The sequence below is a fragment of the Phallusia mammillata genome, chromosome 5 (genome assembly GCF_965637545.1).
Source record: "Phallusia mammillata chromosome 5, kaPhaMamm4.hap1.1, whole genome shotgun sequence".
NCBI classification, from domain to species: domain Eukaryota; kingdom Metazoa; phylum Chordata; class Ascidiacea; order Phlebobranchia; family Ascidiidae; genus Phallusia; species Phallusia mammillata.
The window spans coordinates 19,774,652-20,025,389 of NC_137256.1; the positions used below are offsets into that span (position 1 = coordinate 19,774,652).

Consider the following 250,738-nt stretch of genomic DNA (forward strand, 5'->3'; position numbering starts at 1 on the left):
GCAAGCGTGGATTTACCCATAGCCCTTGCATTTTTACTTCAGACAAATGTTTTTACGTTTCTTTTGAGCAACAAAACACGGTGTGGGATGTATCCAAAGAACACATAGCATCAAATATTTTCCTTTAACGCTTATTGTTATGTGTTTAAAACACAACGCGTTTTAATTAATTTAAAGTTTAAATTGCTGCATTTTTTATTAAATTTATAAGTTAGAGCTCTTCTAGCATCAAAACAGACGAGGTGCTTTCAGCAGGCTACTCAAAAATTGGATGCCTTTCTCTTCGTCCTGAAAATAGCTGCAATGTGTAACAGAGCTTAACCATTTCCCTTGAATTAAAGCAGCACTTTTTTCTTGCCATCTTTCAACAACGAGTCCTGGATTGTGCAAATTCATAGTAATTAGTGCAGTTGCAGAATGAATATACTACCATGCATGGAAATAAATCAAAATACAATTTGCGGGAACACAATTTGTTGAATATGATTTAAAACCAGTGGTGGGATTCAGCCGGTTCGCACCGGTTCTATAGAACCGTCCCACGAAATTTTACGAGATCAGCGAACCGGTTAGCATTACTAGTTACTGTCAATAGACTTTTTGTGACAGAACCGGCTTAAAATATGACTTTTGTGATAGAACCGGGTGACAAAAAAATTGAATCCCACCTCTGTTTAAAACCACTTGGGCGGGACAGTGCTCTCTTGATCATCCAGAACAGTTGGGAATCATTTTTTGAAGTTATAGGACACCGAAAATACGGGAAATTAGAATTACACATTTACACTTACAACTTACAAGGAGCGGATAATCAAGAAAGCGCTGTACTGTTACTATTTTATTACAACTTAAAAAAAATCGTTTGTATTTTAGGCTAAAATATTGCAAGTTTCATAAAAGTGTTGGGTTAAAAATTTGGCAGAAAATTTCGAAACAGGTAACAACAGTGAATAAAACCATTGACACTTGAAAGGTAACAGCAAAAACTGAAAATTTTGGTCACAAATTTAGTAAGGTAGTTCATTATGTGCGTCGAATAGGAACATTTCACGATAAACAAACAGTACTATTAACTGCCCTTGAATTTCAGGCAAAATGATTAAAAACAACAATTTTAAAACTAAGCTACAAATGCTGATTATGAAATTATGCAAAAAGTCTAGAGGCACAAAATAATGGTATTTACATTTGATTAAAGTAAGCTAGGATAAAAAATACCCTTCACTTCAAAAAGCACAATTTTTTAATCCCTGATTTACACAAGTATCCTATTTTTATTTAAGGTTTTAAGTTTCCGTATTTCCCTATTTATCTTTTGGGACAGGTTGGGACATTTCCTTCCATATTATTTTCACAAACACGTCCTTGGCTTTTATCATCTTGGCTAGGAAATCACCAAAAACCTTTTTCCCGTTTTGAGCAACACCGCCGTCCCGACCGATAGGCACCACCATGCGAAAAGTGCCTTAAAGGAAAAATAAAGTGTTTATAACGCAAAACATCGAACGATGTACCAATCTAGAAGCCACGGGCAGGATCCGACCGCCGCAATGCAGTATGGCTTGTTGGATAGGTTTTTTAAAAAAAAACATAAGAATCCGGTTAATCGCATGCCGAATTTGTCCGGCTGTTTAATGCACTTAACTTGACTATTTTCTTAACAAATGGTTACGGTTGGAACTTCACTGTGATCCCTACGCAACTAAGCGGTATGCGATTAACCAGATTCTGTATTTACCTAACCTTAAGCAATGTACAAATGTGAAGCTCATTGCAGTCTTCAACTTTTAAACTGTAACGTTCCACTTTTTTTAAAATTGTAACATTCCACTTTTTTCGTATTTCTAGTATGCATTATTGCATCTAACATAGTATTTTTGTTCTAAACCTGGGTTTTGGCTTCTAAACCAAATAGCAAAATTACCGCTTTTAAAATCACTTACAAAACATGTACAATAGAGGTTTAATGATAAAGCATACCTGGGACAAATGGCTCCAACGGTTTTCCCTTAGCAATGTTAATCAAGTTTTCATACATCTGATCCGCTTGGGCTTGAGCTTGTAAAGCAAGTTTACACACCTGAAAAATTAATAAACTTCATTCATTTTATCACTGTTGAAAACAAACATTTATAGACTTCGTTTTTGTTCATCGAGCCAGTATAAATAAGTCATCCGACGTTTCGACGTACAGGGCGTATCATCAGGATAATGTCAGCTACCCAATACAGGCTTTCTTATAACACCAAGAGAGTAAACTTGAGAAAGACACTGACACAAAAACGGATGGTTCCAGGGGGTTCGTGAAGACAAAAAATACAGCAAGTTTCTCCTTTCTACAGAGAGCATCACATAAACTTTACTTTTTGATACATAACCTTTATAGATTTATAAACGGGTACTGGTATTACCAAAAGGTTTCTTTTTCAGTCGACAATCCATTCTCGTTTCCCAACATAGGTTACCCTCACCCCAGACCAGTTTACCCATGACAACGATCCTTGAACCATGAATTGTGGCTTTTACGTTTGGCGCTCCATAACGTTCTAAAGTTAGAACCCAGTTTTAATATATCCGGCGTATGTTTGGCCTTGTCTTTTTTCTCAGTCATATAAAATCTTACTCCAAGCTGTGCGATAGCGTTTGTAGTGTTTATCAATAAAGCGTTCTCCGAAAACCGTTGCGTGGTATGACGTAACATACACGTGACGTCAGAGAGGAGTGCCAGCGTTGTGACAACAAAGAGCGACGTAACAAAGCGCAATACTGCCTATAAGCAATGCTGCGCCGGTAAAACCAAATTTATCAATAACTTAGTGAAGTGTTTACTTACATCCGTGTCGCTGCAGTCGCCGATCGCAAAAATGTCTTCTGTTCCAACAACTTGAAGGTTTTTATCAACTTTTAGTTGGCCTCGAGCATTCATACTATCCGCTAAACACATTGTCTTTAGGGATGCAGAACTAGCAAAGTAGCGCTAGTTACCACAAGTTTGTAAAATCCAACGACGTTTCAATAATGCTATTGTAAATATTATTACAGACAAAATTCGAAAAATACTACTTCAGTGCCAAACAAATTGCTTACCAAGTGATGATTTGTATGCATCAGTATTAATCTTAAGTCCATAACAAGGAATCACAAGATCAGCAACAATCTCTTTACCACTAGATGTCTTTACAACAATATTGTCCGAAGTTTTAAGCACCGGAATGTCAGCAAGATTTGACACTGTTTCGCCTAAGCATATAAGACAATGTTTTTACATTTTAGCTGAAATTAGGTGTATGAGTAAAAGTGTAATAGTTTAGGAACACTATACACATACTTGAAGAGTAATTTAATCATAAACATAACTGCCAATACTGTGTTCTACAGCTTGATTGACAACCTGTACTGATGATGACAACAGCGATTGTTGAAACGTCTGCATAATGTATTCTAGGGCTGATATTAAATAAAGGTTTTTCATTTTTTTTTTCATTTTATTCTAACAGATTTTTTTGGGATACTTGCTGAATTGAATTGTGATCTATACCATTTTAACTGCAATTTCATAAAAATGTCACCAATGTGTTCAAGTAAATTGATTTTTGCACATAGATTATTTGAAATGAATAAAAAAATATTTGATAAATTTTTAAATATTAAAAAAATTCAAATAATCAAATAATTATTTGTATGATAACAGCCCTAATGTATTCTATATACACATGTTTTTTGGCAGTTATATTTATGATTGAATAATAATTTAAAATTTGAACGAAATAGAAAAGGTGTACTTTCGTACCATACATGACTTCAATTTTCCTTTCCTTTAACTTTTCTTGAATTTTAGTGCGAGCTTCAGGCTCAAGCAAACTAGACACCAAAGTATCGCCGTTGTGGACAATGGTCATCTAAAAATAAGTGTACAAATGTCTGAAAAGATTATACTCTTAATGTCCTAATATATGTTTGCACATAGTGCATTTAGGTCTGTTGTTTTCCCTATTAAAATGCAGTTAAAAATGTTTAATGATTTTGGTTAAAAAGTAACAAAAAACTTTGTGATAATAATGTAAAAAATATTTTTTGGTTAATGACAATTACAATTCAAAGTTTTTTCTTATGATTTACCCCCCAAAAATTTTACTCATAATAAGCTAAAGTTTATTAAACAGAACAAAATACTTGTATATTTGTTACAGAAAAAACAGGATGTTTTGCAAAATAAATGAAAAAAATAATGGCAATGTACCTTTTTACCCTCAGGATAGTCTCCAATAATTTCCCCAGCCATCTCGACGCCGACAGCGCCACCCCCAACGATTACAATGTTTTTAGCTTGCTTTATTTCATCTGTGAAATCATTGTACATTTTCATCAGACTTTGAGTCGACATATCAAGTCTACACTTTCCAGGAAAGGGTCCACTGCTCCCTGTGGCAAGAACCAACTGAGTGTAGTTAATTGGTTCCTATGATAAAAAATGTATATTTTTATGAAGTAATTTCACACTTGGGTTATAAGAACACTCAAAAGTAGAATTTTGTTTTTGTCATAAAACACATAAAGTGTATTGCATGACTAGGCATTGTTACACTTTTTCATGTAGTAAAGTTTAACAGTAGCTAAAATTATTTTCAGAGGAAAAAAGATTATTTTAAAAGGACAAGCCAAATACAGCTAAAATGGCATGAAGTTTACAATAATACAACAAGTCTAGCCATGATTAACACATAAATGGTAAATCAGTGTTCTGCAATTCCTTGAACCGAAAATAACAACCGATCAATGAAAGTAAACATAGTACAGACCTTTCCTTCTTCGAGTGAAACTTGTTTGTTGGTAGTGTCAATATCAACAACTTTTCCTTGCAAAAAGTTCGCACCAAAAGTTGGTTCATAAAATATAAAGGTTTTCTTCGCAAAACCTGGTTCCACAGCAGCCCTACAAGCAAAATAGAGAAATAATAGATACACCAGAACTGCTAAGAACTCATATTCTAATAACTAGGGCAAGTTTTTGTTGCACTAAAAACGTGAGAAAGTTGCACTTAATTTCAACAAAAGTTGCAGTAAAAAGTTGCATTTATGCACAAGTTGCATTTATGCATACTTCTTGGAGTTAAAATGACTAGCGGGCTGCAGGTTGGACAATCCCTGCCTTAGACTGTCATCTTAACAGATATCAAGGTTATCGCTTCTTACTTGCAAAATAACGAATGCACTTTTATATAAAACTTTATGCTTGGCTGGGGTTGTTGAACTTCTAGCTTGCAAGCCAATTGTTGCGTCATAGATAACATTGAGATGCAGCTAATCCATCACATAGCTCTTTGTTATGCAAATCAAAGAGAATAGAACCATACTAAAAATAGTTTTATAGCATGTTTTTTAAATCACTCCTTTACATTTTGCGCGATACTTGATAAAAGTTGCACGAAAAATAGAAAAAAGTTGCAAAAAGTTGGAACATAAAATTCCTACAAACAGCTCATAACATCATACTACATAAATTCTGAGTATTTAGGAAGCTGCCGGAAGCTGTATAAAAAGGTGCAAAAGTTGCGGAAAAGGCTGTTTATGTCAATGATTTTTAAACTGTGATTTTTTGTAGGTAACAGATAAATGGAAAAACACCTTCAACATCAAAACAAATCATTCACTCAGAAAAGTGTCTACAATGGTAATTTTTTGCTAAAGTTTAAAACAAACAAAACAATTTTTGTTAAAGAAACACAAGAATTTATACCTCACACAAAAGACTTACTGGTGCAGCTTACCGTAAAGCAGCCATGTTGTGATGAAGAGCATCTCTTTGGTCAATTAGGGTAAAACTGCCCCTTCCTTTAAGCTTGTTTGCCAACCTTGCACCCCCATAACCTCCTCCAACAATCACTACATGTTGATCTTCAGTTAGTCGCTTGCTGCAAAGTAAATTACAGTTTATAAAGACAGCAACAAATGCAGAAACATCACAAATAGTGTACATGCATTTGCAATTTAACATATTTCATTTGTTGCCTCTATAGATAATATTCTTTATTTGTAAAAAAATGTTTTGTGGCAATGAGATTTTAGGTGGAAACACAATAATATACAGCTAAAATAAAACATGTATAATATGACAAAAATACTAGTCTTGCAAATTTAAGTGATGCTAATTTTATACATAAAACAAATAACTAAAAAATATGTTTTGACAGTGTGAACCTTTCAGTTTAGCATAAACCAACTTCCATGTGCAAAAAAAGTATGCACACTAATTTAGATGTAGCATTGTTTTATACCTAAATCACAATTAATAGTTTTGTTATTATTGTCTTTTTTTAATGACTCACCCAATATCTACAAAATATCTGTAACCATACACAGCAGCTCCAACACCCAAACCAATTCCAAGCAATTTCGCCATTACAGCAATTAGTCAATAGTTGCAAACCACAAACCCTGTTGTAAAATGAAAGTTAATGAAACGTGTCTTTAACTTCAGTGCCTTTAAAACTACAGTATGTATAGCTCGCTTTGTTAACAATTTAGGCTTTTATGTGATTCTATGTTGCTAAAATTACAACTTTCTAGGCCTTTTGTAAAGATAATAATCTTTATCTGAAGTGCCAGAGTTGAGCATTTTCTCTTTACTTTTGCAGCATTTGTTGACTTGACCGGCATGAGCCAAAAAAGCAACAGGGGTTGTAACCAAAAATTGCCACTTGCCACTTGCCACCGGTTCAGTGGCAATTGCCACCGGTTCAGTGGCAATTGCCACCGATTCAGTGGCAAGTGTTTCGGTTGTCACCGGTTTCGGTGGCAAGTCGGTTTGGTTTTGGTGACAAGTGCAAAGTAAATCAATTGATACAAATTGTTCCCGATCGTTGACAAGCTATTAAGTCGCAAGTTGCTGTGGAGTGTGGTGTCTTTACCAGGAGCACATGAGATATGGCTTGAAGGAGATATTCTAAGAAGTGGTGTACACAAATGGCATTATTTTATTGGGTATAACGCTAAATTTTTTGGATATAGTTATCATAATTTGTGTGTACTGTGATATGTAAACTTTAAGATCAAACTTATTTTTTATGTTTTTTTGCAATTGTGCTCCTTGTAAACATTATTATTTTTCTTTGTCAATGTGGCTTTTGCAGTATGGATTATAATAAATAAATACAAAATACTTGAATACATTTCGTGAACATTTAGGCAAATTCCTAGGTCAGTGGTTCTTAACCTTTCATGCACTGTACCCCCACCCCCACTTTTGGGCCTCATGGGACCCATAAGTGGTAACCCAGTAAGACTCGTGCCCCCCTAGCAAAAATGTATTTGACAAACTTAACTAAATTAAAAAGACCATAAACCACAAAATAGTCGATTAAATTAGGTTATTTAATCATTTGCAACATATAATTAATTATAAGCTTTAAAATAGAAAAGGGCTCACTGACTTTTAGTGGGTGGTTACATCAAGCGTACACCCATGACTGCCCTAAATACAGCTCCTGGGCCCTGGTTGGAATCCCCTGTCCTAGGCAGATGCACTACAAGCATAAATAAATCATTAATCTTGTTTATTGATGAACTTGCATGAACAAAGAAAATGGGTGCAAATAGGGCATTTATACTTTGGCTGTTGCTCAAGGAGGTGAACAAAATCGTAAGCACATCTAACAAAACAGCAGTAAGAAAAAACATTATGGTTAACGTCTGTGTCACCTTACTGCAAAAACATAATTAAGAGGAAATATAAAGTCCATCTAGTAATTGTCAAATAACATATCATAATGCAGTAACAAACAAAAAGCTTGACAATGCACATAGGCTTGTGTGTGTGCCAGAGGAGGAGAGTGCTTGCTCGACACTTAACTACAAATTTATTACCTATAAACATTTTTCATTAAAGTATCACATGCTAACACATGATGAGTTGGTAATAGATCACAGAACAACTAAACATCCACGTAAGAAAATATGCTTGGGCGATCGCCAAAAGGACCATTAAAATCCAACATGGAAAGAGTAGTGATGGCACAATAGCTAACCATTCAAGTGTAATGAATAAATGTTGGATAGGGTAAAATTCCATAATAATTCACAAAACTATTATCAATCAATACAATATGCTAAAACAATGAAATATATGTAATGCTTGCATTCCATGGACCAGGTTATGTTCAGTTGCAGGTCAACAATATTGTGATGCAAATCAAATGTCCTTAAATCTTATACTAAAATATGCTTCGTAGAGAATCACACATCAATTCTGAAATGATAAATAGAGCCAGCAATTATACAACAGATACAGAGCAATGTAAGTTTCCTTTGTACTAGAACAAAATTTAAGTCTAAGCAAGATAAAAGTCAAAAATTGTCACTAATTAATTGTTGCTTTCACTCTGAGTCTGATTTAGAATGCAACATCATGGTTTCAATTGACAGCCATGGCGAGTAGACACCACGGCTTTAAGTAGCTGCCATGGCCAGTGGGCATCATGGCTTTAAGTAGCAACCTTGGCCAGAAACATATATGGCGAGAATAAGTTCTGCATCAAGTATTTAAATACCAGGTACAGCAACCTTGATATAAATGTCATAAAAGAACAGCTTATTGTGCATCAACATAGGGCAAAACGGTCCTTGCAACCAAGCAACTGCTAAGGGATTCCTTCACACCCACCACAAGGGATTGTGTGCTAATCAGAGGCAGAGCCAACTTTTTCAGCATGGGGTTATCTTTTCAACATGGCCTAACGATTAAAGTGTCTTAACTCTAAAAAGACAACTCTCCACTTCGTTGATGGGTATCAAGACAACTACATGTGATAAATATGTAATTAGTCCCAAACAAAAAGTTGGAATTGACAGTGTTCACAGTACTTGACTCCCTATAACATTAGCAATTGGAAAAAAAGTAACATAACATGTTTGGCATAGCTTGCTAAAAAAAATACATTTCACCAACTTACATGTTGCTGTCTCAATGAACATAATCGTCTGAGTGTTTGTCTATTTCCACTTTTGCATGTATTTTCATGCTCCTGTGAGACTTTATGTCAGAGAGTTTTTGTATGGTTAAAATCAAATGTTTATGAGATTACTTTTCCATGTTTGAAAGCAAGGTTAAGTCCTTTTACAGATTGAATTAATCTCATTTTCTTAATCTCATTTTCAACTGTCAGCTAAGTCAGGCTCACAATTGTTATGAATTAAGTAGAAATTTCAGCCATTGAAATTTGTAGACTTGTTGTTTTCAACGATTTCAATCTGACCAATTCACAATGGCGGGATTATTCCATGAACACATGCAAATTCGTTGCAAACTAACGACGATGTTAAGTTCAGTAAAAAGGTGTTCGTTTAACTGTTCGTTCGGTAATAAGCGAACTTTTCATTCAGTGGCTACCGAACCTTCAGTGGCAACCAAACCTTCAGTGGCAACCGAACCTTCAGTGGCAAGTCTCATCCGATCGGAACGTTCAGTGGCAAGTCTCATCCGATCTGAACGTTCAGTGGCAAGTCTCTTTGAGTTTGAACACGTCCAGTCATAGAAACCAAATACATTTGACAGACGCAATCATCTACATTATATATACTCATCAAAAAAATTAGCATGCAGAATTTTTCTTTTTCACCTCACCAAAACTCAATCTGAGAGTTTTATTCGCATTATAATCGTCCACGAATGGATATTTGCTTGTCTCGGCATCGAGGTTTACATCTCTTGCCGTTGAGACATTTAACACATTTACTTGCCCCTTGCCAACCAGACTTGTCTACAAAACTTGCCACTTGCCAACAATACTTGCCACTTGCCAACAACGCTTGCCACTTGCCAACAACGCTTGCCACTTGCCAACAACGCTTGCCACTTGCCAACAAGACTTGCCACCAACACTTGCCACTTGCCAACAACGCTTGCCACTTGCCACAAAAATTTCTTGCTTGCCACCGGATTGAGTGGCAACCGTGGCAAGTGGCAATTTTTGGTTACGACCCTCACTCCAAAAAAGACATTTTCCTTTTTCTTTTGCTCTCTTTTTTACGCTTCACCTCACTTTCAAAAAAAGAAAAAAAGCAGGTCACGTAGCGCTCTTCTGTAATCGCTGTCTAAAAACAAGATCCCAAAGCGATTGCTTACAAAAAAACCTACATGAAAGCTGTTTTTTTCAATCAAACCTGTGGCCCAATTAAGTCTTCGAAGCAACAGTTTCTTCCGAATCTGTTAAAACTCTCCAAGACGACTTTGCAATGCGAAAGAACGAAGTTTCGCCGCATGTTTTCTGCAACGGACCGTGTTCTGAACGAAAATTTGTTAAAAAGACCAAAAAACTTATTTTCCTTTGAAACAGAAAAAGTTCTTGTTTTTTTGAAAATTACACCTAATTTCAAAACGATTAGGTTTATACCTATTTCTTTTATACTCAGATACACCCATAAGCAATGGCATCCACTTTTGCGACGAAATTTCGTACAAACTGTACGACGCTGTTTGTGGGAGTTACCTAGCATCGAAACTTGTCCCAGGAACACACGGAAGTATATTGGACCAATCGTCTTTGTGCACATTAGTTTGCCTTTGGTTAGACTTAATTATCATGTTTTTTTCTGTGTTTGGTAGCGGAATCAAATTAATCGCACAGAAATAGCGTTATTTCGTTCCGTTATGAAACACGTTTTCGTGTGTAAAGGTTTATAGACGAAATTCGGTTACGAAAGTGCTGAATCGTAGTTTAATTTCATTTTTCACCAGCAATCTGTCAAACTTTAGTAGCAAAGTAGCCTAATGCCTGAGAGACCGACTTGATGCCCCTAGCCGTTGTGTAGCCTACTATTATTTAACTTCAAGTAGAGGGTATAACACAGTGGTCGACAATCCCAAGGTTTTTCATGGCACGCCAACCGATTTGCCTGTTTATATTGTAGTAACAATTTAACCTGTTACACTGCTAGTTTATAGTTTTTATCATGCAATTGTCTTAAAATTCAGCCTTTCATGAACAAAACACTCTGATTTGTCTTTATTATTGATATCTGCTGGCACGAACCACTATTATTTTGAAAAACGTTGGAACACGAGGTTATTAACACACGGAAACAACAAGTAATGGCATGCGTCGCCTGAAAGGTTGCCGACCCCTGGTATAACAGAAGAAAAACTCATTCATCAAACGGACTGATTGCCAGTAGTAGCAACGGTTTAAAAACTTTAAATGTTTTCATATTTCTTCTTGTTTTCCTGATGACCTGTTCTTGGATTATACTTAAATGAAGATCAACATTGTCACTCTTGTTCTTAACATTGCATGTGGTATTTCCACCTTCTGCATACATGAGAATAAAACAGTTTATTAACTAAGTTTTTTCCCTATTGACTAAAACTAAATGGAAATTTATTAAACCTGCAATTAAAAGTTAAAAAAAATATAGATCTTTCAAATTTCGGCATGTTTCATATTCGATTCCAGGTTTCCAACCTTGAAATTTCCCCCAAAAAAGTGTTTTGCAAAATGTCCAAGAGAATAGGCCTATAGCTTCCCCAAAACCTGAAAAACAAAGGACAACCCCAACAAAGATATGCTCTCTTTCTAGCATTACAAAAAAAATGAGTTTTATCAAAGCAAAATTTTCAAAATACCTGAATACCAACTTTTTTTCATAGCTCCTCAATTTTTTTCCTTTCATATCAAAACATACCCAACATTCTGACATGAAAAAATCCTGTATATTCCCTGTAGCCTACTACATGCAATTCCGACGTTTGGCAGTTAACATGATAAAACCGAAGAGTAATAAATAAACATACAATATGGCAACGTATAGCGTAAATAGTTAGACAAACTGATACCAAAGGCACAACGCAGACAGAGTTAAGATTACTTACCCTACCTTGTTAAGCACAAGTAACGCTTTCACAGTTCCACAATTCCGGTTGATGATGGACAGTCTTATACGTTAACATGCATGTTTAAATTTGAGGTTGTCAGCAAGTGAAAGAACAATTAAAGGTTGTAGGATTCCGAGGAAATCTAAAACAGAGGGGAGGAATCAAATCAAAATAGTTAAAAAGACGCTAACATGCAATTAAACGAAAAAGACGATAAGAATATAAAACATGTTGTGTGGAATAATCCAAACAGTAAGCTATCAAACGCTGTTTTGCCTAAACGCCGAAGTGATAAGGTAGAAATTACTTACATGACAAGCATGTACTAGTTACAGGAAAAAGGTGTCCGAAAGTTGATTCAAACTTCGCAAACTGAAAAGAACTCAGTGAACCAAATAGTCTGCCACATAACTGCAAATAATTTTACTTTGTACAATAAGGTAACATTCCGGTATCAGTAACTACTTTATTTGATAACTACTGTATTGTGCTTTTCACTCGATTTTTAGAACAAGGAAGACCAACAAAGTAACAACCCGATAAAACGTATAGGTATACCTTGCAAACTTCGCCAGTTCTCCACCTCAGCAGGCTTTCACCTTCACAAGCCTGAAGTGACTTTTTGCAAGGCAAGATTTGACGCGTTTTAGAATACGCTTTGATTGGACGTGACGTCAAGAGATTTGTCAAGCGTGTCGGATGGTTATTTTTTTATTGAACCAGGCTGGCTGAACTTATTACTTTTATTTCAAATAGATTAAATAGATGTTAACCAATGGGAACCTGTGTACTGATTCCACAGGAAACCAATTGATAAATGTGTAAGTTACATTTGGACACAGATGTCTTTTTATAAGTTGGGCAATTAGCACAGTCAAATTTTAGGGTAGAGCTACTAACACTGAGCTTTGGCTGGGGCCTGGTCTGGGAATTTTTGGGAGGTGGCGCAACGGAGCATAGGCGTTTATGGTGCTGACTCAGCAATTTGGGTTTATTGTAAGAATGATTGCTGAGTCAGCACCATAAACGCCTATGCTCCGTTGCGCCACCTACCAAACCGGGCCCCAGCCAAAGTTCAGTGTTAGTAGTTTTACCAAATTTTAGATGTTTAGGAATAAACACAGCCGAATCTTTTTGGTCTGTACACAATTATATGTCTTTATTTTAACTTTTTTTGCCAACTGTTTACTCTTGAACCCAGGTAATTGTCTACTTCACATGGATACCTGACTGTGGCCTGAAGGCCGGCTGTTGCTAACGTTTGGAGTTTTATAACTTATCTGCTGTCCATGAATGACTTAAATATGATGGGGCTACCTATATCGTTCGTTGATGCGTCGTTAAGGAACGGCTATTCATATATAGCATGGTGAAACATTTTGGGCGAAACACTCAGCCTTTAAATCAGTGTTTCATACCGGAACGGAACGGAACGTTATACCGGAACGAAATAAATATTTTTTGGCTCAAATACCGGAACGAAATACCGAAATAAAAAATATTCAAAATACCGGAACGGAACGAAATACCGTTAAATTTTATTCCGGTATTTCGTTCTGGACATTTGACGTGATACAATTGCTCAAAAATTTCGCGCCGTTAGGCTATAATAAAAATTGAAGCTCCTACAATTTACATCCGTTTGACCATCATTGACAAATGTTATGTGACGTAACAACTACCGACAATAATTATTGTGTGTTGCAAGACCACAAACAAATGTTCGTTTGTTAAGACCGAAATACCGAAAAATACCGTTATAAATTTATTTCGGTCAGACCGGAACGAAATGAAAATATCGGTCCAGAACGAAATAACGAAATAAATAATTTGCTCAGAACGAATAACGTTATTTCGTTTCGTTCCGTTCCGGTATGAAACACTGCTTTAAATACACAAAACGTAGTGTTGAGCTGAATACAAATGGCCTGTAGAAACATGTATCGACCTGACAAGCATATATCTGTCTGGTATAAACGTATACTAACATTCAAACCCGACAAAATTGGTTGAAAGTCCATGGGGTGGAACCTGTAATGCAAGTTTGAAAGATGCAAAACTCTCACCAACAAAACCAGTCTTCTCGCAGTTTCTATAGCAACGGGTTGTATTTTTGCTTTGCGAATAATTCCAACACGAAATAAGTTTAAAAACAGAACACAATTCCTCGCAAGCGCGAGCGGTGAGAGAGAAAAATACATTAACAGCAATTACAGCTAGTAGTATTGCATGTATGTACAAACCACGGTCATCTAAAACACTTCACCGATAATGATATCCTGCTAGCAATTCGAGGATGAAATGGGAATATATCACATAAGTAAGGTCCATCGACTCGCCGAAGTGTCAAAACTGCATTTTTTCGACACACAAATGAAACTTGGGTCTAGAATGTAACTGAGGTCACGAGGCCGCTGAAACATGGCGATGGCTGGTGGATAAACCACTACGTTTCGTTGTCCCGATTGGGACAGTTTCCTACTGTAACAAACCAAGCATCGATTGCAGGCGAAGATACCACAGCGTGTATATAAGTAAAGCACAGCGTACGAAAAAACAAACAAACTTATGTCGTGTCTTTGCTCCTGGTTTTATGAACTTAAAACACGGGGATTGTGTGACCATCCAATAGAATTTCCTTCCCACAAACTCGCCAATGGATTTTGGCAATGACGGACGTCGCCCACTACTGCTATGTACTAGCGCGCGCGAAGGCACTGGGTGGCGCTAGTGGAACGATGATGAGAATGAAGTGCCTGACATACGGTTGCCACTCTGGGGTTGAGGTTGCGCGGCCGGGTGCTGTCGATATCTCACATTGCCACTAGAAGGTCCAAGGACGGCGGACGCGCCCATTTTGGGACTATTGCGCCCGTTATAAGGGGCCTGACCGGTGCCAGCAAAGGTCTGCACGCGGCGTACGGGACTGCTACGTCCCCCGTCGGAGGCTAGAACGTTTTGTGACGAAGATGGCGACATGGACGTAGGGTCAGCTCCATCAAGGCTTCGTCCTGAACGGCCACGCTGGTGATTCACTCGGTGTCCATACGGCGCAGTCGAGGAGGGAAGAGACGACATAGAGCCATGATGCGTCGCTCCCACCACGGGGCTGCTCCTCTCTTCACGATAAGGCAGCCGTGGCATCTGTTGCCGATCGCTGGGTAAATTGGCCACCATTCTCTGTAGCATAGAAGGTGAGTTCTCGTCCACTGGCACATTCCCCATTCTAGCGTTCAAGGACGGACTGCTTCGACCGTTATTGCTCCCCTGACTCGACAGACTGTCATTCGGGTTAAGCGCGCGTCGCGGGAGGTTTGGGCTCAACCTAGAGCTATTGTTCCTGTTAATATTCGCCGACGACGGACGCCCGCTCTTCTGCGCCACCGAGCGAAAACCAGTAGCACCGGATCCACCTGAGGGCTGACGTTGGTGGGCGAACTGTGCTGGGGAGGCCGAGCGGTTCTGGAGGTCGGAATTGACTCGCGGGGTTCGGTGGGAGTATGGAGCATTGTCGGTTCGGATGCTGCTTCCGCTGCTGCTACGGGGAAGTTGTGTGTAAGAGCCTGGGTTGCCCGATCCAGTAGGAAGGGCCGAAGCTGATGCCGAGACGTGCATTTGTGACTGCATGTGGTGCTTTGCCATGTCCCCGCCGCCGTGCTGCTGTTGTTGAGCCCGGACATGAGGGTCCACAAACACCTGAGAAAAAGTTATAAGCGTGTTTACATTTGCTAAATAGCAGGATCCGTTGTTAAAGTGTTTTGCGCCAATCTCACTTTCTGGTGAGCCCCAGTCACAAAACGCCTTATATTACAGTGTAGCTGCAGCGCGTTCAGCCATCATCCAGCAATAGCGCCCTCCACTGTTTTGCTCTCCATAACGTTTTAACATTGCGCACCTATTTCCGGTTTGGTGTTTTTGTGCTATTGTGTCTCCATGATTTCTTTTACCAAGCGAAATAAACACAAGTACACTCTTACAGAACATAAAATTACGATCCGGGTTTTGGTTTATATAGTAGGTATGTGAATTTGTTTTCTCTAAAACTAGTTTTTTTCGATTATACCTGGTCTCCATAGTTCGTAATAACGACAGTAGAGAATCCCATTCGCAGACTTTCAGCATCGAAAGACTCGATTTCATGGCCCTGCTGTTCAAGAAGTGCACGAATCCTGCTAGTGCGCTCGTCTTCCAGATTAATAGTGTCTTCCTCTTTCTGCGAAAACAAATATTTTTTTCAAACATAGCGCATTTTTTGCTTAACAATATTTTTGTAATAAACTGTGATGAATTATGCCTGGAAACAACACTAAGTAGGCCTTCATTTTTTCAGTTGCAGAGTTGGATAGTAGAAGATTCGGATTTTTGTAGAATTCGATTTCTAGTGATTAATGAGTCCGACTCAAGACTTGGTGGTCATTTCAGTTGAGATGGTGAAAAATATCGATAGCCAATTTCCAATGCACCCCAGTTGAAAACATTTTGGCCGCTAACACACATGCTTGTCTTGGGCCCATTTATATCACGATAAAGGGTAATTTGTACTGCGTTCATAAGGACACGAGATCTTAAACTGTAGGAGTCGAAGTCGTATAACAAAATCCGTTTCGATTCCAAATTAGACTTCTAAATTTCCCGAAATGAACTTTGCAACTCTGGTTTTTCTCTTACTTATTATCCTAAGTCACTTACCCTTTGTTCAAGCATTGCCCTTCTGAGTGACACCTTCTGCTCTAGGTCCTTCAGTTCTCTCTCGTGCTGAGCCTCAGTGACTTTCTTCACCTTGCTCTGGTAAGCTGTAAGAAGCTCAAGCTCTTGTTGGAGTTGCATGGACAACTGTGTACGGTCCTTCTCCTGAGCGTCTGATAATTTTCCCTGGGAAAAAAACAAAATTTTTACAACAAACTGTCCACCAAGTGTTGTGATATGGGTAAGTAATTCTTGAATGGTCGCAAAAAGAAGAATAAAAAGTCTTTATAACACTCTCACTTTTTTAAGTACAAATTTATGTTTTTATGTGAGAAATTCTATTTACACTGTTGCATTTGTGTTTAAATAAGAACTTTTTTACGAAAAACAATAACATAACCACGAATGAAGCTTATTTTTAATCTTCTGGGTGTTTCAGAGATTAGTGATTGATGGTCTTCAGGAAATTAAAAAAACAAAAACAAAGTTACTTGGGCTGAAAGTTTGGTAAGACAAAGTGATTGTTGGGCTAAAATGTTGAGAAAGCCTACTTCGTACAATCCACTTCTAAAAACTTACTGTCTGTTTTTGGTTGAGGTCTTGGACGGATCTGTCATACTGTTCGGCCAAAAGAGCGAGTTTCCTTAATTGTTCGTCCTTCATTCGCCTTAATACCTAAAATAACAGAAGTGCTAACTTGCTCATTTTCATTTCACCAATTCCATCCTCTATGATGATGATCGATTAAGCGCATTTTAACAACAGGAGAATTTTCGTTAGAACTTTTACTGTTTAGTCTTCCTTGTAGTCTTGCTTTAATTGGCTGGGAGTCACTTTCTTAATGACAGTGTGTGACGGGATTTCAACCCTTAACCTTGTGAGCACAAGGCAGTTGCGCTTAAAAGGCAGTCTCAATTTAGTTTCAACATTTAGAATCAAAAAGTCTGGAAAGTTGAAAAATAACAGAACAAAATTTGCATACGCTTGATAACAATTCATGTTACCCTATGAAAAAAATATCATACGTCTTTTGCGCAAATTTTTGCCAAAAGCAAGTCAAAACAGGTCTCTTTAGGACATAAACAACAATGGTGATCTGCATAAACCGCATAACACGTTGCAAAAAAATAAAAAAAAAAAACTTTGTAAAAGAGAAAAACAACACAACATTTTTACATGTATATCTTTGCTTACCTCTTTTTGTTCCTTTCTTGGGACAGTTTCTAACACATGGTGGCGCCACGCCTTGTATTGTTTCTCTTGAACTTTCACGGTTTCGTGGAATTGCTTCTTGATTTGACTTTCTTTCGACTAAAACAACGCAAGTCTCAATGCGCCGCCCACGTTTAAATGCAATCTCACTAAATGTCAAATGTGTTGCCCATATTTCATAAAATTTTGACTTAATGGTCACTGACAAAACAGAAATAAAACTGTTCTGCAGTAGGAATTTTTTCGGAAACACTTTTACATTTTTGGTTGCACACAAACTTCTGTTGCTGCTTCCCTAAACTTAGCCAATGGCAAATTGATACTAAGCTCAACCTTCATTTGAGGCCACAAACAAAAGCTACCAACCAGTGTTTCACAAAACAAATTTACCGGAGTTCGTTTTGGGCAGCAGCAACATCTTTTTGTGTGTTGATTGCAAGTGAACGCTTGGGCGAAAAAATTAGACACTACTAAATTGCATGTATACTACACAGGTGGTAAGAATTAAATTGACAGTCCAAAGCCACATAAAATACACAGGCAAGCCAATCACACCAAGTCACATAAATATGTTGCTGCCACTAGTTTGCCATATTGTACAACATTCCAGCACCGAATCCAACACAGAAACGACAAAAAACATGGTTAGTAGCTAATGTTGTGGCCACCTTTGTGTTAATTCTGCACCATTTTTCAAGTTACTAAAAGTTAGCAGCTAATCTTAGAATTGTGTAGCTAAGTGCACTGTGTTTTGGTAAGTACAGGTGGTTTATTGAAGAACAGTTTTTAGAAATGAAGAAAATGCATGCTTGAAGAAAGGAAAGGCACATTTTATTGGAGTTTGGCTAATGTTTAAGACGGAAGGGTCACAATTTTACAAAATCTCAGTGCAAGGACACTTTAAAAATCGGTTTACAAGTATCTAACTGCATACATTAAAAAACGCGAATTAGTTAGTAGTTACTAAAATATAAAGACTCATTATAAAAAGTGGCATGCAAATCTCAAAGTTTACCAATAGAGTGCCTAGGCCTCAGATTTGGAAGTTCATTTTGTTACACATACTGTACATGTTTTAAAGCAAATAGAGCATGCAGTTCTGCTTTTTTCAATGTTAGTTACAAACATGCAATTACTGCATTTGCCTATGTATCAGAACACGGGCAACCAAACTACAGTAATTAAGTGTTCAGGAAAGTAAAGGATGTTCAACAGTTTTTGCGATAATTGCCTTTTTACAGCAGATTGGCGAATTTACAAAATTTTACCCTAGCGCGCAATATAGCAAGCAAAGAAAAACAGCTGAATGGTAACTTAGTACAGGCAATTTACAACAAATTTGACAAGTCCTATACACAAAGGTAAACCCTGCCACACAGAGAAAAGAGCTAACGACATGCAAGGCATTATTACTACGCAGTTTCACTTTACATGCATAAAAGGCACTTGATAAGACTGTAAGGCTGAAAACACACAAAGTACACATATGGCATTGCTTTCTTGTGAGCACATTTGCTCTATTCTCAAACAAACACATAAATGATATGGTTTTCATTAAGTCTTTAATTAAGCCATAAAAAACAACACAACATTGCTCACAGTTATTACATGCACAGACATTTTTACTTTCATTATTTTCAGCACATCGCAAACAGCAAACATGTCATTGCTTTTTCACATCTGACACAGTCACATACCAAACCTACAGCCAAACACAATCCCTTAAGCAACAAAAAATACAACAGTATCCCAAAGCCAAAAAGGAACATAATATATCTACACATTTACTGCACAAACCACACAGGTAAACTTGAGCCGTTCTTTAGGTAGCAAACATGGAAAAGCAATCCTGCTATAATGGTAGCCCCAGACGTTTTTGTACGAATAGAATTACTTACTGGAAACTGTAACAATGAATCTGTTACAATGAATTTGTTAGAATATATGTTCTTGATTTCTGTTTATGTTGTTGTTGTTTCAGGGCATACAACTGTGTTTTTCCAACAATTGAATTACTTTTTTGAGCTAATGTTGTGCCAGCCTGCAGAGTATGGCAGCTGCATGCGCGATTTCGTTTTAAAAAAAAATTGCACGCCAAATTTTCGGCGTTGCACGCGGAAATTTGCACAAAAGGCATTAATTGTCCTGTCTTAAACTCTATCCCTTGCTTTGCGCCTGCTGAAATTGGGCTTGCACGCGAATTTACGGGCCGTGCACGCGCGCACGCGAGACATATAGGTCCTGCACACGCGAGATCTCGTCGAGAACTGCCATGTTCTGCATACTGGATGTTGTGGTTGTTTCCATGCAATATTTTTGTCCATACTCACAAAAATAACGAGTTTAGATCGAACGTTAGATGATTCTATACCCCTAGTATTGGCAGTATGAAAGGTAAACAGTGGAATTTTAAGAAAGAAGAATTACAGTAAAAGTTTTGGCAGCTTGAAAACAATAACTACAATGTACTTTTGTATACTACTGTTATGATTGAATTTAGGTCTTCATTTAAATCGAATTTGAATGTGGTTATGGCAGCTTTGTTTCATGTTCAATTAAATGTTTCGTGGAAAAAAGAAAGAAACAAAATCTCAAAAAAAGGTCAAAGTGCAACCAACCAAACCAACAGGCAAAACCTACAATAAATCTCAAACATTACACACCAGATCAGAAAGCATACCAAAAAAAAAACAGGTCTATAATCAAATACCGACTATAGACCTTAAACGAGCAAAAATTGGTGGCAAAAAGATAATCAATAAAGCAGCAATGATTGCATGACAAGGATACATCCATATTGCAAGAATCAACAAAACAGATGCTGCAGCAACATAGTAGTTTCGGCTTTCTTCAGGAATAAATCGACGTACATGCGTTGTAAGTGATGAAATTAGAGTTAGTCGTTCAGTGGTCAGGGCAAAAATGGATTGAAAGTCATCAAGAATTCTTTGAGTAACTTGGCTAATAGCTGCTGTAGACAGTGGTATGGAGTTCTTGAACGATTTCGCTGCATCTTTCCAATGCATTTGGCACAAGAGAAGAAACAAAGATTTTGCCTCGTTACGAAGAAACGCTGGAGTTTGAAGCCATGAGGTTGATTTCCATTCAGTCTTAAATCTCTTAATACTTGCACTCAAGTTTTGGGTGTTGGCTATACAGTGGTACATAATCCGAAGAATGAATCCCAAAACCAGAAGAAGCAAAAAGGATGTTTGCCATGGTGATGTTGAAGACACCCTCACCACAGCAAAAGTAACACACATGATCATCATCAGAAAAACAAAAGGAACAATAAGAGAGTAGTATTCAACAGGTTCTGAGAAGCTAAGGCGTTTTTTCGGCGCTACAGGAGCAACTGGTCTGCTTGGTGGGGAAACCAACTTTTCTGTTGTGATGTCAGTTTTTGAGTCGCATTTGTGAGGAACGCTTCTCAGACGATGTGATACTGGTGAATTTTTCATAGCTTCTTTAAGTCGACAGACCTCGCAGCCCTGATAGTCGCCTTGTGGTTTCTGGGAGGACGCATAAGTTGCGGCAGATATGCGAGAGGCAGAAGATGTGACTCTTCCCAATGGAGCTGAGGATAAGTTAGAGCGGTTTGCTATTGGGGTGTTAGTGCAGCTTTGACTATGGTCCAGAACTTTTGACAAGCCAGACTGCAGATCTTTTAACTGGTCACGATTAAGTCCCAGTTCATGGGTTCTTGTAGCTTTTCGCATCAGGAATGGCTTGATAGTTGGAAGTTGCACAGACGGAGCAATGGATTTGCCGTATCGCCATGGTGGGCGTTTGTTGCCAGTTTTAGTTGGTGTGGGTCGAGAGTATACAATGCCATACTTGATTTCATTAGAAAAGGCTTTAGATCTTTCTTGGATGTTCTTACTGATGCTCTTTTGACGTTTTTCTGGCTTTAGTAGTGATTTCCCATCTTGAGATTTTACATTCCATTCTGCAGCCTTTGTTAAAACCTTTTCACGCAAACCTTTTTTCTGGGTATCAGATTCTGACTTAGGAGGGCTGGGGAAAAATTTAGCAGGTTTTGTTCCAACTGGACTCCACGGAGCTTTTTTAGACTTGGTAGGCAGTTCTGCACTAGATACATACTTCTGTAGTCCATGGGAACGCCTTGATTTGGGTAAATCTGGCTTCTTTTTAGCAATTTCCGGCAGGCTTTTGCTTTTATGCTGCAGAGTAGGTTCATTACTGGCTATTGAAACTGTCTTGGACCTTGGCTTTTCAATGTCACCATCTGAAATTTTGCGAGTCGGTGGGGAAGCAGCTTTTAAATAATCCTTAAAACTGCTCGCAGGGCATGTTCGTGATTTTTCAGGAGGCAAGATGTCTAATTCTGGCTCTTTTTCTTCAATTTCCTCTTGTTCATCTTCCTCATCTGAATCTTTTTCCTCAGCAAACTTAGATCTAAGAGAAATCACAATCTCCTCCTGCTTGCCGTGATGAAGGGTCCTTAATCCTTCCAAGAGATCAGCTCTCTCTAAATCATCTTGCTGGGTTTCAGCAGCCAGTTGGATAATGTCATCTTCAGTAACATCCACCATAGAAGAGGACTCTGGCAAAACGCACTTGCTCTCAAACTCTTCACTCACAGAAGAAACAACTTCGAACACAGCTTTCCTCTCAACATCAGTGGAATAAAAACCCAAACCTTTCATCACCACCATCAAATCAATAACATTTTCGACCAAGTTTAACACACCCCACAAGTCATCCACATTCATACCAGTAATCACAGCTAAAACACATTCTACACACAAACACCCAGGCACATATTCTACTACTTGGATTTCAGCAGATTTTTTGGGTGTTTTTGTTGCTCCTGCCTTTTTAGAGACACGAGAACTCACTTTGAGACTTTTTGGTTGCTGACGCATTGCTGCGACGTGCTTCCGTTTTAGTTCACTCTCCCTACGCTGGGAGTATTCCATTTGGTTAGACAGCTCGGTTTGATGTTGGGATCTGTATAAGAAAATATGTAACAAAATGTTGATATTCACAAGGTTTCTGCATAATTTGATTTTTTGGCCAAGTTTTAAATACCCAACACAAACACATAGGTTTCGTGAATAGAATTCTTGGCAAGAATAGCAATAATTAAATATTGAAATGGTGTAAACAAAGATATCGATTTGTACTTTTTTTCTAATGCTACTTTTGCAATTAAAATAGTTGCATAAACCAGTGCTTCCTAAACCACTAGGCTACCCTTAAAGCCTTTGTCGAATCACTCCTAAACTTTCTTAGGCTGTGGATATTTAAGACTTTTTTCAAATATGCAATTTTGTAAAGGTTTTAAATTGGTGTAAGGGGTAGAATTTTTTTATCAGCCTAAAGGTTGAAATTGAAAGTATGATGAAAATACAGAAGTTTTTGGAAGAACTTTCAATGTTTTTAACTTACTTGAGATGCTCCATCCTTTGTTCCTGGATGGCATTGAGATGTTTGTATTCAAGAGCTTGAGTGGAATCATGTTGAGTCAACAACATCTCATGTTCCTTTTCCTTGTGCTTCTGTTTCATGTTTAGCTCCTAGAAAAAAAATACAGAAATTTACCAAAAACTTGAAAATTGAATTTCACATTTTTGGAGCATGTGTGTTAACCGCTTGGGTTATCTGAGGTCTTACTTTAAGAAGATCAACTTGGGATAACTAACTAACAAGTGGGAAAATTTATGCAAGTTTAAAGTACTCTTTCATGGCCAAACACTTGGAACAAACCAGCACTAGATAATAAAAAGAAAGAAAATACAAACAAAAACAAGTTTTTCCCTTCAGGGAAGAGGACTAAAAAAAACATGACAATCAGCTAATGTATAAAATGAAACTACTTAAAAATCAACAGTTATTTATTTGTACTTTTGTTCCAACATAAAGCACAATGAGACATCTACTATCAAAGATATTAGGAAATATCACATATTTATTTTATAACTAACCCTGTTTCTGAAGAAAACTAATTCGTTATGTAACAAAACTGCTTTTTACCTCTCTTAGCAGATCTTGTTCAAGATTGTGACGAGAGAGAAGAGCTCTTCTTCGGTTCTTCCTTAACTCAAGGTCAAGATTCTGCTGATGTCGTTCACGAAGTTCTTCTTCAGCACGACTGTGCATTTCAGTAAGTCCCTGAATCTGACGTTGGAGCCATTCGTATTTCATGTCTTTCGTGGCAGACTTCATGTTCGTGGAATCCTACAGAAATAAAAGTGTTCATAATCTTGTTTGTTTGTTTAGTTGTAAAGCACTCTAAGGACTAAGCACACTTGGTTTTGAACTGCAAGATTTCATCAGTGAAGGTAAAGACCAGCTGAATTACATTGAAATGCATTAATTCAACTTTTCCAGTTTTAGATTTGCTTCAGTTTAGTGTTTTATATTTCACTTTGTTGTGTTTCATTTACTTTATACATATTTTATTGATGTTTCATCTGTGATTTTATCGGAACTGAAAATGCCAATTTGGTGAAATGTATATATTCCATGATTTTTTGAAACTGATTTCTTACTGCATTACAAGAAAAATATTTTCCATTTTTAGTGAACTATTTTTACTGTTATTAATAAATGTAAGGCAAGACTTGTAAGGCAAGATTTATCAAACAGGGCATGAACTTCAAGACCCTGCAGTTACAATGTTTATGCAAGCCATTCATTTTTAACACACACAGTGTCAAAATTGCTTTATATTATGCATACCTCTTTTAATTGTTCTTTCTTTTGCTTGTAATCCTTCTTTTGTTGGTGAAGAAATCCTTTAATTTCTTGGTCTTGCTGTTGTGTAATGTGTTTCTGAAACTTTCTGTCGTCGCTCACTGAAGATTTACATTCCTTCTCCAATTCCTGCTGATGTTTTTTGATTAATCGCTCCAGCTCCTGGCTAAATTGGTTGCGAAGACTGTCAAGCTCCTTGATGAGTTTTAAACTGTAAGTAAAAACTTGAATTACAACAATTCCAGTTGTACAACAGTTTTGGTCTGGTACTGAAACCTAACCTACAATCTATCACCGAGTCAGAAAATATTTGTTTTTGCAAAAAAATGCTGACATTATACTAACTAACATCATTTTTTTGCAGGCCATTTTTATAATTTTTTAGCATCTTTTATTTATTTCTAAAAGCGTCTTTTTGTAAATAGCTATTTTCGGATAGCTGAATCAATTTGAAACTTGTTTAACCCCTAAATCATAGTACACCAGGCACATTGAGGCAGTATATCGAATCAGGCTGGTCTACCAAGTAATCCCATATGACAAGGCGAAGACAGAAAAATCTAGCCTGCGGTGGGATTCGAACACATGGCTGGAACCTTTCCGGGACTAGACCTCTACCAACTGAGCTACACAGGCTCAGTGGTGAACCCACCAAAACTCGAATCACAAGCATATCATAAATCAATCATTTCTTACTATTCACAGCTGTTAAAAATGCAGATTACAAGAGGTCAAAAATGGCTGAACCAGCTAGGTAATGTATATCTACCTGTATTCATCCATTTCATTTTTCATCTTCTGCTCAAAGTTAATCAGTTGTTTTTGATGTTGTTGCCTCATCCTCTTGTAACCTAGCAACTGTTCTCGGTGACGATTGTCTTCATTGTGTTCGTAGATTTGACGATGCACCACTTGAGCAGAACGAATTGTTGCAAACCTAGGAAAGGGTTAAACACTGTGTTTTAGTGCCATGCCACTTGGCAATAAGAAAATTCTACTTGCATTAATGCATTTACTAGACATTTTACAGTCGGTAGTATGTTACTATTGACACCTTTACATGTTCTTTTGTATAGTTTTGTATGTAGTTTGTGAATACCAGGAAAAAGGCAGAAAAAAGGGAAATTAAACCACATCTTATTGAAGTTTACTGTTTCTATATGTCTATTTACAACTACAAGAACTTCAAAGGAAATTTTGCTACCACAACAGAAAAAAGGTTGCACAAAACAAAGAATCAAACAATCCTGAAAACTCCTAAAAATCATTAAAAATATATTAACTTCAATCCGTTACTTATATAATTAATAAATGTTTTGACACAAAGCTTAATAATTGTTATTTTGTAAGCAACAGTCAAAAAAATGATTTTGACTTAAGAAACCCAAACTCTTTCATTCAATTTTTGGCAATCTATTCCAAAAACAGCTTAAGCAAAATCAACTTCTGCGTCAGTTACAACAAAAAAAACAGCTATTAGAAATCAAAACGAAAACTTGTCACCAAAATCAATCAAGAATTCAGAACTTTTCAATAAAAAATCAGCAACTGAAAGGAAAAGAAAATCTGCAACTCATGCACTAAACAACTAAATCTGCATCAACTCGGAAAGCGACTTATACCCTGACGTCGCCTTCTGCGCGGCTTCAGTCCTTTCTTTAATCTGCTCGGGAGTCATTTTATCCTGCAGGTGGTATACTGGTGGCGATTTGTCACCAGGGCTAGAACCACATCATGAATTTTTAGTGGGCATAAAATTTTAAGTAACATTCATTTGTAATCTGGTTATAATTTCAACTAAATGCAATTATTTGGGGTATAGCCAAGAGCAGTATACATGGACCTGTAGTTTACTTTCAAAAATATATCTGACAGAGATATTTTGCTTGGTTTATGATTGCAAATATTTGCGATTGGTTGGTAGTTACGTAAAACTGTCCACAACACCTCTAGTAGCCATCTTTGAATAATATTGTTAAAAAACTTGGTATAAATTTATCCTGATAAATACTGGTATTAGGTAGGGATGTACATATTCCCATTTGTAAATAGTTCAGTAAAACTGTGCACAGCCTCTCAAGAGATCAACTTGAATAAATTGGGAAGAAACTTCAATAAAATCAGTTTTTTCAATACGGATATTAGGTGGGGATGTACATACTTTCTGGCATCAAGACCAAACAACAGCAAAAGATTTAAAAAATGCAAAAGAAGTCGTCCTACCTGTCTCGCTGAGTTTTGGGTTTTCCTCCTAACTCTTTTGCCTCTCCAGTCGGTTGAAGACGATGTAAAGAAGTGATCGAATTTGATGAGGAAGCAGCTTCTAAGCGTTCCTGAGGTTTCGGCACAGCTGCCGTCTGCAAGAAAATTACATTTTAGTTTAAAAATAAGTTAGCATTCACTGAAATCAGTTTGATTATAAAACACAGACCCTTTTACATCATATAAGTAAAATTCAATGTATTATTCACCACATAAAACCAGGCGAAGAGCCGCATGCGGCTCGCGAGCCGCGGGTTGGCCACCCCTGTTATATACCAAGCTCCTCTAAAATACACAATCTGCTAATAAAATATATGAAACTTGTAAAAATGTTAACCATTTAGGGTTTTTAGAGGAGCCGAGCTAAAATTGTTAACGAAATAGTATGTAGGGAATGTATCTAATTGCAATATTTTAACTGCTGCTCATATTGTAAGTACAAATATTAGAAAAACATAAACTGTACATCACATAAGCGTTTGTGCAATCTAATTTTTTTCACAGTAAAATTTGTTTCTATGTTATAAGTATAAAGGTTTGGTCAAACTGCCTAGTGTTATCTAAAATGAAAGCTCAGTTTAGCGTTTGTCTTTGATCTAAGAATGGCCAAAAATGGTTCTGATTTCATTTCTAGACCTGAGTTGTTTGTGGCATACAGTTTCTTGATTGGTTCTTAACCTTTGCAATATTGTTCAGTTTTTGACTTGAAGAAATACCAGAGGTCTTGTTGGACTTTGTACTTGATGCCATACATAGCAACAGTAGTGGTTGGTTTTCTGACTTTAGCCTAACCTAGAGGTTGTGACACCCTTGTGTGTTGTTACATGATTGCTCCATTACAGTACCAAGATCTGTATTTTTTGCCTAAACCCAGTTGTACCTGCAAACCCGTATTCATAAAGATGGTCAATCTGGCAATCACCTACTACAAAGCTCATACGTACAGCATACGAGGGAGGCAACGGTGCTTGTGATTCGACTTTCAATGAATTCACTGCTGAGCCTGCATAGCTTAGTTGGTGGGGCGTATGTCCCGGAAGTGTCATGGGTTTGACTCCCACCACAGGCTAGATTTTTTTAGACTATGCGTTGCTTTATAGTGAAATCATGACAGGTAATTCAGTATGCTGCCTTTAATGGGCCTGGTGTACTGTGCATTTGTGTATAATTTTAGTGCATTAGGCTTGGAGCGGGTTGAAAAAATCAACAGTTTAATTGAGTTCTTACCGTCCTTGGTTGGGGAGGATATAAAGCGGTTTGAGTGGATGACAGGGAGGTTGAACTGGATGAGACCTGTCGGGATGTGGAAGGAGTGCTCACTTCTTCTGATACTCCACTACTTGTGCTGCTTGAATCACTTAAACGCTGAAAAAAAGTTGAACATAGAGTTGTGTTACCACATTCAGCAAGCTACAGTCTAAAATTATTTTAGTGGATTTCTAGTAACATAAAAAAATACAAAAGAAAATTTTGCTGAATACTGAAGGGTGGTGCAGGGCATTAAAGAATATTTAAAATCAGATTTGTGTGAAAATACTGATGATTAGGGCTATTAGTGTTGGGGTAAGGTTATATGGTTAAAATAGCAATAAACCCAACTTATAAACTTAGTTCATAACCCGATCCCAGTCTCACTGTTAATTCAAATACCTGTGCTTTTTGTGCAACCTATCGATATTTAACAAAAAATTTCTGTTGTAAGTTCTTACGCTAGCAGCTCTACCCAGTTCAGCTTTGAAACTTGAGATTTTCAACAGCAATTGATTTTAGCTTTCTTAGGAGAATACTAAAACACATCTAACCATAATTAGGTTAAATTGTCACATTACAGTCCATAACTTAATATTTTCTCAAAAAATGTGGACTTCATTGTTATGCCTCAGTCAGATGTGTTTTTGGGAAATATATTATGCTCAGTATAACTTAACACATAAGTAAGTACTCACTGAATCATTTAAGCTGTTCATGCTGTCACTCTTTGTGCTGCTTACATTTGATATCATACTGGGGTTACTTCGTAGAGAATTTGTTCGGCTACTGGAGTCCTGCAACAAAAAATTGAAATTAATTTTTTTTGCATTCAGGAGGCTTGTGGGCAAATTGAAAAAACAACAACTTTGGATAACTAACTATTTTGTGTGCGAATTTGAAAAAGCTTGAAGCACTCTTTCTTGACTAAACAGGAAACAACTACCGTTTGATAGGAAAGAAAACCCCCCAAAAATATGTGTCCCCTTCACGGAAGAAGACCCACTGTTACTAATTCCTTCATAATTGACAAAAATATTTTTCATTTAGTGCCCACAAATGGATAAGTGACAAACAAACACTCAAGTTTTTATTTTGAAGCTAGTGTCATACTAGTGGTATGTTTAATAGAAACTGGCATGACCATACATCCCATGAAATATATCAAACATTTTTTTCTTTTTGTTTTATAAAAATCTTATCTGCTTATGCTGCTTTTTTTGATAATGAGGTTATGGTTACAGAAATCATTATAAGTAAAGTACAAAGACTTGTCTTGAAGTGGTGACCAAAAATGGATTCCATAAATAATTCAAATTTTGAAAGAGTTTGTACTTGGCTCGATGATAATTCTGGCTTGGGCAAAGCAAAAGTAAACATTGAACCACTGCACACAATAGTGACTTGCTATCGCTTTGTCAAATATTGACTAAGTCCTCGGTGAGCTAAAGGGTTTGCTAAACGTTTCGAAATGCGAATAGGTATGCTGGAATTTAGTAAATGCAGCAGCCCTTGTATGTGTATGTATGGTTAAACATTTTCAAAATTTGAAAAACAAACTGCCCCTTAAAGCGGTATGTGGTAAATATATGGTAATGCAAGCATTCTAACATTGCTGTAGCTATCATCAGATAAACATAAGTTTGGTTTAGACAAACTTTTTAGGCTGTGTCTGGTTTTTAACGTAAATTTCTTTAAATTCACCCGGAAAATGTCAAATCGAAAATTCACAATCCTGCTATCAAATTAGCTGAAAATATTACTGGTACTAATTTATAATTGGTAAAGAGTGTAAAAATGGGTTTGACAATTTACAGTTCAAATGCGTTTTACTTTCAAGGTAATGGGAAACTCTGATGTGATTAGATTTGCAAGTGAAAAAGTGTTTCCTGACGAGAGAACCGTGCAGTGCGTAACCTGAGGTCACACGCAATTTGGGGCAATTATTTGATGAGTCCGAACAGCATTAAGTGAGTAGACTTCCTGTGTTACAGGATATTGTAGAAAAAAGTGGGTGTTTTTAGTTCTTAACACGGGTGCATAGAAAGTTAATATTGCTGAAAAATGGGGTTGGCTCTAATTCTCAACATGGGGCCATAGAAAGTCGTATATAGCTGATAAAACAGGTTCACTCTAGCCTTCAACATTAGTACATAAAAAGTCAGATTTTTACAGAAAAAAATTTGTGTAATGTATTTGGGAAATCTTTTTTATTTTTTATTTTTTTGGTTTCCTGTTATTGCAAGAAAGGTATTGAGTTATTGATTTTTATTTGCATATATGCCTCTCGTTGGTCACAATATTGAATTGTTGCATATACTAATTGCATTAAATTGACTGTAATTAGCAAATCAGCAATCAGCTGCAAAATTATCAAAAAAAAGTAATCTTAAAAAAGCTAAATCTCTATTCAAATAAAAACCCAAAATAGCTAAACGACTGCAAAAAATTACACTTGAAAAACAGATACTTGTCCCTAAATAAGCTGGACAACCACCAAGGCAGGCAATAACATGAGTTTATTAAATTTGTTCAAATTGAAGGGCAAAGTTTTAGATTTTACATGTGCTACATATAACGTAACCTAAAAAATAGCTACTGATGTTACGTACCAATGATTCTCTGTCATCGTCCATTTGATTTTCTGTTGGACGAGCAGCACCACCAGCGACCCCGGCACCTTGCTGTGACTGTAAAATAATTGTTGGGTCAAAACTTTTTATGTTGGCCCACACAGAATTGTTTTGCCACAATGTAGTAAGCACACACATAAGCCTTTTAATTTTTGGTGTCGTGTTTTCACACAACAAGATAACAATTTGTTGGTGTTCTGCATTAAATAAATGCTGAATCAATTTACTTTAACATGTTTGTTTTGCCACAATAAGAAAGTACACTAAAAAGGTTAAACATGGTAATCTTATTTTGGCAAATTCTTGTAGTTTTTGCAATTAGTAAACATTGATTTATTGTAAGCATATTTGCTAAAAGTACAAAAAACAACTAACACTCGAATTTACAGCTTTTCTGTATCCCCACAATTCATCATTTTTGTCCACAAGTAGTACCCCTATATACAGCCATCTTACCCTTTCTCTGTTCTCAGCAATGAGTATCTTCTTCATCTTGCGATATTGCAGGTTGTCAAGGTCACGAACTACATTCTTGGTTCGCTTTATGAGGTCATAGACAACAGTAGGTGACCTCTGTCGGGTCATAAAGTAATGCTGAAAAACAAAAATTGGCAAGTTAGACCCATTTCTACCTACAAGCAATAGAAGGGGTAATTTTCACCATATTGTCAATTAATATCCTAACTATCATGACACGCCAGGCCCATTAAAGGCATTATACTGAATCAAGATGGTATCGCAAGCATTCCCGTACAGCAAGACACACAATAGAAATATCTAGCCTGTGGTGGGATTCGAACCCACAACAGGAGTCTATATGGGACTCATACGCTATCAACTGAGCTACACAGGCATAGTGGTCAACCCAAGGTGCTCCTAATTCGACTTGTGGCGGGTTCACCACTGAGCCTGTTTATGCTTGATGCATGATTATTTTTCATATTGGGTGCCATAGTTGGCATTTACAGTTAATATTGAACCATCGAGATATTTACATGTCAGTAAAAAAGGATACACCATGTTTATACACCTTATATATAACTTAAGACTGTTCGGTAGGTTTTCTTACTTGTAATACTTCGTTAGATGTTGGTCTGTCATCAGGTACTTTTTGCAACAAAGAAGCAACAAAATCCCTAAAAAAAAATTTCATCTAATTATTTGCCATACCATAGAACTGCTTAAATAAGAAAACAGTTTATTTGGAAAGTAAAAATAAAATCCATTTAAAACACAGGAACATTTGAAAGCTGCAAGTAAAACAATATGCCCTTTTTAGGCGTTTAACCAACATACTTATTAATAGCCAGACAGCCCATGCATGTTTTAATGAATTTGTTATTAAAACATGTCATTTGAATTCAAACACTATTCGATTGAGCTATATGTGGCACAGAAGCATAATCATTACGTGTTAACATGCATGTTAACTATTCTGATGACCCTCAAGCCACTAATTATATACCCTAAAAATAACCAATTGGAAACATGTTTTAAGTTGCGTAACTTGCATGCTACAATTTGACAAGCCAACATGTTGTGGTTAAAAAAATCGGTTGGTAATTTTTTGATCTTAAAAGCAAAATATTTTTAAAACAGTGACACACAAAAACGCTACACTAAAAACACTGCTTTAGATGCTGTTTTAAAGTTCTACATGCAAACATACTTTGGAAAGGTAAGTTTGTGAAACCTCTTATACAAGTAAATCATAGTATGTGAGGCCCATTGAAGGTATGATACAGAATCAAGCCCATTGGCAGTCCCCCAAGCATTCCCATATGGCAAGGCACTGGCTTGAAACATCTAGTCTGCTATGGGATTCAAACCCACGACGGGAGCCTTTCCTCTCGGGCTCTACCAACTGAGCTACACAGGCTCAGTGGTTAGCTGCCGAAAGTCGTATCACAAGCACCGTTGCCTGCCTTACATACTGCACAGTCAGCTTATACAATTATTGGTACAAACCTAAAATCTTGAGACCAGGTTCTTCTAACTTGACCTGTGTCTTCATCAATGCAGTCAGTCAAAACTGGAGGTTCATTTTGAGCGATGTGATACAATGCTGACATGGCATTCATATTGAACAAGGGGGGTTTTCTTTCAGCCAACTCCAAGCTAGTGATTCCCATTGACCATATATCAGCCTTCCCATCATACTGACCCTCGTCCATTGCCAGAATTACCTCTGGCGCCATCCTGTGATAACACAAAGAATTATTTCAGTAAGACATAGTGATACCAAAATACATTTTTTTCGTTTTGGACTCTTTTGTCAGATTGTCCTTAAATATGAAAGTAAGACTGAAAAACAAAATAAAACTCCTGGGTCACGGGCCCAAACCTTTGCAGAAACTTTAGCTAACTATCTATTGTCTGTATGGTTTGAAAAAGTTTCAAGCACTCTTTCTAGACCAAACACAAGGAACAAATCCCATAGGAAAGGGAACCCATATTAAGTTTAAACTCACATATACTAACTAACCTGTTTGAGCTATAGTAACACCTGTATTTTAAATTGAACCATAGTTAAACTTATGCTGGCTATACTCAAATATAGACAAATCGCAATAAACCACAGTTGGGATGGGCTCTGAGTTTACTCAAAATCTGGAGGTCAGAATTGAATTTTAAATTGTTAATCAAAAACAAAACTGCCAGGGAGCTTGTACTTTAAACAAATTAGGTTGTAAGTGTGACCTTACCAGTATGGTGTTCCAACAAATGAGTTTGCTGGTGATGCTATGGAAGCTGAACCAAAGTCAGCAAGTTTAACTTGACCCTGGTCTGTAAGGAGAATATTTCCTGCTTTTATGTCACGATGAATTTTGTTATGTCCATGGAGATAGTGAAGACCCTAAACAAAGAATTATCAGTTGAAACCACATGATATTTTTGATGCATTTTTGCTCAAACCAAATGTTGCCACAGAACTTATAGTTTACGCAAAACAATTGATTGCAGTTGGTTCAAAATTGCATTTGGTTTATTGGTTTATTTTGATTAAAATGGTAGTGGAAAAAAGCTGATAAAATGGTACAGCAATGCAAAAGTAATTCAGTTTTACTGGTTTATTTTATAGGAGATGGTAAATGTGGTACCAATATGGGAAATAATATGACACCAGTAGTTGGTTTTGATGGTGCCATTCTTCTAAAGACAGCCAAGATGATTGGAAAAGTAAACACATTTAAATAGTTTGTTAAAATTGTGCTATTCACTAAAAGCAGATAATGATGGTACCAAAATGGTAAATCAATTTAATTTTATTAGTGCACTTCTTTAAAAGCTGGTATCGAAGGTATAAAAAGTATACACCAATTAAATAGTTTTTTGAAATTATGCTTTTCTGTTAAAGTGATTGATAATGGTCCCAAAATGGTGAATTAATTTCACTTTAATGGTGTCATTCTTTCAAAGCATTGGAGTTTTACAAATATTTTACCAACCTGCATAGCATTAAAAATGATGCCAGAGATTTCATCTTCTTCCAAAGGAGTTTTGTGGACTTCAACAAGGTCTGATGCTGAACCAATACAATACTCCATAGAAAGCTGAAATAACAAAACATGCTTTAATGATTTTGTTTGAGGATGTGACCTGGTGTTGACCATTTATGAAGGCTTGTTACACCACTAAATCATTGGACAAATAATAGCTGGTGTAATGATTTCATCAAGGACATAATTGTTAGCATACTGCAAGGATGGAATGTCCTCACAAACATGACACTCACACCTCAACACTACATAAAGGTCTTTTATGTAACAGCAGCCAACAACATTCAAAGTGGTATATCAATTTTTTTTTAAATATTTTGTTAGTATTTGAATATTATTAAGATTGTACATACCTGATAGTTTTATGCCATGAAAATATAGCTTTCATACATTTAGGTGGTACTACTATTACACTAATGTGGCATGTTTTTGCAATAGCTTGCATAATACGTTATTGTACTATGCAGGTTTTACTAAGCGCAAGTAGACACAAGTTACTTATGATGGTCCTCAGGTAACAGGCTTCTTACAAGTTGGTAAACACATTGGAAATACAAATCTGGTGTTAGACATTAGGTAGTGTTTTAAATTACATAAAAAGTTGTTAGAAATGTTACTGGACCAAGCTTTTTTAGGCAGTGTTAAACTTTACACAAATGTAAACCTGCTCACCCATGCTGTATGCTCCTTAAGATAACAACCCTTGTAATCAACAATGTTGGGATGGCGGATCTGGGTCAAAAACTTCACTTCTTTTATGATGTCTTGCCATTTCTGAAAACAGATAAACAAGCACACAATAAAACATTGCCACACTTTGACACTTAATGAAATTCCTAAAAAGGTTTTGGGCATTTTTGTAGATGCCTGGTTTGTAACTGTGCTAGCCTCTCCAATCTTTACAACTTTTGATTGGAAAAACAGTTTACATAGAAAATTTATTTAAAATCGTGCGATTGAGATTAAAATTTTTAGCAAAATCAAAAAAACAATAAAAGCTTTATCACTACAAAAATGAGAGTAAAAACAAATTAACCAATGACACAGCCCCACCCTCAACTTCCTATGCTAATCCTGGGGTTATTTTAATGATTATTACATCATTAACTGACAATCATGACATCGGGCCGGACTAACATGATTTCCCAGGGAATCAATACATGGTCATGGTTCGCTAAACGTCATTGCACCAGCAAGGGAAAATTACACCACTACGCTTGCATGAGCTAAAAATAAAGCACCCAGTCTGAATGGAAATCACCATTAACAAGTTTTAACACTTAGTAAAAGTTTGTCAAGCTATTTAAATGAACAGAATTGACCTGTGGTGTAACATAAGTCAGTTGTAACATTTTAGTACCGTCACATGCTGAATGTATACATAAAAAGAATGTTTCATCATTGTGTCAATAAACTCTTTTTTTGTTTGGACACTTACTTCTACGGATTGTTTGCCACTGTATGACATCTTCTTGACTGCCACGGCTTCATTGTTTTTGACATTTCGGGCCTAGACAAAACAACTGGTTCTTAAAAAAATATATCGTACTGGTTCATATATAAACAAAAGACAAAAAATTACAAACAAACCCATTCAACAGTAGTTATAATTGTGCTTAAATTTTAACCCAAAAATGTATTTTTTTGTGGTTTTAGTGTATATAGAATCAAAAACTTGTAAGAGTTTAGCAATAATTTATGTTGGCAAAGAGATATGAACTGCAATTGATTAAATCCTTTATATCTCAGACTAAAAATTAATAGGTTTAATATGACAATTTTTACAATCAATCAGTGTTCATATTGGAAAGGGAAAAGGTATAAAATACATCCAATTTAACTTACAGCTTTTTCTTGTACCAAAACTAATATAAAAGCCCAACACAATTAGTTTATTTTTTGTTCCAATAAAATATGCCTACGACAACATCCTTACATAGTAAACAGCTCCGAAACTTCCATGTCCAATCTCCCGTAAATCATCGAATAGTTTGTCTGGGTCTTCCGTGAAAAATAGTTTTGATATTTCCGGGTCTTTTAGACTTCCTGCCTTCTGACTTCCACCTCGTTCAGAAGGCATGTTCGCTTGTCGGCCAGATAAAAATGGCTTTGAAATGTCTTGGGACTAAATTTCTTGTGTTGTGTTCCGGCAGAAGTGTCATCAACATTTTACAACAAATGCTTTGGGTTAGGAAGCCGGCAGTTGATGTTAAATGACGAATGCAAAGCGTGCAGACAGGCTGCAAATTGAAACTTTACCTGGTCATTATGGCTGCATTGCAGGAAACATTTTAGGTAAGTTTCAAAACTAACTCAAAACCTGAAAATAAGTAAAACAGGTAAATAAAAATCCTACAACCCATATATTACCTTCCTTTGCAAAAACGCAGCACTAGGGGACTAAAGCAAGCCCATTCCCATAAATAGCTTTATAAAACACACACCTTTAATCTCAAGCTTGTTTTAACCTGAAATCAATTCAGTTTCGGTTGGTGCACCAACCATTTGGTTTCAGTTGCCCTACATAGTGATTAGAAACTTAACAGGGCAACGACTTTTTTCGCCACCGTCGTCTGGGCCGATTCAATTGCCATTGTTACCTTCTGTCCTGCTGCGATTTGTTTGATTTGTTCTGGGAGTAAGTTTAGGAAGTGGCGGCGACGACGCCCTAATGATAACGAAATTTCTAACACTGTGCGCTGCTGGACCTGTCTGCGTGCACACAAGCGCCACAACCGTTGTTGTAAAAGTATCTCCAAAACGCAAATTCGCCAGCAAGGGCAGCTATCGTGGTTGCGCTACTTGGTAAATTCTCACAAATCAAGCAAACCAGAAATCGTCTGGTTTGGGCTTACGGATTCTAAAACGACCTAGATTAAGATGGAGTGAAATACGACACCAGACAAATAAACCACGAATCCAGTTCGGTTAAGCCGACTAACCGTAAGACAAAATGTATTCAAAACATGTGCGACATCCCTAATTTAACAAGTTAAAATCACAAATGACACTATCTTAATTTGCAAAAGCAGATTTTAAAACATCCTAACTATGCCTGTACAAAGTAAAGCCCACGCAATTTTGCTCTTAGGGTACAGAGTTTAAGCTTTGCTGACACAACACTTCATAGAAAAATTCGCAAACAAAACGTTTTCAGCCAGAATAGCTGACCTATATTTCTCCAAATGATCAGTTATTGGGCGTTAAGGACATGATAATTGTGACGTAACAAGTGTAGATAATGATAACGTTCGGTTTCCAAGTTCTCTTGTCACGTCACAATGTACTAACAGAAAAGGTGCCAAGCCCTAATAAGTCAAAATTCGTCAACACGTTATACATAGTAGATAAAGTATTGCGTTAGATTGCCAAATTTAGAAACTAGTTTGTTGTGCTAAATTGGATGGGTTATGAAAGCAAACTTTTTTCATCGAAGTGTCGGGCGAAGTAAAGAATATATCGACCGGCAAATCCTGAAACTTAATCGATTTTGCAATTGCACGCATTCGATGAACACGTGACCCCACTTCGTGGTGACGTAACTTCTTGTGGCCAAGGAGCTGCTTCATGAAGGAAATGAATGCGTGATTAATTACATTGTAACCATGCAGGTTTGTAGGCCTATTTTCTGGATAGTTCATTGTGCAACCAGTTAAGCTATAGTTAGCAAAGGGTATTTTGTTTTTTACATTTAAACTGTTTTGTTGAGTTTATTTTCATGCTTTTCCATTTTTTGAAACGCGTAAAAAGTTGCCATTATCTTATTGAAAGAATCGTGTTATATCATTGCCATTGTTGACCTTGCATGGCTGATATCTTGTATCAGCATAAAATTTGTATTTCATGCAATTAAATCAGTCAAGACAGGATTGCGCGATACGCAGATCGCCAGAGGCAGTTGAAAGTTTCAGACTTGCGGTTTGCTGTAATTCCGGTAAAGATGTGTGTGGCTTTGGGCCCACCACGCGAATAGCCTTCCATTTGATGACGGCAAATCGTAAATCTCAATACATGCCGTCGCCAAAGATTTATTTATTGTCTCGTGGGTTGGCGTCGCACCTGCGGACGAACACCGTCAGTTCATCATTAAGCTTGATATACTTCAAACATTCTCATTGGTTGATTTGAATATGTAACAATTGGCGGTAAAAGTGACAATCACCTTGAGGCAAATAACATTAACTGAATAAATTAATATCTATTAAATGCGTTCATAAGGTATCCTATTGTTTTAATTTGACGTTACAAATACAACGCAAAAAAAAACATAAACTACAAAGCTTACCGAAAACTGTAAAACCAGTAGAAAAGCGTACAATGTCAATAAATAAGATTTATCTCAAACGCTACCATCCTGAATTTGTTATAGCGCCCATTCTGCTATAAACTGTTTACTGCACTAAACCATCGCTTCGTAATGGATGGTAACAGGTCCTGCAAACAAGTTTAAACCAGACAACGAAAATTCTTCTTTTCTTAAAAATGTCATACGTTTTATCCGAGCCCGTTGCTTAGTTGTTCAAAAGACTGAAATTAGTTGCAAATAAGACAGCTAAAACGATTTTCACTAGTACGTAAATACGTAGTTTTTCAGCAGTACAAATCACATACATATATTTGTTTGTTTAAAAACCCACAAATGCTAAGCAGATCTCAAAACAACTTTCCCATTGCCCATTGTACGAACCTTACCGCTGCAGTAAAAGATGCTAATTGTCCACACTTCCACTTTCCAACCCACCCAATTAACAGTATCCCACCTTGGGTACGCCTACCATTCTCTCTAGCTTGCGCAACAGTTCCAGCCGTCGGGCTAGCTAGAGATATGCGTTGCTGTCCTCTATCCCACGACGACCGCCGATTTATTGCGTCGAGTCATACATTAACTCGCAAACCGCTGGAATTTACTATTGCGACAGCAGGGTGGTACTGAACACACACTCAGCTGCGAAGCCTAATATATTCAATAACGGGCGTTGGGTTTGCAAGGCCCGGCGTGCCAACCTGGCCCAGGCGTTCGCCATAAAACGAACTACAGCGCCGATTAAACACACGAGCACCAATCCCACAACACTCGAACGGTTAATAGGTATTTTTATGCCACCACGACAAACTTGGGCATGTCTCATTAAGGTATGCGTTGTGGAATGTGAATGTTTTGTGCATCCAAAGGTTTAATGCAATGTTACCCTAAAACACCGTGTTTGCGGGTAAAACTAAGGAAGTGTAGGCGAATGAAAGCGTGCAGGAAATGAGAAAGAGAAATTCGACAACTTGTCCCGAAGGGAATTGGTTTAGAACTGGTAAACAGAACCGGAAAACAATACAGTTTTTTTTTCAAACAACTAGTCAATTTGAGGCGTTTGGCGTTTTTATCCTTCCTGCCCATACCACCTGTTTCAAATTTTTGACAACCCTAACATGGAGAGTGCTATCACTGCGTTTTTTGTGTGTTTTATCGTCTTTGTTGCTTTATAACAACTTTGTGTTATAATTTATGTCATTACCCTGGTAGGGGTGTCTTGTATGGGACGTCGAAACGTTGGTACGTTATAATAAAAACTGCTTAAAGAGCCTCCTATTTGTTAACCCTAACCCAGCTCTATCAACAATATAGTATTATTTCAACGAAAAAAACAAGAAAAATCACAAACAAAGGCATTATACCGAAGGGCGGGAACTGGCCCTAGAGCAAACATTCTCCTAAAGACAAATCGCATCCATACCACAGTTCACATAGCGCTTAAGGAATGATTAACCTTGCCTATTGGGATAGTGTCAGTCACCCAGCACAGTGGCGCTAGGGACAAACAAGTGTGCAAGTCGAGTGCTCTGCGATCTCACAAACAAGTGACGTCACGTCCATTGATTGGTTGAAAGGGTTTCAGAGTGCAAGGCGGTGGCTGTCATTTTTCCCTCCAAGCACCCAGCATTTAGTGGGTTTAGATGTTTAATTTCAAGATAGAAAATAGTTGATTTTGAGCAGTATTTTAATACTATTTTGTTTATTGTATGTTTAAACACTGCATAGTTGAACAATTTTCGAGGTGCTTGTTCTTTGTTGTGGTCATGTAACGCAGTAAGCAATAGATCGTAGACCAAAAAGCAACAGAAAATTCTTGACAACAAACAAATTTATTGTATTTCTTTTAATGTCAAATGTATAATTGGGCACAACCCAAGCCAGGTACAACGATTTTCACCTGTTTTTTGCAAGAACTGCATCTATAATCTCTACGAATCAGCGCATTACGAAGGGCCAAAGCGTTCTTAGTTGCAAGGCGTTTACAACCTTATAAAGCTATTAAAGGATAAAATAAAGGAATAACTAGATCAGCGAGTACAAACAAAATGCAAACAACAACCCAAGGTCGTGAGCACGCAGAGAGGTATTTCAGGAACATCTTCTTGTGTCCTAGGGTCACAGAAAACCTGCGGATTTCGGGTAACTTGGGGTCATCGACACGAAATCACGTGATGATGGTGCGTGCCGCAGATAACGCAATTAACTAGCAAGTGTTTGGGGCACGACTGCCGTGATGTGATCAAGACTCATTTAGTGGTAAAATATGCGGCCCAATGCATTTTCGGCAAAAAACGCATTGCTATTTGGTTAACAAAAAAACGTTTTCAAATTATAAAACAACAGTAAATGTACCTCTTTTTTAGGTTGAAAATCCGTTTGCAGTTTGAATATTCTTCAATAGGGCAATTGCCCTTCAACAACAACTGATATATATTGAACTGATTTTTCCACATCGAAGGACACGTTCAATTTAAAAGGCACGACCAACCCATCGCGGTTTTAGCCAGAACTAAGAAGCGAAACAGTGTATTACAAGCTCGTCACGCCCGTACTGTTTCGGGGAAATCTACACTATGTGGCAACAAACTAGCACAAAAACGTGAACCCTACGCCCGTGGGTTAATGCCTGTTGTCAGCCAAATACACGCTTCATGGCATATTCGTTGTCGATTGTTGCAGGATGTTTACGTTATAGCCCGGTTACAAGCGTCACCACAGCCCCGTATCAAGGCTTGTCTTTTTATCACAGCAGTGTAACTGTCCTGGGATGTAACTTTTAATTACGTCTGCTTGCATGTGTGCGTTTAAATCGGGTTTAGGAGCAAGCTACATGCAGTGGAGCATCGTAAAAGTTTGGAAAAAAATCAGAGCATGGGGAAAGTCATTTTATGCAATGAACATACTAAAAGTAATACAAAAGTCCCGCCTGAAATTTCTGCTTTATAATAATGTATTTTAAGGTAGCCTTCGCCCCTAAAGCTGTACACGACTTAAGAGTTGACAAAAGACCACAAATAGCAACTGGGACTTTCCAGATAAAACCCAACTGAAAATCCATCGTGAAAGCAGCGAAACAATGCCTGAACTGAATACATACGAAGGCGGCATGCTGGCGTGGACCTCAGCCTGGTTTCGACGCTAACCGTTACATATTTCTTTTCTGCCTGCGAGTGACAGGTCGCTTGAGAAGGGGCGTCCCTGGCCTGTCACGCAGCCAAGCACTAAAAGCATGATGCGTCTCCGCGGTTTGATTTGTCGCAACGTGCTGCGTGACGATCATACCGATGTGTGACGTCACTCGAGGGCAGGCACGCAGCTGCAAGAGACAAGGGATTGCCTTCAAAACGAAGATTTTGGCCATGTATTGAAAAAGAGTGAAACCAATAGTAATGCACATTTTTAAACACAATGCCATTGCTTCAACCAAAAAAAACTTTCTGGTTGAACTAAATTAAAGTTACTAACATACATGTCAATTAAGTTGTCCAACCCACTGGCAATAAAACAGGCAGCTCACTGACAGACTGATTGCAAACATAACGCATAGGGTGTTGCTTAACTAAGGACAAAACGAAACAACCTGGAACAAAATATGAAATATGACTTTAAACATTATATCTTTGAGATGGAATGCTTGGAAAATCTGGTTATGTTCAGTAACGATTGTGCTTTGTAAACATGAAATGCTTTAGAAAGTAAAAAGTTTCATTAACTCAAAACAATGAGCAGCTTGGATAGTGCCAATTCATCACAGAACCAACACAACTGTATCCTGTTTGGGGCTGAGCGTGCCCACAGCGTCTTTAAATAAAACAAACTATCAACACTACTGGGGCAACATTTACCACATTACATATCTTCTCTTCAGACAATTTTAAGTTGTTTATAAAGTTGGAATAAACTTAGTGGATTTCTTTTTGTTCATAAAATATCTCTAAAAAGGTGCAGCCCATTTCTCATCACTTTATGTAAAAACACGATGACACAGGCGTCAAGCTAAACTGATTTAACAAGAAATACTATGGTGTCTGCATACACACAAACCACAAGCTGCTTAAAGTTGACATGCTGTGATGTACAAAACAATCTCGTGAGAGACAGAGTGTCCACAAGTACGACAAAACCATAATAAACATTTTTTGGCTTCAACAAAGTCGGTCTGTTCTCTCAGTACTATAAAAAGGTCAAATGCAGTTTCAAAATAGACCAACCTTTTATACACTGGATAAATTTATTTATTGCCAATGTTGCAATATATGCAAATGCTTTTGCATGGTGTCAAACTTCAGACTACAATGGTCATAAAACTGGTGGTTATATATGGTTATACTACCACAAATTTACATCTGTTACCTCACCCATGCAGCATTTTAACAATGTAATTTTATCAAATTGATGTTTTTTGATTGTTGATTTTAAACTATGTAACAATTAAAAGAGGTAAAAAAATGCAAAATATAAGATGCATTAGGGCCTTTTTATGCAGCAACCTTATTCTAATAACTTATATCGGTCTGCAAAAGGAATTAAGTGAATACACAAATATATTCAATGCACAGAACAGTGCTATACCAATTGCACAAAGTTTTTAGCAATAGAAATGTGTTAATACACCTATTTTCAAGATGAAGTTTTCACAAAAGCATTGTTACTTAAGCATTGGTAGTTTAAAAATTGTTTTGTACACAAAAACAATTTGACCACATATAATTTGTCATTTAGTAATCACAGAAAGTTGTTCAAATATTTTAACACAAATTTATCATTTTAAAACTTCTCGCAAAAAAGTAGTTATTATTTAGATGAAGTAAAATTCAGAAATAAAGACATATATGTCTTCACTATATTGGACTATAGTCCAATAGACAAACAAAGTCTTTCTATTGGACAAAATATTTACTAAAAGTGTGAATTTTATTCCTAAAAGGCAAAAGAGGCCTAGCAACTCCCCCACAAAAGTTAAACACACAAACTAAAGCCAAAACATTGTATTTTGGCCTTTGAATAAATAAACATACCAAGTGCCAAGTAGAAAAAGTAAGATCACTATTCCTTTCTGCCATAAAACTTTACAACTCAAACCCACTTTAAAAATATGCTGCACAAGTTATAAATTGTTTACATTATACAAGCAGAATAGTAGGTAATATAGTTTACAAGAGAAACCTCTTTTTCCGTTGCACAAAAACACGCCAAACTTCTACTTTCCTTTCGTTGCCGTTTCCTTCGTCGTGGGTTGGGCAGTTGCGCAGCGATGCGTAACGAAATTATTTTGACAATTCAGACGTTTATTGCATGATTTTTATGGCAGAAAAAACGAAACTCGAAAAAACGCAATGTTTTGCCACACTCCAACTGTAAACCAGGGCTAGATTGACCATTACATAAAGGAACAACTTTTTAATTGAGAAATGAGGTAAAGGACACCAGAAAAAACTTTAACAGCCAAGTTTTCAGACGTTTCTCAGATTTTAAATCCACCACCAAGCTGTTTTTCTAGTCGGCACTGATTTTTTTTATTTCAAGATTTATTGGTTTCCAACATCGTTGTTATCTTACAAACATTTAACATCGTGAAACATTTGAGTTACTTTTTTATCTCAGCTTGAATTGTATTGTTAGTGAGTGTACATGATGTCAATGGTCCTTAGACTCAGGGAGTCGAACCGGAACTGAACCCGAACCCGCGAACCGGTTTGAGCGGTTTATTTCATTAAACCCGAACCGAACGCGAACCGCTAATTACGATTATCTAAAAACCCGAACCGGAGTTGAACCCCATATTTTGGTTGGCGTTGAACCCGAACCGGAACCGAACCAGTAAAAAATGCGCGAGATAACACTTATAGGGCGTGTCAAAAATTACAGAGCACGGTCAAAATTATTTTGGAGTTTGATATAGCCAGGTAGATGATGGGTAGACTTAAATTGACATGAATAAAAATTTGAACCGGTTTAAAAACCGTAAACCGGTTCGGACCAGATCATTTGCCCGAACCGGAACCAAACCCGAACCCGAAAATATACATTTTTAAAAACCTGAACCGAACCCGTAAAAACAAAACCAAGTGAACCCGAACCGAACCTGAACCCATATGACAAGCGGTTCGACTCCCTGCTTAGACTACAGAACGAATTTAGAGATTTTCGAACTAGCCTACAATCGTTTCAAAAATCAGAAAGCCTGTCGTATAGGCTATGTCGGTTGAAACTATAGCCTTAAATTAAGAACATATTCTGTGTCATACTAAACCGCTAAATTCATTTTGTAGTCTGATAGGAAGTATTTGTAAACCTGCTGAACCTTCTAAAAACTCTACTGAATTTCTCCAATTCGTAATAGAACTCCAAACGACCAAAGTTAGGTTAAGAAAAGCTAGTATAGAGTAACATTCCTACCTTATGCTCCGCACAAGTCCAGTTCATAACAATTAAGGTGGTTACCTTATCTTACTAGCCTAATGATGTTCTATGTTTTGGTTAGCATTGACCAGTGGTTAGCAATGGAGTATTTTTTATGATTGAAATATGGATATGTACAAGTGCAAATTAACAAACAAACATGAATCAACAACAAAAATACTTATCAAGCAGATTTAGAACGTTTCGATTCAACACAATAAGAGCACAGTTTGGGGTGGCTACAAATATAAGGCTAAAACTGAATAAAAAAAACACAGTTAAAATATAATTTTCAGGTACAGAAGTTTTTGCGTAGCTGCAAGAATTACAGCATATTGGCAATGGCTTTTTACTTGAGGTTTGGTTCGTTTGAAGAACAGATCAGTTGGTGTCAAATGCCTTAGCTACGGCAATAGATGTTGATTTAGGCGAAAATCGCACACATACATTTTCAACATGCTGGAATTAGAAAAAAGCCTAAAAGCAAACTCAAGCAGCACATGATATGTGGAAATGATATAAGCAGGGCGCGGCGTAAATACTGCTAGGAAGTTACGTTTCGTGGTTTTTGCGTTGGGGACAAGCGCTAGGGGCGATTTTAATCAGGGATTCAAGTGTGACGTCATACAACTGTGACGTCATACAATGTTGAGTCGTCTTTAAAGACAATACGCATTTACAGATTTGCTGTTTGGATGCAAGAAAAACCGAAAGGTGCAGCAGCAAAAAAATGTGATAAAAAAATCATTTTTTCACATTTCAACATCCTAGTGAAGTTGTTCAAGGTCCACAGGTTTTTCGGTGAAGATTCGCAGAAGAAAGGTGCCGCTTTTCGATGCGTAGAACGTTGACGGCACTATGACGTAATAACCGGGGCTGAGAAGGCCGGTGATGGTAACTTCACGACGATTGATGTAAGAACCGCTAGACATCACTTCGTAGTTTCGACTGAAATATCTTGCGTCCAGTTTTCGAGTTGGGCGCTCGCTTACCTACGTGCAATAGGAAATAGTAAAGAAACTGAAATGTGCAGCATAAAATTAAGGCAAGCAACAGTGCTTGTGATCCAACTTTCGGCGGGTTCAGCACTGAGCCTGTGTAGCTCAGTTGGTAAAGCGCGAGTCACGAAAAGACTCATGTCGTGGGTCCGTGATTCAGGATATCGTCCTCAATAGCCCTGACTAATTATGATTTAGGAAGTAGGAAACTTGTTCCTTTTTGTGATTTATCTACGGTCCTATATGGTCGTAAACAGTGACATTTATTTATTATTTTAAACCACAAAGAATCACAAATATGATGTTTGACTTTTTCAGCTTTGTAGCAATAAAACCTTACGAAACTTGTTCGAAATAATGCGATTCTGTTTGAATAATGAAGAGCTAAATAGACCCAATGCTAAATAGACCCAATATATATCTGTGTATCAACTTGTTACATAAAACTGTTTGTTTAAATACGAGTTTTTAACACAAAAAGATTCTTACCGTTTTGATATTTGTAAGCTAATGCTAAAACTAATGGCATTGTTAGTAATTCAACGAGACTTGCACTAGAAATGAGGGGGGACACAAATATTTTGTAATACTGCGTTACAAAAACTTTCAAAATTGTCTTTAAAATATGGATAAGCACCAACCCTGAAAATGTTCACAGAAAGATACAAGTTTTCAACTCCTTTTGATCTTGCAACTCTCCTGTATTCCTGCATCAGCCCGAGAACAATAGAACATTTTCCTTCCTCCTCTGGTTCATCCTCCACAGGATCAAAGTCATCTGTGCAACAAATACACAGGTTTGAGCGAATTTGTTTTCTGTTATTGTTCATTTAAACGGAGATAATATGCAAATGTGCTCATAGACTAGCCCAGTGGTTCCCAACGGATAAAGAAATTTTAATACTTGAGAGGAGGAATTTACTTAAAATTTTACCTGTGGTTTGTAAATAGATACTATAGCTCTGGGAGTACAACCTGTGAAGTTGATAAAGGTCTGATTTTAAATGATCTTTGTATGGTTTAGCATCGGCTATGTAGTCTACTAGGGAGAAATGAACATGTTTTAAATTGTTTAAGGAGGAATTCGTTGTTTGGGAACCACACCATTGTGTACACACATCAAAATATATGTAGCCGACTTCAAGTCAAGATTGAAAGTCAGTTTCATTGTTCATATTATGCCAGGTCCCTAAAGTCATCATACCGAACGAACCACATATTAATGTTATATTTCAGTACTTTTTGCGTTTTCGAACTGTGCAGCTCATTTGGTAGAGCGCCAGCCCCTGACATAGTCCTGTCGCGGGTTCGAATTTCACCGCTGGATATTTCTATTCCATGCCTTGTTGTATCGAAATGCTTGGGAGACCATGCAGTTTGATTCGTTGAATACATTCAATATGTCTGGTGTCCTATGCTAGATTATTATTTTACATAGCCACCGTTTCTTGCTTTAGTGTAGATATTTTCCATGATTTCCTATTTTATAAGTAAACTAATAACAAGTGTAAAGCCGTAATCACTACCTCATTCAGACTTGTGAGTTGGGCCGGGTTCGGGCTTAAATTTCACAAAAAACAGGCTTGATTTGGCCCTGACTTTGCATTGGGCATAATTTTGACCGCATTTTTAAAGCATTTTCGGCCTGAGTATGACTCGGGTTTCGGGCATGGTGCCTTCGGGTTCGGGCCTCAATTTTAGACCCGCTTATAAATCCCATTACTTACCTGGTTCGCGGAGTTCCATGAAGTACTGAGGATTGGTTTCATACGAATATAAATCGTTCCTACTTCCACCTGCTGTTTTGCCTGTAACCCATTCCCCGTTAATTGTAGACCGAAGCCACCTGGAAAAAGTGGCAAAAATTGACATGAATGACTGGAGGTTAACATATACTATCCCTGTTGGGACAGACTGATGGGTTTAGAATTTCGTATACCCTAATAATTAATGTATAGATCAGTGGTACCAAAATTATTTCATGGCCCAAATGTTGATTCACAATCATCATATGCTGTCATGATTTACAAAAAAAATACAATAGGGTCACAAGCGTTTATGCCAGCTTATTTAATAATAATACCCAGTTCAGATATCTCTAAGGTACACTAAAATAATTTTGTGGATTACTGCTACGCCATAAAACAGTTGTAAAAATCACTATTCTAGATGGTAGCTAAAACGCTATGCTATTTCGAATAGGATTTCAAAACTAAATCTAGCATGTATGGGACGTCGAATATTGCAATAAAAAGCTGTTGGAAGAGCCTGGCAGCAACAGCTTTTATACTAAATAATATAAAGTTCGTCTTTGCTTGACCATTAACTGACCTGTCCCCTGTGGGCGCGCCGTCGCTGTCAAAATCAGGTCCCACAGTGCAAATGGTGAGGTCAGTGAAAAAATGCGAAAGGTCATCGAAGGTCATCCACCATTGGCCGTTGTCCTTGTCCACGTGCATACTTCGCTTCACATCCTCGCTTACAAAATCCCAAGTGTGCGATCTGTGAAGGAATTGTAAACATTTGTAGTTAATACTGGTATCACTCGATACCTTGACGTATTGTAGGTTGTTTGTTTGTTTGTTGTCCTAGGTGGGCGGACAAAGCCTGAATGCCTTATGCTTACAATCAGTCCGACGTTAAACTGCTTGTTTCACTGCACTGTCTGTAACAAATAATTTTTTGATCGTTTATGCCTTAAATTTAGTTCAACCCATCAGGTTACACTCCGTGTCGGAGAAATTGTCGCTCAAGTTTCCTGCTCTTGGAAACAGAAGTGGCCGAGAAAGGATTAGAATCAACAACCTTGTGCCAAAACAAAAAAGGCGGTTGCGCCCACAACTCAGCCATCTTGGCAAGAAGGGATGGGAAACATGCGGCCTCCAATCTAGCTAAATATACTTCCAACGCCATATGGTTAACTCATAGGGTTAAAAAAACAGTTTATGCAGACTCAATGAGGAGCCTTCATAATGAAGGATTCACCACCCCAAGAAATAATCTTTAAAAAACAGCTAAAATTTTGCACGTAAAAATCAACTTATAAATACAAACTCACTCGTCACTCCAGTCACCTTTCCATTCAGTGGAGCTTCCCCAAGGATTTCTCAGTTTTACCAAATTCACGTAAGCACCTCGGTACGCCACCTATCGGTAAAATTTAGACATGATTACAATAGCTGAGTGAGAGGGTGCGTCAAACGCCTGCTTGACCGTTGTTATCTTTTTATCTGGTCAATGTCTATCATCAATGCAAATGTTTACAGTAGTTTGATTACAGATATCTGGCCTAGACGTAAATGATGCAGGAAGCAATCTAACTAGCAAAATATGTTGTAATATGTTCAGAACCTATTTTTAACCAGACTTCAACAAGATATGACACCAAATATACAGCTATGAAGGGCCACGCTTAGTACACAAATCTGATTTGATGCCATAACGTTGTAAACTTTGATTAACTAAAGCGCATACAACGGTCCGGTTGGGCTGAGCAGAAAAGTAGCCTATAACTAATAAAGGTGTTCCAGATTTATTGCTCGGTATTCGACCAGGTGTTAATTAAAATGTGTAAACATCATGCGATGGTGAGTAATTGTTTGAACAAAGCTACATCGCAAAAGCTGGAACTTTCTCCCTACAACTGGTACGTTTGAACTTTTATTAAAAATACAGAAACTAAATTATTGTACCGCTCTGTAGTTACATGGCAACCTCATAGCACTTTTTGCCTAAATAGAAGTTTTTCTTTGTCCAGAAGAATAAATTACCTCAAATTTGTATATCTTACCTTTGCCACTTGTAGAACTGCGTAAGCATGGGCGCTCACCAGTCCTGTATTCTTATCCACGCTTTCTGTAGTACCTTCGATGCCAGCACAGGCAAAGCTGTCGTATTTCATAGCCCTGATTTATACATACAAAGTTAGTTAGCTGCTCAAGTCAAAGGAGAGATTGAAAGACTTGACAATGATTGATATTTGTATATGCAGAGTAGTAAGTCGGGCCAAGTTAGTTGTTAAATTTAATTGAACAGGTTTAAATCGGGCCAGAATTCACACTTGCAAATTCATCTGGGTATTTCTAACTATATATCTAACTCGGATATATAATTCAGATTTATTTGATAAACATCAAATTCGAACCGGTTGGAGCCAAATTTGGGCCCAGAATACAGACCCACATCAACTCTGGATTCACGATCCAGTTTTTAAGATTTTTTTACAGAAGTCTTCGCATGGTTGAAATTTTTCTTTTACTTTTTAAGCACGGCAAATAAGTTGTCCGGTGTCTTGTTGCCAAGGTCATATGACATCACAATCCCTCCAGTAAGGTCTTCCATTCCGTCTTGGGTGAATCCCCCTTCTATTGCTTGGTATGAGTTGTGGAGTCTTGCCAATCAAAAACAAAACTGATTAAATGTTCTTCTAGTAACTATTGTTCCGTAGACTTTTAAACGATTTTATGAAAACTGCATGACAGCCATGAAACCGTGTTTTCATATGCTTTCAAATGTTACATCAAGTTTCAATTTAAATAATTTAAACTATTTTCGCGCTTTTAGCCTGTAAAGTTTATTAGTGTGTCGCAAATTTGAAAAGTTATAAGAAGTGCTGCCCTTAATGGAATTAGTTTTGTCAGTGGGCTATTTTATTCTTCGCATAAGACCTTACCCACTAATCCTTACATATACAAAATACAGCAGTCTTATCACAAGAACTCACTTTGCGTAAGCCTTTTCCACAAGAGGAAGCCAGAACTCGCTGCGGTCGCTCGATTTTCCGAAGCAAAGTGATCCGCGAATTGTAGGAAGGGCGTCATCTACTATGACGTCAACCCACTTTCCAAATCGCCAGAAACGAAAGTGAAACATTCCCACGTAATCGGCCCCTTGCATTACCTGATCTTCTGGGATCACCTGCAACGCAAGCGGAAATATAAACTCGTGCGTTTATTTAACACCATAACTCACGTCAGACGCACATTTAGCTGAATTTCGATAGGTGGCGCAAAGAGCACAATCACCCATTTAAAACGGTATATCTCCAAAAATGCCAAAAAATAGAGCATTCCAGGTTGGGTTTGGTATTTATCAATAAAAGGTCAATAACACTAACTTCAAAACTTTGTTACTAATGTTCAATTTTTAAAAAAAACTCACATACCAACTTTACCCCTTTTAGCTCCAAAATTAAAATTTTAGCTTTTTTGCACCACCTATCGAAACTAGATAAATGTGGGGCGGATGTGAGTTATGGTGTTAGTAGTTCTATTTGCAAACCCACGCGTGTTAGACTTGCGTTTTGTATATACAGTAAACCTAGTTTAAACCCGATTCGATTAAGCCGGATCTTCGCTTAATTCGGACAAACCTACTGTACTGTGTTTGTGTTTGTACCTTTTTTAGGTATTTGGGAGACCTTGAAATGGCTGCACACGAAGCTAGGAACCAACAATTGCCCAGCATTCCTTGTCTAATATCTTCACTACTTGTTCCATCTTTGGTAAGTCGCGGTGAACTTGAGATGTCCTGAAAGTAAACGTTGTCAGTAAACTGTCTTGTTCGGTTTAAAAGCATGTAGCCAATAAATGATAAGAAGGCTGAAGACAGTGCACACAGTGTCGACCTATACGGTCATTAGAGCAGCTGGCGACAAGGCATAAGTCGCATTTGGATATTTGATGTGTTTTATTTACTGTAATAAAAAATGCCTGAGAGTTTTTATGTCGTTAGTACATTATATTCCAGCCGTGTGTTGTGATAAAGTTTGCTATTGACGAAAGTTAACATATCTGCAATTTTCACTGCGTTCACGCTCCTTTGTAGTTTTAGTTTTGTTTAAGACACTTTTTGTTCAGTTTTCCTGTGTTTAGTCCAGCAGTAATAGAAGTAATGCTTTTTAAACAACGTGATTAAGATGGAAAATATACTACAAATACGAAAATAGAATCCAGGTGTACAACCTGTCGCTGTTTTGTACGTCTCATTTGCATTTTACCGAACATGACTTTTGTACCTACAGCTTTAGTTAAATTCAGCAAACAATGTTACCACCTATTTAATATGTACATAGTTCATCGTAACGTTCGCGGAAGCATCGTCCTTCGTCCTATACTCACCACAGAAACACACTGAGCTGCGATAAGCGATAGCAATCCACTCTTGTTCAAATTCAACAAACAAGGTACCCGTTATTTGGTCAACCAACCCGGCGATAATAGCCTACTCATATTCCCGTTATGGATAACATTATTGATTTTACCAACTTGAGGTCGAACCAATGCCAATGAATCTATATAAGCTAGAAAATGCCCATTATATGATTAATCACGGGCACACCTTATTACTGTTTACCTTTGGTCTTTTCCATTCGATGTCCCTCCAGTTTGCAGGGGCACGGGAGGTGTAATAAAGCGACTTGGTTTCGCTCGGAAAGTCGACGTCTCTGTAAACGTAACTTTTACCTTCTTCCTCGCTTTTCTTGTGTATTGCGTCGCGGATTTCGTCGAAATCCTACAAAAGAAATGCTCATAAATAGTGTATTGTTTTCCAAATTTGATAAACTATCCCCTTGCTCTTCCCTTTTCGACTGTTTAATATGAGACAAAAATTGACAACGATTTGTGGAAACATATAGCTAAAATTCATTGTAAAGATAAAACACGTATCTAATATGTGCATTCCACATATTTACACCCCTGCAAAAATATTATGTAACGTAATTAGCTTTAGTACCTACGATATTGTTTAAAATATTGGGTTTATACCGTAAGTGTAAAACGCACGATTTTAATTGCGTCGTGAATATACAAAAAAGGGTCAGTTGAAGACCTTTTTTGTTCAAACTAGCTGTTTAAGCGTGTTTAAATCGGCATTCAGTAAAATAAGCATTTAGTGTTCAGGCGTGAACAAAAAAATGAAACTGGGCGTTTAGAAACATTCGTGCACAAGTAAACCATCAAATATCACAAAAGGGATGTCGGTTAACGTGGTTTACAGTCCGCTGCTAGGCAACCGCGTTTGACACTGAATAATGTTCGTTGTGTGTTTGAATTCAACAATAGCGGATGACCGCACCTATATTTGGTGACATTTGGTGACTCTGAAACCACTATAATCGCAATCAAATAGGCAGACTCCGACAAACGCCAACGGCGTGTACAACTTAACAGCACCATTTAACCAACTATGGTTGATTTTGTACGCAACGGCAGGTAGCTAGGTTATATTTTTTAATTGCCAGTTGTAGTCTACTTAAATCCGGATCTTTATTTACCAAGCAATTGAAGTATTGAAGTATGCTCTATTCTGTATGTGCCGATATAGAATGTAATAAACCCAATACAAATTTAACAACATGTCCTTGGGGACGTTTCCCTTATAACGCCCTAATGCCCTAAGCTTGTTGATAACAAGCAACCCTCAAGGCAATATGCGTATTATACATCACAGGCCAGCTGTTTTGCCTTGCAACTTTTAAAATTTGTTCAGAGTAAAAACACATAACATAACAAACAAAGTTTAATATACAGAGGTAAGGTGTGTGCTTCAGCCATTTCTAAAACGCCCAGATAGGCTAAAACGCAGGAACTCGACGTCTTTGGATATGACGCTGATAGGTTGACATATATGATGCAAATATGTTTTACATCTTACGAAATTGGGATGGTGCTGCAATCATGTACATTAAATTCAGTCTGCGCAAGAGGGCATTAATTTTAGAAGACATGACTCACCCCCTGCCTTAACTGCGCACCTAAATACAACGACGGTTGTAACATTTAGATGTGTTGCAAACAGCCTATAGCTCTAACCAATTCAGCCGTTCGTTTACAGTTACTTATACCCTATTACAAATGCCTTCACCAAAACACAACACACTATCAAGTTTGACGATATACTTCTAAACCAGCGGTTCCCAAACTGGGGTCCGCGGTCCTTTAGGGGTCCGTGAGGCAATTTGGGGGGGATCAACTTTCGTTTTTATGAAATACACATTTAGGCTTAAGGACCGCGAGCCCTCGAAATAATGACAAAGGGACCGTTTTGAAAAAAATATGAAAAAGTTTGGAAACCACTGTTCTAAACGGTAAATTAAGGACCACCTTCGATAACTTGAATATAGCGAGTCTAGGTTGTGCACCACCAGTTACTGCATTTAGTTAGTACAACCATCAAAGTAAAATTGCCATCGTCAATTCCAATTATCGATAATTACCATGTAGAAAAGTCAATAACACCTTGACTAGGCACACTTAATAAGATGCCATTTTAAATCTCATACCGACGTGACTTTATATTCGGAATACGTCGAGCTTCCTTCAACGTTTTCAGTGATGTCCGGATCAGCTCTTGGTTCAACAGGAGGAGGCGCTTCGGTCGTTGTCTCATTGAAGTCAATGTCATTTTCCTCCTCCTTGGGTTCTGGAGGAGGACTTGAATTGCTGTTCCCCATTGTTGTACAATTCTTAACTATAACCAACCTAACTATTATTCTAAACTATGTTACAGACCTGTAAGTAAAAACTCGATTACTTCAGACATTTGTGTGTTGTTTTGAACACGTTTACCCAACGGCCAATGTTTATTATATGCGACTCAATGCAAGCATATTATAAGTAGTTAGTTTGCAGTAATCCAAAAACTCATATTGTCATCCAAGCAGCAAAGCGAAAGCGTTTCGTTTAAACTTTATGGCCCAAAAACCCGCAACGAAAATCATATTGAGGTCATCGCCACAGGGCGTTTAAACAAAAACAATGAAATTTACGCATGAGTAAGCACGAGTAGGGTCAACGAGTCTGGCAGTCGCCTTGTCCGAAAGCGTTCTTTTTGTCGCAATCAGTTTGCAACAGGCCTCATAGTCACTATCAAACTATGTAGAAGTAAAGTGAAATATAATCTATTACACATCAACACTAACGCGCCGTGGACTTCTAGGTAAACTCACTTTCTCAAAACAGGTTGTTTGACACTGACACATTTCTATTCATGTCTCTAACCCTAGCGAACGCAGTTAATATTTAACTAAACCCTGAATAGAACGGTACAGCTTACTCACATAAAAGTAAGAAATAACACATTTCCTCCATCAAAGCACACATCGATGACTGTAGGCGCTTTAGAATCCCAGCGGAATCCAACAGCGGCGTCTTCGAATGTTTGATATGGGCAATTACATGTCAACGTCCAATAGGCTACTTATTGACCGGTAGTGCGTCTGCATTTGCTCGGCCAACTGACCTGTTACATTGCCTGGTGACATGGTTATACTACTGTTAACAACTTTCCGTCTCATAGGAAATGACTGACCTGATGTCACATCTAACTGCAATTCACAACACTTAGAATGCAAGCTGTTCTAATTCATTTTTAATGTATGACTCAATTCAGCCTAGAAAACTGAGACGATTACAAATAATAGACTAACCTGTTTGTAACCTTTCTTTCTTTCTTTCAACAGAAAGCACTGTGGCATAACAATTGTTATGCAAACTTGCTTATCAAACAATAACTTCGAACCCTGTTGCAGTGAAACATTATCAGACCAACATTGATTACATCGTATTGCTCAACGAGGGCATTGACCGAATAGGCCTTCAAGCCTGCTCGCCTGCTGTCAAGAGGCGCTTGTGTAAGCCGCAGTGTCAGCAAAGCGCCTGAAAAAGCGAAGAAGGCAAATGTCAACGATTTCTGGTTCAGGCACCTCAAGTGAGATGTCACAAAACGCCCAGAGAGCGACCAGAAATTAGTTATTACGTAATTATATTACAAATGGGTAGATACTTCAAGCCTTTACCTGCCTGTAAGGCGCTACCTTTATATTCAAACCTACTACGCCTAATTGCTGTTCTTTTGCAGCCTGGGAACCCAAGCGTCACAAATACGAAATTCTGCTTGATAATGAACCAGGAAAGTACATACGGTTCCCTAACTGCACGAGATGGTTCAGTTGCCTTTGAGACGTGCAACGGGCTTAGATTTATTGTTCACTTTCGATCGTGACTTCCTTTTCAAACAGAGCAACCCTATCGTTTAATGCAGGTTTATAAACGCATAACAGTCATAGGTGTTTTTAATCTTTTAATCTTAATCTTTTCTGTAAATAACTTCAAGTCGATGCGCAATGGCTGAATACTTCACTGATCAAACAGCAAAGAATAATCCTGTTTAAATTAACCACAATTAAGCTCGTTTGATACGGACCTAGTTTCAGTTGAACAACATCACACGCGCCCAGTAAAGTATTTTTTTTCACAATGACTGCTACACGCACAATAAGTTGTAAAACTGTTGTAAAATAGCGTATAATGCAATGTTGCAAGAAGATTATGCAGCCATACGCTGTGTGCTAGACTTGGGTATGTGTAACTGTAAAACAAAAGTCAAATGCAATATAGGGCGCTGTATAGTCTGGTTTGCTTTTGACCCATTGGCGCTTTTAATGCAGTGTCACATTTCCCAAGATCCCTTGGATAGTTGAAAGGAACAAACAATATCTCAAAAATTTTGCCTTTTGTAGGGAAGCCAGTAAATTAATGCCAAATTTTAACAAGGTGCAATTGCGTAAATTAGAAGGAGTTATTTCTGCTAGTCATTATTAAATGAGTTGAGTTAAGTTTATTTCGCTTGGGGAAAAAACATAGCACGAAAAAATCGAGAGTTAATTTATCCTTTATATGTCACACACCGGAACATTCAAAATCAAGTTTAGTATTGTACAGGCTCTATTGAAACTGTTTCGTGCGTAATACTTGCTTTTGCTGGGCGATATCCCAAAAGCATACAAGCGAAAACTAAAATGAAACTCTTTTTTCTATAAATTAAGTTCTCGCATCATAACAAGTTGGTTAGGAACGGTAGGCTATTGCGACAAAATGAAACATTGGTTTATCAATAGTGATGACACTTATTAGGTAAAGCTACAGCGGGGAAAAATGAAAGGCGTTTTATCTGAAACTGTTTTGCCACGCATTTAGTAGACGAAAAAATCTGCGGTATTTGCTAAGCGTTAATGAGAAATACTAATAACCAGATGACCGGAAACTACACAATATGGCAGTCAGATAAAAGTTTCCTATTCATTTCAACTGAAATTGTGAGCGGAGTTGTCAAGTTTCAAGCCTTTGCTGAACTTTAATCTGGCAATAACGTCGAAATCATGTATTCTGTTGCCTTATTGGACCATTGTTTAAGCCCTAAACATCCACCATCCTCCAATTAAACCGAAAAGCTGCTTCCTTATTAATTTGCTGCGAATGCTGCTTTATCGGCATACTGACAATTTTCCTGGTAGCGTATAAGAGAAAGAAATATCAAGCTGTTTGTGGGCGAATACATTATGTGTAACGAAATCTAAAAAATTGTAGATTCGTGTATACAATGCTGTTACCAGTTTGTTTACACTTTATAATTTATTTTATAAGACATTCGCTATAAATGATTAGTTAAAGTGAACGTATAACAAAGTAAAATCCAGGTTCAGTAGGGAAGAGAGTTCATGAGCGAAAAATGGGTATTAGTTTGCCAGTAGTCAGTGTTCTATGTTTTGTAAGAGATTACTACATAATTTTTACTGTTGATTTTGCATCTTTCACAGCATTTTGAAACGACAATAATGCATAGCTTGACAGCTTTTGCAGTTACTTTGCTTTTTGGCGTCGGAGTAGCCAAGTTTTATTATCCAGGTGGGATTTTTTTCCATGGTATATTAAACTCCTGGCTAAGCTAGATTTTTAAAAGTTTGGTCCGGATTTCTGACTTGCAAGTTATTTTTTGGTCGGCCCACAATTTTAAAGTGTTTTTTTGCGCTTTTTAAGTATTTTTGCAAACTACTGTATATTTAAAACACAGAATAACTTTGGAACACTACATACGGATCTGTTCATAAGTTTAATGGTGAAAATAACGGCCCAAATAGACGTAAAAAGCAACATGCTTTATTGTTCAAACGTTTCGGCAAATGCTCATGCCATCATCAGTGATATGAAGGCCACATCAATTGCACCCATTTATATACACTTTAGTCGCATAAAAGAATGATAAAAAGGTGCGAAACAAGCGTCGCATAAAAACGATAGATAAAAAGGTACCCAGAAGCGAGGTGAAAGCCACCTGCGAGTGTGCGTCGAAACGTCCGAGGTGTGTCAACACCTTCAGGCCAACAAAGACCATGTAGTGGACTTTAAAAACCCGGAAGTGCTTGGGACAGCCAGGGACCGCTATCGACTAATGTTACTGGAATCAATTGTCATTCAACGCTATAAACCGGAATTAAACGTTGATTCTAAGTCGGTTCCTCTGTATTTGTTTAATACCTAATTAACTTATTGCGTATTTTTGATGTGACGTGCTGTCCTACTATTGTTTCTTTGTTTGTAAATATATTGTATGTCGTAGTTGCTCTGCACCTGTTTGGTCAGACGCACACTCGCAGGTGGCTTACACCTCGCTTCTGCGCACCTTTTTTATCTATAGTTTTTATGCGACGTTTGTTTCGCACCTTTTTATCATTCTTTTATGCGACTAAAGTGTATATAAATGGGTGCAATTGATGTGGCCTTCATATCACTGATGATGGCATGAGCATTTGCCGAAACGTTTGAACAATAAAGCATGTTGCTTTTTACGTCTATTTGGGCCGTTATTTTCACCATTAAACAGAATAACTGTTTTGCAATTTTAAACAAAGCATTTGGTGAATATCAGTAAAATTTTGACAACGGTATTTTTTACCCCATCTGCTGTTTAGTCTGGAGTTGGGTTGGCACCAGGACAGACATGTTATGTATAAATTTATTTTTTGATATATTTTATTAGTTACGTCCATTGCATTTGTTAACTTGCCAGATTTAGGGTCCCGGACAAATGCAACAACCAGCGCAGCACAGCCCGAGTTATTTTTCCAAGGAATTTTCTCATTAATATTTGTTTTACATTACCAGCAATCTACTGCAGTTTGGGATGTTGGAAAGACAAACCTTTACATCACGCCATTACGAGCATGGAAGGAAGTTACTTGCTGGACGGAACTTATAAGAAACGTGACATGGCCATTGAAAAGTGTGCCAGGATAGCATTTGGCTGCAATTACAAAGCGTTTGCAATACAGGTGGGAAGGAGCGGGTTTAACATTGATGCAAATACGAACAAAGTCCATAAGCGAGCAATCCTTAATTGTTTGTTGCAACAACCTTGACGTCCAAAGTCTATCAATTAGAGAGTTAGAGCGATATTTTGTTATCAACGGTTTTATTGAAAACAATTGCATTTTTTCAAAAACTATATGAGGTATTGGCGTAGCCTGAACAAAATTTTGGAAGGGGCCAAATTATTACGATTATTTTTTGGAGGGGGCAAATAGTTGTTACTTTTTGGAAGTGTGTGAAGAGAAGAAATGTTCTTCTTGGTCCCATGTCTATGCCAATGTATGAGAATTTAACTTTTACTTTAGGAACCAATAAAATTGCAGCGATAGTAGCTTTCTTCGAGCTATATTAATTGTAAAGCCTTTGTATTCGTAAACACTATTGGCCTCGAAAACCAATATCGAGCAATTTAATTTATGTGTTTTTCAGAATGGTGGACTGTGTTCGACTTCATGTGATGCTATCGACGACTACAGCAAGTATGGTGCTTCCAACAGTTGCAAAGCAGACGGGAAGGGAGGTGTCAACGCAAACAACGTTTACGAAATCACGAAAGCCGCAAAGGGTACGATTTTTATATGATTTTGAAACATTTTTAACATGGTTTAAACACCAAATGCTTTTGAGTACGAATCCAAATCAGGTTATTTGTCCGTGGTTGCTGTTAAGACTGTTTGGATGTGATTTATGTTTTAGGGCCTGCAATTGTTAGCCGTTTGTTAACCTTGGGAAAAGCAAAACATTTGTACGTTTAGAATAAACAGTGAATCACCTAATGGCGTTCTATACCTCACGTTTTGGGTTAGCAAACCAATACTTAAAATAATTGACCCAAAACGCATCTGCAAGAGAGATTGTACTCTGTAAATACATTTTACTACATCTCAATCTGCAAATATTAACAGCATTAATCGTCGTAGCGCTAGCAGTAAATTACATTCAGTAGACAGAGAGGCTATTTTTCAGCAGTTTTGACCTGATATTTGTCCCGAAAAAGAGATGCATTTTGAACTGACTTCAACACACTTCAAGCCATTTTTGTATCATAGTTCGTCTGAAAAACCTGGGTTGTTGGAAGGACACCATACATAGAGCAATTCCAACAATGGAGAAACTACATAAAGTTCTGGATGGCAAGTACTGGACACGGAAGGAGGCCATAGCAAAATGTGTGCAGGCCGCATACAGTTGTGGTTACAACGTTATTGCTCTTCAAAACGGTGGCTGGTGCGCTGCATCAAAAACCGCAGGATTAACTTACAAGAAATACGGCAAATGCAATACGTGTAAAGCTGGTGGTAAAGGAGGGCCGTGGGCCAACCAAGTATACAAGATTGTGGTGGTAAAAGAGAAGTAAGTTATATTGGCTACAGTAATATGCTATGGTTTGCCTAAATCCCAAAGAAGCGCGTCTATTGTAGTATTTGTTTTTCTAATTTATATAGGTTGGTGTTTTTCTTGCATTAACGCGCTGCAGCTACACCGTGTTATAAAGCCTTATGTAACTGCTGGGGCTCACAAGAAAGTGAGGTTGGCGCATTGTGGGTAAACACGACTGGGGATAGAACGTTGGCGGGATAAGTCAAAACTAACTACCTGTGTTAGAAAAGAGTGATTAAATCTACCCTGTAAGGTCAACATATGTAGAATTTAAAGCATTTATTGCAAGGCAAATAGCAGCAGGATTTGAAACCACGCCTACAAATATCACAATAGGTGGAAACCTGTGCAGTCCAACTTCACCAATGCAAGGAAATAAGCAAGTTTCCTCGAACCAGTAAGGGATGTTACTGTTTTGGTGGAACACGACTGTACCATACGGAACGCAAATTCTACTTCCCAGGGCTTATTTAAACAAATAGCGGAACTATTCGTTAAATCGATAATTTCCACATGCGATTAGAACGCTGCTTAGCGGTTTGTAGATATGCTTTAGCCTTCGTTTTATACGATGGTAGTTTTGTAAATGATTAGCCTGATTCACCAACGGCTGCCAGTGTCCACCGAGTTTGGATAAGAAATCTACAAACTTGACGCAATTAAGTGTCTTCCAGACCTATAATATAAAATTCCTGTGTCTTTATAAAAAACAAACATCTTTTATGTCAGTCGTAAATAAATATCAAGTGAACCTTTATCACTACATGGCCTTCAGTACATACGTTGATATGTAGGTTATTTGCAAAGCTGTGTGCATTTGTATCTACGTCGTAATGTAGAGTTTTTGACATTTTAATCCTTTTGTTCAGTGGTTCCCAATAGGGGAGGAATTCCACCCAATAGACGAAGTTTGAAACTTCAGGGGAGAAATTGCATAAATGTTTTGATGTGGTTTTAAAATAGACACTTTAGCTCTAGGAATCCGACTTGTAAAGTTGATGAAATAATTTCAAATGATCTTTGTATGGTTTATCACCTACTATGTAGTCTTTAGGAAAAGAATAAAAATGTTTTGAATTGTTAAGGGGGGATTTGCAAAAGGTTGGGAACCACTGATTTAGTTAAATAGGCCAAGATTGTATGTTTTCACCTATTATGTCGTAACAATGATCAGACGCCGCACTCTTATCGTTAAATTAAACAAGTTTACGATTTTGACCATTAGCGGGGTACGCTCGTTTAGTAAACTTGTCATTTCTTTGTTATTGTAGAATCAACAAATAAAGATATGGACCAAACACCCATTCGGGAGTTCCAATGGTAAAGAATAAAAAATGGCAATAAAGTTAATTTACACAACTCGTGTATTGTCTTTAGCAAATCAAGAACAGTTGATAGTTGTTACAGGTTTATTTCGTATAGCACGTTGCCTACCGTACAAAAATAGATATGTGAATGTGTAAGAATGCAAACGAAAAGCAATCGGTATAAAAATACTTACACGCGGTCTACAGTGATTTCAAACACACATGAAAATATAGCGAGCATTTTGCATGCACTTGTGTCTTTGGCACAAATAACTTGTTAAAAAAGGAACAAAAATCGCTTTAAAATCGTTAATTCCGCTTAAATCAGGACTTTTTTTACTCTAACCAACAAATGTAAACAATTGTTTAAATAAGTTTTTGGCATACATACAAAAGTCGTATATTCCCCGATCTCTTTTCGTTTTTAAAAATAGTCCAAAATATTGTATCTTTCACGTAACTAAAGTCACAATGAAAATGCTTAATATCACAACTGTAAGAGAAAGCGTTGCGTTTTACGTTTTTTTCAACCTCTCAATGCAATCCATAGGCATAAACATTTTTAGTTTTGTTTAGACAAATGGACGGAAAGTAGATCTCACATTCAGGATGATAAAACAAAAAAGGTTGTCATGGGTCAAAATCATTGGATTGTTAATATTTCTTTGTTCGATTTCAGCTCAGGGTATAAATACACTGTTCATCAAACGTTTTCAAAAGTTTTGCGTTACATTTGCCTAGTAGTGTTTTCGGTAATCTGAGAGTTTTTTTTTTCTCTCAAATAAGTCAAATAAGCAATATTCAATTAAAATTACAAGAAGTTAGAGTACTGCTTCTCAACTCTAAATCCGTTGACTCAAATTACGAAATGTTAAACTAAGGCAATAATGGTCCGGACCTCAATCGGTTGAAAACACCAAGGTAGAGCATAAGAGAAGTATTTCGCGATTCCCGTAAATTTGCTTTTACTTTAAAACATTGGTTGTCAAACTTTTTTATTGCCAGGACCAAATGGTAGTTTTTTAAGTGTGTAGAAAGCCGCAAAAACGAAATCTTGAGAAAATCACTAAAGATTATTACCTTGAAAGCTGAAATAGCAATCTTTGGTGGTTTTCTTAGGTTTGGTGGGAGCCGCAAAATAAGTAGTTGGGAGCCGCGTTTAAGAATCACTGCTTAAAAACGAACCAAGACTCCACAAAGACCAACAGTAAGTAACACAAAATAATAAAAAATGTTCAAATATAGGGAAAAAGTCAAACTCTACCTTAACAGAGTCTAAAAAACGGAACTGACGAATAAAAACAAAATAATAATAAAATATACGATACTTCAGTAAATGCACAGCAAAACCTACACACCGTGACGTCACACTTCAGAGGAGTGGTCGTAGGCGTGGTTCTCGGTCCCGCCCACTTCCCGTAACTTTCTATTGACCAATTCCAACATCGGTATCTCTTCACTTCTTTCCTCACTGGGAACGGTTACCAGCACTTTTGGAGCGCGTCCACGACTAGAACTTCGATTTCGTCGGGACTTGGACTTTTTCGCCTTGGTCGCTGTTGACGTCATAATGGGAGCGAGTGACGTAGGCAAAGGCCCGCGCGAACCTCTGACGTCATCGTCACGGTTGAATTCCGGGCCGCCGATTACGGTTTTCGAGAGCAAGCTGTCGTTTTCGGCTAACTTACTTTTGACCGCCTCGAGGACCCCCATTCTAGGGCGCACAGTGGGGTAAGCATCGGGGTCATCCTCAGTGGGGGGTTCTGGTGGGGGATGGTAGACCTCTGCTTGGACTGACGTCATTTGTGGTTGAATATCAGATTCGAATGTAACTTTTTGTCGAGGGCTGGAGCTACGGCTGCCTTTTTGCACAGTGGCATATACATCTTCCGTTTTTGTTTCTAGATGTTTTAAATATCGCAACATAACTTTTTTTTTTTAATTTAAGTTATTTGTTAATTTGTTTTCACTTTTTTTTTCTCACTCCCAATTTTTTTAAATTAAATTCTCTCAATAAAACTACGGTTAAAAGTTTTTCAGATTTTTTAAACTCTAATATGTAGTTAATTTTTTAACAAACCTTCTATCTCTTCGACAACAATCTCCTTTGGTTTGGTTTCCAATTGACTTGAAGATATCACCGGTAGTGGGCGCGCCGGAAACGTAGCTTGACGGGGACTCCGTTTGCGAGTTCGACTTCGAGGAACAGGGGTGGTATCCGCGGCAGATCGGGTTTGTGGTTGCGGCGTATCGTCCTCGCGTGACCCAATGTCGGGTTGAGGTGCGGTGTCCGAAGATTTTATTGCCGAAGACCGGTTTTGGCGCCGTCGTTGTCTTGAACTGCAAGAATCGTACAAAATGGGTTTACAACGTTTTAATAAATTGGCTCCAAAACCGGAAAACAGTGTTTGGTGCATTTGGCAAATATTGTATTTTTCACACAGATTGAGTTTTACCTGATGCTGGTAGAGGCGCTCGGTTTTTCCTGTTCGCCGTCCGACTCGCTGTGAGAATAAAACTGCAATTTTCCGTCCAACATTTTCAGCGCGTGAATCTGAATGAAAAACCCTATGTTGTACATACACTACTAATGAAGAATATAATGGCCGCAGTAAACTAAAAAACCTTTTTATTAGGAGTATTAGACGTTTCTGTAAATGCTCATGCCATTGGCGGCGATACAAGTCTACGGCTAATGTCATTTTTATTGAACTTTTAAACAGATCCATGTATAGTTTTTCAAAAGCCACTATTTATAATACTTTGGGTTAGTTACGAAGCACAAATACTATGATTGTTAATATGCGGCAATTGGGTACACTTTATGAATACAAAAATATAAATTTCGATTTGCTTTTTCCAACAAAAAGAAATCTTCAATTGTTTTTGCTGAGGTCCAATTTTCACATAAGTTTGAAAAAGGGCCATCTAGATATCTTTAGTTTGGATTCAAGCTACTGTTGTCGCCTACCTACAGTCTTGTAGAAGTTTCACCAACATAGTCTTATTTTACACAAGTCCACATACCGATTTATTGCCGACGTCGCTCGCTGAGCTCATTGGACGTTGTTCCGGAACACCAAACATCACTTCCGGTTGTTGATCACGTGTTTCCAACTTTGATGCGACAGATTCGTTATCTGAGTGACATGAAAACATTGGAGTCAAAAATACAAGTCAGTATTGTCATTTTTTTTATTCACCTCATTTTTATTTAAAGTTATTATGAGACAAAACTAGATTGAAACCTAAAAGGAATCAGAAGCAATAATCTAGGCCAGAGTTCTTCAACCTGCGTGCACCACAACAGCTACAGGAGTGCATGGCATCTCAAAAATGTATAAATGTAAGTAATTGACACCGTGTGACAACTAAGTTTTTGAAAAACATCAATTTACATTTGTTTTTCAATTTGCAAGTTGAACATTTTCATTACACACCTGTAAAACGGTCAAAAAGACCCTTGAGCAGCACCAGTTATAACGAGTACAAGCGATAAAAAAAGCAAAAAAAGCACTGGCCAATAAGGAACTCCAAATTTCAAAGGTGCAAACACTTAATAAGGTGTTAGAATTGTACTTGGCCGTCTTACCATCCAATGCAACGTAGTTACTGGGGAAATAGCCTTGTCTTCCATCACTCAACCTCTCACCGAACCACCAACTCTCCCCGTCTTTGTATAACACCTTTATGACGTCACCACGATACATTGTGAGGTCATCAGAACGACTCGCCTGGTAGTCGTAAAGGGCGACCACCTGTCAATTAAAACAACGTAGCATTAAATACATGCTGTTACCCACAGAACGCTATTTGAAATCGGATTTTTTACCGTTTGTTCTTCTCTGATAGGTGTGGCGGTTGTGACCTGAAGTGACCTCCTGCCCTGGTCGTCAACGGCAACCGACACGTCAGGGCCGACTCCTGTGCGGTAGGGACTTCCACCGACTAGAAAAGAATAGCAGTATACAACCCGCTTAATAGTATAGAGATATTACAAAACTAGAGACAAAGAAAGACAAGAAAGGGGCCCTAACTTTTACCACAAGCCTTAAAGTAGACTGTCCGAAAAACTGACTACCATGCAATAACATTCAAACCATATTGATAGTCAGTAGGTCATCACTCATCACAATGGACAAGATATAGTCATAAAACGCAGCAAGCAAATCTTCAATTACAAAGTGCTCTACAGGCTATGTATATTGCAGAAATTGTAGTTGGGGTCGGGCGTAACCAGCGGACCTTACTTGTAAATTATAGCCAAACTAGTTTCAAAAGACTGGAGTGCCATTGCCTGGCTTTACTAGCTATTACATATCTTGTCACAAAGTGCACTTATGGTGCCATATAGGTCAAAACAGAGTGCATTGTCTGCAGCTAACTTATCATGGTTAAATTGTCTGGGAAAATGGAGAAACAACATACCTGCTGTAAATGTAGGTCGCCACCCCTGGTTGACTTCAGCCTTGGGTTGGTTGGCCGCTAGATGGCGCGCAATCGCCCGTGCTTCAGGGCTTGCGTGCGGCGAAAGGTAAGCAGGCTCCAGACTGGAACCCTACAAAAACAGTAACAAAGATTAACGATTTAGTTGGTCGAAAATATTACTGTAGCAAATACATCATATTGCAAACGTTTTAACAACGTTATGTACTTCCCTACATACAAGTTGTCAGACAAAGGTTTTCAGTTATAAGCTGTTGCTGCCAGGCATAATATCAACCATACAGCAACACACACCTGCTCAAAGTTTAGAGGCCCAATCATTCATTATCGCACAGTGTTTTCATCGCATTATGACACGTTTGTGCCTAATTATTTTCCTTTGTTTATCGTGCACTGTACTCCGCGCATTCAGTATTATTTACCCTGATGAAGGCGATCTGTATAGGACGTTGAAACGTCGGCACAAAAATACAAATGCCAAAAAAGCAAGAATACTTAGATTGCATGTTTACCAGCGTGCTGTCAAAAGTTGATCCCCAAGTCAAGTTGCTGTCGTTGACACTGTATGGATCTTGGGTGCTGTAACGATTGGGGGCCAAATACGAACCCCCAGGGGTTGGAGACAGGGTCCGAAGTGGGGCTGGACCCCGTGGAGACGATAAGGTCTAAAAATGAAAAAAGTTATTTTCGTTTGTTAGAAGGATGGATATAGAAGCCTATGTTTATGCATGCAGGAAATTAGAAAAAGTAAGGATAAAAATAAAAAAATAATAAAAAACTTGGATTTAATGCAAATTAATAAAAATTCTAAGACAAATAACATTCACCAGTTTAGTTTTGTCCATATTTTAATGTTTTAAATTTAACATGACATAAGCAGAAAAAAATGAGGCCAATGTGTTAACAGCATAGAATTACAGACGAATCCGGTTAATTGCATACCCAATTTCCCAGGCTGTTTTATTTAATAAACTGGATTTATATTAATCAAAATTTTTTCGAGGATATGGGATACAGTTTTACAACCACTATGCAAGTAAACGGAATATGCTATTACCCGGATATGTCCGTACATGAATTCGCTTTTATAAATAGAAACATGCTGAGGAAAAAGTGAAGATTATCAAAGCTTTAAGATGGCGAAGGTGTCAATGATAATTGAAAGGGTTAAAGTGTAGAAGATATAAAGACACAACTTGGCCTGTTTCACGTGGCTTTGAACTAACGTCTATAACTTTTAGTTAGAAGCATGCCTTTGCTGTACAAAAGTTTTCTGGCCAAAAATTTCTTTGTTACATGCTTATATTCAAGTAACATGTGTTATATGCTAAATATTTTACAAATTTAATAAACAAATGTTAAGTATGTTCATTTTAAATGGTCGAAAGCATGAACAACTAAATTAAAGTTATGAAATTTTTAATTAAATTACTGTGGGTCAAGTTTCAATCATTTTTTGCTTAAAATTTCAATGGTGCCTAACCTGATCTCAAAAAGGCTAAAAAATTGGAAAAAGTCCTGCAATTTGTATGCATTAAAATAAATACAATTTTGAAGCATTAGAAAGCCGTTACGACTCTTGCTGTGGTCCTTTTAAGAATTAATCATGCTGTTAATTAAACTATTTTAAAATGCATTCTCATGCTTGTGTTGAACAGGCAGTGGCAATTATTGTTTACCGCCAGTGAGCGCTACATGCATTTACTTTTAAATTTCTGCCTCCTGCGAAAGCACTTAAAGCCATAGCTACAGGTATAGCCTTGCGCGCAGAGTTCCATGAACTTCCACCCAGTATATCTTCATCAGGCTGTGGTGCCGAGAATTTAAAACATTAGCGAAATATGTTTTGAGATGACAATATCTATCCTAAACTGATCGACCGTATAAGCTAATGTAGGCCTATACGGCACTCCAGTTTGTTGGGAGTAATATGTGAAAAGTCATGCCTCATCAACCTGTTCGATGCCACAACTGGGCATTAACGACATGGCTTTTCAGCTTGCTGCTCCCAACAAACTGGAGTGCCGTAAAAGGCAACAATAGCTCACATGGCCGATCTCTCGTCACCAGCTGCACTGATGAGACCTTATCGGTCAGTGTGCACTGTCTGCAACCTATTAGGTATTTGCTCGACGTTCATCAAAAAATGTTTTTAAAGATTGCAGACTTTACACCATGTTTATGGATTTTATGATAAAATTCAAGCAAAGAACGGCAATTTGGTTTTACTTGTTACCGAAAAGATTCTCACCCATCATAATAAAATTGCACTTCAATTTAAAAATAACGAAAAAAAAAAAGAACGGCAGTTAGAAATAACGATTGCAAATCTTACCATGACTTGGTCAAGCTGGCTTTTAATCCTCTGCACCTTCGAAGTATTTCGATTTTCAACAGATCGGTCCAATGCTGAACAACATAATTACATCACTTAAACGGCAGGCAAAAATTTACGTGTTCAAATTTCATTTAAGGACAAATGCATTAAATAGTCGTAGTGTTGTGAATCATTCTGTTTTCTGTATCTCATTATATTAGCAAGCATTGTGGCATTCACTGTTGTCAAAACTTGGGAATGTAAATTAAATGGCTTTTGCATATTGTTTAGGCTAAAAAACACTATTTGCATCTTGATGATAAACATAACACTTACACTCGACTTGTAGGTCCCTCGCCTGTTGCGAAGTTCCAACCACGGGCAAAACGCCTGCTCCTATGGCCGCCACTATAAAGGAAAAAACGTGTTAAGACAAAACCTAGCGAAAATGGTTTTGCTAAATCAATTTTTAGCAGTCACAATAGTACACCCATTGCTTTTGCATGAACTTTGTAAGATTATGCATCTAATATTCGAAAATGTCAAGAAAAATGCGGTGTTGTAAGTTATAAAAGTAGAAATTTTTGAAGTACTGTCCATTCAAAAAGGACAAATCTAGGGAACAAGGGCAAACCTGACTATAGGACAAAGAGCTGGTAGATACAACTATAGTGTATAATAATATGTTCGTTCATTGCGCATCGCCATAAACTAAGCACGTTGCATATAAAAGCACCAATTTGTCTAAAAAAGGCTCGAAATTGATTTTTTGCCTTGTATTTACACTCAGTTGTACGAGATATACATTTCACCCTTTGATTCTTTTTGAATAAGTGAGACTGAGGATGTCCACAGAATATGTCATATTTGTCTCGTTTTAAAAGACATGCAGCTATATTTATGTTTCACTTACTTTTATCAACATGAATGGTACTTGCTCGTGCTAATTACCAGTTACTTAAGGTAGTAACTTACCGCTTTTGTCGTAAACATATACCAGCACTGGCATGTTGGAAGAAAAGCAACAGAACGCCACCATGTGGTCATGCGGGTGGAAGTTGACGTCACGAACTGACCGTGAGAAACCGAGTTCGTTGTAAATTGCCACTTGGTCGCCTAGCAACGAAATAAACAATCAGTTTTGACTTCTCTCGATTGGTTAAAAAAAGCCTACCAGAGTCGCTATTCCACACATAAGCACATCCATCCTCGCTCCCAGAGATCACAAAAGATCCGCAAGATGTCAGTGTGGAGCGTAGGTGCTGTCGATGGCTGACGGCTCCGTTTAAACGCAACAAGGTATGGCTGAAACAAATGGACCGAGCATGGTCATACTAGCGATACAAAGCGTTTTTAAGCAACTTTTACGAACTTTGTTTAATAATAGGGAAAGTATAAATTCGATGTTGTCTATCTCCCAGTTAGTCGCGGAGAAGCTACTAACACCATATTTCACGGCAGACTCACATTAAGCTACATTTCGATAGGTGGCGCAAAAAGCTGAATTATTAATTTAGCAGCTAAAGAGAGGTAGGGTTGGAAAGTAAGTTTTGAAAATTTTACATTAGGTGTTAGATTACCCTAATTAGGTTTTATATTACCCTAATAGCCCCAATTGTCAGCAGTGTATGAGATATACGGTTTTAAATAGGAATTTGTGCAATTTTCGCCACTTATCGAAGTTTAGCTAAATGTGCGGCTACGGTGAGATATGGTGTTAGTAAGTTAGATTTTTCCGTTAATCGTGAGTTAGCGTAAAATCATTTCGGTTTTACAAATACATTTACGGCGAATAATCCACTGCTACGTCATAATTATGAATGTGACGTCATTATCAGCCGAGCATTTAATATGCAACTCCTCCAGTTTCAAACGATCGCCATTAAAGTACAAGATAGCGACACAAAAACACAAAAGCACTACTTACATCCTAACATCTAAGATCCTCATCACCGAATCCCTGCAGTGAAGAAGAAGTTTATTGTTCCTGGGATGTACCTGGATGTTGTTGATGCAAACTCCTGATAACTCGCGGTCCTCATATTTCTGGAACAAGCAAAGTTTTAAGTTTTACAGGTTCTTTCAACTTTGGATAACTTTAATCTATAAGGCAACTGCAAGTGAATATATTGGCCTAACTTCTGCAATAACTGTAAGTTGATTTTTCGTGCAATTTCGATAATATGCAGGGATCATAACCTGTGGGTAATTACTCCCAAATTTTGACAATTTTTTTTATAGGCAATCACATTTTATTTTTTATTTTCGTGACGTATTCCTTCTGTGACGTCGTAGGTTAATTTCTTTTTTAGAGGAGTTAGATGAAATTCATTAGGTTGATTTCATGGCAATTAGTTATAGAAAGACTATGAACCACTGGGATAATGTATCACTATTAGCTAAATTATACAGTAAAAATGTTTTTGGGTACAAATAAATATCTTTAAATATAAGGAATGGTTTAATTTCTATTTAAGATTGCTTAAATCAGGGGTTTGGTAACTTACAGTTTTCATGGTCCACGACACTTTGTAATTCCTTCTCACTTTTTCCTGTGCGTGACAATTCCATGCCAGAATCATACCGTTGCTATCAGCACTGTACAAAGTTAAACCTGCCGAAAAAAACACACAAGTTAAAACACATACTAAAAAATGTTTTTTTGCAAAACGTGACATCAAGTTAAAAGATCCAAACGGGTCGGGATTAAAAAGGTGTACTGTATCAAACAATAACAAGATTGTGAATTTGAGTAATGATTGCTACTGACCGGATTTGTCGAAGACGATCGAGTTGATAAAAGATTTATGTCCGTCAAGTTCTTGTAACATTTCAGCGGTTGCCGTAGCAACGTTCCACACGCGAATCACACAATCGTAACCACCTGCAAACAAAAAACAAATAAAATACCATAATGGCTACACTAGCCAATACGGCCAATATCTTGTCACCAGCTGCACTGGTAAGGTCTTATAGGTTGAAACAGTGTGTACTGTCTGCAGCTTATTTACCAATAAAATAATACATGTTTGAAACAAGATTTTAAACTTACGTTTTTAAGCCTAACACTGTGATTATACATAAACCTAAACTGCACACCACACTCATTGAAAGAATGTTATTTAACTAATTAATTATTGCAAGGGCTATGGGTATTGTGATAAAATGACATAAAAATAGCTGAGCAACGTTAAAACGTTAACGAGCGCACAATAGTGGATCCGGATTCTATGCGTGTCAGCTACAGCGTAATCAAATATATCTTTCCGTATTTAAATTCAAAATCAATGCATTAAGGCGGCAAAGTCCTTGCAAATCACAAAAACATCTAGAAACCATTTGCTTAGGTTTGTTAAATTTTACATTTTTAAAACACTTACACAGGCCAAAACATGTGCAGGTCATAGAGTAAAAAAAGACATTTTGTTGGTTACCTGTAGCAACGACGTGCTGTGCAGTGGGGTGGAACGCTGCTGTGTAGACATATGCGGGATGAGGGAGAGTGTGTGTGGACTTACTTTTATCCTTGAGATCCCATACTCTAAAAAGACAACAAGAATATTGCTTTATTGTTAAAAGCAGAGGTCCGCGGGTCAAACGCAGCCCATTCAATTAAGATTGTGCGGTACGTAACATAGTAATAACAAGTTATGTTATGTAAGGGTTCACCTAACCACGTTGAATAAATTTTGCCAATTTTCTGATAAAAGTTCCCTGGTTTTCACTTACTGGGCAGTCCCATCCGCAGATGCTGACACAACTCTGTCGTCGTTGTTTGACCACTGGATGTCGTACACGAGCTGTTGGTGATTGTTAAGGCAACCCATCTCTGCACCGCCAGGTATTCCATACACTGGAAGTTGGAAAATAAGTTTTTACTATATGATCTAGTATTGGTAGTTACAAGTGATATCTTTTAAAACTTATGAAACATAACAGAAAATAATGAAACAGTCTTACTAAATATTTTGACAAATTTCTGATTAAGACATACAAATTTTTTGATGGTGACATGTAACTGTAGTTTTAAAGGCACCTGTCGTGGGTTCGAATCCCACCGGAGGCTAGATTTTTCTAGCCTGTGCCTTGCCATATGGGAATGCTTGGAAGACCGGCTGATTCGGTATGGCGCCTTTAATAGGCCTGGCGCACTATGATTTAGTTTTAAAATGTCATTAAAAAAACGATATAGAATCCTTAGTTGTTGGTTTGATAAAACATGAAACCGCCTTGTACTTATTAAACTCATTCTATTTTAGAACGTTCAACAATCGCCAGTGGCATCTTTAGTACCATTTTCTGATCTCCACATACCCAGCACACAAACTCTATGGCAGGTTTGGTTGTTAAATCCATTTACTGTTCTTGAGGAACGTGAAAGAAGACTTACATAGAATGGGATATGAGTTTTCGTGCTTGCAAGCCACGGCCAGTCTTGTCCCACTGTTGGAGAATCGAATCGAAAAAGCACCGTCTGATCCGGACCAAAGGCGTAAAGCCACGGCGTTCGGGATTTTGCAAGTCTTAGAGAGAAAGAAATAGAATATATGCAAATTCATTGACTGATTTAAAAATTTTTTTGTTTCATTCTTAGTTTTTATTGACATAAACAGTGATTGTCAATGACCGTGCTCTGATACTGTTTAGTATAATCACTCACTCCAAAGATGATATTAAAAGAACTTCATGTTTCTTTAAAAACATAACTGCCTCCTGCAGTCAATATAGTGTAACTTAATCATGCCAGAAATAGCACTAACACAGATTTTACCTAATTCAGACAAAACTTGAGGTACAAATGATTTATAATGTGGCAAGGCTTTAACTAATCGAAATCGGTTAATCCGGATCTTCGACTAATCGGGACATTTTTTTGGTCCAAACGATTCCGGATTAACTGTACAATGTTTTCTGTCTTTTTTAAGCGAAACATTTTAATACAGACCTGTCCTGGTAGGCGACTCCATTTTGGTTTCTTTTCCTCGTCCATGGCGCTTTTTGTACCGTCGGCAAATTGAAGAGAGCTGTGAAGTTGTTTGAAACTTTGGTTTCCCACCTCAGGTTGTGTCGCAAACATAGAGCGGGATGTTGGGTCCATCTGAACACGAAAATATGATCAATGCTTTTTAATCGCTGTCATTCTATAATATGGTATTAATAATAGTGATATGAAAACAAATACGCTAATATGTAGGCATAGAGGCCTGTAGAAACTTTATGATTTTATTAATAATTTCAATTTTATTTGTAACACTTTTATTACCTAATTTTTATTTTATAAGTTCAAATTTATTGGTATACATTTTATTTCATGATTTTTACTTTATATTTTAAAATTTATTTGTAAAACTTTTTTATCTAATTTTATTTTATATTTTTAAACTCATCCTTATATAATTGACCTACTGACTAAGTGAATTAAAAGTTTTACTTGTATAATTTAAACCTTTTAATTTAAAACCTCAAAAAATGGCTACATGGTAAAAAAGTTAAACACTATTGCAGCCAAAAATTATATCTTTCCAGCAATAACAATGGAAATCGTTCCAACAACACAGTGAGTAAGTACTCGAATTTAAATACAGTCACACAATACAAACTACAAGCATTAAAAAAAACGGAGTTATAAACCTTTTTGCCAGGCAATCGATTTTACCAATGACTTTGTTTGATAAATGTCCTTATAAACGCTACAAACAACTGTATAAGTGTCCAAACAAACACAAAATAACCATAAAACCAAATACGCACCTTGTCGGGCCTGTTTAGCGCCTTGAGGGTGACGTACAAGGTGGCGGGGTATTCCCTTCTGGGGACGTCCCTCCACCAGAAGTAGGCAAGCTCCGATTGTGCTTGCTGTTCGTTGACGTGCATAGTTTGCATACTGGGTGGGTGGAACAGCTGAAGACGTACTCTGCGCCCGGTGTTAGGCTGACCAGTTGAACCGACAAGCTAAAACAAATAGTTAGCTGTTTTGGGTGGTCCACAGAACGTTAATTGTATTTGGTAATATACTGAAATAGTTGCATATAATTCATTGAATATTTAGTACGAAAAAACTCATGCAAGCGGATATAAACGGGTGTAACTGATGTGGCCTTCATATCACTGATGATGGCATGAACACTTGTCAAAACGTTTGAATAATAAAGCATGTCGCCTTTTACGTCTATTTTGGCCGTTATTTTAATCATAAACTTAGGTTATTGGCCATTTGTTGTTAGCTTTCTGTTATTTGATATCACTCCTCGAAATTCTGTATTCATGGAATAGATTTTAGGCCAATATACTTTGTGGATGCTTTCCTAACCTTGTTAAAAACGGACTGGTCCACGATGTTTATTTAGTTAAACTAGTGGACCATGGCCTGGTTAGGAATCGCTGCCTTAAGCTGCGGTCTTAAATTGTTTGCAAAAACGCACAAGAAAATATATGGGAAAGGGCACAGTGCATATCTAATGCTGTTTACAGTTCAAAGTTTTAAAGTGTAAAGTACTATAATCAGTAACTTTCGATAGTAGTGACCTTTACTGACCTTAAGGAAAGCCCAGGCCACGTTGTGCCAACCTTTATCTACGTCATCTTTGCCCTTTCGTACGTTGTTTGCTTTCGTCACACTGACAAAATCGCGGATCTGAAAAGCACGTGTCGAGTTACGTCACAATACTACTTCCTTATTGCATCCGATTAGCTTCCGGTATTGCGTGAAGAAAATGAAATTGGATTAAAAATAGAAAAGATCGTCACATTTATTTTTATTAATGTAGTTTTGAATTCTTAACAAGTTTGCTGCAAAAAATTTTGCCCGTTTTTACAACTTAATAATTTTCCTAACTTACAATACTAAACACATACCACAAAAAACACCATAGGACTTGGCTTGACGACTCGGGGATTGACTGGAACCAATGAAGTTGCGTCATCATTTTGCCGCTGTGCCTCCTCCTCGTGCTGACGTATCAATGACGTAATCAGGCTGTCAAAGCTCTCGTTGAAGATTAAAGTTTCTTCCCACTTGGGCAGAATGCTCTGGTGGCTTCGGAAGTCATACGGTTGCGTCATAATTGGAAGCACGTGCGTGATTGCGTCACTCTCATAGTATGACGTCACGCTGCGGGAGCTGTGATCAAAAGTATGTTGGGAAATTTTGACACTTTTAAAGTTTCCCAAATGTCGACGTATTTTCTTCTAATGCAGAAAGTACCTTGTAACTAAATATGTAGGTTTCCTTAATTGATTTTTGTGAATTTGAGAAAAAATGCAGTTCTCGAAACAAATCGAAAAACGCAACAACAACTAGTTTTCCGCTAAACAAAATGCCCTTAAAGTTCTAAATCAAGTCTTTTTTTGCGTATAAAACTTTGTAATAAAAACAGACAAAAACAAACAAACAATACAGTAAACCTCGGTTAATCTGGACCCGTTTGGACGAAAAATTTTGTCCGGATTGACCGATGTCGATTAGTTAAAGCAGTGGTGGCCAACCTATGGCGCATGCGCCTAACTTGGCGCATTGCATGATTAGAAAGGGCGCATTGTCTTCTTTTGATAATCATGAAAATCAAATTAATAAACTAATAAATAAATAAAGTAAGTCAGCCCTATTAATTATATATACATATATATATTCATGCACAACATTATTCAAACATATCGTTATTTCCACTATTCTTCTTGCAGTTAAAAAAAGAAAAAAATATATAATCACCAGTCACCAAATTTTTTGTCAGTTTACAATTGCGGCTCGTTCCGGTCAAAGTATATGTAAAACACAAGTAGTCCAACCCATTGTTACGCGATAGAGCCTCATGGACGTCATTTTGTGTCCAAATTAATACAGCAGGTATAGGGAAAAACACATAAATATGGCGCATCCAACACAGTATGTTAAAAAGTTGGCGAATGGTATGTAGAAGGTTGGCCACCCCTGAGTTAAAGCCTTATCATATTACAAATCATTTGTATCTCAAGATTTGTCAGAATTGGGAAAAAAACGGATTAACCGAGGTTTACTGGATTCAAACATGTGGCAGAAAGTATGGCTACAGACGAGTTAAAAGCGGAAAAAAACGACACAATTACCCAAATTGACTTTCCCAAAGTTAAGATTAAATACTGAAATATTACCTATCGCTTTTCAATAGAAACTGTCCAGTGGAACCGTCCACCAATGAGACCCTTACAACGGGGTGAGATATATACTTGAGACTTGCACGCAAGTGGTCGCTCTGATGTACAGTAACCCCGAGGACAAGGCCATCATCTTTCTTCTGTTGTTTGCGTGCCTTTCTTCGTGCTGTCCGGGCCCTTCGACTGCTTGTAGATGGACCAGCCTCGATGGTGTCTTGTTGGTCGTCTGGCACAACTGGGATGTCATCTGCTTGGTCCTCTGCTGTGATTGGTTGCTCATCTTGTGTAGGTGTTGGGTCTTCAGGAAGATCTGGGATTGGCCGATTAGCCTTTGGCACTGTTAAAAGTGTATGGGAACGGAAAAGCGTGAAATGTGAATGGAGTTATAGTTTACGGCTTTTCAATCTTTACCCCATACTGTACAATTTTATACAATATTTTGTTTACCAATTTCATTGACTAACACAATCGAAATACAAATAGTTTATACCAACACTGCATCCCGCCCATTTAACCATATTAAAAACCAAGCAGTAAGAACTTCCATCAATGTTTAGAAGCCCTTTACAAGTTAATGAGTTATATGTATACAAGTTGCAACTATAGTCAAAACAAGCCTAAATGACACCCAAAAGTAAAAAAAAAACTAGGATACCTCGCTTTTTCTTCTTTCGTTTCTTTGTTGTAGGAACTGGTATGACATCATCACCTTGCATCTCATCTGCTGTTTTTGTGATAATTGGTTCTGGTAAGGTCCTTGGTTTCGGCACTAAGTGCACAAACAAAATAGAACCATTTTCACAAAACATTATTCATTTTTTCATCAGTTGTCCCCAAAGGATTAAATGAGTCCCACAAGACCAGGAAAAAGTCTTTGGTGTTCTCAAGTGAACTTTTAAACCGTTTTCTATGTAAATTTTCTATGTAAAGTCTGTAACTGTGTCTATGGCAAAGTTGATAATCTAGTTGAGACCAAATATTAAAATATGTTATTTTATCAACGAAAGAACTTTAACATTTAATGTCTGCTTTCAAATACGAAGCCATCTCAAAAGTGTAAGAAATTCGAAGGTTTTTATGGAATAAATAGGAGATTAAAACAAACTGAGTCATGTTTGTTTGTTTTCTACTAGATCTTAACAATGTAAAACTAATCATACAGCAAACTCGAGTAAAAAACGGTAACCAATTTTAACCATAAATCATCAAAAATGACATTTTTTTGTAAAATTACACAAAGGGTTTGAGAACCACTGGTATACAGGTTATAAAAAGTTCTATGAATTATATATTTTGCTTCTTAATCTTACCTGGCTTACTATCACTTTGGTCATCATCATTTCTATCTTCATCAATATTATCTTCACTTGTAACAGCTGGCTTGGAAGTTGAAGGTTCCTCATCAGACTGCACATCACCTGGTTCATTGCTGATTCCTTCATCTTGACTTTTCACTGCTTCCTCATCCGTAACCCTGAATTTAAACAATCAAAAACTTGTTAAATACCTGCTGTTTATTCATGCTACATAGCGACACAATTCCACTGAAGAATCACCAAGCAGCAAATAGCTGCACAACATTGGAGCATTATTGAGCGCAAAATGGTGGATGGTACAATTCGTGGATCGTGACTAAACATGCTACTGCTACACCATATTCTGAATGTTGGTTGACTAACTTAGTCACATTTGGGTTCAGAAAGAGCATGGCTTTTACATCTTAGTTTCTATGGGTGTTTTTTTTAATTTAAGAGGACACTAGAGAGCATACTCTTTTATTGCACAAATCATGCTTTTTTTGTTTTCATGATATTGCATTGTTAATCTATTTGCACATAACATTATTAGAGCAAAAAACAACTTTTGTATGAGAGACACAGAATCAGGAAAACCTCTAGTTATCCTCTTTAGGGATGCCAATGCCTGAAAAAGTTTTATTTTTCTTACCCTTCTTCTGTCCCACTAGGCCCAGATGCATCAGCTTGTTGTTTCACCAGATTTGCTTGCTCATTGTGTTTCTTGCGAAACTTTGGTATTTTAAATTTCGGGAGTTTTAACTTTTTATGACCGCTGGACCCTTTTACTGGTGCCAGTTCTTCAACTTCAGCACCACTTTCTTCTTGTGGACTGCAAAAAACATGAAAAATCCACTAGCACTATAAAAAAAGCTTTTTAGTGGATATAAATGGATGCAACTGATATGGCCCTTCATAACACTGATGATGACATGAGCTTTTGCCGAGACATTTGAACAATAAAACATGTCACTTTTTGGGTCAGGCTTTTAATATGGGTTATATTTTGAGCAGTCTCAAACACGCCAAAAAAGGGATGATTTGGTTTCAGCTAAAGACAACTGAACATGTTTATGCTTTTTCACACGAAATGTGTACAATTAAAGAGTGCTGTGTTATAAACTTATATATACACTACCTCAGTGCTCTTCAACCTTTTTTGGTTTGGTGAACCCTTGAAGTTGTTGTGACAAACTCATGCACCCTATTTACTTAAAAGGTAAACTGAGGTTAAAAGCGACATGAAAAATCAATATGCATATCATCATGTCAATTAAACCGAGTGGAGCTGCCGAAGTTTTACATACTGTCGTTGGGAGTTTGAGTCAAATATTAATGGTTCCTTAAAAGTTTCTGATGCATCCTTGTATACCCTTTCATACTGGTGCACCCCATGCATATTTTGGTGCACCGTGCACACCGGTTGAAGAGCACTGCACTACATTGTAAACATAGTCATACAAACACAATGCTTTTTCAAGAAAACTAAACCTTCATCTGTTTCAAAATGATTTTTGTAATTACTAATATCATACCTTACATGTTGCTGCTCATTATACTGTTCATCTGCTAGTGTCCTAATAACATGCGATTCTGCTCTCCATAAAGTCTGTTCATCACTTAAATCGCTCATGTGAAGTGAAAGGTCAAAGGCTGAAGAATCATTAGACTCATCCGCATACTTTCTTCTACTTGTATTTAAATGTACACCATGTGCTTTTGATTTGTGAGGTATTTTCCCTGAGTTTGACTGGAATAATTCTGGTGGGTCTACAGCCGTGCTTGGCATAGGATAAGTTCTGCTTAATGTTGATTCAGAGTCACTGTGAATAGCTCTCAATATTCCTGAAGTACTTGCTACAGACTGCCTGTATGAACTGCCTGTTTCATGCACTGTTATTTCCTTTGACCACTGTACTTTCCTTTTTGTATCTAGTCCACTGAAAACCATTTCTTGAATGCTGTGTTGTACATAAATATGTTGTAACCCAAACTTTATGCAATTTGAAAAGTAACGACAAATCAGTCATTGTTTTCTTTAGAACACTTCAGTCAGTCTGGTATTTTTCATGTTTAAGAATTCACTGATTATGTGAAAATCAGATGGCCATGTCATGAACTATCTGTAACTAGAATCATTTGCATTAAAGACCAGGGACTGAGGACAAATTTTGTAATATGTTCATACATTTTCAAATAATACAGTTATAGACACAGTTAAAAAGGGCAACAACCAAATACATGATATTTCACTTTACCCCGCATTTTCTTCAGATTCAACTGGTTTGTCTTTATCTTTGTCAATATCATCTTCTGACTGATCGTCTGAAACAAATTTGTTTTCATCCCCTTTATGTTCATCATCACCATTAAACGTATTGTTGTGTATGAGGGGATCATCTTTAGTTAAACTTCTCTCCAAATCTTCAACCTTTAAGAAAATTTGTGTAATTATTCAGATTTTTTTAGTGTGGTAGTTTATTATCTGAAAGCAGTGATTCGCAACCAGGGTGATTTTTTAAACTTGAGGGAGGATTTACTTGTAAATAGACAATTATGCTCTGGGCATCTGACCTGTAAAGTTAACAAAAGACCCAATTTGATATGATCTTTGTATGGTTTAGCACAGTGGTTCCCAAACTTTTTTCTTTTAAGGCGCATTTTAGAAAAAAACAAAAATTAGTAGGCGCATAGAGTTCATCGAAAAAAGGTTGGGAACCACTGTCTTAAAGCAAAGCAAAACTAAATGAAATATAAAACAACATAATTTTTGCCTAGGTTCATTCTCCTTCAGTAACTTTCAACATAATTTTATTAAATGTGTCGCGCACTAATCTGTTAAAAAACAACACAACATACCACTTTTTCAGGAGTGTCAGCCAAGGGTGGGTTCCTAAATACAAACACAACAATATATCTCAATAAATTATATTTACACAAACCATGCAAGTACAGTTGTTAACTGCTGTTAAATATATACATGTGCAATTGAGTTTACATGTGACCTACCTATCTTTTGATCTAAATCCTGGAAAATTACTAAAGATTCCGCGCTTTGCTTCTACAACAGAATTTTCTGGAAAAATACATAGAATTGGGTTATTCCTAATTAGAACTCACAGTCCTACAATTTTAAAATAAGTCGATTAAAGCTAATGGAAAAACAGATTCTTTTCTACATTTGAGTATTTATTTCAAAAGATACATACATTTATAACACACATACCTGATGGCATATTGCATCAATGTATTTAATACTCAATGTGTTGGACACTGGGAGGCATCATCAGTTGACACATTAATGCCATTTTAGTAGAAACACACAAATACAAGATTTATTGAAGAACAGCATATGCATATACGATTAGCTAAACACTACAACCACAAAACAACTGTAAAAAACAGAAAACATGCATACTATTATACTCCTCAAAATAAATAACTGAATTTGTAATGTTTATCACAAGTGTGGATACAATATTGGCTAAACAGTTTATTTTTGGAAATTATGCAGCTGTGCTGTTGTAGTGTTACATGGGTAAAATGACAAGCCCCCAAATTACTCGCAAATAAGGGGCGAATCACTAAAAAGGCCCAAAATATATTTAGCATTTTACTGTCACCCGCTCTAAAGTTTCAAGCTAAATTCTGATAAAGCGCGTTTGTAAATTATGTGCACCGCCTACACTGCTACAAGCAAGTAGCAACACAAATTTTAAAAAATATACACTTTTTCATTTAAACAACATGTACTAAATACCTAACTACTGGCGTTACCACGTTAACCTTTTACAACACTGAACAGGCATTTTTGACAATTCAATTGGCAACCGCACTCTATTTTGATTTGCGCTTGTATATAAACTGATGAAAGGTAGCGCCCCCGAACGACAAATATTTCAAAAAATGCTGTCAATGTTTTTTTCTTTCAAAAAGGTAAGGTTCACTTTAATCTGTCTTTAGACTATTTAATTTTATGTTTAACATATTTTACAAAAATGTATGTTCTTATTTAAGCCAAACAAAGAGCCTATTATGACTCCGTTATTATGACTATTTTTACCATTATGACTCTGCTTTCGAGGATAAAATTAATGAAAAAAGCGGGAAGGAATAGCTAAGTTTTTCTGATTGCTGCTGCTGTAGTTGCAGAACTGTTTTATCGTTTAACATAGATTTTGTCGCATGCCGGAGTCGGATAATGTTTGCTCTAGCATTCGCGGACTTAAAAATATGTGATAAAAACAGTTTTAAAACGGTACAGTACAGATTTTTTTTGTATTTTTTGAGGTGGCGGACTTACGAAAACTTAATGTTCATGGACACCTGTTTAAGAAACACTGAGTGTGAAATTAAGTAAATTGACTATAGTAGCAACAATCTGTGCTTAGTTATATGTTTAGCATTTATTGTTTAGCATTTGTTTGAATTGTGGAGCAAAAAAACAAAAACCAAAGGTATTTGCTCTGTTAAACTTTATTTTGCGTAAAACAATAAAACTCAACAAAAAACAACAACGATGATAAAAATTTTAAGCAACAACATTTTAGAATATTACGTGAATGCTTGAATTGAGCTGAGAAACTTTAAATTCTTTAAAATAATAAATATTGTAGGTCAAGCACATTTCAAACAAATATATATCTTCATAACCATCCTTTAAATCTGTCCTGGTCATTTGTAGATGACTGCAATGTCACTTTCCTATTTGTTCTTTTAGGTTGGTGTAATTGCGTTTGAGGTGTTAACTGCCATAAAGGGTGAGGTTGGTTTTAATCATGTGTTCTGGTTTGCTCCATTTCCAGAGGGACCTTCGCCTGAATTTCCTTCACTAAGAAGAAAACTTCTAGGTCCTACTTCTGCACTTGGAGAAGGTGGGGGTGGTGGCTGTAATATTGGACTTATTCTGTAAACCACTTCTGCTCCATCTTCCAAATAAGGATCTTCACCATTTGGGTTGTTGCCAGCACCAGGTCGCGGAGCACCAGATATTTGCTCAGGTGAGGGCTGATTTCTTGGTTTACAGAAGTGGTTGCATTCGCTCAAAGTTTCAAAATTGTTTGCCTTTGGCAGACATCCTCCAAATATAAATTGCTCACAAATTGACGCAGTCCGGTTATAGAACCTGTCAAAAACAATTCACAATTAGTACATTTGAAATCAAGTTTAATTGCATACATATTTGCTAGCTAGGTTATATATCTGTTGTGTTTTTTTAAGTGTATTAAATAAATAGTCCATACTATAAATAATTTGGTGTTTCTGGTTTCTGCATAAAAATAACTATGCTTACCATCTTGGCATGTAGGCTCTGCACAGTCCCGTATAAGGAGCTTGGTGACAAACTTCCCTTCGGGTCATACCATCACGATTTGGTTTGGAACTGGGAGGGGATCCACCAAAACCATCGGAACCACCCAAAGTATATTGACGAGAATCAACAGAATCTAAAAACAAACATAAAGATCATACATCACCATAAATTGTAAGGTAAAAACACAATTTTGTTTTTGAAGATATTATTAAATTAGTGCGTTATCTTTCAAAATACAATATGCTTGTGTGATGTCTTCCAATCTTACCTTCACTGCTGTCACTAATAAGATCAGTAGATATTGAATCTTCTTTGATGTCTTTGAATTCTGCCACTGTGACATCATTAACCTGGTCGTCCGCCAAACTGTACTTGTTTAGCACCCAGCTGTAGGCGGTGACGTTGTACAACTTAGTGAACTCAACCTCAACTTGAAATGTCACTTCTTCTTGTGCAGCTGTTAAACGAGGAAAAGCTACAGTTAGTACAGTTGGCAATACATTAAAGTACACGAAACAATGAAAAAAAACAACTTACCACATGATTTTTGACACTGCCACTCGTGTTTGTAGCTGTTAGAGTTGCCACCACAGCCTCTGTAAGGGAAGGGCTCGCATTGTTCACTTCCTGGATGGTAACGGTAGCGAGTCCCTGCCGGTTGACTGCAGGGGTAACCCATGTCCATTGGAAATGAGCATTCGTCGTATACTTTCGGTGCTGCGGACCAAGAAACACAAAAGTTATTTTACGCTAGTTTGAATTGCGCTATGAGGTACGTGTGCGTCAAAAGTGACGTTCATGTGACGATTGCTAAGTATTCAGGATGTGCCTGGTACCAACAAGCGTTCAGGTCTCTACAAAATGTGACTCATTCATAGCGGTTCCTGGCGAGTGTGCTAAGTGCCGATTACAGAGTAATACAAAAACGCTGTTACGCATGTTGCACATTTTCTATTCAATATGGCTTTATTTTCCTGCGTTTGAGTCTCAACGCTTTACAACTAGGAAACGTCGCCAATGAAAGTGGTACAATTGAAAACTTACCACATGTATTCATGCAGTCTTCCTCAGTGGCGTGGCCGTAACAGCCGTAACTCACGGAGACACAAGTTTGTGTTTTCGGATTGTACTTGAACCTACATAAAAGTTGTGGTTAGCTTTGTTTCGATCCATATTACATTTTTTTGCTTTGCACACATCAGCGTCTGGTGACATGCTGTCTGAAACACTGGCTGTAGACACTTACTTTTCCGTTTCGACTCGGCACGGACTATTTATGGGTGGAGTTGAGCAACTATCTGAAGGTTTTTCCGTTCTTTTCGGACAGTTGTCCAACATTGCAGAGTACGTTAAACCGTTTTCGAGAGAGATCTCCGTTATTTCAGCACCGGTGTCGACATAGGCACAGTAGCATCTAACTCTACTGTGTTTATTTTGTCTCCTGCATTGGGCTTGCTGCAAAAAAAAAGTCCGTGATTAGTCCGTGAAGTGACTGTAATTAGTTAAGAATTTATTGCAATATCTATAAAACAAGCAACTTACCGCGTACAGGCCACCATTTCTACAGGCGGGTTGAACAAGCATTTGAAATCCAATGAACCCATACAGTTGAAGCATTCTACCTAATTCATTGTAGCACCCGACATCATACTTTTGTATATCATAAATGTTCACCGATGTGGCTGCAAAAGCAACAATGTTATTAATTACAAAATATCACTTTTTACAAACAAAAATATTGATACATAAAATTAACTTTTCAGTCCCATGCCACTCTACAGTAATCATGTTTAAAAATTTGGCTGTGGGTATAATTGATGCCATAGGCTGTGTTTTTTGTTGTGGTAAAAAGACCTCGATTTATTTTCACGTTGGAATCAATGGACTTATCAGCTCGATAGAGGAATGAATCACTAGCCAGCGGCGAAAAACCGACGTGCCATGGCACAAGTCTGCACTGTCTCCACTGTTTGCGCACTGACCTACAAGTTTTGTTCAGCATTGCGGCATATGAGCAATAGTGAAATGTATAATAGTTGCATGACGGCCATCTTTCAACAACCCAAACCCAAAAAATGTTGTCACATTTTTGACTTTTTTGCGAAATGTGACACGCGATATTGGTAAGCACAAATGACGTTTTAAGGGAGCTTACGCTAAATCTATTGTGCGTTGTACCCAGTCTTAAAATACCACTAATGTATCCTATATTTAGGTGAATAGGTCGCTTACCTTTTCTTAACATTGCACAAAGTACCAGCGCAAAAAGAGTTGCAACTATCTTCGACATAATCCTCTTTTTGTCAGATCGCAACTTGTTAGTAATCAGTAAATGTGTCCAATATCCAATTCGCTCTTGCTGCTCTCGCTTTTATAGTGTTCTGATGCTTCGCTTTGAAAGTTCATTGTCTGACTGAATGTGGCCGAGTCGACGTCTTATATCGCTTCGAGCACTGAGCGCTTGTCACGATCTGTGACGCAATCGTCTACGCAAGAGCGCAGGCAGAGGACGCAAAAAAGCGATGAAATTGCCCTCAGCGTGCCTCAAATAGATCTTAATTCCAGCTTCGTGGTTCGCTTAAGCCTGGTCATCAATGCCAAGTTAATTGACCGCCCCAATAAGGTCAGCTGCTGTTGCGTTTTTTGTGTACTTTTGGCAACCTACGCTTGCCGATTACTAAATTTGTTATTTGTTGTGGTTTGTTTTTGCCATTACGCGGCACGTAATAAAGATTGAGGCAATTGTTCTCATCTGCTTTAAACTGCTGTAATGTTTAAGCTCGCATGTGCGTCGAGTTGTTTACTTGTTTATGTAATTATGACATCTTAATACTATCAGATGGACCCACGCCAATTGTCAGAACTGTGGCAATATTTCACGTTCGTATAATTGTTGTCCTCACCTGGTAAACACCCACATAAATTATAACTAATCAAGCTCTTGTCAACTAATTACTAATGTTTAAGAAGCTTTTATGAAATCACCGCCTAACGTTATGTGGAAAGAAGTTTAAATGTGGTGATGCAATAACTTCACATGTAATATTCAAAGGAACATAAACAATGCCTTGGTCTCGTTGTCTGTTTGCCACGTTGTACAAATATGTTTACAAATTAGACTAAAATTTTCAAAGTGCTACCATATTTACAAATGTTGTGTATTATTTCTGGTTCCTTACACTATTTGCTTATTTGGAACAACCATTAACCGGACGTTACTAAACACCCCTATTAGGCTCGTCTGAATGTCAATAGCTGTTTTATATTTTAGACCAGTAAAACCACGTTTTTCGCATCTACACCCCAATAACGATGGCCCATATATGGTTTACTGACCGTATTCTCAATAACGCACTGCACGTAGTGAGATATATTTCAGGCGTTTGCATGCGGGCCGATTTATTGGCATTCATACACGTGCGTTTGCCAAACTCATTTCCTGCAATAAGACTTCCGTTTTGCGTAATATTGGGAATAGAGAATTGTCACGTAATTTATGAGATCCTTCAACAGGCTAATATGGAAACGACGGTGCACGCTTTTAGCAAACGTTCATACTTTCGACATGTTTTGTAGACCGGTAGTACTTCAAAGTTTAAACACTCGCACGCAAATTGCTTATAGATTAAATTCAATCTCTTGGTGTAGTGGATTCCAGAGTAGTGCTAGCGCCATTACTCTTGTTGCCCTTTTATGTATGGGGATTTAAAGTTTCTTAGAAAGAATAGTAGTAAAGTTACATCATAATTTTTCGATTTGTTTGCAATTATTTTTATGTGTACTTAGAATGCATGGAACTGTTAAAGGTTTATTTGGTTCGAATTGATGTTTCAAATTAGACTGAAGTTTAACGCATTATTTCGCAAGTGTATGGAAATGACCGACTTCTGTTTATTGGTGTTTAAAACCACATAAACTTCATAACAATGTTTCGAATTGTGCTAGCCCGTCACCTACTTTGTTACAGGAAGATTTAGGGCGGATTTTGCGTCAACGTTTCTTTGAATTTTGCACGTCGTGACATACAAAGCATTTTTAAGCCCAAAATCACGCATCATCAAATGGATTGGCTCCGATTTTTGCCTTGAATCTGGCAATTTTTTGTTACACTGGAATGTACTTTTATTTGTCAGCCTATTCTCGGCGTCCATATGACGCAGTTATAGCTGTAAGCGCGTGAATCAGGACAGAAATAAGACGTTTCACAACGATTTGTGTTGTTCTGCACTGTAGCCTGCGGGTAATAATTGTTCACAGTGGTAACCAACGTCACAAAACATCGCCATACGCTCGTCTATGATTCCCTGTGCCAAACCTTTTTCTTCAGAAAACTTTTTCAGGAGTCCGAACTTGACCAGAACACAGTGGTAATAAAGTTGTGTACTTTTTGTTTCATCACCGCGGTTTTCTGCCTGTAACTAACGGAGTTGCTCCTTGGACACGAAATCACTGCTTCCAGTGGAAATAAGTTGCGTAATAGATGCTTTCTGATGTCCTGTGTATGGTTTTGTGTGCTGTAAAGCTTTGTCATGTAATTGTTTCAAGGTGTCGCAAAGCTGTATTCAGAAGAATTTTTTGTGACAATTACTGACCTTACCTAAAGCAAATAATATGAAGTGTCAATTTTTTCAACGAATTTGTCTATTTGCGCAACAAACATACACACAATGAAACAAACAAGAAAAAAGGAAATTAAAACGAAACCATGTCAATATGGTTGCTTCAAAAATCACATTACCGTATCTGATAACGTGATAAAAAGTAATGATTTAAACACATATTCTAACAATTTCGCAGCTATATTGAACAACATCATTGTTTTGAAGTTACTAAATGACCCTAATAGCGTTACACCACTGATTTAATTCTGAAAGGTTGAAAGAAATGTGATTGCAATAACAGACGACTTTTTAAAAGCCTAATTCTCCTGGCTGAATGAGCCTTATGGTGATGCATTAAATCGCACATTTGAAACAAATCTTGATTTACAGACTGTTGTGATGTCAATGACTTGCGGTTGTTTTAGCTGTTGGGCGTTTCTCATTCATGATTTCCGTTAATTCAGGTTCCTTTGTCGTGTTTGCTGATTCAATCCGTCGTCGAGGTTGTATACATGCTGCCTATTTGGACCTGTGTCGTTAAACAAGTAAAAATTGGATTAAAAACGTGAAAGTGGAATGCCGCTACGTGACGGTCATTTGGGTCGACCCTTAAAACAGCCGGAAATTTTGTTCTTCCTTTAGCAGGTTTTCCGAACTGGTTAAATTATGGGGCGACCCTTAAAATAACTTGCGGGCTCCTTTTAGGGGGGTGCTAGTCGTTGGAACGGTTTTAAACAGAATCACGACGAGTTACAATTTTGGGATAATCGACTGAAACGTCATTGTTATGTGTCTGATGTTTGATTAAAAATGGATATAATTCCATCCAAAAAAGTTAAACTTTTAGTTCGTTTTACCCATACTGCTACCAGTTGTTTGGTTTAAAATTTAACATGGCCATGTTTGTAGTTAGTTTTAGTAGGGCAAGGACACACAACGTATTAGATGTTCCCGGCGTATTACTGGTCTTTATTTCACTAACGCCCACTGAGCCCAAATTGGAAGTGTAGCTGGACGCGTACGTTTAATACTGTAACAAAAAAACCTGTCTGAAACTGCAAAAACTCGTTTCAGAATTGTTTACATGTAAAAAAATGCAGCAAAAAAGTTTTTATAAATACCTTTTTGAATGTAGAAGGCCCACCTATGTTTTAATGTACATCTACGCGAGTTAGTATCTGTGGCATGCCGTGTACCCGGTTAGGCAATCTGGGTTTTTCTTACTGGATATTAAATCGTTTGTTTAATGTTGCAAATTTTTTCACAATTATTTTTATGGCATAAGAAACTTTCCGTTCATTAAACCAGGGATCACATTATCCCGAAAACAGCGTCCGGGGTTGCCTTTCTATTTGCGAGAACGTTCGTTTACAGATTAATCGTTATTGGCGGGTTTCAAAATATCGTGACAGAAAGTTGTAAGTGTTGTAAATGGTTGTTTCGGAAATGAACTATAATGGTTCGTGCACGCTTGTGCGCATGTCTTGTAACGATTTGTGTTCTGGGAATTTGTGTATCAGTGAAATTTTGCGCTATTCGAAATGCCAGCTTGTTACTTGGAGTCACGATTTTAACCTTTCAGTTCGTTTCGTTTCGTCCTTTCAGTTCGTTTCGTTTGCAAGAAGTGTGACGCGAGTGCAACCGTTTGGGAAATGGTTAGTTCATTAGCCCGACATATTGCAACCAGTGCAAACCATAGTTTTTTTTTTTTTAAATGCTCATTATTATTACGTATGTTTGTAATGGTTTGCGACAACGCTATGTTGATGCATTGGATTTTTTTTCTCTCACGAATCCATCTTTAAAAAAATTCCTAGAACATCATTGAAATCATCATATAACATGTATTTTACTTCAAATAAAGTTGGGGTGCTGTATTTGTTAAATTGTTTGTTTACGTTACGGTTATTACTCAGTGATAACTAAAGATGATGTGCCGAAATGAAATTGTTTTTTTTTTTGAGGAATATAACAGGCTAACAGCCCAAAAAGACGTAAGCAGCGACGTGCTTTATTATTCAAACGTTTCACCAAAAATCAATTTTCTGATATCGCTGATGATGGCATGAGCATTTGCCGAAACGTTTAAGCAATAAAACATATAGAAATTTATTTTGGGAAAGAACCACGACCCTTTGTCGAATGTGGTTGATACAGCGTTGATTTTTGGTTGCCTTAGTTAGCATTTTTTGGCTTTTTACATTCCATATGGCCGCGTGCTTAAGTTTGAAACACTGGTTGGCTCAAAATTAAAAAATTACATAACAATGCATTACTGAAACATACGTAAATGACTGTGACCATGTTCATACCTTTGAGTTGTTGTAACACACGGGGGCTAATGTTCAAGCGCACTTGCTCTCCAGGAATCTGTGCTGGGCTACCTCTATGACCTGGTCTTCCGTGATCGTCTGGTCGTTGTGCGGGACTTGGACCTTTTGTGTCTCTTGGATAAAACTGTTGCAAACATAATGGCGTTATGATCGAATACAGGACATGAAAAGGGCAATGTGTTATTGAATGTCGTGAGTTTGTGCCCCTTATGTAACAGATAATATCAATCTGATATCCGTGGCGGTAATTGCTACGATTAGAGCAATTTCCAATTACCCAATGGATCATCATGCTTTAATTTGTGGAAGTGTTTTTTTTACATTTTAAATAGATGTATATTATTTTGTTGGGGTAAAAAACACACACATTAAATCTCGATTTAGCCGTAAAACATAACGCTTTATCAAAAAAGGACATAACTGTTTTTTTGCATGTAATTGTGGTTGCTTTTATAATTGCATTAGCGGGTTGCTTTATGAGCAAATGAATCTATCTTATAGATCAGGGGTGTCAAACTCATGGGACTTCGAGGGCCACATTGCAGTTGGAAATTATGCCAAGGGCCGCATGTGATTTTTAATCTAGTTTTCTCAACTTTAACCAGGGGCGCACAACCTTTTCGGCCGCATTGCAGATCCTTATTTCACCTTGTTTTAAAATTACAGATGTAACGAAATAGGTTTATATCATATGTGTACCATCTGTTGACGCCCGAAAAGCCCAGACTAATTTCCAACTTGATGCGCAGATTAAGCTGCACAGTGTGAAGATCAGTCCTAAGTGTTTATGACGTCATAATCTATATTGTGATGCCTGTGGTACCTGTTTTTTCGCATTGTTTGTACACAATAGGCGCACAAAAGGCTGACGCATATGGCTATTTCGGATGGTAATACTACCCTTTTCAGTACCACAAAAACTGTTTAGAGCAGTTTGAAAGTCAAAATATTTGGCAAATGAGTTTTATTTACGTCACGGCCGCCAGTACATATAATGTATTTTAATAAACATGTTCATGACCGCACAAACTCGTCTCTGTGGCCGCATGTGTCCGTGCGGCCGCAAGTTGTGGACCCCTGACTGAAACTAAACGCTTTTTGTATTTTTTTTTTTTTTTTTTTTTTTTCACGGGGTCGAACCCAGGACTCTCCCGGGGACGAATCCCGATCAGGTTTTTTTTTAAGTCTGTATATGGGTCAGGCGCGCCAGACCGTTCGGCCAAGTTCCTGCCCCGCTTTTTGTAGTTAGAGCAGGGGTGTCCAACACGTGGCACGCGTGCCAAAAGTGTCAGGCATCGCATTTGAAAATGGCACACAAGCTGTTGCACATTTAGATGGTAAACATTAGGATTTGGCATGCAATTAAATTTGTGTCTATTAATTCTTCTTGGTCTTTATTCTAACTCCAGCAAAGACTACACAACCCACTAACTTAATTGTTCGTTTCTTTACAAAACATAATCCCCGTTGCAAACTATTTGTATCTTGGGTCGCACAAACGGAGTATCATAAACAAGTTTACTCGCATTTGACGACATATTTTTTTCCAAACATTTAATAGGGTTCTATATATTGGCCAAATATTTGGACAGAACCCGTACCGGTAAGACAGTTAAGACTTGGTTTGGAAAAAGTACCGAACGTTGGCACGCGAGGATATTTTGAAACCAAAATTGGCACGACGGTGTGTACGAGTTGGACACCCCTGAGTTAGAGGAACGGTTCACTATCGTTTCTATTCATAACATATGAACTTTTATTTCTTTAATAAAGTTCTAGCTGTAAATGTCTGTTTAATGAATAGCTTCAACTTTGAATTGTTAAAACCTAAATACTACATTTTTTGTTGATTGTTTGAGGGCCGCATTAGAGGGTTTGGTGGGCCGCATGCGGCCCGCGGGCCGCACGTTTGACACCCCTGGTATAGATAACCTCAAAGAGTTTATTATATTGCTTTAGCCTTGGGTTTAGAAAAGCTAACATACCCCGTGTGGTGGATTAACGTATGCAGCTTGTGTTCCGCAATTTGATGCATCGCAAACTCCCTCGTGTCCCTTTGCTCCTGGTTTTCCAGGATTTCCGCGCGGTCCGACGATTCCTTGTTTCCCAGGTGTTCCGTCTTTTCCGCGGTAGCTTTTACCAGCTTTACCTTTCTGACCTGGAATTAAAGAAATATGATAGGGAAATATTTTAGTTTTATGAAGAAAATCGTTGCGCACGCACAAGTATTGCAATTTCCTAAAAACGGCTAAACTTTAAACTACAATCTCCCAGCTCGTTGCTTGGTGGATGAAGACTATAATGACCCTTATGGTTATTGATTCAAATTTATTAACACTATTAGTCATTCATCCTCATGAATTTAAGATGTATATATTTCGCATTTACAACATCATCGGTCTGTAATTTGGATCGATTTGTTAACTTTAATTTGGATCGATTTGTTTACAAGCCTAAACATGAAACACATTAACATCTTTAACACTGCTTCTGACTTTCATCAACCCTGTTGTAACCTATTGTTTTTTTTTTTATCTGTACCTGGTTTTCCTGGAGGTCCCATCGGTCCTACAATCGAGTGTCCACGTTCACCCATATCGCCCTTATCCCCCATCGGCCCTGTGAACACAAAAATACCAATTATGTCACGATAAATCGCAAACACAATGCAAACTCTATATCATACCTGACAAACCCCGCTCTCCTCTTGGCCCTTGTAATCCAATATGGCCAGTTGGGCCTGTGTTGCCTTTGGGGCCCTCTCGTCCTTTCTCTCCCTTCCTTCCGTTTTCACCAGGAGGTCCTGTTTTTCCTTGTACAAGTTTTGATGGTGGAATGCACCGCTGACACTGGTGTCTAATCGCGGTCAAATGACTACCAACAAAAACACGTTGATTGTCAACCATACTGGCTTATTGCTATTGGCTGTGTTGGTATGGTGCTTAAAGTGAAGTAAAGACCACTTTTTTACTTCTGCACTTTGTCTTGAAACTATTACTGTTATGGATGACTTTGGAAGGGTGGAATAGTTGCAGTCAAGTTTTCTTTTCAGGTACCAATCGAATCGAGAGCAAGCAGAACCAGAATTGTAACCGGGTATAACATTAGGGATCAAACCCTAAAGAGCAAGCATAAATCCGATTTCTTTAAAATGCCGAGTTTGCGTTAACTTTGATTCTCCACGAATGTGGCCGAGTGTGATGACAAGCCCAAAATAAGCCATTTTCTAGCCCTGCCCGAACTAGAACTCTAAATATTAAACTATACGCCGCGTGTTTTTCCCTCACTTACGCTGGCATCATTTCCGACAAGGCTTTTACAATCAATGCTTCAATTTCCTTTAGGCTTCTCGGCGGTCCCTGTGCGAAAATAAACATGAATTAAAAACATCTCCGACGACAAAACCCACAGCCCTTACCCTAGGTCCCCTGGGTCCGGTTCTTCCAGAAATTCCCGCTTCACCAATGGGTCCCTCAAACCCTCTTTCACCCTTTTCTCCTTTTAGACCGGGTAATCCCATGGGACCAACAGGACCCCGGTTCCCTTGGTCACCCTTGAATCCAGTCTAAATGAACAAAAATACGTTAAGTATAGGGGTGCACAAAATTTTCGCCATGACGGCCGTATCACAGGTCCTCAATTTACCAACGGCCGCCATTTTCCGATGATTTCGTTTATGTTAAAGATTAAATGATATATTAATGATATAAAGATGTAGGATTTGTCTTATAATATCCTATCTACTGGTGCCCAAACGTCCAGACATATTTTTCGTTTATCCATTGGTTTTAATTTAGCTGAACGATTTGGCAATCAGTGTCTATCTATAACGATTTGGCAACTCAGTCTAACGATGTGGCAGTCGGTCTTATTCTGTATTGTTATGGTGTTTATTTGCTGGTTCGTAGGTTGTGTACCCCTGGATAGTGTTATATAACTTTGTTTTAAAGCCAACATTTCTTACCTCGCCGATTGGACCAGCTTCGCCTTCTTCACCCTGAAACACAATTTCGTAAATGTTGTGCTCATGTAAACACTAAAGTTCAAACTCTAGAGCAGTGGTAGGCCTACTGCAAAGTTGTTGGTACCTATTGCAAAGTTGTTGGCTGTAAAACTGGGGTTTCTACTGTTGATATCCGCAAAATTACTCAATAAAGCTTTTGTGACGTTTATGATTGTTTTGTCATAAACTGCGTCTAGCATTCAACAAAGTTATTCTTTGCTTTTGAGATCAGATTCCTACTGGCAGCTAAACAACAGCAAACATCCCACTAACATTGACTTTGTATGTAAATAGATTGACGTTTTGTTGTTTGAGTGGAGTTGATTGCCGTTTGGTTGTAATCTTTCGTCCTTAATATATAGGCTATGACTAAACCTTGCATTATGTTGCGCAACGACAACGTTGGTGAACAAAAAGCATACAAATATCTGTTGCATTCACTACGATCTTTTGTTGCCGGTCCGTGGAAATTTTTTAGGTTTTTACCGGTCCAGTGGCGTAAAAAGGTTGGGAACCAATGCTCTAGAGCAGTTCTCTTCAACCTTTTTTGGTTTGGTGAACCCCTTAAAGTTGTTGTGCCGGACTCATGCATCCTGTTTACTTAAAAGGTAAACTGAGATAAAAAGCGATGGGAAAAATCGTTATGCATATCATCATGTCAATTAATCCGAGCGGAGCTGCCGAAGTTTGACACACTGTCGATGAGATTATGGATGACGTAAATTAACGTCAATCCGCACTCTGCGCAAAACGTCGTTTGACGTAGATGTACGTCAACCGCACTGAAAGTGTTAGACATCAACATTTTTTTTTTAAATACGGAGGTTCATTTACACATCAGTTGAAACCTACATCTTTTTTCTAATATCCTGTAAGTCAAATATATAGATGGTTCATTAAAAGTTTGTACTTGACACGTTTTATTCGAATACAATTCGAATTGCCGAACTTTAAAAAGTGCGTAGAATTCATTAATACGAATACATGCCTTGGTTTAATCGAATTACTTGTCGTTGTAGTTTGGTCAACAATTCATGAATACAAATACTTGACTCGTTTTATTCGAATACCATTCGAATTGCTGTCCCTCAAAAATCATCAAAGTATTCATGAATTCGAATACAGTCATGCAGGTATTCGTAAAGTATTCGAATACAGGACGCGTGTATTCGACCCCATGTCTGCACCCCATACACATTTTGGTGCACCCTAGGCTGCACCGTGCACACCGGTTGAAGAACACTGCTCTAGAGTTTGAACTTTAAGATTAATTTAAATCAAGGTAAAGAGCAATGAGTCTTATGTACGTAGATTTAAGTTTAGAAAACTTTTGTATTTTTTATCTACTGTTTTGGCGCTTTCACTGTGGTTATTTAAATAGAATTCCAAATCTTGTATTTACGCGGAAAAGGTGTTTTTTTGAAAACAAAAACAAAATTAATCATTTAAATGTCGTCTACAAATCTGTACTCTTTAGGGTTGTGAAGTGTTTTTACTGCCTATATATGTACTCACCACAAATGTGCGTCGACATTAGGTTGCACACGGACTTTTTGAAACGCGTACATAGTTTTACACACTACAGCAGGGTTGGGCAACCTTTTTTACTGTGGGGCCAATTACAATTGTCAAAAATAGATCGCGGGCCGCACCTGTGTATAACACAAGGTGATTTTACTTCGTTGCTTATATAAGTGTAATTCGCATTTGATTCTAGCCACATTTTGCCAGGTCGCAGAAAAATAGCATCAGGCGCATTAATCTGCTTAAAAATATATAATAGTTCGACTCGTTTGCCAGTACATTTGAAATCTAAGCGTCTCTGCGGGCCGCACAACCTTTAATGAAGGGCCGCATGCGGGCCGCAGGTTGCCCACCCCTGCTCTACAGATTCAAGGGAAACATTTTTTAAAGAGTTTTCTTGCCCATAATCATCGTCATCACATTATCGTATTTTATTTTTCACCTATTTTTCCACTAGTCACGTTGCATGTTTATTTTCATGGTCTGCTTTTTGTGGAAAACGCGTGACAACCGCAAAACCGGTGCTTTCCAATAGATATATATTTAGCTCTTCACAGTCTTACCTTGACTCCGGGCAATCCCTGTGGGCCTGTGATTCCAGTGTTGCCCTGTGACAGTACGGTTGATTGACGCACGAAATTGAACTCAAGTTAATAACTTCAATTTAATCCACTTTTAATACGATAAATGCATTTAAGTCCGAATTAATTCATACCTTCTTGCCCACCGGACCTTCCATTCCTTTATGTCCCTAAAAACAAGAATTTGTTGCGAAATAATGACGCATGGTAACGCTATGCTAACTGTAACTGCTGTTGTTAGCAGTATTTTATTTAAACCTTAAAATACCTTTGGTCCCACAAAACCGGAAGGACCGGGTCTCCCTGGTCGTCCTTGAAGCCCTGAAGATCCCTTTTCACCCTATAAGTAAACGTGTTTATGACACGTCATGTAAAAATGCTGGAAGTTTGCTCTATGCGACCAAAATATGTCTTACCGGTGCACCTTGGTCACCCCGTGGTCCCATATCTCCAGATGGACCGTTATCTCCCTGTAAGGCAAAAAATGGGGATTGATACATACACAAGGGTTGTTGATTGAAATGTCATTTATACTTGGCATGTATACTTAAGTTAGACACCAAAATCAGAATGCATTGGCAATTAGTTTACGACTAAACCTTTGCATTGCTGCTACACACCTTTCTACCAGGATTTCCTGGCCGTCCAGGTGGACCTTCTTCGCCAATAGTTCCCTGCGTTGGAAATCAAGATTAAACTCCTAGACATTAAATGACGTTTTCCAATGCTTGCACACCAAAAAAACGGTTACTGTCAGACATTGTATGCACAATCACCTTTTTCGTTCTGGATCGGAATTTAAAAAAGTGACAGTGTCGCTGATTAAAACGTATGAATAGTTTTACAGACAATCAATTTTGCGTTTTTGCTTGTTAACATTGTGGAAAGTGGATGGTCGTGTAAATGTGTAAAAAAATACGGTTGTTTGATTTGAAGCCAGGTTTTTGTCTGTATGTGTTGTATACTGTATATTCAAAGTTAGCTTTTACAGCAAATAGTTCAAAAAAAATGCGAAGGTTTATGTAGTTTTTTATACATGTGAATCAGTAAATATACTATAATTAACGAATTTATCAACATGCTAAAATATGTATTACCGGTTCGCCAGTCTCTCCTTTTGATCCTGGCTTTCCTCGAAGACCTGGCATGCCCTTCAATATAATTTGTCAAATCAGTATTAGTAGTTCCATTTGGCCCTCTACAATGCAAACAATTACTTACTGTTTCGCCTGGTGGACCTGCTACTCCCTTTCGTCCGGGTAAGCCCTACAAAGAAATAGTGCCTTTCTTTCTTTTTGGCTTGACCAAAAACGCCTTGGTAACCATGACAAGGCGTTTAATTTTGTCTACATTCAGCATATAAGTAGTTTTTATCGATTTAAATAATAAGTTGGATTTGTAGAGTAAAAACATATATGTTTTTTAGCAGTGGTGGAATTCAATTTTTTTGCTAGCCGATTCTATCACACAAGGCCTATTTTTCAGCCGGTTTTGTTACAAAAAGTCCATTGACAGTAACCGGTAATGCTAACCAGTTTGCTGATCTCATAAATTTTCGTGAGACGGTTCTATAGAACCGGTGCGAACCTGCTGAATCCCACCACTGGTTTTTAGCAAGTTTCAGGCCAAATTCTTTGGTATATAGTTTTACCGGATACTAACCTGGATTCCTGGTCTGCCGTGGTGACCACGTGGTCCACGCAGTCCCACAATCCCCTATAACAAAAGTGTGCAAAATAAATTATTCAAACGAAATATACATGTGAAAATCTTTCAAAAGCCAATGTTGTATTTTTACCGTAGATCCTTTTTCTCCTTGTTTGCCTGGTCTGCCACCTTTGCCTGTCGCTCCCTGTCTCAGTAGCAATAGTAGTTAAAAATCTTTAGTTTTGTTCGCTTATTTGTACGCTTTGTTCTTACCGGATTTCCGGCGTCTCCTTCAACCCCAGTGGTTCCCTTTTCGCCGTTGGCTCCCTTAAACAAAACGATTATCAGTTTTGATCTCATTTTCTTAGCCTATAGGCCTAAAGCTTTTACAGCAAATTTTGATGTTATTAATTTTGTAACCAACTTTAAATTGTCATTGTACCAGAGCATAAATTGTCATTGTACCAGACTATAATTTGTGCGAGTTTACAAACAATACTTCAATAACTTCATATACATACATGTTAAAATCGTACGGCCTGGTTCATTTATGTTCAGAAATAAAACTGTGTATTTAGGTTAGCGAAGTACATATTTGTATTCAAACCGCGTTTAGAAGTACTTATACAATCGCAAAGAAAAAAAATAAAACTCACTCATGCATACGACTTTTTATCGTGATATTTACCTTTTCTCCAGGCGCTCCCTGTCTTCCCCGTGGACCGGCCATGCCAGGTCTTCCAGTTGGCCCAGTCATTCCATTCTGTCCCTTCGGCCCGACCGGGCCCATGTCTCCCTACATTAAAAAGGTTTGTTATACTATTATATGTTGTTTGGGTTTTCGTAATGTTCTTGTTACGCATATAGGGTAAGTAGCTGCATTGTTCAGGTGTGAGTTCGCATTTGTTTGTCACAATACCTTTATTCCCCGCGAGCCCTTGTGTCCTCGATAGCCTTGTGGACCAGGTTCACCCTAAACACAGAATGAACATAACAGCGGTTTGTACAACTTAATAGATATAAAAACGTCAAATATCAATGAATTTTTATTTGTTTCATTAGAGTATAGATAGAGCAATTTGGGTTAACTGTTTTAGAAATCGAACATTTCTTACAGCTGTAGTGAATCTTAGGAACACTATACACGGACTTGAAGAGTAATTTATTCATAAATATAACTGGCAAAGAACTTGTGTACATAGAATACATTATGCAGACGTTTCAACAATCACGGTTGTCATCATCAGGGCTGGTTGTCATTGTAATGAATATTTTTGGAAACTTCAGTTACAGTTTTCTACTTAACGCTTATATATACTTGACTTAACGTTAGATTTTCCCAACTTACCCTATCACCTTGGTGGCCCCGTGGCCCGTTCGCACCTGGAGTTCCTGGAAGTCCCTGTAAACATAAGTTAGTTTCTTATTTCGTAGACTCAGTTAGTAGACTCAATAAATCTGGATGCTAAAGTTCTTTCTTACCGGTTTTCCTGTGTACCCAATCTTTCCGTCTTCTCCGGTATCTCCGTGATGTCCCTACAAACGTAAACGATGTAATACTTTGACACAATAAAATGCATGCAGAACAATGTGTAGTGTTATAAAAAAAACATTATTTATAAAGCTTAGAATACATTACAATAAACATCCACAACTGATTCAATTAGAGCTTACACTGGTTTCTGACCTGAATTTGACTTTAAGAATATGACCGAACTGACATTTAAAGTAAAACATCTACGCATTGAGCGTCCGACTACCTGTGCCGGTTTTAATTTTAAACTAATGATATGCCTGTGGCAAAAGTCGTACACAAAACGTACCTTAGGACCACGGAATCCCCTTGGTCCTGGTGGCCCAGGTAGTTTTGGGCAGTTATCAGATGTAGGTAGACTCTGTACAGTGGGTGGTGGTGTACTGGGTTTCGGCACAACATTGATAACCGTTTCCTGGCGTGGCCTCGGTACTGTGAGTCGATTTTGCGATTCCCTGTTATGTGGCGTTGTTCGTCTGTGGCCAGGTGGACTTCTTTCTGGTGCCACCCCGCGGTTTGAGCTGCCAGGAATTCCGTGTGGTCGGCTGACTCTGACATTGTTAGCTGTGTTTTGGTTTTCGTTTCGTGTGCTGGAAATTCCACTTGGTCTAACTATTGCTGGATTGCTATTGAATTCGCGGCGTTTGTTGGGGATGAATCTTGTTTCTGCTTGCCTCTCCGAATTCCGTTCAATATTTTGTTGTTGGATATTGTTGGATGCTTTGGACTCGCACTAAAACAACACCAAAAAATCTTACGGTTACCAAAAGTTTGATTAAAGCTAAATTAAGTTCTGAAACAGTAACGCCGTGGTGCTATTGAACCAGAGCATGTCAATTGCATTAAAAAACATTAAATTGGTGACAGAAAGCTACTTACCCTTAACAGTAGATAAAGTACAAATCCGCAAATCAACAACACCTTGTTGCAGTTCATTTTGCGATTTTATCACTGCCCTAAAAACTATTTAGAGCGCTCAGTTTGTTTTAAATCTATGCTGACCTTGTTTGCTGTTGCAAAAGATAAGTTTTATCTAAAATTTGTCATTTTTTATACACCTGTAATCTGACTACATGACTAAGTTCTAACATTTATAACAAGCAACTTTATCAATTTCCCACTGCTTGAAGTGCAAGCTTTTGCTGATTCTCATCAATGTTGTACACTTATCCGGAGCTTGGCTTTATATAGGCCAAAGTTAATGCCAATGTGTTTTACGATCCCAATGACCATGGGCTTGGTGCCAAAACCAACGCACAGTTGCGAAAAATCTTGTACCCGGTCATTTGAGGGCATTGGCCGTCGTTTGACATTACGTACCGATTGATGTTACCAATATGGTCAGGTTATAAAACTTTTTAACATCTTTTTGTTGTTTGTTCTAATTGACTTTTTAAGTTTATGTGGATCCTTAAATGTTGTGGTTTTCATAAGAGGCTTTCTGATCTTTTGGAAACAAAGTTTGTGATAATGATTAAAAAAAGGAAAAATCTATTCTACAAAAAGGGCCAAGAACCAAAGTAACTCCAGTAAAATTCTTTGTGCTTCTCACAGCATTTTGATATGAGCTGCAAGAGTAATGGTTGAACACCGAAGGGTAAAATTAACTGGTTTAACGACTTCGATTTCGTAATTAGGCAGGACAAGGGTTCGGTGCTTGGTAGGTCAAACAGTTTGTGTACTGGCTTTGTAATTTACCGAATTACTTTGTTACCTGCCCAGGAAGTCCACAGCAATTAAAATGCTCATCCGAATTTCCTTCGTACGTTGCATTGCACCAAATTGATAGTTCTTGTATGTCCACCTGTTACCACACATGCTCGTTAACCAACAAATTATGACATTTTTCCAGTTAAGAAGAATAAACAGTATTGGCTTAAATGAATGCTTTTCTTTGGGGTTTTATGCAAACCGGGACTCGCTTTAATACAGATTTTTAATTGTTAAAAGGATGGGAAAACGTATTGATTTGTTAAAAGGATGGAAAACGTATTGATGAACAATCCCCATTGACACTAAGCAACGGTATTAACCCTTTGCAACATATTTTTATAATGGACATTTAATTCGAACGTCAGAATAACATTTTTTACAACTATATTGGCTTGTTTGTTTCTTGTCAGACATTTAATTCTTTTGCATTATTTGTGAAAAAAATTGTGAATTTGCATGCAACAAAGTGTATTAAGACGTTGACTGGAAAAGTAAAGCTTGATGTATAAGACCGTTTTCGAATACCCACCACAACGCTATCGTCGCTTCTAATATTTCTTGCCACCACAATAGGTCCGTCAGAATTGGAAAGGATTGCTGGGTATGTGAGAGTCACGTGACCGATCAGTGTGCAATCAACTGTGACAGTCGCTCTTGTTGGTGTGACGAAAAGCGTAAGTTTATGAAATCCGCTCTGAAACAGTGTGTCGACTCCTAAAGAAAAAGTTTTAGAAAGCGTTATTTTTCTGGTTGCTTGATATTACTGGGTCGTTTTTGAGTAATTTGCCATAGCTTGAGCGGGTTAGGCAATTGTCTATGCTTAAGTCGAAAAAACAACTGCAGTTTTTGTACAAGATTATGAGTAGCATTGAAAAGGTTTTTGTGTCGATTTTTTGTCTCAGTTCTTAGCTGACAAAGTTTAATTAAGTTTAAGGCTTTTTAGGAAAACCACTGAAACATCCATTTAAATCCGATTGTTGTTTACCTTTAAACTTGTAAATTTGTTGTTGTTTGTTTTTATCTTCGGCAAGAAAGTGGATCTGATTTGGCTTCTCAGAACCAATGACGCGTAACGATACAAGAGCGCCACCTGATGACCGGCGAAACTCCAATATTGACCAGTTTTCATTTGGTGTCAACTCGTTCATGCGAAACACGGTGGTGATTGCGAAGTTTTGTGGCAGATTGTTGGGAAAAAGTAAACTAAAAACATGTCACACTTTTCATTCTACTTCGTCGCATGCGAAATGGTTTAGGCTAGCTTTTCAATCAGGGGCCACATGCTCCTCAATACGGACCACTGGTTGTTTCTTTCATTAGGTGTTGCCCACAAACGGAACAGCAGCAATAGACACCTGCTAAGTTAAGTGTTCAAAATGACTGCGGTATTAAATTAACAATTCTGTACTTGGTATTGTACATAATTCTACTTTGGCGAGTCACGACCTATTGAAGGTTGAATCACTTATTTAAACTAAACTTATGTTTCTTTCTACATTTGAGGTCGGCGATTGAATTTGTTTTGACCTATTGGGTTACATCAAGTTGTAGCAATTCCAAATTTTGTTGTTCAGGAAAACGAAAGACGTGTTCAGGATTAAGTCGGTTTAAGCCTTGCCTTTGAACTGATGGTTGCAACACAAGTTAGAATGTGTTGTTGTTACAATAATTCTAAAAATGTTATATGTTCCAAGCTGAAGAAATGTGATTGTTGTGTTGAGTTTGCTTACCACTACATAATATACTTGCTAATTGGGTAATGCGGCAAAATATATTAAGACCCAAACCTTGCAGGAAATATTTGTAGTGCAGTTTGCGGTCCGATTTCGAACGCATTTAAATCCTTCTTGCTTCCTTTGATTGTCGAAACTCCTGACTGTTGCTTCATATTCAAAGATTTCAGGAGGTCAAACCCTGAGAATTAAGACTTTTAACAAAGAGTTTCAATGTTATTTTTGACAAACCTGATTTCTTGTTACCTGATAGTCCTTCATTGTTGATGTTGGCATTTACACATGAACGATCTACAGAAAAAAGACGGTTAATGCGTTAAGCGTATTAAAATGTACAGTTTTCCCCAAAATTGTTGCTAAATTGTAACCTAATCGTTACAAACCTTGCAGAACGTTAAGTTACAATTTTACCGCAGTTTCTTCAGATGCTTAGCGATTTTGCAACACTTGTTCACAACGTGTTTTTTTTTGCGCTTTTAGTCGTAAGATTTTTGTCGTTCAGGGGTCTCACCTGTGCAAAGCTCATCCAGAATCTTGTAACCGACTTTGTTTAGCTCACTTAAGTGATGTACGTAGTGGACGTGAGTTTTGGTTGGTTTTGATGACAACAGCCCAAGTTCAACGCTGCGCATACTTCTACCCATCTGTCACAAGCAACAATATTTATCAAACAAAAGTCTGGATAAATTACCTTGATATTTAAACTTAAAACGCGAAATCGTACAGCAAGTCTATTTAACTTGCGAACCTTGATGCAAAACTAGGTCTCGAGCTGAGATTGTGAGCTTGGTAAACGAGACTTTGTAACTTTAAAAAGTTATTAGATGCAAAATATTAGAGGGCACGATTGATGGATAGGGTCTAAATGCGCTGCAGGTACACCGTCATTACAAACGTGAATGGGTGCTCATCAAAGGTTGGAGCATTGAGGGTAAAATTCGATTAGGGACACCTTTTAAGCAGCTAATTATTTTCTATTTCTACAGAAACAAGCCTTTTTCAGGCTCAAATAACACATACATATTTGTGTGAAGCACTCTTATGAATACCGGGATTTCTTGTTTACTCAAAGAATTTTTCATTAAAAAAAATCTCTTTTTTGGAATTAAGACAGCTCGTCATATCATTTAGTACTCTGCGCGGCAGTAAGGAAAAGGTGCAGTAAGTAAGGAAATGCTTCTATTGGAGCGTACTGTCAAACTTGAGGGGCAAGTTATTCCTTAGTGGTTTTTAGATTAACAGTTGAAACGTTGGTTTATTCAAATACCATGTGTACAACTTTAATTTTAGTTTAAAAAATAGGTTCGTACGACAACTGGAAGTTTTTAGCTAAATCAGTTCTATTTAATTCAGTACGTACCCCGATAGCAAATCGTTCTACATTAAGATTCTCTAACTCTCGAATTCCATCGCGGACCTCGTCTTGTCTTGACCATTTACCGTCAGTGATAAGAATTAACATCCTTCGAACTCCGCTGCTCAAGTCTCTGGTTCCTTTCCTTTTGCTGAACCTGCGTCAAAGTTTTCGTTTTTAATTGTTGAGTTTCGTGTTTCTAGTATGACTTTTTACAACAGTGTTTCTTAACTTTTTTAAGGTTCGGTTATTTAAAAAAAAAACTCAGCTGTTTATTTTCCAAGTGAGACAAAAAAGGGACGAAGCGATAAATAAACAAAAATAAAACACATTTGGTTTTGTAATTTTTTGAAATAAATCTTCTATTTTTCAGTTGTAGAGGCCCCTCTCCGCCACAACATGTGACTCTTTGCCACATCTTTGAACTTTCATATTCACTGCTTTGTTAATTAATCTTAAAAATAACTTAGACTTGGTCAGAAAAGAAAACGCTTACATTCTTCTTGCTGCAAATTTAAGAGCACGACCAACAGCGGTTCCTTTGCCTTCGTATTTAATTCGCATGATGGCGTTTTGGAGCTCTTTCACATCGTAATGCTGGTTTAGAAAGATATGCGGCCTGATGCAGCTACTGTATTGCATCACACCCACCTATAACAATTGGATTAATTTTTCTGTATTTCCGAGTATTTTTTTCCGAGTATATACTTTATGGCTTAAGTTTAAAATTTGCTACAAATGCTTCGTGTATCTAAAGGTCTATTGATTTGTTGCGTGCAGCTGTACATAACGTATATATTCTGAATCTCTTTTCGCCAAATTGATTTAACGTTAAACTGTATTTGGGCTTTGGAACTACAGTCCGTGTTCAGGCCTGGAGGTTGGGCTTGCTTATAACTATAAGTTAATTGCACACGATGTTGAGTCAATGGAATTTTGCTGAAAGATTAGTCAAGCAATGCCATTCTGTTAGTTCAAATATTTCTTAAATGTGTAAAAGAAGGACGTAAGGAGAAAACGAAACTGTAATTCTGTTAAATATAGCCACATCACACAATCCCTTAGTCGGTTTTTGTGTTATATGGAAATAAGGTTTCGCTCACCCTCGTCTTATCCTTTCCTATATGCATTCTTCCGCTCATCTGGTTTACGAAACTCAGCATGTTCTGGAATTTTTGCAACGTCATGGTTCTACTTCCGTCCAACACAAACACCACGTCAAGTTTTTGGTTTTGACAAAGCGCTGTTAACAATAGTAAGCTAAGTAATGGTAAGAAACACAAACTTTATGGAACTTCCAAACCTCTTGTTTTCGCGCTGTCACTGTTAGTTTCATTTGAAGACCTAAAAAGGAACAGATTTTATTTAAAACATATTTTTACTTAGGAACACTATGCACGGACTTGAAAAGTAGTTTAATCATAAACATTACTGCCAAGGTAGTGGTGTATATAGAATACATCGTGTAGACGTTTCGACAATCTCTGTTCTGATGATGACAACAGAGATTGTCGAAACGTCTACACGATGTATTCTATATACACCACTACCTTGGCAGTAATGTTTATGATTAAAATATTTTTACTGGTTTGTGCTTATTTCTTGGCGTTTACTGAAATGTTCCAAACGTGTTACACCACGGCAATTTACAAAATATGTGTCTATTCTTTATCTTTACATCTAAGTAATTTGAATGTTAGTACAATTAGTTTTGTTATTGTCCTTCTATTGCCTCCAAAGACATTACCATGTATTTAATAAAAGGCAACTGGTTTTATGCCCAAATTAAATCTTTTAAAGTCATATATTTTAGTGATTTTCTCAAGGTTTCGTTTTTTTTGCGGCTCCCTACACACTTAAAACAATATCATTTGGCCCCGACAATAAAAAAGTTTGAGAACCACTGCTTTACACCATAGGTTCGCACTATTTCATCATAGTTATACAGCCTTAAAAATGTTGGGCCTTGTCAGCAAATACGCAAATTTTAAATTATCCATGTTATTTGGGAAATACTTACCGCATGCGTATCATGCCTACTCATATGGCAGATTTTTACTTGTTTTTTTGGCCTCTTGTTTATCAGGGTTCGCACGCAAATGTGCCGCCCACACTATAGGGCAATGCGTAGGTACCCATTATACGCCCATTGCACGCCCATTACAAAGCAAAAAACCACAACCCTATGAGAGTGATTCATGCTATTGCGAAACAACTCAACAGTTCTAGCATGCTTCTTGAAGTAATAACCGGTTCTCGCGGAAGCTATGTCATATTAACAAGCAAAAAATTCCCTTGGTTTTACCGCTGAATTGTTTTCGAAAATCGTGCCATAAATCGCTCCTTGGTGGCTTGTCATGCCGAAGTTGCTTACTGAGAGTTCACGTGACATTGGTAGCCTCAAAACAGCCTGCGTCACGGGTAACAGTCGCCAACAACGACGAACAATGTTAAGCTACTTTGTGGAAGCCGCGAAAATTTTTGCCGACCTACTTCAGGATTTTCATCGAACCGCCGGTTGAGATGTTGCGTCATTGCCGACGTAATCCCGTTTATTAGTCAGTACATACGTACGCAACATTTACTTGAGCTACCATCAAACAAGCCGCATTTTCTAAGTCAACCACTGAGCGTATAATGCCGGTTTGTTTGCGTGACCAGTGATTCTTCAGTGCGATGTTTTCAAGTGTGCCGTCTATTTTTTTGGCAACATACGACTTTTAACTCTTGTTTCGACGAGTAGACGAAACTTTCGGGTCTACATGTCTGCGCTAGACCAAAGCTCATTTGTTCTAAATTGTCACATAAAGCAGAATTAACCATCCCATTAAAAGTAAAAACTAATTTATTTGTACTCTTTTAATGGTTTCTAGTGGGAAACAATGTAAGAAAGTTTAAAAAAACATGGCCACAAGTTGAAAAAACACTCTGATTCGTCGTGATACAAATGCAAGCGCTATCGAAATCTTAGGGTTTGAAGTTAGACATCGAAAGGGAAATACGTGTTTTTGTTTAATTTTTTTTCGCATTTGGACGTGCTGTGTCATGGCACAACATTATTATCAAGCATTGGATTGAATATATAACGTTTTGGAAATTGTTACTTGCAGTTCTTCTTCTTGTGCTTAAGATTAGGGGTTTGTTAAAATAGGGAAATGCTCCTGTTGAGAATATAGTTGGAACCACAAAGAATGTGTGTTACCTATTTTCAAGCGATTCTCGGCCTGTTTCAACTCCCAGCCGGCTGAAACCGGTTTGAACCAGATCATCACCGTTCCTCACGACGGTTGTGGAAATACCTGAAGAGGTGGCGCTGTTTTGTCCGACTTTTGTCAATGCGTGGTGCGACTGGAGAAGGTTGGCGAATTCCTCTGCAGATTTTCACAAAAATATAACTCACAAATTTGCAGTGAAATCTCGATGGACTTAATGCAGTTTAATGTCAGAGGCAGAAAGCTTCTTCGATTCGTATGCGTTACTGCATACCGATGTGAGGTTCTTTTGGTTTTGCCAACTTTGCCCATACATTGGAACACTATATACGGATCTGTTCATAAGTTTAATGGTGAAAATAACGGCCCAAATAGACGTAAAAAGCGACATGCTTTATTGTTCAAACGTCGAAACGAACAATAAAGCATGTCGCTTTTTACGTCTATTTGGGCCGTTATTTTCACCATTATGCCCATACATTGTTATGCTGCTTCTATCTTAATGAAACCAAATTGCACTTTGTACTATCGCAGCCTTTGTTACATAAGACTGAGATATGCATTTGTGGTTTAGGTTAATTGATTGTCAGTCGCAGCTGTATTAAACACTTTTAAGCAGCGCTTACAGCAAGCCACGCGCCGCTTTGTTTAACCCATTCATCGTGATAAGCCTCTGCCGGTTGTGTTAATCTCTTGTTTTGGGTCCAGCTACTCGCACGCATCGCATTTGACTTGCAGTGCAAAGCGAAACGGCTTTTTTGCGGCCGTTATCACGATCTTCCGTTAAACAAACTGCCAGAAGGACGTCGTGTGCTTTAAACAACGACGTGCAAACTGATCTTTAAATTTCGTGGGGCAAGCTGAACCAAATAACTACTGGATGCAAATGCTTCTTGGGATAGCTACTTAACTTGCGTGGTCATGAGCGGTTTTATAGCCCAACGCATTGGCAGCGTGTGGCCCTAATCAGAAATTCGTGAACAGCGTGCGTAACCATGTTTTTTTTAATTTCTTTTATGACTAAAGGGACATAATTGGTAAAATCGAAAAATGAAACACTTGCGTTTGAAATAAATGCCTATTTGATTTTTTACTTCGTTTTCTTTTGATTGCGTAAATTTGAGTAAAAATTCATGACCAATATGCGTAACCATATTTATTTTGATTCGGTTTTGAATTAATAGGTCAGAGACATGAGTGTCTGCGTGTAAAATCCATAAAAATTCAAATTTGATTTCTCAATTCGTTTTGGAGTCAAATGACTTATTGTGTAATACAACAAATATGTGTTAAAACTCATGACCATTGTGCGTAACCATATTTATTTTGATTACGTTCATGATTGTACAAACATTGACTTATTTGGTGAAATCTAAATATGAAATATTTGCCTGTAAAATTAGTTAGAATTTAGATTCGATTTCTGTGGTATAATAAGCTTTGAACAACGGCCTATTGCGTAATGTTTATTGAATATTAAAAAAAAATCATAGCAAGTTTACGTAAACCCAATTAGTTTGGTTACATGAATATATGAACACGAAGATATTTGGTTTGACCTAAACATTACATGACAATGTACAATTCTTTCCTGTGCTGTCTGACATTTTAGGCTCATTTCGTAATGCAAAAAACCTTACAGCCAACAAACTGTCGTACGTAATTGCATTGAAATAACGTTGTTTACTTCGTTTCTAATATTGTTTTCTTTTCTAGTATCGATTACCGAACCATATTTTTCCGTGGCCGAAAACACACCTAAAATAATTGGCGTTTTCTATATTAAGCTAAAGTGTTATTTTGACTCTTTAGAGGTGATGATACTTGAACGTTTGTAAACAACACCTATAAGTAGTTATTTGAAAATGTGGTTTACCAACAATACGTATCATTGGGCTGTTCGTGACCTTAATCATCGCCTTTATTTATTACGATTTTCTATCTTTTATGCATATAAATTTCACGCAATCTTTTAGTACTTATCTTCAAATCGTGAGGCAATTTAAACGAAAAGCGAAAAAGTTTTGCACTAACTTGCGATGTACTTTCAACCCCCCAGAAACGCGAATCGCCTAAGGCGCTCCTTTGATTAAAAAGCTTGGCGTGTGCACACCGACGAGCACGCAGATAAAATATCACGACGGGCGGTTGTTTTACTTGCGATAAAAATGTCTTGCTCATTTTCCACCGAGGTCTGTTCGGCCGCAAGACAGCTACGAAATCAGCCTTTGTTTGCAGTTTCATCATACACACTCATCGCTGTAGCATTTGCGGCTTCTATACATCCGCAGTACGGGCAAAATGCATGTGGTCCCTGTTTTACGTGTATGTACCACAAACAGATTTACATTCTGCAAGAGCGCTGACCTTTAAGGATTACTTTGTGCTATTTGCATTGACGTTTGTGACAGGCATTGCAAATGCGTGGAAAGTCCCACGTTGCAATTTTAGCAGACGCAGTCCTGTGGTCAAATCGGTTCGCCATGACCATTTTAACTGCTGCCCATTTGTGCATACGAAACTTTAGGTAATAATTTTAATTTAGTGCCACCGCGAAACTACAAAAACATTTTTTTCAGTAAACGAATTAAATTGAAATAGGCTTTTTTCGTTTTAGTTTCTTGTATTGTTTTTGCGCGGAGTTGTAAATGGGCCCTATATTTTAAAACTGAAATCGAAAGCTTTTGAAGCCCTTTTGACACTTGAATTTGGCACTTGACTGAGGCTTCGTCAACTTTATTTCATATTGAGTAATGCTTTACCCTTTGCAGAAGGTTTTTAGCACTCTGCGCGCATGCACATTTGCGTAAAAAGTGGAGAATTTGCTTAAATCTCGCACATATTTTAAACTTAAGCACGAACCCAACCCAAGCATGTTCTGCGTTTAAAACCACAAGATCGGCAAATTTGTATTGAATATTTATTGTTGACAGGTTTCTTTTTCTCTTAAATTTTATCGTCTAAAACTATTTCTGAATTATTCCCTCTCATAAAATAATTAAGCGGGTGACTACCCATTAAAGTTAATTTTGAATTTAAAATTTAATTGAAGAACAAAAGTTGTACCTGTGATATAAGCTGAGGTCACTGATGCAACGCTGAACAGTAGAAGTAGCCCGTAGCCTTTGAACTCATGGGACACCATCTTGAAATTGTATCCTATAGGTCACAGTATATATTTTTCCCTTGTGTACTTGCTTTGCCTTTGCCTCAGTCTAAATGCATCTGCATGTTACTCAACCTGTTCTCTTGATTGTATCACAAGCAATGAGGTAAAAATGATTGGACACCGCTAGATATCCCCACCTTGATTAAGGCAACCATTAGCACTTGTGCGCCAAAACTTACCGACTTGCCTTTGATGTCTATCACATCTATCTACTGCATTAATTCCTTGCAATTAGTCACTTTGTCGCAAATGGCCCATAGAGTTTACATTGTCCCGTGTGTGAACTGCTTAACCTGTGCAAATAGTCCGTGATAGTAATAGGTCCATGGGAAGTACTTAACGTTGTACGGGTATATGTGTAAGATCTTGCCCATTAAAGGGTATGAAGTGTAGATAATATAGGCCTGTATGAATTCCCGAATCTTGATAACTTATTTGGTGAAGTGTTGGTATTCCACCTTTTACGCGGCCGCTTATTTAAATTGATGGTGTTTGATGATGGATAAGTTATTTGTCGTTTAATTTTGTTTTGAAAAAAATTCTTGATACGGTGTCGAAAAAGTGTTAATTATATCTATGTTGTATTTTCCCCATATTCTTTCAATTATTTAGGAGTGGATTGAAAAATTTGCTTACTTTAGCACAGACATGTGCATCTAAATTTTGATGTGCTTGTTAGATGTACATCAAATTGAATAAAGATCTTTCTTGTGTTGATCGTTTGTCATTTCAGTTGGGGGTACCTATCAGTAACTATCAGAGTCTTAATAATCAGCGCTTAATTGCCCACAGGTAAATAGTTTGTTTGTTACGACACCTTCACGTGTGGAATAAAATTTCGCATTTCCTATTAATATGAAGCTTTCACTTGACAACTACATAACCTTGTGATAAAAAAGCTTAAAATCACTAAGTACATGAGTTTTGACAGTAATGTCTCTTGCATCATTATTACGAAATGTAAAACCCAATGTACCAAAAATAGCACTGACATGACTACGAACAAATTCAGGGACGATTATCGCAGGCTGCTGAAGGATCTTGAGAAATGTAGTACAGAATTCGAAGTAAAAAATTAACGAGTCATCTTTGTGTTTACCAGCGTAGCGTCCCAGTACGATTTTTGTCCTCAATGCAATTTTTTTCTCAGCTCAAATGTGGTATAATTACTACTCTTCTGCAAAATCAGTACTAAACTATATTCTTTTCACTTTGTATTTAAATTTACGCATCGTGCAACACAGCAAAAAAACAAACAATAGCAGAACAACAACAAAGTTTGACAACATCAACAAAACAACAACAAAATTTTCGCACAGCGGCACATCACAGAACAGCAACGGTCGTCGATTTGCAAAATCAAATCCGCATTAAAGTCTGTGCACTATGTACAAACTGTTCAGCTGGACGCCGTACATAAACACACAGCTCATCCGCGCAAACTTAAGTCGTCGGCATTACGCCAGTTTAAGAGATTAGCAATCTGCCACGCGTCCAAACCCGCCGTTCTGGAATGGGTTAAATCTGCGAGCTTAAAATCACATAGTGTTATTGTCGACAACAAGGTTGTTTCACCCAATGCTTAACGCCAGGATTTTGAGTTCTAATTTTGTAGAATTTATTTTTTGTATGATTACGCGAGTACAGTTTGATGACGACACAACAAAAACGTCACAGTGATCTACAAAAGTTCGCCACAAGAGGAGTCCGAAGCCCTCGGTGTTCGGCCTCACAAGGCCAGTTTTTTTCCCTGATTCCAGCGCATGTATATGTATAGCGACAAGCACAAATCCGTGCAAATGCTCGCACTCGTCAGTTTGAACAGTACAAAGCACCTTTCCTGGTCTATGAAGTAGGCGCAGGTGGTGGGTTGACTCCAGACTTTTTCAACGGCGAAGAAATATCCTCAAACTCGGCTTCAATGATTTCAGTTGTAGCTTTGGTTAATGGTCTTATGGTTGTAAGCTCTTGACCACTTTCAAGAACCGACTGGATTTGCTCCTGGACTGCAGCCAACTGCGACGCCATACCTCCAAACTCTTGAAGAAGCTGGTTAGTAAGCTGTTGCTGTCGAACAGCAGACTGAATGATCTGCAGCATAAGTAAGCTCTCCGGTGTGGCAATCCCACTTGGTGTGCTTGTACCATCATAGTCGGCCTCTTCTTCCATAGTGTAGTAGTCATCCATAGTTGCTGTGCTTGAGGAAGGGGTCTCACTTGGGTCTTCTTCTTCATTAACATAGACCGCTTCCATAAGATCAATCACATCAGGAGATTGTGTCGTCGGATCAACAAGCCACTCTTCCTCTTCTTCTAGCTCTATCTCCTCTTCAGTGGTGGTGCTTTCTTCTTCCTCAATTTCAATCTCTTCCTCCGTGGGATTCTCTTCGTTTTCCTGTCCTGGCGAGTATTCACTTGTGTCACCGTTCTCGCGGAAAACATCGGTTTGTTTTCGATAAGACATTATGATCTGGTTTGGATGGTCGGCCTGGTACTCGCGCCCTACAAAACAAAAACATACTTATTAGCATGTGCTAGCAATGCTTACAATACGAAGTTTGACCATATTTAGTCACTTCAATATTACTTCAAAGGATTAATTTTCACTTGGCTCTCTTAAATATTCCTGTGTTGCCAATACTTACTGTTTACTGTTTATATATTATGTTTAATACTGTTTAGTGATGTCAAATGCTATCTACTTGTACACACAAGACTACCACAGAGTATTTTAACACCACAAAGCTGAATAAACTTACAGACTGCACCGTAGGTGTCCACCACGTTATGTTGTTCTTCAGGTTGTTCAGCTTCCATACATTCCTCCCCTGATATGCACGAACCGTTGTTTTCATAGTAGCCTTCCGGGCACGTGCAAACCGGTGCACAATCTTCACAATTTATATCCAACTCCTCCATGTTATTTCCTGGTTGACAGACACTTGCACAACCGCATTCAAGGAACTCGAAACCGGGCCTAAAATAGTGAGAATCGAATGTTAATAGTTGTTTTTAGTGCTCAACAAAGTTTGGTACAAGTTTAACATTGAAAGTAAAGTCATTTTGTTTGTACGTTTTGATGAGATCTTGAAAGTCTCATAGTCAAAAACAGCGTAAAAAGTTTAAAAGGTCATTTTTTTACTCATTACAACAGAATTAACAAGACTCTGGTATAAACTTTGGTGGTGTAATAAATGAAGCTTTTCAGTTAATCTTTCTGTTTTGGGATTGGTTCATATTTTACACATAAAGTAGGCTCTACCACCAAGTAAAACGACTTCGAATATTTCATATGACGTACTTGCATGAGCTGGCATTCACGACCTCTTCATGGTCGTCATGATCTGATGACACGACCCTGGTTGTCTGCAGCCAGGCTAAGTAGTTTTTCCCTGCAAAGACGCGTAAGCATGAATAGACAAATGGAAAGTGACAAAAAAGCATCTGCATTGTAGTTCAAGTTAAGGTCGACTTACATTGTTCGGAGTAGGCCTGGCACACAGGCTCCATCAGGGGAATCGCAGGGCTGATCTCTTCAGAGTCTGGGATCTTGGTGCCGAGCTCTGTGTCGACGCAAAAGAAACCAACGCTGTCTCGTTGCAAAGCCTGAGTAAAAGTAAAATTGTTACATCTACTGTTACAGTTCTTTTCAGATTTCTCAACCCAACGTAGAATATGGTTTTGTAAAGTCATTGGAAGTTACGACTATATTTTCCAAGCTGATTGTTTTGAAATGAGTTGCCTAAATAGTATTTTGTTAAACAATTGATTTTTTTAAAAGCTTTTCTTTGGTTTATTTTAAAGCCTTTCACAGCAACGTTCTTTTACTGGTAATCTTACAAGTCGATTTTCTAATTTCCTTTACCTTGAAGGAACCGTTTTGTACACAGTCAGGGTAGTAGTAAAAGATATCGCCGATTACTTCGTTGTGTTGACGACGGAAGGCCAAGTACTTGTCACGTCGTAGTTGACAAAGTCGAGTGTCGTTCGCCGGAGCTGTGGGAACTTTGCATGAGAGAAAAGAAGAAATGTTAAACGGCGGTGAACTGGTGACACATGGACGCTGCCAACTTGACACATATGTCGTGCAGAAGCGAATGAAAGTCGTGCAGGATAGAATTGGAAAAGGTAGCAAACATTCTGAAATTAGTTGCATGACATACATGCTCGTGCGAGCGGTGATTGGAATTAGTTTGCAAACCTAGGGATTTCTTCCGCAACCGGCGCCAGTTTGGAGTCAAAATTTCCGGGCATTCCATTAACTTAGCCCCGATTGATTTGTTAATGACCAAAGGTTACATGCTTGTTAACGTGTTAAAAGTTACATGCAAATAGAATGAGTGGTGCATGAGGAATCTAGTCTGAGGTGTTTTCCTTCATCCGGCATCATGTCGCAATGTGTCATCAGTTCACCGAGCATAAACCGCCATGCAAAAGCAAGCAATAAAAAGCACTGCATATTGGAAAGATGAAAACATGTTTGATGTTAATTTGATGGCAAAATAAGCACATGCAAATGTTTTATAACAAAGAAGTAAACTCAAATAATGATAAGAGTGTGAACTCACCACATTCAAGGCTTTCTCTGGAGTGGAAATGGGATACAGTGCTTTGCTTGATTTCGCCAGTTTCGGGAATAACGCAAAAGCAATAACCCCTGTCCTTGTAGGAACATTGTTGAGGCTGTAAAACAAGCGAAATTGGTATTATGAAATGAACAATAATGACCCTTAACTATCAATTTTACGATCCGCTCGCATATCATGCATCATGTCAAATCCGCTCTGAGTTTAAGCTATATTTTCATCGTGGTAGGTTAGATTATCCATATAAGGTATTTCGTTCCGGCGTCGACGTCAAAAGATATAGCAAACCGCCTTGCAATACCTTCAAGCAACCCGTTTTAATCCTTAATACATTTCGGGAAAAGCGGCACATGGGAAGTACCGCAAACGCCGGTTCGTATTCAGGCCTGCAGCGTACGTAGGTTAAAGACTTTAACACCGTCTCAAACTACCGATATGTCAGATTACATAAGTCAGCTACTTGATCCCCTCTTACCATCCAAAATCGGCCGCTTTCGTCGCATTCAGGTATGTATTCAGGCTTGCTGACGATCTTGTTATATTCCTGCAGTTCTTTGCTAATTTGACGGTGCCGATCAAGACATGGTGTGCGTGAAGAAGCAGCCTGAGTTGGCGCTCCTGAAATCAAAGTCAAGTGGGGTCAGTTATGGTGACTTGGACATACTGTTCAATGCATTAAAAGCCATTACTCGAAACTGCTGTTCTGCAATTACAGTTGCTTTTATTGGCGCTTGTATTTGAGCGGCTTAATGGACTAATGGGCAATAATGCCGTATGCGTGCATGTAATGTTCGCACAACGAGCGTACATGCAATTACAACGCTCAAACGCATCTTCAGAAATAACCCAAGCCTTTAACGCGAAAAGTCCCCGCGTGAAAGCAGAATTGCAACACTGGTGCGTTGAAACAAATCGCTATGCACCGAAATGCGGTCGCAAAGTCGTCTTGATTGAGTGAGAATGATTCCCGGTATTATGGGCGCGGATTTGGTGACCTGATTGATACGTGTTTATCGCTAGAACAAATTGAACTTTTTGCCTCGGACGACTTGAATGTTGATCTTTCTGTCAAGGTTATGATTCCCTTGCGGCTATGAAGCCGATTTGACGAATTGTTGTAGCTCACAATAGGCCAGGTGATTTCCGCAAAGACATCACCTTGAGTCGCAGTTTTCGAATTTTTGTCCACATTTTTTTATCGCACTTTTGGTCTATGTTCATTCTGTTTAATTACGCAATCCTTTTCGCTGACTCACAGGGTTATTCCACCCACGCGTTTTAGTTTCCGAGGAATGCTTAGTATACCGTTACATGTCAGATTAGCATATACGGCAGGAATTAAACAAGTATCACTCGTTATGGCTATAGACCGCAAAAAATCGGTAGTTACTGAAGTTAACATGTTCACTGTCAAGAACAACATCGCTAAAGCCACTATAAATAACTCAAACCGATACAGTAAGCCTGAAATATCCTCTTAAAACGCGGTGGTTCGGTAGCAAGTCTGGTTGACCGCGCCTTGGTGGAGGGCTAGCTCTTCACACGAGACTCGAATTCACTCGGTAATCCGGTTTGATTTAAGACTGCCACGTCGGCGTTAGTCGTAATAATTGCACTTGTCGCACCTTGGCCACCACTTAATAAATCGGCTCGCGTATTTTCACACACTTTCCCAGAATCTTAGTTACACCTTGATTAGCTTATGATCATGCGGCTGCCGTTGTGGTTTTTACCTTGTACCGCGAAAGTTCTGTTTTTCAAAAAACAGTTGTCAAGCTTACCTGAAATCGGTTGCACCACGGCCAAGAGAAGTAATGCTGCTGCGATGATTTTTTCCATGTTGATTTTTCTTCAGAAAGCAAAAATTTTTAAGTGTAAATTATGCTTATGTCGCGTCTGCAAAACGAAAGAGAACGTTAACGATCTCTGTCGTAAATCTAAAGCTACATGAATTTCGCGCAAATTTAAAACTTCATTAATTTGCGCAAATTCAAACTACATCAGTTTTGCGCAAATTTAAAGCTACATTAATGTTGCGCAAATTCAAAACTACATGATTAGCACAACATCTGCACTTAATAATCCCAACCGAAACTCCAGAACATTCTTTTGCCCCTATCGGCTTGTTGGCGTCTCAATCTGACTTCTGAAGTCACGAAGCTCGCAGTGGCGCTTATATACCCTATCGTGCGACCACGTGACAAAGTCAAACGGGTCCCTGCAGTCGAATCTTTTTTCTTCTTGAAAATCGTCCTGATGCCCCAGGGCCTAGGTTCCGCCGCCGAGCTACGAGACGAATGTTGTGATCGTCGAAGACCTCGAAACCGGATAACCTTTGCAAGTTTGCTGGTCCTGCAGAGCTCGCGCACCTACGTTAACGGATGGAATTCACCTTTTTCACTGCAAGAATCTTAACCCAACTCTTGGTGTGCTTATTTTAAAATGGTCACCGTTTTTTATGTTTTTTGTTTTCGAGGTTTAAGTTCATGAGAACAAAAAGATTCAGTATTTGATTAAATAGAAGATTGTGGACTATTGTTTTCATGAACTTACACCTATGGAAAAAATGTTTATGATATTCATCATGTACCTAGCAACGAGCTGGGTGATAGTATATTTTGGGGGTTTGGTCAGTTCTTGTTGGTATTCTATGCAACATTTCTATGATCATTGCACACATTTTACTTGGCAGTCTAAAGCGGTAATTTTGTGTCAATTTGTTTTTTTGCATTCAGATTTTGCCCACTCGTTCCAACTTTCATTCCACATTGTAAAGATCTGTTATTAGCCTACATGTCGACCCATCCGGCTTTGCTAGCGTGTCTCATAAAATTGTAGTTGATTAAATGACTGTCAAACCAAATCGTTTCTGATGTGATCGTCATCAAACGTTAAGGGCAACCGCAAATATTTCAGAGAAGTTATTTTGAATATGTCACTCGTTTTCTGTAGCACGTGCACAGTATGACACAGCAAATGAATCAAACAGAAGCGGTCTGGTTTGCACGTAACGCAAGGTCTTTGCCTTTGTCATAATGACCTGTTAACTTAATGAATTTTCCCCTGTATATAAACATATCCAAAGTTCGGCATCTCATGGACAAACCACAAGCGTCTTACGGATCTCGACTTTGCAGATGACATCGCCTTGCTCGCAGAGTCGATGACAGATCTTCAAGAAATGACCAACTCATTGGCCAAAAATGCAGCAACAGCCGGTCTGACGATCAACAGCGACAAGACTAAGTTACTTCGAGTTGGAGGGGAAACTCAGTCCAACGTACATTTAACCATCAATGGAATTGAGCCTATTAACAACATCACAAGCTTTACCTATCTTGGCAGTGTGTTCACAACAGATGCTGATGTGGAGGCCGACATAAATGCCCGCATCGGAAAAGCTGCTTCGGCCTTCAGAAGGCTCAAAACAGTTTGGTCAAGCTCGAAGGTTTCGAAACTGGTAAAGATCAAACTGTACCAGTCAATTGTAATGCCCACCGTTCTATATGCCAGTGAAACCTGGAAAATGACAGTCAAGCTGAAAAAGCACATAAACGCTTTCCATCAGCGTTGTCTTCGAAAGATCCTAAATATCACATACAAGGACCACATTACAAATGATGAGGTGTACCAAATTAGTGGTACCAAGCCTTTATGCACCATCATGTCGACGCGGAGATTTAGACTTGCAGGGCATGTGTTACGCATGTCAGACGAACGGGCTCCAAAAATCGCTATGAGCTGGACACCGCAAGGGAAAAGAAAAAGAGGTAGACCAAAGCTTACCTGGAGGGAGACTTTCCGCAAAGATCTAGAAATGAGAGGGTTAAACATAAAGGAGATAGAGGAAATTGCAAAAGACAGAAAAAAGTGGAACAATCTTGCTGCCCAATGCGCCCAAGAGCGTGGGAAACTATAATAATAATAAAAATATAAACATAGATTATTTATTACAGAAGTTTTTGAAATAGTGACCACAAAGTTTGATGTCGGACCATCATGTTTTTCCCATGCTGTTTGGTAGAACAAATTAGCACTGATTGGTTTAAAAAACTGGTTGTTTTCAATTTTTGGAACGGTCTTTAGCATGTGGTGAAGACAATACATTGCACTTTAAAGTACATGTGACCAGACGCTTATGCTTGCGTGGTAAAGAAGCAATACAATGCAATGTAAAACTACATATTTTCTTACCTAGGTAATTGCATTTATTGAACACAAAACTGTTGTCAATGCCAAGTGTAGCATTAAATAAATGCAAAAACATTACCATGAAAGTACATGTAAATTAAAAAGGCCATGAACAAACCTATCAAAAGCATCTATATTGAAACAAAAACGTTCTCATTTGAAGGTGCGTCATTTAACCAATACAAAATCTTTACAGATAAAGTACATGTAAATCACAAGGGTTTCGAAAAAACTTCAAATATCCACTAATTACGACACGTTTCATCATGCTGGCGACATGGGGATGCCATCCATTTTTGCGGTTCCTGTTGTGACAGAAAAGGTAGTCGTGATGATTACTTTGCCAAGCTACGCGCATCCTCCGCACATTACCATGCTTTGCATGAGCCGGATACGTCACATACATGGATTGCGAACATGCAGCAAAAATCTCAATCCCCCAGTTCGCACGCAAATGTCGTAAAGTGACGCCTATATAGTTGTCGTTAGGGCGTTTAAGGCAACCGTTTTGTTTCTTTAATGCGTCAAATCCGGGTTGAATTTGGAACTGACCTATTTCTTAATAGCTTGTTTTTTCTTTATGTGGCAAGGCACAGTTATTTTTAGAGTTACTGTTTCCAAGCCCTCGTTTCTGGCAGACCCCATATTTCTCTCCGTATTAACTTTTTCCACGTGGAATTTCCTTTGGATAGTTTTGCCATAAAAGGAATAAAGCATTGTCAGTGTCATTTTTCCAATGGCATGGCTGAGTTTTTTTCAATGCCATGGGTTCTGGATCTGGATATACGGGAATTTTTTAGATGTATTTGACTAGCCCTAATTTATTTGTTATGTGTCGAGAATAATGATAAGCTTTACCTATAACGTTTGTTTGTGTACGCCGCAGTAGCTGGTATTTTACGGAGATGAGAAGGTCTCATGGGCGACTTTATGTAATTGAACAAGCCCTACAAAGTCCAGAGAATCGCCTCACATCAAATCCATATCCGGTTAAGCCATAGTAACCTCATTCATTGTTTAGTCTGTAAGGTAATATTACACAACACACCTCAAATGCGTTCACAGAATGGTCCATATTTGTAATGAGCTTGACACTGTAAAGTTTGTGTTTGTTGTTTAAACGTTTGGCTATTCGCTTTAAGGGCGGAAAGTCAAGAGTGATAGTCGTGGGTTGGCGCTCCCATCGAGATAGACTGTCTTCACCTTGCTTTGGACTATTCTCTTTATTCGTACTTATCACAAATTCCGTTTCGTCACGCCTGCATTTTGAGGCTGGATGCAGCGATATCACCTAAATCGCTTGTCTACTTTTAGAATGCAACTTGGCAAGGCTAAACCAGAAAGAAAGGTCATCAAGAATTTGCCTTCCAGCAGTTACAAAATATCACTAATGACAGAGCGCCGCTTTAAGCAAAAGTTTTAGCCACCTTTGAAAATGAAGTTATTTCTGGAACCTTCTTAAAGTCACGTTTTCTTATTGCTATAGGCACTACTCCAAGTTTTACAGCAAACCATTTTTAGTCAACCTCTAGCATTTTTTGAGTTTTTGTGTTTTATTAGTCATTTGATGGATTACAAGTATTCGGGTTTGCAATTATCGAAGACAATTTTAATCAGTTTTTGGTGATTTTGCACCTGGAACGGTGGAATTTACTCTTGAAGACGTCGCTAGGACGTTTCCTGTGTCTGAATTGAAGGCCACATGAAAGTCACCACATGTGATTTGAATTAGTGACACTTAAACAGTATGTTTGACTTTTCCACACACTTTATAATCCTTATACCTTGTAATTTTGCCTTTTACATTTTAACACACATTAGCACAATATCATGTAGCCTACATGTTTAGAAATGTGTGTGGAAATTATAAAAAAAGACGGTATGTTCGCATGCAAAATAAAAACTTAAAATGTAATAGACATTCCCTAAACCGGTGGTTCCCAACCGGTAAGGAATTTTGAAACTTGAGGGAAGTAATTTACTTTGATTTGTACTCGTAGTTTGTAAATAGACACCCTAAATCTGAGAATATAACCGGTTAATGTAAAAGCATAGAGCCAATAAATGATAACCGGTTAAGTTGACAAAAAACCCAATTTTAAATGATCTATTTATGGTTTAGCATCTACTATATAGTATATGAAGGAGTGAAAAATGTTTTAAATTGTAAAGGGAGAAATTTCTTTGAAAAAGATTGGAAACCCTAAACCTTCATTCTCAACTAAAGAATCCAGCTGTTCTACGTGCTAAATTTTATCCACGCCCTTTTTAGTCTTAATTACTTCGGATATTTATAAATGTATATTCTACACATATACACAACGATTAACAGGTTATACCTGTTGGTCTCCATTTTTACGTAATTGTTTAAATTACATCGCAAGGTGTGGACTTTGACTACACACAATATAGGCATTCGGACCGGCACACGGACCTTCGGGTGCGGTCTTTCAAGTTTGCCTTGCACACAACTGTGGCGTAGACGCCGAAATTTTGCCTAGCGTTTCATAAACAAATCATGTGAAAATTCCTAATATCGCGCACCTCGCTGCACAAAACAATCAAAAAATCAGATAAGAAACATGCTTTCATGATTAAATCATGCCTATGTCTGCACCACCACAATGCAAGTACGTGTCAACGTACAAAGGGGATATTTTGGACAGTTAGAAAAAACACGATTTCTACAAGCATCAGCTTTCGAACCGTGTTTGCGGCAACAAACTATGAAAATCGGCACTAAACTGTTAGCGATGAAATCTGCAGCTGACTTTTAGTGTCGCATGTCTCAAATCCCTGATATGGATCTGGAAGTTTGCCGCACGACACGAATTACTGTTCATCGATTTTTTCCAGATAACTATCTTGTAGTGGCTAGAGAAAATTTCTAGCTGCGTGGAAGTTGTTTTTGCGCTTACAATGGTGTTGTTTGCCGCGGCGTGCGTTTGCAAACCCAACTCCTGCAAACTGTTTTGTTTGTGATTTGCATACAGTGCTGAACCCTCACATTTCTTGTGTATTCGAAACAAAATCTCAGCGCAACAGTTCGTAAAATCCAGAGATCCGTATGTATAGGTGTCCCTTCACTGAAAATAAAATATTTGTTTATTGGACAACTCCTTGTTGAATTAACTAATCTTGCTGTTCCTGCAGTTTTATTGCGACCTACCTGATCATTTGACGTCCTTTTTTCATTGCTGTATTATGGCACATTTGTTGTCTTAAATTTCAAGTGTCAGTGTACTGTAGGCCTTGAAAAGCAAAACTTAGATTCAATTCTGTTGTAACATATGCTTAGCCGAAACGTTGTTGCAAATAATTTACTCGTACAAAAAAGCGTTTCAACTGCCTGTGTTAAATTTGTTAGAAGCGAAACTTTGATAAAATGTTGTTGCGCAATTGTTGTAAAAAAAGCTATATTTTCAAGTGTAGGTAAATAAAATTGGCAACCAAGATCATTTCGCGAACATGTTTCTCTTGTATACCTTAAAACCCGTTACCTTACAACTTGTTACAAACGCATAACTTCCATGTGTGAAACTACACCAACTTGTGCTATGATGTCATACGATGAAAACAGTTGAAATTTCCGAGTATGGAAATCATGCTTTGCAGATGTGGTTTGCACTCATACCGGCATAGCAACGTCACGTACGACTTTAACATGTTGCCTCGAGACGGTCCGTGCGAGCGGCGCAATTTTAATTCGACGAAAATCGTGAACGTCCGACAGCTGTGACGTAGCGAACTATTCCGGTGGTTTTGCGCGAAATTCCGACCTCGTCACATTGTTTAAACACAACACACGGCTTTCCCGTAGTCAACAATTCTTGGTTTCGGACTAATATGGTTTACCACAAATATGTTTTGCTGCTGAAGAAAGTTTAGGGAGTTACCGTTTGTTTTGTACATTACTGTCTGCATAAAAAGCAGACATCAAGTTCTGTGTTACCAAAATTAAAATGAAAATATCCTAAAGGTAAATTTTTATGTTACCTTAAAGTTTCACGATTGGAATAATCTTTTTATGGGCCTATAATTAAGATTTTAGTTTCATGTACAAAGATTTTTTTGACAACCGAATGTTGTGTGGTAGGATTTTTGCGTAGTTCCGACTTCAACTGTCAAGGATTGTGGCAGATACACCTGTTTCTGTTTAAGCTTTTGTAGGCAACAGATATGTTTTGCCTTGTAGCGTGGCCTTTAATTACAGATTCCTCCTATCGTGGTGAGACTTCCTGCAAAACCGCTCGTTCAAAAGCAGAAGTATAGGTTCCCAGAATGAATTCGATAACGGTTTACGAACGACGACAGATTGCAGGTGTCGCAAATTTTATGTGCAAAGTATTCGCGACACTCCAAATAAAGGGCACAGCCTGTATTATTAAAGGCCGCTGTCCTTTTAAGTCTGTGATTTGCACCCGCGATGTAGTGTGCATGTTTACGCCCGTACCTTGTGTAATAAACACCTTCTCGCCCACCCTTCCATCTGTTTCAGCGACACCACCACCGTGGGTTGCTAATCTCATGATCGTGAGTTACAGGGCCAAAGCGGTCGCTTCGGTACCAAGTGCACGGGCGATAGGTTGCACGATGTTGGGTTGTACTTAGACGAGCCAGGCGGTACCTTTCTGCATTGCCCATGGGTTAGCACGGGTTGTGCAAGGTACGCATGTAAAGCACGTTGGACCAGCACGACAGACTTCGTATGACGGTCATTGTTTGATTAATAGGTTTCGTCGTGAGCTAACAAATGTTATTTCACGGTTGTTCGTTTCCAAGGAAGAAGATGTATGTAAATTTTGCCGTTTGGACATTGAACGTTTTGATACCGTGTGTGCATTGTTCCGAGTTGTTTTAGGGAATGAAAAAAATGATCACATAGCCATTAAATCGGCTCTACGAATGAATGTTGTCTTTATCTAAATACCGAAACATTACATCTTCCATTGTCTTCAATATGCGACGTTGCTGTATTTGAAAGCATTGAAAAAAATGGAAAACCGGATGTAAAGTTACTGTTCAATAACTTACAATAGGGTCGTTATAAAACGCATAGAAAATCAAACAAAAACATCAATTTGGCATTTACACGGAATCTAGAAATTAAAAAAGAAACGTTCTTTACTGAAGCTTACCAAATGATGGAATTATCGTATCAGCAGAAGAGAGATAATCCCTCAAACGTTTGTTTTTCTTTGCTAAACAGCATAGTCAAAGGGAAATGGTTTGATTTATTTTGTTCTTGGCCATTTATTTTCACGTATCGTTGTGTATCGTGAATATCTTGCGTTGTTACTGACACGACCAAATACCGTGTCAATGATCCCAGACATTTTTTTCTACAATTTTCGAGGATCAACGGTTTGAAGAAAAATGTAAGAGCAACAAACGGTTCCAAGAAACCAAACATGTGTTGGTTGCAACCTGTGATTTTAGATGAAAATATGTTTAAGCGATCGTTAACTTTCGTCTCACATCAGATAGATCAATATAAAGATGTGCAACAGCGACAACAAATGGAAACGATCACTCAATCTTTTGTTTTGACATTAAACAATTGATATACACCAACAGCAGATGTGTAAAACATCAAAAGTGGACTTTTATCAGTTCATGTCAGTATTTCGTTTGGTTTTCAATGAGTAACCGTCGATAGTATCATTTTCTTCGTTGCACCACAAGTAAACTTGAAAATGCTGCTAAGAAAGTGGGAATTTTCCACGTGCCGTTCAACATGGAACCGTTGCTTATTGCAAACAGATGGTCCACGTCTGTTGATGCTGAACTTCTGACGAACATTTCGGTAATCTTGTGGGGATAAATGTTTGTTCGCCTTGACCACCACTTTACGCCTGTCTTCTTTATTCGGTAAAATTTGTCGTCTAACTGATTTAAAATTGTACAAAACACTCATTATAGTTTAGGAATTTGTAATTTGTCAATGTTTCTTTACTAAATATGCAACCTGGTGGACGAAACGTTTGTTCAATATTTAAATTCTTCATGGAATCATACAACTAAATGCTACATCAAAAATATGCTCTTGGTATTTAATGTTATTTAATTCATACAATCAATACATACAATAGCTTGCTTGTTACATACGTTTGTCTGAGCACAATAAAACGTTATGTTACAAAGCGCATTTCTCCATTGAAGTCTGTCTTAGAGGCTTCCAAGATCTCGATCGTAAAGATGGACGTAATCTTGCAATCGGCAAAACGACCCAGCATTGACCACGATACCTCATTTGGAAATCTTTGCCTCAGAGGTTTCTCTAATCGTAGTAGCTGATATTGGCATGATGTTTTGGCAGTAGAACGTCAATTAATACAGCTGAAATTTACAAAAATTCTCGTAAAAAGCAATTCATTTATCATGCACAAAAATTCAAATCTTAAAACGTAGGATCTGGAATTTTCAAAATTTCAAACGTAGGAGCTAAAAATAATTTGCCTACGTGAATCGGTGTATTGATGTAAACCTATCTGTTTGTTTCTATCGCAATGCTTCAAAATACCCCGCTTATGAGGTAGCTTACACTTAGGATTATTACGCGTTTGCTTTACCTTTAAATGTGTTGTGTAATCAAGGCATCATCGATTCATTCGGCTGAGGACGGATTGTTGCGTTTAAGTCTGCGGCAAGTTGCCATCAAAAACACCTAAAGTCTTTCCCAGAGCCTAATTTCTCCAAAAACCCGCGAATCTTTAAGCTGTTTCCTTTTACAACAACTCCATAGGCCGATTACGCTTGTCCTAGCTAGTATGTGTATTGCATAAAGCTGCTTTGTTGCGTAAACTCCTGATGTCATGTCTTTGATGGAGTCAAATGAGGTGCGGCACCTTGTTATAAAATATCGGCACCGTCATTGTGTGGTTATAACGGAACAGCGTTAACCCTCTTTATAGTAACAGCCCCCGCCGCATAGATTTGTTGTTTTGCATCTTACACAATAGACCGTTTGTCACGTTAGCTGTTTTCTACGTGATTTGGCGAACAAATTACTCTTGCTATGGAGACACAAAAACACACCATTTGCGGTGTATATATCCGTTTGGCCAAAAGTCACCTCCTAAGCTTCCTTCACGATCTTGGAAGCCTCATGTTGGCAGACACTTGGTCTGGATTGCCAAAACTTCGCTTCGGTTAAAAATCCAGGATTAAAATGAAGCAACGGCGGCTGGTGTCAACAATAGGTGAATCACGTTGTTGGTTTAAATGCCAGCTCCGACAGAAGATTTATGGTCTGCCGATTGCGACGATGCCAAAGCCGATTTGTGAATTGGTCGCTTGGAATTGACACGACACGCGACGCGTTTCCTGGAACGTGACAGCGATATCCGAGTTCAGGTTTAAACCGATTTTTTTTGTCTAGCAAAGGTATGCATTTGTTGTGTAGCTAAAAAGCCCCTTGCAAATTTGTATAGTAATACTTGTTGTGTATATGACAAGTTTGCGTAAGTATGTTTAGGATAAAGTTGTATTAAAAAAATTTTTCCAACTCTAAATGTTGGCAAATAATAACGTGCAGCGTAAATGTTAAAGAAAACGGAGTTGCTACATTACGTTGATCAATGCACAAAAAACACCACTGGTGCCGAAAACAACAGCGTTGTTTTTGTCGGTAGGTTGATACGTAAACCGGACATACAAGCTGTTTTTATGTTCGTCAACTTTGGGCGGGCGTTCAAAACCACCCGCCTTGTTTTCAAGAGGTCCGGCTTAACAAATTACAACCCTTAAACACGACGTCAAAACCACTAGTCCCAGTGGGCGGGAATCCATCCTAACACGCAATCACTAACCAGTGGTAAGCACGCAAACATCGCAGCTATTTCTGGCACCACTTCAAAGCTTAGTCCCACCCAGTTTTAACCTACACGCCTTACGTTACAGCCGAGGTTTTAGTGTTCATCGGTGTCAAGCAAGCCGAGCCCAACCTTGCCGACACAACCTGGTACTGCTAACACCTTCAAACGCGCCGGCTTCAATTAGTTCTGTTATAATAACCGGTGCGACTGGATATAGCCGCAAACATATTCCAGGTCCCGCCCATTGTCGTCTAATTATCCGTATTTACCCGACCACAATGTCGATAGTTGAACGGTGCTGACTGGTGTAACGCCTCGCATGGAGCAATTAGGCGACTGACCCGGTATCACGGAAGTTGCCATGTTCACTGCAGGGTCTGACTTATGCCCTAATATACGAAAAACGAACCTTATTTTTCACACCTTGATTCGCGGCCTCAAAAATGCCTAGAATAACTTAAAATCACTTTCCACGTGCGCGGAGCTATTTCGTGAGGGCACGGCTTGAAGAATTCTGATTCCCCTTCATTTCGTGCCAGCCGAACCCAATACCACAGGTATATAATAAAACTTTCAATGTACCCTGATAACCAATACACGCCCAGAGTACACGTTTCCAAATTTACTACACTTTATCTGATATTTGGAATATTTTTTCCCGATAGTTCAAAAAACACGTTTTTCAGGCACGGCTGTTGGAGGCAATTGATTTGGAATTTCCAATGTTGTTGTCTACATCTGGCTGGGTTTACAGTTTCCAGGTAGACGTGGCAGTCTCGAATATTTTTAAAATGTCATGCTAAGGTATTTTATGATTTGTTTAAAGATTGCACCTCACCTATTTTAACGTGTTTGAAATATCTCCACCGACACAACATACAACAGCCCTGATAGACGCAGAATACGACATGCTAAATTGTCCCGACTTTTGGCAAATGCTTACGCCACCATCACTGATATAGGGCTATTACATCAGTCACGCGTCTGAACAACAAAGCATGTACCTTTTCGCATCCATTTGAGCTATTGTGTTCTCATTAGACTTTTGAACAGATCAGTGTATAGTGTTCTGAAACAACGCAAATTTTAACAGATATTTATGTTTTTCGTTACCCTGTTTCGATACAGATTGTCCACTAATCGGGACCACGAAATTATGAAAAACAGTTTTTACGGGAACTTGAACGAGTGACATGGTTATGAAGTGCACGATTATTCGTTTTTTAAAAAAATATTTGTTTTCCGATTTGGAAGTCAGTCGTTCGCGGTTCGACGAATTGCCAAGTTGATTACAAGAGCCAAGTAACAATTTCGATAACAGTCTCGATTTCCGATTGTTTTTGTAAACCGATGAACCCAACTGACTTATAAATGTTTAATTTATTTCCTTGGTCATCATACTACTAACAAAACTTATAAAACATGCTTATGACCAACAGGGTAGCCCTTCCTATAGTATGTTTTTGTGCGAAGCGTGACTTGAAGTGTTCCACAGGAGAAAATGCTGTAAGCATGGCCGCCAAAAGGGAAATGGTAATATTAATCTTTTCAAAACGGTACCAAGGTACATTGACTTTTGTGATGTGACACATTACCACCCCTATTACCCAATAATAGGCGATTAAGTGCCAAAGTTCAGGAACTAATATAGGCGAAATAGCCTCTTCCAGACACTTAATACATATTACTGATGGAAAAAGCCACCAGATGACTGTTTTGGATGTTCTCTATGTTTGTGCTCGAAATAATTGCTGATTATTATAAAGTTTTGGGAGAAAGTATCTAATAAACATGTGTTTAAGTTTAACGTGTACTGTTACAATAATATGACATTTAAACCAACTATTCTATAACTACAACTCACATTGTCTGTTTCCGTGTTTTATACCAGCTGACATAAGGTTCGAACGGGCATACACTTTACTCGACCTTGGAGCTCTTTGGATAAACCCGTATTTTACCGAGGTTTTCAACAAGCAAAACTGGTGATTAGGCATTCACTAGTCAGGTGACACAATGCAATTTAAGAGTTCGCTTGATATTGATACCCACAAAAGCTGATGGAAATGATTACATCAACAGTTCGTTTCTTGACGAAATATTGCCTAAACAGGATGCGGCCATTCACGGGAGATAGTCGGAAACCGAATCGTCAGCTTAGCATCTATTTATACAACTGACGATGCAATGGTGGGTTTGGCCCCAACAATCAATGTGCACATCACCAAGGTTTAATTAGCCGTGAATCAGGTGCAAAGTTGATTCTCTTATCGAACAACTGTCTGTGAGTTCTTCTTAATCCTCATTCGTGAAAGATAAGGCACACCTAAACGTTTCTCTTCTCCTGCGTTGGCTTTCACAGTATAGGTCATTGGCCCACATGATAATTGTAAAATACAAACAAAACGACACATCAGTTTAGTTCCAATGCCCAATTGTTGAGAAAATTTTCATCAGACGGCCCGTTGTTAAATTAAAAAAAAACCTGGATTGGTTTTGGGAAAATTTTTCGTAATGTATTAAGGATTTTTTTCAAAAAATTTCGATATATCGGTTATAACCTACTGATCCTAGCAAAGTTGTAAGAGGACCTCGAATTGGGATTTAGCCTTCCGAGAGGAAACAACGACGTGTGGCCAAGTACGAAGACAGATTCGAATCAAGCATGTTGGGTTTAAACTCAAGCCCGACCCTGTTCACAACTGCATCGTAGACCCCTTCTAACTGAATCATATACCCCTTCTATTGAGGTAACGACATTACATGATGTTTATGTTCGTGAAGAAGTTTCTTTTGTTGTTTTGTTTGTGGCTAAAATGGTTACTGAAATAGAAACGCAGGATCTGTGTTTTATCTCGAAGTAATGTCTAAAAGTTTGTTGTTTTGTGGACAGATTAAACTGCGTAATTAAGTCGCAAATCTTCGGTAATTATTTGTGTTTGTCTAACACAGGGGTGTCCAAACTTTTTGTAATAGGGGCCAATTTTTATCAGGTGCAGACAACCGCGGGCCAAAGCAAACTTTTAACTGGACAATTATAACACAAAATACACGGCATGAACAAAAATTTTTGGTTTTTGTTGCGTCAGCACCGTATACTTTCTTTTTATCAGTAATTGTCGTTCTATGGAGAAGCTTTGCGTGAAGTCACAAGTCACCTCAACCCAAAACCTTACTTTAAATGTTTGCGGGCCATACGAAAGAAAATTTTAAACAACAGCTGCGGGCCACTTGAAATGCCGTCGCGGGCCGCATTTGGCCCGCAGGCCGCACTTTGGACACCCCTGGTCTAACAGAAACTTTGGTTAGATTATGTAGCACGTTTTGCCGCAATATTGTGTAGAAATTGTGGGTTTCCTTCATACACAACGGCGTTTTACTTGGACACAATGAGCAGCAACTGTCAACAAAAATCGAATTCACATTAAAAAAAACATTATTAAAGAGAATATCGAAAAATATTAAGTAATCCGAATTAATTTGTGTATAAATTGTATTAAAACAGTGTTTCAGAGCACCCTGCTCCCAAATAGGCTACTTGTTTATTTCAATACCTAACTTAAGAAAAACGGAGCCAGCTTTGTTCAATTATGCGGTTGGATGAGGACTTATAAAAATTGACAGTAAATTTCGCTGATAATGAGAAACAATTTTATTTGAATTTTGGTAAGTTGGGAAACTTTGTTGAACGAAAATTATAACATAGAAAATGTGAGGTTTCAAATCGCAGCCAAAATGTGTCACAACTAATTAGTAATCATTGGTTTTATATACAGTTATCAACAATATAGTAGAATGTAAAACCTACATTGACTTCATTTGTCAGTATTTCAATCTATGTATTTCACACAAAATGATTATCAGTGGCATACTCAAAAGAATCAACGCCAAAAAACACTGTGCGTTGCATATTTGTGCTTTCCGCCGTTTCGATGGAAGAAAAGATCCACGAAAGTAAATATTTGTCATCAAAGCCAACCTCATGTTATTGGCGTGATGATTCCGTTGCACTGATCCGCTGATGATGTATCTTTCACGAAGTTTCCGAAATCAGTGTTTGTATGTTGCTGTCTAGAAACGTGTTTTCCACTGTGACCGTGATTTATTGATATCAGTTATAGAAAATTTTGAAAGCGATCATACTCTGCACATTTATTTTGTTGATGCTGCAGATCAAAGTGGAGATGTTATAATTGAATCACCAGGTAAAAATCTTATCAATTCATGCGTATGGTTGTGACGTTGACTTGTCGATTAGTTTATTTTGATTTTGATTAAAGATATTTCATTCGAATCAAAGTAAACTTCGGGGCGTTAGAATTGACAAACAGTCAGAATTTCACTTTACATTTACAAACGCTGGTCCAAAAATAATGTAAGTTAAGAAAAAATCTCTTTGTACAGATTTCTATTGCAATTCTTATCATAGATGCGTTTAAGAAAACAAGAAATTTTGAATTGTTCATGTCACGACCTGTATTTTTAAACTTGTATTTAATTTAGTTGACAACGCTTTGTCATGCCTGTGTTATGAGAATTTTAATGTTTTTGAGGTAGTGTTGGTAACTTTTTGCAGTAATTGTATGTAGAAATCTAATTTAAATTAACAATAGTGTAATTCATATGTGTATAAATAATATAAACTACGCGGTTTTGACAGATGAACAGCTTGCTTTAATGATCATTACGGCGAATTCAATTCAACCGCACTTCGTGCAGGAGGTAAGAGCATGATTTTCGTAATCCGTTTAATCTGTAATGACCAAATTCCTTATAATCCACATCCAACACCTTTAAAATCGCCACCAAGGCATGATGCAATGTCACGTCGTCTACGGCCCATCCCACCATTGCACCGCTTTTAGAACATGTGCAACCTCAATTTTGATTTTAACCATCACGCCAAGGTTAATTTCAGGATTAGGTTAGCTTTGCAGAAGGCTATCAACTTTGATATTACTTTGTAGTTTGACGCTGGAATCCGCATTAATGTTGGAAAGGGATGGACGTTTTGGGAATGGTCTATTTTCGGGACGCTGTTTGAGGCGTAAAACGTGCATTGGAATCAAGCTCGCGTGATTGCAGTTAGTACCAGGACAAACAGATTTAAAACAGTCAGTTCTAATCGTTTTCGTGTGAAATAGATATAAATCAAAACCTCATCTTTAAATCCAGGATCTTCAAGGTTTTCGCCCAGGCCCATAAACTGCCAAGTTCAATCATCTTTATGTATTTTCATAGTTTCATGGCCTTCTTTGGAAACCTTATTAAGGAACATTTTAGAAAATCATGCTTAGCCTACTGTAATCGTAACGTAATAGCAGTCGTCACGATACGTGCATGATTTTATTTTAGGTCTGTCAGCAACGTTTTGCCGAATCATGGCCGTTTAGGAATTTACATGGTACAAATATAAAACAATACTGCGCTATGAAAAAAATTATGCGCTTCGTTACAGGTACCTTATTATTAGTGAAGTTATAAGCTTAAATATGGACAGTATGTTAACATTTAATTACAATTTACAACTATATTCGTAGTAGGAATAATGTTTTGGAAAGATTATTATCTGCGTTCAATGTCAATCCATCTGTAATTTTCGTTTCTGCAGTGAAGACACAAATTATTACTGTGTATTTTGTATTCACTTTACGTTGTTAAGTTTGTGCTGTAAACGTAAGGAAATATACACAATGCAAAAGGTGCCCGTAAATGCTCTTTACTGTGTATTGCTGGTTTAACTACGACAAATCGTTACTGCTTTTGAATGGTGCAGTGCGTTTTTTTTTTTTTTTTTTGCAGCATTCGTTGCACCAGAGTAGTAGGCATAACTCTGCAATGCACCACAACGTGTACGCACATTTCAAATTCCTTAACTGTTTTTGAATCTGCACTCACGCGGAGTAGGCCACGTTGTTGAAACTAAGACAAAAATTATCATAACCTTGAAATATCTTTCTCAACAGCACCACCTGTACAGCACGAATCGTGACCGACGCTATCTGCCAGAAGTCCCAAGGTTAAAGCGAGGTGTGGTAGCCAAACGTGCCTTAGCGGTAAGTTGCGTAAGACTTGTGCAACTGGCGGTGACCCCGAGGTCAAACAACCATCATTAAACCGACACCGGTTGACTGCAAACGCGTAGGTAGCTATAATTGATTACAATAGCAGTTTGCCTGAAGGGGTTGCAGAATACGAATATAGTTCAGCTAATATTAGACTTTTATGCTTTACGTAAAACGGATCAGTCGTTGCAAGTCATACTTTGTAACTTTTCGTAGGCTCACTTCCATAAACTGTGTTGTTTTTTTCTACATTTTCATGTATCAAAACAACCTTATCTGCAAAGTGGTATAGTTGTTTGGAGCTTAAAGATCGAAAATAGATCAGATGAACTAAAAAAATCACTTAATCCGCTTAAAGAAAACAAATATTTGGCATTTCGTATTGATAAAAGTGATCAAATTTGCTTTTCTTGTAAATGACTCATGTATGCGGCAAGCCGTTGATATCTTGCAGGAATCGGAATTACCACCAAATTTCAGGGTTTATGGCACAAGACAATTTCGTGGTTGCCACAAAATATGACTGTTTTCACACAAGCCGTGACTAAATAGCCACAAGAAAATCACAGAATTTTTTTCGAGTTTTACTGTATTGTCCGACGAAAACCTCATGCATCTTGCGAAATACGGGACGTTACTTAAACAAGGCCTAAAACAATAATTTGACAAGCTAGGTACATGTTGTCGATGTTGTTCCGTGTGCGCAATACGTTCATCACTTCAATTAAAGCCAGATTTTAGTGGCAGATTGGTGCCCTGCGCCACATGTGTTGTGTTTTGATGGTTCTTGAACTGTATTTCGCGCGCCTCGTAGGTAATTTTGTCGGCTTTAACCTGATGTAATTGTCAATTTGCCAAGTCACGACGTGCTGAAATTTTTTAATCAACTCTCTTGACCTCCACGTGATAATTGCCTTTTGTATGTATTTTCAAGAACATACATTTGTAGATTCTTTATTTAGTAACATTCCAGTATGACATAGATTCTAATCTAGCCCAAACCGAAAGGCCTCAACAAAAACCTTAAAGGTCCTTTCGTTTCTGACGTATACACCAAGCCAAACCAAGTTAGAAAAAACTCGATACTGATTAGTATTTTCGGACAACAGTTCGGGGAAAATAATCCATTAAATGTCAGAAAAATTAAATGTCTTCGTTCTTAGGTGTTTACATGTTATTGACTTGTTCCACGTGTTGGTTATAGCCGAATACGCAAGAAAAAGGTAACGATTTTAAAAAAAAAAAAACGGATTTGTTCATTTCTCCATTTCTGCTCCATTCTGACGTTTTTATCTGAATTGCAAAAAATTATGGTTTGGAAAATGGTCACTTGTATGACGTAATACGTCCCTAAGTCGTAAATTCTCAATTGGTAATAACGATATTGTGGTGAAAAACTTTTCTACGGAAATTCTCCTTTTTCCGGTTTCGGTTTCAGACCTTTTTGTGTCGACCGAAACCGAAAAAAAACAGCGCTTGACAACTGATCGAAACACAAACATTGTAAGTTTGTTGCAATTTTTACGAAAATCTCCTCTAGTCTGAAACATCTTGCGGCTAACTCATTTACATTAATGAAACTATTTGCCTTTTTTGGTTTAAATACCACAACATTTGGCGTATCTGTCGTGTTATACTCTTGTACAAAGTGCTCTATAATTTTGTTTTATTCTTTTTTCTGATGTAGTCCTTAAAAATTATATAACGTAGCAAACAAAAATGCTTGAAAAAAAATATTTTTTTGCGTTTTGACTGTCGATTGGAAGGATCCAGAATTTCAACCACAGCTCCTACAATTACATTTTTACCCCGTCAAATTTAAATTGCAAATTGTGTAGCGTGAGGTATATGACAATAATTTGCACCTTAGCTTCGAAATCGTGAAGCCACAAACAAACAACAATACCATTCTCCTGTTAAACACTTGACAGCTGTAACCGCCTTTGTCTGCCTACAGCAGTGATTCTCAAACTGTGTGCCGCGACTCAATAGTGTGTCGTGAGAGATTTCGAAGTGTGCCGCGAAATATTTTCTATTTTAAAGTGCAAACATTCCCTGGTATTTTAGGACATTATGACGAAATACTGGTGCACATGACAACGTTTCAAAGCTCATGCATACTTTTGTTATTGGTAACAAAAAGCGTTCTTACCCACCACAGTACTCTCTTGAAAGTTAATAACAAGTACTGTTATGTTTACCTGCGAAGTGTGCCGCGGAAGGAAATTTTAGTTCTTTAAGGCGCCGCATGCTTAAAAAGTTTGAGAACCACTGGCCTACAGGAAGCACTTGTCAGTCAAAATTCCTATTGGTTTGTGTCAAAAAGCAACAATTTTTGAAACATATATTGGCCCAGTTTACCAATTTATGATGTTTCAGCTTTGAAAAGAACTTTCACGTTGTAAAATGTAGCATCTACCTCCTAAAAAATATTTGTTGTTCCAAAATGTTGCAGCTTATAGAAAACTGCAGGCTGGCTGAGCAAGAGCTAATCTTTGAAATCAAAGAAGCGATTTGTCGAGATGCCCTTTACGGCGAACGCAAAATTATATCACTTAGCTAAAGCTCGGAGATGTTCCAGACGTTTCTAATGCGTATACACAGACCGAATAGGCCGAAATCTAGAAATCTGAACGTACTTTTGCGTGGCTGCATTTTGAGTGACAACTTTCAATTGTAGCAGTTGGATCAAAATGGTGCTTTATGACGTAATAGAGGCTCTGTATGCGTCATATTTCAAGACAGTTATTTGTGCTTTGCGTAAATGGCCTTAAATGGACGTCAAGTGTTTTTTTCTGTGGTAGTTTACTTTTGAGCGGAGTTTTATTGTAAACAACATAGCGAGGTAGGTACGACTGGTATTAGGTGTTAATTCGTGTTGTTTGTGTTTGCCAAAAGATTTTTATCAAATACTCTACGTAAAGTTTCGTTTTCAGATGGAATGAAAATTGTTCTCGAGTGCCCACTAGCGTGCATAGTGTTTTTCTATAGCTTTACTAGCAAAGATACGCAAATTTTTTTTATCTCTGGCAGTCAACGCTTGAATGCTTCGTACTTGAGTCCGTCGACGCTTGAATGCTTCATACAATGAGTCCGTCGTCGAGCTGCCCGTTTTAAGTGCAAGTCCGTTAATACATTTGAATTATAGGAAGTTGGTTACATCAAATTAATTCAACTTATTGGGTTCCACAGAGTTGCTCAAAGTTTTTTGCTCCGGTAAACACAAGTGGCCGAAATTGGATTAGAACGTATTACCTTGTGAACTCAATACCATCTTGGCGCCTTTACTTGAATATATTAGTATTAGTTTATCCAAAATATGGTGATTTTTTTATCATTTTGTTATTTTATCACGTTAGTAGATCAAATATAATTTCTTTGCTTCTGTGACTTTGGAGACTCATGCCAAATCGACAGATACAGCTTTGTCAAACCCCTTTTGTCAAAATAATTGGACCAAACCCAAGTTAAAAATCATTTTTCTAATAGCAGCAGTTGCGACAGGCCTGCAAACATAAAAATCATATTGTAAATAGAAAAAGTAACAGTTCTATCGCAAATTTTGTGTTTTTCTATCCAACCAGTAAACCATCAATTATTTTACGACCATCGTTAAAGCAGCTCTCTTGAAAACCTCATCGGCTTCTGCTTTGTGTATTTTATGCGCGCACGCGCACACAAAAGGCCTTGCTTGTTAAACAAACTGTGTTACTGTTGTGAATCAAGGTAGCGTCGGATTTCGCTCACAAGTGGCTATTCTTTTGTTGACGGGCGCGCTCTTTTCACTGCGCTCTGTTATGACTATGTTCCCCCGATCTGGGTGGGAAAGTCTTTGTTAGAGTCTGGTGTAATATTGCAAGGCGGTCGTTTCACTCGGTCATGCGGAGGTGACATTATAGGCCCAGGTTTAAGCTTGAGAAAAATCTGAAATACTTTGTGTTTTAAGTGTTGGACCTAAACTAGGGTTACTTGTTGTTTAGTTAGAGGTGCAGTGTAAAAAGTATACGTAGGCTCCATCAGTAAAATAGGATACTGCGTAGCGTGCAAAAGAACTGGGCATAAGCAGGGATGTTTTGTGGGTAAAAGAAAGACACAGTGGTTTGTCATTAGAGTGGGGCAATTTTGAGTATTTCACCGGGTTTATGTAGTTTTTCGGGTCAAAAAGTGTACAATACAGCAAGCTAGTGCTAGCTCAAAATATAAGTTAGGCTACTGAACAGTCAGAGGAAGATACAGCAAAAAAATATTAAAAAAGCACATGTACGTTACTTCGTGGTCATAACTATAACTTAGATTTAGAGTTTAGCGAGGTTAGGTATAGTGCACAAAATTCAAGTTAATCTACTGCACAGAAAAGTACATTTTGTCTTCCTTTGTGCTGTTCTGTGGTTGGGGGCTGTGGCTTGTAGGTTGTCAAGCGGGAAATTACCTTATAAATTGTTTCAGATCTCGATAGAACCTCCGTAAACTGGTTTTGTCACAAAAATGGCTTCTAGGAGTGCTGGGACCCTCATCACTACCCACAATGCAACTTATATTCCCCCATCAATCATGCCTGGGTGAGTAACTCAACTCAAAGTGAAGGACACGCACTCTGCAGTTTGTGTACTTATCAGCCCTTTTGCTGGTGCTGCAACATTTTTGTGCTAGATATGTCAAACATATACTCAAGTAGGCCTCTTCTCACAACGAGGTGTATTAATTTAGATTAAAACACTATGAACTCAGCCTTTTGCAGTTACAATATTGTTGAAAGAAAAAAAACATGTTTACTTTCTACCTGTAGGCTAAACCTTGAACCTTTTCTTATAGCCTATGTGTCAAGAGAAATGCCAAACAAAAGTATAAAGTGCGCATATGCCACATAACGCTTTATAATACGGTGTAGCTGCAGCGCGTTTAATCATGATCCACCAATTGCCCTCTTTTTGCGCCTCATAACGTCTTGACGTTGCGCAGCTATTTCCGACTTGGTGATTGTTCACTGCAATTGTGTCGCTATGTGTTCTTTCACCAAGCGAAATAAACTCACTCCACTCATATATTTACGGAAACTTTTTACTGAATTGTGTCAGTCGGCGGTTTTAGGGTTGAGAAATAGTGATCTTGGGCTTTAGAGGAACTCGGGTGTTAGAATAACGACGCTAGAATAACATTTTGGTGTTTTTTGTTACATCACTGTACTGATGCTACAGCATGCAGCCAAAAAAGTCAACTCATACAATTTATTTTTCAGATACCGTGGTTACGTCCCAAATCTCATGTACAAGTATGGCGACACGTACGGGAACGCGACTCTGAAATACTTCCAGGACTTTCGTTCCGCTACCCTCAACACAAGCAAATCCACGTACAGTGCAAGGGGTGGTGAGGTAGGAAAAATAGTTTTACAGCAACTAAATAACTCTAAAACGGGCATTTTTGGACTGAGAGGCAGAACCCTAAAAATTAGGTACGCAATATACGTACTTTATACATGAGCTACTACACATCAAACTATGCTGATGAACAGCTTGTGATTAATACAGATGGGCGTTGGATTAGGCAAGGTTAGAAATATGTAATTGAATATTTGGATTTTATTTTAGTTTCCATTTAAAGTATAGGCTAAAACTTTCGCATTTTTTGAAATGTCCAAATTTTGTTTAAAAAGGGCCAAAATAGGTCTTAAAGCTAGTGAAATTCAAAGATTGATGCTGAATCAAGCCTTTTTTCAAACCTAAGCCCAAACCTGAACCCGAACAGAAAAACCCTGCTCGAATTACACCTCTGCTAACATACGTTATGCCACGCACACTTTAAGTATTTAAAGTATTTCACTGAGTATCAAATGATCAAGGCGTCTATACGAAAAACATTGTATCCTATCTTACGATACATAGCTTACTTCTGTAATATATGTACTCCGTCGCGGTTTCAGAATTCTAGAAACGTCCCTGATGTTAAAATCGCTCTTCCTGATTTCAGTTTCCGACAATCTACACTTACGATCCCTCGTTGGTGCTAGGCAACCGCACAAGGTCACGTGAGAAGTACAGAACCACACCAACCTGGAGTCGGTTTAACGTTGACTACGACAGATCAAAAAGCTTACAAGATCTGGACTCTGTAAGCCCTATATGTAAATTATCAACTGTATGGTTTTTAGTTATATCGTTTCGTGGGCCTTAATTATCACCGTTTGGGTGGTAATATTTTTATGCTAGTATAGTATTGAACATAAACCCAAAAAGAGTTTTTAGATTTTTATATAGCTTAGTCCAGTGCTCTTCAACCGGTGTGCAAAATATGCATGGGGTGCACCAGTACGAAAAGGTATACAAGGGTGCATCACAAACTTTTAATGAACCATTCATATTTGACTTTCAAGATATTAGAAAAAAGATGTAGGTTTCAACTTATGTATAACCCAGGTAAACTTTTTCAATGGTTTATCCCCGTGTCTAGTTTGATAATGACTGTGTTACATTCGGGTGATGTTTGGATATCGAGTGTTGTTTTTTTCGCCGATGTTTCACAGAAAATTCGCAAACAAATGCTTGGAGTTAATTGACAAGATGATATGCATAACAATTTTTCATATCGCTTTTTATCTCAGTTTACCTTTTAAGTAAATAGGGTGCATGAGTTCGTCACAACAACTTTAAGGGTTCACCACACCAAAAAAGGTTGCAGAGCACTGGCTTAGTCAACCATATAACTATGCTGTCATGCGTTTTCACTGCTTGTTTAGGCAAGGATTTTAGGTTGTGACTATCTCGTATAATTTACACTTTTTAGGGACGTTCAAATAACATTTATGATTTATGACAACAATACCTTTACTTCCAGTACAAAATATACAGCCAGTAAACCTCGTTTCAACCGTATTCGGTTAATCCGGATCTTCGCCTAATTCGGACAAAACTTGAGGTACAAATTATTTGTAATGTGGTAAGGTTTAACTAATCGCCATCGGTAAAAAATCTTCGCCTATTTCAGACAATGTTTTTAGCCAAATGGGTCCGGATTATCCGAGGTTTACTGTAATTTCAGAGTTATCTATCTGCACCCTTTTGTTTAATTGTCTAATTCAGTGGTTCTCAAACTTTTTTTGTTGCGACGCCCCTGGATAAGTTTTTCGGAACTTGCGACGCACCAGCAAATAAAAGTTAATGAGGAAACTTATTATTAAAGTTGTGTTTATTGATACAACAACAAAAAGCCACGAAACGAAACTATTCTGCGACGCCCTTGGAAAATTGAAACGACGCACCAGGGCGTCGCGACGCACAGTTTGAGAACCACTGGTCTAATTCCATCACTACGCATAATCTACAAGAGAATGTTAAGTGATTTGCAACTGTGGTTTATCAAATAACATCATGTTTATCTAAAAAAAAAATAGATGTCGCAATCCCACCGTGATACTTATCGTGATAAGACCGGAACCGTGAAGAGGCAAAACTTTTTCGTGATTCCCGTGAAAGCTGAAGAGAGATTTGCTGGTTTGCCTGGAGTGTAAGTTGCCATATTTTGCTTTGTGGATTTTGTTTTCTTTAATTTAATATTTGATATTTGTTTTCGTTTGCGTTTTGAACTGAGTTTGTTTATAGTTTGACTTTTGAACCAAGCATAATGGTGAACACTAAACCTTGACGCTTTATAGAATAAGTTTTAAACAAGCTAATTGGCAATGCCGTGATCTACACTCAATTAAAAAGTGTTTAAATCATTTGTTCACCGAAATACAATATGATATTTATGTTGTTCAATTCACATTCAATGTGAACTGTACTCAAGTTCAAATGTGGCTCTTTTTTACTACACCTTAAATTTTTATTTAAAAAAAATCAATATTATCCTTAAGTGAAAAACATCGGTATGAGGCACCAAAGAAACCAAGTGCTAGCCACATGACGTCATCGTGTACCGACGACCCTAGGGCGCCACCTAGAATTAAAAATCAGAAATATGTCTCTATGTTTTACCGCGAAGGGACCTCAAAATTGATATAAACCCAGTCAGAATTAGTAACACATCACCACATGTAGCAATGTAAATGTAATTTAATACGCATACACTTACATACCAATTTTTGTTGTGTTTATGTTTTAATTTTGCACCCATTTTCATTTGTTTTGGATGGTAGTTGTCACTGTTTTATTTTACGGATTTTTAGTTTAGTTTTATGTTAAAAATAATTTGTGTTTTGTTTTTGTTGCACTTTGTCTTGTCTTATAGTTTTTCACATTTTTTTTCCATTTCACAATAAATTTTAATTTATACTTTTGTTTTATTGGTGTTGTTTTCTTTTGTTTGGTTTGCAGTGCAATCAACACTTGTTTTATCAAATATAGCTATCAGCCAATTAGTCTTATTTCAATTACTTCTTTAGCGTGCTGTAATATTCTGCTTTTTAAAAGTTCAGTTTAAGTTAGACCGCTACGGCCCCAAACCTAGGGAATGTATGCACCCAAACGGGTATGTAGGCATTCCAGGGGTATGTATGTACTCAAAGGGGTATGTAGGCATTCCAGGGGTTGTAGGTGCCCAAAGGGGTATGTAGGCATTCAAGGGGTATGAAGGTGCCCAAGGGGTCGTGGGACTGGCCTGGGAAAATTTAAATGTTTTTCTAAAAAAAATCTATGTTCAGTTTCAATTAAGTTTTTAAATTACTACCAGGCAAACTCTGGTACCGAAAATCAAAATATTTTTTGTTTCGAAAGTAATCATTGATCAACTGATTCTGTGGTCCGCTGCATTAATTTGCTATTCAGTTTTTTTACAAACTATACTGGACATGCCTTTAAATTGAAATGGGTTGTAGCATAAAGGAGATCAGAACCCAAAATGTATTTAATAGGTTGTGTTCGTATCTTAGTCGGTTATTGCGTCCAGGGACCCCCTGAAATCACACAACGGACCCGTTGAAGTTCCGCAACAGACTGGTAAGCGGGCTTGAAATTCCAAACGTACAAAGTCCGTATCAGGCCTCACGGTTAGATTTACTAAGATGTAAGTACGGCACAAATGTGCCCTAGTGTAAAGTCAAGTGTGAACCAAGCCCCTTTTAAAACCTTACCCCAGTGCTACATAATACTTACAACTCTATTCCGCGAACCGTATGTTGGAACCACTAAAAATAGATCCCTAACTACAAAAGGGGTCAATCACTGGACTGGCAGTCAACATAACAGAAAATGTTATGAACCCAGTCCAATCATCGCTGCCAGTCCTCTTAATGGTATTATACCGAATTAGCCGCCAAGCATCCCCACATATAGCTAGGAACAGGCTAGTAAAATGAAGCCTGCGACGGGATTCGAACCCATGACATCCGGCACTTGCGCTCTACCAACTGAGCTCCACTCAGTAGTGAGTCCGTCGAAAGTCGAATCACAAGTACCGTTACCTGCCTCGTATGCTGCACGTGTTAGACCCTTTGGGCGAGATCCAGTAGTGGGATTAAAATTTTTTGTCAGCCGGTTCTATCACAAAAGTCATATTTTTAGCCGGTTTGAAAAAATCGGTGTATCAAATAAGATGCAAAAATCCATTGAGAGTAACCAGTATTGCTAACTGGTTCGCTGATCTTATACAATTTCGTGAGACGGTTCTGTAGAACCGGTGCGAACCGACTGAATCCCACAACTGGCCTGATCACAGCATTAAATTTATGTTCATCTTATTTAAACCAAGTCCCAATTTTAGTGTTTTGGAGCCTACTCGTTTAGCCAGGAGTTCGGACATTGACGTACAACACGTGACGGACGCTCAAACACGAACGGCTGTCATGCGTCAGCGATTTAACCCTTCGTCAAGTGTGCGGGATCGAGCCATGCGTGACGTCCACTTCGAGGAACGTTAAATCCACGTTACGCAAATGAGTGTGGTTTTCAATAGGGCGTTTTTTTGTTGTTCTTTGTGGCCGAGATTAAAGCTATTGAGATTATTGCGTGTTGTTTAAAAATTTTAATTTTTCTATCTTGTTCTATTGTATTGTATGTTACGAATAAAGCTGTCTTGTCAAAAAACGTACCTTGAATTTCACCACATTTATCTGTACAAAATCTGTAACAAAACAGTAAAATCCTTGGTTTAATTTTTTTATCGATTTTCAGGGACTGATGATGCCATTTAGGCGAAATCTATTTTCCTATGCCAATAAACATACTAAATTTGTTTAAACCAAGGATTTTACCATCTATTGATTTTACTGTTTTATTGTTGAAAGAGGCAAACAGTTATCGTCAGGTTAAGACCTGCTCCGATTCGAACCCAACTCAAAACCTGACCACGACCCCAACAGGGCAAATAACGTGTTTTAAATCAGTGGTCGGCAACCGCCGGTCCGCGGCCCTTTTTGTTGCTAAATATTTGTAGTTTTTTGAAGACCGGTCCGCGATAAAATTTCACTGTCTAAAACGGTCCGCAGTGCAAAAAAGGTTGCCGACCCCTGTTTTAAATGACGCCTTTTCATCATAAAGTATACCTTGTTTGGAGAGGTGCGCGTTACTGCAAAAAATATATGATGTATTTTCTAAAGTGCGAGGCAAATACGAAACAACATATAAAGCACCGATCGAACAAAAAAACATAGCAATATGTGTAAATAAAACGGGTACTTGTTTTGACCGCGCACCTCATAAGTCTATGGTGTACTACGGTGTCTCTGTACAAGTAGGTTCACAGTGCTAACAACGCACCATCCTTGCATACAGCATCTAATGTGCTCTCAGTCAAGTTCTGCAAGGCGAAGGTAGGTGCTTCCGGTTTGTAGAGCGCAAAAATCTGATACGGAGGGCGCCAAAGGGCAAAGCACTTATGTGAGGTCGTACATCGGTAGTGCGCCAACCCGGTGTGAGGTGAAAGGTCATCCTGGGGCAAAGGTGAATCTTCAACGCTATCAGGGAGTGGAAACGAGGTGCCGACCACGTGTCTGGAAAGGCAAGGATACGAAATTGAATGTGATAAATAATTGCATGAAATAATTGTTGTTTAGTCTGATTAGTAACATTAACCCAAATGTTTCATAACTTTTTTAGGTCCTGAACCACTATGGGTCAGAACTTATTTCTTGCGATGGCTTTTTTAAATTAAATTAGGGTCAGCAACCCCAGACACGTGGTGATTATTGATGCGCGCCAAACAATGTTGAAGTTTTCATTCAAGCACTTTTTTACATATCGAACTATTACCATGTTTGTTTTGCATTTGGATCACTATACACCAGTGGTTCTCAAAGTATGGGTCGCGCAGGGTCAAAAAATGGGTCGCGCAATGGTGATTCAATTCTGCCCAAACGAATTTTCTTAAAGCAGTAGTAAAGTCACCTCACTCGACCACGTTGTACAGTAAAATAAACCAAGTATTACCACATACAGAAAATAGCCTTCCAACTTTACTGTTACGGATGCCGCATGCGCATGACGATTGTAACGTCATGGTACGGGAAACAATAGGTCAATTAACCTAACTGAAGTTAATCACGAGAAACTAAACGTGGAGATGTAACAGCATTTGAGCATGAGTAAGTATTCGTACAAGGACAAATTTTCAGATTTGGGATTCACTTCTATCAATGATCATGGTGCTGCAAAGTCGCAATGTGTGCTGTGTTATGCAGTGTTACAACTGGTTGTCTGTGTCTTTTTCTATTTCATGCATATCAGAATTTTTTTTTGATGTTTGAGGCTTGGGTCGTGAGATGTTCATAAAACTCAGATTTGGGTCGCGGTCAAAAAAGTTTGAGAACCACTGCTATATACGGATCTGTTTATAATTTTAGTGATGAAAATAACGGCCCAAATAGACGTAAAAAGCGCCATGCTCTATTATTCAAACGTTTCGGCAAATGCTCATGCCATCATCCGCAATATTAAGGCCACATAAGAGCATTTGCTGAAACGGTTAAAAAATAAAGCATGTCGCTTTTTACGTCTATTTAGGCTTTATTGTCCCCATGTTTTGCATTTGTCATGATGAAGTCCTAATATCCAACACACACGAACGCATGCGTCAGCTTTTTGAACACTACTGAAATCAGCTGGCACAACAACTACTACACAAAAAGGTTGACACGCGCAGCTATTATTTGTTGGAAACAGTAAATGAATCGACTTGCGACGTTTAAAAGGTTGCCAACTTTTGAGTTACATTCACTCACTTGTAAAATTCACAAAGTCGAAAATAAATCCACGACGAGTCGATTTTCTGGCGGTCTCCCTTTTGTTTCCGTCGCTTAAGATGATCGCTGGTGTCGGTGCCGATCTGCGGCGATATGTGAGACAAACATCGGTGTGCGTCGGCATCGATAAGCAGGAAACCCAGAAGGGCGCTTGGAAGACTTGATTTTAGATGTGTGGGAATGTTTTCGGATCGGGCACATTTTTGCAATGTGTTGGTCCCAGGGCCCCAAAATCTTAAAATTTTAGAGGAAATAATTTTTTTTTAAGACGTGAAGGTTGAAAATAAAGAAGATTGAATTTTGTTTGAGAATGACTTCGCAAAGTTTAAATATTTTGAAAGAAATAAACCAAATGTTACAACAGCACATGCATATTTATAACTATTATTGTTATTTGCCGGGCTGTCAAGACCTTTTTTGTGATAAGGTAATTAAATTGGTTCTTAACCTTGTAACCAGCATCCATGTAAGCCTGTGGCAGTTGGTTATGAGATGGTAAGACAAATAAGCAATTTTGTTGTACATTGTACCTTCCTAAATGACCCATAATAACTATTTGCTCTTCACTACTGGCCATTACACCAACATGAATAATATTGCTTTGTCTATCAAGGTGGACAATCTCAATTATCTAGCTTTTGAGGCAACGGCTCCGCACCTTTTTTGACAAATTCATCCCTTAACAATTTAAAGCATTTTAATTTATTCTATTATACTACATAGCAGATGCTAAATCATGTAAGGTACTGTATTTAAAATTGGGTCTTTCATCAACTTCACAGGTTATATTCGCAGAGTTTGTCTTTTTTAAAACCACATGTACAAATTAAAGTTAAATTCCCCCCTCAAGTTTTAAAAATCCTTTCTTGGGAGCAGTTTCTTCCTGGTTGGGAACAACTGTTTTAAGGTGTCAGCACGGAATATAAAGCAATACCTTGAAAACGTACTTACCGTTCCACATAGGCATTTTGAACATGAGCTAGCGAGGGTTGGGGTCCACATAAAACACATGCTCGAACCCCACCAGAGCTGCTACTACCCACCCCTGTCACCAGGGTAAAGATAAGTAGCCTGTGGGGTATATTGGGGCTGCTGTGTGGCAGATAGACGGCCACATCAGATGAAGTTACAGAAGTAGGAGCAATACTGATAAGCTGTCGAAAAGAAAAGTTTAATTCATGTAACCTACATTGTATACATACTAATAGGTCTTTAGTTTTTATGTCAGAAGTTTTGTCTTTAGTGATGGGATGAGTACCTGGAACTTGGTATTAATGGTATTAAACAATTTCAGTGGTACAAATACTCATACTCAGTATCGAAATTTTTACCTCAGTTTTTGATACCTACGTTTGATAGCAAAGGCCAGTTTTCGCTATCAGAATCTGGGCAACTTTTTGCCAAAATTTGCTTTAGACAGCACAAAATGGGGTTCCGCTAGGTTAAGTATATTGTTATCGCTATGATGTGGAGAAAATATTTTTCTACATGCTTCTGCATGTCAAGATGACCATGCCAGATAAATTAGCTAGTGATATACAATATACAAGTCCAACACTTTATTTAAGTACTTAGTAATCAGTATCGAAGGTATTTGCATGTGATACAAGTGTTAGGTATCATCCCATCACTAATTGTCTTGCTGCTGCCTTAATTTAATGCATAACTTAAAACAAAAATTTCTAGGCGTAAGTAGGCTATATATATATTGTTGGAAACATTGTAATTTATGTTTAAGTTTGTGTTGTTGCTTAAATGTACAATAATATGGCTCTTACTCTTCCTAGAAGTGCAAGTTCCTGTCCAGTCAGCATCCACCATTTGTTTGTAGCACAAACCACTTTGCCATTTACAACCAAGCAGCCATATGTACTATCAGCAGCTTCCACAAAAGCTTGTAAATGCTCCTATAAAAAGTCACCAAATTCAAAATGAATTGACTAAAACTTTTGGTTAGGCCAAATACCATGTTTAGGATATACAGTACAACAAGCAATGTAGTTTTTATCCTGACAATAAACTTCTTGCCAGATACTTAGTCGCCCCATATGTGAGCGTAAAAAAGCTGTCATGTACTATACTTAAAAAAAGCTCTCGTGTGTAGCATTTTAATTTTAATTAATTTAATTAAAGAGTTTTCTAGTACTTTTGATATACATAAGGAGTCTTACATGTAAAAGCTTGGCATCTTCTTTTATCACAATGTCCACACTATGAGTAAGCCCTCCAAATAGTTTTAAACCTTTTTCTTGTGCCCCTGGCAAATCTGCAATTTACAGAAAAAGGTCACAAATATATAGTGTAGGTGTAAAAGCTAAAAAGTCAATATATGATAAGCTGCAGAAAGTGCACACTATTTTAACCTATAAGGCCACATCCGTTGCTTAGCCATTGTGAGCCAGTTGTGACATCGCACAGAATAGGTGAGGTATGACTTTTAAGCCTGTTACTTCCAACAATCTAAGGTGCTGTTGGATGGCTACACTAGCCAATAAAGCCGATTTCCGTCACCAGCTGCACTGATAAGACCTTATAGGTCGAAACAGTGTGTAGTGTCTGCAGCATATAGTGTAGACATTTAATAAAAAAGGCACTTAAAAATATAGTACCTGGGTCTAAAAAGGTATCAACAAGTTGATGACATGCCCGGAGGTCCTTTTTTAGTCGATCCACATTCTGAATAGTTGTAAGTTCACTCAGTCCTAAGATATTTAAGGATATTGTAACAGTTCCACTGGTTTTATTTCAGTATAAGTTTTTGTGCCTTTTAAATGGCAAAACAAAACATATGCTTCTACATATAAAACCAGGATATATATTTTTTTAAAGTCACAATGTTACACATACAACACTGTATTATTATTATTTAAAACAAGATTGGAAACAGATTTACCTGTTAATAAGACAAGGGCATGAAAAATATTGTCTAACAGTCGAAGGAGATGGGCATCAGTAACAGTTGATGAAGAATTTCTGGCATTACTTTCTAGTTCAACACCAGAATTGCTACTTTTTTGTGCACAATGTCCCAAAAATTTATCCTCATTAGGTGCAACTGCGATGAGCACAATACTGTCTGCAACACAAACAAACATCTCATTATGCATTAATTTTCTTTGGGACAACATATGCAAGGACAAAGACATAGTGAAAAGGCATTTCCAGACACATTTTGTTAATTTAAATTTATCGAGTTTTTTTGCAATTAACTGAAGTTATCAGTATTTTATTTTTTAGGAAAGCTTTTCTAAGATATATACTGTCACATATTTCAGCAAACCAACAAACTTAGTGTGGACTATGGTATAGAGACCAATTGTCATCCTGTTTATTTTGATGGAATTTATACCACAATTAATTTACCTTCATATATTTTCCACACAATTCGGTGATCAGCAGATAAGGTACTTATCAATTTGACATCTCTGTTAAGACCGAACATGTGAACTCCATTAAGGGACCCAACAACAGGAAAAGAAAGTGGCTGACATCCTGTAAAAAACAAGCTCTTTATTTTTGAATATCAAATCTAAGATATCCTTCCCATGCATATTTCACTAACCAGCTTCAAACCATTAATCATAAAAGTATAATTTGAACTGCTAAGGTATTAAACCACAGTAAACTTTGCTTAATCCAGACACATTTGGATCAAAAAAATGTGAATTAGGTGATGATATGGATTAACCGATGTCAATTAGTTAAAGCCTTGCCACATTATAATCATTTGTGCAAGTTTTTTTCTAAATTAGGCGAAGAACTGGTTTGTTTTAACTGATGTTTGCTATTTTATTTCTTTCTATAGAACTAACTGTGTTGCACCAGTGGCAGTATTACTGGTGCATAATTAGTGCCGACGATTATTTTTGGTGACTTCTTGTGCCACATTGGATTTTATGGCACATTTCGCCGAGATCTCGGGTGTGCACGAAGAATTTTCAGATGTGCAAGTGTGCACAAACCAGTTAAGTGTGCACCACATCAAGAAAAAGCTAACCGATTTACAAATATTTAGCAAAATCTCAAAATAACCATCAAATGCAATTGCGCCACTGGTTAACTAATGTAACCAATCTGAAAAACAGAAGTTATTTAGCGTCCAGGCCTATAATGTTTGTCAATAACACAAGAAAACAACAGAAAATTTTCACCGAAGGCTTCTTTCGAGGGGTGGTCAAGTGTGCAATCAAACTTGAAAAAAAAGTCTCGGGTGTGCAGCTGCCATACTATGATTACTATCCATACTGGTTCTTGTGCATGTTTGCGACCGCCATACAACCATCTAACTTTACAGCACACAATTACAAAACATTAAACGAAATATAAATTTACCTGGTTTAGTTCTGGTCAATAAAGGGATTCCGCCAGCTGCCGTTATACATACAATGTGCTCTGCCATGGTTGGAAAATGGAAAAAAATAAGTTCACGTTATAACTTGCAATTACAACACAAAACGGGACTTTTTCAACTGACAGAAGACCAAACTAAGGTTATTTACATTGACACGCTTGGCTAAGTTTGACAATAGAAATACAATGATAATTATTTTTATGTATTATTTTGTATTGTCAAATCAAACTCACCATTAATCACTTTAAATTTTAACCCCAGCTTTTTAAACCATTTCTTAAAGTATTTGTCACGCTAGCGTTGTCTAGTAATTAATTTTCGGCGAGCTGCTCTGAGATACAAAAAACTACTGCTATTTCCGTGCCCGTACTAATGTATAAATTATAATGCGATAGGTGGTCAAGATGTGTTTGTATTTATCCGAATTTCAACTCTGGGGCCCTTGGCCAGCAAAACTGTTTAACAGGATTTTTTACATTCAGAACTTGCATTGCTGGCCGCTGATGTCACGGTCACATTTTTATGGGGTGTGTCTGGCCTGGCTGTCTACAGTAACGCTCTATTTGTCTATCATGGTTTGTGCGTAGGAGGTCTTGACTACACATGTGTGGAGAATTGACAAGTTTAAGAAGGCCTGGCCTACTTGAAATCATTTTTAAGGTTTAGAACTGTTCAGTGTCTGGTTATTGATCAAACCAATAATATTTTTTGAAAAACTTGTATTAGCAACAACAACAAGATAAACAGAAAGTTAAATAGGTTTAGTTTTAGTTGTAGCGGTTACAAATGACATTTAGTCCAAAATTAAAGCATCCATTGAAGAATGTGATTGTGTTTTTACAAACATTCCCATGTGTTACAGCAAAATTTATGGGGATTAGTGATTGTCTTAGGCTGCCTCTTAGCGGTTCTTTACCTGTGGCCTGTAAGTAATTGCCCCCCAAGATGTATTTTACATTTTGCCGGGGGTAAATTGATTTTTATTTTTAAATCTTATGACGTCATGCCTTTGTGACGTCATAGTTGATAACATTAGTTTCGTTACATGAAATCTGTTTAGTTATTCTCAATCTCAGGTCAGGACTCAGGAGTAGCCATAACAAAACAAGATAGTAAAACAGACCAGGTTGATCATTAGTTTAAGATAAATTTAAGTGTTATTTCAGTATAAATAGCAGCACTGTGTTTAACATGCCATATATATAGTTATAACTCTAAATTTGTTTACAAAAACAGGTGGCTAAAATCGTTTACTCATGAAATTAAATCTAATAAATCAAAAATTGGGGTGACAACAGAAATCACCCCATAAAGTTCTCGTTACTAATTAGCTGCTATTAAAGTGAAAAAATGTTTACCTGTACATACAAATGGAGTAGTACACTTGTGATCCTGTTTTTGATGTTTTCAGTGTTTACCAATGTCAAAACTGATGCTGGTAAGGATTCAAATGTGTTGTTTAATTGTAAGAGGCTAGCTCAAATTTGTTTTTGATTAACTAATAACACAGTGGTTATAAACATTAACAACAGGTTATCCATCAATTTGGGCAATGTTTTGTCAATGCATACAAAACGTAACTGTATCTTGTTGTTGGTTGAGGAACTGGTCCAGTTAATTGCATACTCTGGTAAAAAGAAAGAAAAAGTTTGGCAAACTAGAGTTAATACCAGTTTGGCAAACAGGTGTATCTAATATATACAGGATTGCTTGGTGCATTATTATCACTGCTTGGCGCACCGTTATACCCAGTGGTGAGATTCAAATTTTGTTACAGCCGGTTCTATCACAAAAGACATAATTTTCAGCCGGTTCTGTAACAAAAAGTCCACTGACCGTAACCAGTAATGCTAACCGGTTCGCTGATCTTCTAAAATTTCGTGAGACGGTTCTATAGAACCAATGCGAACCGACTGATTCCCACCACTGGTTATACCACTTGTTGCACCTTCATATAGCTTGGGACACATTTATAGCATTTGATGCACCTTAATATTGCTTTCGGAACATTAGTTGGTGCACAGATATATTACTTGGTGTACCCTCGTATCTCTTGATGCACCTTTATATCACTAGGTAAAGTGCACCTAGCATTATACAGGTGCACGGATCGCTATCAAGGTGCACCAGGCGATGTAAAGGTGCACCAAGCACTGTAAAAGTGCCACAAGTGGTATAACGGTGCGCCAAGTGTTATAATCCTGTCTGCAGAGTGTGGCAGCTGCACGCATGATTTTGTTTTAAAAAAAAAAACTGCCATGTTCTTCAGACTGGGTTATAATGGTGTGCCAAGCAGTGATAATAATGCACCAAGCGATCCAAATGATTTTAGATGCATCGGTTGTTACCAGTTGACAAAGTTGACTTTGTTACATATAATTTTCATAAGCAAAATCCTATCCATTAAATCAGTTTTCCTCTTATATAGCTTCAAGCAACTGCCAACCCCGGGATTTATCGCTCGTTGAAGCTGGAAGATCATGTAAAAAATCATGCACAACAAATGCTGACTGCAGTGCTGCTAATAAGGATTGTCACTGTGATGGACCATGTGGCCTTTCATGCTTTAATATGAGTAAGTATACTTATATGTAAACATACACAACTTTAACTTTTTTAAGTTTGTTGGTTTTAAAATGTAATAATAGATGCTGCCATAAAATGCAGGTTACACGATAGGTTACATAGCAAAAAATTTGCTGATGTAAAATAAAGTTTTAAACTTTATTTTAAAACTTTTTAAAATTGGGTTGTAACACTTACGTAGTCAGACACCACATTGTATACTTTTTATTCAAGCTTCCATCACAAATAAAATGCTTAGACTTCCATGACTTTTATTTTACATTTTCTGTGTGCATTAAACATTTAGCAAATACATAACTTTTTGAAAAAAAATGAGCAACTCCCAAATCATACTTACTTTTTTGTAGATTTAAACTGTCCGGTTCCGGTCAATATTTCGAATGGTATTCTGTCTTACACTTCAACACAATATGGCAGCAAAGCCAAGTACACTTGCAATAATGGCTTCTTAGGGGTTAATGGCTCAGCAAAAGTCACATGCAGATCTGACAAAAAGTGGAGTGGCTCTCCACTAGTGTGTGAAAGTAAGTGTGTCAGATTACTAAATACAAAATGGCAAATGTGGAATCGTGTGTTAAAAAATGTTCTTGATACATTGTTTTGTAATCAGAATACCAAAGTACACAACTTTCGTTTTTTAATAAGAATGGATTTAAAAACTTTAACAATAATATGATTTTAGTCACAGTCAGGGGCGTATCCAGAAATTTTTAAAGGGGGGGGGTCCAACATTTTATTTTGGGAATTTCCCTAATGACGTCATTACATATGTGGAAAATACACAAATACGCTAGACCGCACGAGCCTAAATAAGTAATTCACATGTCAAACTACCACTCAATTGTCCCGTTGCCTATTTCGTTTTCTTGTTAAAAACGAGCACTTTAACCCGAAGGTACAAGACCGAAACCTAATCCAACTCTTGACTTTGGCGGTTTCTCTATCCGTCCAATTGACAGAAATAACAAATAATTTTTGCGAAAGCTTTGTAGTTTCCTGATTTCGCCGCTGCCATCTAGCTTACTCAACAAAACTGCAGCTGCAAGATAAGCGATAAGCGTCAGGTAATCGAAATCAGTGCTTAAAACATGGGGAACAGATTCTCAAGGACTGAACGCCTTTCTAAAGCGATAATGCTACTGTTAAGTTGCACAAAGTCAAGAATGCACTAAAGTTGGTAACTGTAGAAGGCATAAATTCAATGAACATCGATCTAATGTTCGTGACAAACTATTACGTGTTGGCGGGTCGAAACATTACAACATTAAACGTTTTTATCCATTTTTTACTCATTTTACATTTTTAAAATGCAAAACAGGTTGATACGTTGCATTTAGTGCAGTTAACAACCAGCGTCCCAGCCGGAATGTAACTTTCCGATTGTTAGCACATAAAACTCCTTATTCAACCCTTGTTACATCACAACTGGCGTTAGATAACAAGCGAAGAGATTAAAACCTCGCGGCTTTGTGATAATGACTCCCTGTTATCATGTAGCGGTAAACTAAACGATTTGGGCCTATTTAATTTACGCACAACTTTTTGAAAAGGGGGTGGGGGGTCCGGACCCCCAAACCCCCCCTTGGATACACCACTGGTCATAGTACAGATAAGAAACAACATTGGGCAAATTCAATGAGACTTGAAATGGCTTTTATATTAAAAAAGGGTTTCATTGATCAATTGAATTAGGCTTCAGCTTCATATAGAAAAACTTCTATTTAAACACTACCAGAAAAATTCCGGAGATAACACTTTTCTTTGTTTGTAGGAGCATGTGGAAAAATTTCCAATGTTGGAGTTGCATATCTTAATCCGGCTAAGTATGAAGACACTAATCTTGAAGGTTATCGTGTGGGCTATGTTATGCCATACAAGTGTAGAACAGGTAAAGTGTTGAAATCAGGATGTTGTAATAAGAAAAGTTTGAAAACAGAATAATATTTGTTTTGTTGTATGCCATGAGTTGGTTGTATCGTTGTTGTTTTTTTTTGCATTGATCTTGTACTACATAACTTTCTGCCTTTTTGTGGTCTGTTATGTGTGTGTTTTGGATTAAATTCGCCCAAGGCAATTATTTCATTCTGTGATACAGCGAAAAAACACAAACATGTAATTTACCTCTTATCAAGTGGAAGTTGGTTGATCACTACTTTTTACAACTGACAAATCATAACATCATAAAAAAAATGGCATCTATGTTTTTCAACGGTTATTATGCAACTACCAAAATTTAAAAACTCTAGACTGAAACCTAGGTACAAACTGTACTTGTTTTGTGTAGGTCACCAAATGATTGGTTCTCCCCCATCACGCACATGCCTTGACTCAGGCCAATGGAGTGTGGCCCAATTTTCTTGCTCAAAACGTAGCTGTTCACGACCCAGGGACCCAGACAATGGATACCACAATGGGACAGACTACACCTTTGCAAGCTTTGTAGACTATGGCTGTAACAAAGGTAAAATATTTTTTTTATTAACTTGATATTATCGGTGTTGCCTGTGATCTATCACATTATGAATATTGTTGTTTATGTATCAATGAAAAAGGGAACAAATCAGACGTTAGTTTTTTTTGCTCAAGTTATTCAAAACCATGAAGAGTGTACACCAGTGGTTCCCAACCTTTTTTTGTCATGACCCAAATACTTCCCAAAATTTGGTTCATGGATTCTTGCGACCTATAAACATACATTCTTACTTTTTATTGTTGATTTTTGTTTGTAAATCAGGAAAGCTTTTCGAAAATTTCTGTGCCAATATGAAAAATCAAACAAATGATATTCGTTTATTTTTAACCAAGTTAAAGCTGGCTCAAAGCATTATCAGCCAGACAACGCTTTTTTATCAGCCAGACAACACAAACATTATGACGTCACAATCAGAATTAACCAATACCATGCCAAAATGTCATACAATTAATATTGGGCAACAATTTATAGCCTTGGGAAATAATAAAATAACGCTACGAAACAAAGTCAAGGAGTAGATGCTTTTATTGCCACAAAAACAGGCGACCAACAGAATTGTCAGGCGACCCAACTTTGGGTCGCGACCCATAGGTTGGGAAACAATGGTGTACACCAAGGTTGGCACGCGAGGTGGTTTTTCATGGCACGCCAACCGATTTGCCTGTTTATATTGTAGAACAATTTAACCTGTTACGCTGCTAGTTGGCGTTCCATGAAAAAAAATCAGCCTTTTCATAAACAAAAAATCTGCTTTCTCTTATTTTTGATATCTGCTGGCACGAACCACTATTATTTTGAAAAACGTTGGCACGCGAGGTCATTAACACATGGAAACAACAAGTAAATTGGCATGCGTCGCCTGAAAGGCTGCCGACCCCTGGTGTACATAATATGGTAGTTGCTTTGAGGTATAAGGGCGGGGGTGCACCTGTAGTTGTGTATGTATTTTTAAAGGCAATGCACAATAAAACACATATACACATGATTCTATCTAATGACACCAATTCCAAAACGACTCCTGAATGTTCTATAGATAAGAATGTGCATGTGTTAAGAACAGAAAAGTTCCAATTGTATTTGCTAGTCAGCAGAATTTTCTGAACTGATAGCCATGTGGTATAAAAAATATTTATGAGTTTTTGTACCTTAAAAAGGCAGAGGTTTTTATACAAGAAACCAGTAGATTTATTTTAGTTCAAGCTCAGTAAAAACACTGAAGATTGTTAATGAAATTATTACCTGTAATGTAACAACGCATTAGCGAAAAATGTATTATGCATATGTGCAGTGTTTTATCACAGTTATGTATTTGGGTGGTTTGTTTCAGGATATACTGTGGTAGAAAGAACAACTAGAGCTTTTTGTGAAGAAAATCAGGAGACCATGGCAATGGGATGGGACCAAAATCCTCCAACATGCGAAGGTTTGCTATGAGAATTAAAAAAATACCTGATAAATCAGTGACTTTAACCAGTACTGCTGTAGCTACATTGTTGCACTAAATCGATGGTTCCCAACTAGGTAGGAATTATTTCCAACAGAGGATTTTTAAAACTTTAGGGGAAAAAACTTTTTTAATTTTTATGTGTGGTTTGTAAATAGACATTTAGGATCTGGGAATATAACCTGTAAAATTGAAAAAATACCCAATTTTCAAAGATCTTTGTATGGTTTAGCATCTACTATGTAGTCTGTTGGGAGGACATTTTTTGAACTGTTAATGGAGGAAATTGTTGAAAAAAGATGCGAACCACTGAATTTAATCTTAAAAAAATATTTACAAAAACATTTATAACATGATAAAGCACATTACAGACTAATTGTTAAAATTGTAGTGGGATTTAAAAAATCTTTTTGAAATTACAAAACTACTGTTTTTTATTTTTATAATATTTAAATTAAGTTGTAGTAGGCTGTAAGAACATCTAAACCTTTGGAATTATTTAATGCAGAACTTTTGGGATTACTTTATTTTAAGCAATGTGTTAAACTATTCAGATCATTTACTGTAGTCAGTTTAAGTACTGTTATGGCTTTAGTGGTAAGGTGTCCTGCCCCGGGTGTTCCAGCCAATGGTGATATTGCAACAAAAGGAGTTGACTATACATATGGTACGACCATTACCTATGAATGCAATAAGGGCTATCTTTTTGTTGATCCAACTTCCATAAAGCGAACTTGTAATGCTACAGGACAGTGGGGGTCTGTACCCAAATGCATAGGTAAGAACATGATTGATGGGCCGCTTTTTGTCAATTATGTTTGATTTTTATTCAAGTATCTGTTTTTAGTTTCCTACGATTGCACCTTCGAAGTTTATAAGACTAGCTTCTGCAGTTACACAAGCTCAAAGTGGTTACGACGAAGTATGAAAGACCACACAGGCCGAACCCGTAAGAACACCAAAGAGCTATTGTTTTCCTCTTTTAGTTACAGTATTTACTCGATTGTAAGTCACCCTTGTTTATAAGCCACCCTCGATTGTTGGCCACACGCTGGAATTTTAGATACTATTGTTTCATATTACATTATTCTGTCATATCTGTTACATTGATAACTGTACCCAACAGAACATATATTGACGTGTAATCTGTACATGCATAAAAGTTTTGAACCTCAAATAGATTAAAAAGTTGTAGAAATAATATCAGTATAAAATGTAAATATAAGCCGCCCTCGATTGTAAGCCACATGCTGGAATTTTAGATACTATTGTTTCATAATACATTATTCTGTCGTTACATAGTATAACTATTGGCCGCTATTTGTTAGTTACGTTGACAACTGTACCCAACAGAACGTATATCGACGTATAATCTGTACATGCATACAAGTTTAGAACCCCAAAAAATTAAAATGTTTGTAGAAAAGTGTAGAAATAATATAAATATAAAATTCAAATGTAAGCCGCCCTAAATTGTAAGCCGCACAAAGGACAAGTAGAAAACAATAGAATCGCGGCTTACAATTGAGTAAATGCGTTATGCCATTGCATTTTACCACACTATTGTGTAAGGTCCTAAAATAGAATGGGTTTCGAACAGCGTTGAATACGACTTCCTGTTATTGTGCTCTTGGCTTAACAAATCACGTTTTTCGTTATTTGTCAGGGTATGGCTTGGTTTCGAGTGCAGAAGCTACACTAACATCTCCAACATTTCCTAACAGTACAAAGACTTATGAGATAACATTTTACTACAAGTCAACTGACAATGTTAACCTTGCCCTAATACTACAACCTACAGATGGAAGGTATGTGCTACTCTGTTTGTCCGTTTTTTGTGTCTACATGACCACATGAAGTGAGCGTTGGTGTAAGCACTTATGTCATGTAGTGTTTGGCTTTTAGTCCGTGGCATTTACAACTGTTAAATATATTCATAGCGGCTTGCACTTGCTTTTGACTATACAGTCTTGGCAGGATTTTGTTCACTCTAAAAAAATTTGTGCAAAAAAAACTGCATTCCATTTGAGTTTTGAATATAATATATACAGCTTTTTGATTTAAAGGTGTGTTACCTAGTTATCAGATTTAATGGCATGGTTGCCATATTAGTCTTGCAGTGTGGCAATTTATCGAGGTCTGAATAAGATTAAGACAATGAAATTACCTGCTAATATTGTATGACATGTGCAAGTGGATTGGTGCTTTTCCAGGTTGTGCATTAAGTCATCATGTGTCCCCCTCCCTGAACAGTTTGTTACTTATACACTTAGTGTGTATAGTAAATCAGTAAATATGATATAGAACATACAAATGGAAACATATAGGCAAACCACCTTTCTAGTTTTGTATTCCAGGTACTTCAATGTTATAGTAGTAATTCTTAAACTTTGCACTGTAAAAGATGCTAAAAGATTTCATTTTTACACAGTACAATTTACTCATCTCATTTTTTAGATTTTGTTGATAAACAAGAGTGTGCAAACAATACTAAAACATCGCTTCTGCCTTATTTGTTGCTTCGTGTAGCCTCACCATCAAATAAAATTGCCAACCAATATTACTACCGTATATACTCCGGATAGGTCGCAACTTTTTGCCTTATATTTAAAAAAAAATATAGGTGCGACCTATCCGCTCGACATAAGTGCAAATCGCCACCAAGTCGGAACAGAATTGAAAGTTTTCGGCTATTGCAAGTACCGTATTTTCCGGCTAATAAGCCGATTTTCAGGACCTACGTTTTTGACCTAATTTTCTGGGGTCGGCTTATTGGGCGGATATAACTCACAGGTGTCGATAAACATATTTTGATTATATTAAGCCCTACAAAAAAACAAAATAGAAAGTTATCTATGCAAAAAAGCTAGAAAAAAGGCGTTTTAAATTCCTAGATTTTCAGTGCGACTTATGTGCAAGTCAACTCTTAGGACAAAACTAATTAGTGCGACCTATCGGCGAGTATATACGGTAAACCACTTTGTTATGGTTGCATATTACCTGAAAAATGAAACATAGTTTGTTCGTTTGCTACAAGGCAAAAAAGTTTAAGAGCCATTGTCCTAGTACATGAGCAGTTGCTATCAAATTAACAATAAAATGGAGCTGATCAATACTGAATACAACAGCCTAAATGGACAGAAAAAGCGGCATGCTTTATTTTTCTGCTGTTACACTATAACTACACATCACTGCTGCACACCTTTTTATCTATCGTTTTTCGCATTTGACTCAAGTGGTGAAAATGGGTGTAACTGATGTGCCCCCTTATATCACTGATGATTGAGTTTTTGTTGGAACATTTGAAAAAAAGCATGTCACTTTTTACAGGTATTCGGCCTGTTGTGTTAAACTTATGAACAGATTAATGAATAGTGTTCCAAAGCTGATCAAATAAATACACAAATTGCCAATTGATTGTGGTGTATTAATTGGTATGTTTGGCTGTAGAATGTCAGAAACAAGTTCAATTACATTTTTATCATGCAATACTAGCAATAATCAAAGCAATCCATTATCATTTGCCAAAAACAAAGCAAAAAAAACCTCTGTTAAAAACTGTTTGAATGTAGTGCGGAACAAACTTTATGGAACACTGCATCTGCTCAAAATTCTTGGAAAAAAGTGTCGGTTTTGCTTAAACCCCAGTCAGTTAATGTAACCTGGACAGTTAAGAGAAGTGGTCCCAGTACAGCTTCTTCTTATATTGACGACATTGCCATTCAAACTCCACCAGGTAAAAGTTTTGTGTAAGATCAACTTTTCTCACAATACTCATACTCATACGGTCCCCTGCTGGGAAGCTAACATGTGCAATATGCAAGGCAGGCTACGGTGCTTGTGATTTGACTTTTAGAGGCTTCTCCACTGAGCCTGTGTTGCTCAGTTGGTAGAGCATGGGTCCCAGAAAGACTCTGTCATGGGTTCGAATCTCACCGCATGCTAAACTTTTCTAGCCTGTGCCTTGCCATATGGTAAAGCTTGAGAGACTGGCTGATTTAGTACAATGCCTTTGATAGGCCTGGTGCACTATGAATACTCATAAAAATAAGTTTTATTAATTGCAGATTAATCTGGTTAATCGCATAATGTGTTTAATTGTGTAGGTATCGAAAATCCCAACACTAGCCATTTTTAAAGAAATTGTATAACAAAACTGGGTTCTGTATTTACTTGTATTTGTATGGACATTGAAGGTCCAAAACCCCCCAAAACAAAAACGAACTGCAAACCAATTTGTCTTGTGACTTTAGTAATAACCGGCTTCATTTTTGAAATTGGAAAATTGTTGCCTTGCACCATAAAAGGTTAACTTATTATGTAGCAACCATAGGCGCCGAACACGGGTATGCCGGGTATGCCAGGCATACCCGGACGAAAATCTCGGGTATGCCGCATACCCGAGAATTGGACCAACGTTAGTCCAATCTTTGTTCTAACCGCCTCTTCCGCAAGGACAACGACTTTCTAGTTTCAACCGAAAAAACAACAACGCTTATTGTTACGTCACAAACGTAAGGTTGATACCATCAAAATTGACGTGTCAGCATATCGAAAGTTTCTGGCAGTTTCGGACATCGTTTGAAGTAGACTAAACTTTAAATCCAATGCATCACATACAACTCACTGGGTTAAATATGCGACACGTTGCAAACGAAACAAGCGACTTCAAAACGTATAAAACGATTTTTGTAATGGCTAGGCCAGAAGTATGTGCGTTTTGTTGCGTGAAAACAAAGCATTTTTGTGATAGTTATTACAGAGAAAATGAAGGTTGAACATTAAGGTAATTTGCGAGGTAAGGTGACATCCGAGCTGAACCTTTTTTATTTTCACTGTCTGCCTCCCCGTAATTTCGGCAAGTAAGTTCAATTTTTTGCAATGTGTAACGCGGTGTTACGGTGCACAAACCTGCGTTGAATTGCAACACAAGCAGAAGGTCCTGGCGATCGAATTACGTTGTGTAAACTCATATACTGCAAGCTTTAACGTAGTATCACAATATGTAGCAACATGAAATTAATTTGTTATTTCATGACGTCATAAAATACGGCATACCCGGGAAAAATGTAAAGTCGGCGCCTATGGTAGCAACCCTAGTTTTTTTTGAACTGTTGTCATGCACATACATTACATTAATATGCCAGCATATTAGACTTAACTACCATTGTTACACTGTTGACTAAAAGCATAAAGCATTAAAAAAATACAGGCCTTTGACAAAACTTTGTATATACATTTACTTTTTAATGACAGCTATTTCAACTACTACTACAATCGCTGCTACAACTACCACTTTGCCAAGTCCCACTGCCAGCACTACTGCTAGCACAGGTATGTAAAACTTGTTTGTTGTCCATTAAGTGCAACAATAATGATGGGCAAAAACCACACTTTTGTTTGTCGAACACTGAGCATCTCATGTTCATGTTTGGTGCTTGGTAGGAATGGGCTGAGCCAAGCCAGAACCTGACTACTCGGTGCCAAGTATTGTTATTTATGATGCTCTGTGCTTGGCCACACAGTTGCACAAACCTGAGCATTTAATTGGCATATCCATGCCCTGCTAAATCACAAAACTAGTGTTCATAATGTAAAAAATGCGTTACATAAAAAACAAACTAATGCGTTACATAATGTAAAAATGCATACTTCTTGGGCCTGGCATAAGTTGCATATAATCTTTTAAATATTTACAAATGAAAAGCTTATTAAGTTATTGGCCATTTATTGTTAGCTGCCAATAGTTTGACATCACATCTATATCATTTCTATATTAAATGAATATATTTCAAGCCAATATTCCTGTTGTGAATGCTTTCTTTATCCTTACTTAACTATGGACTAGTTCACAATATTAATTTAAATAAACTGGTGGTTCATGGCTTGAAACGAGTTGAGAACCACCGGTAGAGTATCTTGACTGATATATTACTGTTATTGATGGTAAAGCAAAATTAAAGGAAAATGAAAAAAACAGCTTTAAAAATCTACCTTATTTTTAGTTGCCCCACCCACCACTACCACTGCTACAACAAAAAGTACAACAAAGAAACCAGGTATTTTTTGCTGTTTTTTTTACTGTAGACTTAATCCTTTTGTATGTATTGTGGTTCAATTCATATGTAGATGAAATGACTTATTGCCGAATGTGCCTTTTATGATAATTATGGGTCCCCTTCTATGAAGGGGACACATATTGTTTTTGTCTGTATTTTTTTTTCTTTTTCTGTCTAACGCTAGTTTGTTAAACATGTTTGGTCAAGAAAGAGTCCTCCAAATTTATTAAAATTTGGACAGATGTTACATATTAATCCAAATTTGATCCTCCTGAAGTTTGACCCCGAATGACCCAGCGGTTCACCCGCAGGCCCCCAAAACGTAAAAATTTGAAAAATGGCCGTACTGACTAAAGTACATCATCTAGGAGTTATGTGCTCTGTTGGTTGGTGCAATGTGAGGTTTTCTAAAGAATTTTCTAACTTTTAACAGGATTTACCCATTTTTACCCCTTAAACCCCGAAATATTCGTTTTTGTCTAACGCTGGTTTGTCAAACGCGTTTGGTCAAGAAAGAGTGCTTTAAATTTATTCAAATTTACACAGATGTTAGCTATTATTTAAAACCTGATCCTCTTAAAGTTTGACCCCAAATGACCCAGCGGTTCACCCACAAGCCCCCAAAACGTAAAATTTTGAAAACGGCTGTACTGACATGATCTAAGAGTTTCATGCTTTGTTGGTTGGAAAGTACATGATCTAAGAGTTTCATGCTTTGTTGGTTGGTGCAATGTAAGGTATTCTAAAAAAAATTCTAATTTTTTATTGGATTTACCCATTTTTTACCCCTTTAACCCCGAAATAATCGTCGCCCCTTAAATCCTGAAATAATCTTTTTTGGTTTTAGGCCAGAAATACAAGGCCTAATGTGATGAAATTTCAAACAATTGTTTGCAGTAGTTTACTCGTTTAGTATTCAAACATTTGACTTAATCGGCCAAAAAATGACTTTCACAGCCCATAGTTTGTGTACACTGTCAGCCGGACAGAAGTCCCAAGGGAGTCATTCACTGGTTTACGATTAAAACGGTTTAGTGCAGAGCGGGAGGGATCAGCTTGACGTCCGGACAGACGTTTTAAGAGACAGTCTTTTCTGTGATTAGAAATCAGCTGTGTTTTTTTGTCCTTAACAATCTAAAAATCACCGCAACATTTGTTTACCATAAATCCGCACAACCATGCATGTGGGGACCCATTAGTTTTTGTTTACAAAAACAATCATATGTGTAGATCAAATGATGTGTATAGTAAATTGGTAAATATCGTATAGAATAGAATATAAAATGGAAGTATATCAGAAAGCCACCCTTCTAGTTTTTCACAGTAATTGCAATAATATTCTGACAAAATATGTACATAATTTTGCATTATGTTTCATGGCCAAATGCAGTATTTGATTCTTTACATAAAATAATGTACATCATCATATAGCACTTCCTCATATGCACTTCCTTTAATAAGAATTGTTGGTAGAAAGACTGAAATTTAATGTCGTGATAGAAGGGGGGTAATAGTGTGAGGCCATTTTATGCAAACAAAACATACGAATTTGCTTTATGATTGGGAATTTGCATTATGTTTTGAGCCAAATTTGCGTTATGAAAGGTAAAAAAAAAAAACTTTAATTTAAATGACTACCTCACAGTTACCCAAACTAATTTGAATTGTTTAAATCTCTACAATATTGGAACTACCATATTTTTAACAAACAAGTAACAATGGTGCTTTAAACATAACATGCCTCATTTTGAAATATATTTTGAGTGCATGCCAGTCCTAGAAAATAGTTTTTCATTCAGCAACTACAGTAGCGCCTTCCAGCACTACCGAAGGCATCTATGGTGTCATTACTAGACCTGACATCTTTGAACCTCCCGTCTTGGTTGTTATTCCTGAACCTACTACTACCCCTGTTGCTACTTCTATAACTACTTCTACTGTACATCATGGTAGGGATGTCAATTTTTTCATGAAACGCATGGTAATTTTTCTTTTTTCTTACTTTCTGTTTGTGATGTGCATGCGCTAAACGAACTTTTTGAGCCAATTTTGTCATCATTTTCTTACACTGCAATCCTATTGTCTGAATGCACTGCAATTTAGTGATAGGAGAAATACCCAGTACTCAGTATCAAATGATTTCCGTGGTATGAAATGATTTCCGTGGTATCTATACTCGTACTGTATATAAGAATATTGTGTCTCAGTTTTCGATACCAACGTTTGATACTAAAGACCTGTATATACCGTAAGAATATGGGCAACTTTTTGTCAATATTTGCATTGAACAGCACAAAATCGGGAAAAACGGGTAGGCAAAACAATAAAGATAGAAAAGATTTAGTTGGACTGTCACCTAACATACTTTGCCGTGCGTCGCAAATTACTTTAATGTTTAACATTTATCTTCTCTGTAATAACTATAACAAAAATGCTTAGTTTTCACGCAACAAAGCGCACACACTTCTGGCCTAGCAATCACAATAATCCTTTTTGTTCGTTTTAACGTCGCTTGTTTCGTTTACAACGTGTCGCATATTTAACGCAGTGAGTTGTATGTGACGCATACAACGTTAATTTTTGCAGGCTTTCGACAACGTTAATTTTTGTAGGCTAAGTACCAACTCTACGTTTGTAACGTAACATTAGGTGTTATTTGTTTGTTTTTTTCGGTTGAAACTAGCCAGTCGTTGTTCTTGTGGTGTAGGCAGTTACAACAAAGGTTGGGCTGTATTTTTATAATTTAGTTCACAAACAGTAAACTTTTTTATCACGTGGTTGTTGACAAAATACCCAGGGCAGCGGCGTTTCTACCATAGGACAGCGCCAATACCTTTGTTGTGCTATTTACCACTTTTTAATGTTTAAATTCCAATGCTTCTCGAATACGTTTCACAACTGTAATGAATGCGAACAATTTAATGGTTGTGAGACAATAACCTCGATTGAAATCATTTGCGCATGTATAATTTTACAAAGCAACAACGCATGACTAACGTTGGTCCGATTTTCGGGTATGCGGAATACCCGAGTTTTTCGTCCGGGTATGCCACGCATACCCAGCATACCCGTGTTCGGCGCCTATGGTGTATACACATGGTACTTGTACTCATAGTCGGTACTCGCTTCAAACCCAGGTATCGTCCAATCACTACTGCAATCCCACGCAAATTGTACCAGAAAACCAACTGTGTTACTTTGCCATTCATTTTTTTCGTTTAGGCTTAAGTATTATCTAAGTTTTTCTAACAAAGGTGAGGACATTTTTCTATACTTGTGGTATGGAAAATTCTGGTTTATTGCATACTCAATTTGCCAAGATTTTTATGCAATTAACTGTTTAATATCATTGTGCACATTTGCAATCATATGCAATTAAATAGTTTATGCAATCAAGTGTAGTTATGGGTCCCATCCCCTGAAGGGGACACATATTGTTTTTGTCCGTATTTTTTTTTCTTTTTTCTGTCTAACGCTGGTTTGTGAGACGCGTTTGGTCAAGAAAGAGTGCTTTAAATTTATTCAAATTTGCAGAGATGTTAGTTAATAATCCAAATTTGATCCTCCTGAAGTTTGACCCCGATTTACCCAGCGGTTCACCCACAGGCCCCCAAAACATAAAATTTTTAAAACAGCTGTACTAACTAAAGTACAGCATCTTGGAGTTTCATGCTTTGTTGTTTGGTGCAATGTAAGGTTTTTTAAAGAATTTTGTATCTTTTTTTCGGATTCACCAATTTTTCACCATTTAAGCCCCGAAATATTCGGTTTTAGTTTTAGGCAAGAAATACAAGCCCTATGGTTCAGAAATTTTAAACATTTTTAACAATTGTTTAAGCAGGGTATTCGTTTAGTATTTAAAATTTTGCCAGTTACCTTTATAACCCATAATATGTTTACGCTATCAGTCAGATATAAGTCCCAAGGGAGGAATTCACTGGTTTACGATTAAGGCGGCAGAGCGGGAGTTCCCGGCTTGACGTCCGGACAGACGTTTTACGAGACGGTCGTTTGGGTGATTAGAAATCAGCTGTTCTTTGTGCAGCAATGCTGTGTCGTTTTATGGAGTTATCACACGCATTTTCAGTTTTGCCGAAGGTTTTACACCTAAGACGTAATTTAAACTCGATAAACGTAGTTCGGTTTCGTTTATGTCAGGCAAAACGTCGTTGATCAACATAAATATGAAAAAATAAACTTAACTTTTTCGAACGCCGTGATAAATGCTCTTTAAATTCTTGTTGTCAGCTTGGCCGTCGCATAACCACTGGTCACTATAAGTCAACTTGTACGCATTACAACACAGTTAAGAATTTTTTGTCATAACGTATCTTCTTTATTTTTGACAAATCAATTCAAGAATTAGTACTAACGTCATGTATAAATTAGGCTAAACGGTGTTGTTGAACACTAAGGACTGCATGCTGTTAAAAAAAGTGTCAAAAGGTCATTAAATGGTCGTTTTTGCTAAACAAAGTTTAGTGAAAAACAAGTTGTTATGTATACCTTTGTAGCAAACGACTTTTTTTATATAGTGTCTAATGTAACAGTTAGGGCTTTCTAGTAAAACTTGTGTTTAAAAACTGAACTTGAACGACAATATCAAGGTCAAAGCAAGATTAAATTGAAAGTATTTTCCCCGTTCTTTTTTCATTGATTTTTTTTGAATTATATGACAATAATGACGCAAAAAGAATACGGACAAAAACATTTAAAGTTAAGTTAATGCTTTGTGAAAAATTTGTCCTTAAGAATCTAAAAATAACCGCAACATAGGTTTACCGTAAATCCGCACAAACACGCGTGTGGGGACCCATTCGTTTTTGCTTGCAAAAACAAATCATATGTAGATACAATTGTGTATAGTATAGTAAATTGATAAATATCGTATAGAATATATGAAATGGAAGTATATCAGAATGCCACTTTTCTAGTTTGTGTAAACATTTTATTTAATTTTTCAAGTTCTATTTGATGCCACAAATTAATTTACCTTTTTGGAAAATTACTTCATATTTTGCAATGGTGTCTATTTGTATTTTGGTGTGTTTAAGTGTCAAGAACGTATTATTTCAGAGAAAGCTCAATTTATGTATTTTGCTTGGATTTGTAGTAACTTGTATTCTATCAACTTAAACTCATTTTCATTTGGACAGAAATTTTATTTTCAATTTTCAATGGTGCACATATAATGTTACATGTTAATACCAATTTTTTGGCTTCCTTTTTGCAATTTAAAATACAATGTTTTAAGATTGTTTATTACATGCAATCAATCTAAGTATGATTTTAAATGCAAACACAAGTGCAGCTTGACTAACTGTTCAGTGGAAATGGAGATTTGCATATGCATGACCAAGCTTTTTGGTAACTGTAATATTTTTCAAAGATCCTAATCTTTAAACAAACAAAAACTAGACACAAACTATCTGCTCACTAATATAGATTAACACTGTTTTGCCTAAATACCAATTTTTGGCAAGTTAGAGATTATAAATGTAAGGTTTGTACTGAGACATTCACACAAGAAGGTGCAGCAACTTTCAGTTTGATGTTAATAACAACAAAATACTTAAATTATTGGTGTTCTCAAGGCACTAAACAACTCATTTTTTGTAGTACTCTGCAAATTTTTGAAACCCCCAAAATAATTTGTTTATGTGTCATTGAATACCATGAAAACATGTTTTTTTTTATTTCCTCATAACTGTGTTTTCACTCAGTATTTTTTACATACTTTGTTCAAACATAATTTTTTGTACACATTTTACTGGTTGTCATAACATTCTATTTTCCAAAAGCACTTTGTGTACATAAACCACTTTTAACCATTACCTTATTTTTCATGTTGAGAATCATTGCATTTTTTTGGTAGCATAGCTAGTAATGGGACAAGTTCTCGGTATGGATGGTATTGAATGATTTCAGTGTTATTGATACTCATACTCTGTATTGAAATATTTTGCCTCAGTTTTCGATACCAAAGGCCGGTTTACACTATAAACATATGGGCAACTTTTTGCCAATATTTGCTTCGGACAGCACAAAATAGAGGAAAATTTCCGCCAGGTTACATTTATTTTTTTGCTATTGTGTGGAAATCACATTTTTCTACATGCTTCTGCATGTGTGTGCGTACATATACCCCGGCCATAACAGATAAATTAACTAGTGATATACAACTAAGTACAACGCTATATTTAAGTACATGTGGTACTCATACTCGGTATTGGTTCTCGCTTTAAAATCTGGTATCGTCCCATCACTAAGCATAACTAACTGAGAATGTGTCAAATAACCTTCCCCACTACACTATGTTGTTCCCTATTTTAGTTCCAGGTCCAAGCTACCTGGGTTTCGCCATTGGATTCGGTGTCGCTGGTTTTCTTATAGTGGTTCTGGTTCTGTTTCTGCTCTACAAATTTTGCCTGAAAAAGCCTGAAAAGAAAAGCGTAGATGCATCAGATACTGAAATGAAATCAATGATGCCAGTTTCAGCATAAGAAGCTTTGCTTTTTCAAACTGTCATATTGTTATCATATGGATATCAGTGATTGTGGTGCTTCGAATGCAGTATTTGGCTATTTATTGTACACATAATTTCCTTATAAAATACGAAAGTTATTTGTAGTGTTGTTATGTTACAAATAACAGTTTAAATTTCAGGCCCATGGGAATGTTGTTTTAAATATCATTGGTTGCAATTTGTTCGCTTCTTTTTTATTCAGGTCAATGAGTAACCTTAACAACCCCTATTATTCTTACCGACCGTCAGGCTGTTTTTATTGTCAAACTTCCTTAGCAACGGTTAGGCCTGTCATATTTCCAAACTTCCTTAGCAACCAGCAGCTTATTCATATGGGCAGCTACTTTCAGCCCAGTCATGCCATTTGCCAGAATTTCTGTCGCTATTTTCTTCACCTATTGTTTTAACCATAATATTAATATGAGAACCATATTTGGTAATTTTATTCACATCCTGTCAATAACTGACGTCAAGAACTAAAAGTCATTATGTCAAAGCAAGTAGTCATTTTCGGGTTTTGCCCTCCCTTAGTGCCCAGCCCAGTACTATTGCTGGCAGAATATATTATCATTTTTTATATTTTTGTTTACTTTTACTGACTGAATGTTCTTGAAAATTCATAATGCTTGGCATATATATTATTTGCCCTTTTTCAAATGTGCCTAGCCATTAGTCAATCAACACTTTTAGTGCAAGTAGTATGCCGTCCACTAAATAGTTGAGCAGAGATTTTAAAATGTTATATCCTTTAGGGTTCAAAGTTGCAAAATCTTGTAGTTGAACACACATCTTGAACTATGACCCTTTTTCTACATCTTATTCTTTCTCAACCCAAGCCTGTAGAAGAACAAAAAACAAAACTAAACGTTGCTTTGGTAAAAAGCATTTCTCCATACCTTCCTTTAAATATATTTTTAAAATCAAGGAACGGTAAAGCTAAAGTGGAATAGTCCAAAATTTTTTTTTTTTTTCTGAATTCTAATGAAAGCAAGGTTATCAATTTTTGGTTTCTCATTTTGTTGTGACATTTTCTTGAAAGAGTAATGGGTAATGGTAACCTCTAGCATTTGTACGAACTTCATGGTTAAGTAAATTACCAGTTTATCTTTCGAATGTTTTTGAGTGAAAATTGTAACATTGTTTGTGTTATGTAAAATGTGGTGTGTTCACAGGTATTTTTGAAATTTAAAATCGAGTTTACAGGGTCTTTTTTAGCCAGGTTGCGCATTTTTTTGGATTAAACAAGCTATATTGAGGTGTGTAAACTAGTCTAAATGTAACAAAAAGTTCACATTTTACTACTCATCTTGGCATATAAAGTCAATTTATCAAAAATTTATGATGTCTTGTTGCATTCAAAAGATTGCCATTACTTGATTCCTTGTAACACTGTAATCACACCACTTTTGACAAACTTTAAAATGTTGGCTTATGTGAACTTTCGAGAGACAAATTTCATTGTTGTTTCAACTTAAACAACTTCTCTATTTGGGCCTGTTTTATGGGTTCATTTTTGTTTTGCTCATTTACCATGCATCAAAACTACCTAATCTGGTAACACACAGCCTACAAATCATTAATTATCACTTGTTAGTGTCTAACACACTCTTGGATTGCATACTTGCCCTATGTAGTATAGCTGCTATTTTGCAACCCTTCTAAAACTGCACTGCTCAAAAAGTGTTTGATTTTTTACCCTTTTTAGTTGGGTTTAGGTCACTGTGTAGATACAAAAAAGTGTTGTTTGCAAATACTTCATAGTGCAAAAAGTGCAATCTGTTTAAAACGTACTATATGACACAATTGACCATCTTTAAAAACCCTAAAAGACAATAAAAACTACTGAACTGAGAGTGATTATACTGAACATTATCAGACTCTCCAACATACAGCATGTATTTTTACTATCACTGTTTATGACAATAACTGAGAATGGAAAAAAAAATAAGTAACAGAATTAGTCAATTTATTTACATGGAGTTTGCCTAACTGGCATCTTCAGTTCCTCTCCTTGTTCCCTTCTGCTGCTGCCTACACTTTTTTGATGCTATTTTTGCAATTCATTGTATTGTTTGTAAATAAATCAATGCATACTCTTCTGATCGTAATGTTTCAGCTTAGCTCATGAAGACGGTTAATCTTTTGGTATCACATCAACCCAATTTTGTTTCTCTCCCAAACTTTTCTCGCCACCAATCAGGCCAACTTGATGTTTTGAAACATAACAAACAACTATTTGCTGTCTGGCATTGAGCTGCATGTTATTTTGTTTTATCTAAAGATTTTGTTGAATGTATATGATGCACTTTTCAAAGTGCATTATTTGACATAAGCTTAGTATCACCAAATAGTAAATTTATCTAAATTTGGTGAAGTGTTATGAGATGTGTTTATTTTCCCTTTACAATGCATTTTTGAATTTAGCATGTGGAAGTAACATATGAAATAATTGAAAATAGTTACTGCTGGTGGCGTATGGCATTGCTAAACCTATTAAACATTTTTTGGTGACAATTAAAAGAAATCTTTTTACAAAACTAAAAAGCATACTGCAACACAATATGTAAAACATGTCTTTAGCAATTGAGGACAGAAGCTTTTTTGTGACCTTTAATGGTTTCCATACAACACACTTGGTTGACTCATATTTAGAAACCAAAGCTTGTGTTAAACATCAAGTCAAGTCAGTGGTTCCCAACCGGTGAGGAATTTAAAAACTTGCAGGGAGGAATTTACTTTAATTTTTACATGTGGTTTCCAAGTAGACACTTACGCTTTGGGAACATGACCTGTAAAGTTGATAAAAGGTCCAGTTTTTTAGTGATCTTTGTGTGGTTTAGCATCTACTATGTAGTTTGTAGTATATTACAGAGGAATGAAAATGTTTTGGATTGCAATGGGAGGAATTTGTCGAAAAAAGGTTGGGAAGCACTGTATTAAGTCATGTTGCTATTATTACCTACCCTTGGCTTTTAGTTATGAAGGCAGAAAAATACAGAAAACTGTTTGATGAAGGCTTGTAAATCCTTATTTTAACAGCGGCAATTACAACTACAACTGAAACCACAGCCACTAGTTCAGCTACCATTTCACCCAGCACCACTGCAAGTACAGGTTTGTGCTTATTTTGCTGAGTCCTCTAAGAAAAACCCTTTGTAGTTTACACCTATATATGGTTCTCCCTTGTGTTAGTTGCATGAATTTTTGGTTTTACGTCGTTGTTTAACATTAGGTTAGTATATAAGGTTTATATGATTTACTTTATTTATACCCACATGTATTTCAAGTCAAGTACTAACTGATATTCTCAGCAGTGTGAAATTCGGTGATGACTGCTTACCAGATTCGATATGCTTGTTAGAAAAAAAAAACAGTCTTTATTTCCAAACATGCCTATCAGATTCAGTTTTCAATTGTTTGATCTGAGAACTTTTAACTCTAGTTTCAACAAGTGAAGTTAGCTTAACTTCAAATAAAAAGAATAATTTATAAGAGCATTAAAATATCGGTAAAACTGAGAAAACAAAGATGGAGACAATGAACCAAGATTCCCTTTCATACAAGAAGTCTAAACTTTTAAGTGACATTCAATGTTTTGATAGATTCAATAGTAAAAATAAAATTAGGTAGATTCAAACCACCTAGTACAATCCTTGACTTTAATTTAGCTTTTTCCTGCCAAACAAAGAAACCAAATAAACTGTTTATTTAATACTTGCTTTTTTTCCAATTTTAAATATTTGGTAGTTTCAGTTGACTTATCTACTATTTTTTTTCATTTTATAGTTACTACTGTCCCCATAACCACTGCATCAACACAAAGTAGCACCCAGAAACCAGGTAAATTTGACTGTTTGCAATAAATTGTGCATTATTTTGTGTTGGTTTTTATGATTGCTGTTCAGTATTTGACTTGTATCAGAATGTGGCATACAGTACCACTTCCCGACATAGCCTCATATGCCCTTTCTTGAAAATGACAATAAAAATGCAAGACAATATTCATGCTCATTATTATGGGTCCCTTTGCCTGAAGCGGACTCATATTGTTTTTTGTCCATATTATTCGGTTACAGCTTTTCCAGTGCTTTAGGTCAGAAATACAAGCCCTAATGTGCTTTTTGAACAAGTGTTTGTGGTCAATATGCATGTCATTGCTTTTGTAAACTGAGAATGGGTGGCAGAATAATCAATTTGAATTATTTATTTTAGGTGTACCGTGCTACTTTAATGTACTTATACTTCATGCAAAATAACTCTTAGCACAGTTTTGAATCGTCTTTTAAAACTATATGGTCACAGAAATATTTTTTGTAAATAAATAAATCTGATAATAATTCTACTTTTTTAAGCAACTCCAATGGTATCTTCAAGCACTGCCAAAGTCACATCTACAGTTCCATCTAATATTACTCCCATAACATATACTAACACTTCTCATGGTAGGAACAGCATTTTTTCAAAGTTTAAGTTATCCTAATATGCATGACATGTTTGTTTTTTTACTTTTTTCATTTCAGTGCATGCATGTGCAAACAAACGAAAGACTTTGAACAAAGTCTTAGATGCCATATATCTGGGGAGTCCAAATCTTTTTTAATGGGGGCCAATTTTTATCAGGTAAAGATGCCCATATACAAGATTTGAGGAAATATTGGGGTTCGTTATGTCAGCAAAATGTATACTTCCTTTTTACCGGTAAAAAAATTTCCACAGAAATGCATTTGTGTGAAATCGCAAGGTGCCACAACCCAAAAGCTTAATCCAAACTATAGCGGGCCACACTTTGGACACTCCTGCCATATATGGTGTTGTGATCAAGTTCATTGTTCTTATTTTCTGCATTATTCGATTTTTTGATTCAGTTCATATCTTGAGTTAATGTTGGGTGACTTGTTAATCTTCCGGTATATAGACTTGAACATGTTTTAATCTTCTTTCTCTCAAGCATTTCCACATAGATAAACATTGGTCTGAAAAGCTAGCCTGCAGTGGGATTCTAACTCACAACAGAAGCCTTTCAGATTTTTTAGCTTATGTCTTGTTATATGGGAATACATCTTCAGTTCCTCTCCTTGTTCCCTTCTGCTGCTGCCTACACTTTTTTGATGCTATTTTTGCAATTCATTGTATTGTTTGTAAATAAATCAATGCATACTCTTCTGATCGTAATGTTTCAGCTTAGTTCATGAAGACGGTTAATCTTTTGGTATCACATCAACCCAATTTTGTTTCTCTCCCAAACTTTTCTCGCCACCAATCAGGCCAACTTGATGTTTTGAAACATATCAAACAACTATTTGCTGTCTGGCATTGAGCTGCATGTTATTTTGTTTTATCTAAAGATTTTGTTGAATGTATATGATGCACTTTTCAAAGTGCATTATTTGACATAAGCTTAGTATCACCAAATAGTAAATTTATCTAAATTTGGTGAAGTGTTATGAGATGTGTTTATTTTCCCTTTACAATGCATTTTTGAATTTAGCTTGTAGAAGTAACATATGAAATAATTGAAAATAGTTACTGCTGGTGGCGTATGGCATTGCTAAACCTATTAAACATTTTTTGGTGACAATTAAAAGAAATCTTTTTACAAAACTAAAAAGCATACTGCAACACAATATGTAAAACATGTCTTTAGCAATTGAGGACAGAAGCTTTTTTGTGACCTTTTAATGGTTTCCATACAACACACTTGGTTGACTCATATTTAGAAACCAAAGCTTGTGTTAAACATCAAGTCAAGTCAGTGGTTCCCAACCGGTGAGGAATTTAAAAACTTGCAGGGAGGAATTTACTTTAATTTTTACATGTGGTTTCCAAGTAGACACTTACGCTTTGGGAACATGACCCGTAAAGTTGATAAAAGGTCCAGTTTTAAGTGATCTTTGTGTGGTTTAGCATCTACTGTGTAGTTTGTAGTATATTACAGAGGAATGAAAATGTTTTGGATTGTAAAGGGAGGAATTTGTAGACAAAGGTTGGGAAGCACTGTATTAAGTCATGTTGTTATTATTACCTACCCTTGGCTTTTAGTTATGAAGGCAGAAAAATACAGAAAACTGTTTGATGAAGGCTTGTAAATCCTTATTTTAACAGCGGCAACTACAACTGAAACCACAGCCACTAGTTCAGCTACCATTTCACCCAGCACCACTGCAAGTACAGGTTTGTGCTTATTTTATGTATAAACCCTTTGTAGTTTACACCTATATATGGTTCTCCCTTGTGTTAGTTGCATGAATTTTTGGTTTTACGTCGTTGTTTAACATTAGGTTAGTATATAAGGTTTATATGATTTACTTTATTTATACCCACATGTATTTCAAGTCAAGTACTAACTGATATTCTCAGCAGTGTGAAATTCGGTGATGACTGCTTACCAGATTCGATATGCTTGTTAGAAAAAAAAAACAGTCTTTATTTCCAAACATGCCTATCAGATTCAGTTTTCAATTGTTTGATCTGAGAACTTTTAACTCTAGTTTCAACAAGTGAAGTTAGCTTAACTTCAAATAAAAAGAATAATTTATAAGAGCATTAAAATATCGGTAAAACTGAGAAAACAAAGATGGAGACAATGAACCAAGATTCCCTTTCATACAAGAAGTCTAAACTTTTAAGTGACATTCAATGTTTTGATAGATTCAATAGTAAAAATAAAATTAGGTAGATTCAAACCACCTAGTACAATCCTTGACTTTAATTTAGCTTTTTCCTGCCAAACAAAGAAACCAAATAAACTGTTTATTTAATACTTGCTTTTTTTCCAATTTTAAATATTTGGTAGTTTCAGTTGACTTATCTACTATTTTTTTTCATTTTATAGTTACTACTGTCCCCATAACCACTGCATCAACACAAAGTAGCACCCAGAAACCAGGTAAATTTGACTGTTTGCAATAAATTGTGCATTATTTTGTGTTGGTTTTTATGATTGCTGTTCAGTATTTGACTTATACCAGAATGTGGCATACAGTACCACTTCCCGACATAGCCTCATATGCCCTTTCTTGAAAATGACAATAAAAATGCAAGACAATATTCATGCTCATTATTATGGGTCCCTTTGCCTGAAGCGGACTCATATTGTTTTTTGTCCATATTATTCGGTTACAGCTTTTCCAGTGCTTTAGGTCAGAAATACAAGCCCTAATGTGCTTTTTGAACAAGTGTTTGTGGTCAATATGCATGTCATTGCTTTTGTAAACTGAGGATGGGTGGCAGAATAATCAATTTGAATTATTTATTTTAGGTGTACCGTGCTACTTTAATGTACTTATACTTCATGCAAAATAACTCTTAGCACAGTTTTGAATCGTCTTTTAAAACTATATGGTCACAAAAATATTTTTTGTAAATAAATAAATCTGATAATAATTCTACTTTTTTAAGCAACTCCAATGGTATCTTCAAGCACTGCCAAAGTCACATCTACAGTTCCATCTAATATTACCCCCATCACTACAACTAACACTTCTCATGGTAGGGACAGCATTTTTTCCAAAATTTAAGTTATCCTAATATGCATGACATGTTTTTTTTATTTTTGTTTCATTTCAGTGCATGCATGTGCAAACAAACGAAAGACTTTGAACAAAGTCTTTGATGCCATATATCTGGGGAGTCCAAATCTTTTTTAATAGGGGCCACTTTTTTATCAGGTAAAGACGCCCATATACAAGATTTGAGGAAATATTGGGGTTTGTTATGTCAGCACAATGTACACTTCCTTTTTAGCAGTAAAAAATTTCCACAGAAATGCATTTGCGTGAAATCGAAAGGTGCCACAACCCAAAAGCTTAATCCAAACTATAGCGGGCCACACTTTGGACACCCCTGCCATATGTGGTGTTGTTATTAAATTCGATATTTTTTTCTTTGCATTATTAAAATTTTTGATTCAGTTCATATTTTATTTTTGAAATGATTGGGTGACCTGTCAACCTTCAGATATATAGGTTTGAACAGATGTTAATCTAAGGTTTATATGATTTACTTTATTTATACCCACATGTATTTCAAGTCAAGTACTAACTGATATTCTTTGGCAATGTTAAATTTGGTCAGTCCTTAGATGACTGCTTAACAGATATGATTTATTTGTTGGAAAAAAACAGCCTTGACTGGCAAACACCAACTTCGGTTTTCAATTATTTGATCTGAGAATTGCACAGATATTAGTTTTAAGCAGAACTGTTCTGCTGCACTTTCAAAAAGTGAAATTAACTTACCGTCAAATAAAGCTAATTTGAGGATCAAATTATTGGCAAAATCCCATGGGGCTGTGAGAATGCAATGAGGCGATGGGGGCAATAAACCAGAATTCCCTTTCATACAACAAGTCTCAACTTCTTATTAGCATTCAATGTTTGGATAGATTCATAGAGTTGTTAATAGTAAAAATGTGATTAGGTAGAGTCAAACCAATTTCCTATGCATGAGTTTATTTTTAAGCTGACCTTGCAACAACAAAGAAACCAAATAGACTGTGTTTATTTGATCCTTGCCTTTTCCAGTGTATGGCAAATGTTTGCACCATGTTTGGTAGATTCAGTGGGTTTATCTATTAACTTATATTATTTTATAGTTACTACTGTCTCGACAACCACTGCGTCAACCCAAAGTAGCACCCAGAAACAAAGTAAATTTGACTGTTTGCAATAAATTGTGCATTATTTTGTGTTGGTTTTTATGATTGCTCTTCAGTATTTGACTTGTACCAGAATGTGTGACATAGCCTCATATGCCCCGAAAATGTCACTTAGTTTGAGCTACAAAATGCAAGACAATTGAGTCCCCTTTATTGTTTTTGTCCGTATTTTCACCACAGGCCCCCTAAGCAGATTTTTTTAATAGGCTGTACTGACAAAAGTACATCTATGAGTTTCATGCTTTGTTTATTGGTGCAATGTAAAGTGTTCTAAAGAATTTTGTAACTTATAATTCGATTCACCTATGTTTTATCCCTTAAACCCCGAAATATTCAGTTGTAGCTTTTCTAGTGCTTTAGGTTAGAAATATAAAATAAACAATTCTTTGTAGTCATTATGCATGTTACTATTGTGTGGCAGAAAGCTCGATTTAAATTGTTTATAATAGGTGTACCATGATACTATGATGCACTCCTATTTTTAGGCCAAAAAAACTCCGATTTACAAAATTATATGGCGACAAAAATTTTCTTGTGTGAGTAAATAAATCAGATAATAATTCTACTTTTTTAAGCAACTCCAACGGTATCTTCAAGCACTGCCAAAGTCACATCTACAGTTCCATCTAATATTACCCCCATCACTAACACTTCTCATGGTAGGAACAGCATTTTTTCAAAGTTTAAGTTATCCTCATATGCATGACATGTTTGTTTTTTTACTTTTTTCATTTCAGTGCATGCATGTGCAAATAAACGAAAGACTTTGAACAAAGTCTTAGATGCCATATATCTGGGGAGTCCAAATCTTTTTTAATGGGGGCCAATTTTTATCAGGTAAAGATGCCCATATACAAGATTTGAGGAAATATTGGGGTTCGTTATGTCAGCAAAATGTATACTTCCTTTTTACCGGTAAAAAAATTTCCACCCAAAAGCTTAATCCAAACTATAGCGGGCCACACTTTGGACACTCCTGCCATATATGGTGTTGTGATCAAGTTCATTGTTCTTATTTTCTGCATTATTCGATTTTTTGATTCAGTTCATATCTTGAGTTAATGTTGGGTGACTTGTTAATCTTCCGGTATATAGACTTGAACATGTTTTAATCTTTTTCTCTCACAACAGAAGCCTTTCAGATTTTTTAGCTTATGTCTTGTTATATGGGAATACTTAAACAGCTAATTCGGTATAACGCTTTTAATCGGTTTAGGCTGGGCACCTGTGATTTTTAAATGAGTATGCCATGATTGCTGGTTAGCATAAGCACTTAAAACCTGATTCCTGTCATGAATTTATGTTCACCTTAGTTCATCAACCTTTTTGTTGGAAAACTACATTTGCATAAGCTTTATGGTGAATTTAATATTGTTTAATGATTCAATCTATGCATAGTTTAACATTAAAAAACAAAACAATCACTTGCAAACAAAACAAATGCTCTGTTTGTCAATAAAGTTCAACGCAATACAATAAAGCTTGATTAGATGCTTTTTTGCAAATCAAAGTTTAATCTTTTATGTTTGGTTTTAAATCTTTTATGTTACAGTCAGAATTTCAACAAACTTACAATTTGTTTCATCATTTGTCAAATGATTGTGATTGCACAGTACATTTTTGTGTATGTGTTAACCGAATGTCAAAGTATTTTAAACATTTGTGTACATCAGCTTTTTTCTGCATTACTTAAATCCGTTTTGTATGTTGCAAAACCTATCATAGAATGGTAATACTTGTTTCTTATAAAACATGTACTGTATGTCGCACCATGTTTTGGTTACAGGTCCAGTTCTAAACCGTAGGGGTTTCATTATTGGAATTAGCTTGGCCAGTGTTCTTATAGTTGGAATTTTAATTGGATATGCAGTCTACAAATTTTTGATTCACAAACCCAAAATGGAAAAGATAGAACATGAATTTGCTGTGGAATTGGAACCAATTGTCTCCTTGTAGAGGCAAATGGACATTTTTGCTTGCTACAAACTGTGAAATTTGTTCTGTGAACTGTTTTATATGTGAAACATGCCAAATTTGTTATTTAATGCACAATTACACACTTGGCATGTAGTGTAGTTTTGTGTCTGCTGTACTATAAATACCTCAGTTTAAGCATTCGGGAATGTTTATGTTTATTATTCTTATTTTGTTTGTTTTTTGAATCTATTTTTATGAGGAACCCTGGTAACTTCCTTGATAACATGCCTCACGTTTATAATTCTAAACTTTTATAGCAACCGAAATCCTGTTGTATATTTTCAAACTTACTTAGCAACCGACAGTCCGTTTGTATTTGCAAACTTCCTTAGCAACCGGTAAGTCTTTTTTACATTTTCAAATTTCCTTAGCAACCGACAGCCCGTATTTTCAAACTTCCTTAGCAACCGACACTGCGTTCATATTAACAGCGCTATTAACACAGCCTTGTCATTTCCCAGAATATGCGTCAAAAACTCAATATACTCTTATACCTTCTTCCTTTATTTTTTCACCACACCAAAGCAAGACCCGCTTTGGTAATGTTTTCCACGTTCAAACAATCGCTGACGTCATGATCTGGAAGCCATGACGTCATGTTGACATGATTGACTTCCACTTCTTGTCGCTGGTGTAACATTCCTTCTTTCATGTTGCCAAATAATTGTTTGCTGTTATACTGCCTAAATATTCTTGAAAGTTCATTTTGTTTCGTGTGCAGTGTTTGTATTTATATTTTAATTTTTTTAATTTTGTGCCACCTTCCGTCTATGAACTGTGAAAACGAATATTACACAAGTGCAATGACATCTTTTCCAGAGGGGGAATGCTGTACATCCACTGCTCATATTAGTCAGTCAGGGATTTTGAAACGGTTCGTTTGCGCAATACTTATTTGGTTCAACTTGTCACTACACTTACTGCGATACTTCCTAATTTCGGTAGCATTTTCCTTGTGTTATGTGTTACTTGTGTTATTGACAAACTCAAAATTCGTCAATCTCTTTGTACCGTTGCTTTGAATGGAAATTACGATGAAAAACTTTTGAAGTTTGAGACCAAAGCCTAAAAATCTGTAAATATTTGTTTTCTTCGAGTCTTGTAAAGTTTTTTTATGTGTACCACTGCATGTTGGTTCCTTTTGGTGGGATTAGTTTTCTAAATGACCTTCAATACAATGCAAGATTTATATTGAATGTTGCCAGGCGTTAAAATCGGACAAAAATTTGAAGAATTTGTTCCAATTTAACCTACAGTGTCCGGCTCTTTAACATAATTGGAACATTTTACGTTCATTTCAATGGGAAACTATTTCTCCTGTGCTGCTATGACGATCTTATTGGGTAAAAACAAAACCTAAAGGCTTAGTAAATTTACTCCCATGAAATACTTCGTTTTTTTTTATCTCGGAATATCCCACTTTTGTATTTCTTTCGAGATCGCAAATTTTACTACGTTGGCTGATTCGTAAGTCTCCATTTTTCTGTTGTGTGGTTTAATTTTAGACCTATTACTATTTTGGTGTCTTATTTAAACTCAACCTGCCAACAAAAGCGTTTCATCGTGTAAAAATATATAATAAAGTTGTTGCATAAAATCTGAATGCAACAAATGCAATATTTACAAACCGTACTATTTGGCTTAAAGTTACTGTACTTTATCATGGTATTGTTTACATTTACGTATCGGTACTTTTACTGCTACACCTTTTTTTGGTTATCTTGTGTTTGATGTATTGTTTATAAATTATATTAAACACACATTTGTCGTCCAGCTTAGCCCACGAAAATTTGCGTCCTCCTTACCAACCGTTTCTACTGTTTAAAATTTGTTTAAGGAGGTGGGGGGGATCATACTTGGTTGTTTTGCAAAAAAGCTTAACAAGCAACTAATTTTATGTTTGGTTGTTTTCGGACGTCGAATGGCTTGTGGTGTTGTTTGGCATGTTTGTTGCATATCATTTTGGTTGCATTGCTGTTGAAACTAATAATTAGCTTTAGATTATCACTTATTCGTAAAAGTTTGTAGTAAGTAGATATGTTTTGTAAAATAAATCTTTCAAAAATACTTGTGATGTGGTGCAGCAAATTTTACCTTAGTTAGCACTTCATCATTCGATGACGTAACCCCTATTACGTCATCACCAGTAACCACAACGACAGCTACTACGGCATCACCAGTAGTGACTACGACAACTAACACATTATCATCACCAGGCATGGCAACAACTACCCTTCACCTAGATCCACGTCTTAATAATCCTTCAACCACCAGTCGCCCTATTACTTCAACGTCTGAAGCCTGTGTAGTCCGGTACACCTGGTTGTCGCTGACGTTCATCATCATGGCAACTGCGGTCGTGGCGATACATTGACCATAGAGGGTTTGTGTCTTTCGTCCCCCTTGTGTTGCCGTGTTACCTGTATGTAAGATTTGTGTTTGCTTTATTGTTTAAAACTTTTTGCAACTCGTAAAACCAGCATATTATGTAATAACCCGCAGGGTGTAAATTCAACGGCGTTTATGCCTTCCAAATTTTTGCTTTTGTAAAAGTCTATATAGCTCAAAATTGTGAAAGAAGCATCTTAAACCTTTCTTCGTTTTATCGGCTCTTTTTAAAGTAGCGGTACAATTCTTTTTATAAATTGCAACGAAGTTTGTACATAAATGGCACAGAACATTTGTTCATTGATGGGTAGGTCGCAAAATAATGCTTAATTTTAACCGTTCTGTCGTACAATATTAGTTTGCTAACCCCTTTATCCTAAACTACTTATAATTTGATCGGCCAAATTCGATTTTGATCAGCATATAATTACTTGGTTTCTACTGTCTAGCTAATTTGCCAATTGCTACTGACATATATGCCATAAATGTAGCCTATGGACAGGTTATTGCAACCAATTGTTTATTTGCCTGAGGAATTTGAATCAAAACCATGTTGTAAGCTCTGTAAAGAATAAACTACTTTATCGTCTTCGGCAATGCGTGTATTCCCCAGTTTTCTACAAACAAAACAAACAATTGCATCTGATCACGACATTTACTTTGATTAATTAATATAGCCTAAAAATCTATCCGATAAATTTTCAATATTGTTTTTTTTTAGGTCCTTTCTTTTTGATTTTTGCTAGGGTAACATTTTCCAGGACATCGAGTGACTAATTGTACACCGGCGTTATTTGAAACTTAACGAAGGGCAGACTATGAAAAAAGATTGTTTAACAACTTAGATCAGTGGTCCTCAGCCTACCACTAGCCTATAGCCCAAGGGTGGGCAACCTACGGCCCGCGGGCCACATCCGGCCTGCGAGCAACTTTTGAGCGGCCCGCGACTGGTATTCTATTTTGATTGGCCGAGCGGAAAGTGTGTGTTGAATCCCATTTTTGTATCAAAGAGTAGTTACATTAAACGTTGTTTTGGCCCGCGCATGCAAAAAGGTTGCCCACCTTTGCTATAGCCTATAGTGATACGCCGGAGCTTTTTAGGTGGTAGGCCTCGGCGTGATAGCTTTTCTGTGCTCCTTAATACAAGTCAGATCAAGAATTGCAACACAACTGAACTAATAATTAGCCGTGGTTTTGGACAAAACTCATGCCTTGTGCATTATTTTGGAATTGCTGACCTTGCTGTTTTCAGAAATATTCCACAACCGAGTCCAGAAGAATAGGTGGTACCAGGGCTGCCAATGAGAATTTCAACAAAACCCAAGACTCACAGCAAAATAACCCAAGAATTTAAATGAAAAACCAAGAATGCAAAATGTGGTTAGAAATGCAAAAAATTAGGAAATTTACTCGTTTCATTGACAAATATTTGACAATTTACAGTCCGGAAATGCAACTTTACAAACTTTTGGTAGGAAATGGTCAATGCAAACAGAGGGAATATTATGTTCAATAAAATATGCAGCAATCGCCAGTTCACTCTTGGCTGTTTGATGATCATCATCTGTTTTCTTTTTCATTAAATTAGTAATGTCTACAGTATATTTAAAAGCTTTGAAACTTCTTTGATGGTTCGCAGTTTTTATGTTTAACGAACATTGTATTATTTGCATTTTTAAGTGTAACGATTGCTTTCACTGTATACTTATCTAGAAAGATTTAAGGTCTAGAATAGAGAGAAAATAAAAGAGATGATAAAATGGCCCAAACAGTGCAGCTACCCGAAAAACTTTTCTCGTTAAAATAGTTCTTACATATATCTATTTCATCAATAAGACTCAAAACCCAAGAATTGCTATCATTTTCAAAATAAAACCCAAGACGTCAAGTAAAAACCCAAGATTTTGGGGCAAAACCCAAGCTTTGGCAGCCTTGGGTGGTACACAATCAGTATAAGGTGGAGAAACACTGTTTTACCCTATCGTTTGTGCGGCTTACATACGAGGGCGGCTACATTTTTATGTCATACCTTTTCAAAATAGTTATGTTTTGGTTTGTTCGAATCATTTTTTTCGCAAAACATACGAAATATTTTGACTAAAAATACAACCGTTTGTTCAGGAAAAATCCATTTAGTGCAGGGGTTCCCAACCTTTTTACGATCTCGTACCACTTGGATGCTCTGTATTGGCACGCGTACCACTTCTAGCAGAACAACTAATTTGATCGAATCATATTTTATTCAGAATAATAACATTGACCTACTAAAACAACACTATATAAAGCTTAAGTTTGTAGCTTAAGATATATAACAGTAGATGGTATCTTTTAAGAGCAATCATTTGAAATAATTAACGCCCACTGTCACACAGCGTTGTACAGATTTTCAAGCAACTGTGCTTCTTGTTGACAATTGACATGACCTGTATTTTGAAGATCGCAATGATACGAAACAACAGGAATAGTTACGTAACAAAAAGAATGGGCTTCGAGAAAATTGTATTTGGCACACAAAACCAAGAAACAAATTATAAAGTTCTGAATACAGGTTTTTATGGAAAAAACAGAAGCTACTCGCGTACCACCTGAAAAACCTTCACGTACCACTGGTGGTACGCGTACCACAGTTTGGGAACCCCTGATTTAGTGCATTGATTCGGAGTTATGTTGGTTTTCTTACCAGCATTTTTTTCTGCACCAATCTATTTCGCAAAAAACGATTTAAAAAAATATTTTCGGAAACACCTTTAATGACGTCACCTACCGAAAATCACCTAAAAGAGGCTTTCTTGCTTTCGTGTAGATTTATACGTTGAAAAAATGCCTGGTCATGAGCTTTCGGGTTGCACTGGGGTTTGGAGTTGAGGTAAGGGTATTGAGAAAAAGTGTCTAAAATACGACAATGTCTAACGTTCTATGTCAGAAACCCGAATTCACATATTTTTTTATGTGTAAATGTGTGATGTATAAATTACATTATTTTGTTGACAGCTTTATGGTCTTTGGCTCAGTTGTTGTTTAGCTACTAGATAGACTAGCGACAGTACATATGAACGAGCTGTAATGTTTTTTGCCGCTTAAATTCGTTTTTTAAAACAATAGTTGACTTTCTAATGATCAAAGCTTTCTGCAAAGTCAGAACCACTGACAAATAGCGTAAAAGAAAAATAGTTTTAGTGCTATTAGGTTACTATGGTTTCTTTCCCAGAGCTAAATTAACACAACTCAAATGTCTAAAATTTTAGCTCGGTGAAAAGACAAATTGTGACAAAAATTATGAACACAATTGTTGTGGGCCCAGAACAATGATGAAAGTGTAGTTGTTTGTTTAAGGGCGTTGGGAATCACATTTGACAAAAAAAAAAAAAAAAAGCTTGAGAACCACTGCCCTAAACAAAAATTTATACGATTAAACATTTCAGAATCCTTAGCAGATTTTAACCCAGTTGGAATCTGGTTAGACTGGAAAGGCTGTATATAAAACATTAGGAAGTTTACGAGAAACTGTATGTTTGTTTTCCACTAACAAACTATTTTTTACCTTCTTTTTAGGTTTCATATAAAACTAACCAATGGTGTAAACGAAAAGCTGTAAGCTTTATTTGTGTGGCCTGGACATGAAAATAAAACATTGGATATGTGTTGTCTTAATTTTGCTAAACCATCTTTCACATAGGTAAGTGAATTAGAAGTTTATTGCTGCATGTGTTTCCAATAATGGCCCCCGCATTTTTTTATTTAGCAAAAGAATGTTTCCAAACAAAGTTTTATTATGATTTGTAGTTTTTAAGAGTCACATAAGACTTTTATATCTTTATCACAGCAGTTTTGTTTCGTTTGTTCCTGTCATTGCCTGAGAAATTGAAATACTAAACAAGCCAAATTTTTGTTTAATAAAAGATTTTTAAAGATTAGGTTTGATTCAAGACTAAAAATTTAGTATTTTTTTTGTTATGGTAATTGGATGCAGGCCCTTGTGGATTTGCCACCATTATTTATTTTAATTTTTTCTGTTTATAAAAGATCTAACACTGATGACACTGCCAACCAAGCTATAGTAAATGTTGTGTGGACCATAATAGTTTCTTATGAAAAACATACTATTTTTGGTGTTGTTACTCATTTTTGACATGAAACCTTTGTGTTATACAGTCCTTTAGCGGAAAGCTCAGTCAACCAAAATGACCAACAGGCCAATAAAACATCACAGGCTACAAATCATACAGAAAAGTCACCAGCTACCCTGTTAGACTCTCCTATTGGCAACAACACAAGTCAGCAGGTTCCTAAGTTAAATGAAAATGAGGTTAAAAATCAAGAAAAACTTTTGGAAATAAAAGAACTGCTGCTGGAAACTAATGAACCTCAAGAGACTTCGCCTGAGCTAACGGAGACAGAAGAAAAGAGGTCAAAAAGTGAAAATATTCTTGATATTGATTTCATTTCCAAACAAGCTGTCCAAGTGGCGGAAGAGAAAGATAATCCATCTGATGAGTCTTTGACTGTGGCTGTCACAGAAAAGGATTCCCTTGAGAATAAACAAGAATCTTCTGATGAGCCAAGTAAAGTTGCTCCACAATTGGAAGCTACCGGAGAGGTAGGAATTTTTGTTGATGTTTTTGAAAATAAAACAGATGAGTCTAGTATTTTAATTTACCAAACTTTGCAAAATTTACCAAAATAGGCAATTGACTGTATTATATTTGTAACTAATGATATACTGTAGGTAGTTTAGGATGGTTTTGAAGTAAATGTGAGAACAATTGTCAAGTATAGACTCTACTGTGAAATCTTCTCAAATTGTATTGTTTAGTAGTAAAGAAAGGGATCAATGTAGCACTTTTAACCTTGATTTCCATCCCCTTTTTGAATTACAACTTTACAAAGATATTTTAGGCTTGCTAATTGCTTAATTGTCATTTTGTCACTCTTTTTTTACTAAGCGAAAGAACCTAAATTCAACATAAACATATACAAAAACATGGAACTTCTTATTTCAATAGCTGAGATCCAACCAAAGCTTGGTTTAGATTAATGCTTTTCTCAAAAGTTACAGTTCAAGACATCAGCATGCTCTTTCACCTATAAAGCTAACATATCAGTCCCTGATTTAAAAGTTGAACCTTGGCCATTCTTGACTACTGGCACTTACTAATGCAAATACTATTGACATATTCTTTGTACCTTGCCCTCAGGAGCCTCAAAGATCGTGATTCGTTGCACTTGTATTACAAATAGTCCTAGGAATGCATAAGTCTTAGTAACTTGCATAACAACTGTGGGAAAATGTCAAAGGTTGGTTTAATGTGCATCAGTATAATAGAAAGTATAGAGCAGTGCCATGCTGACTACTTATAGTAAGCCTCATCAGTAAGTGTAGTCAACCGAAATAATTCTATATTGTCAGCTGTTGTGCATGACTTCATCTATAAGATCTATCTTTGATTCATGCCTGTGGCACAAGAAGATGATTTTCTTGGCCAAGACATTTATTTAGCATGTAGTCATACAGCATACATATAATATTGCATTTTAGTAAGAAAGATAAATTTATTGTTGTTTACACTCAGTTTAATGTTTTACCTAGAAGGACAGAATTTAAGAATGATAAATTCCTGTTTGCTTTGTGTACACAGAACAGAAAAAGCTTGCTAAGTAACCTACCTTGCTCAAGCAGACAGTTAGTGTTGTTTGTAGATCTCTTGGCAAACAGACACCGGCGAGCATTGCTTAGTTTCGTTTCCCGTATCCAGTAAGAATCTCAGCAACATTGGTAGCTAGGAAGTATATATTCTTTAAAAGATTCTAGTGAGCACAATTAAACAGCTGTTTTATGTTACAGAGTGCAGAAGAGGATATTAGGGTGATATTCCTAGTAAAAGTGCAGCAGTATATCGGCCTACATGTGATTTACAATGCGTTATTCTGTGACAGTAACATCCCCATAGTTTCCTGTACAGTTCGGAAGTAATGCCGCCACCTCTCCATATGCCGAATATTATGCATTGTGGGGAATACTGAGCTCAGAACAGTTTTTTGCAGCTAACTAGTGCACTTGTTTTAAGTTTCCTCTAATTGGTGACACCATTAATGCATTTTAGGTGGAAGTTGTAGTATTTTAGGTGTATGTAGTAGTGTTTTAGTATTAGTTCATGAGAAGACTGTTCCAATTAACTGGATATTAGAAACAAGGTTTCTGCAACTGTTAATACAGACTTCTCCTGAGTAGAACTTAGACTTCATAACTCAACCCTAATCAATGAAAAGAGTTGTTACCAGAATAACTGTACTCATTGTGATCTACTTTGTCACTGTTAACTCAAAGGTATGTTATGATAGGCAGCATAGCAGTACTGTGAGTAGTTTGTGTAATGGTACAGTTTTAGTACCTTGAGTAAATGTATCTTAGACCAGCGTGGTCCAACTGCAAGCCCGCGGGCCAATTTTGTTGGCCCGCGAAAGTCCCAACATTTTAATGACAACTATAAGTTTTGTTTTCAATAATTCAATCTTTTCAAAATGTGAGGATTACCACATACTAAATACTGCTAAATCTCCTATTGTGACGCATGACAAGGCATTGTTATGTAATAAAGGGTTATGCTTCTATAAACCGTTCAGAGGCATTTTTGCGCTAGAGTGGAAACTGTGTTAAAATGTTTTTGACAGCTTCTACTCAGTAAAACTATAAAATATAAAAATAAACTTATCTTTTGATAAAAAAGATGTATAGTTCCCCTAGAGTTTGACCCAGAAAAAAAGTCTTTCCAGCAAAAATTTAAACCTTGGCCCGCGTAGTAAGTTAACGATTTTGAATGGCCCGCAACAAAATAAAGTTGGACCACACTGTCTTAGACCAATGCATTTTTAATGTAAATTTTTTGTGATTTTTTTACTTTGGAGATATCACAAAAATACTAAGCATAATGCTTTGTTGCCCAATGCCAATTTAACTGTCATTGAAATGTTTTGCTATTATTTTTAGGTTGACGTAGAGACTTCCACAGAAGATAATGTGAGACAAGAACAGAATACCGATACTGTTTCTGTGAAAGAGCTAACCCAAGAAAGGATTGAGGTTTAACTATACAACAGCTTCAAATATAAAATTTAAATTTTGAATATAATCACCATCGTAAGTCTGCTGTGGACATTTCATGTGTTTCCTTCAAATGCAAAAAATGCAAAATTGAGAAATTCAGTTACATATTGTCTCTGGAAGTTTCTTAAAAAACTATTGTAGTACATGTAGCATTATACCACTGCTGATGAAACCCTTCGCCAATTTGTAAGTGTTTTTAGGATGACAGCAAAACCGGGGCTCCAATACAGGTTGAAACTGCAACCAATAATGACCAATCTGACAATGAACAAACAGACGACAATAAACAACCAGTAAATGATGAGGTAAAAACTTTTTTATATTCTTTGAGCCTAATTAGTAATTACACTTTGTTTATTTTACCAGACTGAAAACTTTGACAAGTCTGAAGTTGCCACCGTTTTTTTTATGTATAGATATATATATATTCCACCTAAGTAATATTTATATATATATATAAACATAAAAAATAGGTGGACGACTTCATACTGGCCAAAGTTTTCAATCTGTTATAATAGGTGACTGTTGTCTCCATCTCTCGTACTGAGTCTCTGGTGACTCGTGATTTACCATATACTACACACAGTTTTGTTTATTGTAAGACTATATTTTTGCAAAAAATTGCAGCATGATTGCCTTTATGAATGTATAATATAGATCTTGATTTTAAATGCTTAAAAGCTAAGTTAATGGCTAAATGTGCTCTTATGTGATATTACATTGTTGTACATTTGAACTGTAGACTGAAAATCTAAATGTGGCTAAAGCTGATGAGACATTAGATGAGACAAAAAGTCCTGAAGCAGGTATAAGATATTTTTTGTACTGTACTTACTATTGTTTCGAAATCAATTTAAGTATCTTCAATTACAGTGTGAATAGAATATACTTTATTGATTACAAAACCTATAAAGTTGATTTATCTGGGATTGATTTCGACATAAACTGTGATTTAAGTATTTGCTAACTTAACACTTAGCTTGACTATATAAATGTCGTCAGAAAGTAGCCAATGTAAGTTGGATAGGGTGTGTTAAGGCAAGTGGAAATTGGAGCTTTCCTGTTTATGGGGCATGCTACCAAATGAGTAATATCTAACCACTAACATCTGTGCAGAAGGAAAAGGGGAAAATCAGTCCTCTGAAAATCTTGGGGAAGTGCATGAGGAGAAAGTAAAAGATGAAAAACTGGATTTATTGGAAACAGAAAACCTTGATGCTGCAGTCGGTGATAATAAAACGAGTGGGGAAAATGAAAATGTGGAAACAAAAGTGGATTCTTCTGGTGAGTGGATTTTTACAAGATTTATTAGCATAAAAAAATTGTAGAGAGTCCCTGAGGTTAAAGACTGCATAAAGCAGTGGTTCCAAACCTGACTGGTAGAATCACAAATTTGATATTAAACACCCTGAATGATTCATAGAAACATTTTTTTGTTTTCCAAATTTTAGATTTTTTATTATGATGACATTTTTTTCATGATTTTATGTTAACCTTTGAATTTATGTTGTGCCAGTATTTCTTGCTTGCAGTAATATTCAACTATATTTTGTGTATGTTTTGATACAGAAGATAAACATGAACATGTGAAATTGGAAGTCGACAGCATTAAGTCTTTCGAGGAATGGAAGAAACAACAAATACAAGACCGGGTAAGTATTTTTTATTGTACAAAACTAAATTGAAAATCATTTAAGACTTTTTAGATTGGTTAACTTGATTGAAAAAAATGACAAACCTACATACTAGTATACTAAGAGCAGTCCATATAACAGAAACATACCCTACAAATTGCAGAACATGCCTTAATGGAGCTAGTTGCCATGAATTATTTTCTTTATTAAAAAGACGCAAAAGAGATAATCCTTATTCTTTTAAAATTACAACTATTTCATTAGAGAATGTTTGCAAAGGCAGTCCAAATTTTGTTGATTGTAATTGACCCATCAAAGGAAGCACCCCATATTGATTAATAAATTGTATGTATTTCTGACATGTGCAAAATTGAGAAGTTATGTTACATATTATATCTGGAAGTCCTATTAAAAGGTTATGCATAGTAGTTTATCGCACTGTATAGGAAAACCTCACTAATTCCACATTCAAATGAAATTACTACCTACAAGTGCCATTTCCTGGCAACTGTAGTGTATCACTATTATTTGCTTTGGACAACACCAAGGGTAGCAATTTCCTTTGATTGGTGTAATTAATTTCTTATCCCTTTTAAGTTGTATGGATTTTGACAGATTCTGACAGTTTATCCTGCTTTAATGGTTCCATTGAATTCAAGTTTTTTATCTGTGGTGCATCAATAATTGGGACTTGAACTTTTTTTGTTATGTTAGTTTTTGAGCCTGTATAGGGAATAATAATAAGAATGTTTTTACGCAGTTACCTTTGTCTGTATGGGTAGCGAAGCATGACCTTCGAACTATAATTAGCGTTACTAATTGTACAATCACCTAACGTTTGTGCTTTAAACAACATTGGATTTTTTTGGTGTTAAAAGGTATAAATTTTGGCCTTTTACTAAAACATAATATATTGGCTTTAAATATCGGTTATCAGCCAACTTTACCACCGATATATTTGGTATCAACCTTAAAAAATGTATCAGTGCATCTTTAATGCCTACTACATTATTATAGCAGCAGAGCAAACAACTGATTGTTTTTATGTAGGAAGAAGCAGCTGCTATAGATCCAAACTCATTGAATCAAAGAACAATAAGAACAAAGAAAACACAAGTTAACTATGCATCGCAGGATTGTGGTGCAAAAATACTCGCCCAAAACTCAGAATCTAAAGTAAGTCCCCATGCCATTACAATAACATCTAGATCAGTGGTTCTCAACAAGTGGTCCGTGATGACTGTTTGCGAGGTCCACAGGGCTATTATTGTATTTGATGATAAACTGGAAAAAGTTTCATATAATTTATTAAATATTTGTGGCAAAAAAATCTTATCCTAGTTACTGATCTTTGATTGTTAGATGCCAATTGTTTGATATCTCTTCTCGAAATTCTGTATAAAAGGTGTAAATTTCAGGCCAATATGCTTGTTGTGGATGCTATGTTTATCCTTACTTAACAATGAACTGGTCCACGACGTTCATTTAATTAAACTGGTGATCTATATGGCCTGAAACGAGTTGAGAACCACTGCTCTAGGTACAGGCATGTTGAATTCATAGATGCTGTGTTATAAAGCTGTAAAAAATTGGAAAGAAACTGGTTTTAACTGTATCTCTATGATAGGATTTACCGGAAACCATGTGTTATTTACACTCTGCCCATATTAGGCAAACAGCATATTGTTGACAATGCTATTTAAGGAAACTCCTCCCAAATTAGCTGGAGGAAACAGATAAATTATACACATCCTACATTGCTTAAATATTTGAATAATGAATAAATAAAATCCTTAAAATGTGCTGTTTGTGTATAGAACTGCACAAAACTGACATTGTGTCCATTTGGAATGTATTTTGAACTATTTTTTATAAGTTTATGGTATTGCAAGTCTGTGTTTGCAATCCCCCCAAAAAACTATTTTTTCTGTTCCATTGTACTGTTGATGCCTTTTAACGCCAAGTTTTTAGCAAGGTAATATACAAATAAAGTGTACAAAACCCCTTTCTCTCTGTAATTTAGACCAACTTTCAAACTGAAAGATTTGTTTGTAGCTACATTTCTTTCGATCATTAGAATATACAGTATTTGAAAATGAAATATCTTTACGACCCAAAGGTCTAAAAAAGTTTTTTTTACAGCATGTTTCTGCTATACTGGATGAAAACAAGGACATGTACATGTTGAATCCATGTTCAGCCAATATCTGGTTTGTCGTTGAACTCTGTGAACCCATACAGGTAAATAATATGAAAAATCACACAATGACAAATATATTATTCATCCAAAACTGAATACTAGAGATATGTGATTTGTTCAATTTGTGACTAATTTTGTTTGCAAGCAATTGGTCATGATTAAATGAGTCTTTGCAAAAATTAAGTATATACATTTTTTAAGGTGATTTGCATTTTAAGATTGTCTTTGGATAGATTTTGACACAAAAATTATAAACTTTTTGAACAAATGACAAAAATTGTGGTTTTTCTGTGGATTTGGGCATTATATTAAAAAATACCAAACATTGTCAAAGAAAGTTTATTACTTAGCTTGTTTATTTTTTGAAATCGTTATAGACAGGAATTGTCACAATACGCCAGGCCCATTGAATCTAAAATCTAGCTTTTTCCAACCTTTGCCTTGCCGTAAAGTGGTGAATGCTTGGTGACCGGCAGATTTGGTATGGTGCCTTCAATGGGGCTGGCATACTGTGATTTATACATGAGTATACCGTGATCGCTGGTCTTCATAGACACTTCAGCGCTGATCCAAGTTATGAATTTATGTTCATCTTAGACAGGAATTGTTAACTTAAAACTAAAAAACACAAACCTTATACACAGGTTCGACAATTGCAACTTGCAAACCTAGAATTATTTTCTTCGGCCCCAAAACTATTCGACGTTTACATCAGTGAGCGTTACCCAGCCAGGGAATGGCATCTTCTGGGGACTTTTGAGGCCAGGAATGAAAGGTCTGTTCAAACATTCGCACCCAACCAGAACGATATTATGTTTGCAAAATACATCAAGGTAGGTGTTATGTTACAGGCTTGTCTGCCTTTGTTTGTGACTGTTAACAGCTGTTGGTTGCAATATACATGGCTGGTAGTGTGAATATATTAGTCAGGCCGTGTGTGTGTGTGTGGATTACTTGTGTATTACCATTGCAGGCATAATGCAGGCATTGATTGATGTAGGCTAGGCGAGTTTTTTTGCCAAACTTTTTTGACACGACCAAACTACTTTTTTAATTTGAATTTTAGTGGTTTATACCTAATTAGTATGTTAGTTGCATTTTCATCTGTAAAACGCAAAAGCTTTTTAAAATATCGTTTTAAAAAAAAAACGTGTGCCAGTTTGGCCCAAATTATTCACTCTTGTAATAAAATCTTGTTTAAGTTTTTTACATTTTTACAACCAGACAACTTGTCATGCTGTTAACAAAAACCAACGTTAACATGCCAAAACACTTTGTTATGATTATAAAATAACACCGCAATGTAAAGGCATTCAAAATATTAAGGCTACGAAGCAAATTTAAAAAGCAGTTGCCCTTGACACGAAAAAATGCGTTATGTTTTACACACAAACACTGGCTTTGATTTGTTTTGCTCAGATTATTCAAAACCGTGAATAGCTTACCTAAGTTTAGCGCTAAAGTTTTTTCAAAGTTTCAAAGAGTTGGCCAGACGCTTTAAATCATGTAATTACGGTTTATCCAACAAAGCCGTGTCTGTTACAGCGCTGTTGCATCAGTCATTCGTTAAAGCTACGTGGCTTAAACCTAGCGCGTTAAACAACACAACAGGTCTTGCTAACGTATTTCGTCACCCGTGGTTGGGAAAAGTAGCAGAGCACCATTCATGATATGTTCTGTAAACAAAAGATAGCATAACACATACGTGTACAATAGGAAGCGACCACTTAACAATCATTTGCTTCAACTAAGCACCCTTACAATGTTGTGGCCGACAAAACGTATCGATTATTATCATATAGGTTTCAGTACTGTTGTGTTATTTATAGGGAATATACCATGTCAGTGTACCCGATATATTTAAATGGCTTATACTGGGTCTAACATTTAAAAACACACGGCAAGGCTTTTAATTGATACATTGATTATATCAACCTTTATGAAGCAACGGTCTCCAATTACAAAATATTTAGCCGAGGGGTTCCTAAACAGAGCCACGTTGCCAATATTCTTGTAAATCGCAAATATTTTGCCTAGAAATGGGTGATGCATTGATTTAGTTACCGCAATCTCAACAAAAAAATACAGTCAAGTCAACTATATAGAACAACTGGACACCCATTTCAGAGTAGCCTAATGATGCATTTACTTCATTTACTGCGCCGGCATTATTAGAATTAATTGGACGTCACCCTATTTAGGAACCCCTGCTTTAGCCAAATGTACAATTTACATGAGCTATTTTGTCAAATTAGTCATACAAATTTGAACCTAAAATTCGATTGACACTAACCTTTGGTATGTCTGACGAGATGTGTACGGCTAATTGCTAGGTTATGTTCGTTAAAAACGCTTTTGTGGTGGTTTATATGCAAATAATAAACTCATTCATGTTTTATGTAAATAACAAACTTTATTGGGTGAAAATTGCCCTTTATATCGTGTTGTTAATACGTGATAGAGTATATGCAAAACTTGGATCTTTTAAAACAGCTGTCGGCAACCGCCGGTCCGCGACGAGTCCGTTACCGAACCGTATACTTTTTTAGGTTAAATGCCCATATATCCTGGGGATGATAAACAAATTTGTGCATTTTCATTGCTAAATATTTGTAATTTTTTTGAAGGCCGATCCGCGATAAACTGTCAGTATCAAAAACGGTCCGCAGTAGAAAAAAGCAGTGTTTCATACCGGAACGGAACGAAACCAAATAACGTTATTCGTTCTGAGAAAATTATTTATTTCGTTATTTCGTTCTGGACCGATATTTTCATTTCGTTCCGGTCTGACCGAAATAAATTTATAACGGTATTTCGGTCTTAACAAACGGACATTTCTTTGTTGTCTTTGCAACTATTAAGCGAAAAAAGGAAGAAAGTTGCAACACACAAGAATTATTGTCGGTAGTTGTTACGTCACATAACATTTGTCAATGATGGTCAGACGGATGTAAATTGTAGGAACTTCAATTTTTATCATAGCTTAACGGCGCAAAATTTTCAGCAATTGTATCATGTCAAATGTCCAGAACGAAATACCGGAATAAAAAATAACGGTATTTCGTTCCGTTCCGGTATTTTGAATATTTTTTATTTCGGTATTTCGTTCCGGTATTTGAGCCAAAAATTATTTATTTCGTTCCGGTATAACGTTTCGTTCCGTTCCGGTATGAAACACTGGAAAAAAGGTTGCCGACCCCTGCTTTAAAACGTTTGTTTGTACATAATAGCATAGTCGGTTATGACGTAATGAGGTAAAAATTTATATTTACAATATCATTTTCCTAAAAAAGATTACAAATCTTTATTTAGTTACGGAATACCAACTACACGTAGTAAAAATAAGAACTCTCAAAAATAACCTTAATTTTCGCAATTCACATTTGTTGCGCAAAAAACGGAAAAAATTGCTGAGTCATTGTTTTTTTTGGTTTAAAATGCTGAGTCATTGTATTTTGTTCAGTTCGAGATGAAAAGTCATTTTGGGAACGAGCACTTCTGTCCGCTCACACTGGTTCGTGTGCTTGGTGTTTCTATGGTGGAAGAATACGAAGAAACCGAAGAAAAAGAAAATAAGAAACCGGTTGCCAGCGATACTGACGCCCTAACGGCGGTAAAAACTATAAAAAATAACACTTTTTCTATAAAGTTTGAGCCTACAGAAAAATTATGGTTTCAAAATGCATATAATTCAAAATAAATACAGTAAACCTCGTTGAAACCGGATTCCTCTAATCCGGATCTTCACCTAATTCGGACAAAACTCGAGCTGGTTTGTAATGTGGTAAGGCTTGAGCTAATCGACATCGGTTAATCCGGATCTTCGCCTAATCCGGTCATTTTTTTGGTCCAAGTGGGTCCAGATTATCCGAGGTGTCCACTGTATGTAGAATAATAAAAAAATTTGCAAGATTCAGCTTTACAATTTGCCTTTATTGTCTACACGTGTACATTTTACTGTAACAATGATACAGTTTAACGGTAAATGCCAAGTGGCTATTTGTTACCATATACGTCGTTGATACAACTTGCTTTATTACAGTTTCTGCCATAACACTTTTGCGGTATTAGTAATATATTACGACTTGTCCATAAACTTAACACATAGCAGCAAATCATAGAACTCCAGGCCCATTGAAGGCGTTATACAAGCCGGTCTCCTGAACATTCCCGTATGGCGAGGCACAGGGTAGAAAATCAATGGCCGAATTGGCGATCGACTTCTACGAAGCTGACATATGTAGCATACAAGGCAGGCAACGGTCTTTGTGATCAACGGTCTATTATTTTCGGCGGGTTCACCACCCCCTTGCTCGTACCCGTGGGTTTTAGTTTTTTCTAGCCTGTGCTTTGCCATATGGGAATGCATGGAAGACCGACTTGATTCGGTATGACGCCTTTAATGGGTCTGGCGTACTATGATGTATCAATGGGTATGCCATGGTTACTGGTCTGCATGGACGCTTCAGGGCTGATCCCAGTATGAATGTATTCATCTTAGCTGAAATCTTGAAGTATTAATAATTTTTTGTCTTGTCGTCCAATTCGAAGTACTAATCTTAAACACTTGAAATTTTGCACAGGGTGAATTGAAATCGGAAGGATTGACCGATTCAGAGGAAACTGAAGGCGGTTCGATTGGGAAAATGTTGAATATTGTCAAGAGTGCCGTTGACAATTTGCTCGGCAACGGACCTTCAACGAACGATAATGCAACAAGGTAACTACCATGTACCTCAAAAACATGTTAAATGTATTCCTTGAAGGTTCATTTACCCCTAGCTAAGAGCCTGCTAGCTGACGTATATTGGGTATTTCTTACTCTAATTTAATTTCAAACTATATTTTAAAGATCATCATATTATATCCAAATTACAGGTAATTTTTGAATTGTAGACTTAGTTTGTCCTTGCTTTTACAACCTTTCAACATAGTTTCACCATCAAATGCACTGGTTCCCAAACTGTGGGTCATGGCCCAGTACTAGGCCACCAAGACATTTTCAATGGGCCACAAAGCCATTTGAACAGATTCTACTGTTTTGTTACACTGTAGATATTATGCGCTTTGTTTTGAAAAACATAATATTTGCAAAGAATTCCGAATCTTGTAGCCAAATTTCAGGAGCATTTATCTCATTAAAAATAAATTGCTAGAAACCATTTCGCCTGTTTTTGAGTTATTTTTTTTGTACCCAAATTTACAGCACGTGGTGAGCCACGAATCGCTGTTAAATAGACATTTGGGCCACAGACCAAAAAAGTTTGGGAACCCCTAATCTAATGCATTGAAAAACAGCCATTTTTGTTCTTGGATGCCCTTTCGAACACTGGTTTCGTATGTCAGCAGGACATGCATTTGCGAACGTAACGTTAGGCTCAGTTTATGCCCTTAGGTCAGGGGTGGCAAACTTTTTTACCAGAGGGCCAAATTTGCAACTGTCTTGCCACTGGAAGGCCGGATTAAATGAGATTTACGTAAAATTTGTCGTAACTGGTTGCCATCTTTATTAAAATATATGGGATGTGAAAAAGAGCACATACAGGTTATGTTAAGTACTTATGTCATAGTTGGCAGACTGTTCTAAAAATAACGCTGCAAGGGCATTTATTCTAAAAATAACAACGCTTGCCACAAGCTACTGCTAGTAGCAGCCAGCGCTGTTGCACTGCTTGTTCACAGTGGTAAATATGGTGCTTGGAAAAAAACCAGGCAAGGTGTTTGGCGGGCCGGATGAAAAAGGACTGGGGGCCGGATGCGGCCCGCGGGCCGTAGTTTGGCCACCACTGCCTTAAGTTGTGGCTCGGCTCGGTCCATCCCGACTAATGCATACAGGTACCTTATGAGGTGAATACGATAAACTGCAAACGTTTTACAATCGCTAATGTTATAATCGGACACCAGTCTCATCCTACTTTCGTGTTTTTTGCAGAACGAACCAAACTGAACAGGGCGAGTCTGGGAACAAAACACAAGACGATGACGTCATCGACCCGAACTGGGAATCCCCTGTTACGTTGGTAACCAACAGGTATGTCTCTTCTGCTTTGATTCATAAAACGAAATGAGCTGTTCAGGTGAAATTTTAGTTGTTCATAGGAAAAAGTTCTGATTTAGGCTGCAAGCAAGCCGACACCGGACAACTACAAAGCGTGTAGCCCCCTATTATGGTAGCAATAGGGGTGGTGATCTAGGTGTATTATTCTGTGCTAAATACCTAAGTGTTTGGTAAACATGTCTTTTTAACTACATGGTTATACAATTTACAAGACATGTTTGCCAAACAGTATGGCATTAGCACAGAATATCGAAACACCGAAGCCCTATTTCACTGTTATTTTTGTGTGTTTGTACTTCAAAATATTTGATCAAATCCATGCTTATCTATGTAATTAGGGTGTTAAGAAATGTAACTAGAAAAAAAAAACGCTTTTTAATGATTTACTAGACAGAGATTTTTTAAACAGCAAACACTTACATTTCTTTATCAATTTTTACAGGTCAGAAGTTGAAAGGTCAAGGGGGAGGTCGGATAGTCCACTGGTGACCTTGGTTCAGGCTGGTGACGGTCAGGAAATAGTTTTAGTGGATGGAAGCCGTTTTGACCCTCCCTTGGTGAATCTTGCTTTTCTCAGTAAATTCACAACTCGACACTTCAGCACACATCTGTGTTGGTTCTTGGAGTTCGTCTACAGGTTCGGAATGTGTGGTTTTAATTTGCAGTTTTTTATTTTTTAATGCCTTGGAATGTTTTATTCACAACGTCACAACAAGATTAATTTTTGATTGCATTGCAAAAATAAAAATAAATCAATAATTAGATTCGTGCTCGGTTTAAATTGATCTTGAATGTAATGAATGTTTACATAATTGTCGTTTCATGGTCTTTTCTTATGCCTTGGAATTTTTTTTTCACATCGTCACTATGAGATAAATTTTTTATTGCATTGCTAAAATTAAAAAATAATAATTAGAATCGTGCACGGTTTAAATTGATCTTGAATGTGATTATTGTTACATAATTGATATTTCGTGCTCTTATGCCAACGAACTCTCATTTATGATCGGACAATTTCATTTCAAATCTTTCAAACAGTAAAATCACAACTTAATTTGGGGGCTTGGGGTCAAATTTGAAATCGCGTTCCCTATAGCAACCACAGCTGTCCTGTTGTTAACCGATGATAGTTTAGTATACTGTATAGGTATACGGCTTGCCTAAATCAGCGGTTCTTAACCTATATGGTACGCATACCATTTGAGATACGCCGGAGAGTTTAAGGTGGTACGCGAGTAGCTTTTTTAAAGCTTATTCAAGTCATGAAAAGCAACTTAACTGGCCCAAATAATCAGCACTGCTTTTGAGCGAAACTCGTGTCTTGGACATTCTTAGGGAATTGCTAACCTTACTGGTTTCAGAAATATGCTAGTCTTGTCGAAGATTAGGCCTATCTCTTGGTCGACCCGTTTAAACAGGGTTTTGTTGGTACGCAGTGATAGAAAAAAGATGGTACGCGATCAGTTTAAGGTTAAGAACCGCTGGCCTAAATGGACGTTCAATTAAAAACGCCCTATACCAAATGCTGATAGAAAGCAGGAAAAATAAATGATTAAAACGGGTATAAAAGCGATAGAATATTGAAGGAAGAAGTTAACAGTTGCTTATTAGACAGAGCAACAAAATGAACGATAAATCAATTTTCAAGTGTGTTTAAGTACCGTTGGCGCTTTGTCAAGTTTTAAGTGCTTCGTTAAATGTTAAACATAAATTTACCGATCCGGATTCTAGAGCACAATATTTTATAACCTGTTAGTTACGCAATCGTTACAATGTTGCGTAATGGTTTAGTCTGTCTTATGGTATATAGTTAAGAACCAGATTTTGTTTCTTTCGCCAGCTTCTGTTCGTGTTGAGCTAAAATTTGGGAATGCTATTGTATGATTTCTAAAAAAAATTTTGTGTAGGCGCTAGGGATGGGCCAAAACTGCATATCATTTTTAAAAACGGTCGTTTTGTTCTTTCGAACACTGGTTTCGTATGTTAGCAGGGTATGAATATACAAATTTATTACTGGGGTCAGTTTGTGCAACTTCTCGGCCGATCACCGAACACCCTGGTCACGTTTGGGTTCTGACTCGGCCCATCCCTAATATACTCTGATCAGTTGCTTATTGTCACTTAATAATATAAAATAAAAACGTAAATAAAATGTAATACATTCGTTCAACAACATGATTGCACAACATAACAGTTTCCTATCTTTTTTTCCTATTCAGTTATCTTTGCTACCAGTTTTGAATGTTTTGTGACAATAACGCATGCGAAAATAATTGCAATATCCTACAAATTTCGATTCACTTGTAAAATTCTTTGTCACTTCAGGGTTTCTCTGCTTTCGTGCATCGTCCAACCTCACCACAACCAGACATCAGTCTCCCACGCTTTTGTCGAAACCCTGCGGAAACCCCCTCACAACGTCACAACAGCGCCCCCAGCGCCAAAAGACAAACCCGTTTCACCAGAAAACCCTTCATCTCCACTTGTTACAAAGAATATTCCGAAGACCGTTGAGAAAACCGACGAACTGACCGATGACCCACAGTCTCTACATGAGCATCAGACTGACCAACCAGATATGAGTGAAAACAAAACTGAAAGCTTGACCGACGACAAGGTTGCTGAAAGTGATGCGTCAATCCGTGATCACGTCATTGAACCCAATGAACCGAAACCGGTTTTGAAAATTACTCCCATACCAGTCGGGCTAAAAGGTGCAGACACGAAAAAAGATCATAAATGTTTACCCGATGAGAACAAGCCTGAAACAAAGCCGATCGAAGCTCCACATACCCTTGACGTCACCTCTGATGACGTCATCGACATAAAATCTCCGGATATTCAAGAGCAGCCACAGAAAATTGAAACAGACAGCGACTCGCCAAACGAAAACGCCAAAACCTTGGAAACAAAAGACGCTGTGACGTCGGATGGTGACGTAACCCAGCCGTCCGCGCCAGATGACACACCGGATGACGTCGTCGAGTCTGTGTCCGCTAAAGAATCAGCAAGTCAAGATGAGGGTGACTCTTCAGAGAAAGACTTGACTGATCCCGTGAAAGAGGATAACTCTGAAAAAACTTTGGATGAAATCAAGGTATGTAAAGTTATAGCGACTAAGAAAATATATTTCATCTTATTTTTTTGTTTTATTTGGTTGGTTTCTATTACCATGTTAAGCATTACTGTGTATCTAAGAAAAACCTGATGTGATATTTGAAAAAAAAACAGCAAAAACATAACTATTACCATTTTTTTTAGTTTTTTAGTACTTCACCCCAAACTGTTTTATCACATAAACATTATTATGGGTCCCCTTCCCTGAAGGGGACACATATTGTTTTTGTCCGTATTTTTTTTTTCTTTCTTCTTTTTTCTGTCTAACGCTGGTTTGTGAGACGCGTTTGGTCAAGAAAGAGTGCTTCAAATTTATTCAAATTTACAGAGATGTTAGTTAATAATCCAAATTTGATCCTCCTGAAGTTTGACCCCGTTTGACCCAGCGGTTCACCCACAGGCCCCCTAAACGTAAAATTTTTAACGCTGGTTTGTAACGCTCGTTTGGTAAAGAAAAAGTGTTTCAAATTTATTTAAATTTGGACATATGTTAGTTATCAATCTGAACTTGATCCTCTAGAAGTTTGACCCCGAATGACCCAGCGGTTCACCCACAGGCCCCCGAAACGTAAAAGTTTTAACGCTGTTTTTTATCGCTCGTGTGGTAAAGAAGGAGTGCTTTAAATTGATTCAAATTTGGACATATGTTAGTTATCAATCTGAACTTGATCCTCTAGAAGTTTGACCCCGAATGACCCAGAGGTTCACCCACAGGCCCCCGAAACGTAAATGTGTCTAACGCTCGTTTGGTCAAGAAAGACACTGTAGGCAGAAGTACCAAGAAAGTAACTCACTGGTTTACGATAGCTCAGCTTGACGTCGGACAGACGTTTTACGAGACGTCGTTTCAGTGATTAGAAATCAGCTGTTTTGCACAGCAATGCTATGTCGTTTTATTAAGTTATCACTCACATTTTTAGTTTTGGCGAAGGTTTTACACCTATGACGTGATTTAAACCTAATAACCGTGCTTCGGTTTTGTATATGTCAAGAAAAACTTTGTTTTTCAAAGAAAAGATGAAAAAATTAACTTGACTTTTTTACCAATTAAATGTTTTTTTAAATGCTCGTTGTCAGGTTGGCCGCCGCATGATCACGGGTTACTTAAGGTCAACTAGTCGGTATTACAAACACGGTTCAACTTTCTTCATAACGTAGCGTTTTTTGACAATTAATTTAGGAGTCAATACTCAAGGCATGTATAAATTAGGCTTAACAGTATTGTTGAACACTAAGGACGGCATGCTATTGAAAACGGTGTCAAAAGATCAAACAGTCGTTTGGCGTGTGCACACTGAGAGGTTACTACAGGTCAATGGTACTCGTTTTGCGAAACAAAGTTAAATGAAAAACAATTTGTTATGTATACACTTAATAATAGTGCAAAAAGAATACGAACAAATTTTTTTTATTGTTGGGTTAATGCTTTCTAAAAATTTGTCCTTAAGAATCTAAAAATCACCGCAACATTTGTTTACTGTAAATCCGCACAAACACGCGTATGGGGACCCATTTGTTTTTGTTAACAAAAACAATCATATGTGTAGATCAAATGATGTGTATAGTAAATTGGAAAATATCGTATAGAATATATAAAATGGAAGTATATCAGAAAGCCACTCTTCTAGTTAGTGTGCATTTTAACATTCATGCCATCTCTTGACCTAATTTGTTTGGCCCATAACTTCACAATAATGAAAACGTGGAAGTTGGTGGAGCCTAAAAATTAAATGAAATTGATGCATGGAGCGACATTGTTATGTTCACATGACTTTAAATCATGTGAGCAACCATCATGCATATTCACACATGAAAAACAAAAAGCTTTTATCCCCAACTTTTTAAAACAAACTTAACTTTTCATAAAACAAACCTATTTTCCACCACTCGTCCAAAAGCACATATTTTTCTTTCATAAATATTTTCTCTCCACAAACTTTTAACATGTCATTTTTTTCCAGATACAACCACCACAAGAAGAGGTCACTGAGCAGTTCACCACCCCAGCCCCAACACTGCCTCCTACACAAGAGGAACCCGCCACCGCCATACCACCACTAGATGGAGCCGAAGCATCCAATAGAGATCAACAGCTTAATACCATTGAAGAGGTAACTGCTTTCCATAGACAATAATCTTATTCAGCATTTTGGTCTTCAGCTAAGTTTCAGTGGTAGGATGTAGTTAAGTTCTATTTATTGGTGACGTAACTTTGACGTCATGATGTTACGTCACAGGATCAGGTGGTGATCAATCCTGGGACAAATCAAAAGGAATCTGTTCTTATGAGGCTGAGCAATCGAATACGGGCTTTGGAGCAAAATATGTCTTTAAGCAGCGACTATCTTGAGGATCTCAGTCAAAGGTTGGTTGGTTGTAAATCAGCGCATTGTGTACTACAGGGAAAAATGACATCTAGTCGGTTATGCGGATGAACATTCATACAAGCTCCTTGAGTACACTGAGGATCATTGTAAAAAAAGAATCATACGTTCGCGCTGTGGCCATAAAAGATGTACATGCTAAGGATAGAATTTATTTGGTACAAAAATTGTGTCAACATAGCTCTCCAGGGTCAATAATATGCCTTAAATATGCCTAAATGCTCAATAATATGCCCTTTGATTCACACTCCAACATAACGGCTCTTATCAACGTTAAGGGCCGAACTGCCAAAACTGTAAAACTTTTTGGTTTGAAACAAAGCGAAAAATAGAATACTACAACCGGTTTTAAAAATGTGTTAAAATTCCTTACTTGGGTACAGTAAGTCTATATCAGGGGTGGGCAACCTTTTTAACACAAGGGCCAGTTAGGAAAATGTGATGCTTACAGGAGGGCCGCACATCAAATAAACACTAATTCATATGTTCAGGTTTTATTAGAACATCACAAGTACAAGCGGATATTAAATATCTGCATTAGTGTGGCGGTGTAGCCCATGGGTTACATCGCACTTTAAACAGGAAACTGAAAGAGGAAAAGTTGCAACATGATGAACACTCAAATAGCCTTATTTGGGGGGAAATGGCTGGAGAAAGATGAAGGGCCGCACAAAAAATGGAAAAGGGCCGCATGCGACCCGCGGCCCACCCATGGTCTATATGTTTGACGCTAAGCAACACCAAATGAATTTAAGATTTAAGAAATCAGAGATATTGTGTTTTTCAGATACCGAAGACAAATGGACGAAATGCAGAAAGCTTTTAACCGCACCAAGACCAAGCTTGCTGATGCTGCAAGAAAAGCAGAGGAGAGCGACCATAAACAAACGGACGCTATTCATACAGCACATAATAAAACCGAACTTCTTCGTGAACAGGTGTGAAAATAATGATCAAGCGATATAGGACACCAAAATAAATTGGGAAATGGCTTGTTTTTTGGATATTTTAGGTTAGTTTTTGTAAAAAGTTACAATTAACTAGGGATGGGCTACAACACAACTGAAAGAGGTCTCAGGCCCGAAAGTTTGATTTACAGGCGTATACATTAAAGCCTCAGAAAAGAACAAACATATTAGACAGTTGGTCTTAGAGCTGTTTGACATTAGGTCAGGTCCAGCAACTGGCTACTTAGCTAGTTAATTTTTTTTAAATACTGACACAGTGCCCGAATCACGCCCGTCTTTTAAGAAACCGAAACCCGAACCCGGCCCAAAATGCCCAGCCCGACTTGCAACTGTGCGGCAGGCAACATGTCTTCCATGTATTTTTTGCCTTGTTCTGTTGCTTGGTCAAGATGTTTCATTCTCCTAAATCTGTATCAATCGTCTACTTATATAATTGTTACTTGTATTTTACTAGCTGAACGATATGACTGACGGTTTCGAATACCTCAATCGACAAATGGTAGCTCGCCACTTGTGTCTCATGGCGGTAGAGAGCGTGGTTTTAATCGTCATCACAGTGACGTGTTTCAGAGCTCGACTAGTCAGGCTAGCGAAACGTGTGGAACATGCTGAAAAATTGGTCAAGAAATTTCACTTGGAGCACAATGCCATGTTAACTAATGGACTTATACATTCCAATGGAAAAGTGTCTACCAAAAAGAGGTTTGTATTTAGGTGTTTAGGAAAACGGTTCTGGTCATTTATTTTGTAATGATTTGGGCCAAAAATAAAAGACAAATACTTCAAAGAAGGGTATATGATGGTCTTAACGTATACATTGTTGTATGTAAAGGTTTTTATATAGTGGTTTTCTATGTAGGTGCGAGAAAGCACACTAACAAAATAGAAAGCAGTTGTTTTTTGAACTTATTCGCACCTATATATAAAATAACGAAACCTTACTATGTTCGACATATGTTAAATAATACAACGAATATTTGTTGCAAAAAATGCACATACTAAACCATATTTGTCACAGAAAAATTGCCGTCAAAACTATTTCAAGCGATCGTGTCGAAAATCTTCATCGCTCCTCATCGCTTGTGAACAAAGATCGAAGCACAACTCTTCATTTGCAACCTCCTTCTGGGAGGAACGCAAATTCTTCACCCACTTTTATAAGACGAAAACCCCTCAAAGGGGTCCACAAGAAAAAAGCGGGAACTCAATGCAACAAGAACCGAAAAATGAATGGCACCACTTCGAAAAACTTATACACGTCTTCATCTGCGAACGGTGGGCCACCCGTGTCCGGAAACGGTTACCATGGAAATAGGAGAGGCAGTCCATCAGGGGTCCTCATCTCTGATATGCTTCTCTCATCACAACAGCACTCGGCCTCTAAAACCGCCGGTAAAAAATCAGACTCAAAACGGTTAGAAACCAAGGTGCCTGTTTACAACACTCCCGCGATTGCATTTCCAAGTAAACTGACAAGCAATGTAGGCTGTAGAAATAACCATCTGCCTTGGGCGTCGTCGCCTGGTGTGCTTTCTGGTAAGGCAAGGTAGCTGTCCCATTCCGGTATATTGCTCGCGCCTCTCTTCTGCTGCCAATGGTAAGACTTGCTTGCGTGCTGCTGATGCCTATTCATAATGTCTTACAAAATGGAGGTAACCTCATTTTTACGGAACACCAGAATATTGGAATGTTTCATTCCAGGCATTGCTCTCGCGAATAATCTATGCTTCACTCGAAAAAGGTTTATTTTTATTTTCACATCGGTGCCTGCAGCAGAGACACTTTAATTTATTGAAGTAAATTTGGTGCCTGTGAAGCTTTCTTGCAATCTAGCTGATTTTTTGTTTGATTCGGCTTAGTGCCCTAACTAATAATTATGGGTCCCCTTCCCTGAAGGGGACACATATTGTTTTTGTCCGTATTTTTTTTTTCTTTTTTCTTTTTTTCTTTTTTCTGTCTAACGCTGGTTTGTTAAACGCATTTGGTCAAGAAAGAGTGCTTCAAATTTATTCAAATTTGGACAGATGTTAGTTATTAATCTAAATTTGATCCTCCTGAAGTTTGACCCCGAATTACCCAGTGGTTCACCCACAGGCCCCCAAAATGCAAATTTTTTAAAACATGGTTTGTTATATGCGTTTGGTCAAGAAAGAGTGCTTCAAATTTGTTTAAATTTTGTCAGATGTTAGTTATTAACCAAAATTTGATCCTCCTGAAGTTTGACCCTGAATGACCCAGCGGTTCACCCACAGGCCCCGAAAACGTAAAAATTTTAACGCTGGTTTGTAACGCTGGTTTGGTAAAGAAAGAGTGCTTCAAATTTATTCAAATTTGGACATATGTTAGTTATTAATCCAAACTTGATCCTCCAGAAGTTTGACCCCGAATTACCCAGCGGTTTACCCACAGGCCCCCGAAACGTAAATGTGTCTAACGCTCGTTTGGTCAAGAAAGACACTGTAGGCAGAAGTCCCAAGAGAGTAACTCACTGGTTTACGATAGCAGGAGGGCTCAGCTTGACGTCGGACAGACGTTTTACGAGACGTCGTTTCGGTGATTAGAAATCAGCTGTTTTGCACAGCAATGCTATTTCGTTTTATTAAGTTGTCATTCACATTTTCAGTTTTGGCGAAGGTTTCACACCTATGACGTGATTTAAACCTAATAAGCGTGCTTCGGTTTCGTATATGTCAAGCAAAACTTGTTAATCAAAATAAAGTTGAAAAATCAAACTTGACATTTTTGCAAGATAAATGTGTTTTTTTAAATGCTCGTTGTCAGGTCGGCCGCTGCATGACCATGGGTTACTTAAGGTCAACTAGTAGGTATTACTAACACAGTTCAGAACTTTCTTTCGTCATAATGTAGTGTTTTTTTTCTATAAATTTAGGAATCAACACTCAAGGCATGTATAAATTAGGTTAAACGGTTTTGTTGAACAGTAAGGACGGCGTCTATTGAAAACGGTGTCAATAGGTCAAACAGTCGTTTGGCGTGTGCATCCTGAGAGGTTACTGCAGGTCAATGGTACGACAATATCTGGGTCAAAGCAAGAGATTAAATTAAAGTATTTGTTTCGTTCTTTTTTAATGTTTTTGTAATTATATGACAATAATAGTGCAAAAAGAATACGAACAATTTTTTTATTGTTGGGTTAATGCTTTCTAAAAATTTGTTTTTAAAAATCTAAAAGTCACCGCAACATTTGTTTACCGTAAATCCGCACAAACACGCGTGTGGGGACCCATTAGTTTTTGTTTACAAAAACAATCATATGTGTGGATCAAATGATGTGTATAGTAAATTGGTAAATATCGTATAGAATATATAAAATGGAAGTATATCAGAAAGCCACCCTTCTAGTTTACAGTTTAGGTTTCAGTATGCAATAAAATGGAATTTGCAAATAACCGGAATCTCCTGTTTTCATTTTGCTGTTGCTAAAGAAACAAGCCGATGGAAGTGATACATCTCAATACCTTATAGCACTTTGGTTATGGGACAAAGTAGCTCACTGTGGTGTATAATGGTAGTGAATAGTCACCAACCTCGTAGCTGTTTATTTATTACTCATGTAACAAATCCATATTTAGTCTAACCCGTCCTGTATTATGTATGTTTAGTATTATATTTACCATGTAGAAGAGGTATATACGGAATTAAGGCTGGTGCTGATGGAACTGCTGCTTTTCCAAAATCAAACGGCTGGCCTTTCTTTCATTCCTTCCTTGCACGAGTTTTTGCGTTTTCGCTTTTCGTTGCGTCGTTGGTTCACCGTCCACAAAGACGAACTAGAACTGTTATTTACATGAGCCTGTGCTTTTAAGTTTGTTGCTTCGACCATTTCTTGTTTTTTTATTTGCTTGTTTATGATATGGTGCTTCAAACTTCTTCAAAGCGGCTTCGTTTATCGCATGGACGACACCACAGCAACCAATAAATACTCTGCACCGCTAAATGCGACTCCAATCAGTTGAGGTCAAAGACATTCCTGTTTGTTACTGGTCGTTTTGACCGACAAAAATCAAAATTTATGTAAAAGCATAGAGCCAATAAATGATAAGCTGCAGACAGTGCACATTGTTTCGACCTATAATGTCTCATCAGATCATCTGTGCTGTATGCCCTGTTGTGGCATATATGCGATGTTAATATGGTAAAAGTTTCCTTTCTGAATTTTAACGCAGCATTTATACATGCCTGGTATTGTGTCCAAGTGATTTTATGAGACTTATTAGGTATATTGGCCAGTGCCGGTTCGCGAGAAGTTTGTTACCCGGCCGTATACCTTTTAGGTTAAATGCTTTAGTTTAAAACATTTTGCCCATGTATTCTGGAATTTCCGCAATAAAATTTCAGTTTCAAAAACGGTCCGCAGTAGAAAAAAGGTTGCCGACCCCTGCTATAAACTAGTGTTTGTTTCCCTGAATATAGGCTAGAGATCGCAAGCTGAAGTTGCAAATGTTTAAAATGCACTCCAACGCATAAACTGTAGCTAGGCAAAGTTTAATAATATCATGTGAACCGTACAAAAAGTTATGCTTTTGCTTTTCGTATAAGTTATATACCAACGAGCGAAAATGCCATACAAAGAAAAACTATAAGCACAGCAAAAATGTAAAAACTGTCATCTAAAAAACGTCGTAGAAGCATATTTGATTGAAATATATTTCTTCAGTACTAAGTGACCATCAGTTGAGAACCACTGACGTAGTTGAAAGTCCTGAACGTCCTGGGTTCGAATCCCGTGAAAAAAGATAAACAAATTCAAAGTGCATCTTAATAAAACTTGAACGAAACTTTTTTAATTAAAATTTTGAAACACTCCTGTTTGAAACCGTCTTTTTGGCCAAATTCCTTAACCTATGAGGTAATGGTTAAACCCACAAAAGTAAGTGCTGAATGGGGCGCTTATTTGTAAAATATTTAAGTTGCAAACTGGTGTTTGGCGATGTCTGCCTCTTAAGTCAAGGAAAGAATTATAACAGTTTTGATTTTCTTGTTTTCGTCTTTGGAGTAAAAAAACACGGTAGGTGAATATTGTTCGTAAGGTGAACTGCGTTATCTCGCAAACAACGCAGCAAGATATAAACATGTGACTTCACACAGAAATAAAAGTAAATTTGAATGCAAAAACCAGTATACAACGCAAAAAAAAACTAAAAACACTTGCATGCAAAATGAACATGGCCCGTTTTGAAATCTTGCTTATCTGACATATTTTCAAAAACAATTACAAAAATCAAGGATCGACTCAAGACAGTTGTAACTTTTCGTCACGTTTCTGTATGAAATGTTTGCATTCATTTTCTAAGGAGAAAAACGCTTTGTGAACTACCCACTACAGTACATTGCAGCAAACCACAAACAGAAAAAAATTATCCAGGAACTCTCACGTTCGTTGGTCGTCCATGGTCGTTACTTCTGGAAGTCGATGCCTTTGCCAGGCCAAATCGCATTTTTGAGTGTTTGTGGTGAGCCCACAAACACAAAGCAGGTGGTCCTCGACGTCCAGCCGATGATTCCACCCATGTTCAGGGCTCAAACCAAGGCCAGACGTCGAGGAACTGTTCCGTTTGTTGGGCGTCCTTGGACGCGACTTGTTCTTCGGTGCTAAGTCGTCTTGACCGGTGACGCCGCAAACGAAAGGACCAATGCCCGCTAAACCGTCGTGTGGGGACGATGTCTGGTTGTGGCGACGGTTTTGCGTTTGGCGTGCAAGAGCGCGCGCCTGCGCAATTGCGACATCTCGTCGTCGCTACCCTACCACTTAATGCCACGTCGATACAGGTCTCGGTTTCATTCATTTTTTGACGCAATAAACGTTTTCTGTAAGTCCAGTTGCAGTAGGTTCACAAAAACCACAAACAGAAGTTGGCTAAAAAGATTGAAAAGGGGCAATTTTTCCTTTTCTGTTAGCTTTAGGAAGTGAGGTCTTGCTGCTTCGGAAGGGCTCGACGCGTCACTGCTGGTCAGGTGCTTTGCACTTTGCCTAGCGGCGGCGTAGAGCTTTCGATGCGCAAGTACCATCGCCTCCTGACAAGCTAAGGACCAGCTCCGCTCCTCTTGGACGACAGAGGGCGCAATGCTGGGGCTTTTGCTCCAGCGTTGCTACCCCTCTTTGTTTGAGAAGCTGCCGCCTTGCGGGATGCTTTCGCTCCTGCATTGCCTGGCATTGAGCGGGCTCGGTTTGAAAAAAGAGCTTTGGGTTCTTTTTCACCTATTTCTCGCTGCTAGCTACGAATTTTTTTTTGGCAAATCGTGTCGTCGAGCGCGCACGCAGCAGCAACCAGACTGCATCAACAGCAACAGCAGGTGGGCAAAAATCGCTCGTATATGTATAATCCTTGTTCTCTCCACGCCCACCTGGGCACGGGCAACGCCAACACCTCGACTTGCGGACAAGAGAGAAGCGGTGGCGAGCACAAGGCCCAGCACCGATCCTCTCGAGCAAGCCGAGCGGCCGACGCTGCAAGCCTCGACTTGGTGACAAGAGAGGAGCGGTGCCGAGCACAAGGCCCAGCACCAATCCTCTCGAGCAAGCCGAGAGGCCGACGCTGCAAACAGAAGCCAACTCGACTTGACCCCGTTGCTACCGCCAAAACAGAATGCCGTCGTTGCTCAGGAAAATCGGCAGCAAAGCCGATTCCCGAGCTCTGACGTCACCTGTGACGGAGCTGGGGACGAGCCGACGTTCCGTGTGCAGAAACACCAAGAACGAGCTTCACTCGAGCCCTAAAAGTTAGGCTATTTCAATAGATGCACACAACTTTCGTTTGTGGGTTTTGTGTGGGGGGGGGGGGACATTGCAATGCAATCACGTGGTCTCAACCTTTGACATGGTCGAATAGTTGGCAGTCACGTGAGCGACATAGAGGTGTGGCAAAGGATGGGTCTGGAGCTTGTCCCGATGTGGTAAGCTGCCAAGTGGAAACCCACAAACGATTAGCAGTTCGCGCACCACAAGACTGCTGGACGGAACAAAGTCGCTCGATTCGACCCGTTACGTCGCTCGTCTTGCTCCTCCCACTCCTCTTCTGGGGGAAGGTGAGCGCGAGATTGCTGGAAGTCGATGCCTTTGCCAGGCCAAATCGCATTTTTGAGTGTTTGTGGTGAGCCCACAAACACAAAGTGTCGAGCTAGCAGGTGGTCCTCGACGTCCAGCCGATGATTCCACCCATGTTCAGGGCTCAAACCAAGGCCGGACGTCGAGGAACTGTTCCGTTTGTTGGCGTCCTTGGACGCGACTTGTGCTTCCCGTGCTAAGTCGTCTTGACCGGTGACGCCGCAAACGAAAGGACCAATGCCCGCTAAACGGTCGTGTGGGGACGATGTCTGGTTGTGGCGACGGTTTTGCGTTTGGCGTGCAAGAGCGCGCGCCTGCGCAATTGCGACATCTCGTCGTCGCTACCCTACCACTTAATGCCACGTCGATACAGGTCTCGGTTTCATTCATTTTTTGACGCAATAAACGTTTTCTGTAAGTCCAGTTGCAGTAGGTTCACAAAAACCACAAACAGAAGTTGGCTAAAAAGATTGAAAAGGGGCAATTTTTCCTTTTCTGTTAGCTTTAGGAAGTGAGGTCTTGCTGCTTCGGAAGGGCTCGACGCGTCACTGCTGGTCAGGTGCTTTACACTTTGCCTAGCGGCGGCGTAGAGCTTTCGATGCGCAAGTACCATCGCCTACTGACAAGCTAAGGACCAACTCCGCTCCTCTTGGACGACAGAGGGCGCAATGCTGGGGCTTTTGCTCCAGCGTTGCTACCCCTCTTTGTTTGAGAAGCTGCCGCCTTGCGGGATGCTTTCGCTCCTGCATTGCCTGGCATTGAGCGGGCTCGGTTTGAAAAAAGAGCTTTGGGTTCTTTTTCACCTATTTCTCGCTGCTAGCTACGAATTTTTTTTTGGCAAATCGTGTCGTCGAGCGCGCACGCAGCAGCAACCAGACTGCATCAACAGCAACAGCAGGTGGGCAAAAATCGTGGGCACGGGCAACGCCAACACCTCGACTTGCGGACAAGAGAGAAGCGGTGGCGAGCACAAGGCCCAGCACCGATCCTCTCGAGCAAGCCGAGCGGCCGACGCTGCAAGCCTCGACTTGGTGACAAGAGAGGAGCGGTGCCGAGCACAAGGCCCAGCACCAATCCTCTCGAGCAAGCCGAGAGGCCGACGCTGCAAACAGAAGCCAACTCGACTTGACCCCGTTGCTACCGCCAAAACAGAATGCCGTCGTTGCTCAGGAAAATCGGCAGCAAAGCCGATTCCCGAGCTCTGACGTCACCTGTGACGGAGCTGGGGACGAGCCGACGTTCCGTGTGCAGAAACACCAAGAACGAGCTTCACTCGAGCCCTAAAAGTTAGGCTATTTCAATAGATGCACACAACTTTCGTTTGTGGGTTTTGTGTGGGGGGGGGGGGGGACATTGCAATGCAATCACGTGGTCTCAACCTTTGACATGGTCGAATAGTTGGCAGTCACGTGAGCGACATAGAGGTGTGGCAAAGGATGGGTCTGGAGCTTGTCCCGATGTGGTAAGCTGCCAAGTGGAAACCCACAAACGATTAGCAGTTCGCGCACCACAAGACTGCTGGACGGAACAAAGTCGCTCGATTCGACCCGTTACGTCGCTCGTCTTGCTCCTCCCACTCCTCTTCTGGGGGAAGGTGAGCGCGAGGTTGCTGGAAGTCGATGCCTTTGCCAGGCCAAATCGCATTTTTGAGTGTTTGTGGTGAGCCCACAAACACAAAGTGTCGAGCTAGCAGGTGGTCCTCGACGTCCAGCCGATGATTCCACCCATGTTCAGGGCTCAAACCAAGGCCGGACGTCGAGGAACTGTTCCGTTTGTTGGCGTCCTTGGACGCGACTTGTGCTTCCCGTGCTAAGTCGTCTTGACCGGTGACGCCGCAAACGAAAGGACCAATGCCCGCTAAACGGTCGTGTGGGGACGATGTCTGGTTGTGGCGACGGTTTTGCGTTTGGCGTGCAAGAGCGCGCGCCTGCGCAATTGCGACATCTCGTCGTCGCTACCCTACCACTTAATGCCACGTCGATACAGGTCTCGGTTTCATTCATTTTTTGACGCAATAAACGTTTTCTGTAAGTCCAGTTGCAGTAGGTTCACAAAAACCACAAACAGAAGTTGGCTAAAAAGATTGAAAAGGGGCAATTTTTCCTTTTCTGTTAGCTTTAGGAAGTGAGGTCTTGCTGCTTCGGAAGGGCTCGACGCGTCACTGCTGGTCAGGTGCTTTGCACTTTGCCTAGCGGCGGCGTAGAGCTTTCGATGCGCAAGTACCATCGCCTCCTGACAAGCTAAGGACCAGCTCCGCTCCTCTTGGACGACAGAGGGCGCAATGCTGGGGCTTTTGCTCCAGCGTTGCTACCCCTCTTTGTTTGAGAAGCTGCCGCCTTGCGGGATGCTTTCGCTCCTGCATTGCCTGGCATTGAGCGGGCTCGGTTTGAAAAAAGAGCTTTGGGTTCTTTTTCACCTATTTCTCGCTGCTAGCTACGAATTTTTTTTTGGCAAATCGTGTCGTCGAGCGCGCACGCAGCAGCAACCAGACTGCATCAACAGCAACAGCAGGTGGGCAAAAATCGCTCGTATATGTATAATCCTTGTTCTCTCCACGCCCACCTGGGCACGGGCAACGCCAACACCTCGACTTGCGGACAAGAGAGAAGCGGTGGCGAGCACAAGGCCCAGCACCGATCCTCTCGAGCAAGCCGAGCGGCCGACGCTGCAAGCCTCGACTTGGTGACAAGAGAGGAGCGGTGCCGAGCACAAGGCCCAGCACCAATCCTCTCGAGCAAGCCGAGAGGCCGACGCTGCAAACAGAAGCCAACTCGACTTGACCCCGTTGCTACCGCCAAAACAGAATGCCGTCGTTGCTCAGGAAAATCGGCAGCAAAGCCGATTCCCGAGCTCTGACGTCACCTGTGACGGAGCTGGGGACGAGCCGACGTTCCGTGTGCAGAAACACCAAGAACGAGCTTCACTCGAGCCCTAAAAGTTAGGCTATTTCAATAGATGCACACAACTTTCGTTTGTGGGTTTTGTGTGGGGGGGGGGGGGGGACATTGCAATGCAATCACGTGGTCTCAACCTTTGACATGGTCGAATAGTTGGCAGTCACGTGAGCGACATAGAGGTGTGGCAAAGGATGGGTCTGGAGCTTGTCCCGATGTGGTAAGCTGCCAAGTGGAAACCCACAAACGATTAGCAGTTCGCGCACCACAAGACTGCTGGACGGAACAAAGTCGCTCGATTCGACCCGTTACGTCGCTCGTCTTGCTCCTCCCACTCCTCTTCTGGGGGAAGGTGAGCGCGAGGTTGCTGGAAGTCGATGCCTTTGCCAGGCCAAATCGCATTTTTGAGTGTTTGTGGTGAGCCCACAAACACAAAGTGTCGAGCTAGCAGGTGGTCCTCGACGTCCAGCCGATGATTCCACCCATGTTCAGGGCTCAAACCAAGGCCGGACGTCGAGGAACTGTTCCGTTTGTTGGCGTCCTTGGACGCGACTTGTGCTTCCCGTGCTAAGTCGTCTTGACCGGTGACGCCGCAAACGAAAGGACCAATGCCCGCTAAACGGTCGTGTGGGGACGATGTCTGGTTGTGGCGACGGTTTTGCGTTTGGCGTGCAAGAGCGCGCGCCTGCGCAATTGCGACATCTCGTCGTCGCTACCCTACCACTTAATGCCACGTCGATACAGGTCTCGGTTTCATTCATTTTTTGACGCAATAAACGTTTTCTGTAAGTCCAGTTGCAGTAGGTTCACAAAAACCACAAACAGAAGTTGGCTAAAAAGATTGAAAAGGGGCAATTTTTCCTTTTCTGTTAGCTTTAGGAAGTGAGGTCTTGCTGCTTCGGAAGGGCTCGACGCGTCACTGCTGGTCAGGTGCTTTGCACTTTGCCTAGCGGCGGCGTAGAGCTTTCGATGCGCAAGTACCATCGCCTCCTGACAAGCTAAGGACCAGCTCCGCTCCTCTTGGACGACAGAGGGCGCAATGCTGGGGCTTTTGCTCCAGCGTTGCTACCCCTCTTTGTTTGAGAAGCTGCCGCCTTGCGGGATGCTTTCGCTCCTGCATTGCCTGGCATTGAGCGGGCTCGGTTTGAAAAAAAAGCTTTGGGTTCTTTTTCACCTATTTCTCGCTGCTAGCTACGAATTTTTTTTTGGCAAATCGTGTCGTCGAGCGCGCACGCAGCAGCAACCAGACTGCATCAACAGCAACAGCAGGTGGGCAAAAATCGCTCGTATATGTATAATCCTTGTTCTCTCCACGCCCACCTGGGCACGGGCAACGCCAACACCTCGACTTGCGGACAAGAGAGAAGCGGTGGCGAGCACAAGGCCCAGCACCGATCCTCTCGAGCAAGCCGAGCGGCCGACGCTGCAAGCCTCGACTTGGTGACAAGAGAGGAGCGGTGCCGAGCACAAGGCCCAGCACCAATCCTCTCGAGCAAGCCGAGAGGCCGACGCTGCAAACAGAAGCCAACTCGACTTGACCCCGTTGCTACCGCCAAAACAGAATGCCGTCGTTGCTCAGGAAAATCGGCAGCAAAGCCGATTCCCGAGCTCTGACGTCACCTGTGACGGAGCTGGGGACGAGCCGACGTTCCGTGTGCAGAAACACCAAGAACGAGCTTCACTCGAGCCCTAAAAGTTAGGCTATTTCAATAGATGCACACAACTTTCGTTTGTGGGTTTTGTGTGGGGGGGGGGGGGGGGGGACATTGCAATGCAATCACGTGGTCTCAACCTTTGACATGGTCGAATAGTTGGCAGTCACGTGAGCGACATAGAGGTGTGGCAAAGGATGGGTCTGGAGCTTGTCCCGATGTGGTAAGCTGCCAAGTGGAAACCCACAAACGATTAGCAGTTCGCGCACCACAAGACTGCTGGACGGAACAAAGTCGCTCGATTCGACCCGTTACGTCGCTCGTCTTGCTCCTCCCACTCCTCTTCTGGGGGAAGGTGAGCGCGAGGTTGCTGGAAGTCGATGCCTTTGCCAGGCCAAATCGCATTTTTGAGTGTTTGTGGTGAGCCCACAAACACAAAGTGTCGAGCTAGCAGGTGGTCCTCGACGTCCAGCCGATGATTCCACCCATGTTCAGGGCTCAAACCAAGGCCGGACGTCGAGGAACTGTTCCGTTTGTTGGCGTCCTTGGACGCGACTTGTGCTTCCCGTGCTAAGTCGTCTTGACCGGTGACGCCGCAAACGAAAGGACCAATGCCCGCTAAACGGTCGTGTGGGGACGATGTCTGGTTGTGGCGACGGTTTTGCGTTTGGCGTGCAAGAGCGCGCGCCTGCGCAATTGCGACATCTCGTCGTCGCTACCCTACCACTTAATGCCACGTCGATACAGGTCTCGGTTTCATTCATTTTTTGACGCAATAAACGTTTTCTGTAAGTCCAGTTGCAGTAGGTTCACAAAAACCACAAACAGAAGTTGGCTAAAAAGATTGAAAAGGGGCAATTTTTCCTTTTCTGTTAGCTTTAGGAAGTGAGGTCTTGCTGCTTCGGAAGGGCTCGACGCGTCACTGCTGGTCAGGTGCTTTGCACTTTGCCTAGCGGCGGCGTAGAGCTTTCGATGCGCAAGTACCATCGCCTCCTGACAAGCTAAGGACCAGCTCCGCACCTCTTGGACGACAGAGGGCGCAATGCTGGGGCTTTTGCTCCAGCGTTGCTACCCCTCTTTGTTTGAGAAGCTGCCGCCTTGCGGGATGCTTTCGCTCCTGCATTGCCTGGCATTGAGCGGGCTCGGTTTGAAAAAAGAGATCGTGTCGTCGAGCGCGCACGCAGCAGCAACCAGACTGCATCAACAGCAACAGCAGGTGGGCAAAAATCGCTCGTATATGTATAATCCTTGTTCTCTCCACGCCCACCTGGGCACGGGCAACGCCAACACCTCGACTTGCGGACAAGAGAGAAGCGGTGGCGAGCACAAGGCCCAGCACCGATCCTCTCGAGCAAGCCGAGCGGCCGACGCTGCAAGCCTCGACTTGGTGACAAGAGAGGAGCGGTGCCGAGCACAAGGCCCAGCACCAATCCTCTCGAGCAAGCCGAGAGGCCGACGCTGCAAACAGAAGCCAACTCGACTTGACCCCGTTGCTACCGCCAAAACAGAATGCCGTCGTTGCTCAGGAAAATCGGCAGCAAAGCCGATTCCCGAGCTCTGACGTCACCTGTGACGGAGCTGGGGACGAGCCGACGTTCCGTGTGCAGAAACACCAAGAACGAGCTTCACTCGAGCCCTAAAAGTTAGGCTATTTCAATAGATGCACACAACTTTCGTTTGTGGGTTTTGTGTGTGGGGGGGGGGGACATTGCAATGCAATCACGTGGTCTCAACCTTTGACATGGTCGAATAGTTGGCAGTCACGTGAGCGACATAGAGGTGTGGCAAAGGATGGGTCTGGAGCTTGTCCCGATGTGGTAAGCTGCCAAGTGGAAACCCACAAACGATTAGCAGTTCGCGCACCACAAGACTGCTGGACGGAACAAAGTCGCTCGATTCGACCCGTTACGTCGCTCGTCTTGCTCCTCCCACTCCTCTTCTGGGGGAAGGTGAGCGCGAGGTTGCTGGAAGTCGATGCCTTTGCCAGGCCAAATCGCATTTTTGAGTGTTTGTGGTGAGCCCACAAACACAAAGTGTCGAGCTAGCAGGTGGTCCTCGACGTCCAGCCGATGATTCCACCCATGTTCAGGGCTCAAACCAAGGCCGGACGTCGAGGAACTGTTCCGTTTGTTGGCGTCCTTGGACGCGACTTGTGCTTCCCGTGCTAAGTCGTCTTGACCGGTGACGCCGCAAACGAAAGGACCAATGCCCGCTAAACGGTCGTGTGGGGACGATGTCTGGTTGTGGCGACGGTTTTGCGTTTGGCGTGCAAGAGCGCGCGCCTGCGCAATTGCGACATCTCGTCGTCGCTACCCTACCACTTAATGCCACGTCGATACAGGTCTCGGTTTCATTCATTTTTTGACGCAATAAACGTTTTCTGTAAGTCCAGTTGCAGTAGGTTCACAAAAACCACAAACAGAAGTTGGCTAAAAAGATTGAAAAGGGGCAATTTTTCCTTTTCTGTTAGCTTTAGGAAGTGAGGTCTTGCTGCTTCGGAAGGGCTCGACGCGTCACTGCTGGTCAGGTGCTTTGCACTTTGCCTAGCGGCGGCGTAGAGCTTTCGATGCGCAAGTACCATCGCCTCCTGACAAGCTAAGGACCAGCTCCGCTCCTCTTGGACGACAGAGGGCGCAATGCTGGGGCTTTTGCTCCAGCGTTGCTACCCCTCTTTGTTTGAGAAGCTGCTGCCTTGCGGGATGCTTTCGCTCCTGCATTGCCTGGCATTGAGCGGGCTCGGTTTGAAAAAAGAGCTTTGGGTTCTTTTTCACCTATTTCTCGCTGCTAGCTACGAATTTTTTTTTGGCAAATCGTGTCGTCGAGCGCGCACGCAGCAGCAACCAGACTGCATCAACAGCAACAGCAGGTGGGCAAAAATCGCTCGTATATGTATAATCCTTGTTCTCTCCACGCCCACCTGGGCACGGGCAACGCCAACACCTCGACTTGCGGACAAGAGAGAAGCGGTGGCGAGCACAAGGCCCAGCACCGATCCTCTCGAGCAAGCCGAGCGGCCGACGCTGCAAGCCTCGACTTGGTGACAAGAGAGGAGCGGTGCCGAGCACAAGGCCCAGCACCAATCCTCTCGAGCAAGCCGAGAGGCCGACGCTGCAAACAGAAGCCAACTCGACTTGACCCCGTTGCTACCGCCAAAACAGAATGCCGTCGTTGCTCAGGAAAATCGGCAGCAAAGCCGATTCCCGAGCTCTGACGTCACCTGTGACGGAGCTGGGGACGAGCCGACGTTCCGTGTGCAGAAACACCAAGAACGAGCTTCACTCGAGCCCTAAAAGTTAGGCTATTTCAATAGATGCACACAACTTTCGTTTGTGGGTTTTGTGTGTGGGGGGGGACATTGCAATGCAATCACGTGGTCTCAACCTTTGACATGGTCGAATAGTTGGCAGTCACGTGAGCGACATAGAGGTGTGGCAAAGGATGGGTCTGGAGCTTGTCCCGATGTGGTAAGCTGCCAAGTGGAAACCCACAAACGATTAGCAGTTCGCGCACCACAAGACTGCTGGACGGAACAAAGTCGCTCGATTCGACCCGTTACGTCGCTCGTCTTGCTCCTCCCACTCCTCTTCTGGGGGAAGGTGAGCGCGAGGTTGCTGGAAGTCGATGCCTTTGCCAGGCCAAATCGCATTTTTGAGTGTTTGTGGTGAGCCCACAAACACAAAGTGTCGAGCTAGCAGGTGGTCCTCGACGTCCAGCCGATGATTCCACCCATGTTCAGGGCTCAAACCAAGGCCGGACGTCGAGGAACTGTTCCGTTTGTTGGCGTCCTTGGACGCGACTTGTGCTTCCCGTGCTAAGTCGTCTTGACCGGTGACGCCGCAAACGAAAGGACCAATGCCCGCTAAACGGTCGTGTGGGGACGATGTCTGGTTGTGGCGACGGTTTTGCGTTTGGCGTGCAAGAGCGCGCGCCTGCGCAATTGCGACATCTCGTCGTCGCTACCCTACCACTTAATGCCACGTCGATACAGGTCTCGGTTTCATTCATTTTTTGACGCAATAAACGTTTTCTGTAAGTCCAGTTGCAGTAGGTTCACAAAAACCACAAACAGAAGTTGGCTAAAAAGATTGAAAAGGGGCAATTTTTCCTTTTCTGTTAGCTTTAGGAAGTGAGGTCTTGCTGCTTCGGAAGGGCTCGACGCGTCACTGCTGGTCAGGTGCTTTGCACTTTGCCTAGCGGCGGCGTAGAGCTTTCGATGCGCAAGTACCATCGCCTCCTGACAAGCTAAGGACCAGCTCCGCTCCTCTTGGACGACAGAGGGCGCAATGCTGGGGCTTTTGCTCCAGCGTTGCTACCCCTCTTTGTTTGAGAAGCTGCCGCCTTGCGGGATGCTTTCGCTCCTGCATTGCCTGGCATTGAGCGGGCTCGGTTTGAAAAAAGAGCTTTGGGTTCTTTTTCACCTATTTCTCGCTGCTAGCTACGAATTTTTTTTTGGCAAATCGTGTCGTCGAGCGCGCACGCAGCAGCAACCAGACTGCATCAACAGCAACAGCAGGTGGGCAAAAATCGCTCGTATATGTATAATCCTTGTTCTCTCCACGCCCACCTGGGCACGGGCAACGCCAACACCTCGACTTGCGGACAAGAGAGAAGCGGTGGCGAGCACAAGGCCCAGCACCGATCCTCTCGAGCAAGCCGAGCGGCCGACGCTGCAAGCCTCGACTTGGTGACAAGAGAGGAGCGGTGCCGAGCACAAGGCCCAGCACCAATCCTCTCGAGCAAGCCGAGAGGCCGACGCTGCAAACAGAAGCCAACTCGACTTGACCCCGTTGCTACCGCCAAAACAGAATGCCGTCGTTGCTCAGGAAAATCGGCAGCAAAGCCGATTCCCGAGCTCTGACGTCACCTGTGACGGAGCTGGGGACGAGCCGACGTTCCGTGTGCAGAAACACCAAGAACGAGCTTCACTCGAGCCCTAAAAGTTAGGCTATTTCAATAGATGCACACAACTTTCGTTTGTGGGTTTTGTGTGGGGGGGGGGGACATTGCAATGCAATCACGTGGTCTCAACCTTTGACATGGTCGAATAGTTGGCAGTCACGTGAGCGACATAGAGGTGTGGCAAAGGATGGGTCTGGAGCTTGTCCCGATGTGGTAAGCTGCCAAGTGGAAACCCACAAACGATTAGCAGTTCGCGCACCACAAGACTGCTGGACGGAACAAAGTCGCTCGATTCGACCCGTTACGTCGCTCGTCTTGCTCCTCCCACTCCTCTTCTGGGGGAAGGTGAGCGCGAGGTTGCTGGAAGTCGATGCCTTTGCCAGGCCAAATCGCATTTTTGAGTGTTTGTGGTGAGCCCACAAACACAAAGTGTCGAGCTAGCAGGTGGTCCTCGACGTCCAGCCGATGATTCCACCCATGTTCAGGGCTCAAACCAAGGCCGGACGTCGAGGAACTGTTCCGTTTGTTGGCGTCCTTGGACGCGACTTGTGCTTCCCGTGCTAAGTCGTCTTGACCGGTGACGCCGCAAACGAAAGGACCAATGCCCGCTAAACGGTCGTGTGGGGACGATGTCTGGTTGTGGCGACGGTTTTGCGTTTGGCGTGCAAGAGCGCGCGCCTGCGCAATTGCGACATCTCGTCGTCGCTACCCTACCACTTAATGCCACGTCGATACAGGTCTCGGTTTCATTCATTTTTTGACGCAATAAACGTTTTCTGTAAGTCCAGTTGCAGTAGGTTCACAAAAACCACAAACAGAAGTTGGCTAAAAAGATTGAAAAGGGGCAATTTTTCCTTTTCTGTTAGCTTTAGGAAGTGAGGTCTTGCTGCTTCGGAAGGGCTCGACGCGTCACTGCTGGTCAGGTGCTTTGCACTTTGCCTAGCGGCGGCGTAGAGCTTTCGATGCGCAAGTACCATCGCCTCCTGACAAGCTAAGGACCAGCTCCGCTCCTCTTGGACGACAGAGGGCGCAATGCTGGGGCTTTTGCTCCAGCGTTGCTACCCCTCTTTGTTTGAGAAGCTGCTGCCTTGCGGGATGCTTTCGCTCCTGCATTGCCTGGCATTGAGCGGGCTCGGTTTGAAAAAAGAGCTTTGGGTTCTTTTTCACCTATTTCTCGCTGCTAGCTACGAATTTTTTTTTGGCAAATCGTGTCGTCGAGCGCGCACGCAGCAGCAACCAGACTGCATCAACAGCAACAGCAGGTGGGCAAAAATCGCTCGTATATGTATAATCCTTGTTCTCTCCACGCCCACCTGGGCACGGGCAACGCCAACACCTCGACTTGCGGACAAGAGAGAAGCGGTGGCGAGCACAAGGCCCAGCACCGATCCTCTCGAGCAAGCCGAGCGGCCGACGCTGCAAGCCTCGACTTGGTGACAAGAGAGGAGCGGTGCCGAGCACAAGGCCCAGCACCAATCCTCTCGAGCAAGCCGAGAGGCCGACGCTGCAAACAGAAGCCAACTCGACTTGACCCCGTTGCTACCGCCAAAACAGAATGCCGTCGTTGCTCAGGAAAATCGGCAGCAAAGCCGATTCCCGAGCTCTGACGTCACCTGTGACGGAGCTGGGGACGAGCCGACGTTCCGTGTGCAGAAACACCAAGAACGAGCTTCACTCGAGCCCTAAAAGTTAGGCTATTTCAATAGATGCACACAACTTTCGTTTGTGGGTTTTGTGTGTGGGGGGGGACATTGCAATGCAATCACGTGGTCTCAACCTTTGACATGGTCGAATAGTTGGCAGTCACGTGAGCGACATAGAGGTGTGGCAAAGGATGGGTCTGGAGCTTGTCCCGATGTGGTAAGCTGCCAAGTGGAAACCCACAAACGATTAGCAGTTCGCGCACCACAAGACTGCTGGACGGAACAAAGTCGCTCGATTCGACCCGTTACGTCGCTCGTCTTGCTCCTCCCACTCCTCTTCTGGGGGAAGGTGAGCGCGAGGTTGCTGGAAGTCGATGCCTTTGCCAGGCCAAATCGCATTTTTGAGTGTTTGTGGTGAGCCCACAAACACAAAGTGTCGAGCTAGCAGGTGGTCCTCGACGTCCAGCCGATGATTCCACCCATGTTCAGGGCTCAAACCAAGGCCGGACGTCGAGGAACTGTTCCGTTTGTTGGCGTCCTTGGACGCGACTTGTGCTTCCCGTGCTAAGTCGTCTTGACCGGTGACGCCGCAAACGAAAGGACCAATGCCCGCTAAACGGTCGTGTGGGGACGATGTCTGGTTGTGGCGACGGTTTTGCGTTTGGCGTGCAAGAGCGCGCGCCTGCGCAATTGCGACATCTCGTCGTCGCTACCCTACCACTTAATGCCACGTCGATACAGGTCTCGGTTTCATTCATTTTTTGACGCAATAAACGTTTTCTGTAAGTCCAGTTGCAGTAGGTTCACAAAAACCACAAACAGAAGTTGGCTAAAAAGATTGAAAAGGGGCAATTTTTCCTTTTCTGTTAGCTTTAGGAAGTGAGGTCTTGCTGCTTCGGAAGGGCTCGACGCGTCACTGCTGGTCAGGTGCTTTGCACTTTGCCTAGCGGCGGCGTAGAGCTTTCGATGCGCAAGTACCATCGCCTCCTGACAAGCTAAGGACCAGCTCCGCTCCTCTTGGACGACAGAGGGCGCAATGCTGGGGCTTTTGCTCCAGCGTTGCTACCCCTCTTTGTTTGAGAAGCTGCTGCCTTGCGGGATGCTTTCGCTCCTGCATTGCCTGGCATTGAGCGGGCTCGGTTTGAAAAAAGAGCTTTGGGTTCTTTTTCACCTATTTCTCGCTGCTAGCTACGAATTTTTTTTTGGCAAATCGTGTCGTCGAGCGCGCACGCAGCAGCAACCAGACTGCATCAACAGCAACAGCAGGTGGGCAAAAATCGCTCGTATATGTATAATCCTTGTTCTCTCCACGCCCACCTGGGCACGGGCAACGCCAACACCTCGACTTGCGGACAAGAGAGAAGCGGTGGCGAGCACAAGGCCCAGCACCGATCCTCTCGAGCAAGCCGAGCGGCCGACGCTGCAAGCCTCGACTTGGTGACAAGAGAGGAGCGGTGCCGAGCACAAGGCCCAGCACCAATCCTCTCGAGCAAGCCGAGAGGCCGACGCTGCAAACAGAAGCCAACTCGACTTGACCCCGTTGCTACCGCAAAAACAGAATGCCGTCGTTGCTCAGGAAAATCGGCAGCAAAGCCGATTCCCGAGCTCTGACGTCACCTGTGACGGAGCTGGGGACGAGCCGACGTTCCGTGTGCAGAAACACCAAGAACGAGCTTCACTCGAGCCCTAAAAGTTAGGCTATTTCAATAGATGCACACAACTTTCGTTTGTGGGTTTTGTGTGGGGGGGGGGACATTGCAATGCAATCACGTGGTCTCAACCTTTGACATGGTCGAATAGTTGGCAGTCACGTGAGCGACATAGAGGTGTGGCAAAGGATGGGTCTGGAGCTTGTCCCGATGTGGTAAGCTGCCAAGTGGAAACCCACAAACGATTAGCAGTTCGCGCACCACAAGACTGCTGGACGGAACAAAGTCGCTCGATTCGACCCGTTACGTCGCTCGTCTTGCTCCTCCCACTCCTCTTCTGGGGGAAGGTGAGCGCGAGGTTGCTGGAAGTCGATGCCTTTGCCAGGCCAAATCGCATTTTTGAGTGTTTGTGGTGAGCCCACAAACACAAAGCAGGTGGTCCTCGACGTCCAGCCGATGATTCCACCCATGTTCAGGGCTCAAACCAAGGCCGGACGTCGAGGAACTGTTCCGTTTGTTGGCGTCCTTGGACGCGACTTGTGCTTCCCGTGCTAAGTCGTCTTGACCGGTGACGCCGCAAACGAAAGGACCAATGCCCGCTAAACGGTCGTGTGGGGACGATGTCTGGTTGTGGCGACGGTTTTGCGTTTGGCGTGCAAGAGCGCGCGCCTGCGCAATTGCGACATCTCGTCGTCGCTACCCTACCACTTAATGCCACGTCGATACAGGTCTCGGTTTCATTCATTTTTTGACGCAATAAACGTTTTCTGTAAGTCCAGTTGCAGTAGGTTCACAAAAACCACAAACAGAAGTTGGCTAAAAAGATTGAAAAGGGGCAATTTTTCCTTTTCTGTTAGCTTTAGGAAGTGAGGTCTTGCTGCTTCGGAAGGGCTCGACACGTCACTGCTGGTCAGGTGCTTTGCACTTTGCCTAGCGGCGGCGTAGAGCTTTCGATGCGCAAGTACCATCGCCTCCTGACAAGCTAAGGACCAGCTCCGCTCCTCTTGGACGACAGAGGGCGCAATGCTGGGGCTTTTGCTCCAGCGTTGCTACCCCTCTTTGTTTGAGAAGCTGCTGCCTTGCGGGATGCTTTCGCTCCTGCATTGCCTGGCATTGAGCGGGCTCGGTTTGAAAAAAGAGCTTTGGGTTCTTTTTCACCTATTTCTCGCTGCTAGCTACGAATTTTTTTTTGGCAAATCGTGTCGTCGAGCGCGCACGCAGCAGCAACCAGACTGCATCAACAGCAGGTGGGCAAAAATCGCTCGTATATGTATAATCCTTGTTCTCTCCACGCCCACCTGGGCACGGGCAACGCCAACACCTCGACTTGCGGACAAGAGAGAAGCGGTGGCGAGCACAAGGCCCAGCACCGATCCTCTCGAGCAAGCCGAGCGGCCGACGCTGCAAGCCTCGACTTGGTGACAAGAGAGGAGCGGTGCCGAGCACAAGGCCCAGCACCAATCCTCTCGAGCAAGCCGAGAGGCCGACGCTGCAAACAGAAGCCAACTCGACTTGACCCCGTTGCTACCGCCAAAACAGAATGCCGTCGTTGCTCAGGAAAATCGGCAGCAAAGCCGATTCCCGAGCTCTGACGTCACGTGTGACGGAGCTGGGGACGAGCCGACGTTCCGTGTGCAGAAACACCAAGAACGTGCTTCACTCGAGCCCTAAAAGTTAGGCTATTTCAATAGATGCACACAACTTTCGTTTGTGGGTTTTGTGTGGGGGGGGGGACATTGCAATGCAATCACGTGGTCTCAACCTTTGACATGGTCGAATAGTTGGCAGTCACGTGAGCGACATAGAGGTGTGGCAAAGGATGGGTCTGGAGCTTGTCCCGATGTGGTAAGCTGCCAAGTGGAAACCCACAAACGATTAGCAGTTCGCGCACCACAAGACTGCTGGACGGAACAAAGTCGCTCGATTCGACCCGTTACGTCGCTCGTCTTGCTCCTCCCACTCCTCTTCTGGGGGAAGGTGAGCGCGAGGTTGCTGGAAGTCGATGCCTTTGCCAGGCCAAATCGCATTTTTGAGTGTTTGTGGTGAGCCCACAAACACAAAGCAGGTGGTCCTCGACGTCCAGCCGATGATTCCACCCATGTTCAGGGCTCAAACCAAGGCCGGACGTCGAGGAACTGTTCCGTTTGTTGGCGTCCTTGGACGCGACTTGTGCTTCCCGTGCTAAGTCGTCTTGACCGGTGACGCCGCAAACGAAAGGACCAATGCCCGCTAAACGGTCGTGTGGGGACGATGTCTGGTTGTGGCGACGGTTTTGCGTTTGGCGTGCAAGAGCGCGCGCCTGCGCAATTGCGACATCTCGTCGTCGCTACCCTACCACTTAATGCCACGTCGATACAGGTCTCGGTTTCATTCATTTTTTGACGCAATAAACGTTTTCTGTAAGTCCAGTTGCAGTAGGTTCACAAAAACCACAAACAGAAGTTGGCTAAAAAGATTGAAAAGGGGCAATTTTTCCTTTTCTGTTAGCTTTAGGAAGTGAGGTCTTGCTGCTTCGGAAGGGCTCGACACGTCACTGCTGGTCAGGTGCTTTGCACTTTGCCTAGCGGCGGCGTAGAGCTTTCGATGCGCAAGTACCATCGCCTCCTGACAAGCTAAGGACCAGCTCCGCTCCTCTTGGACGACAGAGGGCGCAATGCTGGGGCTTTTGCTCCAGCGTTGCTACCCCTCTTTGTTTGAGAAGCTGCTGCCTTGCGGGATGCTTTCGCTCCTGCATTGCCTGGCATTGAGCGGGCTCGGTTTGAAAAAAGAGCTTTGGGTTCTTTTTCACCTATTTCTCGCTGCTAGCTACGAATTTTTTTTTGGCAAATCGTGTCGTCGAGCGCGCACGCAGCAGCAACCAGACTGCATCAACAGCAACAGCAGGTGGGCAAAAATCGCTCGTATATGTATAATCCTTGTTCTCTCCACGCCCACCTGGGCACGGGCAACGCCAACACCTCGACTTGCGGACAAGAGAGAAGCGGTGGCGAGCACAAGGCCCAGCACCGATCCTCTCGAGCAAGCCGAGCGGCCGACGCTGCAAGCCTCGACTTGGTGACAAGAGAGGAGCGGTGCCGAGCACAAGGCCCAGCACCAATCCTCTCGAGCAAGCCGAGAGGCCGACGCTGCAAACAGAAGCCAACTCGACTTGACCCCGTTGCTACCGCCAAAACAGAATGCCGTCGTTGCTCAGGAAAATCGGCAGCAAAGCCGATTCCCGAGCTCTGACGTCACCTGTGACGGAGCTGGGGACGAGCCGACGTTCCGTGTGCAGAAACACCAAGAACGTGCTTCACTCGAGCCCTAAAAGTTAGGCTATTTCAATAGATGCACACAACTTTCGTTTGTGGGTTTTGTGTGGGGGGGGGACATTGCAATGCAATCACGTGGTCTCAACCTTTGACATGGTCGAATAGTTGGCAGTCACGTGAGCGACATAGAGGTGTGGCAAAGGATGGGTCTGGAGCTTGTCCCGATGTGGTAAGCTGCCAAGTGGAAACCCACAAACGATTAGCAGTTCGCGCACCACAAGACTGCTGGACGGAACAAAGTCGCTCGATTCGACCCGTTACGTCGCTCGTCTTGCTCCTCCCACTCCTCTTCTGGGGGAAGGTGAGCGCGAGGTTGCTGGAAGTCGATGCCTTTGCCAGGCCAAATCGCATTTTTGAGTGTTTGTGGTGAGCCCACAAACACAAAGCAGGTGGTCCTCGACGTCCAGCCGATGATTCCACCCATGTTCAGGGCTCAAACCAAGGCCGGACGTCGAGGAACTGTTCCGTTTGTTGGCGTCCTTGGACGCGACTTGTGCTTCCCGTGCTAAGTCGTCTTGACCGGTGACGCCGCAAACGAAAGGACCAATGCCCGCTAAACGGTCGTGTGGGGACGATGTCTGGTTGTGGCGACGGTTTTGCGTTTGGCGTGCAAGAGCGCGCGCCTGCGCAATTGCGACATCTCGTCGTCGCTACCCTACCACTTAATGCCACGTCGATACAGGTCTCGGTTTCATTCATTTTTTGACGCAATAAACGTTTTCTGTAAGTCCAGTTGCAGTAGGTTCACAAAAACCACAAACAGAAGTTGGCTAAAAAGATTGAAAAGGGGCAATTTTTCCTTTTCTGTTAGCTTTAGGAAGTGAGGTCTTGCTGCTTCGGAAGGGCTCGACACGTCACTGCTGGTCAGGTGCTTTGCACTTTGCCTAGCGGCGGCGTAGAGCTTTCGATGCGCAAGTACCATCGCCTCCTGACAAGCTAAGGACCAGCTCCGCTCCTCTTGGACGACAGAGGGCGCAATGCTGGGGCTTTTGCTCCAGCGTTGCTACCCCTCTTTGTTTGAGAAGCTGCTGCCTTGCGGGATGCTTTCGCTCCTGCATTGCCTGGCATTGAGCGGGCTCGGTTTGAAAAAAGAGCTTTGGGTTCTTTTTCACCTATTTCTCGCTGCTAGCTACGAATTTTTTTTTGGCAAATCGTGTCGTCGAGCGCGCACGCAGCAGCAACCAGACTGCATCAACAGCAGGTGGGCAAAAATCGCTCGTATATGTATAATCCTTGTTCTCTCCACGCCCACCTGGGCACGGGCAACGCCAACACCTCGACTTGCGGACAAGAGAGAAGCGGTGGCGAGCACAAGGCCCAGCACCGATCCTCTCGAGCAAGCCGAGCGGCCGACGCTGCAAGCCTCGACTTGGTGACAAGAGAGGAGCGGTGCCGAGCACAAGGCCCAGCACCAATCCTCTCGAGCAAGCCGAGAGGCCGACGCTGCAAACAGAAGCCAACTCGACTTGACCCCGTTGCTACCGCCAAAACAGAATGCCGTCGTTGCTCAGGAAAATCGGCAGCAAAGCCGATTCCCGAGCTCTGACGTCACGTGTGACGGAGCTGGGGACGAGCCGACGTTCCGTGTGCAGAAACACCAAGAACGTGCTTCACTCGAGCCCTAAAAGTTAGGCTATTTCAATAGATGCACACAACTTTCGTTTGTGGGTTTTGTGTGGGGGGGGGGGACATTGCAATGCAATCACGTGGTCTCAACCTTTGACATGGTCGAATAGTTGGCAGTCACGTGAGCGACATAGAGGTGTGGCAAAGGATGGGTCTGGAGCTTGTCCCGATGTGGTAAGCTGCCAAGTGGAAACCCACAAACGATTAGCAGTTCGCGCACCACAAGACTGCTGGACGGAACAAAGTCGCTCGATTCGACCCGTTACGTCGCTCGTCTTGCTCCTCCCACTCCTCTTCTGGGGGAAGGTGAGCGCGAGGTTGCTGGAAGTCGATGCCTTTGCCAGGCCAAATCGCATTTTTGAGTGTTTGTGGTGAGCCCACAAACACAAAGCAGGTGGTCCTCGACGTCCAGCCGATGATTCCACCCATGTTCAGGGCTCAAACCAAGGCCGGACGTCGAGGAACTGTTCCGTTTGTTGGCGTCCTTGGACGCGACTTGTGCTTCCCGTGCTAAGTCGTCTTGACCGGTGACGCCGCAAACGAAAGGACCAATGCCCGCTAAACGGTCGTGTGGGGACGATGTCTGGTTGTGGCGACGGTTTTGCGTTTGGCGTGCAAGAGCGCGCGCCTGCGCAATTGCGACATCTCGTCGTCGCTACCCTACCACTTAATGCCACGTCGATACAGGTCTCGGTTTCATTCATTTTTTGACGCAATAAACGTTTTCTGTAAGTCCAGTTGCAGTAGGTTCACAAAAACCACAAACAGAAGTTGGCTAAAAAGATTGAAAAGGGGCAATTTTTCCTTTTCTGTTAGCTTTAGGAAGTGAGGTCTTGCTGCTTCGGAAGGGCTCGACACGTCACTGCTGGTCAGGTGCTTTGCACTTTGCCTAGCGGCGGCGTAGAGCTTTCGATGCGCAAGTACCATCGCCTCCTGACAAGCTAAGGACCAGCTCCGCTCCTCTTGGACGACAGAGGGCGCAATGCTGGGGCTTTTGCTCCAGCGTTGCTACCCCTCTTTGTTTGAGAAGCTGCTGCCTTGCGGGATGCTTTCGCTCCTGCATTGCCTGGCATTGAGCGGGCTCGGTTTGAAAAAAGAGCTTTGGGTTCTTTTTCACCTATTTCTCGCTGCTAGCTACGAATTTTTTTTTGGCAAATCGTGTCGTCGAGCGCGCACGCAGCAGCAACCAGACTGCATCAACAGCAACAGCAGGTGGGCAAAAATCGCTCGTATATGTATAATCCTTGTTCTCTCCACGCCCACCTGGGCACGGGCAACGCCAACACCTCGACTTGCGGACAAGAGAGAAGCGGTGGCGAGCACAAGGCCCAGCACCGATCCTCTCGAGCAAGCCGAGCGGCCGACGCTGCAAGCCTCGACTTGGTGACAAGAGAGGAGCGGTGCCGAGCACAAGGCCCAGCACCAATCCTCTCGAGCAAGCCGAGAGGCCGACGCTGCAAACAGAAGCCAACTCGACTTGACCCCGTTGCTACCGCCAAAACAGAATGCCGTCGTTGCTCAGGAAAATCGGCAGCAAAGCCGATTCCCGAGCTCTGACGTCACCTGTGACGGAGCTGGGGACGAGCCGACGTTCCGTGTGCAGAAACACCAAGAACGTGCTTCACTCGAGCCCTAAAAGTTAGGCTATTTCAATAGATGCACACAACTTTCGTTTGTGGGTTTTGTGTGGGGGGGGGGACATTGCAATGCAATCACGTGGTCTCAACCTTTGACATGGTCGAATAGTTGGCAGTCACGTGAGCGACATAGAGGTGTGGCAAAGGATGGGTCTGGAGCTTGTCCCGATGTGGTAAGCTGCCAAGTGGAAACCCACAAACGATTAGCAGTTCGCGCACCACAAGACTGCTGGACGGAACAAAGTCGCTCGATTCGACCCGTTACGTCGCTCGTCTTGCTCCTCCCACTCCTCTTCTGGGGGAAGGTGAGCGCGAGGTTGCTGGAAGTCGATGCCTTTGCCAGGCCAAATCGCATTTTTGAGTGTTTGTGGTGAGCCCACAAACACAAAGCAGGTGGTCCTCGACGTCCAGCCGATGATTCCACCCATGTTCAGGGCTCAAACCAAGGCCGGACGTCGAGGAACTGTTCCGTTTGTTGGCGTCCTTGGACGCGACTTGTGCTTCCCGTGCTAAGTCGTCTTGACCGGTGACGCCGCAAACGAAAGGACCAATGCCCGCTCAACGGTCGTGTGGGGACGATGTCTGGTTGTGGCGACGGATTTGCGTTTCCTTGTTCGGCACATGTTAGCACCTTTCGGTTTTTTCCCTGTTTTGAGATACCATGGAATAGGTTCCCAATGTCGTCATAATTCGGCGCATGATAGAAATATGCACAGAAAATTTCGATTTTGGTTGGCAATGTTCGCCAAATTGTCGCACTAAATGCAAAGGGAATTGGAAAATATGAAAAAATCAAATAAAGATTGGAAAATGTAAAGTTACCTTATTATATGGAAAAAAATGCGACGTTGTGTTTTATGGTGCTTGTATAGCGTCGATTGATACAAAGTTTAAAATATTATTGTATTTGCTAATTTTAAATTTGAGGTTTTGGTGTTGAAGAAATTGGTAAAAACACACACAGGTCACAACGCAGGTTTGTTTCAACCAAGTGTTTAAAGAAAATTAAGCAGAAGTTTACATTTAGTACTTTTTACAGTACTTTTCCATTCAATAGTATTCTATGTTTTATTGAAAGAAATCAAAACAGTCGTGATAATGCGACTTGGTTTAAGTGCGTTTTAACACCATGAGGTAAAATCATTGCCGAAGCAGCAGTGCTTTCATGTTAGAATCATCCAACACAACTGTCTTTGAAAACATTACAAGGCTTGTCGTTGTGTTATTTGGTAATAGAAAGCACCCTTACCCACCACAATAAAATTGATAATTAACAGTTTTTGGTAACTGTTGTTAAGTTGGCCTGCAAAGTGTGCTGCGGAAAGGTAATTAAGTTCCATAATGCGGCGCATGGATTGAAAGTTTAAGAACCATTGATCTAAAATATAGTTTTGGATCATATACTTTTCATAAGATTATGACATTTATGTTGTGTTAATAATATTTGCAGCAACTAAAAGTAGTCTAAACCTAAGATATTTCAATAAATCTATTTCAATTATTATTTTGTGGAAAAGTTTTCATTTTCGCCCCACCCTTTCTGTTCCTATTCTGGTCCGAAATCGTGCTTGTAAAAATTGTATCATTGCCTATGAACCAAGACAGCAGGCCAACTTTTTTACGCATAGAACAATAATTTCGTTTGTTTTGTGACCAAATAATCCCAAAACAAAACGTTTGTGTATTCGGGTTAAGATTTCGGCCTGACCTATCAATCATTACCCATTTTTTTTTCACGGGGTTCGAACCCAGGACTCTCCAGGGGACGAATCCCGATCAGGTTTTTTATGTCTGTATATGGGTCAGGCGCGCCAGACCATCCGGCCAAGTTCCTAACAATCATAACCCAAGACGTTGCTTCAAACACAACAGATGACTAGACATTGGCCGTATAAGATAGTGTAGCCACATTACAACACTACAGTTTGTTGGAAGTTACAGGGTGAAATGCCATGCTTGAATCAATCTGTTCAATACTTCTGTGGATTAGGCGGTGAAAAACGCACGATCAGCGCAAAGATAAGAAACGCCAAGACTTCTAATCACTTGTCTTTAAGCAACTGCCCATAGCAAGCAGAGAGGGACACGTTCGTTTTAAATTTTCATGGTGTTGCGTACTCCCCTTTCGGTTTTGTTTATTTTGTGTTTTAATGTTGAGTGCTATTGTCCTGATGAAAGCGACCTAAAGAGTATGTTAAAACGTCGTTTAAAACAAAACACTTGCCAATGAAGCATCATTCACTTTACATATTATGCCTGGCAGCAGCAGCTAATTTTTAGTAATTTGGTTACTATGTCGTCTCAATTCTGGATCGCTGTTTTTGGTTTTAAAGCAAAACGACACTTAAAAAGATATTACACAGCATTTCGTGACTTGGCTTTGCCATGCAATGGACTCCGTTTGCGTCTGGAATTTTACTTGACGGCTTTCCAACGGCTTTTGCAAATCATACTTCAGTTTCGTTGTGGATTTTGAAGGCAAATTTGAAAACGTATGCATGTATCATATCGGAGGAAATATATCAGCTAAAATTACTGGGCTAGAAAATCCAGGTTGTTTCGTATTTCTTTGCCAGTATTCAACCGTTTGACTTTTGCAGACCTAGCCTAATTCTTGGTCAAGTGGGAATGCTTGGTGACCGGCTGATTTAGAATGACGCCTTTATTAGCCCAGGCCTACTATTAGTTTATTGTTTAGAATCTAATATTACAGGTGTTTGTTACGGCAAAACAATGCAGCGATTTCACTTTACTTTGACGATTAATCGTGACAGAAATATTTAAATAATTTGTTTTTGCGATAAACAAGTATTGCAAGGATTAGAAAAGGCAGCAAAACGCACACTGTAATGCATAACTAAGTTAAAACACTCGTTTGCGTTCAGCATTAAGTGTTAAGATTTTTTTTGTTTCAACAGCAAGGAAAACTACTTAAAATCATGCTGTTGCGATTAACCGCAATTGTATTGCTCAGCACGTCACTGATCAGCGGAAACCAGCAGTGTAAGTACGTCACCGTTCCTGTATGTGATGATGACGTCACAGTTATACCCGGAAGCGGTAGGGCCCAAAAGGGAGACACTGGGCTCCCAGGCAAATTGGGACCAAGGGGTTTACCTGGCCAAAAGGGTTTGGTAGGTCCAGTAGGTCCCAAGGGCGATGCTGCCCCCCCCTGGTGATGTTGGTTTGAGGGGAAGAGGCGGGATAAAAGGCGATAAGGGTGCTGTTGGGCAAAAAGGAGAAGCGTTGGACTTGGAAGACGTTAAACAGGAAATGAGAGAAATGAGAAAAAAACTCGAAGGTAATTTATTTAAAATATATTTTTATTTTACGAACAGCATCTAGTGGTACAAGCCTTCAGGAGTTTATTAAAATTACAAAAGGAATTATTGAATATTTGTTATAGTAAGTAAACAGTTTCTATTCATTGTCCAATACGTTAGGCTACATAGGCACACATTTTTAATTTATGCTTACCCCTTTTTCAGACATTGATAGTCGCCTGTCAAATGTTACCAAGCAACTCAACGCAAGCAGCAAAAAGGAAGCAGTGAGCGACACCTTATGGACGGTACAGAAAAAAGTTTTAAAACGACAAAAAAATCGAATATGCTAAAATTTTATGTTTCCCCACGCGGCAGGTTTTTCAAAGACGATTTGACGGGAGTGTGGATTTTAACCGAAACTGGCAAGAATATAAAAACGGGTTTGGAAACAAGTTGGGCGAATTTTGGCTAGGTGAGCACAATTTGTGTGTAGTTTAAACTAATAAATGATTTCTGGTATGGCAAAACCATCAATAGCTTAAACTTAATTTAACTGTTTAAATTTAGGTTTGGATAAAATTCACAGGATAACTAGTGGCAAGTTGTGTAGTTTGCATGTGAAACTCGTTGCATTTGACGGTTCCGAAGCCTACGCACAGTACAGGTACGTCTCCAGTACACATTGGTTCTAAATTCTACATTTTATATTTTTGCTAAAACTAGTGATGTATCGAGTATATGGTTTGTCAAAATTATATGGGTTGAATCGGCCATTTTCACAAAGTTTCAATTTCGATCGAAAAAATTGTTGCGCCGAAACAGAATATTTTACTAACACAAATTTAAAACGTATCTTTCTGCTCAATAAGGAGCCAGGCCAGAGTTGTAAACAGGCCTGAAACTGGAGCCCGAACCCGAATCGTTTTTAAGAAGCCCGTTTAGGCCCGAAAGTTTTATTAATAGGTGTATACATTAATAGCTCAGAAAACACCAAGACAACGAACACAATAGACAATTGGTCTTAAGCAAGGCGTTGTAGGGCTGTTTGACATTAGGTCAGGGCCAGCGACTAGCTGCTTAGCTTGCCAAATTTAATTAAAAAAGTGCTGACACAAAGTGTAACGTCAGGCCCGAATCGAGTCCGTTTTTATAAAGGAACCCAAGCCCGAACCCGGCCCTACTTACCACTCTGAACCAGACAATCTTTTAAACTACGCAATAACTAAAATTGCAAGTAATATGACTATTAAAACATAATCGTTTTGCACACTCAAGGCAAAAAGTTGGGCTAAATCCAGTGCTGGATTAAGGGTCTGCTGGCCTGTAGGCACAATTTATAAGTGGCCCGAAAATCAGGATTGCCAACTAAAAAAATTAGAATTATCAGTGTTGCCAAATAATTCTACTGATTTTAAAGTGGCCTGTAGGCACGTGCCTACTTTGCCTAATGGTTAATCTGGCACTGACTAAATCATTTGACCGACTGAGAACTAAATCAATAAAAAAACGCAACTATATTCTGTATTTGGCAGCTCAGCTAGTAAAACTTATCTCAAACGCGTAGCAACGACTTCACGTGACTTTAGAAACACGTTTAATTCAGCCAAATTTTGTTCGGCAAAGCTGTCTAATATTCGGCTTCGGCTGAACCTAAATAAATAACAAATGCATTAGTAATAAACACGCATTTTAAATAAGAGTACTTACGAAACGTCGTTAAATTTAAAGTATTTTGGGAATTACTTATGCTGAGTTGAGTTTATTTTGCTTGGTGAAAGAACACACATAGCGGCACAATTGCACTGAACATTCTCCAAGCCGGAAATAGCTGCGCAACGTTAAGACGTCATGGGCGCCAGAAAGTGGATGGCACATTTTCTCGATCATGATTAAACGCAAGTTAAATCAGTGCTTCGAACCGCAATTTATTATTTTTTTGCAGTACATTTTCGGTTCACGGAGAATCAGACAATTATCGTTTACATATTTCTGGGTATAGTGGAACGGCTGGTGACAGCATGGCGTGGAACAACGGGATGCCATTTACAACCAAAGATCAAGATAATGATCCGTAAATACAATTTGCTAGCATTTTTAGTCAATTTATGGCGTCATACTCAATTATTAAGATTTGAATGACGTCATATTATTCACAGGTTACAGCATGACGTTCCGATGTCATTAAACCAAAAGATTAAGGGCATTTTTGAAAGATCAGTAGCACAAAATAGCCACTTCATGGACGTAATAAAAAACTTGACGTTTGAAATGTGACAATTTTTACGCAGATGGCCTAACAATTGCGCACTATTTTCTGGTCTATCTGGAGGGTGGTGGTATAATCAGTGCACATTTTCAAAACTTAACGCTGAGTGGGGGAGATCAGAAGGACACAATCGCAACATGATCTGGAACAACTGGAAAGGGAGGGACGAAGCGATTAAAGAATCAACAATGAAGTTTAAATGCAAATAAACTGTTTTCTATGTCAGGTGTCGGCCTTCTTTCCACTTCGGACCGTTTTAAAAGACCTTTTTTTAAATGTTCAGCAATAAAAAATGCTTATTTTATGATGTAACTTCAAAATGTTTAAAACATTCCCCCGAAAAACTATAGCCTACGGCCTGGTAACGAACTTCTCGCGGACTGGCAGCGGTGGTTGCCGACCACTGCTTTAGCTGAATAAAAACGTAATTATAGTCTAACTTCAGAATCAAAACGTCGTCTCTTTGATACTTGCCCATTTCGTTTGCAAATAAAATCAGCACCGCATACTAGTAAATAAGATATATGTGACTTAAATTTGTGCATGTCATTATCTTCTGGTAACATTGTTTAAAATTTGCTTAAAAACATTCTTCATATACATGTGTATATCAATAAAAAACATGTACAAGTTCATCATTCCTAAACGACTGCAAACTTTTCATGTGATGCACCAATTCTGCAACACTTACAGCCTAGGCAAAAAGTTTGACGTGATCACCAAATAAACATCAAAACATGCAACAACAAAGAACCAATTTAAAGTGCCCAACATCAATCACAGGTAGTGATGGGACGATACCAGGTTTTGAAGCGAGTACCGATACCGAGTACCACATGTATATACCTTCGATACCGAGTACTCAGGTGTAGTGTTGTATTTAGTTGTTTATCACTGGCTAATTTATCTGCCGTGGTCGGGGTACAGGCGTGTACACACACATGCCGAAAAATTTAATCTCCACGTGAAAGCGAAAAAGAATACGTAACCTGGCGGAACTTTTTTTCCAATTTTGTGCTGACCGAAGCAAATATTGGCATAAAGTTGCCCGTATTCTTAATGGTGTAAGTCGGCCTTTGGTACTCGCATGTTGGTATCGAAAACTGAGACAAAATATTTCGATACCAAGTACGAGTACCGATACCACTGAAATCGTTCGCTACCATCGATACCGAGTACCAGTCCCATCACTAATCACAGGTGCATTGGATACCAGCATCGGTTACAAAAGTTACATAGCACGAAAAAAATTAAAGAGCACTGTTACATGAAATACTTTTGTCGTGACAGTTGATTTGCAAACAAAACAGCTTAATGTTTGAGGTGCGGCCACAAGAATGATATGTAGAAAAGTTTACCAAGTGAATACTCAGCTAAACATGGCTATCTATTCATTTGTAGTGAACATAAAACGTTTGTGGTAGGTTACCAATTAAAAACATTAGTGAAATGAGTCTTTAACAAATGCAACAGTACATTAAAAGAGAAATTTTTTTTACTGGTATGACTAAAAAAACACTTTTTGGGTTTTCTGCACAAAATCCTCTTCAAGGCCCAACATACTTTGATTCAAACATGGATGTTTAGCCCTCATTGGCTTTGCTAGAAATAAGCGGATCCAAGAAATCTAAACATGAAATTGTGTAAAACTTGATGTAAAACCAAGCACAAGTCTTTTATGTTTATCTCACCTTCATTCTATCTTGTCAGTATAAACAATGAACAACCAGCCACAAATTTAATGCCAATAAAATTCACAAGAGTGGCTTTTGTTTGTTGAAATGTGATCCATAACAAGTATCAATCTTATCGCAAACACATTTGGCACCTGCATGAAAATATATTTTTACCTATAAGTTAAGTGTATTTTGCAAATTCTAATGTTTCAGCAGACTGTGTGGTTAAAAAGTCTTTCCCTTACAATAACAATTAGTCTATCATAATCTTAGTTTGTAGGTTTAATCAAAACCTGTCATGTTGTTCAATGATAACACCATGGCTGCCAAAATTTCGCTGCAACCTGCACGATCATGTTCCTCACACAGAGAGTTTCCATCCCATATTGATTACTATGCACTATTTAAAGCGTTTCTTAGATCCCAGAAGGTTGGTGGAGACCAAAAAAGTAGATGGATGCTTCTCCTAAATATGAAAATGAGGGATTTTTCTTATTGTGCTGAAAGCAAAATCTATCACAAACCAAAGGTACCTGCAGCACCTGAATAAGTAAAATATGATTCAAAATTAAATTGTTTGTGACAATTACTGAAGTTTAACAGAAACTTCAAAGTACTATTATTTGGTAAAATTGGTTGGTCCAAATTTAATTCTTTATAGCTGCACTGATGAGACCTTATAGGTCAAAACAGTGTGCACTATCTGAAGCTTTAACTCTTAATAATGTGTTTAAAAACATATTTTACTCATAACAAAAGCAACATTTGTAAATTGGGTTATTATTTTTACCTTACTGACTGGTGCACTTGTGCATATGATACTCCCATGTTAAGATACAACTTTTGCATCAAATCTTCCACTTGTATAGGACGTTGAAACGTCAATTGTTTACAATAAAACTGCTGGATGAGCAATATTCATTTATAAATCTTCCACTTGTTCCAGTTTTGAAGCATAATGTTCCTGCATTTTTTGATGCAGCAAAATTTGCACTGCAGAGACATTGGATAGATTAATTTAACTAATAATAAGTACTCTACGCAATTGATAAATTTAAAAAGATTATCGTACATTATGTCTTAAAAAAGACTAGTCTTAATTAGTGACTTTGTAAACAAAAATGAATTGTTGGTTGCTTACAGCTACAACACATTATGTCATTAAAGCAGGGTCGATTTTGTATTTGTAAAATTATGAAGTTGTAAATAGTCATATTTATTTCCCTAAACACACACGTGAATAAAGTGAGTTGATTATAAATTTCTGCAGTTGAAATGCCAAGGATAAGATATTTTGCTTAAATTTATAGTGCTGTACAAACTGCATATTACACCTTGATATTAAATTTAAATCAAATACCTCACACAAGAACATAATAACTTGCTTTGGCGTTATATGACTAGTTGCGGTTGTTTTTTCTCAAAGTTTTTACAATCTAGTCAATTTTATTTAGCTGTTTTGAATTCGCGCTACGTGCAGTGATGCGTGTCGCACAAAACAATTTCACAACGATTGATTAAAAAAGCCTTGAAATAAACAATTTTCAATTTTGTACGTTTAGCTTAAAAGTCTTTCTGCAATAATTTTGATGTCAGATCGTTTTACTTAATTGGAATATAAGATGTACTGGAGTCTCATATTGTAAGCAATGTCTTTAATTCCATTCATAGATTCTGTAATGTCAAACACTACCGCTGGATAATTGCTTACCGGTATGCGTCAAATCGCTAAAGTTTAATGAGTTAACTTGCATTTTGGCACCTACAGTATTTACTCGATTGTAAGCCGCAATTATGATTTCAGGTACTATTTTTCTACAACACTTCATTCTGGTGCTTTTTAGTAAAACTATTTGTCGACTATTGGTGAGCGTATGTTGACGTGTAAAGCCAACATACAAAAAATGAAGTCGAAATATTTTAAAACCAAGGGTGTTCAAATTATATCGGTATGACATTGAAATGTAAGCCACCCTCGATTGTAAGCCACACCAGTTATAAGGTAAGGTAACATTTACAAGCCTTGGCTTCCAATCGACTGCATCGAGTAAATCCGGTAAGCGAATTCTGCAAAATAGTGATGTCGACCACATTAGACCAAAATTGTTCGGACATTTTAAGGTTAATTTGGTGAATCACTACAAAATATTTTCGGCCAACTGATATGAACAGGAGGGTTTAATTAAGTCTGAAACATTGCAAACTTACGTCACTGCAACGCTTGTCATAAAACAAAAAATCAAAAGCCAACGGCTAGCACAAGAATCTGACCAGTTTGACAGTTTAGAGGACAGGTGAAATACCGCTTTTTAATTTTTAATAAGTAAACAATTCCAGGCCGCGTTCCATCTGTATATCGCCAACATATTTGTCTCGAAAGTAAATGTGCCAATTGAGTGCTAGGAAAAGGGGAAATACAAAGCGGTAAAAAACAACCGCACGTCTTTCATCACTTCCAAGTGGCAGAATTTTCCCATCGAAACCTCATCAATTTCCCAGAATAGATGGGGTAGAATTGTTTTGTTGTTCCGCTGTTTCGATCTTAGCATTGGCACCGCAGATGCTGTTTTGGCGAAATGACATGAGAAAAAAAAATCAACAGGGTGATCGTAGTTATTTTTACATCTTTAAGGAAATCCGTATTTGCTGTCGTACAAATTTTGTAGCCTAGATCAGGAAAAAATGTTCGATAGGTGGGTACTCATACAGGTCAACAAGTTATTTAAGTTGTCCCAACAAGAGCCTCTGAGCCAAAAACGTTTGACTTCCAATAAACAACCGGAAAAAAACATATTTTTGTGAATGGGTGCAAACGTCATTTGTGTCCAACAAATCCTGGTGCAGTTAGTTTCTTAAACGAATTTAAAGACTTTTGGGCGCTGATTTTAAAATGTTATTTTTCTGCACCAAGTCTAGCTTTCCGATTATAGTGCGTAAGCTATGCTATCATAGAAATATTGCAATGGGACTACCCTTGGATATGTTAATAGAGATAAATCAGAAATAAAACTAACTTGCGTGCGCGTTTCGTAAAAAAAACCTTTCTTCAAAACACTACACGTCTTTTTAGCTAGCTATATATAAAATGATTTTACAATAAAAAAACTGAACGAATGCATTTACGGACCAAAACAAGTTCTAAATCTTTGTATATTGTCAAAATTTTGGTCATTTATTTTCTTTATTGCTCTATTTTAATCATCTATAAATGACAATTCATTTTTTAAATCAGCAAACCCAAATAATTCAAATCTGTTCTAACATTTAGGACAAAACAAGTTTCGTATAAGTTGTGATAGAATGTCATTGTAATGAGTTTGTTTTTCAAAACATCGGTCGAATTGAATCAAAGCGGCTTTGACCCGAACCTTCCATATCTGTGCATTTTTAGTTTCAACCCGCAATACTTTAATCACACAATCTTGCACCCAATGTTTTTTTGTTAATTAATCCAACTTATTGACATTTTTATCACGCTGAAAGACTTTTAAACGAAAATAAGCATAATTATTTATTGTTTTTCGGTTTTAATTAAGGCAATAAAAATACATTCGTCTACTCTCCGAAGAGACAAAATGTCTACCTATTCAAATTTTTTTTTTGTTGCAAATTTTTAATATTCAAATTTTCATGGACATTTACGAAATGTTGTCCCTGTGTTTGGTTAACAGTCTGTCGCTCAAAAGTCTACAATTATTTGTGCGGACGAAGATACTAATGAAAAGTTTCAAACAAAATATTTAGGTTGCTCTACAAACCTGCTGCAAAATCGTCGAAAAACAGTTTTCCCATGGAAAAAAGGCTCAGTTGTGTGCGACGATGCGTGAAATGACGTCACGTCAATTGGTACATAAAGCGTGCATTACCCTGGCCCAAGAGAGAAGAGATTTGCCACGCAATAAAAGTGACTTTCCAACAGAGTGGTTTTAACGCTGAAATTTCCTTTCCTTCAGATATCAGGTAAGCAAACAGTTTTGACTATTTGACAAATAAGCAATCAGTGTTTAACAAGACTTTTTTGTAAAAACGATTGTGTGCTAGAGATTTTGTAACATGGTTCTTGTGAGTCTAAATGCTTGTCATATAGTAGTTTAGGTTCGGTTTGGTTTTACATTTTGCTGTTTTTAGGGGCTCGGGTTCGGTTAAGCTTTAAGGAAAATGTAAATTTTCGGGTTTGGCTTGTGGCCTATAAACTAGTTTAAATTCCTATTTGCTCTATACAACAGCGGGTCGGCAACTATTTTTGCATTGCGGACCATTATAAAACTGAAACTTTAACGCGGATAAGCAGTAAAAGCAATTGTTATGAATAAAACTTTAATACAGCTCATATAAGTTATATTGGGACGGTCGTATGCAAGCACAAAAATATTTCTATCCATTAATCTAAAAAGTATACGGCCCGGTAACAAACTACTAACGGACCGGCACTGGGCCGCAGCCCGGTGGTGGCCGACCACTGTTCTACAGGGCTTTATCAAATTTCCAAATAATTTTAACCGTACACCGCTCGACAACGATAAATTCATCATTTTGGACACACCCGATATAATAATTTTTTTACTTAGCCTAGTGTACGTCTAATGGCTGCGGGAAGACTCGAGGTCAGGGCCGCCATTTTTTTGGCCGGCAATTAGGGGCCGCTGGCCCGCGCGCAGGTCCGCGCGTCTCTATTTAAACTTAAACACTTGGTCATTTTTTCCGGCCACTGATTAATTTTCTAAGTCCAAACGCTTTAAGTTAAATTCAAACACTTGGTCATTTTTCTGGCAGTCGTTAAAATTTCTATGTCCCATCGCTTCAAGTTAAATTCAAACACTTTGTCATTTTTCCAGCCTTATCTAAGCTAACGCAGGTCTGCCTTTTCTCTAGATCCTACCTGTCTAAACGTCAACATAAAAATGGCAATTTTCCCAAAAAATCGCGGTTTATATAAGGCAGGAGTCAGGGGATTCCTGAGCGCTGTGAGCTGTCAAGAGGGGCTCGGAGCCATTTTAGAGCGCGATCTATATTCTATGACGTACGGGAAGTTAGTTTTCTAGCCTGCTGTATGCGGCTGTGCTTTTGTTGTGGAAAAAGCTATACAAAATGGCGGGTATTGGCATGTTACCGCTACATATCTTATGTAATCTTCACTACGTAGGCTAGCTTTTTAACCAAACATTCTTGCGATTAATTAAAAAATTAGCTGAGTTTTTATTGGTTCGGTTTCGGTTCAGGTTTAAGCACAAAATTCAAGGTTTAAATCCGGTTCGTGTTTTTAGGGAAATGTATTATACCGTTGGGCAGGGTTGGGTAACAAGTCCTATCAGTCGAGTCTCAAGTCAAGTCAAGTCAGTAGAGGTTCGAGTCCCAAGTCATGTCTAGTCACAAGGGGTTCGAGTCTCAAGTCGAGTCAAGTCAAATGAGGTTCGAGTCTCAAGTCGAGTCAAGTCTTTAGCGGTTCGAGTCAAGGCATGTCCCAAAAAGTTTTTGCAAGGAAAGGTTAAAGGTTTAGATAGTTAATCTATTTGAATGGTTCATTGCGACTTTTGTACCTTAAAAATGGACACCGTTTCATTACAGTGAACATATCCCATAAACGTCCCTTTCTTAGAGTAGGGTCAACTGTAATGAAACACGGTAATTGACACTCATTAAACAGCGTGGAAAAGAACGTCAATCTGTTCAAAGGAGTTTTCCAAACCGAAAATCCACATTTTACTGCATGCGCTAGAGCGTTTGTTTAGTAATATATGCGCTTAAAAAAGCGAATACTTGGCCTTGGCATGTACTGCATTCGATTACCTCAACCCAAGCAATAAGTACAACGCTTGATGCCAGCGTAACAAAGTTTGTGCATGCCGCAGCGACTTCGTTACGTTAAAATTAAGCAAAAATTACTTTGCATAGCACAGTAAATTGCTGCTGTTGTTTGGTTGAAGCCAACTGAACACGTTATTAATTACAAAAAAATTTCCGTTTTGTTGGTGAAATAACGAGTCCAAGTCGAGGCTCTACTAAGACGAGTCCAAGTCAAGTCGAGTCTTTTCACAACTGAGACTCGAGTCAAGTCAAGTCTTTTAAAAAGGTGACTCGAGTCGGACTCGAGTCAAGTCTCCTCACCACTGCTGTTGGGGTTAGTTATGGGTTGTTATTTATTATTGTTATAGTTTCCTGCCCTCTTGGGCGCATTGTGCAGCAAGATTGTTCCACTTTTTCCTGTCTTTTGCGAATTCCTCTATCTCCTTCATGTTTAACCCTCTCATTTCCAGATCTTTGCGAAAAGTCTCTCTCCAGGTAAGCTTTGGCCTTTTTCTTTTCTCTTGCGGTGTCCAGCTCATAGCGATTTTCGGAGCCCGTTCGTCTGACATGCGTAACACATGTCCCACAAGTCTGAATCTCCGTGACGACATGATGGTAGATAAAGGTTCCAGGTTTCACTGGCATATAGAACGGTGGGCATTACAATTGACTGGTACAGTTCAATCTTTACCAGTTTCAAAACTTTGGAGCTTGAACAAACTGTGTTGAGTCTCCTGATGGCAGAAGAAGCTTTTCCGATGCGGGCATTTATGTCTGCCTCCACATCAGCATCTGTTGTGAACACACTGCCCATATAGGTAAAGCTTGTGATGTTGCTAATGGGCTCAATTCCATTGATGGTTAAATGTACGTTAGACTGAGTTTCCTCTCCAACTCGAAGTAATTTAGTTTGTCGCTGTTAATCGTTAGACCGGCTGTTGCTGCATTTTCGGCCAATGAGTTGGTCATTTCTTGAAGATCTGTCATCGACTCTGCGAGCAAGGCAATGTCATCTGCAAAATCGAGATCTGTAAGGCGCTTGTAGTTTGTCCATGAGATGCCGAACTTTGGATAATTCATTGCCTTTCTCATCACATAGTCGATAGTGGTAATGAATAGTAGGGGTGATAAGACACAGCCTTGGCGAACACCTATATTGATTCTAAAGAATTCTGTGTTTCCTGACTTTTACGCAGCAGCTTGACCCTTCGTAGATGTTTTTAAGGATATCTATAAACCTGGAAGGAACACCATATTTTTGTAGTACCTGCCATACAGTGTTGCGGTGCATGCTATCAAATGCCTTGAAGTCAATGAAGTTGACAAACAAGGGTTTCTAAAATGCAAGGCACTGCCCACAATGTTCCTAAGCACAAAGATCTGGTCACAGCACGACCTGTTGTAACGAAAACCTGCCCGTTCTTCTCTCAACTTCTCATCCAGGATGTCTTTAATCTGTGCAGAAGCACGCAACAGAACACTTTCCCTGGATCAGAAAGCAATGCGATTCTTTGTCAATTACCACAAATGCCTAGATTTCCCTTTTTTGGAAGTTTCACAATTATTCTTTTTTCCAAACAGATGGTACAGTCTGCATTTTCCAACATAAGTTGCATAGCTTTGCCAGGTGTGCCAGCGGTGCATTCCCTCCATTTTTTAGCATCTCAGCATAAATTTGGTCGAGACCTGCAGCTGAGTTGTTTTTAAGCTTTTTCAGTGCACTGGAGATTTCTTCTGTTGTAATGTCACCCATAGTTATGGGTTTAATTAATTAAATTATTAAACCAAACCAGGCTAGTGGGTTCGTGTTTAGTTTGGATTTTTAGAACAAATTCCTTCCAAAAGTAAATACGTTGATCAAACCCTTTATTGTAAACAACTTAGAAATAAAAAGAAATGTGGTAAAGTCATGTCAGATATATTAAAAGTTATACATTTTGGAAAATATATGGTTCGCTTTGTTTCGTAAATAAGGTTGCGCAATACATGATTCTTAATTAAACTAACAATCAGCGCCTAGTACAAAAAAACAAAAAAAAACCTTTCAAAACTTGATCATACAGTGCTGCAAAACATTGCAAGTGGACTTTTTTGGACATGTAGATGACGTGACAGTATTAACATGAAAACATAAAACGTTTAAATAAGCATGATGACGTCATACCAAAACATAATGGTATTAATAGGCAAAAAATGCATTTAAAAATAATTGAAAAGTGATTTCGTAATTAAAAAATTAACAATAAAAAGTAGAAGAAAATGCTTCGGCAAGCAACCTTAGGCCAGAATTAAATATCGTATTAAACTGCTTCTTTTCCTGACAGTTTTGGTTTATTAACAAACAACAATTTTTTGTTGTCAAATTGAGAAGTCGTTTAATTATAGGTCAAGCCCAGTTACGCTTTTTAAAATTTATGTAAAAAATCAGTGTCACAGAAGTGACAACGAAATTTTAAAATGCCTTTAATGACCGACAGTGGCGGCTCGTGGCTAAAATTGACATAGGCCCTGTTTAAAAAATATAGGACAAGATTGTTTTGATTTATGTGGATGAAAAAGCTACAAAATAAATGATACATGATTTAGAAACATAATAAATTCCCAACCTGAGAACATCAAGCGGTTTACATAATTTATTTACAAAATCTACAACAAGTAAAAACCGCGTCAATCAGCACGTTAACCATTTTGTCTGTTCGAGAAGCAACTAAATAACAGTTGTATTGAAAACAACTTGAGATAATAAAATAATAAAGACATCCTTAAACTGACATGTTTTGACTTTTACTGACTTTCTTTCCATTTTAAAACATACTTTTTATGCGTACCGGGGCCGTTGCTGGGACATAAAGCGTTTCGCGCGTTAAGATACTGCAACACAGTGGTAAACGGACCTGTAATTGCAGCCCGAACCCGATCTGAAATCCAAAGTACAAGCTCGAAACCCGGTAAAACCCGGAGCCCGAATCATGTTTGAGAAGCCCGTTCCGGCCCGAAAGTTTGATTGACAGGCCTATACATTGAAGCCTCAGGAAAGACCAAGACGACAAGCGCAATAAACAATGAATAGACAATTGGTCCTGAACAAGGCGTTTTGGGGTAGTTTGACATAAGGCCAGGTCCACCAACGGGCTACTTAGCTAGTTAAATGTCTTTAAAAAAATACTGACACAGAGTGTAAAGTCAGGCCCAAATCAGGCCTGTTTTTTTAAGAAACCGAAACCCGAACCCGGCCCGACTTACAGCTCTGTACTGCAATTTTGAATTTTTTTTATGAATATATAGACAAACTGTTGAGACAACTGCACTGGCATATAACTCCACTACGAGTGGCGCGGTACATCCAAGAGATAGTAATACAGTCATGTCAGGCTATTAGATCGTTCGTTTGTTTAATTTGGAATATACAACTGTTTTTTATTTTTATTTTTTAAATCTTAAACCATTGGATTTTATGTCTTCTTTTTATATATGTGTCGCATATCTCACCTTTCTTTCACATTTTTTTCTGTGAAAAAAAGTAACAGGTAGGTGTCACATACACTTCACAAAAATATACATTACATTTGTGAAATGTGAATAGCGCTTTGTTATTTGTAACCAAGTAAACAATTCCAGACCGCGTTCCATCTGTATTTCGCTAACATTTTTGTCTCGAAAGTAAATGGGCCAATTGAGTGCTGGGAAAGTGGAAATGCAAAGCGGTAAAAAACAACCGCAAGTCTTCCATCACTTCCATGCGGCAGAACTTTCCTATCGAAATCTACCAATGTCCCAGAATAAATAGCGTAGAAATGTTTTGTTGTTCCGCTGTTTCGATTTTAGCTTTGATGCAGCAGGTGCTGTTTTGGCGAAATGACGTGAGAATAAAAATCAATTGGGCGATCGTAGTTATTTTTACATTGTTAAGGAAATCCGTATTTCCTCTCGCACAAATTTCAAATTGCAGACCAGAAAAAATGTTCGATAGGTTTCGATAGGTTTCGTTAGGTACTCATGCACGTCAACAAATTTATCAAGTGGTCTCAAGAAGAGCCTTTGAGCCAAAACATTTGTCTTCGAATATAGCCTGCAACGGGACAAAATATATCTCGCTTATCTAAACGTTTCGTGATTAACTTTCTCATAAGCACTGCACTTCTTTTCAGCTCGGTAGGCTCTAGGCTACATAAAATATTCCATTTTTTTAATCAACATACCCAAATAGTGTAAATCAGTTCTAACATTTAGGGCAACACAAGTTTCGTAAGTTGTGACAGAATGCAATTGTCATGGGCTTTGACCCTTACAACCTTCCATAGCAAGATCGCTACATCTTTAATTTCAACCCACAATACTTTGATCACACATTCATGCACGATGCACCCAATGCTTTTTTTTCCAAATTAATCCAACTTGTTGCCATTGTTATGACGCTGAAAGACTTAAAGAAAATAAGTATAGTTATTTACTGTTGTTTGGTTTGTAATCATGGCAATAAAAGTACATTCGTCTACCCACTTATAGAGAAAAAAATGTCTACCCATTCGAACGTTTTTATTGCTACCACCCACCAACGTTTACTTTGAAACGTTTCATGAATGTTTACTAAAAATTGTCCCCGGGTATGGTTTACAGTCTGTCGCCTAAAGTGTATATTTATTTTTGCGGGCGAAGATACTGATAAAAAAGTTTCAAACGCAAAATTTAGGTTGCTCTACAAACCTGCTAAAAAATCGTCGGAAAACGGTTTCCATGTGAAAAACGCTCAGTTGTGTGCGACGATGCGTGAAATGACGTCACGTCAATGGGTACATAAAGCGTGCGTTACCCTGACTAAGAGAGAGGAGATTTGAAACGTAATAAAAGTGACTTTCAAGCAGATAACGTAATAAATCTTTTCTTTTTAACGAAATCTCCTTTCAACTGGTTTTCACGCTGAAATTTCTTTTCCAGCAGATGTCAGGTAAGCAAACAGTTATGACTATTTGACAAATAAGCAAACAGTGTTCAACAAGACTTTTTTTGTAAAAAACGATTACGTGCTTGAGGTTTTGTAACATGTACTAGTTCTTGGGAGTCAAACTGCTTGTCATATGGGTTTAGTTTGGGTTTAAGCTCAGTTTGTTTTGTTTTTAGCGGTTCGGGTTTGGTTCAGGTTTGAAGAAAATGTATGTTTTCGGGTTTGACTTGTGGTTTTTCAACCAGTTTAAATTCCTTTTTGTTCTATAAAACAAGAGGTCGGCAACTTTTTTTTGTATTGCGGACCGTTTTAAAACTGAAACTTTAACGCGGAGAGGTTTTAAAAAAAACAGCCATTGTTTTCAACGAAACTTTAATGCAGCTCGTATATTTGGACGTGGTAAACCAGCCGTCTGCAAGGACTGCTACAAAAATGTTTCAGGCCATTAGTCTAAAAAAGTATAAGGCCCTGTAACGAACTACCAACCGACTGGCACTGGGCCGCGCAACCACGACTTTATCAAATCTCAAAATAATTTTAACTGTGCGCGGCTACGATAACGATAAATTCATCATTTTTGACACACCCGATATAGCTGATATATCTTATGTAACCTTCACTACGTAGCCTAGCTATATAACCAAACATTTTTGCGATTAAATAAAAAATTAGCTGAAACAAATTAAAAGTTTTTTTTATTAAATAAAAATTAAAAAATTAGAAAAATTCGTTTTTATTGGTTCGGTTTCGGTTCAGGTTTCAGCACAAAATTCAGGTTTTAAATCCGGTTCGTGCTTTTAGGAAAATGTAATATACGGTTCGGGTTCGTTAAGGGTTCAATTAATTGAATCAGTGTGATGGATTCGTGTTGACTTCTGGTTTGACTCTCTGTAGAACAACATTTTGTTTGAACTTAAAGTAAATATGTAATCACTAAACAGGCTAAGTAACAATATAACAAGCGCTTCATCGTAAACAACTTAGAAATAATATGAAAATGTGGTAAAGGCCTGAAATATTGAATGTAGTAAAATTTGAAAAATAAATGTTTCATTTTGTTCAGCTTTATTTCGTAAATAGGGTTGCACAACATATGATTCT

At 38.7% G+C, this 250,738-nt stretch overlaps 14 protein-coding genes and 3 long non-coding RNA genes across 43 annotated transcripts; 7 read left to right on the forward strand and 10 right to left on the reverse strand.

Annotated features, from left to right (window-relative positions):
- Positions 1-330: 330 nt before the first annotated feature.
- Positions 331-12,486, reverse strand: LOC145229374 (ferroptosis suppressor protein 1-like). Of its 2 annotated transcripts, XM_080094698.1 has the most exons (12): positions 12,424-12,486; positions 12,177-12,276; positions 11,868-12,007; positions 6,326-6,434; positions 5,768-5,911; positions 4,800-4,932; positions 4,241-4,459; positions 3,791-3,899; positions 3,088-3,240; positions 2,834-2,934; positions 1,981-2,080; positions 331-1,465 (listed from the first exon to the last, which is right to left on the reverse strand). In XM_080094698.1, the coding sequence occupies exons 4-12, from the start codon at positions 6,397-6,399 to the stop codon at positions 1,305-1,307; spliced, it is 1,194 nt and encodes a 397-aa protein (XP_079950824.1). In that variant the 5' UTR covers positions 6,400-6,434; positions 11,868-12,007; positions 12,177-12,276; positions 12,424-12,486; the 3' UTR covers positions 331-1,304. The 2 variants fall into 2 exon arrangements, with proteins under 2 accessions (XP_079950824.1, XP_079950825.1); XM_080094699.1 differs by lacking the exon at positions 12,177-12,276.
- Positions 12,487-13,951: 1,465 nt separating this feature from the next.
- LOC145229366 (serine/threonine-protein kinase TAO3-like) lies at positions 13,952-36,468 on the reverse strand. Its single transcript, XM_080094689.1, has 22 exons — positions 36,066-36,468; positions 35,568-35,639; positions 34,802-34,903; positions 34,079-34,183; positions 33,335-33,486; positions 32,598-32,828; positions 31,699-31,765; positions 31,086-31,223; positions 30,609-30,686; positions 28,695-28,793; positions 27,976-28,113; positions 26,710-26,843; positions 25,256-25,423; positions 24,472-24,697; positions 23,764-23,967; positions 23,179-23,306; positions 22,626-22,737; positions 17,746-17,862; positions 17,131-17,226; positions 16,555-16,737; positions 15,929-16,078; positions 13,952-15,561 (listed from the first exon to the last, which is right to left on the reverse strand). Exons 1-22 carry the CDS (start codon positions 36,207-36,209, stop codon positions 14,593-14,595), a joined length of 3,813 nt encoding a protein of 1,270 aa, XP_079950815.1. The 5' UTR covers positions 36,210-36,468; the 3' UTR covers positions 13,952-14,592.
- On the reverse strand, positions 17,864-22,619 carry LOC145229371 (uncharacterized). The gene has a single exon (XM_080094694.1). It carries the CDS (start codon positions 22,497-22,499, stop codon positions 20,466-20,468), a length of 2,034 nt encoding a protein of 677 aa, XP_079950820.1. The 5' UTR covers positions 22,500-22,619; the 3' UTR covers positions 17,864-20,465.
- Positions 36,469-44,932: 8,464 nt separating the features above from the next.
- On the reverse strand, positions 44,933-54,366 carry LOC145229373 (calpain-A-like). The gene is made up of 11 exons (XM_080094697.1): positions 54,120-54,366; positions 52,190-52,348; positions 51,233-51,364; positions 50,559-50,752; positions 50,094-50,225; positions 49,626-49,740; positions 48,894-48,982; positions 48,167-48,337; positions 47,563-47,681; positions 46,477-46,613; positions 44,933-45,829 (listed from the first exon to the last, which is right to left on the reverse strand). Exons 1-11 carry the CDS (start codon positions 54,288-54,290, stop codon positions 45,605-45,607), a joined length of 1,644 nt encoding a protein of 547 aa, XP_079950823.1. The 5' UTR covers positions 54,291-54,366; the 3' UTR covers positions 44,933-45,604.
- A 1,204-nt stretch (positions 54,367-55,570) lies between these two features.
- LOC145229386 (uncharacterized) lies at positions 55,571-55,972 on the forward strand. Its single transcript, XR_013860430.1, has 2 exons — positions 55,571-55,640; positions 55,697-55,972. It is a non-coding gene; the product is annotated as an uncharacterized LOC145229386 (long non-coding RNA).
- Positions 55,973-57,439: 1,467 nt separating this feature from the next.
- On the forward strand, positions 57,440-61,722 carry LOC145229377 (uncharacterized). Of its 5 annotated transcripts, none has more exons than XM_080094702.1 (5): positions 57,440-57,522; positions 58,780-58,946; positions 59,413-59,548; positions 60,033-60,336; positions 60,700-61,722. In XM_080094702.1, exons 1-5 carry the CDS (start codon positions 57,453-57,455, stop codon positions 60,740-60,742), a joined length of 720 nt encoding a protein of 239 aa, XP_079950828.1. In that variant the 5' UTR covers positions 57,440-57,452; the 3' UTR covers positions 60,743-61,722. The 5 variants fall into 5 exon arrangements, with proteins under 5 accessions (XP_079950828.1, XP_079950827.1, XP_079950829.1 ...); XM_080094701.1 differs by lacking the exon at positions 57,440-57,522 and adding an exon at positions 58,327-58,532; XM_080094703.1 differs by lacking the exon at positions 57,440-57,522 and adding an exon at positions 58,327-58,532 and having other exon boundaries at positions 61,635-61,722.
- A 36-nt stretch (positions 61,723-61,758) lies between these two features.
- LOC145229365 (jouberin-like) lies at positions 61,759-81,266 on the reverse strand. The gene is made up of 30 exons (XM_080094688.1): positions 81,085-81,266; positions 80,868-80,934; positions 80,718-80,751; positions 80,117-80,289; positions 78,511-78,690; positions 77,874-78,037; positions 77,219-77,332; positions 76,561-76,900; positions 75,289-75,553; positions 74,969-75,067; positions 74,185-74,385; positions 73,379-73,531; positions 72,824-72,956; positions 72,163-72,286; positions 71,868-71,974; positions 71,204-71,317; positions 70,941-71,047; positions 70,361-70,479; positions 69,608-69,738; positions 69,409-69,549; positions 68,770-68,841; positions 68,452-68,525; positions 66,629-66,781; positions 66,099-66,228; positions 65,503-65,618; positions 65,263-65,428; positions 64,698-64,810; positions 64,127-64,224; positions 63,751-64,010; positions 61,759-63,571 (listed from the first exon to the last, which is right to left on the reverse strand). Exons 1-30 carry the CDS (start codon positions 81,092-81,094, stop codon positions 63,036-63,038), a joined length of 4,494 nt encoding a protein of 1,497 aa, XP_079950814.1. The 5' UTR covers positions 81,095-81,266; the 3' UTR covers positions 61,759-63,035.
- Positions 81,267-82,316: 1,050 nt separating this feature from the next.
- Positions 82,317-85,466, reverse strand: LOC145227837 (uncharacterized). The gene is made up of 8 exons (XM_080092759.1): positions 85,405-85,466; positions 84,715-84,854; positions 84,419-84,627; positions 84,217-84,308; positions 83,710-83,889; positions 83,441-83,629; positions 83,152-83,305; positions 82,317-82,983 (listed from the first exon to the last, which is right to left on the reverse strand). Exons 1-8 carry the CDS (start codon positions 85,460-85,462, stop codon positions 82,635-82,637), a joined length of 1,371 nt encoding a protein of 456 aa, XP_079948885.1. The 5' UTR covers positions 85,463-85,466; the 3' UTR covers positions 82,317-82,634.
- Positions 82,792-83,918, forward strand: LOC145227838 (uncharacterized). The gene is made up of 2 exons (XR_013859990.1): positions 82,792-82,858; positions 83,167-83,918. It is a non-coding gene; the product is annotated as an uncharacterized LOC145227838 (long non-coding RNA).
- A 2,325-nt stretch (positions 85,467-87,791) lies between the features above and the next one.
- Positions 87,792-110,682, reverse strand: LOC145227836 (uncharacterized). Its single transcript, XM_080092758.1, has 35 exons — positions 110,474-110,682; positions 107,398-107,566; positions 105,499-105,539; positions 105,299-105,438; positions 104,692-104,846; positions 104,202-104,352; positions 103,353-103,485; positions 103,088-103,132; positions 102,896-103,022; positions 102,094-102,311; positions 101,638-101,822; positions 101,110-101,199; positions 99,685-100,128; positions 99,344-99,397; positions 99,210-99,263; positions 98,781-98,834; positions 98,550-98,657; positions 98,135-98,188; positions 98,013-98,066; positions 97,877-97,930; positions 97,436-97,480; positions 97,312-97,365; positions 96,835-96,888; positions 96,631-96,684; positions 96,483-96,554; positions 96,349-96,384; positions 96,197-96,241; positions 94,071-94,103; positions 93,525-93,671; positions 93,398-93,465; positions 92,793-92,980; positions 92,648-92,725; positions 92,092-92,264; positions 90,086-90,230; positions 87,792-88,302 (listed from the first exon to the last, which is right to left on the reverse strand). The coding sequence occupies exons 1-35, from the start codon at positions 110,550-110,552 to the stop codon at positions 88,229-88,231; spliced, it is 3,675 nt and encodes a 1,224-aa protein (XP_079948884.1). The 5' UTR covers positions 110,553-110,682; the 3' UTR covers positions 87,792-88,228.
- Positions 110,683-111,775: 1,093 nt separating this feature from the next.
- Positions 111,776-117,131, reverse strand: LOC145230356 (uncharacterized). Of its 2 annotated transcripts, none has more exons than XM_080095775.1 (8): positions 116,943-117,131; positions 115,637-115,779; positions 115,144-115,258; positions 114,441-114,571; positions 114,052-114,181; positions 113,877-113,967; positions 113,335-113,552; positions 111,776-113,077 (listed from the first exon to the last, which is right to left on the reverse strand). In XM_080095775.1, the coding sequence occupies exons 1-8, from the start codon at positions 116,998-117,000 to the stop codon at positions 112,422-112,424; spliced, it is 1,542 nt and encodes a 513-aa protein (XP_079951901.1). In that variant the 5' UTR covers positions 117,001-117,131; the 3' UTR covers positions 111,776-112,421. The 2 variants fall into 2 exon arrangements, with proteins under 2 accessions (XP_079951901.1, XP_079951900.1); XM_080095774.1 differs by having other exon boundaries at positions 114,441-114,580.
- Positions 117,132-131,833: 14,702 nt separating this feature from the next.
- On the forward strand, positions 131,834-143,379 carry LOC145230648 (ciliary microtubule inner protein 2C-like). 2 transcript variants are annotated; one of them, XM_080096138.1, is made up of 8 exons: positions 131,834-131,891; positions 132,137-132,283; positions 133,136-133,225; positions 137,681-137,793; positions 138,471-138,606; positions 139,202-139,342; positions 140,622-140,734; positions 142,928-143,379. In XM_080096138.1, the coding sequence occupies exons 4-8, from the start codon at positions 137,720-137,722 to the stop codon at positions 143,082-143,084; spliced, it is 621 nt and encodes a 206-aa protein (XP_079952264.1). In that variant the 5' UTR covers positions 131,834-131,891; positions 132,137-132,283; positions 133,136-133,225; positions 137,681-137,719; the 3' UTR covers positions 143,085-143,379. The 2 variants fall into 2 exon arrangements, with proteins under 2 accessions (XP_079952264.1, XP_079952265.1); XM_080096139.1 differs by lacking the exons at positions 131,834-131,891; positions 132,137-132,283; positions 133,136-133,225 and adding an exon at positions 133,233-133,314.
- Positions 143,380-143,728: 349 nt separating this feature from the next.
- Positions 143,729-149,914, reverse strand: LOC145230647 (protein fuzzy homolog). The gene is made up of 9 exons (XM_080096137.1): positions 149,736-149,914; positions 148,767-148,895; positions 148,297-148,479; positions 148,013-148,105; positions 147,575-147,669; positions 147,182-147,310; positions 146,355-146,557; positions 145,383-145,637; positions 143,729-144,155 (listed from the first exon to the last, which is right to left on the reverse strand). Exons 1-9 carry the CDS (start codon positions 149,800-149,802, stop codon positions 143,903-143,905), a joined length of 1,407 nt encoding a protein of 468 aa, XP_079952263.1. The 5' UTR covers positions 149,803-149,914; the 3' UTR covers positions 143,729-143,902.
- Positions 149,915-151,011: 1,097 nt separating this feature from the next.
- On the forward strand, positions 151,012-182,452 carry LOC145230646 (uncharacterized). Of its 19 annotated transcripts, none has more exons than XM_080096116.1 (22): positions 151,012-151,192; positions 152,183-152,329; positions 152,688-152,864; positions 154,112-154,228; positions 154,625-154,801; positions 156,141-156,236; positions 156,853-157,035; positions 157,105-157,206; positions 157,924-158,065; positions 159,830-159,993; positions 161,514-161,591; positions 162,263-162,316; positions 164,116-164,265; positions 171,882-171,956; positions 172,629-172,682; positions 173,195-173,284; positions 174,945-175,013; positions 175,675-175,728; positions 176,241-176,330; positions 177,436-177,489; positions 178,074-178,157; positions 179,285-181,542. In XM_080096116.1, the coding sequence occupies exons 1-22, from the start codon at positions 151,105-151,107 to the stop codon at positions 179,452-179,454; spliced, it is 2,415 nt and encodes an 804-aa protein (XP_079952242.1). In that variant the 5' UTR covers positions 151,012-151,104; the 3' UTR covers positions 179,455-181,542. The 19 variants fall into 19 exon arrangements, with proteins under 19 accessions (XP_079952242.1, XP_079952243.1, XP_079952244.1 ...); XM_080096117.1 differs by having other exon boundaries at positions 175,675-175,722; positions 176,238-176,330; XM_080096118.1 differs by lacking the exon at positions 179,285-181,542 and adding an exon at positions 181,692-182,452 and having other exon boundaries at positions 151,013-151,192.
- A 2,215-nt stretch (positions 182,453-184,667) lies between these two features.
- Positions 184,668-209,284, forward strand: LOC145228430 (SUN domain-containing ossification factor-like). 2 transcript variants are annotated; one of them, XM_080093490.1, is made up of 21 exons: positions 184,668-184,729; positions 185,416-185,539; positions 186,016-186,460; positions 188,849-188,941; positions 189,166-189,270; positions 189,708-189,771; positions 190,082-190,249; positions 190,535-190,617; positions 191,650-191,775; positions 192,742-192,840; positions 193,444-193,632; positions 196,263-196,412; positions 197,383-197,519; positions 198,732-198,830; positions 199,300-199,494; positions 201,183-201,954; positions 203,936-204,085; positions 204,212-204,339; positions 205,146-205,296; positions 205,781-206,028; positions 206,345-209,284. In XM_080093490.1, the coding sequence occupies exons 2-21, from the start codon at positions 185,481-185,483 to the stop codon at positions 206,874-206,876; spliced, it is 3,993 nt and encodes a 1,330-aa protein (XP_079949616.1). In that variant the 5' UTR covers positions 184,668-184,729; positions 185,416-185,480; the 3' UTR covers positions 206,877-209,284. The 2 variants fall into 2 exon arrangements, with proteins under 2 accessions (XP_079949616.1, XP_079949617.1); XM_080093491.1 differs by lacking the exons at positions 184,668-184,729; positions 185,416-185,539; positions 186,016-186,460 and adding an exon at positions 188,044-188,188.
- Positions 209,285-234,629: 25,345 nt separating this feature from the next.
- LOC145228972 (ficolin-2-like) lies at positions 234,630-238,906 on the forward strand. The gene is made up of 6 exons (XM_080094201.1): positions 234,630-235,004; positions 235,192-235,274; positions 235,345-235,441; positions 235,537-235,633; positions 236,912-237,040; positions 237,258-238,906. The coding sequence occupies exons 1-6, from the start codon at positions 234,863-234,865 to the stop codon at positions 237,442-237,444; spliced, it is 735 nt and encodes a 244-aa protein (XP_079950327.1). The 5' UTR covers positions 234,630-234,862; the 3' UTR covers positions 237,445-238,906.
- Positions 237,742-240,316, reverse strand: LOC145228974 (uncharacterized). Its single transcript, XR_013860333.1, has 5 exons — positions 240,272-240,316; positions 239,702-239,904; positions 239,205-239,377; positions 238,927-239,063; positions 237,742-238,862 (listed from the first exon to the last, which is right to left on the reverse strand). It is a non-coding gene; the product is annotated as an uncharacterized LOC145228974 (long non-coding RNA).
- Positions 240,317-250,738: the final 10,422 nt, after the last annotated feature.

Bases quoted from the DNA above. Each gene is read 5' to 3' on its own strand.
- LOC145229374 (XM_080094699.1), bottom strand. From the start codon at position 6,399: ATGGCGAAATTGCTTGGAATTGGTTTGGGTGTTGGAGCTGCTGTGTAT. The intron at 4,460-4,799 runs GTCTGTACTATG...TTTTTATCATAG, and splicing joins TTTCACTCGAAGAAGGAAAG to GAACCAATTAACTACACTCA. The intron at 2,081-2,833 runs GTAAGTAAACAC...TTAATTTTTCAG, and splicing joins GCGACTGCAGCGACACGGAT to GTGTGTAAACTTGCTTTACA.
- LOC145229371 (XM_080094694.1), bottom strand. From the start codon at position 22,499: ATGAATGTGGATGACTTGTGGGGTGTGTTAAACTTGGTCGAAAATGTT.
- LOC145229366 (XM_080094689.1), bottom strand. From the start codon at position 36,209: ATGCCTTCTGAACGAGGTGGAAGTCAGAAGGCAGGAAGTCTAAAAGAC. The intron at 26,844-27,975 runs GTAAGAACTCAA...ATTTTCTTGCAG, and splicing joins ATCCTCCCCAACCAAGGACG to ACGGCAGCTGTGCCGAAACC. The intron at 16,079-16,554 runs GTAAGTGACTTA...TTGTTTTCGCAG, and splicing joins GGGCAATGCTTGAACAAAGG to AAAGAGGAAGACACTATTAA.
- LOC145229373 (XM_080094697.1), bottom strand. From the start codon at position 54,290: ATGGGGAACAGCAATTCAAGTCCTCCTCCAGAACCCAAGGAGGAGGAA. The intron at 49,741-50,093 runs GTAAAAGAAAAA...TGTATAAATCAG, and splicing joins TTATTTGCCGTGCTTAAAAA to GGCTATGAAATACGACAGCT. The intron at 45,830-46,476 runs GTTGGTGCTTAT...TATTGCACGTAG, and splicing joins TTTCTGTGAACATTTTCAGG to GTAAGCGAGCGCCCAACTCG.
- LOC145229377 (XM_080094701.1), top strand. From the start codon at position 58,451: ATGTTGCTTTTTACGTCTATTTGGGCCGTTATTTTCACCATTAAACAG. The intron at 58,533-58,779 runs GTGAATATCAGT...TTACATTACCAG, and splicing joins AATTTTAAACAAAGCATTTG to CAATCTACTGCAGTTTGGGA. The intron at 59,549-60,032 runs GTACGATTTTTA...TTTGTATCATAG, and splicing joins AATCACGAAAGCCGCAAAGG to TTCGTCTGAAAAACCTGGGT.
- LOC145229365 (XM_080094688.1), bottom strand. The intron at 77,333-77,873 runs GTAAGATTAAGA...TTGTGCACTTAG, and splicing joins CCAAAGTGATAGTAAGCCAG to TGCCGAAACCAAGGACCTTA. The intron at 66,782-68,451 runs GTAAGATTTGCA...TTTCATTTTTAG, and splicing joins GCCAGCTTGACCAAGTCATG to ACCTTATCGTCTCCACGGGG.
- LOC145227837 (XM_080092759.1), bottom strand. From the start codon at position 85,462: ATGTCGAAGATAGTTGCAACTCTTTTTGCGCTGGTACTTTGTGCAATG. The intron at 84,855-85,404 runs GTAAGCGACCTA...TTGCTTTTGCAG, and splicing joins TTGTGCAATGTTAAGAAAAG to CCACATCGGTGAACATTTAT. The intron at 83,306-83,440 runs GTAAGATTGGAA...GTTTGTTTTTAG, and splicing joins TATTAGTGACAGCAGTGAAG to ATTCTGTTGATTCTCGTCAA.
- LOC145227836 (XM_080092758.1), bottom strand. From the start codon at position 110,552: ATGGTGTCCCATGAGTTCAAAGGCTACGGGCTACTTCTACTGTTCAGC. The intron at 99,264-99,343 runs GTAAGAAAGAAC...TTATGTTTACAG, and splicing joins TTGGGTACACAGGAAAACCG to GGACTTCCAGGAACTCCAGG. The intron at 98,658-98,780 runs GTATTGTGACAA...TTTTTAATGTAG, and splicing joins AGGGCTCGCGGGGAATAAAG to GGAGACATGGGCCCGGTCGG.
- LOC145230356 (XM_080095774.1), bottom strand. From the start codon at position 117,000: ATGGAAAAAATCATCGCAGCAGCATTACTTCTCTTGGCCGTGGTGCAA. The intron at 115,780-116,942 runs GTAAGCTTGACA...CTTTGATTTCAG, and splicing joins CGTGGTGCAACCGATTTCAG to GAGCGCCAACTCAGGCTGCT. The intron at 115,259-115,636 runs GTAAGAGGGGAT...CTTGTTTTACAG, and splicing joins AAAGCGGCCGATTTTGGATG to CCTCAACAATGTTCCTACAA.
- LOC145230648 (XM_080096138.1), top strand. From the start codon at position 137,720: ATGGCTTCTAGGAGTGCTGGGACCCTCATCACTACCCACAATGCAACT. The intron at 137,794-138,470 runs GTGAGTAACTCA...TTTATTTTTCAG, and splicing joins CCCCCATCAATCATGCCTGG to ATACCGTGGTTACGTCCCAA. The intron at 139,343-140,621 runs GTAAGCCCTATA...AAAAAAAAATAG, and splicing joins GCTTACAAGATCTGGACTCT to ATGTCGCAATCCCACCGTGA.
- LOC145230647 (XM_080096137.1), bottom strand. From the start codon at position 149,802: ATGGCAGAGCACATTGTATGTATAACGGCAGCTGGCGGAATCCCTTTA. The intron at 147,670-148,012 runs GTACTATATTTT...TGTAAATTGCAG, and splicing joins TGATACCTTTTTAGACCCAG to ATTTGCCAGGGGCACAAGAA. The intron at 146,558-147,181 runs GTAAGAGCCATA...TCTTTTCGACAG, and splicing joins AACTTGCACTTCTAGGAAGA to CTTATCAGTATTGCTCCTAC.
- LOC145230646 (XM_080096116.1), top strand. From the start codon at position 151,105: ATGTTTACCTGTACATACAAATGGAGTAGTACACTTGTGATCCTGTTT. The intron at 154,802-156,140 runs GTAAAATATTTT...GGTTTGTTTCAG, and splicing joins AGACTATGGCTGTAACAAAG to GATATACTGTGGTAGAAAGA. The intron at 175,014-175,674 runs GTTTGTGCTTAT...TTCATTTTATAG, and splicing joins CAGCACCACTGCAAGTACAG to TTACTACTGTCCCCATAACC.
- LOC145228430 (XM_080093490.1), top strand. From the start codon at position 185,481: ATGAAAATAAAACATTGGATATGTGTTGTCTTAATTTTGCTAAACCAT. The intron at 201,955-203,935 runs GTATGTAAAGTT...ATTTTTTTCCAG, and splicing joins AAACTTTGGATGAAATCAAG to ATACAACCACCACAAGAAGA. The intron at 206,029-206,344 runs GTTTGTATTTAG...TATTTGTCACAG, and splicing joins AAAGTGTCTACCAAAAAGAG to AAAAATTGCCGTCAAAACTA.
- LOC145228972 (XM_080094201.1), top strand. From the start codon at position 234,863: ATGCTGCCCCCCCCTGGTGATGTTGGTTTGAGGGGAAGAGGCGGGATA. The intron at 235,634-236,911 runs GTACGTCTCCAG...ATTTTTTTGCAG, and splicing joins GAAGCCTACGCACAGTACAG to TACATTTTCGGTTCACGGAG. The intron at 237,041-237,257 runs GTAAATACAATT...ATTTTTACGCAG, and splicing joins AAAGATCAAGATAATGATCC to ATGGCCTAACAATTGCGCAC.